The sequence below is a fragment of the Zeus faber genome (assembly GCF_960531495.2).
Source record: "Zeus faber genome assembly, chromosome: 15".
In the NCBI taxonomy this organism is placed as follows: Eukaryota; Metazoa; Chordata; class Actinopteri; order Zeiformes; family Zeidae; genus Zeus; species Zeus faber.
The window spans coordinates 29,029,598-29,258,611 of record NC_137194.1 but is presented as its reverse complement, the minus strand read 5'-3'; the positions used below and the strand labels follow the sequence as shown (position 1 = coordinate 29,258,611).

Genomic DNA, 229,014 nt, shown 5'->3' with positions numbered 1-229,014 from the left:
AGTCTGTCCGTCCCTCTCCATCCAGCCCGGTTCCCCAGCTCTCCACCCGGATCCTGGACCCCTCCTTCCCGGTCATCATCCCTGCCCTGCCCTGCTCCATCCCTACCTGACGGGGTCCCCCCCGGCCATCTCCACCGTGTGGTCTAATAAACATCCTTCGTCTGCCTCTGTCTCTCTGTGTCGTGCGTTTGGGTCCCTCTAGCGCCGGTCGTAACAGTTCTGTTATCAATTATTCTTGTGTTTGATGGTGTTTAAAAATCGGAAAATTATCAATATTTTAGAACATCACCAATCACTTTGTTGTAACATTTTCTTTCACCGATGTACACTCCACCAATATTCAATTCAGGCAACTTAGAGACACATTTTAACATGTAAGACTAGTTTGTATCATGTGTTTGATACAAACTGGTCTTACATATTAAAATGTCTGAAGTGGAATGCCTGAAGTGGAATGGATTTGCGAATATGACAATTCTCTGAAGGAGCCCTTTAAATCAAACTTTTCAGGAAGGAATGGAACTTTATACATTGGCCTTGTTCATCCATCAAATCAACAACTAAGCTAGCATTTGCATACATAATATAAACAATTTTGGTGAAATTGGGCAACCTTGTCTGATCCTGTTTAGAACCTTGGTGTCATAACTTAAAACATCTTTATAGAACATTTTAACAGGCTTGCAAAACTCTTCTCCAAAACCAGGTTGTCTGAGTGTAAGCATAAAGTCATGCTCAATGGTGTTGAATGCTTTGAAAAAGGCTCTGTCTGATTTCCGGATGTTCTTAGTCGCTGTGTCGACAGATGGCAGAAATTCACGTCACATTAGTAGAGGAAGTTGGTCTTCTTCGTGTTCGTTTTTCCCCCTGTGAAGTCCCCATTAACTATTGAATCCCGCAGGGACTCTGGCACAATTACACCCAATTACCCATATACTTATTCATTCGTATTAGTATATGTACATTTATATATATTATATTTAATGATAGACCGAGATTGTTAGACCGTACATATGTACATGTTTTTATTCATTCACATACTGTATGTTCACTAATTTACTCTCTAGGTCTCTTTCAGTGCAGATATCTAGGGCCAGCAGTGTTTTATCTTATTTTATTTTTATACTCTGCATTTTTTGGGCTAAAATGCTCTGAAACACTACAACAGCAGTATCAACAGACAGGGTTGAGGTCTTGTTAGAACCGGGACGTTTCAGACATCTTGTCATTCAAGTTTGACCAATATCGATCTAAGTTTCAGGAGCAGGCTGCTTTGTGACATCATCCTCTGAAGTTATTTAATTCCAAGCTTCATCTCTTGGGAGTCATTCCCCTCCAGTGAGCTTGAGCCAAGTTTATCGCAACAAGTGAAAGCAACAAGTGAACTGATCACCGACTGCGATGAGAAGGCCTACCGCGAGGAGGTGGCTGACCTGTCACTCTGGTGCCAGGACAACAGCCTACACCTGAACGTCAGCAAAACCAAGGAGCTGATTGTGGACTTTAGGCGTGGATCACAATCGAGGACGCACGCGCCCTTGTGGATAAATGGGACTTCTGTCGATAGGGTGAGCAGCTTCAGATATCTGGGAGTCCACATCACAGAGGACTTAACATGGACTGTTCACACAGACACTCTGGTGAGAAAGGCGAGGCAGCGTCTCTACCACCTCAGGCAGCTGAGGAAATTCCGGGTCTCGGTGAGGATCCTCAAAATCTTCTACTCTGGGGCAGTGGAGAGCATCCTGACAGGCAACATCACTGCCTGGTTTGGGAACTGTACTGCCCAGGACAGGCGGGCCCTGCAGAGGGTGGTGCGTTCAGCTGAACGTACCACTGGAACTACCCTCCCCCCCTTGCAGGAGTTATACACCAGGAGGTGTAGTAGCAGAGCCCGTAGGATCATGAAGGATCCTCATCACCCCAACAACGGACTGTTTCAGCTGCTGCGGTCAGGCAAGCGCCTCCGCAGTCACGCAGCGAGAACAGAGAGACTGAGACGGAGTTTCTTCCCTCAAGCCATCAGAACTGTCAACGCTGACCTCACCAGGGGTCCTAACCGAGCCATGCACTAGGCTCCACTACCTACTGTACTGTATGTAGCATACTGTACCGCATACTGTATCACTGTTCAGGGTTGTTCGTGATGCCGTATTGCTGCGCCGTACTGTTGTATACTGTGCTGTATTATCCCAAACACTACCTCACACTATTCACATTCACATGCCACTTTAATTCACATGCCACTTTAAATGCACATATCTGTATATACATAGGCATATTCCTTCAACCTATTCCATTTTATTTCAATTTATTTTTTATTGTATTTTATTCTATATATTTTTTATCTTATTCTATAAGTATTCCACTTACTGTATTACGTTTTAGGAGTCAGTTAGTCGGTCTATTAGAAAGGAATTTTCTACTTTTTATTTTATTTTATTTTTGTACTTTTTCCTAGGACATATTGTGTGCTATCACCGGGTGCGTTTCATTACATTTCACTGCATATATGTATGGAAGTATGTATATGTATGTGACAAATAAAAATCTTGAATCTTGAATCTTGAATCTTGAAAGCAACAAGTGCATCGGCTTGTATTAGTAATTCTGCGTGTCGCCGGGGAAGGATGGGGAAAACTTGTGTCACCGTGTCATTACATCAGCCGACGCTGCATTCTTTTTTCTTTTTTTTTTTAACCTGTGCTGTCAGCATTTTGGGCATACAACACAGAGTATTTGTATGCCATTGCATCCAGGACAGAGTTAGTCTGCAAGTGGAGTTCAAGTTCTCAACCTGCAATGCAACTCTTTATTAATTCTTAAATCATCAAGAACTGATGCAATAACTCTGTCCTGTGGATGACCTGTAGAATGACAAGAGTACAGTTTTGGTTATGGAGAGCCACCCCCAACACCCCTCTTTGGAGAACTATTTATCATGTTTGGGTCTATAAACAACTGATCACTACTCCAAGAGGGGGAGAATCACCACGGTGAGACAAATAAACATAGAAACAAACAACATTTACACAAAAACATAAACATTGGATGACATCTATTGAAAAACAGTGAATAAGATCCAGGAAAACTGGAAGTACAACTGGTCACGTGGCCTCTTCTTGTCACAATTATGGAAGTATATGAGGGGGGAAAAGAGAGGAATGCAACCAGGAGGGTGCTGGGGTGCACTGGTGGTGTGTGTGTGTGTGTATGTGTGTAAGATGTCCACCGGTGAGTGTATATGACTTATCCCCATATGTACTGGTGTAGAACATTACATTACATTTAGTCATTTAGCAGACGCTTTTATCCAAAGCGACTTACAATTGTTCAAACACCGACGGACGCAGCCATCAGGAGCAATTAGGGGTTAATTGTCTCGCTCAAGGACACTACAGCATGCTAGCAGGAGGAGCCTGGGATCGAACCAGCAACCTTTAGATCACTACACCACCAGCTCTACCGCCTGAGCTACCATCCCCATAGAAGGTCGGTATTATGTTGCGGCGCCTCCAAGCAGCGGAAGGGGGCCCTGAAGCGTCCCCAAACTCTGCAGTCCTGTAGATACCCTACGGCTGCAGAAAAGCCCCGAGTACCCTGCCTTGCGGCCACAGAAGACCCCAGGGCCACCAGAGAAGCCAGAGGGCCGTGCAGCAACCCCCATGCCAAGCGCTGAGGAGCATGACCCAGTCCCATGGAGCACAAGGCGACCCCGCACTCCAGGGGCGCACACATACAACCAACCCCCAGGTGCAGGCACAAGACACAGCCGGTGGCACAGAACCCGGGCCACGGGCGCAAGGCACGGACCGCAGGCTTGGATCCCGGCCCCATGGCGACAGACTGACACCCTACCCGAGCCACCCGCCCCACTGGCGAGCCGGCAGAACCCCCATGCCCACCCACGGCCCGCACAAGTGGGAGGCCCGCCCCACCGCAGCTGACCAGACGTCCGGCGTGAGTGACAAGTGCCCATACACGTAGCAGCTTGTGCTCAGCACTGGGCACCTCGATGTTACCCCCCCGCCGATGCTGGCAGGCCGCCAGGTATACAGGCCTTCTGCTACCCCCAGCACCTGGGGCGCCTGCCGCAGAGAAGCCACGCCGCAGAAGCAAAAGGCCAAAAGCCGCCCCCAACACCCCAACCCACACCCATAACAGCAAGCAGTCCCCCTAGGGGCCCCAGAAGGCACCTGGGGGTACTCTCCGTAGCCACGCCAGGTCGCAGCACATCCCAAGCCACCAGGCGCAAGCCGTCAGAACTCCAGCCAGGCCAGGAGGGGGGGCCCACCCAACCACCCCCCGGTCAACCACGCCCCCATACCAACCCGCCAGCGACCGGCCACCCCGGAAAAACCCAGAGCTCAATGTGTGCTGTTGGTAATTGTAGTTAAAATTAGGGGGTTGGGGGTGTGAGTCCTTCAGGCAAGTCAAACCCGAATCACTCTTACCCCTCCTGCCCCGCAGACCCTGGTCCAGTGGAGTGTTGTTTGGAGTAGGATTGGTGTGCGAGTGTATGTGTTCTAAGCTAATGTGAGTGGGATTAAAATTTTGGGACGGACAAGAAACACGCTTGGGCAGGAGCGTGACAGGCAAAATGGCAACTGCCCACTGCATCCCCACCCACATAGCCTGCACCCCGCCCATCCTGCAAGCCCTCGGTCTATTGTGTGGTGTATGTGCTGAGTATGAGTTTTGGCACTGGCAGAGACAGGCGAGTCGCTACCGGATTGATCCAGGGGCGCAGCAGGCCAGGGAGAAACCACGCAGACCCCCTCCCCCCGGACCCAACCGTGCCCCACCAGCCCACCTCCCGTACCTGGTGGCAGCGAACCTACAGCGATCACACCCCAGCGACGAGCAGGGCAGGTACCCTGGCAGCCCAGTGAGACGACAGGAGACCGCCCCCCACGAAGGAGGCCATATGGTGAGCCCCGCACCTAGCAGAGCCAGCCAGGTTCAGAACCAGGTTGACAGGACCAGACGGAACGCCTAACCAGCCCCGGCACGACGGGTCACCCCTCCCCACGGGGGGCGGGCAACCCCAGGCGCTGCATTCAATGGAAACTCTGAAAATTTTAACTAATTTTGTAGTAATGCCGATGTAAAGATGAGTGATAGCACAAGCTGATGCTATGTTCCATGGGAACTCAAAAAATTATAACTGGTGTCGATACAAAGTCAGTGTCTTTTACAGGAAGACACTGAAAACCGTAATTTGTATTTAACATGACAAAGCTGGACTCTGTGTATTGCTGCCTGCAGCTATATTTTTATTATGTTGGCTGGGCTCTGGACTCTTACTCTTACCTGTACCTCTACTGAGTTTAATTTCCATTGCTGTTGCTGCAATGACACCTGAATTTCTCACAGGGAATTAAGAAAGGTTCATCTTATCTTAAGTTAGCACAAGGATTTCAAAAATATATACAAAGTTTATTCATTAGAAATGTATTTTAAATGTCAATTGACTACCAAAAAATGGGCCACTATAAATACTTTATCATTATAAAACTGGATTATTTTTCTTTGGACCTGGTCGAACCTTCCAGGACCCTGCCCTTTCAAGCTGAGGTCACCAGACGTAACAATGTTTATTGCTGTGACGCCCACAACACAAAGCTTTTGTGTTCAAAACCGACCATCTGCATTTTTGTTTTAAGCCTACAATGTTAAACTGTCAGGAGGACACTCTCTCCCATCCTGGAAGAACCTGATAAGGTGATTTGCACAAGATAGGAAACCTCTTAGTGATCCGCAAGGGGTCGGTCGGCTGTAAACCTCTCCGACCCCTTTTCTGTTTCATATGAGGTTAACATCAGGACATTGTAAAGGAGAACACTTTGAATCTTGGTATGGACATCCCATACACAACATTTCCCCAAGAGAGGTGATGTTAAATTAAGGCAAAGGACATTTACCACTTCTCTTTGTGTAGACTTCGCTCCTTTATTTTGCTCAAAAACATACATCTCCATCTCCCTCTCTCTCTCTCTCTCTCTCTCTCTCTCTCTCTCTCTCTAGATAACAGGACTCGGACACAAACTTAAAGCGCATACCTTTAGAACGTTCCCACAGCGCATTGCATGTTTTAGAACACATTCATTTGAGTTATTAATTATATCACCCGTAATATAGTAATCAATGTTACCGTATAGTAATCGATGTAACCGAACTGTAATACAAAATTATTTTTATTCAAACTGATGAAAACGTAAGCTCTCCACGGCACCAGACAGAGTTGTTATAGAAAATGTGTTAAATAAATCTTTGCCATGGATCTTAACTGCCATCAAGTGGTGAGGACAAGAGGCTCCCTACACTAAAAGTAGTCATCCTACGTAATGTGTTAAAACTAACACAGTACACATTTCAAATTAAGTGTTGTGTTTTTGATATATTTTCTTAATTATACAAATAATAAGTGTTACATAAAGTATTTAGGAATCGATTTTTATTCTCATTTATCACAAATACCATGTTAAAACGTGTAAGAATGTACCACTAACCCACCCCATAAGATAATTAGATAATTGTATAAAATAACGATAAACCCCATTGTAAACCAGACTAGAGAGGATGCAACATCACTGGGCTGGCTCTGAGCAACACGCCCCTTTTCCACAACAATAAGAAGTACTGACACCTCTTAGAAGTTGGCCTGCCACCTTGTATCAACTTTTAAACTTCTTTTGCGTTGTTCTTTTAGTTTGCTCATCCTTCCGTGGGATCGGACCAGACAGCCTAGTCTAAGTTCCCCACGTGCATCAATGAGCCCATGAGAACCCATGACCCTGTTGCCGGTTCACCAGTTGTCCTTCCTTGAACCACTTTTGGTTGGTACTAACCACTGCATACCAGGAACACCCACAAGACCTGTCATTTTGGAGATTCTCTGACTCAGTCGTCTAGCCATCACAAATTGGCCCTTGTTAAAGTTGCTCGGATCCTTACGCTTGCCCATTTTCCTTGCCTCCAACGCATAAGCTTCAAGAACTGACTCTTCACTTGCTGCCTAATATATCCCACCTCTTGACAGGTGTCATTGTAACAAGATGATCAATGTTATTCACTTCACCTGTCAGTGATTTTAATGTTGTAGCTGATTGTTGTGCATTTAATTTATTATTCTCATATTTTTTATAACATTTTTGTAATTTTTATTACTCGGGAGGTGGGAATCAATCCGGCAAAAGAGTGGGCAAGCTAGTGAATCTTCGCCTCACAAACTGAAATTAATAACTGAGGACTGAATTAAAGTCAGAGGCAAATACATTTGCCATAATTCACATGGAATGCGATTGATTTATACTTTGCATTCCACCAAAATAAGTTTTGTGATTCACACTTTGCATTAGTTTGCCAAAAAGAATATTTTTTGAAAGAATCAGGTTGAAAGATTTTCTGGGATCCACAGTTTGTGTTTTTTTTCCGAAATAAATTATTTTGACAGAATTAAATTAATCTTCTGAGAATTCCAGTTGCAACTCAACAGAGCCGACCGATTCTTTGGACTCTGTTTTTACTTAAGAGTAACTATCAGGTTTTATTTGAATGAATTTACAATCTTGGACTTTTTTCCTTCTTTTCCTTTTTTTAAGTGCAGAAAGGGCAAAAATATAGTACAAATGTAGGTGTTTTAAGTTTGCGGGTAAAACTGTCTTTTTTACATCAGCCGGTAATGTCACAGGAGGGAGTTGTCGTATCTTTGTCACAGCATTGGAGCAGGGTGGTAGTCAATTGGCAGTCAGTCAGTTAGTTTCACTTGCCAAGTTGCCATTCACTGTAGTGGTAACTACTCCTGTCTCCCCCCTGTTATGTCACGTTCAAGTTCTCATTGATCGATGGCCGTGGCGTAAACAGACAAACTACTTGGTCCAAATTTATTTCGGTAAAGATTTAATTTAAAAGTATCTAAAAAAATTTGGAAGTTGGTCGTGAGGTGAATAGGTCTTGCGAGATACTTTTGGAGATGACAACCTCTTGAAACAATTTGGTTGCCTCCTCACACTCTTTATTCTTGGGTCTTGCAGGAATCTGTAGGGACGATACACAAAAAATATAGACAAACAGATTACATATTTATAAAAAAAATATAACAGGGTAAAATTTGTCCTTTCCTTGGCCACCAGAATCCGATGACTGCCAAAATATCATTGTTGACATTTATGCATCCGTACATGGAAAAGTTGGAGATATTTGGGTTGTTTCATTCCATTTTCTCTTTCACAGGTCTACACAAAACCTTTTGGTCTCATTGCATCCAGTGCTGGATCCAAACTTAGTGACTTACCCCTCTCTGTAGTTTGCTTAAAATGAGAATAAAGATTATTGTTAATTCTTGTCAGACTCATAACATAAGAAAGCGATAAGATAATTTATCAGTAAGATAATTTATCACCAGGAGGACAATCCAGGTCAAAATTCAGGTAATGTTGAGGAATAAAATAATGAACAAAAAGAGAAATTACATAAGGAAGGTAGGTATTGGATCCAACATTGGATGCAATGAGAAGAAAACTTTTTGTATAGACCTGGTAAATAGGAATAAGTAATGAAAATATCCGAACATAGTTTTCCATGGGCTGCATAAACTTAAAATGTGATATTTTGGCAACTAGATTGGATTCTGGTGGCCATATTGGATCAAGCATTGAATGAGAGATAGAAACTGTTATGTATAAAGGTATACAATTTAAAAACTCCCAATACCATCAAATGTTGCATGTACGGATGCAGAAACCTCAATTGAGTGATATTTTGGCAACATGATTGGATTTTGGATTCTGGCTGCCATATCAAATTCATTAGTGAATGTAATGAGACAATGGATGAGAAATTCAATGTATGTTCGGCCATAGTGGATCAGCATTGAATGCAATCAGATAGATATTAATAAATATGGGGAAAATATCACAAAAAAGCTCACTATATTATCATTTATTTACATTTCTGGGTACATAATGCTCAAATTAGTGATATTTTGGAAGCTGTTTTGGATTTGAGGCAAAATCTGAGATGGCCCCTCGCTTAATAGCAGGAGGAGGGTCTAAGTATGCAGAATCCACTGAGAAAACCTTGACCAATCCAAGTGTTTTTTATGGGTTAGGGTTATTCCGTCTGTTAGTGTCAAAACCAAGTGTCAAATGAATCCTGTACCTGGTTGCACACAGCCTTTCCATATCGCACAAATGTGGCGAAGTGTTCACAGTTGAATGTGAAAAGACGATATGGGAACTCTTTTTCAAGGAGTGCATCGCGTCGTTTCTTCATCTCCTCTGGTGAGGACAGTTGGAAGGCGTGACGGTTATTGCTGATCAAGACATGGACCCCCTGGGGGACATTCACTTCGCTGAGCAGCATCCTACGGATCCTGGTTTCCCCAAGAAGAAGGTCCCCGCACACAGGGAACGCCGCTTGCAGGTAATTGCGAATGTAGCCCCTCAGACACCCCTCGTCTAATAGGGGGGTAGACAGAAAATCTTCTTTAAAGTATAGGTTCGCTATTTTTTCACCCAGATCATTAAAATGTTGGCTCATGTCATTTATAACTGTTCATAGCACAGCCTTGCTTAATGCTTTACTGCTGAGAAACTTACTACTCTGTTGTAGTTTCTTCCTGTGTTTAAATGCAGTCCAAAGCAGCAAACATTTAATCCCTCAAGACCTCTAATCTCCAGGAATTCACATAATAGTCACATGTCTTAGAGTATTTTTTGAACATCTTTTGAATGACAGTAATCAACACATTTTATTTAGAATTGCTTTTTGCAATCGCAACAGTACATGCATTTGGTTGCCAATAGAAAGCTGCGCAACTTCCTGTTTCTAGTCGCTTATGACTAGCATAGGGAAATATAGAGAAGAAATAGACATAGTGAAAGGAGCTGATTTGCGAAAAACCTGATAAAATGCAGGTTTTGCAAACATTTTCTCTCTATATACTATATAAAGCTGAATGAATATATTGTGAGCTTCCAAGATATTTAACATGGTCTCTTTAAAGGCATTTGCTGCATTGGACTGCTTCCAAAGCACAATGAGAGGCTGTGGTTTCTCAGTAGTAAATCAAGGTGCTCCTTGAACAGATATAGCCAATATTTTATTAAGGCCTGGGTTGAAAAGTTGCAAATCTATTGTTTAAGGGTGAGTTTAGTGGCTAAAACAGATTTTACTTCACACAAAAACATGAAATATGACGCATGCCATTTGGGTTTTATATGTGTATGACTGCTGTATATTTCTATGTATGTGACGCTGTATTTGTGCTATATGTATATATGACTCCAAAATAATTTGCAAGCTGCAAAAAATGTTCTTATTCACAACTGTGTCTCTTTGTTCTACATAATATATGAAACCTTTTTTAATCCTTTTTTAAACCTTTTTTAAAATGGCTATTATTTGGAGGAAATACAAAGCTAACAAAGACATTAGAATAAATATGCATTATTCTCTGCTACATTTACGCCTCACCTGCTACAGCAAAATGAATTACAAACCCATCTTCATCATACACTCCCCAGTGTGAGTATCCTATAGGGTAGGCAAATTCTATAAGATCCCCAAACTTGGCGGTGGACACAATCTCTTCAATCTGTTAATTACAAAGGCATGCAATGTTGTAAACAGTAAGAAAGTAGCTGGGTGTGGGAAAAATCTCCACCCTGTGAAACTTCACCTATCGAGTTTTCAAGCAGGTCTGGCTGCATTCTACACAAAGTCGTTGCACAGACACAGAACAGTGAATGTGTGGATTTGATATGCGCTTCCTCGAACTCCAATTTAACAATATAAAATGTAATGTAATGCAATACACAGCCCTCTTCAGTCTTTAAGCAATTTCCTCAAGGGAGCTTATGTAATATGGTCACACAGACTAACAAGATCAGTGGGGTCTCTGGGAACCAACATTTGATTCAAGATTCAAGAGGTTTATTTGTCACATACATATACATACTTTCATACATATATGCAGTGAAACGTCAAGTTAATAGGTTAATGTACAATATAACCTTACAAAGCCCATAATTCCTTATAAATTCTCATTATCTTGGGGTTAAAAAATATTTCAAAATTTTAGCTATTCTCAATGAGAAGTCGGATTTAGTATAATATATTTTTTTGTTATTAATTAATGAATCGAATTATGCAAATGTCAAAACAAACAAAAAAAAACATAAGAACAAAAATCAATGAATCAATTTTGTTCTTACCTGTTCCTGGTACTCCATTTTACATTACTATCGATGTATCATCTGTGCTCTGTCTCACGCCTTTTTGTTCATGTGGTAACCCAACCTTAAAGGCGTGTTTAGCATGGCCAACTAGGTTGGACCAGTGGTGTGGGCAAACTTCCTTTAGATAAAAAGAAGAGCTTCGACTGAATATCCCTCTTAAATGTAATCCATTTGTCTTCAGTGATTTTAGAATTAAATCACAATTAAGGTTTTTATAGACAAAAAGATAATCGGATTAATATATCCATCAACAACTTTTATGAATATAGGCCACTGACTAACTGACTAGTCTCACAGGACCGCACATACCAAAATGACCTCTGGTCAGGAAAAATTCAAGGAAACTTAAAGGATGGGTTCACTATTTTTCAAGGCAAGGCCTTATTAAATTGTTGGTTATAATTTTTTTTTTTTTTTGTTTGTTGTTGTTTTTTTCCACATGGTTATAATTGTTCATAGCACAAGCTCGCTCAGCGTTTTACTATTGAGAAAGTTGTAACGCTCTGCTTCAGCTTCTCACTGTGCCTAAATGCAGTCCAATGGGGCAAATGTTTAAGCCTAAAATAAAAACATTTTAGAGGTCCTTTTCGAAAATGGGAAACTGTAACATGCTTTATATAACAATAATATCACATTCTATTTAGAACTATGGTGCAATGTCCTGTTTTACGTCTCTTTCATAAGCTAAGATGTAGCCAAAAGAGCTGATTTGTGAAGTGCAATAGAATCAATAAAACCCTGAGGCTTAAACATTTGAGAATAGTAAAATGTTCAGCGAGGTTGTACTATAAACAGTTACAAAAGATGGGAACCAACTTTTTGATGAGGCCTGGGTTGAAAAATTGTGAACCTTTCCTTTAATAGGTGGGTGAAAATATTGGGGGTGGGGGCATCTTGCCTTAATAAAGGACTTAAAAACAATTAAAACGAACACAAAAACAATTAAAAAGTAAAGTCAGTTTTTATAATTTTGTTCAATTGTTATGAAGGCATCTTATTGTTTTCCACCACAAGTTCCTTGGTTATTTGTTTCTGAACCACATCTGGAAGTCCAATGTGGAGTAATAAAACATTTTAGAGTATTTATTAAAAAGAATAGTTAAACACAGGATCAGTTTAACTTATTTATTGTTATTAAAAGATGTGTGAATACATCCGAATTTGCATGTGTTTGTCTCTCATTCATTACAACATAAAAGAAAGTGTAAAAAGCTAAACTAGACCGATTCTTATCAATCCTACCTAAAATTACACAAAACTATGTCTTAAAAAAACCTTTACATGCATTAAAAGCTGCGATTAGCAGTAGGTATAACTCTAAGTGATTAAATGATTATGATGAATTCTTCTAGTAGCCTTGTTTGTTGTTAGCTGCCACAGCTTGCTTTGGTACAGTTTAACAAATCTTGATTCTTGAATTTATTCCTGTTTCTTTTTTGTTTTAAGAGTGGGTTAGTGCTCCCCATTTATACATCTGCTCCTGCTCTGCTTGTAGCCTGCCCCGCCTCACAAACATTTGTAGGTGACTATTTCTTGTAGTTGCCAAACTGTATGGCCATTCTATCGCTGACGCATCGGAAAGTGGCCGGCTGTACCTCCCAGTAAGGGACAGGGTTGTCAAAGAGACTGATGCCATTGTAGAACGTCTTCTTGACGCTGAAGGCCTTCGGGCAGAAATCATAGACACCCACATGGCTGATATTGTTGGAGTGCAGGTATACCACCTTGGGGAGATAACCGGATCAGAATAAGTGACATAACCCAAACAAACAACCAAATAATAAACAATAATAATAACAATAATAACCTTTATTTGTATAGCACTTTTCATACATGCAACTTAAAGTGCTTTACATCATTAGAAGGAAATCGATAGTCACAATAAAAGCAAAGCAAACAAGCAAGCAAAATGCGTTTAGTCAAAATAGGTAAATTTGATAGTAATATCAGATTTGAATCATCAATTTGAACTTCAATTTGAATCCTAATCATTCCTCAGCGAATGACTCATAAATATTATCAACTCACACAGAGATGTTTCTATCCTCACCAACTCACTCGGTGAAAGGTGGGATTCACACAGAACCCTCTTATAATTCACATAGAATTATTTTTCTATTCCTATCTCACACAGAACATGGCCGGATTCACACATAACCGGGTTCTGTATAATTCTCGTTCTTCTTTCAGTTGGGCAGTTGGGCTTTCAGTTGGGTGTCCACCCAATTCGGAACAGCATGTACCACCCCCAGACTGACAGCCTGGTGGAGTGGTTCAATAAGACGCTGAAGAACATGGTTCGTATATTTGGCACGACGATAGCCATAATTGGGATAAATGGTTGGGCTCTCTGCTCTGTATCTCTGGCCACCGCTGTGATCGAGGGGGATGAGTTGGGGTCAAATTTCCAAAAAGGACCAATCCCACCCCTGCCCTTTCCTGTAACCATCTTTTGCCCGGCCAGACGCAGACATGGTCATGTCACAACAGCAATTTTCTGATGTCTCTTCTCCCCCCTGCAAGGCCGCACGTCCCTCATTCACCACCACGTGGAGACGACCTCAGGGGTGAAAGTACGCACTACTGTAAGTACGTGAACGTATAGAGCAGTCTACAAGTGACTGGTGCAGTCATGCTGGTGGGTAGACCCGATGGGTTGGTCCTTTTCTCTCTAGACTACCGAAATTTGATGCGTATCCAATACCCCGGTTGACTAACTCTTTGACTGGTTAGGCACGGCTCGATTTTTTTTCGACACTGGATTTAACCAAGGGCTACTGGCTGATTCTCTTGACGCCAGAGTCCAAGGAAAAATCGTCTTTCTCCACTTCGCAGGGGTTGTACCAATTTATAATGCTTCTGTTCCGGTTGTTTGGGCCCCCAGCCACATTTCAGAGACTCATGGACCAGGTCCTCCGTCCGCATGCGGCATAAAACGTTACTATACACAGTAACACCTGGGAGCGGCACATGCAGCATGTGGGCGCAGCACTTGAGTCCCAGAGGCGGATGGGGCTCACCACCAACCTTAACAAGTGTGCGAATGAGTGGAGGGTGGGTGGAGGACTGGTCTGACCCCAGATAGATAAAACTGCTGCGGTCGCGAACAGTCGAGGGGGCATGGTTAAGCTATGGTCTGCAGGTGGCGGTGCAGGCTGCACCAGGTCTGCCTAATCAGCCTCATTAACACTGATTCATCGACCTGGCTGGGACTTTTCTTATTCACCCTTTCTTTTTCCTTGCACCAAAAACCTGGTAACACCTGCTAACATCTGACATTTTTCATCAGTGGGAAAGGAAAAACCCGGGTCAAATGACCCTGTAATAGACAACTGGGTTGACCCGCTAATTTTAGCCCAAATTTTGTGAGTGTGGGGATCGCATCGTTGGGAGCACAGGGGAGAATCCCCATGCCCCCCGCTGAGCTCCAAGTCACTACAGCCCCGTCCCAAGCTGGTCCCGATCCCTGCCAGCGAAGGACCAGTGCGCATGGGTGCGCACTGGCAGCATACTCCATGCTTCTTCTACTGTAGTGTTGCGTCATTCATGAATGATCAGATTCTTTTGACCACCTCAAAATACTTTTTGACAAGTTTTATAGTTTTATGTCATTGTTTGTTTAAGTTGTTGTCTCCTCTATTGTATGTTTCCCAATCACACTGGAACCATGACACGAGCCTTTTCCGACGTGTTCATGACGGTGAACGTGACGCACCAGAAAAAAACGGCATTTTTCCTGGCAATGGGAAAGGTGTCAATTGCCTATTTTTAGCGCTAATGTTTTAAGCTATAATTTTAAATTTTCAACCCTAATTTTGGTGTGAAAACTTTATTATTTGTTGTTTTGTCTTGCAGTAAGGATCACATGGAGCCTTTTGTTTATTAGTTTGAATAAAATAAAAAACCCTGCTATGTCGGCACCTCACTGCCCAAAAGTCTCTGTCTCTCTCCCTGAACCTGTATCTGTAGGTAGAGTCTTTCACAGTCCTCTTTGGCCTTCCTCTCTTTCTCTTGCCTGGCAGCTTGATCTTCATCATCCTTCTCATGATATACCCAGCATCTTTCCTCTGTACATGTCCAAACCATCTCAATCTCGCCTCTTTCCCTTTGTCTCCGAAACATCTAACCTGAGCTGTTCCTAGAATATACTCATTCCTTACCCTGCCTATCCTCGTCACTCCCAACGGATGCATATTATGCTTCCTCTAAATCCCCAATGACAATGCAACTCCTTCTGACCTTCTCTATACTTCTCCATAAACATTGTCAAAACAAATACTGCATTTCTAGCACTCTTTCCTGGCATTAAACCATACTGATGCACACTAAACATCACTTCTCCTCCTCAGTTCCACTACTCTTTCCCATAACTTCATGCAGTGCCTGATCAACTTTACACCTCTGTAGTTACTACAGCTCTGCACATCAGCCTTATTCTTGACAATCGGTACCAGTACACTTCTTCTCCATGGTTTTAGGAGTTTATACAGGGGTTTAATGCGTAAACAGGCAGAGAATCAGGAAAAATACCGAAATTAAATACCGAAGGAGTGACGAGGAAGGTGGAGACAGGTGGTAAGATTACCAACTAGGGACAGGTGTGTTGTGAGAGGGACGTGACGTGACACCAGACACAGACAGAGGGAGCCAGAGAGGGACAGAGGGACCTAGAGGCAGGCAGTGGGAGATAGAGAGGGCTAGAGGGAGACAGAGACAGATAGACCCAGAGCAGACAGAGGGAGCCGGATAGGGACAGAGGGAGCCAGAGACAGACAGACTGGGAATCAAGGCAGGGGAGGATCATGACACTAGTTAAAAACTCCACTGCGGTCTCTCCTAAACATCTACATGCCTCCACAAGTATGTCATCTGGAGCAACTGCCTTTCCACTCTTCATAGCTGCCTCACTTCATCCTTGCTAATCCACCTCACTTCCTGATTCACTATCCCCACATCATTCACCATTCTCACTCTCTCTCATTTTCTTTATTCATCCGCCTCTCAAAGTACTCGTTTCCCCTTCTCAACACTCTACTCGCTTGTCAGCACATTTCCATCTCTATCCTTCATCACCATAACCTGCTGTACATCCTTCCCAACTCGGTCTCTATTTCTAGCCAACCGATATAACTTTCCATATGCTTTTTCCTTAGCCTTCACCAGCCCTCTCTTCGCCTTCCTCCCCATTTCTTTGTATTCCTGTCCACTTTCTTCATCTCTCTGACTATTCCACTTCTTCTTCACCAACCTCTTCCTCCGTATACTTTCCTCTACTTCCATATTCCATCCCCGAGTCTCCTTGTCTTCCTTCCCCTGTTCAAATGACACACCAAGTACCTTCCTAGGCGTCCCCCTCACCACTTCTGCAGTAGTTGCCCACCCATCCGGCAACTCTTCTCTACCACCCAGTGCTCTTAACTCCTCCCTGAACTCCAAACAACAGTCTTCATTCTTCAACTTCCACCATTTGATCTTTGGCTCTGCCTTCACTCTCTTCTGGTTCTCTATAATTCATAGAATTCTGATCCACATAGAAATTTTTTCATTTCCTAACTCACAGGAGGGATTCACACAGAACCCTCTTATAGTTCACACCAAATATTTTTTTATTCCTAACTCACACAGAAAAAGGCGGGATTTACACAGAACTGTTTAATACTTCACACAGATTTATCTTTCTATTCCTAACTCACACAGAGTAAATAATATTTGTTGGGTGTACTGATATGTTTGTTTGGTGCTGTCCAATGTCAATGTACTTTTATACAACATCTAGCTCTGGTAGAGAAATTTGACGCTCTATGAGTGCTAACATACAGTAACAGCACTCTAATGTTTTACTATCGCTCTGCTTTACTACTCTGCTATTCCTCTGCAGCGCTTGTGTTCATCCAGAAGGAACTATCTTTGTGGGTGGAGCTGAATAAACACCAAAAACTATAAACTGCTGTCTCAAATAACCATTTCTTGATAATCTTATCTCATGAACTGTTGTGAAGGTAAACCTTAGCCGAACACACCTTCTAGTGCGATATTGCTTAATTATACTACAGAAATCAATTTATCCTTGTTCAACATAAGCCCAAAGATATTGTTAAAAAAATCACCCCACTGTTGGATATACTGTGTATTTAGATAGCATTTGCAATTCTTTCTAATGTCAATGTTAACTTCCTAACTTTAATGTTACCTGGAGGTACTTCATCTCAGGGAGACCAGCGGGAACACTGGAGAGCAGGTTGTTGTTCAGATGAAGCTCTCGTAGGTTTTGCACGTAAAACAGGCTGCCGTACTCAATATGGCGAATGCTGTTGTGGCCGAGGCCCAGCCTGTTGATGGAGGAGCACAAATGGACAACTACAGTACGTACATAACATAAAGGTTTAGACATGTGCATGCCAAAAACAGCTCTACACCAACACACCCATACATCCAAAAATAGGCACACACTTACGTATATACACACGTAACAAAGCAACTTTGGGGTAATGCAACGTGATGAATACGCAATCGTTTTGTGAAGTTGCAAGCTTAAATCCAACAAGTGGTATTTACTTGTTTTTTTATGGCAGAGCTACTCTTACCTGTACAGTTCTCCGTACTGTCTAAGGTCTTCCAGCTCAATGGCTTGAATTTGGTTTTGATCCAGATGTAGTTCCCGGAGACTATCTGGAAGATCTGATAAGTGAGGGGGACAGGGGACAGATGCATTTTAAATGCCTTAACAATTAATAATACCCAAATAATAAATAATACCTAAATAAGCTAATACATTAATTTAATCATCTTTAACCTAATACCTATATGTGATAGTGGGGAGTGGTTTTGGTGCCATCTGCAGAGTCCATTTGACCTTAGAATATCAGTAAATAACTTGTTTTTTTTCAGGAACATTTACCTTTTGGAATGCCTGTGAGTTTAGCCTCAGAAATGCGCAGAAAGTTCAGTTTGAGGCCATCAAACGCGCCTGGCTCCAAGCCGCTGTTTCTGATAGGGTTACGTCCCATTTCTATTGTAAAAAGGTAAAGCAGGACATGAAATAGGTGGAATGAATTAAAAGGTGCGTGTAATTTTAGAAATACACAGTTGTTATAGTGTGTCGGGTGGGGGTGGGATGTTTCCGTTACGCATGGTTTGTTATTGGCCAGCACGGTTCGTTCTTCTCCGCTACCTCAATGCCCATTCACACTTAAAAACGCGCCTGATAAAAATGAGGCAATAAAGGTGCAAAGGGGCAGGGTGCTCGGGGACCCTCCGCCCCCCCTCCCCACTACACGTGTCTAGTTCTCCCAATGCATGAAACGAGGATTATAAAAAAAGAAACCACATCCAGGGGCACAATTATTGGAATCCAATGACTGGCCCCACCAGTCACACACCAGTAACTTCAATGCAATGGTCATGATGGAAAGTTTCCCAGACACAGCTGGCACTCTGATCAAAGGTGTGCCGGCGCGCCGATGGGATGGGCCCCTCGCGGCCACTGGGGGACCTTTGGGGCCACTGGGCCCCGGTGCAGCTGCACTGGTTTTACCAGCGGTAGTTAAGCCACTTATTTATTTATTTATTTTTATATTATATTTATATCGGCCCCAAAGTGCGTTGGCCCATTGGGAAATGCTCAGTATACCAGATTACCAGTCCACCCCTGCTCCCAAAAGTTTTACATCAAGTTAAACTATGATGAACTTTGAGATGTGAATTTGTGCAATCGACAAATAGGAAAGCAGCGTTGATTCATGCTGAGCTTTGTGGAGAAAAAAACTAAAAACAATAAACAAAACCTGCACTATTGTTTCACTAATAAACCAGGAAGAACATTTTACCGATACAGTTCATTCTTTCAAGACCATAGAAAGCCCTAGATGGTACTGTTCTAATGTGGTTGTCATGGATACGGAGCTCCTCCAGCATCGGCGGAAGGTTTCTGGGGATGGACATCAGCCTGTTGTGGGACAGATAGAGCTTCTGCATGCGTCTTAGGGGGAAGAAGGCTCGTGGGTGCACCTTGGAGATATGGTTGTTCACCAGCACCAGAGCCTGCCAGTGAGATGGAGAGCAGTTGCAGGTTGGGCAGTTGCAGGTTGGGCGGAGCACTCTGACATTATACTGAAGTACATGTAAGATAACTTTCAAAGGATATATACTCAAGTATAAGTCACAGTGGTTATCCAAAACATAACTTAAGTCTGATTCACACCAAATCCGTATACTAAGCTGACAGATGGATCCTCTCCCATAGTGCCCATCGTATGAACTGTACAGTATCTGAGTTTCGCATCACAAAATATGTCACAGAAAATGGGAGAGCTTGTTTTTTCCAGTGCAATAGCGATTAGTGTGATGATCAGCATACATACAACATACAACAGATGTATTGATAGTGAATATGGTGACATCCAAGATTAATGTTAATAATGTTATTATTTTATATACCTGACTTATTTACTTAGTTTTAAGTGAGTTCCAATAAAAGGACGTGACTGACATTACTTCCGGTAGCACTGTCGGACCGAAACTTGCCACAAGAATTGAACATTTTGAACGCATTCCGGAGCATCGATCAGACGCATCCCAGCGCGTCACCGCATTTCACATTCGGAATCCATCTCCATCGGAATGAATGGACTTCCGATTTGTTGTTGTCGTTTGTCGGATTTGGTGTGAAGCAAGCTTTAAGCAGAAGGGCAAAAACATAGCACAAGCACTTTCAAGTTCTAGTTACTTGACGCCTATGGTATTTCAATATCTGAATAAAAAAACATGTAAAATTTGATTTTAAAATAGAGTGCCGATGCTCAAATCAATGCAATAACAATCATGTTCGAAACACAATGGAAACTTTGTCCAAAAGGATTCATTCATTGGGCTCGGCATCGTTCTGCTTACATAGAGGTTATTCAGGCCCTTAAAGTCATTCTCTCTGATCTCCGTGATCTGGTTGCCCTGCAGGTCCAGCAGTCTGGTGTCGGGGGGGATATCGTAAGGCACATGATGCAAACCTTTCATGTAGGAAACACAGATGGACAGATGCCACATGGTGAATAAAAGCCATAAAAAAAATAGAAAAAAGAACAGAAAAGTCCTAAGGGATTTTTTTGTTAATTGTCTTCATGCAAGTGCTTTACCTTGCACAGCAAAACGTCTATTTGCATCTCAAAACTTTGAGAGCCTGCTGGCTACTTTTGTAACCGGACTATAATTTGGTAAACACAAGGTAATGCTGTGTGGCCAGGTTTTGAGTGCGTGTGCTCCATTTTGTTGTCATGTGTTAGTATATAATTTGTTGCAAAAAAAAGACTGCCGGAGCTCCACGTTGCACTATAACAACAAGGAAAGAGTACACACTGTCGTTGTGTGCAGGGACACGGTCAGATGGGTGGACAGATTATCCTCTAATCTCAAAATCAGACAGTTGTCTACAAAAACCTTGTATTCTTAGAAAAAAGAAAGACTTTGTGAAATTGTCATTGTCCTTCTTTCAGATTGAGAGCATGGATATTCTGCTCTTCTCTTTTTAAAGAGTTCGAGAGAATTCCCTAGAATGTGTGGTGCATGGGTTACGAGGGGGGCGCGAATACATACACAAAAACTTTCATTGGACTCAAACTGAGATATTGACCTTTAAATCCCGACCGGAGGACACCTTTGAAGCCCTATATCTAAGTATAGCAATTAAAAGAGCTACCAAAATAAGGTCAACTGTGTTGGACAGCTCTGGACATTTAGGGGGGTGTTAGTGTCAATAGGGGATACCACTTAAAATGGCCTAACATATAATTGAGGGATATGCTAATTACATATGTAAATTATGACAACGCGGGTATATTCCCATGCATGCATCAAGATGCATAAAAAAATGGTGCAGAATTGTAGTTTTTGCTCAGATTAGTTTTAGTGTACGTATCTGCGCCCCCTGCCTTTCTCATGACCCCCCACTTTGAAAGTCAAATAAAATAATAGTATCCCTGTAAAATAATAGTATCCCTGTCTCACTTATATATAAGGTGATATTTGTCCAGATGAATCGAGACCACTATCTCAACTCACCCAAGTCAGAGCACTGGACAATCATGAGGTTGCACTGGCATCCAAAAGGACAGGTGGGATGTTCTGGGGGGGGGTTAAACTCCCGGTCGGCAGAACCGTCCTCTTCGTCGTTCACCATCATCAACATCATCAGGCTTTTAACATCAACAGTCTTTCCCAGATCGGTGAGGTCCCATTGTTGGAAGGGCAGGGGCTCGGCTGGGGCCGGCAAACACATCAGTAAAAAGATGCTCAAGGTGGGACACAGCATGGCTGAGGCTCTGGTGTGGCTCCGACTCCTTTTCAGAATCAAAATCAGAATCTTTAGTGCATTAGATGCACAATGAAGAAAAGCCCCCCCCCCCAAAAAAAAATGTTTACAAGTAAAATATACAGTAAAATCGAACAACAATGTATTTTTACATTTTTTAAACAATGAAGTGTTTTTGAGAAGTGTAACATACAGTGTCATGACCTTGATGATCTTGCAATAATATAGATATAATTTTACTTCACGAGACAAATAGAGAAAAATCTATTTGTAGCCACTGGCAAACCTCCTCCTTCATTTGATTGATACATGCATCCCAGACTGATGAAGAGTTATTGACACACTTGTGAAATGATATATCTTCATGGCGTCTCCTCGTTTCGCTTTAAAGCCTGTCTTCTGTCGCCTTCCCTGCAATTACTTGGTTATGGCTGCATGACGAGGAAATGATGGAGCGGGGAGAAGATGCGGTCTTCTGACTCCAACACAGTGACATTCACCCTTCTAACTTTTAATGCTTTAAGACCCAAACTGCACCGTAAAAAAAAATTACACTGCCTTTAAGTTATTTCCTCTAAGTTTTTTATTCGAAAACCTTAGTCTAGTTGTACATGCATCTTTTGGTTGTATACACTACATGATCTGGGTTTTACAAACTCAATATTTTTTTTATTTCTGGCTACAAAATGCTGTGTCTTAAGTTGGCAGGGCTGGCAGGGTTTTGTGATTTTGTAACAAAAAAAGATTTGGAAAGAAAATAGTATCATATTCACACCACCTTATGAAACCTTAGAAAATAACCCTGGTGTTTCATTATGCAGACATTATCCCTCACTGGTTTGAGGAAGAAAATTGAAGAATAAAAGACAGCAGAAGAATTTGAAGCTTTTTACAGAGATGCTGTGGTTGTGGCATGGCAGTTAAAATAACCTACATACAGAAGTTTTAGAAATGTTATATCTTAAGTTCAAACAAATATTCCAAGGCAGAAAAGTAAGTGAAAGTGCCTTGTTATTTTGTCAATTTGCCGTACTTGAAATGTGGCATGAAGTGCAGCTTTGCTGTTTGTCCAGTAATGTTTCAGTCAAAATATGAGATGTGAAGATTGGTCTTTGGATGTTCCCTTGTGGTAAGACTATGCCACGTTTGCACTAAAAAAAATAATGTCATTGGACCAGCGCGACAAATTGTTTCAATTTTCAATCAACTTTATATTTTTTATATTGTAATGTACACCTTAACTTTGCATTTTTACATTGAGTAAAGCTGAAAGATAAAGGTGTGACGCATTTAAAATGTTCTTTTTAAGTTTGCAAGCGATGACAATTTTTTTGAGTGTGGTGAATGTCTCTCTTTTTCTATCTGGGAAGGCTGTGCTGCCACACACCCTTTACCACATTGACCGGCTTGACTCTCACACAAGAGTTTTATATAGACTCAACTTTGTGACTCTGTTTTCCAAAAAGAAAGAGAAAAAAAGGCAGTGCTGGGTCAAAGTCTATATCCATTACAGCTACACATGGAGGATTGCTGAGGCCAGTGGCAGTCCTGGCTCATTTGGTGCCTGAGGCCAGATCCTGAAGAAGCCCCCCCACCCCGTCAAGTAACACACACACACACACACACACACACACACACACACACACACACACACACACACACACACACACACACACACACACACACACACACACACACACACATACAAATGACACTTGCTAACCAAAGCACAAAATTTAGTTCACAGAGGAGTGAGGGACATAGAATTCCACCAATCTGTTGCTATTTCCTCTAAAAAGCAAGATGAAAAGAATTGCACTTGAACTCAGCCATACAATAAACAATAACAACAATGACAAAACAATAACACTAGTAGAAAAATGGTTAAAAGTTGTTAGGGGACATCTTACACTGATGTCAATTACTATTACTATTCATTATTGCAATATCTTTCCTCATTTATTTGCACCTTTGTATATCTTTCTTTATTGCTTCACATTGATTTGAGAGATTAGAGCATCAAGTGGATTCCGCTATTTGGGACTCGACGAGAATGGTTAAAGTTTTGGTTGATAAAAAATATACCGTTTTGGAATCTCGTGAATTTTGTAGCCATCAATGTTTGCAGGCAGTATGAATAATAATATGAATAATAATATTATTAATAATAACAAGCATAATAGATTTTACTCATAAATAACATGCAGCTCAAAGTTCTTTACATGAATGTAAGGTAATTAAATAATAATAATAATAATAATAATAATAATAATAATAATAATAATAATAATAATAATAATAAAAATCATCATCATCATTATCGTCGTCATTAAAAAGGCTAAATATATTTAATGAAAATAAATTGATATTATACTCAATTTAAGTTTTGGGGTTTTCACATCAAAATTCAGCTCAAACCGAATTTCACTATCTTTGTAGCCATCACTGTTCACTTCATTAAAACCCAAAGGCCCAGTTAACGCATCATACAAAATAACGCTACTCTAGCACGCACACTACACAAAATAATATACATTTTAGTTTAACAACATCATCACAACCATCCATCGGTCTCAAAATATAATGACATGCAGTAAAGGGGCATTTAAGATGACATGGTGTCCATGAAATACAGTCATCTTAAAATGGTATGCTTGGAAATATACATACCTCTATGAAATGGTGTCAAGTTGTAAAAAAATGTTTTTTAAAAGGTCCAGTAGTTCTCACAAAGTATTTATATTCCGCCGGATGAATACACAGGTGGGACAGGACATTTGTTTGTTTTTTTATCGTCTCATCCTGTTGCTACAAGTACAGCTGCAAATCATCTGCTGCACAGACTGAATTGGGTCACCCAGTGGTTCAGATGTGGAGACAAAGACAAAGGGGGGAGAGAGAGAGAGAGAGAGAGAGAGAGAGAGAGAGAGAGAGAGAGACAATCTGCATGTTGCTGCTTAAAACTATACACATTTTATTGAGTTTCCTAATATCAAATTTCTGCAAATTCATGCAACAAGTTTCAGTACGACAATACCTACTACCAGATGTAACGTCAGTCAAGTTGTTTTTTTATTGGAGCTGGGATTAAAACTAAGTAAATGAGTCACATATATAAACTAATGACATTATTAATGTTGACATTGATTGTCACCATATTCACAATCAAAAAATCTCTTTTTTTATGTAACTGAATTGTGCGTCGTATTTTTTTCATACTTCACAAACACTATACAAAGGATGTTTTAAACTCTCATTCATGGAACAATGTAAATGTCCAGCTGAGCAAAGTGACATTTTCATTGTTGTTAGCACTTTATAAGCCCGGTTTCCTTGGCAGTGCTCAAAACATTCTGTTTGTTCATCCCCACTTAGAAATTTGAAATCCAGAAAATGTCTTTTTAACACAGTGCTGCAGTGCAATATGTTTACGAGTGCAACATCTCTTGGGTTGAATTTACAACTTCCAGGCATCAAGAGATTGACAAGACCTCTCAGGGAGCAGGAGCAGGTTGTTGTAATTCTCTCTTTCCCTTGAGGATTTCTCTTTCCAGCAGAGCACAAAGTGAATCTATCTTTATGACTTCATTAAATATCGTTATACTGTATTGATATTCAGAGCAACAACAACCCCAAGCTCTTTGAATGGTTCAGTTGTACAGAAATGTGCATGTGCAGCCAGCCAATAAGATCAAATCTATTTAGGAAGCCATGCCCAGCTTTTGAGCGACCAGTTGGCTAATTAGCAAGTTGATACCTTCAATTTGGTTTGGCTGTTATGGCTAACACCATAGCAAACATAAGTCAAGATTCATGGTTTGAAGACATTCGCGTGGCTGTTTGCTGTTTATACTTGTCCGGATTTTGTGTATCACGTTGCGTGTCTACTGGGGGGCAGTGTCACATTTAGTCAACCACAATGTACCGAAAACATAGAAGAAATCCATTTGTTTTTTTCTTCCAAACTCAAAAATCTGTTTCAAACCTCATCTACAAGTCGTGCTCGTATCTGCAAAATTTTCTTTTCCGCTTCAAATCCGCCATCCAACAGGAGGTTAGACAATTCAACAAATCAGCTTGTTTGACTATGTAGCGCTGCGGAGACGTTTACGTATACCTACGGAGAAGCATAAATCAGGCATTACAGTGAAGGACAAGCGATAGAAAAGAGAAGGAGAAAAAAAGGAAAATGCCAAGACGGTTCACAGCAACCAAATGACCGCCACGGAGGGGGGGCTACTCTTGGTCCTCATAACTCTGGGGTCGCAGGAGGACAGCTTGGTAGTTCTGGATGCAGGAAAAGGCTGTGGGTGGGATGCGGTGGCGCTGGATCAGGTTGTGCTCCAGGTGAACGGAGACAAGCGGCGAGTCATCACTCGCCATGGCGTCGCACAGGGTGTTCATCGGAATGGAGCTGTGGCAAAAAGTGTGGGGGGGTGACAGACAGTGTTTAATCGACGAGGGTTCAAAGAAGCCCGTAATAGCCCAGACGTTTATTTTCCAGAATGATCAAAGGCGGCTTGAGGCTGGTCCTTGCATGGAGGTGTTTTGTTTTACTGTCCAGTAGTGTTGGTAACGCCTCGTCCAAGCGGCTGGGGGCCGGTTGTCCTGAGGTTTAGCCTAGAAATAATGTCCCGGATTGGTTTTAACGGTCTATTTGGGGTGATGTCATTTTAACTCTGAATCAGAATCTCTTTGATTGCTCAAATGAAACAGAGGCTGAAAAAAATGGGTAATTCATTATGCCAGTCCAGTGATTTTGTCTGGCAGGTGTGTTATTTTCCTCAACATTTCCAACATTTCATATGAATTAAGCAATTTACCCGGATATTTACTCTGAAACTGCTTATGGAGAATCCAAAATCTGATTTCTTTATTATATTCACCTTATCAACCAGGTGAGCTGGAGTTTGTAAGATTCTGAAATTTCCTGGTCAGTGATTGGGGTGACTTGGGGTTGCTATAGCGCGCCCTAGAATAACTGTAGTCCCCACAATAAATGTCTACAGTTACTTATAATTATAATTTGTAATTGTATGTATGAATTCAATATATAATGGATCATTTTAGAAAACTGAGTGGGCGATCAATTTTCCGCAGTGGCCGTCTGTTTGTAATAACGCTATGTGCTGGGTGCGGGAGCGTGGAGGAGTCTAGAGCTTATGAGTTTCCAGAGGTCCTCATCTCATGTTCATAGGCTATATGTTTAATTACAGTAGACTAGCAGCAAAATAACATTACAGTTGATGGATAGGGTGCGTTTCATGGATAGTGCGCAGAGAGAGAAAGACAGACAGAAAGACAGACACTCCACCTGATGAGGTTGTGGTTGAGTCGGAGGTGCTGCAGGTTCTTCAGCTGCAGCAGGCCGCGGGGGATGGAGAGCAGCCGGTTGTGGTCGAGCAGCAACTCGGACAGGGAGGAGAACAAGCCCAGGAAAGACACCTCGTTGATGCCGTCGTCCCCCAGTTGGTTGTGGGACAGGTGCAGGAGGTCCAGGCCCGGGCGCATGTGGCCAAACACGAAGCCAGGAATGAGCTTGACCTGGTTGTGGTGCATGGTCAGCTGCCGCAGGCCGCTTGGGAGGAACGACGGCATGTGCACCAGCTTGTTGTGGGAGAGGTCAAGCGATTCCAGCTTCCTGGAGAACGCCAGGGGGAGGAAAAAAGAGTACTCATAAAGAAAGCTCTGATACACCAAACTGATACCACATACCAGAGATATTCTCCACCTTAGGATGAGTAAAAAAAAAAAAAAAGATGTTATTCCATTTAGAATGTGAATGGTCTGGGAATCCACACTTGGAACCCCACTGCCATGTCAAGGGTTGGATTAAATTTTTTTTTTTTTCACTTTGTCGTAGAACAAAAACAAACACATTTTTGGAAAGTTCTCATTTTGTAGATTAACGTATGTAAATTTGAGAGATTTCAGTTGACCCTAAACTGAGATATTGACTTAGCCCTATATCTCAGTATAGTAATTAAAAGAGCAACCAAAATAAGGTCAACTGTTTTGGACAGCTCTGGACATGTACTTTTAGAGGGATAGTTATGCTAACAGCCACTGAAAGGCCTAACATATAATTCAGGGCTTTGCAAATTACATATGTAATTTCTGACAAGACAGGAATATTCCCCGACCAAATTAACTCCTAGTAACACATACATGTTGTTTTTCACCCATATATATATGTTTGTATTTTACATTTTTAGGTTTTTAATAAAACAACTACTTTACCATGAAGCAATTCAACATCAAAATACATAACAAAATGGTGCAGAATTGTAGTTTTTGAAAGGTTTATCAATAACTGTGTGAATATTACGCAATGTAGTTAATAATTTATTTTTACTCTTGTAGAAGCCACAAGTCCATATGATATCAACCTTGTTTAAAGAAAAACATGTTTAATTTGTAATGTCATGGAGACTACACTACCCATAATCCTAAATGTTAATCCTAACAGCAATGTTTCTGATTGGTGGAGCTCGCTGGTACCATGGAAATGTTTACTGCACTGGCTGATGGATACACAGGTGCGCAAACGCTGATATTTATATCCTGTTAAATTGTATCTATGAATGAAATTCTTACTTAGGGTATGACCCTATCATATGCTTCCCCATGTCTTCTAAACTAGAATAAAACCACCCCATTGAAATGAATTGGTTTAAATTTCGTTATATGTAGCACCAAAAAAGTTGGACAATCGCACTCCAGAGCACGATTCAATAGATACATTTTCGTGACTATGAACATGAAAAAGCATGAGACCAGGTTGAATTGATGTGGTTGCAATCATTTGCAAGACATGGTCTGGTTGTCCAACCATGGTGACATGTTCATAATTGGGCATATAATAAACGCAGGGTATTCAAAATCAGTGATCTTGATACTGCATGGTATTCGGTACTCTCTATTGGCAAATAAACCATGAGTGAGTACTCAGTACTACAGTAGGTGCGAAAATCTGAGAGCTAACTAATTTAGACTTAGCTACGTCTCTAAACTAACTAATTACAAGCACTGACGTGACTGTAATTGAGTCGAATATTTTGCACTTTTTTGAGTTATTGAGTCTCTTATTTTATACAATGTAGCAACTTTTAGAACATCCAACGGCTATGCAGAGCTCTGTCTATTTGAAAAACACTTCTTCAAACATTATTTCAGTGAGTTGACAGCGTTTCAGTTAGAACTTTTCTGAAAGGTCGGTTGTAGGTTTGACCTTGTAGGCTAACCAGTCCATACTGTAGCAAAGCAATGAAACAAGTTTAAAAGCATTTGCTGTAGCACTCCTCAGGGTGGCAGTAGAGGGTTGTAATGTAAAATGTAAATAAAATAATCAAATCCAAATTTTGTTTTATTTTCCATGTTTTCACTTATGTCAGCACTGGTGTAGTTAAAAGGATAGGGTTAGGGTTCAGTATAAAATATATAATATGGACTATAGGGCAAGCTTCTGTTTTTTTTTTTTGTTTGTTTGTTTTCGAAAAGGAGATTTAATGCATTTTGGGGAGCTTAATATTTGCCCCATCTGACTGCATTCAAGCACAATGAGAAGCTGCAGCAGAGTGGTACATTTATCAATAGAAAAGCATTCAGCGATGTTGTGCATATGAACAGTGGTTAGAAATGATGGGAACCACTATTTTAATAAGGCCTCAGTTGAAAAACAGTTAACCTACGTAAATGTCTTACTACTTTTTTTTTTTTTCTGGCCGCACGCTGGTTGTCATTTACAAAAAGACCCTCCTAATTTTGCAGTGGATCAGCGGGCAGTTTGCCTTTTGCCAACTAATGCAAAATGCTGAAAAAACATTTCGAGACGGTGGCTACCTTTAGGTAAAGCTACACATTGCATATTGATTGACTCCCCCTTTACGTTATGTTTTTGGGAATAGAATTGATTGTAGCTCAGTTGTAATGAATCATAGATAGAATTAGCTTTGTGTTTAAAGCCCTTTGTCTGTTTCAAATCCAGTATATGTTACATTTACATTTCGTCATTGATCAGACGCTTTTATCCAAAGCGACTTACAATTGTTCAAACAGCGACGGACGCAGCCATCAGGGGCAATGAGGGGTTAAGTGTCTTGCTCAAGGACACTACAGCATGCTAGCAGGAGGAGCCTGGGATCCAACCAGCAACCTTTAGATCACTAGACGACCAGCTCTACCTCCTGAGCTACCGTACCCTAGACATTTCATGTAGATTTTAGCGTTAAATTCACTGAACAAGCTAGTGTTACACATTACATTCAAGGGGATTTTGAGGAACACTAAATTTAAGGCCCCCTGCTAAAAACGAAGCCTGGCTCAGACTTACATCAGGTGAATCCACGCTCGGGGGGCTATACGGTCCTCGCGGATGCGGTTGTGGCTGAGGTCCAGCACTCTCAGGTTGACCGTCCTGTTCAGGGCCGCATGGACCACCTCAATCTTGTTGTCCGAGAGGTGAAGTTCCTGGGAACACACTGGCCACTTTCAAACTCAAGCGAACCCCCAAAAAGAGCAAACTCTCCACTGGCAGGACAATGACAGCGTTTGATTTGAACTGACTGAAAACGGGTGATCACCGACCTGCAATGGTTAAAACTTTTAATCAGGTTGCATTGCTAGCCAAAAGCCTGAAGTCATTGAGTTCTAGAACTTTTGATTAAACAATTGTGCAGCAGTGATGGGGCCCAATTTGGTAGCTTTTCATGTTGTGGCTTACCTTTGTCATAATTTGATGTAAACTGGCATTGCAACTAAAATGAAGCAAGTAAGTAATCCAATGGCTCACTATTCCAATGAAATTACTTTTCAATTATCCTGGGGATCATGTGGTTATGTAGTAGTCGACAGCAATTCAGAGATACTAGAGCCAGAGATGGTACACAGGGGTAGGGTCTGCGGGGTGAAACCACTGCTTTTCCCCCCTCTGTCCCGCTTTGTACCTGCAGAGAAGCAGGCAGGCCTGATGGGATGGCACGGAACTTATTGTCCTCCAGTCGCAGGTAGGTGAGCTTCTTGAGGGGACGGAAGGTCAGCGGCGAGACGTTCCCGTCGTGGAAGCGGTTGTCCTCCAGCTCGAGAGTCAGGAGCTTGGACAAACCTGAGCGACGGGACAATTGGATTTGTATGCATTGAAACTTAAATGTTTATGAAACATAAATAGATATCCAACATTACTATATATCAGTAGCCCGATAACTGTAACTCACATCTGGCCTACATGTGTAACGTCAACTTTAGCTGTAGCCTGTATTCGTGATATTCCTGTGAGACAGGAAAGCCATGAGGTAGATAGTGATAGACAGACAGATAGATAGATTTTTACTTGTTTGTTTTGTTAACCATGTTATTTTTATTATGACTGTTATCAAACATGTTCAACAAATACACTAAGACACGTGCTTAAAATGTGAGTTCCTGTTTTTTAAAAGGGACCTATAGAAGGCGCCCTATTACGCAAAACTCACTTTTTCAGCGCTTGTGCACATACATTTGGGTCTCTGATGGGCCTACTAACACGCAATCTGTGAAATAAGACAACTCAGTCAGTTTTTGATGAGCGTTCTAATTCGGAATACACGTCCTGAAAGAGCCATTCCAATTTGTATCCCAGTACTATGTATCATTGACATGTAGAATTACAACCACCCTCCATCTGGGTAACTCCACTCAGCTGGAGCGCACTTGGAAGTGCACTTTTGGCAGCAGAGACCAGCACAAATCTTTTAAAAGAAAGAGGAATTAATACCAACTCTCTGTGACAAAACTGCAGATGATGGAAATGTAATTATTTGCTGTGTGTGTGTGTGTGTGTGTGTGTGTGTGTGTGCGTGCGTGCGTATCGATGTTAGGTTACTGTACTGTAGGCTGTGGCGCACAATCTGCTCTGCGTCACTCCAAACAAAACTGGAGATTTATTTGATTCATTTTATTTTCCAACGTTTCCGTAATTGAAACAAAAAAAAAAACAAGCCCCGCCCTATCCCACGGTGCTCCAAGTCTGTGCTGCGGACACTGCGGTGAAAGTCAGAACAAACTTTTAAATTAGGCCTTGTAGATCTAATTCAGCAACTGGATTGCTTATTTCTCGCCTCATATTTGTTCAGAAACAGATCTTAGTGTACTGATAAGGTGAAAACAGTTAAAGATCACAGAGAAAGACGGAATGGAACCGAATCTGGAGTAAAGCTCAAAGCCCATTGGCTCGCAGAACTCGGGGCCTGGCTACTCATTTACATTTAAAGCTACAGAGACAGAAATAGCCCGTTTTGTTTTTTAAACTAGGTCATCATTTTTACAGGTAAAGTTTCTAGAAATTTTGCAAAAATAATAATAATAATAATAATAATAATAATAATATTAATAATAATCATAAATAACGCTGTAGGCAGTAATACACAGGGTCCAGCTTATTAGTTTTAGGAAAGTATTACAGTTTTACATTGAACGTCTTACATTGAAATCTTCTCACTGTGCTTAGTGTTTATTTCATCAGATTTTTCTTCAGTACTTTTTTTAATATTGTGAGTGACATTGACGACTCGATTTTCTGACAGTGGTTTCTTTATTGGCAGTTTTTTGCCAACTGTAACACAAAAAATACAAATAAAAAACTTTTGTAATTACTTTTCATAACAATAACAATACATCATTTTTTGTAAAGTTGATTTGAGTTTTTTACTTGGATTACATTTTCAGTAAGTTATCATGGAAATCAGTTTCCATGTTTTCCTTGATTCCAATCATCATGAAATACCAAAATGTTGTGATATTTCTGTGGGTAATTACCATCGTATGGCGTCTATCTTTCCAACGACATTTGAAGGATTTTTTATTTTTTTCTTCATTAATCCGGCAAGGTAATGTGGACCACAGATTTAAAATATCAATCTAACAGATCTACTGACATCTATGAGATAAGAAGCAAAATAAATATACACTTAAATTGATAGTTGGGTAATGTCTAAAGACTACAAAGTGAGTCCACGGTGCACACTGGACACAATCCAACTGGACATTCTCAATCTGAATCTGTACATTTATGGTTAATAATATAATGACGTCATAAAGTCTCTTACTGTTAATCTCATCTCGTGCATTTTGGAAGGAGATGTGTGACATGTCAGTTAACCAAGACCAATTGAATATTTTGGGTCAAATTTGTTAGGTTTTCCACTAATATCTGCTCCGTATGTGGATCAGTTTGGATGAAATTTAAACCACGAGATCCTTGTGACACAGAGGTTTAAATGTGTTTGTAGCCTATGCCGAAGTATGTGTTCCAGATAGTTTTAGCCGGGTTGGACTGTGTTAAAACTGCTCAAAATTTGGTCAGTTTTTTGGTAATATCTGCTCCGTATGTGGATTGATTTAGATGAGACTTCAACCACCACCCAGACCCCAGACCAGGGGACCACCCCTGGTCTGGGGTCCGACTGTGTTCGTGTGTTATGCCGAAGATGGTGTTCCAGATAGTTTCAGGCATCAAAATTACGAGAATTTATTCCAGAACAACAACAATAAGGAGCATCTGACCTTTAAAACTGCCAGGCGTGAGACCACTGAGCTTGTTATCGTTGATCTTCAGCTCCACGAGGGAAGGCGGAAGAAATGCTGGGACCTTGGTGAGGTTGTTGCTGTCCAACATCAGCCTCCTCAGTTTTGTCAGGTTCTGGAAAAGGAAAAACCAGACGTTTGCCCAACGTCGATCTTAGAGCCGTTCTTTAAAAAGTTGAAAAACTCCCACCTTGAAATTACTTTCATGAGAAGTCTACCTTCTCTACTATATGTTATAATCTATGAAGTATAATCGTGTGCGGTACAAATGTAAAAAATTGGCTTTTCCACTTTGGAATACCACAGTGTGTGCTGGTTCCCACGCAGCCGCTTGGCTCAAGCTGCCGTTTCACCCCTGTGAGAAATAACGGACACGGAAACAATTGTTGCTACATTTGAGTTGTGGATTTTTTCTGTTGACTGCGACAATCCTGTCTGGTCTGGGGGCCCGGCAGCTGAAATTCACCCTCACAGTGAAATTCACTGTGAGGGTGCCACATTGGGCAAGCGCACTTGATTCCACAAGACACAGGCAAAGGTTGTGCTCGAGTCGGTTTCCAGAGGGATGAAGGCATGGAGTGACACGGTGTTACCTCTTTGAATGTTTATCCTGTAAAACCCCCATCCCACACACACTGAGGAGAGGAGCCCTTATCATGACACATGTCCATCTGCTCCTGGGCTTGTTCCAACTAGCCCATTCTCTACAATAAACTGGTGTGTCTACAACCCTGTCATCTGTGTCTCTGTGCCGGAGGTCCCTTAACATGCCACCTGGGTGGCGTGTGGTAGGCGAAACTGCCACACTGTACTTTACTTGAGTTATTATATTTCTGTTGACTTTTACTTTTACTTAGCTACATTTGGCCCAAAAAATGTATACTTTTTCTCCCATAGATTTCCCCTGAACACCCTCGTTACTCGCTACAAAATAAAATCTGAGGAAAACTTGTAGCCAATGATCTTAGTGAAAGCCTGTTATCATGAGGTTCATGTTTGTAAATCATGAGTTGTATCTCACCAGCAAGCTAAGTGTAAACAAACACTCTCGAGCCCGTGTTCAGAGTTGCCAGGTCTGCGGTTCGAAGCAGGTTGTTTTTATTTGTGTTCGGGTTGGGGGATGGCTGGGTTTGTCATGGAGACCTGGCAAGGTCTGGTTTTTGCCACATTGCTACTGAACAAGCACAGGCATGTCCCAGAGAGCCACAACTATAGCAGCGTGTTGGAGAGTGACAACCACAGCGACGGCCTTCTTCAGCAGTGATGCTGCACCACCTGCACCAGCTACGACTGATGGCGACAAACACGCACAGGGCCATATTTACAACAAATGTTTTCTTATGTCCGGGTGAAAAATGGGTCTTACAGTATGAAATGTTGGTTCTGCTTGCTGAAAAATGCAAAAAAAAACTAACCCTAACCCCAACCAGAATAAAACCAGAGCAAAAATAAAAACTAAGCTCATAGCAAAAGAAAAGAAAGCCAGACTTTTTTCTCCACAATATTTACTTTTCTCTTTACTTTTGATATTTAAGTCTATTTAATACCATATAATTACTTTTGATACTTAAGAACATTTAATACCATATAATTACTTTTGATACTTAAGTACCTTTAATATCAGCTACTTGACTTTTACTCAAGTAGGACTCTAACAAATTACTTTCACTTTTACCAGACTATTTTTTTAGGAAGAGAAAACTAGTCTACTTTTACTCAAGTGTGGCTTTTGAGTAGCTTTTCCACCACTGTGCAATTCCACCACCGTTGTAATGGGGCCAACAGGGACTGTGAAGTGCAGGTACAATGCAAGACGAGTCAATAAACTGCTCTAAACACTGAGTTGCTATGCAGCGGCAGTGTGTATTTGGAAGTGGGTTAAGCGGGTACTGACAGGAAGCTGACTTGATAGACCCGTTTGTTTTAGTGGTCTTCCTTTTTTTTGTCAAATGCCAAATGACATTTAGCAACATTGTTTTTAAGTATCAGCGTCGAGTCGAGTCCAACCTGAAAAATGTTGACGGAGAAGGATGTGTCATCCAGCCTGTTCTTACTCAAGTCCAACCACTCCAGGTTGGGCAGGCCGGCCAGTGCCTTCGCAGGGATTTTACTGATCCTGTTGTCTGGTAGGAAAAAAAAGGCAGAGGACATGACACAGCATTAAAGTCTTAAAATCACAGGATTGGCAAAAGCCTATTTCCAGCTCTCTACTTGTCTCTATTATTTATTTGACAACTGTATTGTGGGGCGTGTTCAGCTGACGCCCCTGGAGGCCATATGCTACCTGCGCATCAACGCGCGATTGGCTGTTTGAATACGGTTGAAAGTTAGCAACAAAACAATTACATCCAATTTATTTTTGTTTTGTATTTGAAAATGATATTTTGGAATTTGCCTGGGCCCTGAATTGGGGAACAGGTTAAAGCGGTAATCCATAAAATATTTTGTAAAAACAATATATATATAATGTTCCCTATTTATATCTTAGCTGCCATTTTAAAAGAAACAGCCATTCAATGTATTTGTGTCATTTATGTGCTCCTCTATAGATTGTGTCCATTGTTGGTAGTGCACTAATCAGGCATGCTCAAGAAGTGAAAGAATATAACTGAATTTGGTAAACCAGCGTAGCTACTTGTGGTCCTTAAACTGTCGATATGGATGAACATCCACAAAAATGCACCCTCAGATGAAAAGATATCCACCACCCGCCACCTCAAGTGACCAAGAAAAATCAATCCATCAGAAGAAGGCACATGTTCAAGAAAAGAAACACTACCTCTCACTACTTGTCTGCTTTTTCTGATACACTGAAGTCGTTTACCTGCCAAGTAAAGGGTTTTTACCCCTGGGTCAGTGATTATGGGCATGTTAGCCATGCCGGTGCCTCCACAGGCCACCAGCGACTCGGCCAGAAGACACCCGGAAGGCAGCGATTCAATGAAGGTGGTTCTCTGGGGGAAGGTGACCACAGGACGACCCGCCACATGGGGCGCCGGCACCGGCTTCCTGGTCTGAGCCGCGGCCGGTCGGGGCGTCGTTCTCGTAGCAGGGCGCACCGGTGGTGGTCCCACAAAGTCATCATCATTGTCATAGTCGTCCTCATCAGATGCAGGGTAGCTGTCTCTGGGTGCCTTCATCGAGGACGCATGCACTCTTGCCGCTGGGGGCCTAGGGGCCTTATCCAGAACCCCCTGCTTAGTACCGGCTGGCGCAGGTCGGACTGTTCGTGCGGTAGGCCGCTGTAAAATCAAAGATGCTCCATCGATTGAAAAGGGTAGAAATTATATCACTTGTGCAACTAAAAGTAAGTGTGTATGTGTGTGTGTCACAATGCAATTTCCCCCAGCTGAAGCAACAGCGGCAGCGGGAGGAGCAACAGAAGTAGTGCAATGAAAAAAGTCACCCACTCACAGTCTTTTCCAGCAATCTTATGTCCTTCTTTTTAGCGGCCTGTCTAGCGGCAGACAGCTTGTTACTTCTTTCGCCTCCACGCACTATGTGTCTCTGCTCAGGAACTCTGTTTGTACCTTTGTTTGCGTCCTCTCTCTCGCTGGTCCCTGAGAAAAGAGCAAAGGTTACCAAGAATCAGTCAGAATCAGGATGCTGTGGGTGTTTTGACGAGCTCATGGTTTAAGGCATAGGTTTCATATTTTTCAACCCATGTCTTATTCAAATGGTGATTTCCATCAATTCCCATCATCGTTACACAAAGTCAATGAACACTTTTTTATACTGTGGGGGTTAAATGTCTACTTGCAAAGACCGTAGAATGTGTGTGTGTGTGTGTGTGTGTGTGTGTGTGTGTGTGTGTGTGTGTGTGTGTGTGTGTGTGTGTGTGTGTGTGTGTGTGTGTGTGTGTGTGTGTGTGTGTGTGTGTAAATCCTGAGAGGATCTTTGGATCTTTTGCGGCTGTCAGCGAACAAAGCCAAGTGTGTGTGTGTGTGGTGTATCGCTATCTCCCAAGACTATCTTTGAATGCTGAGGGATGAGAATGTCAGAGGTTTTAAAAGTGTTGCATATCTGAGGTTTGAAGCTTAATGCTGCATTCACATGGAATATGGCAGAAGAGAGACGATGAACCGGAAGTCATGTTAATGGAAAAGAGCATGACGAGACCAGCAGAGAAGACCGGCAAATGGCAACGGTACGAAGGATTTGCAGTCCAAGTTCAAATATTTTAACTTCCTGCCGTCCTCCGTGACGGCATTACAGCCGGATGTTACATTGGCGAGGAGCCGACTCTACTGCGCATGTCTGCTATGGTGGCCGGAGACCTGAGGCCTTTCTCAATCTGCGTTCTTGTCTGTACTTGTGTTCTTGTGGATTTCAGTCGCAGCCCAAGTACTGTTCCAATTCAAAGTACGATCAAGTACATCAAGCCAAGTCCAGTCCAAATTTATTAATTGCATGGAGGCTGTAAGGTGCTTGTAGCGAGGAAGCATACGTGGTGATCTCGCGTGGCTCTGTTGGTCCGGTAAAGTTATAGTGGTTTGAGCGTAGCTTTCTTGCTCAATGCCACTATTTAAATAACCAAAACAATGTGTTGTGCTCAGTACATTTGTAACTTTTCCACTACAATAGCTACATGCATTACTCATATTCTAATATATAATAACAGACACAAAATTATTTAGTACAATATATTTTATTTTATACTATGTACATAATCATAGCAACATATCGTCACGTTTTGCTGTGGTATCTCCCCCTCGCTCCCCCTTGCCGTTTAGAAAGTGCTGTTATGCCATGCCGTTTGCGGTTTCCTGTGTTCCATGTGAATGCAGCATAAGCGTGTGAAGCTTTGGCAGTATGATCTTCTCCCACAGCTTCTCTTATCCCTGCTCTGCAGAATGACACTCAACACTATATCTTATTTTCCTCCGAAACACAAATCGATATTCTCAATTAGATTCTCGTCTGTGAATGATCTGAATACAGAGCTAATCTTTTTCTCTGGGAAAGACTGCCTTCAAACAGACCACTCCATCACTATCAAGAAAACGACCGTATTGCCCTCTCAGACTGCCAAGAACCTTGGGGTGATTCTGGACAACCAGCTCTCCTGCTCGCCCATATTGCTGCTACAACTCGCTCCTGCAGCTTTTCCCTTCACAACATTCAAGGAATACGGCAGAGCAAAGAATACATAGCGAGAGCAGCGGTGCACGACCTAGTCCTCCACAATGGTGGAACGAGCTCTCCCCTTGTGTCAAAGGGCTGAATGATTGAATGAATGAATGAATGAATGAATGAATGAATGATAGAATGAATTAATAATTATATCAATCAATTAACAAATTAACCAGTTAATTGATTAATTGGTTTATTAATTAATGAAGCACACCTGGATCCCACCTGCACTGAATTGCACTGTCTCTAATTTTACTTATTCCTATAGGAGGTTTAGCTGGCTGTAAACTGTAATATAAAGTGTGTTTGACTACTACTGACAGGAGGTACTTGTACAAATCGACTTCGACAAAAGTGTCAAATGCTAAATTACTGAACGTAATGTGATCTAATTTATACATAATGTATAATGTATATGTAAACAGGTATATAAAGCAGAAGGGAGATGGTGTGTGTCTAACCAAAGCTGGTTCAACACATCACTGCCTTACCGGCGCAGGGCAGAGGTCCACATTTCACCTTCCCGTTTTGACACTGGCACACAGAACAGGGCTGTGGTGACCACATCGCTCCATCCAACAATGCCATTCCATTCACCTGGCACTGGCCTGACGACAAACACGTGTATGAAAAACCTCCATGACAGTGGAGAAAAATGATCCAGGGACACAAAGGGACACACCAATACAACACTTTCCCTGATATCCGATTTGTTACTTTTGATAATTAAAACATTACAGTTAGTGGTGGAAAAGAAAACAAAGTGTTCAGAAAGTAAAATTCCACTTCACAATTTGAGTCAACCATGTGGATAATGATCATGGATCAGTGCACGGGTGGAGCAAAACCATGGCAGGACTTTTACTTTCTGAACCTGGAATTATCAACCTCTGCGAACAGAAGTCATACATTGAACATTCTTCTGTGTTGAATACAAAAGCAAATAGCAAGCAAATATTTCAGTATTGCATGCATCCCTACACAACTGAATTTTGGGCAAGCTTCAAAGTTAACAAAAATGAAAAAGCAAGCACCCCACGAACAAAAACATCAGTACAACTACCGAGCCGAGAATTATACAGAAACTTACCAGCGAGGAGAAGGTTGTATCTAGGAGGCCGCGTGGGCTCCTTTCCCCTCTTGCTAGCTTTCCCATCAGCAAGCGAGGCCCCTGCGCAGACACACAGCACTAACAGGAGTCCAGGTCTGGTCATGGTGCACCTCTTGTTCCCAAAGAAGGTGGAAAAAGACTGAGGGGTACTATGAGATAGGTGTGAGGAATCTAGATTCCTGAGACAACTTCTTATAGAAAAGGTGAGGGTGGGGCTGGGTGGGAGACAAGGAAGGGCCTAAAGGTAGGGCAGGGTGGGGTGAAAAAATAGAAAGCATTTCCTGTCTCAAGTATAAAAGCGCTTCATTCACCAATCTCAGAGCACCCACTGACTCCAATTAAAATGACTTGCGCTCGCTCACAGACAGACGTCCACACAAAGGCATGTACGCAGTCACACAAATTAACACACACACACACACACATTTACATAAATCCACTCCTGGGTCTAAACTTACAGATTCCAAAGTACAACCTCCAAAATAAAAGCAGATTTAGTCCTCCAAGGCTTATGGTCAAACCACCGTCTAGACCCTTCCACTCATTCCCTTTCCCCCGCTCCTCGGTTCAGGCGATCTGGGCCAAGTTCCAGGAGGAGTGGACTAGAAGTGGGCAAGGGGAAGGAAAATATTGGGAAAACAGACAAGCTCTCCAATATGAATCTCCGCTAGCATGAAAGACCACTTTGTGGCCTGACGATCAGTAAAGGGGGTGGGGGTGCACCGCAGGACGGCATCTGAGAAATTCTTTCTGCGTGTCTTCAGACCTCACCATCGCTCTATGTTTTTTTTCCCTGTGCATGCACAGCACATTTTTTACCCAGATCTCCTGTGTTTAAACAGCATGTATGTGTGTATAGGTGTATTGGTGTATGTGTACAGTGATGGGGAAAAGTATACACTTGTACACACACATTTTACCTAAGTAAAAGTATGGAGTATACAGTACATAAAGGAGTACATATGTACATATGTCCTTGAAAATTCTACCCAAGTATTAAAAAGTCATAACAAAGACATATTTCATTCTCATTGCATCACCTCTATTGACATAAGATAAAGGTCTTTGTGTGGTGTTTCAGTTCTAGAGTTGGATCGTTTTTGCTCTGAATGTCAGATGGAAACTAAACTTAGAAATGAACCCTTTCCATAAAATGATTGTAGCCCTACCGCTTGAGTGAAAAATATTTTACTGATAAAGTGGGTAGTACTAAAGTGTGTAACGGATAAAAGACATTTGTTGACAGTGGTTCTCCAAAATGGTTTTACTCCAGTCACCTAGAAAAACACCTTAAAGGATACTAGGGTTTTTCTTTTTCTTTTGTTTTTTGGGGGGGATTCTCTTTTTGACTATCTTACCCAGATTCAGGCAAGCAGGTCAATACCCATCTCATCCCATGGCGTCAGATTAGTGTGAAACATGCTCACGAGCAAATTATATTATTTCACACGCGCAAATAATAGCTGCCACTCGCACGATATACAGTATGTGTGCTCACAAATTCAACCACCGAGAGTTGCACAGGCTGCGAGCAAGAACAAAAAAAAGGGAGAGGCAAAGAATTGCAATGGAGTGTGTTGAACTAAGCAGCAAGTGAACAAAGCAGCCTCCATGCACAACAGAGTTTCTGCTTGGTGAGCACTGGCAGGCAACACACTCACGGGTCACTCAACTTGCAGTTGAGTTTAGTTCTATGTCAGGAGGTTGCGCCCCCTTAGGGGCTTCATCCTCTTTTCCAATTCAGCTGCGACTGAATCCGTTCATTATTAGTCAAAGACAACTCAGATCTCAAGATTTCTGTCGCCAAGTCAAGCAGGAAACTATATACTTCCTCCCGTGCCTATGCATCGGGCTGGCGGGGTTGTGTGACTCCTCCCTGAGTGTGGAGCATGCTCTCACTGGGCTCACAAATCCGTACAACCCCTCTGGGTGGTCTTTCAAAGCCTCCTCAGCTCTGCTGCGGGGCACCTGGGTATTCCCATGACTCCACCACCGTTGGCCACAGAGATGGATTTGATGGTGGGGGGGTGTTTGCGCGTCAAGAGCGGGCAATGGAATCTAGGATCCCTGCTATGCCCACCCTCAACCAATACTACCGGGGTTCCTAGAATGCGCCTGGCGGGTCCCGCGCTCCAGTCTCATCCTACTATCTCTTAACACGGAACGTAGTGGGTTTGGAGGCTCAGAGCACGGGCCGCTGGCCCATCACCCCGACCCCAACCGCTGTGGGTTCTTGGGCATCCAAGAAACCACTGCTGCTGCCGGCGAAGGATAGATTCACTGCCCGGCTGGCTCATAGGACATACAGGACTTTGAACTTGCTAATGCTGGTGGCCTTGATCTCTCACGTGACCACCAGCCGAGAGACGCCGATGGCTTCCGAGGCAGAGGAATTGTCTAAAACTTCCATTCTCCACCTCTACCAGGCGCAGGCCACATGCGAGGGCCGTGTTGTGGCACTGTCAGTGTTTACCCAGAGACATCTCTGGCAGTCCCAGACCACCATGTGCAAGTCCGAGAAAGCGATGCTGATTTTGGCGCAACGAGCGCCCGGGCCACCAGCGAGGCCAGGGCTTGTGAGGTGGCTTATGAGTCAGCGGGTCGGGATGTACCGATCGTTCTCCATACCCACTCTACCCGAGGTGCGGCGGCCTTGACTGCCCTTTTTAGAGGTGTCTGGGTTCAAGACATTTGTGCATCATGCAGGTAAAAATGGACAAATGGAGACGGCGACGACCAAGATGCTGCCATCTTAGAACATTACTGTAGCTTTGTAACTACAGTTCTATGAAGGAGGCATAGCCCCTTAGGGTTTTATACCCCACTGGACCCCATCAGTCTTGCTGAATTGGTTTCAGAAGATGAAGGGGACACTTCCTGGGGCTTATATACAGCTATGCTGCTCCATCCTGATTGGCTGAAGCAAGTGGATGAATATATTTTAGAACTTCTGCATACATGGTTGGGGATATACCAATAGGAGGCCTAGCCCCTTAGGGGCTGTAGTTACCGTAGTTACAAAGCAACAGTAACTCTCATTCTGCTCGCACGAGTCGACATGACTTTTGACAATTTGGGGGCGGAAACCTAGGGAAGTACTGGCCCTCTTATGATTTGTCACTTTCAACACGATCCCACCTACACAGACCTCCTTGAACCTTGATGATAGCTTCAAGAAGCCCGGAATTCACGTGACCTCAGTAGCATAGGTTAGCCTTATTTGTTTTTTTCCCTGTGAAGACCCGTGAGCAAGGATTAAAAAAATATATACAAAGTTTATTCATTAGAAATATATTTTAAAAGTCAATTGACTCTCAAAAAATCGACCAATATAAAGTTAACTCAATAAGTCTTTAAAAAGTCGCCAATTATTTAAAATTTTTTATGGAATTGTGGCAGGCCAAGAGGGGGCCGCCGCTGCAGACAGACTGTGCAGGCTCCCATCCCGGGCCACTCAGCTGCTGCAGATTCAGGAAGTAATTTAGGCTTTGTTTTTCTTTGTTTTTGGGGGCAATGCGTGCTGGAGGGACATGCGTGAGGACCGGGCGATACAAATGCTGAGCGGAGTGAGCATGTCACGGCTTCAGAGCGCCTAAACTCCACCATTCTGGTCTCTTTCCCTGTTTGCCAGCGAGCAGTTCCCTTTTTGGCACACAAGCTGCCTTTTGTTTATATTATTAATAAATACAGGCCAACAGGCACGGTTTGGCATCCAACTACCTCCTCTCTCTCATTCCCTGGCCCTGGGCCAGAACACCCGTCCACAAGTGGCACCTGGACATGATGGAGCAGCACGAGGCAGAATCCCGGACGCCTTGCCCCCCTTGTACAGATGGTGGCGGCCACAATGCAGGAGCAGAAAGCCCTGCATTTCGAGGAAATGGCGAGGGTCTGCGAGCGAGACCAAGAGGCGCTCCAGGAGAGCCATCAGCAGGAGCGCACCAGATGTGGGAGGAACGATCACCGGGCTCCCCCTTCCTCCTGGTACAGAAGATGACGGGTGAGGATGATCCCAAGGAATTCTTTGCCAACTTTAAACTGAAGGCGGCCGGCTGGTTGGACCGCGAGTAGGTGTGGTGGCTAGTTCCACTCCTCTTGGTAGAAGCCCAGCTGACGGTACATGCCCTACCCCCGGAGCAGGAGACAAGCTACGTTGTCATCCGGAGGGCAGTGATGGAACGGGTCGGGAGAACACCTGAGGGCCACTGCCTGCTCCTCCAGTCACTCTGCTACAACACTGTGGGCCCGGCGTTCCTGCATGCCCAGCAGCTCCTGTATGCGGCCCAGCTGTTAAATCCACCGGCTATTCCCAGAGTGCCGTTGAGGGCCGTCCCCTTAGTCAAGACGCCGTTCGAGAATATCGCTATGGATCTCATTGGGCCATTAGACCGCAGTGCTCGGGGCTATGGATTTGTGTTAGTCCTAGTGGACTACACGACCCGATGCCCCGAAGCAGCGCCACTGCACAGTATTACGGCCAAAAATGTGGCGCAGGCCCTGCTTCAGTTGTTTATGTCACATGCACAATTTACGGGTTACTGGGCATCCACTCAATTCGGACCAGCGTGTACCACCTGCAGACGGACAGCCTGGTCGAGCGCTTCAACAAAACATTGAAAAACATGATCCGGAAGTTCCGGAAGTCACCTCCACAATGACAACTGAAATTGGGACACATGGCTGAACCCCCTATTGTTCGCAGTGCAGGACGTTCCCCAGTCGAGCTACGGTTTTGACAGGGGTCCTTGTGGGGTGCTTGACCTGATTAAGGAAAATGGGCAGGAAGGTCCCAGCACCAGTAAAAATAAGGTCCAGTATGTCCTGGACCTGAGAGCAAAGCTATGCTACGTTTGAGCAGAAATCACAGGAGAACTTGCTCCAGGACTAGGAACGTCAGCACCGCCTGTATTACAGGGCTTGGTTAAGGCAATTCTCACAGGGAGACAAGGTGTTACTACTGCTCACTACGTCAAGTTCAAAATTACTGGCTAAGTGGCAAGGGCCCTTCATGGTCACACGACGCCCAAATTTACCACCTAAACCTTCTAAAAGAATGGAGAGAAGGTTTGCCTGTAGCACTGGCCACAGCGCTGATTGAGAGGGACAAGTTGGAGCAGGAGGTTTCAAAATCAGCCAATCGACCGGAGCCCTTTTAGGTAACCATCTCTCTCCTGGCCAGAGCGCGGATGTCACGGCACTGCAGTGGCGCTTTGACGATGTGTTCTCTCCCATGCCTGGACATACGGCCCTCAAACTCCACCATGTGGAGATGACCCCGGGGCTGAAGGTACCTCCCGGCCACATCGCCTGCCTGAACACAAACACAAAATAGTACAGGCGGAATTAGAGGCCATGCTGGACATGGGGGTAAATAGAGGAATCTACGAGCGAATGATCCAGCCCCATCGTGCTGGTGGGTAAGCCCGGTGGGTCGGTGCATTGCTGCATAGATCACCAGAAGGTGAACGTGGTGTCAAAGTTCGATGCCTACCCAATGCCCCGCGTCGACGAGCTTCTCGACCGGTTAGGTACGGCTCATTTTTTTACGACACTGGATATGACAAAGGGCTACTGGCAGATTCCCTTGTCCCAGGAGTCAAAGGAAAAATTGGCCTCCTCCACTCTGCAAGGCCTTTACCAGTTTCACATTCTTTTGCGCCCCCGCGACCTTTCAGAGACTCACGGACCGTGTCCTGTGTCCACACGTGGCATACGCCGCCGCCTACTTAGACAAGACGGCGTGAGGCACATGCAGCATGTGGGGGCAGTACTTGAGTCCCTGAGGCGCGCAGGGCTCACTGCCAACCCAAAGAAGTGCACGGTTGCGCGGAGGGAGGTACGGTATCTGGGGTACCAATTGGAGGGGGTGGCCTGCTGCACCCCCACAAGACTGTTGCGGTCGCAAACACGCCGAGACCCAAGACTAAGAAGGCTGGCCGGGCAGTATAGGAGGTTTGTGCCGCTCGGCGGCTGGGGGCTGACCAGGGGCCTGATGTGTGTGCGGAGCTGCTCGACATGTGGAGGCGCATGGAGGACGCACTGCGCCCTTGGCCGATCGCTGTGGGTTGGCTGCCACCAGGTACGGGAGGTGGGCGCACTGGGGCACGTTTGGGCCTGGGGGGGGGTGGGGTCCGCGTGGTTGCTCCATGGCCTGCTGCGCCCCTGGATCGATCCGGTCGCGACTCGCCTATCTCTCCTAGTGCCAAAACTCATTCTCAGCACATACACCACACAATAGACCGAGGGTTTGCGGGATGGCGGGGTCCAGGCTATGTGGGTGGGGATGCGGCAGGCAGCTGCCATCTTGCCTGTCATGCTCCTGCCCAAGCATGCTTCTCGTCCGTCCCAAATTTTAATCCCACTCACATTAGCTTCAAACACACAGCATTGGCACACCAATCCTACTCCGAACAACACTCCGTCGAACCAGGGTCTGCGAGACAGAAGGGGTGCGAGTGATTTGGGTTTGACTTGTCTGAAGGACTCACACCCCCAGCCCCGCAATTTTAACTGCAGTTACCAACAGCACACATTGAGCACTGGGGTTTTCCGGAGTGGACAGTCGCTAGCGGGTCGGTGTGGGGGCGTGGTTGGCCGGGGGGCGGCCGGGTGGGCCCTCCTCCCGGCCTGGCTGGAGTCCGCGGGGCTGCGGAGAGCACCACTGGGTGCCTTCTGGGGCCCCTGGGGCGACTGCCTGTCGTTGGGGTATGGGGGACGGCTGTTGGCCTTTTGCTTCTGCAGCGGGGCTTCTCTGCTGGGGGTGGTGGAGGGCCTGTATACCTGACGGCCTGCCGGCATCGCTGGGGGGGGGGTGTAACATCGAGGTGCCCCGCGCTGTGCACTTGCTGCTACGTGTATGGTCACTTGGCACTCATGCCGGGCGGGACGCCTGGTCGGCTGCGGTGGGGCGGGCCCCCCCCCCTTTGTGCGGGGCGTGGGTGGGCGTGGGGGTCTTGCCGGCCTGCCCAAACATGATGAATAGTTCTCCAGAGAGGGGGGTTGGTGGTGGCTCTCCATAACCAAAACTGTGCTCTTGTCATTCTACAGGGCATCCACAGGACAGAGTTATTGCAGCAGTTCTTGATGATTTAAGAATTAATAAAGAGTTGCATTGCAGGTGGAGAACCTGAACTCCTCTTGCAGACTAACTCTGTCCTGGATGCAAATGGCATACAAATACTCTGTGTTGTATGCCCAGCATGCTGACAGCACAGGTAAAAAAAAAAAAAGGAGGTTTGTGCCGGAGTTTGCGGCACTGTCTGGCCCCTTGACCGGCCTAACTCGAAAGGGTACTCCAGATCCGGCCCAACGGTCAGAGCCGTGCCGGCAGGCGTTTGTCAGACTGGAGGCTGCTCTCTGTGGGGAGCCTGTACTGTATACCCCTAACTTTGCACTTCCTTTCTGTCTGCAGACAGACGCGTCGGACAGGGGGCTTGGGGCCTTTCTGTTCCAGGAGGTCGAGGGTGTGGTGCTGTACCTTAGCTGCAAGCTTCTAAAGTATGCTTGCCCATTTTTCCTGCTTCCAACACATAAACTTCAAGAACTGACAAAGACTAAGACTGACTACAGACTATTACTGCCTAATATATCCCACCCCTTGATAAGTACCATTGTAACGAGATGAGCAAGGTTATTCACTTCACCTGTCAGTGGTTTTAATGTTGTGGCTGATTGGTGTACAAACACTAGGTCAGAATAAGAGCATCAGTGGTGAAATAAGCTAAGCTAACTAACAGCCTGGAGTTTGGGATAAAATCGCTGTTTTGGGAATAAACACCTGGAGGGGCTGCATCTTCAGGGGGACTGTGAACTCATGCCAAGAACTCAAAACCTATTTTCATATAAATGGTTCTAGATTTCATAAACATCCCCATTCTTCCCCATGAAGTATTGTACTTCAAATAAATAGGGATTACTAGCACTTCGAGAAGAACCTTGATGATTGGGTGTTTTTCCAGTAAATTGTCATCACCCCAAAGGACGACAACAGCCTGGTAATATGAGGTCAGTTTCAATCAAAAAGGTTGTTCGAGTAAATGCCCATTTTTTGAATAACAATATTGGGTCATGCCAGAGGATATAGGATTTTGGGACAAAACTGAAGTAATCACTACATTTTTGTTGTAATTTCCATTAACTTCTGGAGTTTAATTTGTATAAATAATCATCTGTGAAAAAATGAGATGATGAAAATTTGAATTATTTATGTTTTTTATAAATATATATAAATTTAAAATTTAATTTCTCTGAATTTTAATGATAAAAAATTGCTCCTCCGCACTGAAAAAGTACATGTCACGTCAACTACCCATATAAATGCCTACATTATGTGTTTGAATCTAAATGTTACATGTCAATGGCGACGGCTACAGCTGCTAGACAATAGCAGGTGCTGTCTGCCTCTTCCACATAGTGTTAGCCTTAGAGCAAAGATTTATTACCATGTCTACCCCATGCCAACATATAACCAGCACACACACACACACACACACACACACACACACACACACACACACACACACACACACACACACACACACACACACACACACACACACACATCCCCCATTTGTGGCAGGCAATCTATTTCAAGTCAAGGACACAGCACATTTGAAATAGAATTGCCTCTGCCTCCATTGTCGTAAAAACGACTCTTTTTTTTGTATGGGCAGGGCTCTAGCTATTTTGTACTTAGTCCACACTCGATATGTTAATGATAAGGTGCATAAAGGACAGTCTCTCTCTGTCATTCTGGCACCGCATTATGCGTGGAATTTAAAAGAGCCGGTGCATTTATGATGAAATTGATACGACTGACCTTATGGGCATTTTTTCTGCAAAGCCGCTCAAAATGTTATTTATTTTTGATTCTATTTGGGGATCGAACCACAGCTCACAGTGTACGGCTCTCTGGTTTTCCACTGACGTACAAGCAGAGATTGTGGTATTATCACAGAGGTGGAGGGAGCACCCTGTCGGTATTGAACACGGAAAAACTGCAACACCAAGGTAAATCTGGCCAATCCCTACACTGAAAAAAAGCAAATTCACAATTCATTGGTGCATCTAAAGATGAACGCCAATGTGGATCGGTATGACGGAACAGCCACCTAAAGTGACTTCAAAGTACGAATCTTTCCAATTTGTAAGTGGGTGTTTCTTTCTGCCCATGTAGAAAAAAAGGCAGTCAACATCAAGGAGCAATATGGGTCAAGTCCAAGCATTCATTTTCTTGACTTACCGACCCCTCTGTGAATCTGTTTTACATAAAAAACAACCTGAGCATCGACATGAAGGCAAAAGCTCACATTCGAAAGCCTAATTTGCGAAAAAACGCATAGAGCGGGTTTTAATGTGGTGGGTCTGTTATTGGGCTCTGTTACACTTTCAAAGTTTCAATCCAACTTTGGTGATTGGATATGCCAAATCGGATTACAGCAGATCAAAGAGTCCTGAATTGGCACTTGAGCTCTGTGGCCGGATCTGGGATCGAATCTCATGTTCCCATGCAATATTAATCAGTGGGGTTAGAGGGCATGGGGGCGTGGTTTACTTACGTAGCCAGTGAGCTTGTCCACGCTTTTTCTACTGGCCACCAGGGGAATGTGGTCTGGCTGATCTGGATCTCAGATGATGTCCGATCAGATCCGGTACTGGCCAGACCGGACAGTTAATGCGTCCCAGTGTAATCGGATCACAAAGGTCGCATTGAAAGTGGAACCAAGCCCATTGACACCAGAAGGCCTTAACTAAAAAGACAACGTAACCAATTTAGGCACTGCTTGCCAATGCTTCACTATTGTTGGATCATCTCTGTTCCCCCTCTATTTATAGATCTTTCTATCTCTCTCTCTCTCCTCCCTCCTCGCTTCATCAAAGTTGGATGACGCGGGTGTGTCAAAGATTTTTTTTAGCACCCCCACACCCCCACCCAACAATAAAGAGGGAGAGAGGTATGACTTCGAGTCTTTGTCCTGTATCCCGGTGCAGAGGTGACACCGCAACTGTGTGTGCGCTTGTGTGAGTAAGAAGGCCAGCGAAAAGAGTGTGAGTCATGGATGATGTGTATAAAGCAGCGGTAAGTCCTTTAATAATTTTGTTTTATTTAATTTGAAGGAACAACCCAGGGAGGTTGGAGGGATTTAGAAAATAACAAGAAACATTGTTTTTAATTTTAGAGATTTTTTTTAATAACTTCTTCTGTGCATTTTTGTTTGAGTTAACTAACAACTGACTCTATTAATGTTATTCTTATCATATGAAATTGGTTGGACTATGTATGTATGTGTATAAATATATATATATATATATATATATACACACACACACATACATAAATAGTATATATATATATATATATATATATATATATATATATATATATGTATATATATATATTTATATATACGGTATATATATGGTGATGTAAAGTTTTTGTAGGATTGACAGCTGTCAATCTCTGTGGTGTGAAATTACATTGCCTCTCCTTTGGTGCAAGGGTGTTAAGACTGGCAGGGTAGACAGGGTTACATTAACTGTGGTTCAATCTTGAAACTCCAGTCAAATCAATATATTCTCCTTGATTAACTGTAAACTACACAACGCGATAAAACCCCCAAGCTCTTAAAACCTCTTTATTGTCAAAGCTAGCGAGGGGTTTAGTTTTATGGATACATGCTCAAATTCAACCACCAGGGCTATTCGTAGCCACCAAAGAATACTCTAGTCGACTCTATTTTACATAAATAACGATATTCTGGATTCAAGTGAAATGGTTAATCAGCATCCCAGGTTGCTTATGATAGCTTCATACACAAAACACTTTTTGGACCGAAGAAATCCCAGTTAACTTGAGACTAAGCGCAACTCAAGGTCAGCAGAGGATTTGGGAACAGTTGAGCTCTGTCGAATGACGTTGTCCACTCTTGGCTTGTTGACATTTCTGGCATCTCTCTGCCGGACAACAATAGAACAAAGAGACAGTTGGGGCAGTCAGGTACAGGGGAAGAAGAGTGAGGACAGCTGCCCGGCTCAGACAAACCACCAAAAGCAGCAGCGTCAGTACCCGGTGTCAGAAGTCTGGTCCCCGCTTGCCAAACCACCACTCCACCAACCTCTCTGCGTCGTGCCCACCCTCCCACCCAATGGCCCACCGCAGTCCAGCCCCCACAGCACGATAAGAATAGCAGGTGAAAAAAGTCAGGCAACATTTTAGTCATAGTGCAGCGAGGGGCCGAAAAAAGGCTGAGAGCCGTCAGCCGGTTCTGGGTGAGAAGGGGTTCAAGGACAGAGAGTCAAAACAATGTGAGATCAGTGCCGCTTGCGTTCAGAAAATAATTGCGAGAAACAAAAGAAATGGAAAAAGTCAGCGTGGTTTAATTATTGAAATTGCCACTGAAGTAGAAAAGCAACTCATGCAACCACAAAAGTAAATGTCCCATTCAAAATAGCATGATTTGTGTGACGTGTGGTTCCCAATCAATGATTTATGGCCCCAAAGTTAGGATTGGTGTTTTATTATGCTACCTGTTAGCACTTGATCTCACTTTTTTCTTTTTAAGAGCTGTTTGGGAAATTGCTAATGCACACAACAAAAACTTTGGGGCTTGCACAAAGTATTTGAAAATATATGCCATCTCTTGAGAGAAAAATGTTCAGAAGCGCTTCTGTAACAGGTTCAAAACTCATGTGGAATATTATCTCCAATCCAACAGGTTGAGAACTTGACAGAAGAGCAGAAAAATGGTGAGGAGACCAAACAAGGAACCGAGATGGCCTCTCTTGATCTTGCATTGCATGGCATTCATTTCTGCTAATGCTACCATTAATGACTACTACCACAAGTAGCATGGGATTTTATACAACTAGTAACACAAACTGTTTTCTTTAGTTGTGTTAGTAATAAAAGGTAATTCCAATATCTGGATGAGAATTTCCTTTATCTATTTAATTCTGTTCTGCATCACTATTTCCCAAATTCTGTTGATGTTGTGAGTTTTAGCGAAGCTCCCTGTTTTGATTAGGAATTTGATGAGGACAGCCACCTCAGATTTTTAACAGTCGCCTTTGTCTTGTGGACTTCTTTCAGAGTTCAAGGCCGCATTTGACATCTTCATTCAGGATGCAGAGGACGGCTGCATCAGTACAAAGGAGCTGGGGAAGGTGATGAGGATGTTGGGGCAAAACCCAACCCCTGAGGAGCTCCAGGAGATGATTGACGAGGTGGATGAAGATGGTACGTCTTTGGGAAAACTACCGCCTTTGGGTTTAGAGCACATAACCGTGCGTTTAAGATTCCTGTGTCAGGGACTCTACTCTAAACAAATGATGTATAGCTTGTGGATCTTGTTCTGTCAGACAACTCGACAGTGCCACACGCCTCCACACGCCTATGGGCCGGCCTATTTAAGCAGCCGCTCCCTCCGGCCCTACCTGCCTTGATGCTTGCTTACTTGCTGCATCCCTTGCATCCACCTGTTGGGCTCTACTTGTCGATCCAATGGGTCAATGAAGTTCATCACTCCAATATTTCTAGCTCACTAAACATGCCTATGTTTGCTGTAAACCTTCCCGGGAGTGCTGAGCAGTAGAGCTCAGATGCCCAAACTCAAACGATGCAACAAAAATAAAGATCATTTTAAGGTAAATCTAAAGTTGTCTGTCAGAACTGCAATAACGGAAGCAAACTTTGAGAATCACTTGACATAGCTGAAAGGAATAACTAAAGGAATTGACGCCATGCATTTGCAGGCAGCGGAACGGTGGACTTTGATGAGTTCCTGGTGATGATGGTGCGCTGCATGAAGGAGGAGAGCAAAGGAAAATCAGAAGAGGAGTTAGCTGAATTGTTCCGCATGTTTGACAAGTACGTTTCTCGCTGGGGCTTTTGACCGCGTTACATAGGCCATAATGAAAAAGTGTTTCAAGACCTTTCTGTGAAAGAACTGGGGCCCTGCTGATATTCAAAGTTACATTTAGTGTTAAAGTCCACCTCCAGACAATTCCCCCTTCATGTTTTAGCCCTCCAGTTGTCTCAAAACGCACAACGAGCCCCTGGTTAGTAATTCTGTATGACAATACATACTGTAAGAGCAAAACCATGGCAACTGATGAAAAATGAAGCAGATTCTCAGCAAAACCAGGCTACTATCTAGCGTAGGAAATGGTGAGCGAAAGTGAACATAGCGACCACTTCAGCAAAGGTTTGGAGCTGCAGGATATTTCTCTGTATAGAGGAATATATATAGTTGAATTATTTAGAATTTATATATCACAGCATGGACTGGAATAGACAAACAATTCAATTGTGGGCCCTAAAAAGGCAAGTTGTTTAGTACAGTACTGACCCCTTTGTATTAAACAAGGAATGGAGATGGCTACATTGACTTGGAGGAGCTGAAGGCCATGCTGGAATCTACAGGAGAGTCTATCACGGAGGATGACATTGAAGAATTGATGAAGGACGGAGACAAAAACAATGATGGCAAAATAGACTATGACGGTACGGGGGGCGGGTGAAGTAGCTAATCAGTACCATGTGTAGTAACAGTGGTTCTAGAGGGTCCCTTTTCTTTTTACATTGGAGCCCCCATAAACCCATATCAACTTATGAATTAATAAAAATTATGAAATACATGTGAAATAAGCTCAAAGTAAAGGCAACTCTGGAGATACTTCCTAATTTTCTTTTTGTCTCTGAGAAGGCATCCATGCATCAGTTAGACACTTTATTTCACTTTTAAATAGTGCTGTGACTGATCACGAGCTGCCCAACTGTTCTCATAAGAATAGATTTCAATACAGTTATTTTCCAAGAATGATCCGTTGGGGTATGTTAATAATATTTAACAATTATATCTTTGACAACCACAGGTAGGGTAGGGTATTGCATTGCAGAGGGCCAGGACCCCTGGTTTGGAAATACTGCTCTGGAGCATTTCTCTGTGGGGCTACTGGGTCAGCTGTCTAGTTTCTTATGTAAATGGCACATGATTCAAATGAGCACAGTTATTCAAAAATTGGTGCACATTGGAAATGCCATCTAGTTCCCTTTGAAAGATGCTTTTACAGTACCTGTAACTTACTTCGCGTATTTTCTTTGACTACTATTACAGAGTTTTTGGAGTTCATGAAGGGCGTTGAATAATGGATCTTCAAGGTTCCAGATGTGTCGTGCAACTTCACCCCAAGTGCTCAGAGGGACACATTGAATCCACGTTTTCACGAGTGATTCAAATCATTTCCTCCTCCTTTCTGTATAGATTTGTCTGTACATTTGACATTTGCCTTCTTCAAGCATTATACTTATTGATATCAATAACTTTTATCTCAAAACAAAATCTTAATCTAAACATTATGGAATAAACCACTTTAATTAAAGATAAGCAGAAATATTAATTTATGGAATATACAATATAGTCCCCTCTGAACATTTTTGAACATTGAATGGGTTTTGAATATGTTGTAGTCCTTGTTGGTTGTTACACGCTTTGTAAAACATCTATTTGAACCACCATTTTGTATAACAATGTGTATTAACTGGTGGTTTTTATATGCCATAACCATGAAATATTCTCAAGAGATTTTGACAATGAAAGATTTTCTGGTGAATTATTTAGAATAAACACTTTCCTGATTATGACAGCAACATGAAGGTATTATACATTTGAGCAAAATTTGAGCAACACAATATATTTTCATTAAAGAGATTTTCAGTATGAGATACCTTGTCTTCTCTGTGCGGTTTAAAAACAAAATCTACCTCTATCATTCTGTTAGTAATTCAGTGTGATATACAGTAGTAGTGTGTGACAGTGCAAAAACAACAACTTATTATGAGCTTTCAATGTTCAGCTTTTGTCTGAATTGAAAATGTAACAGAAACACAATATTGTCTGATTTTCTTAACAATGACAGAAAAGAGCATCCTCATATGAGAAGACTTTCACTCATGGTGTTCTAAACAACGAACCTCTTAACATAGTGTATTCCACAAGAAATTAGATGAATTGATTGATTATTTAATGAATTAGTCACTTCCGAAATAAACTGAGGGAAAAAAACAATCAAAGCAGTTTTTGACTCAAACTAATTTCCCCATCAGCAGTAATGATACTATGATACATTTTATATCATCTTTCTTGTTTTTGTTTAATAATATAATGACAAAGTGGCTCATTTACAAATAGGGATGACCAGAAATGGGACGATCTCTCTTCGATGCCACAATTTAAAGAACATCCTTTGAATGTAAACATATATACAGTATGTCCAGAAGATCATTATACATTAATAGCATGACAAAACAAATACCCCAAATCAAATGTTTCAACGCAATAAGAAACTGTCAGTCTTGTAATTCCTAGTCCAATTTTGAAAATCATGACAGAGGATCGGAGTAATTTTTTGTAATTCAAATCCTCGTTGTATGCCGTTTTTTAAAATAAAGATTTATAAATAATAATAATAATAATAATAATAATAAATAAATAAATATAGCTGCAGGCAGCAATACAAAGGGTGCAGGGTAGTCGGCCCTTTGTTACAGTTCAGTGAACAAGGGTGCTTTGGCTCTCTGTTCCGTTGTGTTTTGTGGCTGCAGAAGTTCATTTGTTCTGGCCTGGTTAATTCTATGATCGGTGTTTGCGGCTGTGGGTGGGTTTCCTACGCCGTATCTAACAGCGGTTATCGTTCTGAAGTAGGGCTGCATCATTACGACCGAAATGGTAATCAGAATTATTTTAGTCAGTACTGTGATTATGATTATTTATCACAATTATAAATCCATTTTGGGGAACAGAATTATTTTATGGCAGCTTGTAAATCAACAGAAAACTGCCTTCACAATGATAATGTATTTTATAAACCTATAAATAAATAAAAGGTAAAATAAAGGTAAATAAAGGTCGACTTAAATTGTAGAGGATGTATAATGAAATAAATTGTGTGTAGCGGGGAACAATTTTTTCTTGTAATTGTTACACATGTTTGAGGCATCTGGAAGGGAACCCAAAAAATATGTAAAAATAATGAAAATATTTCTAAACACATACATAATAAATACATGTGGAATTCATAATATACAGATACATCTCATAAAATTAGATTATCATGAAAAAGTAAAATGTTTTTGTCACTCATTTCAGAAAGTGAAACCCATATATTATATAGATTCATTACACGTAGAGTGAAATATTTCAAGCCTTTATTTCTTGAAATGTTGATGATTGTAGCTATAGACAATGAAAACCCAAAATCAGTGTCTCAGAAAATTAGAATATTGTGAAAAAGTACAATATTGGAAAGTCATGGTGTCACACCCTATTCAGCTAATTAACTCAAAACACCTGCAAAGGTTTCCTGAGCCTTTAAATGGTCACTCAGTCTGGGTCAGTAGGCTACACAATCATGGGGAGACTGCTGACTTGACAGACGTCCAGAAGACAGTCATTGACGCTCTCCACAAGGAGGGTAAGCCACAAAAGGTCATTGCTAAAGAAGCTGGTTGTTCACAGAGTGCTGTATCCAAGCATATTCATAGAAAGTTGAGTGGAAGGAAAAAGTGTGGTAGGAAAAGGTGCACCAGCAAAAGGGGTAACCGCAGCCTTGAGAGGATCGTCAAGCAAAATCCATTCAAGAATGTGGGGGAGCTTCACAAGGAGTGGACTGAGGCTGGAGTCAGCGCATCAAGAGCCACTACGCACAGACGAATCCTAGGCACGGGCTACAAATGTCACGTTCCTCGTGTCAAGCCACTCCTGAACCAGAGACAACGTCAGAAGCGTCTTACCTGGGCTGTGGAGAAAAAGAACTGGACTGTTGCTCAGTGGTCCAAAGTCCTCTTCAGGTGAAAGTACATTTTGCATGTCATTTGGAAATCAAGGTCCTAGAGTCTGGAGGAAAAGTGGAGAGACACAGAATCCACATTGCTTGAAGTCCAGTGTGAAGTTTCCACAGTCAGTGATGATTTGGGCTGCCATGTCATCTGCTGGTGTTGGTCCACTGTGTTTTCTGACGTCCACAGTCAACACAGCCATCTACCAGGACATTTTAGAGCACTTCATGCTTCCTTCTGCTGACAAGCTTTATGTAGACGCTGATTTCATTTTCCAGTAGGACTTGGCACCTGCCCACACTGCCAAAGGTACCAAAAGCTGGTTCAAAGATCATGGTGTTACTGTGCTTGATTAGCCAGAAAACTCACCTGATCTGAACCCCATAGGGGTATTGTCAAGAGGAAGATGAGACACCAGACCCAACAATTTCAGATGACCTGAAGGCCGCTATCAAAGCAACCTGGGCTTCCATTACACCTGAGCAGTGCCACAGGCTGATCGCCTCCATGCCACGCCGCATTGATGCAGTAATTCGTGGCGCCTCCCCTTGCGGCTCCCTGCGCAATACCTTGTGTCGATTACGCACATTTTGGTATTTTTAGAGCTTATTGTGCGTAATCACCGGGTGTCATGACATTTCACCGCATATATGCATGACTGTATGTATAACTATGTGACAAATAATCTCTTGAACTTGAAAAGGAGGCCCAGCCAAGTATTGAGTGCATAGAAATGAACATAGTTTTCAGAAGCCTGACATTTATGTTCAAAATCTTTGATCTTATGTAATGTTCAAATTGTGAGACACTGAATTTGGGGTTTTCATTGCCTATAGCCGCAATAATCCAAATTTCAAGAAAAAAAGGCTTGAAATATTTCACTCTGTGTAATGAATCTATATAATATATGGGTTTCACTTTCTGAAATGAGTGACCAAAACATATGAAACTTTTTCATGATAATCTCATTTTATGAGACGCACATGAAAGTCTTAGGTCGGTCCCAAGTGTACGTGCGCCATCTTGGCGAGGACCCGGTTGTTGACCAATCACATGGACTGCAATGCTGTCATGTGACCTGAGCGTCGCGGGTGTTCCAGGTCGGTCACGTGACCATGTGTTGGCGAACACGCGCATTTGCAATGTTGGAACTGCACGAGGATGGACACGCAACGTTTTTGGTTTTTTTTCCCCCCCAACATGAAATAAAAAATTATAAAAAAAAATAGCGGAAGTAGTGACCAGGCAACTCTGGTCATTTAATGAGCATCAAAGTCGTTTTTTTATTATCATGATTTAACTCTTCTCCAAAATGGCAAACGCTGCGTGGTCAGAAAAAATGCTTGTTCTTCTCCGCGGCATGAACGGCTTCCATTTGCCAGGTGAGATATGAATGATGGTATTCGTTCAAAAGCATTTGGTTTAAAAAAAAACAAACCAAAAACATACACTCGTTGTTTGATACGCATGCGTGCCTATGCCGGGCAGGGTCGTGCCGCGCAAGGTGCCTTCGGTTCACGGTGGCCGGTCAGCAAGTCGGCTGGATCGCTCCTCGCGTCGCGTCCATTTTGGCAGCTCATCCACAGGTCTTCGAGCCGCGACACGGGGGCGCAATTTCGCTCCGCTCAAACCTCGGCTTGTACGCCTGCAGATCGGAGGCCGTCGACACCGTCCTGCGCACCCTGAGGGACACCGGCTCACTGAGTTGCTTGGAGGCATGGAGAGATGAGGCGAGTGTCGTTCTTGGAGTTACATGCACACATTTTGGACTGTACAGACCTCAGCGCTCCCTGTCTCTTTTACTTGCTTCCTTGACAGCTAGATGATTCTGGGTTTGAATCCAGGTTTGCATGGTCTTTGCATGTTCATGTGGGTTTCCTCCCACCCTAACAGACATGCATGTTAGGGTTACACACTCCTGCCAGTGCCTCTGACCAAAGCCGTTGGCTCTAGATCTTGAGTTGGTACCCTGGTTAACTTTGATTGCTAGGATGAGTGAAGGGCTCCATGGGCATCAGTAAAGTATCTTCTTCTTCCAGAAGTGTGACGTGATGGCAAGGTTTTGTGACGCTCCTTTGATGGGGGTGGAAAGGGCTGCCATGGGTAAGTTTGCAGAGTGCGCAGTGATTTACGAATCAACGTGCTGACATGGCGATACAAATTTGTTCGTGCCAATTGAGCAGGTCTTTTTGGCGTGAAGAAATACGGAGTGCACATCAACGGGTACAGTCGGAGCGACACCGGGGAGCTCTGGATGTGGCTGGCACGACGCTCCACCACCAAGCAAACATACCCTGGAAGACTGGACAACCTGGTGAGTTTGCAACTGTCATCCCATAAGCTGTAGTGACATTGGACAGTGTTTACAGGAAGCTTAGTCCAACTGGAAGCGCAAACTGTAAAGAACCTCACTGATTTAACACCATTATCGCTCCATTAAAACTTCTTGATAATTAATATATCTTCTGAATCTCTCAAGGCAGCTGGTTGTTTAGCTGCGGGCATGAGCGTCAAGGGAACGCTGGTGAAAGAATGCGAGGAGGAAGCCTGCATCCCTGCAGACATTGCCAAGCTAGCTCGCCCCGTGAGCACTGTGAGGTTGGTGCGATTGAGCCTGCCAAATGTGAACAGGGTTTTATCAAACAATGGGGATATAGTCAGAGAGGAGTTTCAATTTGTATAAACATATCAGATGCTTCAGTGGTAAGTTTAGCATTGGCAGCTCTGCATATCTCCTTTTTTTCCTTCTGGTGTTCATCGGAGGTCGTGAAGCACTCTGAACACCAAGTCACCATCTCAGTTGCTAGAAGTTACCAGAACATGTGTATGTGACCGTTTTTCCATACAACATGGGGTCTGGGTAGTGAGAATTGGCTCAGCAATCTGGAACCGATTCCAACTTGCCAGATATAGCAGAATCAGTAAGCCACCATGCTTGAGGATTCTTATTTCAAAACATGTAAATAAACAAAAACGCTTCTGTATATGGTTTGAGAGAGGAGATTAAAGATGTTTTCTTGGCTTCAACATTTGCCCCATTGGACTGAGTGGTACCACTGAGCGGTAAGGTTCTCAATAGCAAAGCCTTCAGTGAGGGAGTGCTATGAACAGTTAAACTATGGGAACCTAATGTATATTTGGCTTAGGTTGATAAGTGGCAAAACTATCCTTTTAAGGACAAACAGTGTATGTTTCTATCCTTCGATGTGATGTCAACAACATTTTCCATACCAACTAAGACATCATCTTATTCATGAATGAGTGAATTGGGAAATCTCTGGAGTTCTTGGAGACATGCAACTGCTTGGTACCGGACAAATTGCAGTGTGCTTAGTATCTTGCAAGCTAGTGAATTTAACTTTTTTTTTAAGCTACACCTATGAGGATGAAGAGGGTGTATGCCCAGAGAGTCAGTTTGTGTTTGACTTGGAGCTACCTCCTGAGTTCAAGCCCAGAATTGGAGATGGCGAGGTGCAAGAATTCTATCTCTTGCCAATAAATGAGGTTAGTCCTTTACTGTTTGTTTTGGGGTTTTTTTGGGGGGGGGGCATTAACAAATTAGTACTTGCAATAATTGGTTTGAAACATTTAGACACGGAATAATTATTGCAGTTTAGCCTCCTGAATCGGGTTTCTCAATTCCGATGAAATGCATTTCTGAATTGACTCTAGTTATGCTCTTTGTCGGATTTTTAGTTATGTTGTTTGAAAATTGTTGCTTTCTTTTTGTTCACTTTTAGGTGAAAGAGCTGCTGGTCAGTGAGGAGTTTAAACCAAACTGTGCCTTGGTAGTCTTGGACTTTCTTATCAGACACTCCTTCATAGAACCAGATACCGGTATGTTTCCACTCAGCAGTTCATCAAACATTTCCCCTCCCTTTTTTGTAAGAATTAAGATCCATTCTACAATTCTCATGATGCCTCCCCCCCACCCCCCAACAGAACCATTTTATCAGCAATTTGTGGAGGCTCTCCATCAGGCGGTATAGAATTGGAACTGTGGAAGATCTGGTGTCTTTATGTCAGAGAAAAAAATCTGAAAATAAATGAAGCTTTTAGTAGAAAATTGTTGCCTGTTCCAATTTATTTCCTGCAGAATCCATTTTTAAATAGGCAAAGACCAATCACTAAAAAATGTTTTGCCTATGAATATTTACAGAAGACAAGATAATCTTATTTACTTGAAATATGCTTTTTTTTTAGGTCTTTATTTTAATCATTGACCCTTTTTTATTTTGTCTGTTTCGGTTGAATTAAAGATATGTAACTAATGCAGAATTATATGGCAGTAGAATGTCACAAAAAAAACGTAACATAGCATTAGTACCGTTAAATAAAAGTGGAAAGGAAAAGTTGTAGACATCATTTGTGGAAATCTGTCGAATTCGCCAAGTATCAAATTTTCAATTCCATGCTTTTGACAGTCCACAAAGAGTTGTTTCATTATGGCTCACAGATGCCACCCTCAGGTCAACTAAAAACTAAAATTAATACACAAAAAAAGCACATATAAAAATCTGTTAGTCTCGATATCCAAGTATGCAATTGTAGCTTTTATCGTCAGAGGAAAATAAAAATTGAGTTATTTTTAAATAAATCAAGTCACTTTGTATCAAATGAGCTCTTTTAAAATTGCACCAAGGCTTCGTAAAGAGAAGAGCTGGCCCATGGGATAATAGGTCAGTCTGTCTGTCCATAGGGGGGAAACAAAGAAAGTGTAAAGACGCCTGGGGAATGACGGGACGGTAAATGAAAGAAGAGTACAGATAGACCCACCGCAAGCTGCGGCGGTCACTGAGGAAAGATGGCCGAGTCTGCGTCATCTTGGATGCAATTATGCCCATTAAGGCCATGGTTTTAGAGAACGGGCAGCTCTATTGAAAGGGTGCTCTGCAAGATTTACTTTAAGTGGAGTATATGTTTTTCAGGTTTTTTTTTTTTTAAGTCAACCTTCTCTCAGGTGAGGACCTAATTAAAAAAACTTAACTGCGTGATGGCTTTCGCTTGAAACAAGGTGCCATCCATCTCGGCCCTCAGCGTGTTCGTTTTTCGCGAAAACAAAAACAAACTCCCATCTCTTATTTCCTTTGGCCTGGTTGATTCACTTCGCCCGCCCCCCCCCCCCCCCCCCCCCCGATCCTAGTGTGACCCTCACACCATGCCCGCGTAGTTGGGAGGGTAGCCGGAGAACATATCCCCCCCCCACACCCGCGGATCCCAGGCTCTCTATAGCAGAAGGCAGCCACTCTTTTTGCCTCGTTTCTTGGCCTGCAGTGCCGCCCTGGTGGCCATCTCAAACACTTCTCTCACACCGTCCTTCGTCTTGGCTGAGCACTCCAGATAACCAAAGGCGTTGATACGGTTGGCCATGTCCCGTCCCTCCTCGGGCTTCACTGGTTCCTGTTTGAGCAGAGAGACGGATTCCATGACTCAGATTTGCCTTTTAGACTGCATTTAAACACAGTGAGAAGTTGCAGCAGATTGGTGGAGTTGTAGTCTCTCAATAGTAAAGCTATCAGTGAGGTTGTGCTATAAACCGAGTATAAATGACAGGAACCAACATTTTAAGGCCTGATTTGAAAAATAGATAACCTTTAATAAAATGTAACAAGCAACGGCATGGATCAAGTCTTCAGGAAGAGCTGTAACTTCACCTTCTGGGGGATCAGCAGCAATATTCAGTCAGCATGCTTTATACTCTTATCAATAGCTTACAGAACTATTTACGTCGCAAAATATTTAAAATCATTTCTTGTAAACTGTAGGGGGTTTCCGTTAAAAAAATTTTTGGTGCCGGTCCACGTGTCCTTGGAAATTTCAATATCCCGGACAAATAGGAGAAATACCGGTCAAATATTATCTGTTTATTAAGCTTAAAAACAATCAATAGGCAGGCTATAAAAATGAAATCATGAAGGCAAGTAGTCATAATATTTTTTATTGAATATTCACAATAAAATAAGTCCTGTCAGTTAACGGCATTTTAGAAGTAAATAAATATTACTTATGAAATCAAATAATTCCTGTTTGTGAACAATAAGTATGTGCAGCTGCTTTATTTAACATTTCACTTGAATACAATTCCAATTAAATCAAAAACAAAATAAATATGGCAAGTAGGTCTGAATAAATAATAAAGTTTGTGGTGTTCTCACCTACATATTTTACAACACAATGGATATTGTGCTTTGGGTCTAACTTAAATATCCCCCCCCCAAAAGAAAAAAAACATGCCCAACTATGGATGTATGTGGCCCTGTTGTCAACGATACATAATTTTTCTGCTATTCCTCCGAGTTTTTGAAGCTGCCACCCTGTGTCCACTCCAGGTGTACTGTATTTACAAGCGCAACCTGTGGGGCGGGGCTTATTTCTATATTGACAAACACGATTGGTTAGAGGTGAAAGGTCAGTTTTAGATTATTCAAACTGATTGGCTTTCTGTTGCAACTTGCAGAATGCGGAAATGAACAGATCTGCAGAATTTATCGAAATGATTGAGTCTTTTTTATTTTGACATTGGGGAAAAAAATATGGCAATAATTGTCGTTATTGTTTTATTGGCCAGCACTAATTCAGATTGTGCTGGGAGGGAATTATTTTCAATGACTGGAGAGATTTAAATATCTGACTTCAACAGATTTTCCCGATCAAAAACCAGCAATTACTGGATAATGGAAACACTGATCCCTAGAGCAATTTCTTGTGCAGAACAGCAAGGTAGGCAGTTTAATTTTCTATCTGAGCTAGAAATAATGCGACTAAGTGAAAAAGTGGTTCAAGCCATTCAAGCAAGTTCAAGAGATTATTTGTCACATACATACGGTCATACATACGTATATGCAGTGAAATGTCATGACACCCGGTGATTACGCACAATAAGCTCTAAAAATACTAAAATGTGCGTAATCAACACGCAGAGTTTGCAAAAGCACAGGCAAAGTTGTGATCCAAAAGTGGCAGTTTGTATCCCCGATACTAGTCTACCACTACTACTACAACAGAGACTACAAACAGATATACTACAACAGTAAAATGTAGGCGTTGTGTTGCCAATGTGACTCCATTGATGATTGGCTTAAAATAAAAAGGGGGGGGGGGGGGGGGGGGCTACTATTGGTTGAATGATCACTTGTTAGTAGTAGTAGTTAATGGATTGTTGTTCTGGGTTCTCGTATATACAGCTTATGAAAACACGATGCAATGTGTGTAAAATTACAATCCACAGGTTGCTATACAAGTTGTAGATTAAGTGGATTTAGGATTTTTCAACAATGTCATACTCAAACGGTGTGTGCCAACAGTAAATTTCAAACCATTGCAATGTGTACTAGAGTTCAGCCAACAAAAGATGTTTGAAAAATTCAACTAGTTTTTCAACCAAGTACATATTCATGTCTACCACTTGTTTTATCTGAAAGAGGTCATCCCTCATTTCCATTAACCATTAAAACAGGAAGTCCACTGCAGTATTTCATGAAAATAACCATAGATTCTGTAACTCTGTGACCTGGTCTGAACAAAAACACCTATGTTTTGAAGCCCTTATTAAAAAAAATATATATATATATTTCAGTGAGGGACAGCAGTACGAACCTGTTTCATCTTAGCCAACTCCCGACGTGTGTGCTCATCATTCCGTAGGTCCTTCTTGTTTCCCACGAGAATGATGGGGACGTTGGGGCAAAAGTGCTTGACCTCCGGGGTCCATTTCTCGGGGATGTTTTCTGTAGAAAACACGGGAGCACATTTTCAACATTTAGCCATCACATGAAAAAAATAAATAAACTGTTAAAATTCGATTTATACCTAAACTATCTGGGCTGTCGATGGAAAAGCACATTAGGATGACATCAGTGTCTGGATAGGAGAGAGGCCTTAGTCTGTCGTAGTCCTCCTGACCAGCCGTGTCCCAGAGAGCCAGTTCCACCTGTGGGATTAAAATCAGAATCGGGTTTTATTGGCCAAGTACACTTCCACATACAAGGAATTTGACTCATATACAGAACAGTTAAGAATGAAGATAATGAAATCTTTTTAAATAATAATTAAAAAGACAATAATAATAATCTTAAAAAAAAAAAAAGATAATGTCTCTGAGGTCCCCAAAACACATTTTTGAAGTTTTTTGCTGAAAATACCACTCAGATTAAGCATTCTAACATGCCTTTTAACCATTCTGTTCCAGGGTGGGCTGTTTCCGTGGGGTAGCACCCCCTTCCTGAGCCCACTTAGTTCTGCGAGCCAATGGGGTTTGAGCACAAGTTCCAGGTTCTGTGAGCCAATGGAGTTTGAGCTTTACTTCTGGCTTCCGTTGTATTCACCTTGTCAGTCCACCAAAATCTGTCTCTGAACAAATTTGAGGTGAGAAATAAGCAACCAAATTGCTGAATCTACACTCAAATTAGATCTACAAGGCCTCATTTAAAAGTTTGTTCCGTAAGGCCTTACTTTCGTCACACAAGGACACTGTTGCACTGCCGGCTGCACCGCACGGGACACCGAACATGGCTTTTTTGTTGAATTCACAAAACGTTGTAAAATAAAATAAATACATCGACAATAAAAACATACTCTTTTTATTGGTTTTGTTTCTGAGAAACACAGTGGATCATGTGCTGCAGCCTACAGTCTATCTACCGCATACTTTTTTTTGTTCTTTTTGAAGAAACATAGTAAAGTTATTTTTTTAAATATTTACATTTCCATCGCCTGCAGTTCACTGACAGTTGGTATTAATTGCTCTTTTTTTCCAAAAGATTTGTGCTGTTCTGTAAGCCAACAGAGCAGTTCCCAGTGGCACTTGTTATTCTCCAGCCATGGGTGGAGTTACTGAAATGGGCGGTGGTTATAATTATGCTGAAGCCCTTAATAAGGTAGATAAAGGCTGCAGATCTGAATGGGTTGTTTCACATCTTTTCTGAAATAGACAGCTCACAAAAAACTGACTGAGTTGTCCTATTTCACAATTTAGGTGTTAGTAGGCCCAAATGTATGCCCACAAGCACTGAAAAAGTGAGTATAATAATTCCAGAAAGAGTTCCATAATAGGACCCCTTTAAGGTTTTCTTTTGGTTGCATATTTGATTTTATTCATTAAAAAAACATGAATTTGCAATCATAGACACAACATTGGGGTACTGACAACCCAAGTTGAGCATCATAGCTTCCTTGTTAAATTACAATTTAGAATGTAAGGATAATCTATTCATTGGTGTAAAGTTGGTCTCTGCCTTTCCCTCAAACGGTAACACCAACATAATCATTTGTAAACGCGACTGGCTGAAAATAGGGGCCATGTGTTATACAGTTGTAAATGATATACAGTTCAATCATTGTAATCGTATACGAAGTTAATGTGGCTCTCCTGTATATGCTATATATACTTTTTAATGGCTATTCTACAAATCATTGGAGTGAATTTAAATTGAATCTGCTTCTTTCCCTAAATAACAAATAATTGTGCTGTTGGATTTTCCTGTAAGCCCAGTTAAGGTGTTTTGTCTGTAGCTATTTGGTAACTTGAAATGAGTTATAATGTGGTTGCAATATAAGTCATCAAATTCCTTCTCAACTGAATCATTTGACGGGACATGGTATCTGGTCTTTAATAAGTTGAGTTTTTCTTTATGAATGCGCTTCGCTTACGCAGTTGACTGGTGCGGTTGTTGAATGCGGTTATTCATACACACTGATCAGCCAAAACATTAAAACCACCTGCCTAATGTTGTGTAGGTCCCCCTTGTGCTACCAAAACAACTCTGACATGTTGAGGCATGGACTCCACAAGAGTGCTGAAATTGTAGGTACACTTTAAAAGACGCAAGAACAAAAGACGTAAGAACCATGTCCCAGAACATTGTCTGCAGGATACTCAATAAGAACTCTGCGGGGAAAGGAACACGAAAGTGACAGCGAGAGGAGTTGGCAGTGGTTTTGCTTTACATTAAAATGAAGAAATAGTGAAATTAAACCCAATGTCATTGATTGACAGTACCCATATTTCATGAAATTGTGACCGGGGCTGTTATTTACCTCAACTGCCAACTGGGTGCCGTGCTCCTCAAATTAAATAAATAAATAAACTGGCATTTTTTTGTTTCGGAGACACGGGAACAGCCAGGACGCACAGTAGGCCAGATATCGCTCTCACATTACGCAATCCACTGTCCTGATGCAAGGCAGAACGTTCCTTGATTTAAAATAAGTAGAAACTAACTAAAATAATAGATCTAATATAAAAAGACAGTAAAACCAGCACAGGAACCACACGGGATGCGCGGTGCGGTGCAGCACTGGAGAAAAAAACACACACACAGATTCAGCGTTGTTTGCCGTTTTGTATTTGAGTATGGGTTTAAATTTCAGGAGATACGGTATATTTAAACATGCTTCAAATGTTGCGGCTCTAGAAAGCTTGTTGACCCGGGAAAAGAAGGAGGTTGAATTACCCGGAAAGGGAGGTCTGTCCCCTGCCATGACCCAACAGCATTTGGACCAATCACGACAAGGGGAGCTCTCAGAACGAAAAAGACGAAAGATAAAAGTTTGCCTCAGGGGCTTGTGCAGGGAACACAGCAAAAACCCAGATCACCGCGTCAATTTGTTCTTATCTTGTTCTGAACACGTCTTTTTGGTCAAAAACTTCTAATTCCTGAAGTGTACCTCCACCTTTAAGGTGTCCTGTGATGTCTGGCAACAAGAAGCTAGCAGCAGATCCTTTAAAGGGGACCTATTATGCTATTTTCCACTCTCTATATTATTGTTCTGAGACTCCACTAGACTGGTTTTGCATGATTCATAGTTAAAAAAAATACATTATTTATCTTATATTGGCCCTTTATGCAGCCCCTAAATTCAGCCTCTGCTGAAACGAGCCATTTTACTGTAATGTTCATGTTACTATCTATTTCAGGCCCCACTTCCTAAAAGCCCATTTTCTTCTGATTGGCCAACTTCTGGAAGCGTGCGGAGAAGCATACCCTCTGTAAACATTCACTGATTTCACCTTATCTGTCCACCAGAATAGGTTTCTAAACAAATTTGAGGTGGGAAATAAGCAATCCAGTTGCTGAATCTTCACTCATATTAGATCTACAAGGCCAAATTTAAAAGTTTGTTCAACTAGTGTAGAGGCTGGAGCAGCGCGGGATACGGCTTGGCTTGGGGCTTTTTAGTTTAATTTAATTATGGAAACGTCACAAAATCAAAAACCTCAAGTGGACATACACTCAGCAAATACTTACATTTACCTCGTCTGCAGTTTGGCCACGGACGAATGGTATTAATTCCTCTTCCTTTTAAAAGACTTGTGCAGGTCAGTTATACTTTGTTTTGACTTTCATTGCTGTTCTCCAGCAATGAAACGGTGCAGTGTCTTCTGCTGGACACCGCCTCGGGGATCTCGAACGTAGGGATTTTTTTAATATGTAAACATCAGAAAAAAATATAAATAAAATAAAATAAATACATCTACAATAAAAACACTATTTTCAAATTACTTTTGTTTGGAGAAACGCACAACAGATCTGATGCAGCAGATTACCATAAAAGGAAATCTGTGACAATCTGACGTCGGCTCAGTTTTTTCTACTTTGCAAAGTAGAAAAAACAGCCGAGCCTTCAGAGCGGTTGGAAGCCTCAGCGTTTGGTTCACAGTGATTATTTTGTCATTAATTTACCTCATAATTTGACACTTTGGCCATGTATAATATGAACATCCAACATATAACATGTAACTACATACATACATACATACATACATACATACATACATACATACATACATACATACAGAAAATAAGGAAAAGCATAATAGGACCCCTTTAAGTCCTATAAGTTCTGAAGTGGGGCCCCCATGGATCGGGCTTGTTGTTCCAGCACATTCCACAGATGCACCATCTGATGGAGACCTGGGGAATTTGGAGGCCAAGTCAACACCTTGAACTCTTTATCATGTTCCTCAAACCATTCCTGAACAATTTTTGGAGTGTGGCAGGGCACATTATCCTGCTGAAAGAGGCCACTGCCACCGGGGAATACCGTTGCCATGAAGGGGTGTATTTGGTCTGCAACAATGTTTAGGTAGGTGGTATGTGTCAAAGTAACATCTACAAGAATGGCAGGACCCAAAGTTTCCCAGCAGAACATTGCCTACTGCCACTGCCGGCTTGCCTTCTTCTCATAGTGCATCCTGGGGCCATCTCTTCTCCAGGTAAACGATGCACACGTATCCGGCCATCCACATGATTTAAAAGAAAACATGATTCATTAGACCAGGCCACCTTCTACCATTAGTCCATGGTCCAGTTCTGACACATTGCAGGCGATTTCGGCAGTGGACATGGATCAGCATGGGCACTCTGACCGGTCTGCAGCTATGAAGCCCCATTCGCAGCAAGCTGGGATGCACTGTGTATTTTGACACCTTTCATCATAGCCAACATTAACTTTTTCAGCAATTTGTGCTACAGTAGCTCTTCTGTGGGATCGGACCAGACAGGGCTAGCCTTCACTCCCCACGCACATCAATGAGCCTTGGACGCCCATGACCCTGTCACGGGTTCACCAGTTGTCCTTCCTTGGACCACTTTTGGTAGGTACTAGATCTGCCGTTTTGGAGATGCTCTGACCCAGTTGTCTAGCCATCACAATTTGACCCTTGTCAAAATCACCCAGATCCTTATGTTTGCCCATTTTTTCTGCTTTCCAACACATCAACTTCAAGAACTGATTGTTCACTTGCTGCCTAATATACCCCACCCCTTGACAGGTGCCATTGTAAAAAGAAGATCAATGTTTTTCACTTCACCTGTCAGTGATTTTAATGTTGCAGCTGATCGTGTATTTACATTACACTCACAATGTGGTTATATGCATCTCTGACAACCTCTGACTGTGGTTTTAGGGTACGGTTTTACAATAGGTGTTTTCACATCTCAGGAACTATTTCATAGTTATAAGAACTTCTGCTCCGAATTCAGGGCAGGGACTTATCGGCACAAGAGTGCACAGTGATTGGTCCAGACATAAGTCCACTGTCACCTCGCCTCCGGCGTACTGAGGACAGTCCGGTCTATTTGAGCCGCATCGCTCGGTAGGGACCAGCCCACATATACTCTGTGACAATAAAAAAAAAAATCTAATAACAATAAAAATTGTATTTTTATTGTAGATGTATTTATTTAATTTATCTTATTTTCCAATGTTAATTTAATGAAACAAAAAAAATCCCTTTGGTGTCCCAATGCAAGCCCTTACCTTACGAAAGTCAGAGCAAACTTTTAAATTACATCTTCTGATCTAATCTAATCTTACTTCTCGCCTCAAATTTGTTCAGAAACAGATTTATACTAAATACAACAAGGAACACGAACTTGTGCTGCAACCCCATTGGCTTATGTTATTGCAGCGTCATGTCAGCGTTCCTACTAGCGGTGAGAATGCAACCAGAAAAAAAGCCCTTGAAGGTATTTAGTTCTCTTTAGTTCTCCTCCACAGTTCCTAGTTCCCTTCAGGAGTCCCCAGAACTGTTGGGTCTGAAAATAGCCAAAGTTATTGCCAGGTTTGGATGGAGTATGGAGATGTAGTATATTTTTGGGGCTTCCAAGTGAAATTCCACCACTACGCAACATATGTGAAGTGAACAGAGTGGGGATTCAATGGTATATTGATTTGTATCGCACCATTTGGGACAGGACTGTTGCTTGGTTGGACCTGCCCATTAACAGAATTTCCTTGTGGTCGTTGTTGAGTTTTGTTTTCATGCAGCTGTATATTCAATAAAAGGTTAAACGATAGGACCCCATCACATTAGCCGATCTCATCAGTATGCCGAATGCTAATGAAAATCCAAGGTTTGTACAAGTCCCTCTTTCAAAAATGTCCTGCTTGGGGAAATAATGGCTTCCATGTCAACTATAGCCATGATGGGCAGAGAGTGGTGGAATCAGATGAAGGGAGGTTTGTGCAATGTCACACCCCAAGGAATGCTGAGAGCTTCTGTGAGTTACTTCTATGGACAACCAGTCCTATATATGTTTAAAACTGCCTGCTCAGTTTTTAATTAGGTTGGTTCCAATATTACATTTGACCAGTCAAACAATTGAAACAAAGTCAATCCCAAAACAATTGAAACAAATGAATCCCTTAAAAAACAAACAACTTCAAAAGCATGTTCAATCTTCCGTCATTAGACTGATGCAGAGGAGAGTATTTTGTACTTTTCAAAAGTTTACAAGTAAACTAGCTTACCTGCTTACAGTCCACTTCGATATCCGCTACATAATTTTCAAACACTGTTGGCACGTACACCTCGGGGAACTGATCCTTGCTGAAGACTATGAGGAGGCAGGTCTTTCCACAAGCACCATCTCCAACTATCACTAGCTTCTTACGAATTGCAGCCATCTGAAAGGAAATGGTACATGTAAAAAAAGTGTAAGAAAAAGGTTTACAGATTCATAGGATTGCCCCTTGTGGTAGTCGGGTTGAAGACCTATATAGAAACAAAGCTTGGAGGTGTAACCCCAAGATTACTGCCGTTCTTCTTTTCAACATTGGTGTACATCAAGACAGTCAGTAGTTTGAACTGAAGGTTTCAGAGATTCTAACTTGCTTTGGGGACAAAAAGTTGATCTGGACATCTGAAATATGGTTGTTTCAAATGGACATTAAAATAAGACCTTATTAATCCCAGAGGGAAACTTCCCATACTCTGCATGATTTGTTCCTGGTGTGAGATTTTACATACCATTCGTCCTGTATTCAAACTGAAAGTAGACCAAGGATGAATTAAAGGACTTCAGAAAGGTAAACAAGTTCCGTAAATACACATCATTCGATTGATTCATTTTCAACCAGTAGAGCTCATGTTCAGCATTCAAAAGTTCTACAACACTGATGTGGTTTTACTTCGAGGAAGTAAAACTCAGTGTTATCAGTATACCTGTGGTTAATCACTAGTATATAAAGTCTATGGAAGTGAGTTTATATTTCGAGGACAACCCCATAAATAAATCCACGTTGTATCTCAACCTTTGACTGAATTGGGGTCTGAAGGCATGGGGCTAACATTTGAATGACATATCTTGTAAGGCTGCAAATATTTCTCTATAATCCCATTCAAATTTGTATGCTTTATTATTTTTAATATTCAAATATATTCAAATTTTTAATGCTCAAATTTAGTAGGGGGTGCGTGTTGTCCACAGTTCCGCAGCTCCGATCAAAGCGATCTTTCTCCAAACAAAGCAAATACTAACTCTAGACGTATTTAATTTACTTTAATTTAATGCCCCGTGGCCCAGCACGGTCCGCAAGTTGGTGGCTGGGAACCTCTGCACTAGAATACATTCTGTCTGTGATGGTCGGGTTTATTTCCCACTTTCATCGCTCTCCTGTGTACACACAGTGAAACACCAGGGGAGAGGGAGACCCACCGGTGCGCCTCCGCTGACACAGACTTCGCACAGCGGGAATATTTCTCTCTGTTTGTTCACTGTGCAACAAACTGGATTAACTTATATTGAACTTAATTTCTCATCACATGTGAATTGATTCGCTAACATTAGCCAAAACACTTATAATCAATTATTTATCAAAAAATAAATAAATAAATACACAATGTAACGGCAAATTGAATTTTCAGCATTCAAATAATGTCAATTTTTAAAATATTCTAATTCTATTCTAATTTCATTCCTGCAGCCTTTATATCTTCAGGGTTAAGGCCTTGCCCGCTTTACACGCTGCATGTACTGGGAATGCATAGAATGAAATAGGGCAAATGCGGTCTCTCCATTCCAGAAGTGCAGGATTTATTATTTAGAAATAAAGTATTTACACAAAACATCCAGTTTTTACTAAATTAAGTCCCATAGCAACGAGGAGACCTGCGTGACATGGCACGGGACAGTGGGGACGCAAAGGTTTTTTTTAGGAACAGGACAGTCCCTTAACTCAGTTTTGTTTAAAAATGTTGTTTCATACATGTAGGACACAAATGAAAATAAATAGATCTAAAATAAAAAGACACGCACAGGAGTTGGGAGCCGGTGTTGCGCGCGCACACTGCTGTCTAGGTTTACATTTTTCATTTTCCATATACAAATAAGAAACTAGGGAAAAAAAATAAATCCCCCTCTGAGATTATATCATATATTGCAACATTATAATCACATGGTTTGCATATAGAGCGAGGAAGTGAGATCTGATCACAAGTGGTTATTCGACAGCTCTGAGCGGAGAGGGCGAGAGCCTCTGCCCCCGGTTTCGCTAACTCTCTCCATCTCCGCTCCAGTTTCAGAACACGGTAACAGCACTTACACTGTTTCAATGCTCGGATAAAAAAATAAATAATAATAGTGTGTCATCAATGTCAATCGCGCTTGATGGAATCAATCGCCCATTGACAATTTACTACTAAATTTGGCCAAGCCTAGCGCACACACATAACTGCTATACTTGAGGAGCACAAATGTAAAAACGGAGAACAGACAGAGTTTTGTGGTACTCCAACATGCGCAAGAATGTATCTTCCTGCAAGAGGCCAAATATATTGCAATATTTTGACACCAAAACAAACATGGATTCCATAAAGGTCGCTACAGTGATCGTGCAAACTTGCAGTGCTGACAATATACACTAATTAGACCCTCAAGAGAAGTATTTAAGAACTCCACACTCGGCCGCTTGCTGCTCTCTTCGGCTTCACCATCGTGCAAGCGCACGATTTCAATGGCTGTTGAAAATTGCCATTGTGATTTGAGGCTGACACACAAAGGATTTTGGAAATGCTAGCCCAGATAAAATCAAACATGTTTGACTGAATCGTGACCTAGCCGATTGAAAATGTATAGATAGCGATTTGAGTCGTTCACTCACATACATATCGATGACAGCTATGATTCTACAGCGCGACTAACTCTGAATACCCAGATCCCAAATCATTGCCAAATCAGCCTTGAAAAATCACATGATGTGACCCTAGCTTAACAAATTGTTGCAGTGCATTGCACTGCTGCCTCACAGCAAGAAGGTCCTGGGTTTTATTCGCACCTGTGGCGCTGTTGGCACCGTGCTCCAGCAGGTTATCTCCCGATTAGGGTCCTTTCTGTGTGGAGTTTGCATGTTCTCCCTGTGCTCACATAGGGTTTCCTCCTTGTAACATCAGTAAGGACCCCCTCCAAAAACATGCAGAACGTCGTCTGACCAGCGATGGACCTAGCAGGTAACTGGTCCCTGGGCGTATCGCTGTATGCTGCCCACTGCTCCTGGCTGCCCCCCAGAACAAGGACAAGCCAGGATGGGTCAAAAGCAGAGACCTAATTTTTACCGGCCGTAAGTGTGTGTCGCTATAAGTACATGTATTGTGGTGTATGTGACAAATCAAGATTCTTCTATTAGCTCACAATTAACGATTTCCAAATTTCAATAGAATGCAGCATTGGGCTAGCTATGCAAATCAGCCCACTGCATTGGCAAGATTTAGGCTAGCTGTGCATGGTAGGAATTGGTGCATGGACAAGGCGCTGTTATTATATACATATATCAAATATATGTGTTATTCAAGCTTGCTGTCTGTAAGCATTGGTCGGCAAGTGTGACCTATACTATCCTTCTGAAGATAGTCCTGAGTTGGGCATACACCGTGGTAAAGCCACTGCAGGTAGGCATTATGTTGATGTAGGCTATGTAACACACAATGCAGATATTTTCTTTTTTTTATTATTATTATCATCACAAAATGGCGCCTGTAATGTTATAAGAAAATCTGTTTATCCAATGAAATTTTGTACTTTGTATTAGAAGTGGCAGCAAGTTAACTTTTTTCAAATGAAGAGAGTAAAGAATGTTTTACTTTGGAACGTGTATTAGTACCCGCCCTCGTGTACCATATATACTGAATAAAACTGTGTCCCAAACGAAGTCTTTTTACAAAGAAACTACAAGAAAGCTTATTTTGACAACGGGTGCGTCTTACCAATCCATCCGCCCTCTCATCGGTACGGAAATCAGAAGGTGTGAATATTTATATTCATAATATGAATCATACTGTATATTCATAACATGAACAGACGTTGTCTGTCGAGTTCCCTTTCCGTCCTGCTCAACGTTAGCTTCGTAGTTTGTCGGCTCAGCGGGGCCTCATATCAGGTCAAAATAAACGAGAAAAATCTTTAGTCATCATTTATTCGCGTCGTTTAGCCGGGACCCTATTCGTGGCGGGTAAACCGGAGGAGTTGTGCGTTAAGAGAACGTTTATACCGTTATTTTCCGTACCGTTTCTCGTTTGAGTCCTCGCCCTCCTTTTCTTTTCCTGCCCGACCCTTCAAACCCCGCCCCCGTCGATGCCACGGCGATAACGTCCCGCCCCGTGGCGTCGAATTGGAGCCAATGGCAGACCGTTAAATTGTGAGTGACGGTCCGTTGAGCAAATCGACCGAAAACCAAACTGGCCTATCCGAAGCACGTTTTCGTACAGAAACCGGAAGTAAATAGGGTCTTCGTCGTTTTGCGTCCCAATTTGGAGATCACTGTTATTTTAAAAATACCCGGCCCTGAAGGGTCAGCGTGGAAAAAAGTCAAATCTGCATTGTTCCTGTTTTCCACAAATAGAATAATACTTTCACAAATCAGAAACTGCGATATAAATGCGATATGGGCTTCATATTATAATTTAGTCCAGGTTTGACAGCTGTAGGTACAGTCGTTTTTGAAATATACCTGGTTTTATGTGACCAGTATGGAAGCAATACAGTAACATCCACATTGTTCCTGTTTTCACGAATAGAATAATACTTTCACAAATCAGAAACTGTGTTAGAAATGCAATATTGATATATCATATTATGATCTAGTCCGGTTTGACAGCTAGAAGTTTACATCTACATTTACATTTAGTCATTTAGCAGACGCTTTTATCCAAAGCGACTTACAAGGGGGAATAACATTCAAGCTACATTGCGACAGAGATTAGTGTAACAACAACATTTGTGTAACAATAAATACTGCAAGGTATAAGAAGTACAGTAGTTTGACTCCTATAAGTACAGATCTAGACATGGTTTTAGGTCTGCGTTTAGAAAAAAGAGGCCAAAATAATTTGAGGAATTTGAATGCGCCATGAAAACAGGCGGTGTGCATCAGCTGTTCACGTCAGCATTAAGTTGAATAGGGAACCTAACTTCAGCGTTGTGTCGTTGAGTGTGTAGCCGAGCAAAATGTGAAGAGTAGATTCGGTCGAAGTTAGGCATGTTTTTAAATAAACACCCATGCAAAGGGAATTTTGTACACAAGTTAACGATGTGTGCAGTCATGTTGCCATGACATCAAGTCTATTATCTTGAACCTGAAGAAATGCAGCATTAGGATAGAAGAAGGAAGTCCCGAAAAAAGTATTTTCGTTTGTTTTCATATCAATTTATCGATACATTGACAGACCTTTTACTTTTAAGTAAAATTTCAAATACCCTGACACTAAATTAGTCTGGTTAAAGGGAAAGTACCACAATGCCATTTCTACTTAAGTGTAAAAGTACTTGTTATGAAATGTACTTAAATAAATTATTGGATAAAAGGATAAAATGAGTGCTAGGGAATATTGTGTATTGGAATATTGATTTTAAAGTTACCTCATGTGACAAGACATTTTCAGTCTGAATAAATAGAACAATGGCTCAAACACTTTCAATGGGTTAAGTTATTTTTCCATCTTTTAAAAAGGTTCATGTGTGAAAATGTCAAGCTGTACTCTTTTGCCGAAAACCTGTTTTTAAAAAACACAAATTCAGGTAACAAGACTTTCGAGTTATGCGTCTTTACGTTAAGAACATAACAGATAGCCTCTGCGCCATCTGTTTGTGGGAAAATGCTTATCCACTTCCATTTGTCAAATGTGGCACAGATTGGGGGTTTTCTGGTTTCTTCATAACCCCATCGTCTTTTAAGCAGAGCTTATTATGTATATTCTTTTCATTTGTGGCTTGTTAAGGCTGATTCAAATACTAAAACAGCAATTACATGTGAATATTTAGCAAACAAAGTTAGCACCTATAGCTGTAACACCAAAAACCCTCTAATGTACATATTGGTTCAAAAGCCAACAAGTAGCAGGAGGAGCCTGGGATCGAACCAGCAACCTCTAGTAATCTAATGGTTGCTGGTTCGATCCCAGGCTCCTCCTGCTAGCATGCTGTAGTGTCCTTGAGCAAGACACTTAATTGTCATTGCTCCTGATGGCTGCGTCCATCGGTGTTTGAATAATTGCAAGTCGCTTTGGATAAAAGCGTCTGCTAAATGCAATGTAATGTAATGTAAAAGTACTGTATATAACAAAACAATGCAGTTTGCATAAAAAAAAGGAAAAAATACAGGATTTGCACCTAATTTCTGTTATCGCTCGAAGTCAGTGGTTCCAAATTTAAACCTTGAGACACCAAAGACAAAACAAAAGCAAATTCCAATAATTAAAAGGAAATATTTATTACACAATCTTGCAATACAATGTACAGCTGAATGTACGTGGCGAAGAGAACCCTTAATTCTTCGGACGCTGGTACAGTCTACTCCTCTCTGGCTCCAGGCAGCACGATCTTGCTGGGGTCGTAGTAGTTCTCTTCTATGAGAGGGATGCCAGCAGCTTCTCTCTGCATGATCAGCTTTTCGGCTTCCCTCCGGGCCCATTCTCGCATGCTGAGGAGTAAAGGATTTTTGAGTTAGATTTGTTTTTTAAAGCTGCATTAAGGGGAACATCTAGTAAATAACCAAGTTCAAGTTCAAGTGATTATTTGTCACATACATATACATACGGTCATACATATATGCAGTGAAATGTCATGACACCCGGTGATGACGCACAATAAGCTCTATAAGCTCTAAAAATACACCAAAATGTGCGTTATCGACACAAGGTGCTCGCGCAGGCAGCCGCAAGGGGAGGCGCCACAATCACGATTCTGGGTTCTATAATTATATAATAGAATAAGTTGTTGTTTAGTTTGTTGTATAGTAACCACTGATGTAAACTAACTCCAATTTTTTTTTTTACCATGATGGCCGATAAGTAAAGCATGAGAGGGAGGTACGATGCCACATAAAATTGTAAAAAAAAAAAATAAATAAAAAAATAAATAAAAAATAAAACACACACACACACAGTGCGGCAAAAAAGTATTTAGTCAGCCACCAATTGTGCAAGTTCTCCCACTTAAAAAGATGAGGCCTGTAATTTTCATCATGGGTACACTTCCAACTATGAGAGACAGAATGGGGGGAAAGAATCCAGGAAATCACATTGTAGGATTTTTAATGAATTAATTGGTAAATTCCTCGGTAAAATAAGTATTTGGTCACCTACAAACAAGCAAGATTTCTGGCTTTCACAGACCTGTAACTTTTTCTTTAAGAGGCTCCTCTGTCCTCCACTCGTTACCTGTATTAATGGCACCTGTTTGAACTCGTTATCAGTATAATAGACACCTGTCCACAACCTCAAACAGTCACACTCCAAACTCCACTATGGCCAAGACCAAAGAGCTGTCAAAGGACACCAGAAACAAAATTGTAGACCTGCACCAGGCTGGGAAGACTGAATCTGCAATAGGTAAGCAGCTTGTTGTGAAGAAATCAACTGTGGGAGCAATTATTAGAAAATGGAAGACATACAAGACCACTGATAATCTCCCACGATCTGGGGCTCCACGCAAGATCTCACCCCGTGGGGTCAAAATGATCACAAGAACGGTGAGCAAACATCCCAGAACCACACGGGGGGACCTAGTGAATGACCTGCAGAGAGCTGGGACCAAAGTAACAAAGGCTACCATCAGTAACACACTACGCTGCCAGGGACTCAAATCCTGCAGTGCCAGACGTGTCCCCCTGCTTAAGCCAGTACATGTCCAGGCCTGTCTGAAGTTTGCTAGAGGGCATTTGGATGATCCAGAAGAGGATTGGGAGAATGTCATATGGTCAGATGAAACCAAAATATAACTTTTTGGTAAAAACTCAACTTGTCGTGTTTGGAGGAGAAAGAAATCTGAGTTGCATCCAAAGAACACCATACCTACTGTGAAGCATGGGGGTGGAAACATCATGCTTTGGGGCTGTTTTTCTGCAAAGGGACCAGGACGACTGATCCGTGTAAAGGAAAGAATGAATGGGGCCATGTATCGTGAGATTTTGAGCGAAAACCTCCATCAGCAAGGGCATTGAAGATGAAATGTGGCTGGGTCTTTCAGCATGACAATGATCCCAAACACACCGCCCGGGCAACGAAGGAGTGGCTTCGTAAGAAGCATTTCAAGGTCCTGGAGTAGCCTAGCCAGTCTCCAGATCTCAACCCCATAGAAAATCTTTGGAGGGAGTTGAAAGTCCGTGTTCCCCAGCGACAGCCCCAAAACATCACTGCTCTAGAGGAGATCTGCATGGAGGAATGGGCCAAAATACCAGCAACAGTGTGTGAAAACCTTGTGAAGACTTACAGAAAACATTTGACCTCTGTCATTGCAAACAAAGGGTATATAGCAAAGTATTGATGAACTTTTGTTATTGACCAAATACTAATTTTCCACCATAATTTGCAAATAAAATCTTAAAAAAATCAGACAATGTGATTATCTGGATTTTTATTTTCCTCATTTTGTCTCTCATAGTTGAGGTATACCTATGATGAAAATAACAGGCCTCTCTCATCTTTTTAAGTGGGAGAACTTGCACAATTGGTGGCTGACTAAATACTTTTTTGCCCCACTGTGTGTATATATATATTTTTTTATGAAAATAATTTTAACATTATAGTACATACATAAGATTCACTACATTTTATGGTTCAGGCCTAGGTGAAGACAACACACAAATATTCACCTCTTTTTGTTTACATTATCAATCACAAACCAGTTCCGTGGTGACATATCCACATCAAAAATGCAAAGAACCTCCTCTAAACACGTCATGGGTGTTGTAGCAGTTTTACCTGCCACACGTCACCCTCGTGGCATATTCAGGGCCCTCCGGCACAGAGACCCAAACAATGAGATTCAAGATTCAAGATTCAAGATTTTTATTTGTCACATACATATACATACTTCCATACATATATGCAGTGAAATGTAATGCAACGCACCCGGTGATAGCACACAAGAAGTCCTAGGAAAAAGTACAAAAATAAAATAAAATAAAATAAAAAGTAGAAAATTCCTTTCTAATAGACCGACTAACTGACTCCTAAAACGTAATACAGTAAGTGGAATACTTATAGAATAAGATAAAAAATATATAGAATAAAATACAATAAAAAATAAATTGAAATAAAATGGAATAGGTTGAAGGAATATGGCTATGTATATACAGATATGTGCATTTAAAGTGGCATGTGAATTAAAGTGGCATGTGAATGTGAATAGTGTGAGGTAGTGTTTGGGATAATACAGCACAGTATACAACAGTACGGCGCAGCAATACGGCATCACGAACAACCCTGAACAGTGACACAGTATGCGGTACAGTATGCTACATACAGTACAGTAGGTAGTGGAGCCTAGTGCATGGCTCAGTTAGGACCCCTGGTGAGGTCAGCGTTGACAGTTCTGATGGCTTGAGGGAAGAAACTCCGTCTCAGTCTCTCTGTTCTCGCTGCGTGACTGCGGAGGCGCTTGCCTGACCGCAGCAGCTGAAACAGTCCGTTGTTGGGGTGATGAGGATCCTTCATGATCCTACGGGCTCTGCTACTACACCTCCTGGTGTATAACTCCTGCAAGGGGGGGAGGGTAGTTCCAGTGGTACGTTCAGCTGAACGCACCACCCTCTGCAGGGCCCGCCTGTCCTGGGCAGTACAGTTCCCAAACCAGGCAGTGATGTTGCCTGTCAGGATGCTCTCCACTGCTCCAGAGTAGAAGGACTTGAGGATCCTCACCGAGACCCGGAATTTCCTCAGCTGCCTGAGGTGGTAGAGACGCTGCCTCACCTTTCTCACCAGAGTGTCTGTTTGAACAGTCCATGTTAAGTCCTCTGTGATGTGGACTCCCAGATATCTGAAGCTGCTCACCCTATCGACAGAAGTCCCATTAATCCACAACGGCGCGTGCGTCCTCGATTGTGATCCACGCCTAAAGTCCACAATCAGCTCCTTGGTTTTGCTGACGTTCAGGTGGAGGCTGTTGTCCTGGCACCAGAGTGACAGGTCAGCCACCTCCTCGCGGTAGGCCTTCTCATCGCAGTCGGTGATCAGGCCCACGACCACGGTGTCGTCAGCAAACTTGATGATGGTGTTGGAGCTGGACCTGGCCACACAGTCATGTGTGTACAGGGAGTACAGTAGGGGGCTGAGGACGCAGCCCTGGGGGGATCCTGTATTCAGGGTGAGGGAGCTTGACATGTACTTCCCCACCTTGACCACCTGGGGGCGGCCTGTGAGGAAGTCCAGGATCCAGGTGCACAGCGGACCATTCAATCCTAGCTCCAACAACTTGACAGCCAGTCTGGTGGGGACGATGGTGTTGAAAGCTGAACTATAATCAATGAACAGCATTCTCACATAGGCCCCCTTCTGGCCATCCAGGTGCGTGAGCGTGGTGTGCAGTACCTGAGAGACCGCGTCATCCGTGGATCTGTTCTGCCGGTACGCGAACTGCAACGGGTCCAAGGTGCGGGGGAGGGAGGCGCAGATGTAATCCTTAATCAGCCTCTCGAAACACTTCATGACCACCGAGGTGAGGGCCACCGGACGGTAGTCATTCAGGCAGGTTGGAGAGGCGATCTTCGGGACAGGAACGACGGTGGACCTCTTGAAACAGGACGGGACCACTGATTCAGCCAGGGAGATGTTGAATATTGTGGTGAACACCGGAGCTAGCTGGTTAGCACAGGTCTTCAGTACTCGTCCAGATATGCCGTCTGGACCCGCAGCTTTCTTGGTGTTCACCCGCATCAAAGCCCTCCTGACCTCGTGCACGGACACAGAGTGCGCGCTCGTCCCCAGCGGTGTAGCTCCAATTAGCCGGCGAGCTAGCGGTGTTGCTGCCAGACTCGAACCGCGCATAAAAGGAGTTCAGTTGGTTGGCCAGGGAGGCGTCCGCACTCGTGGCTGGGGAGGAGCTGCTCTTGTAGTTTGTTATTGTTCGCAGCCCCTCCCACAAGCGTCTGGTGTCCCCCCGCTCCATCTGCAGCTCCACGGTGTCTCTGTACGTCCGTTTGGCGTCCCTCACCGCCCTCCGCAGATTGTACGACGCCGCTTTGTAGTTGTCCATGTTACCAGATACAAGTCCGTCATTGTAAGCGGCTGTGCGAGCATTCAGAGCGCAGCGGATGGATTTATCAACCCATGGTTTCTGGTTTGGAAAAATCCGAACTTTCACCGTGGGAACGATTTCATCCGCGAGCGTAGCCACGAAACTCACTACAACCTCCGTAAACTCGCTGACGTCACTTGAGCTCGCTTGGAACACGTCCCAGTCTACGTCAGTCAGAGCGTCCTGAAGCGCAGCCTCTGATTGGTCCGTCCACCGCTTCACTTCCCTCGTCATCACCAGATCCCGCGCGATCAGAGGCCTGTAAACAGGAAGCAGCGAGATCGCGGCGTGATCTGATTTCCCGAAAGCAGGAAGCGACACGGGCTTGTATCCGTTCTTGTAAGGAGTGTAACAATGGTCCAGAGTTCTGTCTCCCCTGGTGGCACACGTGATGTGTTGGTGGAAATTCGGCAGAACTTTTTTCAGGTTGGCCCTGTTTAAGTCCCCAGTCACCACCACAGCCGCGTCGGGATGTCTGTTCTGGAATCCGCACAACACATCGTGCAGAACCGACAGAGCTGCGTCGGTGTCCGCTTGCGGTGGGATATAAACGGCTGTAATGATGACCGTGCTGAATTCCCAGGGGAGATAAAATGGACGGCATAGTATGGTCAGCTGTTCCAGGTTCGGCGAGCAGGAGTGGGAGAGGAATTTGGTGTTGTTGGCGTTACACCAGCGGTTGTTTACCATTAGGCAGACGCCTCCACCTTTGGATTTCCCCGACTCTCCCGTTCTGTCGCCGCGGAACACGGAGAAGGCCTCGGCTGGACGTATGGCTTCATCCGGCACCAGTGGGTTCAGCCATGTTTCCGTCAGGCAGAGGACGCAACAGTTCCTCGTGTCACGCTGGAATTGAATCCTCGCTCGAAGTTCATCCATCTTGTTCTCCAGGGACTGGACGTTCGCAAGAAGGATGCTTGGCAGAGGTGGACGGTAAGGTTGCGTCCTCATTCTGACCCGAATGCCGCCTCGTTTACCTCGGTGCTTCCTCCGTGGGCCGGCTCGTGGAACAGCGACTCCATTTTTGTTGTTGTTGCGAGTGTTCCCGCGTAGGATTTCCGCCGGCCACTCTGCTCCCACGGATAAAAAGTCCCAAAGTTGTTCGTTTAGGGAAATTTTTATATCCATGAGTGCATCGCGGCCGTATGAGTTAATTGTTGATGTTTTTCTGGCGAACATTGTGATAAAAAAGGAAAAAAATACTAAAGAGTAAGAAAGAAACCGGAGCGCCGGCGCAGGCGACCGCTAGGGGCGGCGCCACTATCGCCAGGTTTAAGAAAACACAAGTTTATTGTGGAGAGGGGGCTTGATAGAACAAGCCCCGGAGCAGATGGACACATGACATGACAAGAGCTCCTCTCCTGAGTGTGTGTGGGGATGGGGATTTTACCTGTTGCTCGTTAAACCAACCAACAAGCAACAGGTGTACAGCCACACTGATCCTGGGCCCCAATTGCCTAGACCCAGGACAGGTTTGGCTGCTCAAACCATACCATCCCCACACCACAGGTGTAACGACAGTTCATTGTGAAAGTTGAAGCAAAATCCAGAATAAAATCTACTCATTTTCATTCCTATTGATATAATTTTGATGGTTTTTTTTTTTTAACATTATCAATTCCTTGTCTGAAAAGGCACTTAGAGCTGTATGTTATGTACGTAAGGCGCTGTACAAATAAAGGCCATTATTTGTAAGTATACTGGCAGCGTTGCACACTTGCTGTTGTTGCACATCATATTATTAATACAGTCAAATTTTAATGCAGTACTCTATTCACACACACACTCACTACTCCACAGTTTTGGAGCCAGATAAAAGCAAAATATATCACCATGATGAGCTTGATCTGGATGGATGTGCCTTTACTTTTTGGAAGGTTTGGGAAGTGTTTACAATCTCTGAAAACATGAACAGGATTTAAGAGATTACAGTTTGGAAAAATTAGTTACCCATGGTCTGGGAGGTAGTGAACAAATGCTCCCCCAATGACAAGCACCACAGAGACTCCCAGGAAGAAGGCTATCCTCATGTTCCATTCGTCCACCACTGGATCACTGGAGAATCCATGATAATCTGGGTTCTGGCAAAGGACAAGAAAAATAAGTCACAAATCAGCTCAAATAGGGAGAGGACATGATTTTTGCAAAGAAAACTTATGGCAGGGATACACCAAAACACCTTCAAAAGACTTCCAAAACTCTAGCAATGGATATCAATGCCCACAGAATTGAACTTCCTTATATTGAGAAATTGGGACATGTGTTATGCTAATTAGACATTGCTGGCCTGTCAATTTAGAATGATCCAGATTCATGCAAGTGGATAAGAACAAAACTGGCTGGTAGGCACACATCTTGAATACAGCATAATCATCTTCTTTCGGCTGCTCCCGTTAGAGGTCACCACAGCGGATCATCTGCTTCCAATACCTTCTGTTCTGCGTATCTTCCTCCCTTACACCAACCGCCTGCATGTCCTCCCTCACCACATCCATAAACCTTCTCTTTGGCCTTCCTCTTGCTTGGCAGCTCCATCCTCAGCATCCTTCTCCCAATGTAACTCTCATCTCCCCTACACACCATGCATGTCCAAACCATCTCAATCTCGCCTCTCACTTTTACACTAAACTGTCCAACCTGAGCTGTCCCTTTAATGTCCTCATTCTTAAATCTGTCCATCCATGTCACTCCCAATGAAAATCTCAACATCCTCAACTCTGCCACCTGCCTTTTTGTCAGTGCCATAGCCTCTAAACCGTACAACATAGCTGGTCTCACTACTGTCCTGTAGACCTTCCCCTTCACTCTTGCTGGAACCCTTCTGTCACAGATCACTCTGGACACTCTTCACCACCCACTCAACCCTGCCTGTACTCTGTTCTTTACCTCTCTCCCGCACTCTCCATTGCTTTGGATGGTCGACCCCTAGTACTTGACCTCATCCGCCTTCTCCATCTCCACTCCTTCAGCTTTTCGCTGCTCTCCCTCCCATTCAGGCACATGTATTCTGTCTTACTCCTGCTGACTTGCATTCCTCTAATGCATGCCTCCAATTCTCCAGGCTCTCCTCAACCTGCTCCCTACTCTGGCTACAGATTACAATGTCATCTGCGAACATCATAGTCCACAGAGCCTCCTGTCTGATTTCATCTGTTAACCTGTCCATCACCATTGCAAACAAGAAAGGGCTCAGAGCTGATCCTTGATGCAATCCCGCTTTCGCCACGCCTTCTGCACACCTTACTACTGTCTGACTGCCCTCATACATATCCTTTACCACTCTTACGTACATCTCTGCCACCCCCAACTTCCTCATGAACCCTATCATATGCTTTCTCTAAATCAACAAAGACGCAGTGCAACTCCCTCTGGCCTCCCTGAACGTTTCCATCAGCATTCTTAAAGCAAACATTGCATCTGTAGTACTCTTTCCTTAATGAATGAAACCAAATACTGCTGCTCGCTGATCCCCACCTCTCTTCTTAACCTAGCCTCCACTACTTCCCATAGCTTCACGCTGTGGCTGATCAAGTTTATTCCCCTGTAGTTACAACAGCCCTATACCTCTCCCTTATTCTTGAAGATGGGTACCAGTACACTTCTCCACTCCTCCGGATCCTCTCCCTTTCCAGGATGGTGTTAAAACAGTCTCATTAGGAACACCACTGCCATCTCACCCAAACATTTCCATGCTTCCACAGGTATGTCATCTGGGCCAACTGCCTTTCCAGTCTTCATCTTCTGAATCCAGCATAATATTCATATGTATTTTCACTGCGTAAGAATTAAGTGTGTAATTCACATATTAGTTAAGGCCCATTGTACTTAAATACAATCCAATGGGGCAAACGCTTAAAACCCCAAGATAAATCGTATTAAAATCGCAGGGTCGATATTAGGGATGTTAATAATTAACTATTTAACAGTAAACCAACAATAAGAATTGTGACCTTTTATTACTATCAGTAAAAACTTTTTTTTTTTTTTTTTTAACAGTTTGTTGCATGATTAAAGAAAAATACAGAAAATCTTAAATACAACTCATGGGGGCGACATGTGCGACCACAAAAGCCTTTTATTTCAGGCACGTAAGAGGGCAACATTGCCCAATTCTGAAGTGCCGGCCACAGTAAGCTTAGATGTTTACAAACAAAACTAACAAAATGAAAATACTATATTTATAATAAACTTTTAAATAAATTTATGGTGTGTGACTGGATTATACAGTGGGGCAAAAAAGTATTTAGTCAGCCACCAATTGTGCAAGTTCTCCCACTTAAAAAGATGAGAGGCCTGTAATATTCATCATAGGTACACTTCGACTATGAGAGACAGAATGGGGGGAAAGAATCCAGGAAATCACATTGTAGGATTTTTAATGAATTAATTGCGAAATTCCTCGGTAAAATAAGTATTTAGTCACTTACAAACAAGCAAGATTTCTGGCTTTCACAGACCTGTAACTTTTCTTTAAGAGGCTCCTCTGTCCTCCACTCGTTACCTGTATTAATGGCACCTGTTTGAACTCGTTATCAGTATAAAAGACACCTGTCCACAACCTCAAACAGTCACACTCCAAACTCCACTATGGCCAAGACCAAAGAGCTGTCAAAGGACACCAGAAACAAAATTGTAGACCTGCACCAGGCTGGGAAGACTGAATCTGCAATAGGTAAGCAGCTTGTTGTGAAGAAATCAACTGTGGGAGCAATTATTAGAAAATGGAAGACATACAAGACCACTGATAATCTCCCTCCATCTGGGGCTCCACACAAGATCTCACCCCGTGGGGTCAAAATGATCACAAGAACGGTGAGCAAACATCCCAGAACCACACGGGGGGGACCTAGTGAATGACCTGCAGAGAGCTGGGACCAAAGTAACAAAGGCTACCATCAGTAACACACTACGCCGCCAGGGACTCAAATCCTGCAGTGCCAGACGTGTCCCCCTGCTTAAGCCAGTACATGTCCAGGCCCGTCTGAAGTTTGCTAGAGAGCATTTGGATGATCCAGAAGAGGATTGGGAGAATGTCATATGGTCAGATGAAACCAAAATATAACTTTTTGGTGAAAACTCAGCTTTCTTTGTCCTCCAAACACGACAAGTTGAGTTGAGTTGCATCCAAAGAACACCATACCTACTGTGAAGCATGGGGGTGGAAACATCATGCTTTGGGGTTGTTTTTCTGCAAAGGGACCAGGACGACTGATCCGTGTAAAGGAAAGAATGAATGGGGCCATGTATCGTGAGATTTTAAGCGAAAACCTCCTTCCATCAGCAAGGGCATTGAAGATGAAACGTGGCTGGGTCTTTCAGCATGACAATGATCCCAAACACACCGCCCGGGCAACGAAGGAGTGGCTTCGTAAGAAGCATTTCAAGGTCCTGGAGTGGCCTAGCCAGTCTCCAGATCTCAACCCCATAGAAAATCTTTGGAGGGAGTTGAAAGTCTGTGTTGCCCAGCGACAGCCCCAAAACATCACTGCTCTAGAGGAGATCTGCATGGAGGAATGGGCCAAAATACCAGCAACAGTGTGTGAAAACCTTGTGAAGACTTACAGAAAACGTTTGACCGCTGTCATTGCAAACAAAGGGTATATAACAAAGTATTGATGAACTTTTGTTATTGACCAAATACTTATTTTCCACCATAATTTGCAAATAAATTCTTTAAAAATCAGACAGTGATTCTCTGGATTCATAGTTGAGGTATACCTATGATGAAAATTACAGGCTTCGCTCATCTTTTTAAGTGGGAGAACTTGCACAATTGGTGGCTGACTAAATACTTTTTTGCCCCACTGTATATATGCACTACTATATATGCACTACTCAAAAAGTTAGGGATATTTGTCTTTCGGGTGAAATTTCAGGATGAACCTAAAATGCACTATAACATTTACAGGTGAACTTAATTTGACCTTCTCTAAACTTTTGAATGCACATGTCCAACTGTTCAGTGTTTCAGTACTTTTTGCACAACTTAGTGTTCTCCAACAAGGAGCTGAAAGGAAAATTGACAACAGGTGTTTGATCCATGAATCGGCCAATACATTTCCTGGTTCAATTAGAATTGAACTCAGTGGGCCTCAGTGCTGTTCTCTGATGAAAGTCGATTCATGTTGAGCAGAAATGATGGCCGCCAACGATGTTGGAGACGTCAAGGAGCACGCTATGCATCAGCCACTGTTGTCACCAGACGAGCCTTTGGTGGTGGTGGTGTTGCAGTGTGGGCAGGTGTGTCTAGTCAATACAGAACTGCCCTACACTTTGTGAATGGTACAGTGACAAGCCCAAGCTCACCGTTCTTGTGATCATTTTGACCCCACGGGGTGAGATCTTGCTTGGAGCCCCAGATCGTGGGAGATTATCAGTGGTCTTGTATGTCTTCCATTTTATAATAATTGCTCCCACAGTTGATTTCTTCACAACAAGCTGCTTAACTATTGCAGATTCAGTCTTCCAGCCTGGTGCAGGTCTACAATTTTGTTTCTGGTGTCCTTTGACAGCTCTTTGGTCTTGGCCATAGTGGAGTTTGGAGTGTGACTGTTTGAGGTTGTGGACAGGTGTCTTTTATACTGATAACGAGTTCAAACAGGTGCCATTAATACAGGTAACGAGTGGAGGACAGAGGAGCCTCTTAAAGAAAAAGTTACAGGTCTGTGAAAGCCAGAAATCTTGCTTGTTTGTAGGTGACTAAATACTTATTTTACCGAGGAATTTTGCAATTAATTCATTAAAAATCCTACAATGTGATTTCCTGGATTCTTTCCCCCCATTCTGTCTCTCATAGTCCAAGTGTACCTATGATGAAAATTACAGGCCTCTCTTATCTTTTTAAGTGGGAGAACTTGCACAATTGGTGGCTGACTAAATACTTTTTTGCCCCACTGTATATATGGATATATAGGCTTCTACAGGAGCATACACCGGTCAGCCACAACATGAAAACCCCTGACATATGATGTCAATAACATTGATCTTCTAGATACAATGGCACCTATCAAGGGGTGGGATATATCAGGCAGCATGTGAATAGTCAGTTATTGAAGTTTATGTGTTGGAAGCAGGAGAAATGGGCAAGCCTAAAGATCTGAGTGACCTTGACAAGGGTCAAATTGTGATAGATGAGGGGTCAGAGGGTCAGAGCATCTCCAAAACGGCAGGTCTTGGAGTGTTTCTGATAGTTAGACCCTATCAAAAGTGGTCAAAGGAAGGACAACTGGTGAACCTGCGACAGGGTTATGGGCTACCATGGCTCATTGATGTGTGTGGAGAGCGAAGGCTAGCCTGTCTGGTCCGATCCCACAGAAGAGCTACTATAGCACAAATTGCTGAAAAAGTTAATGCTAGCTATGATGAAAGGTGTCACACAGTGCATCGCAGCTTGCTGTGTTTGAGGCTGCGTAGCTTCAGACCGATCAGAGTGCCCATGCTGACCCCTTCCAACACCGAAAGTGCCTACAATGGGCATGTGAGCATCAGAACTGGATCATGGAGCAATGGAAGAAGGTGGCCTGGTCTGATTAATCACATTTTCTTCTACATCATGCAGCTGGTCAAATGTGTGTATTGCTTAGCTGGGGAAGAGATGGCAACAGAATGCACTATGGGAAGAAGGAAAGCCGGTGGAGGCAGGGTGATGCTCTGGCCAATGTTCTGTTGGGAAAGTTTTGGTCCTGGTATCCATTTGGATATTACTTTGACACGTCCCACCTATCTAAAAATTGTTGCAGACCAAATACACCCCTTCATGGTAACGGTATTCCCTGATGGCAGTGGCCTCTTTCAGCAGGATAATGCACCCTGCAAGACCACAAAAATTGTTCAGGAATAGTTTGAGTAACAAAGAATTCAAGGTGTTGCCTTGGCCTCCAAATTCCCAGGACTCCATCTGACTGAGAATCTGTGGGATGTGTTGGAACAACCCCGATCCATGGGGGCCCCACCTTGCAACTTACAGAACTTAAAGGACCTGCTGGTAACGTCTTCAGAGATTCAGAGATCTTGTGGAATCCATGCCTCGACCGGTCAGAGGTGTTTTGGGGGCACAAAGGGGACCTACACAATATTAGGCAGGTAGTCTTAATGTTCTGACGGATCGGTGTAGACAATCGTTTCACAATCTCATAGCTCTTCGTAAGTCTACCTTGGATGGTTACGACATAATGGCTAACAATCAAAATCCTCGATTCAGAATATGAATGGGATTTTCACTTCCGGAAACTCACTGCTGAGCTCTATTAAGGCGTTTCGCACCTAACAGTTCTGGGGATTCCCTGAGGAAAACTAGGAACTGGGTAAGTCCACCGAGAACTAGATAACATCAAGGGTTTTTTTCTGGTTGCGTTTGTACTGCACTGGGACTCTGAAGTGACGTCAGCCAATGGAGTGTCAGCACGTCTTCTGTGTTGTATGTACTCCGTAACTTCACTTATTTCACCTTATCCACCAAAATTCGTTTTAACAAATTTGAGGTGAGAAATAAGCAGCCAGTTGTTGATTCTTCACTCATATAAGATCTATAAGAGATAATTTGAAAAAGTTTGTTCCGACTTTCGTAAAGCACAGGACAGCGCACTGTTTTTTTTTTTTTTCCTTTTTTCATTCAACTCGCGTCAGAAAATAAAATAAATTAAAAACCTCTAAAATAAAAAATAAAATGGTTATTGTTTTTTATTGGCTATATTTTATTACCGCTGAGTGTACATGAGCTGGTCCCCACAGAGCAATGGGACTTGACTGGGCGGGCTGTCCTCAGTCCATGGGACCAGCGAGGGACCGTGGATTGAGGCACTCAGTCTGCACTACTGTTCATACAGTTTTGGAGCCACATACAAGCAAAATATATCAAAATGACCGGCTCGATCCTGACGGGTATGCCATTACTTTTTGGAAGCGTTTACAAAATATTTCACTCTGTGAGCCACAGCTTGCCCGAAAGGTTTTCTACGCGAAAATAAAAGTGGGCCAAGGAAACTCAGACATCATGGACACAATACCCCAACACAAGCAGTGTAGAGTGGAGTGGACATAGATTGAGACATTTTGACACACATCCTTACCAATTTTGCACATATTGTCCATGACCAAACATCTAGCCAACAGTCAAGTCATCGTTTTGAGCCGAAGTGCTTTCTTTAAAAAAAAAAAAATGTGCAGCAAGGAAAACCAGTCTTTGTGATGTCACATCTCTTTAATAGAGTGGGGCAAAGAAATACAGTTGTGGAGAGTAGCACTTACAAACAAAATGGGTCAGCACAGGAATTGTAGTTATCATCATCACCACCACCACCTATGGGATGGAAGAAAAGTGCCTGGGTGCACACTGCGCTTTATCATATCGTACAGTGCAAAGTACAAGACCATCTGACAGTGAGTTGTTTTGTTGCGACTGAAACATCAGCGCCATCACGCGGGAGATGGCGTGGCTTGCTCGCGTCAGCCCAATTAAAGAAGCGACAATTTATTCCATTTTTTTTTTCTGATATTTCTAAAAGTCGACGCATCGTTAAAACACCCCAAAATACTACGCTTCTGTCCGGCTGCGGGTCGGGCTGTTCGCAGTGGAACGGGGACTCACCTTCACGTATTCGCTGACCTCGGCGTGTCCGTGACTTTCCGCGACGCTCGGATGTCGTGGTTCCGACAGAGTGGCCGAACCGGCGGAGCCCGCTTGTTTCGACTGGGAGACGAACCGAACCCCACATGTGCGACCCCACAGAAGCGGGGGCAACGCGGGCCGGAGCCCTGCGAGACGTCCGAGCATTTTGTCCGCCTTGGGTTCAACGCGAGACGAAACCGTTGACCCGGAAGCGGAAGCGACGGTTTCCTTAACCCTATCTGACTGTTTATTTATTTTTTCATTAATGACTCAATTCTTTTTAGTTATTTATTTATATGTAGACCCGAAAGAAGATTTTTTTTTTTTTTTTTTTAGGTATTGCCGTTTTTAATTTATTTTATTATTCTTTATTTGGGCTCCATCCCTATACAGTATTGAGTATCGACCGTAACGAGAGCACAGCAGCGTCACCGCCGCTGCTCCAAAGTAACAAACGTGCACAGATCGGCTAGTCGATAACTCTGCAATATGACACGTTTGCAATATGACACGTTTGCTTCCGACTAAATGTATATATACTTCTTGGTACTTGAATAACTACCTGGCTTCAGGTGCCGAAATAGCTCAGTTGGGAGAGCGTTAGACTGAAGATCTAAAGGTCCCTGGTTCGATCCCGGGTTTCGGCATTTTGCTGCGTTGAGCGGGTCCAGACTGGGCTACGGGGAATACCTTTTATTTACAGATCTTATTGAAATTACATTTTTTTTTGTGCACAAATTACATGATTTTTAAAATAAAAATGTAACTACTTCATACAAATTCCATCAATTATCAAGATAATTAAAATTTAATTCAAGAGCACATTATGCCACAGTTTATGCACATTTTAATTTAAATCAAACACTTGCATGTCAAATTTGCATGTCAATTGTAAAAACACTCCCCCTTTACAAGTCTGTTGCATTGAGTACATATTTATTTGGCCACGTTATACAATCAATGATACATTATGTGCCGTATGATTAAAAAGTTCAACTTTTGTGCACGTTTCTAAATTAACCGAGAAACAAGTCAGAATTTGTACAAATGCGCAAATTGCAAGAATTGGGGCTTGCAAGTTTCATCGATTGGTTGTGAATATGGACTGAGGCTCATAACATATTATTGTACAAAAATCAGACAATGAGTTGGTGTAGTCATTCTATCAATAATGGCAAAGGTCTGCCTAAATACAAGAGTCAGTTTAGTCCTTGTTTCAACAACAACAAAAATAATTTGCTGTTGTTGGGGTAATCGTGTCTAAATTTCCAGCGCTTCTGTATTAGTCTGGATTCAAATTAGGTTGGGAAGCAATCAAGACAGGGACCAAAAACACACAAAATAAATAATTTCAACAAATACATAATTAAAAAGAATCAAACCAATCATGTGAAAAATACAAATTACAATAATGCATGAACACTTGGAAAGCACCCAATAATATCCGCTCTGTCCCATTATATTAAACTCACTGCTCACAACATGTGAGCAGATTTAGCAACATGGATCTGCTGCCTTGATCAATAAGGGCTGCTTTTGAGTTTTATTTGATCCTGCAATGGCATCCTTGATTATACAATGTAATGCAAAGAAGTGCAGAGATGCTGGGTACACAGAACAACAAAATAGGCAAAAAGGCTACAGGTTTAGAAGAATTCATAATGAGGCACTTCTCTGCCAGGACGTTGAACGTGGGCTAATGCTCATCGTGTGCCATTTTTAGAGGTCTCGTGGGCCAACCAAAGTAGCTTCACTTCACTGTTTGGCGTGTTGAAGACACAGAAAACCGGCCATACCAGCATAAATACTGTTTTTATGTGACTGGCCTCAATTGTAAAGCTAGTCACACTTCAATCAGTGGCAAGCAATAAAAAGAAGCATCCATTGGTCTACTTGGGAGTAAAATTAATGCCACAGTGACTTGGACTGTGACAGACAGTCAAGACAAGCTTTCAGTACAAATAACTTAATGGTTGTGCTTTGGCACAAAAAAACAAACACATCTTTAAAATTGAGAATGGAACAAACAAAATGGGTCTTTGGGAAACAGCAATTCAAGATTAAATTAAAATTCATACAGTTCTCCACTGAATGTAATGAAAAACATCTAGTTACACTTAAAGACTCAAGAGTCTTCAACTGAGAGAGACATAAGCCACTTTCACTTCCCTGCCCCCCCCTTAATTCTTCTTCAAAGAATTTGCAATTTAACCTCACGCAATTACAACACCATGACAGCCAGGGTTAAATGAAGCAAATTCTCTCCAACACTAAGCTATTGGTAGCGTCAAAAATGGAGAGTAAAGATAGCAACCACAAATTGTAGTGTTGAGATGGAGGATTCTTCTACATAGAGAGATGACTTGCTTACAAGACTGGCCATTAGAAGGCTGCAGGTCATTCTGTTGCAAAGAGGCAGAATGAGTGTGAGAAAACGGTTTTATTTCATGGTGAGTGGGCGTGCCACCTTGGATAATCACATGTCACTTAAGTAAGTAGTTTTTCATATTTGTACTTAAAAATGTAGGCTGGTGACTCTAGAATCAAACTATTGCAGAAAGGGGTGCCACAGCAAATAATTTAGCAGCAAAACATTGGAGTTCGCTTTTATGATGTCCTGAGCTTGTCGCTAATGAAGTATACCACCCCCGCCGCCCCCCCACAACCCTTTTCTTCCAAATATCTTCACACTGCAGCTAGCGACCAGCTAGACATACTGTAGGTCCTAGCTCACAATTCAAAAAGTAATATTTCTATAAGCAGCAAAGACGATACAATCATAATCAATGGGAAATCAATCATAAATCAAGTATAGTTTTGAAAGGGTTCATGCATGTAAAGATTCCACTGCACTTGGCATGTACACCATTCCTCCGTGAGAAAATTCAGAGTGAGAGCAAGCAATGTACCAAGTCGTATTCATGCTAAGGATGACATCATTTTTCATGTTGAACGTTTTTCTCTCCGATAGATACCCTGTCACCGCCTGGTATCCAATATCCCGTAGCAGAATTTCTGCACCTCTAGACACAAAATAACACCCACGCTTTAGACAGGACAGACTCTCTCAAATCGCAAGCGCAACGCAAATGGGGTCAGAGAAATAAAGTGGCATTGTGTTGTATAGACCAGTTTTAGACAGATGCCGCCGCCCCCCGCCAGGGGTTCGGCCATTTGCAGATTCCGTATGGATCCCAACCCTGCTCATCCTGCTTTTTCCAAATTATCCCGATAAACTGGCTTTAAAATACTGACAGTGCTTTCCGACACCAACCAACAACACTGTCACTGGTCTATTGCAGTTAAAATTGTATAGATTTGAATGTTTATATTCTCTCCATTGATATAAGTCCAAGTACACTCACTTTTACCAGTATCTTCCGTGCTTACCGTATGGAGAATTAGTTTTTTTTTTCCCCGCAGCTCTCCATTAATACATACAGCACCAGCATATACACAAACGTGTTCTACAGAACTCCTATATTGCTTTGATGCAATTACAATTTCAGAATTACAGTCAACTGATGAGCCAATACAGCCAAATATATAAACACCAATGACGAACAAACAATAGGACTACATTTTAAAAGTACATTTTGTCGTTACTCAAAATCAACAACGTAGTTTGGTTGTAAATCTACTCCGATTGAAGAGTATATTGCTGACAGCCATGTATGTCTCGTGAAGACACTTTGGGGACCTAAAAAAAACCAACTTGTAAAAAGTCATTTTAAGAGGACAACACAGGCTAAGTGCACAGAATGGGCACAACGAGAACTCAAGAGAAGAACGATGGTGAAACATACTGTCATGAGCAGTGGTGGAACTTGCAGGTTCGGAAAAATAAAAAGCCCTCCCCAGTACTTTGAGTCAATTGGATTTGCTCAGTAGCATCACCTAGAGGCACTGAACTGGTAAGTTAAATAAACTGGCTCAGTGCCTGGCAGGAGGAAAACATGGCAGGCCTTTTCACTCCTCCACGTGGAATTGTTTTTTTCTCTAATTATCCAAGAATTGTACAATAGTCCTGTTAGCTTTCCTTCTAAGGATAATCCGGAGATTTATTTTGTGGTAAACTAAGATAAAAAAAATATATAATAAAAAAAAAAAAAAATCTTAATGACTCAATAAATAAGTTATCTGAAGTACATATAGAGTAGGAAAAGTAGCATTAGTAATTGTCCGATTAAATATACGGAAGGCCATCAAAATTGGATAAACACTCCCAATAGGCCACAAAATGTCAATTTATTCCAGATCCTGTGCCACTAACCCATGAAGCCGTCAAGACGATGGCGAAAGAGCCACTCGGCTGGTCGGCGATGGAATCGTGGTGGCAAGGTTATAGGTGGAATTAGGAAATGTGGGGGAGGCGGGAGCTAAAGGGCTGAAAACGGGCCTGGAACCAATGGGTGCCGGGGAAGCAGGGGAGTGAGGTGGAACAATGTCGGTGGTCGGGGAGTCCGAGCTGGCCTCGTCCCCTTCTTCCGAGTCCCACACCTCGCTCTGCAGGTAGTCGGCGAAAAGCGCCTTGGCCCGCTGCAGCACGCGAGCCAGGTTGTGGCGGCGGACCAGGCGGTCAAAGTGCATGGCTAGCTCGTTGTAGTCTAGGCTGTTCTTGATGATGTGGTCACGGTGCTCCAACAGAATGGACAGGCACAGAAACAGCATGAAGGGGTTTCCTTTGCCGAACTCCTGGGGCGGTGGCAGGGAGCAGGGTTTGAAGCTGTGTGCACCCTGAGACTTGGTGGACATGGGCGTGTTTGCGGCAGCAGGGGACTGGCTGCCTGGGGAGGGGAGGTGGATGGAAAATGGCTTGCCGCCTGATAACGAGGGGCCCCTGCCAAAAGACAAAATGGGCGAGGAGAGCAAAGAGCGACTCTGAGGGTGGGATGGCGAAGGGGCAGAGGGTTTCCCAGTTGCGCATGCGGAAGAGGTGGCTGCTCTTGTAACAGCCCCCGGTGAGGTGACATGGCCACCGGTTACGGCTGGACATGTGTATTTCGGAGGGGGGGAATCCGGAGAGGCACCAGCCCAGCTGGAGGGTGAGGTGGAGGAGGTGGGCGATGGGGAGCAGCTAGTTTTTGCTGCCAGGCCATTGGGAAACAGCGGACTTGAAGATACTGGGCGTTTGTTGGAGGAGGGGTTGGTCTTCCCATCGAGCTCGAGGCTCTTGATGAGCGGGGCGCTCTCCCCCTGGTCCTCCTCACTGTCAACCGTGGACTGCCGGCTGTGGAGGCTCGGTGCCTTGGAATATGCCAGCTCCAAAGCTTCTCTCGGTGTTTCGGCGTCCTCCATATCAAAGCTGTCCTCGTTGCGAGCGCTATAGTATTTAAACTCCCCAAAGCTGGACTGCTTCTCAAAAGGAGAGGCGGGCGGAGGCGGCTCATCTATTGTATTAAACTCTATACCGCAGTTGGCCCTCCTGTCCATTCGGGCCCCTGTGCCGGGCCTTTCATTATCCTCAAGGCCGAGCCTCCCGCCCCTGTCTGGCTCTTCTCTTGAAGGCCTCAGCATGTGGCGTCTGCGCTGCCTCTCCTTTTGTTGGTCCTCGCCTCCAAGACCTCCGTCCACTCTGAGGGCTTTCTCTGCGTAAGGTACCACATCGACTGCCTCCAGCGGCGGACCCAAAAGTTCCACCTCCGTTTCAGGGGGGTCCGGAGGCAGAGAGCTCCAGGTGACTTCCAGCATTCTCAGGGCGTCATCAAAGGCAAACTCCCGCTTGAGCTCCAGCAGGAGCCAGCGGTAACAGAAGAACAGATCATCAGCGCCCCGGGACACCAGGTAGGAGTAGAATTCTGGATCAGAGTACTGCAGGAGCAGCTTGAGGTGTTGAAACTTGATGGACATGAGCTGCCCGTCTGGCCGGAAGTTGCCCTCCAGGCGTTTCATTATGCCACAAAAGCAAATGAATGCGTGGGCCTCGTTGTCCATGACCGCAAGTATCGGGGAGGCAATGTCACTCATGCCCTGACAGTACGATATCTGCAAAATATGAGTTTAAAAACATTTGTGTCGTATAAATAAAGCAAACTGTATATTTCATAAACCCTTAGAGAAGACTTAAAACTGTTATTTTGAGGCAATGCATTTTCTGTTAAAAAAAAAATATATATATATATATATATATATATATATATATATATATATATATATATATATATATATATATATATATATATATATATATATATATATATATATATATATATATGGAATGTTAGACATCTTATTTTTGCATCCGTGATATTCCCCAATACTGATTTTAGCTGGATCGGACCAATCAGACCAAGCACTTTAGGTCAGTGGTCAAGCGCTGGCTACCAAATAAATGGAATGGAAGAAAAGTAGTTAATTATCATTTTGGTAACCATGTTTTTCCTTTGCTTGATTTGACTGATAACCAATAATGATCAGGCTTTTTTTTTTTCCTCCTAGATTAGGCTCTCTTAATCTTGCTTACAATTGTTTTTGTATTGTATCTCTACATGTGCAGCCAGACAGGAAGAGAAAAGCGGTTGATTCCTCAAAAAAAAAAATAAAAATAAAATAAAACTAGATCACTGGTTAACTAATTAGCAAATGGGGGTAAAATGGGTAGCACATTTATCAGTATATGGGCTCTTAAATCATACAGAAAATGATGTCTATAGGAATATATCAAAGCAGTTTTTTGAAAAACAAAAACAAATCCGTTACAGAAAATTACCCGTAATCCACTAGTGATTCGCGCGGTCAATTCAAGATGATGAGGGATAGTTGACAACCCTTCACGCACCTCTGGGTGTGTAATCGCGAATGTGGTGAGCAGGTCAGTGAGGGCGGTGAGGTGAGGGCTATCCTCTGAGCCCGCATAGTAGGAGTGGGCGCGGTCCGTCCGCAGGACATCTTTCAGGACGTTGCCGCGTATAAAATCCAGGTCCTCGCGGCTGACCCGGGCTGTCCACTCCCCCTTCAGCTGGTCATACTCCCTTGTCTTCCTTTTCATGTAGTCCATTCTCTCCTGGCCAGTCAGACCATCAGGGTAAACGTTGAGGAGGTATCGCCAAACAACCTGAAAGGGGAGAAAACAATGAACAGCATATTATGAAAGTTGGTAAAGACTAGGAATCTTCTAGTCATGATTAGTTTCCATTCAAACTTTGTCAAAAATATTGTGACTATCCTACCATAAACTGTGTTCCGTGTACACTGTATCATACCGAACCTTGAGATGATCATTACACTCTTTAAAGAAGATACATACAAACGCCTTCATGTCAAGATGCAGGGGTTTCTCTGTAACTGTAGCACACGCAGTATTGTTGTTTCGTGACAGTGTTCTTTGGAACAACATTGTGAAAACTGCGTCATAAGTGCATCTACATACCCAACAACCACCAACTGAAACAGAAAACAAACCTGGCAGAAGCACACAGATGGAAAACGGAGTAGGTGGAAGAGTGACTTGCAGAAGAGGTTCAACGGTGTGACTGCTCTTAAAAACATTACATTCAGCTCTAAATGCTGCACTCTATATTCTTGTACTTGGTCTGCACTTCAACAAGCACTCGGAAAAATATTGTAAAAGTCAGAAGACTTGTCAACATTTTGATGAATGTATTATTTGTATGTTGATATAATAACAATTTGATTATATTGATTATTCAAGGGGAACTGGTGAGTCACAGATAAATGTGAAATCCCTGTTGTGGTGAATAACAAATTTGCTCCAAACAGAGGTGATATCTGTTGCACATCCAGAAAAGGGATAAGTGTGTCTCCTCTAGCAGCCTCTACAGGGAACTGATGAGGGAATCTTCATCAGTATAATAATATAATACAGGTACTCCTCACATAACGACCCACCTGTTTAACGACCATTCGGACTTATGACCAGCTCTCTGACCAGTCTGTATTGTACGCAGCGTACAATACGCCGCAGTATTGTACGCAGCGTACAATACGCCGCAGTATTGTACGCTGCGTACAATACCACGGCGTATTGTACGCAGTGCGGCGTCTCAGCATCAAGCATCTCATCATGCATCACTCTTTCTCAGTCTCGTTCCAGTCTGTCTGTATTCTCTACATTAGCGTTCGCAATCTCCAAGACTGAAATAACATTAAGGGGGGTGGGTCCTCGCTGATCGACCAATTCGCTTAACGACCTGGTCGTAGGAATGGAACTCGGTCGTTAAGTGAGGAGTACCTGTATTTGATTGTCGTGGCTATATGATATGAAACTTACATCACACATCCTATTTTTGAAGATGTTTTTGAAATGTTTTTTCAAAGCATAAGTTGGCTTAAGTACGTTGCAAGTAGCTACCAGTGCACCTTCCTGTTTCTAGTCTCTTACACTAGCTTTAGCAAATTTTTAGCACAAAGAGTCTGTAAAACCCTGCAAAACCCAATAAAATAAATGGGTTCCAATGGGGTTGTAACATATAAGGATAAATGGAAATGAACATGTTTTCTAAGTCTTAATCGTTGGCCATGTTGTACTGCATTTAAGCACAGTGAGAAGCTGAGGCAGAGTGGTAAGTTTCCCGAGAGTAAAGCGTTAAGGCTGTGCTGTAAATGACGCAAACTACATTTTGTTTATGCCTGGGTTGAAAAACAGTGAACTTATCCTTAGTGAACTCTCATATACATTTTTCCACTTCCATTTTCCTTCCAAATACAAGAAACCCTTTATTAGCTTCTCACATGTGAAATTCATCCTAACACTAGGCAGATTAAAGATTAAATCGTCAATCAGCAATCGAATCCATCGATCGCCGAGTGACATTAATGACAGCTGATTTTTTATTTATTTATTTTTTAATCTGCCTAGAAAAATACAAGCATTGAAACAGTGTGAGTGCAGTTTACCATGTTCTGAAACTCCCAAGAGTGGGAGCGGCAGGGAAGAGAGGGGGCGGAGCTCTGAGCCCTCCCCACTCAGAGCTGTTTTGGATTTATTATTGATTATTTGTAATGTTCATTGTGTAAGTGTTCTTGTATTGCATGTAAAAAAACATTTTTTTGATTCCCCCCCCCCCCCCCCCACCCCCACCACACACTCATGTTGTGACTTTGTGTTCTTCCAATGACAAGTTCAGACTATGTGATTCTGGCCTGATTTTCCACTTGCTGACATGTTTTTGGAGATAGCCGAGTAAAGCTCTAGATCGGAGGAAAAATCATAGCGTGCTCCCGTGAGCGACGAGCGTGTGAACTGCTCACAACGCCATCTGACTGCTAGCAGACGCCGGCAAGATATCAAGCAGGTTTAATATCTGGTCGTGTCAGGCGCGACTCGGGAGTGACGCAACGAGCTACAGCCAATGAGAGCAGACACGGGGTGGGGAGTCATTAGGAGAGACGGGAGTGCATGGTGCTTTTCTTCTCTAGGTTTTTAATATATTGCTTATTTAAATTCTGCTTTTATTGAGTTTTCTAAAGTGATAAAGAATATAATAAAAAATAAATAATCCTGTCCTGCACATGGTATCGCACCATTTCTGGCATTTGTTTTCGTGACAAAAAGGTAGTTTGGAGACATGACAGACTTGTCTGGGATTCCTCTTCGTGAAAGATCTTTAATGTGCAAAATCTCCTGTGCAAATCTGATAGATAGATCGATAGATTGATCGATAGATAGGATAGATACTGACTATAATAAAGCAATATATTATATAATGTCATTGTGAAAGATTTTAATTTATTTTGTTTCCTTCGTTTCATGGAAAATGAAAAACCTGAACCTAAACCAGAGAATTGGAGCAGAGTTCATTTTTTTCCCTTCCAGACAGCAGTGCGCCGTACACAACGGTTCCTTACTTCCGTACTGGTTTTCCTGCGTTTTATTTTCGTTGTTTCCTCCTTGTATGAAACGTTCCAAAAAATACCGGTGTCCTCACTGTCTCGTGTGGCAAGTACACTCTCTTTTAAATGGCCCTACCATTATATGTAATTCCCTTTTTGACGGCACAATATAAATGGGCAGACACGCAACTACAACAGCAGGCCTTTGTTCATTATATAGCTCCATTGATTATTTTTTATTTTACTTTCGGCAAAAATCACAGTAAAAAAAATACCCAAGTCTCGTCGGGTCTCGTGTGCGTTTGTTCGAAACAGCAGCTGTCTCCCGTGGCTAGTGTAGAATCATGTAAAGTGAACACTCAGATCTGGGACGCATTGTGCAGTGCGAACACCCCAGCGACATCAGGATGTAGAAAGTCGTGTAGTCTCTGGGCGCAATTACGGGTATGACTTGCAGATGTCTGACCTTACGCAGTGATGGCTCCACGCCACCGTGGTAGATGCGCAGACGCAGTTCCTCAGGTCGTGTCAACTGCCCCTGTCCGTTGAGGTAACTGTGGAACTCGGCGTCACTTAGCGGGGGCTTGAACGGCTTGACCTCCTCCCCGTAGGACCAGCTTAATGCCTGCTGGACTTTCGACAGGGTCCGGCCCATCTGTACATGGAAAACAAAATAAAACACAAGAAAAGATACTGTGAGCCCGGGGCAGCTCTTTTTGGGAAGAAACAAAAGAGAAGAGTTAAGCAGCCAACACCATCGAGCAGACCTGACTCAATGCTGCCGTCAGTGGCTGGTAGAAGAGATGGCTGACTGGGTGGGGGGAGTCATCTGTGACCTGGGCCAACAGGGACTGGGTGAAAGGAAGCGTGATGGACGCCAAGGGCCTAGGCTTCTCCCCGGGGAGTTGTTCAGAGCCAATCACGTCTTTGGGGCTTATTATGTCCCAGTCCTCAAGCACAGGGCCTGCAGTCAGATCAAAGTAAATAATGATAATGACAGAGAAAATAAATAAAGAAAGGATAGTGAGAAAAGTCAAATTTCAGTTGTATTTAGTGGTTATAATGTTTGGGTTTATAGCACAATTAATATACACACATACAGTATAACACATATTACTGTTCCGTAGTTTTTAACCAATTTCAATGGACTCTACTACTTATCTTTTGAAATTTAGCAAAAAATAGTGTTCCTTAGATTGCTGACTTTGACATTGTTCCAACAGTTAATCATGTTTAATTAATATTGACAAATATAAATGAACACATATTTGACAAATAGATATGTTTGCAATATGCCCCAAGGATCAAATACAAAATCAGCTTACAACCATAAGCTAGGGCATAGAAACCCCTCATTGCGTACAGCAGGTCGACAAGCATGAATACAAAGTCGTATCTGCTGGTAAAAGAAAGTGTTAAAACTGACGAAGGTCACAGATAAACAAAATAAATGGGTTTTTTTATAAAAAGGAACTTCTGTGCGCCAAAGCAGGTATTGACAGGAAGAATTTGACCACTGAGGACAGGGCCACTTACTGTCTTCTGAAGGTTTAATGTCAATTTTCAGCTGCAAATAGGGCTTGGCTGCACTGACAAATGCAGCATCTAAATCCCAGTCGGACAAAAGAGACAGATAGATTTCGACTCCACTCCGATCCCTAGCCAGATAACTGATCCCAAAATGTTGCTTCCTGTATAGGAAACAAACAAACGGGGACACAAATTGTATTAATAATATTACAATACCCAGCAACGTCACTCTTTGGTCTGATTTTACAACTAGTTCATCAGTACAACACTTCTGTTTTTCTTCTTTTCCACTTTACTCACCCGTTCAAATCGAAAGCTCGAATGAGTATGTGTTGCAGCACCTCCAGGGACGTGATCTGTGGATCCACGGCAAACGAGCGAAACTCCGCCGGAAGCCCCCCATCACATTTCTGGAAAAAAAACAAGCAATATCAAAAATCGACTTGTTTTTCGTTAACACTGGTATTGGTTATCAGTTCCAAATAATGTGCTCACAGCTCAGAAATGGGAACCAGATAACAACGGCAACGAGAACGTTGCAATAAGTTCATATTTCATGTTTGTCGTAATTGTGTGGTTCATCAAAAGTGTATAAAGTGATTATTTTAATAATTTCAATTCACAACTGTCATCACTGACTGATTGGAGGGACCATAATGCCACTGACATCATAATCAAAATTATTATATTTTTCAAAGTATATTTGCACATACAAGGAAAGGGACATGATAGGGTTGGTGCATAAAAGACAAAAAGTAAAAAGCAAATATAAGCAAAATATTAAGATGAGTAACAAACATGAGTCACAACAATCATTTGAATGCAGCCATTTAAATGTTTACTCGGCAAAAAAAAAAAAAAAAAAAAAGGCAGACAACAGTCTGATCGTCACGGTGAGCAAATGAACGCCTCGTCCAAGTGTCAGATAAACCACCTGAAGTGGAGGAGCTGCCAGCAGGATGTACACAGCTCCTGTCATCATGACATCAGCTCTAAAGCGGCTAAAAGCCCCCACACACACACCACACACACAAAACAACTACCCGTTCTGGACAAACGTCCCGTAACCACTGGGTGAAAAATAATTCCGTTTAAAGAGGGACTGCCACCGCCGTACAATAATGACAGCATCGTGGTTTTTGCCAATTGCAGAGGGACAAAACAAATAACCTAATGTCAATAATGAGCAGATGCAGTTAACACAACTAAACGCGACCCTCGCCCTTGGACTATCAACCCCACCGGGAGATATTGGTTTGTTTGGCAGCTTTTTATCACTAGCTACCAGCTGGCTAACGGGTTAGCGGGCTAGCCACCAGATGACGTTATCCAGGCTCCGGTTAGCTGCCGTTAGCGGACCAGAGCGTTTGAAGTCGCTTTTCGATTTTGTTTGGTTTTTTTTTTTACCTTGACTTTCACCCGCACCACCTCCCTCTCCTCCTCGCCCGCCATTTCCAGAAGAGACCCCCCGCTCGGGGTTAGAGCAGTGAAAAACAGGGGCTGTTCGTAAACCCTTTCAATTAAAGCGGCATCGTGATCAACAACACCGACCGATGCGGCAGGCCATCCCCTGTACTGATGAGCAGGAGCCCCTTTTTTATGTTTTCTAAGGCGGTTGACATCCAGCTCAAATGTATATTACCGCCACCTACTGAGCTGGAGTGTGGGCAGAGACCGCGATTTCTGACAGTTGAAGAGACGATTTTATGGTGAACAATATATTATAGTTATTCTTGCAAAATTATATACACAAATCTAGGTTTATGAAAGTGAGACCTCAATTCCTCTAAAGTGTCTATCGCAAAATCAACTTTGCATGTGAAAGGTAATATATATATATATATATGCACTCACAAAAAGTTAGGGATATTTGGCTTTTGGGTGAAATTTATGGAAAATGTAAAAAGTTCACGCTACAGTGATATATCATGAAAGTAGAAGTAAGTATGTAGAAGCATGCAATGGTGATTTCCTCATCTCAAACAATTTATTGAAACAAAAGGCAACAACAGTGGTGGGTATACCACAACAAAAAATGTCAATGTCTCAATAACTTGTCATGTGCCCTTGAGCATCAATTACAGCTTGACAACGACGTCTCATGCTGTTCACAAGTGGACTTATTGTCTGCTGAGGCATGGCACCCCACTCTTCTTGAAGGGCGGCCCTCAGGTCATTGAGGTTCTGGGGCACAGAGTGACGATCCTCTACATGGCGACTCAGCTGATCCCATAGGTTTTCTATGGGATTCAGGTCTGGAGAAAGTGCAGGCCACTCCATTTGAGGTGCCCCAGTCTCCAGCAGCCGTTCCCTAATGATGCCACCTCGATGAGCTGGAGCATTGTCGTCCATGAAGATGAAATAAGGCCTGTGTTGTTCATGCAGGGGCACAATGACTGGATTAATGATGTTATTCAGGTAGTATGGGCTTGTCACTGTACCATTCACAAAGTGTAGGGCAGTTCTGTATTGACACACCTGCCCATCTGGTCGTCTGCTCGTCTGGTGACAAGTGGCTGATGCATAGCGTGCTCCTTGACGTCTCCAACATCGTTAGCGGCCATAATTTCTGCTCAACGTGAATTGACTTTCATCAGAGAACAGCACTGAGGCCCACTGGTCCCTCATCCAGCGTAAATGCTCTCTGGCCCGTGCAAGACGATGATGCCTGTGCCTGGTAGTGTGGTCAGGTACCCTTGCAGGTGGTCTAGCACGCAGACCACGCTGATGTAAACGGTTTCGAATGGTCTGACGTGACACTTGGGTGCCTCTCATCTCCCTTAAATGTGCCTGGAGTTGAGTACCATTCATCATTCGGTTCCGCAGGGCACTGTTCACAATGAAGCGGTCATCAGTGTGGGATGTGGCCAAAGCACGTCCACTTCTATGCCTTTCTGTGACTCTTCCAGTCTCTCTGTATCTCTGTTGGAACCTGCTGATGACACTCTGTGACACTCTAAGCTCAGTGGCCACTTCCCTCTGACAACATCCTGTTTGAAGCCTCACAATGGCGAGGTACTGTTGATCAGTTGTTAGGTGTCGTCTTGGTCTCATGATGTCAAAATGTGAACAGCATCATGAAGAGGACTGTTTAAAAAACAATTCTAATTGAACCAGGAAATGTATTGGTCGTACCATGGATCAAACACCTGTTGTGAATTTTGCCGTTCAGCTCCTTGTGAGAGAACAGCAAGTTGTGCAAAAAAGTACTGAAACACTGAACAGTTGCATTCAAAAGTTTAGAGAAGGTCAAATTAAGTTCACCTGTAAAGGTTATAGTGCATTTGAGGTTCATCCTGAAATTTCACCCAAAAGCTGATTATCCCTAACTTTTAGTGAGTAGTGTGTGCACACACACACACACACACACACACACACACAGCGGCAAAAAAGTATTTAGTCAGCCACCAATTGTGCAAGTTCTCCCACTTAAAAAGATGAGGCCTGTAAATTTCATCATAGGTACACTTCAACTATGAGAGACAGAATGGGGGGAAAGAATCCAGGAAATCACATTGTAGGATTTTTAATGAATTAATTGGTAAATTCCTCGGTAAAATAAGTATTTGGTCACCTACAAACAAGCAAGATTTCTGGCTTTCACAGACCTGTAACTTTTTCTTTAAGAGGCTCCTCTGTCCTCCACTCGTTACCTGTATTAATGGCACCTGTTTGAACTCGTTATCAGTATAATAGACACCTGTCCACAACCTCAAACAGTCACACTCCAAACTCCACTATGGCCCAGACCAAAGAGCTGTCAAAGGACACCAGAAACAAAATTGTAGACCTGCACCAGGCTGGAAGACTGAATCTGCAATAGGTAAGCAGCTTGTTGTGAAGAAATCAACTGTGGGAGCAATTATTAGAAAATGGAAGACATACAAGACCACTGATAATCTCCCACGATCTGGGGCTCCACGCAAGACCTCACCCCGTGGGGTCAAAATGATCACAAGAACGGTGAGCAAACATCCCAGAACCACACGGGGGGACCTAGTGAATGACCTGCAGAGAGCTGGGACCAAAGTAACAAAGGCTACCATCAGTAACACACTACGCCGCCAGGGACTCAAATCCTGCAGTGCCAGACGTGTCCCCCTGCTTAAGCCAGTACATGTCCAGGCCTGTCTGAAGTTTGCTAGAGAGCATTTGGATGATCCAGAAGAGGATTGGGAGAATGTCATATGGTCAGATGAAACCAAAATATAACTTTTTGGTAAAAACTCAACTTGTCGTGTTTGGAGGACAAAGAAAGCTGAGTTGCATCCAAAGAACACCATATCTACTGTGAAGCATGGGGGTGGAAACATCATGCTTTGTGGCTGTTTTTCTGCAAAGGGACCAGGACGACTAATCCGTGTAAAGGAAAGAATGAATGGGGCCATGTATCGTGAGATTTTGAGTGAAAACCTCCTTCCATCAGCAAGGGCATTGAAGATGAAACGTAGCTGGGTCTTTCAGCATGACAATGATCCCAAACACACCGCCCGGGCAACGAAGGAGTGGCTTCGTAAGAAGCATTTCAAGGTCCTGGAGTGGCCTAGCCAGTCTCCAGATCTCAACCCCATAGAAAATCTTTGGAGGGAGTTGAAAGTCTGTGTTGCCCAGCGACAGCCCCAAAACATCACTGCTCTAGAGGAGATCTGCATGGAGGAATGGGCCAAAATACCAGCAACAGTGTGTGAAAACCTTGTGAAGACTTACAGAAAACATTTGACCTCTGTCATTGCAAACAAAGGGTACATAACAAAGTATTGATGAACTTTTGTTATTGACCAAATACTTATTTTCCACCATAATTTGCAAATAAATTCTGTAAAAATCAGACAGTGATTCTCTGGATTTTTTTTTCTCATTTTGTCTCTCACAGTTGAGGTATACCTATGATGAAAATTACAGGCCCTCGCTCATCTTTTTAAGTGGGAGAACTTGCACAATTGGTGGCTGACTAAATACTTTTTTGCCCCACTGTATACACACACACACACACACACACACACACACCTGATTGCTTGAGAAAAGCAGGAGCGTCAATTTCTAATTTTTTTTCAGTATACAGTCCTGCAGTGTCACTTACCGCACAGGAGTGTGTAGAAGTCTATCTAGTATTAGTGAGGAAAATAATGTTATATAAATATTACATTACGCGGATATCAAGAGATCACGCAGGCATCAGTTTGAAATTAGCATGATCTTTATATGCATTAAAAATATACCAATTACTGCAGGTTTTCAGATATTGTAAAAACATATATACACTTTGAACAAAATATTCAAATCTCTCTTCTCAATCTCTGTATCCTGATACACCTACATGTTAAGTGATCAAACAGACCCGTACATCTATTTAAATACACCATTTTCAAACCACTTGATTAATGGAGATGCTTTGGAGTCACAATTTGAGCCCGAGTGGCAGATATCGAATCATTTGGAGTCTGTGGCCAACAACAACAAAAATCATCAACTGGGTTTTCTGCTTTTCAATTTTAATTTACAAGTCAGTTAATAGGCAATGAGGCAAGATCGTTTTAAAGACTGACAATCATTCTTATTTCTATCATATACCATATTTGATCCATTAAAAAGTCAGAACGAGGCTCCAAGACTCGAGAACAAAATAATACTGAGTCAACGACGGGACTCCAAAGCAGCATTTGAATTTGCGGCGTATAAACGTGATAAAAAGCAAAGACAATCTTATAGGATCCTAGTAACAATGGCGGGGACTACTTGTGGCCATGCTAAACCACCAAAATGGGTTAATTAAGTTAGTTAATCAAATATAAAGACCATTGCAGTGAACTTGGGGGGGAAAAAGCCACTTCCTGTTATGTTCCGCATCAGTCTCACAAAGATGCAGAATGGAGGCGGACATCACATCGTTAAATATTGGGTGTCAATTTTCCTCTATGGCAAGGTACTTTTTTTATTTCCCCTGCTGGTGGCATTGGCGCGAGATCCCGTTTTAAGGCATTTTTTTTAATTAAGGGTCATTATCACGCTTTAAGTGCGGTTGGGTATAAAAATTCAGTACCTCTATCTACTTGTTGAATCCCAGTGATGGTATCGAATATTTAACCATTATGTAGCTGGATACCTGGGTCGTTCATCTCTTGAGCATCAGTGAAGTTATCTCAGTATTTCCAACATAAAAAACAATCAAATTAGTATCAAAGTCAAGGGCTCACACATTTTCAGAAACCTGATTTTGCTGTTTGAGGCAAAAATAGTCACATGCAGTGAAATCAAATTTCGCTTGCCAACCTCAATAGTGGAACGGCACCAAAATCGGCGATGACTTCCCCTATGTTGCCAAAAAAGTAAAAAATAAAATAATAATCAGGATTAGGTGGGGGGTGATTTCTGTGGTTTAGTTTCAAACCACAGGTGAAATTTCTGATCGACGCAAACATTTGTTGTGGATGAAAGCGTTTCATACATTCGATAGGAATGCATATAAACTCTGGAGTACAAAAAGTGGAAAGGCATCCCTTGTCGCTTACCCCCAGCGTTTGACGATTATCTACAGAATCTACGATACCAGACTGCGGTGTCACGGAGAGCGGGAAAATAGCCTCAGACACATTCCAACAAATGTCCTTTCCATTTACCGTGGGTTTTTGTGCATCCAAAAAAGAAAAAACAAAATCAAGTGAATTACAGTTACACCAGAAAAACAAAAACAGAAATCTCCAATTGTTCAGTTTGACACGCAGTTGTTTGGGTGGGTTATGGTCACTTCAGCCCTCTCGTACTTTGGCCGCCAGTGCAGAGTTCTCCTGTCGAATGGCTTTGTAATCTTCCAGGATCCTCTCCAAGTTAGCCACAGTCTTATTGCCGTTTTCAGTCTCAATCTGTCAAAAGCCATGTAACTGTAACTGGACAAGCATTACTGTTTCCCTTGGGCACTATTATTTATTAAAAAAAAAAAAAAAAATTCACAGCATGACTGCAGCATTTCGCTGGGAGATCAAAACGCCATCCTACCTGCTCCTCTAGGTCTCGAATCTCCCTCAATATTGTCCCAGTGTCTTCAATTGTCTGAATCAACTGGCTGCAGTTCTATGAAGAGACAACACGAGGTAAATCAGGTAGAAGACCCCGTCATGCATCAGATAAAGGATGGGAGTACGCTTGACCTTACTTCATGCAAGGCGGCCAGGTACTTGTAGGACTTTCGGACAGATTCGTCTTTTTTGGCGTCCTGCAAGAAAACATTTATTAGTTTTTAAATTCGGCTCAATCGCTATACCTGTGTCCAGTTCTGTGAAATCCAGGACCGGCACCTGCCGCATCTATTCTGAAAGGGCCCAGTGGTTTAACACCTTTCACTTAAGCGCAAGTTTGTTTTTGTGTTTATTTATATGATAAGATCTCCATGCAGGGTTCCTACACATTTTCAATTTCAAAATTCCATACTTTTCCAGACTCCTCTAAATTTTTCAGACTATATTTCACATCTAAGTACAAATAGCTAGATATTTATTATATAAATAAATGATTTTAAAATCCAACTGTTAACAAGTATGTTACATTCTGACAATGTGTGCTAGCTTATTATGTTACTATAATTGCCAGATTGTAGCTAGGTACTGCAGCTCATACAAATCAATTTACACCAAACCCAGACAAGTTCGACCAGGAATTGTCAAGCAAGCCGCCAGAAAACTTGCACCATTTACCCATTGTGTCCAATAGGTCCATACCCCTACGCAGAAAGTTAGACAACTTTCCACTGTCAAACATCTCTGCCCAAAGAGCAGGTAAACTAACCTATAGTTATTTTCCCTTAATACTGATTATTGCTCCCCCCATATTTTTTAGTCTTTTATAAATAAGAACTGAAAATTAGATGTGATGCTATGTATCTATGCAATTCAAAGACATTGCCGCTTTTTATTTTAAACTAATTTGGTCGCTGATGGCCAGATTTGGTAGTTATAAGGCTCTTGGGGCAGAGCTGTTTTGTGATATACAGACATAGAGGCAGCATTGTGTAGGAGTGTGCGTTCAGTCGCACACCATACTTCTTGCCTAGCTTGCGACAACATCATGTTTGTTCCGGCCTGTGCTCTCTCACACAGTGGTAAACATTTTGGCTGCACTGGCTGCCTGTAACAAACACCATGAAAAACACTCTGCTTGTATGATCAATTAATTTTTTTTTTAATTCAGAATTTTATACTTTAGGACAGAATAGGGTCAATAATCTGGAAACAATTATTTTTTCCATAGTCAGAAATCGATAAGTATGGGGAAACTGAATTTCCCCATACTTATCCAGATCTGGAAATTACTCAAATCAAATTCCATACTTTTTCATACAGCTTAGGCACCCTGTCCATGCACACTTCTGAACGTTGATTATAGCATTTGCACTATGTACAATAAATCTGAAGGCCATGGAATTTTAGGCCTACACATGCCAAAAATATTGTATCAATATTGATTTTCTGATCCTACACAATAAAGCGATTGATTGCCTGACAGAGTTTCTTTATTATTCATCTTGTGAAGAGTGGCCTCACGTTGCCAGTTGAGAAGGGCAAAAAGCTCAGACATAATCGCACCCCAACACAAATCGGATTATTCGGCATTCACATTAACCTAACAAGAGATCTGTAACAGTGAGAACTGATCTGAAAACAGTTATTTTAAAAGACTCATAAGGCAGGAAGTGCTTGTATCCGTGCGGCAACTCAAGCACGTGTATCATCTGGTGCTGACTGTGGCAGAACAGAAGTCGCTGATTGAGGAATTTCTCACATTTCACTGTCTACCTCATCTCCTCTCATCTAACCATTTCACATTCTTCTTAAAGAGATACTCCAGCTTCTAGGGAAATCGGGGGGGGGGGGGGGGGGGGGGGTAATCACCTAGGCTCTGTGAGATAAACCTTCTAACATGAACTCCACAACATCTCTAAAGGTGTCCTGTGGTTTCTGGCACCAAGACGTTAGCAGCAGCGTAAAGCAGACCTATTATGCTCCTTTTTAAACAAGTTCATATAGCTCTCTGAGGTCCCCAAAACATGTTTTTAATTTTTTTTGCTGAAAATGCCAATCATATTATGCATTCTAGCCATTCTAAAATGCGTCCAATCCACCCTGTCTGAAAACAGACTGTTTCAGTGGGTGGAGCAACCCTCCCGAGGCCAACGGCGTTTGACCTTGGCTTTTGGATTTTGTTCTAATTACTACCCAACTTTCGCTTATTTCACCTCATCAATCCGCCAAAATCTGTCTCTGATTTGACACAAAAATTTGACACGAGAAATAAGCATTCTAGTTGCTGAATCTTAACTCATATTAGATCTACAAGGCCTCATTTCAACGTTTGTTCCGACTTTGGTTGCTGTCTCAAAGCTGGAGGGACACGGACACCGCACCCGGGATGCACCGGGACTTGCCCCAGATTTTGTGTTTTATGTAAACGTTCAGAAAAAATAAAACATTTAAAATACATCCACAATAAAACACAGTATTTAGGGAAACGAGCACGCGCAGCGAAGCCCAAATGCGTAATGGATAGGGGTGTCATGATTCTGTTTGAATAAATGCACAGTGGATCGGATGGAGCAGATTAAAATATTAGGAAATCCGTAACGAGTTGATGTCAGCTCGTGCAGAGTAGAAAAAACATTTGAAAAGCGAGCGTTTTGAAGCCTGAGCGTTTTGCTCACAGTGATTACTTTGTCATTAGTCTGCTTAATTATTTGACACTTTGGCCATGTCTAATATGAACATCTGACATTGTAATTATTATTCCTTATTTTGACAGAAAATAAGGAAAAGCATAATGGGTACCCTTTAAGTCCTGTAAGTTGCAAGGTGGGGCCCCAGAGGATTGGGCTTGTTCTTGCACACGCACCCGGCCATCCACACGATGTAAGAGAAAAACGTGATTTATTAGACCAGGCCAATTTTCTGCCATTGTGCCATGGTCCAGTTCTGATGCTCACTTGCCCATTGAAGGCGCTTTTGGCGGTGGACAGGGGTCAGCATGGGCACTCTGACCCTTACGCAGAAAGCTGCAACGCACTTTGTGTTCTGACACTTCTATCATAGCAGCATTTACTTTTTCAGCAATTTGAGCTACAGTAGCTCTTCTGTGGGATCGGACCAGACGGGATAGACCTCGCTCCCCACACGCATCAATGAGCCCATGATCCCATCTTCCTTGGAGATACTCTGATCCAGTCATGTAGCCATCACAATTTGGCCCTTGTCAAAGTCGCTTAGATCCTTACTCAGATCGCTTGCCCGTTTTTCCTGCTTCCAAAACACTTAAACTTCAAGAACTGATTGTTAACTTGCTGCCTAATATATCCCACCCCTTGAGAGGTGCCATTCAGAGCACCTGTGAAGAGATCTATGATAGATAGATCTATATCTATCTATCTATTTATTTATTTATGCTTAAATGTTTATCCCACTGTACTGTGTCTAACTAAAAAGTCAGACACTGCAGCAGAGTACAGTGACAGTGAGGCCATAAAGAGTTTGAATTGATGGTCTGACAATTTAATACGCCTGGTTTGGAAAATTGCTAACCACCGTTCAAGTCTTTGTGTTCATTACCCGCCTACCTTGAAGACCAGTTCATCAGTTACAGCAAAGGTCCTGTCCAGTTTCCCCGTCAGGCCGTTGATCTCCTTCTGGAGTTCTTTGGTGTCTAACAAAATCTACAAACAAGCACAAGTGATAATATATATCCAAATGTTGCAGCCTTTTCCCATCTTTAGTGACTCAATTATGTGATGATTTTATGATGGAAAGTGATATGAACTTAAAAAAAACCCCAAAAAAACACAACATTTGATATTCACACAGCACAAACCCAACAAAGGGTTTGGTGAGCAACGGTCTTTAGCTTTAGACTTGTTACAAGCCCTACGCAAGCTACAATAGGCAAACGCAGGTACATGACCTTATGCAACTCTTTTGCTTACATACCTTTTTTGGGGACTTGCCAGAATAATAAATGGCTAATCCACAAGGATTCACCAAAATCAATCATTTGGTAGGAGGAAGCAATGAGGAGGGGTATTTAAAAATGTTGATCATTTAAATACAACAAGAACACAAGATGGAGAATATTAGTCACTCGTCTTCTGCTGCTGCCATTGCCATTTAAATTGTTGTTTCCCGGAAACGGCTACCTCTTCAGTTGTGTTGTTTGTAGAGTAGTACAGGTACTACTCACTTAACAACTGAGTTTCGTTCCCACAACAAGGTCGTTAAATTAATTGGTAGATAAGCTAGGACCCATGTTATTTCACAGTAAGTAGTGAATACTGACAGACTGCGAGACTGAGACTGAGAACGGTGATGCCCAATGAGATGCTTGACGCTGAAACGCCGCGGTATTGTACGCAGCGTGCAATACAGACTGGTCAAAGAGCTGGTCTTAAGTCCAAACGGTCAAAAAATAGGTAGGTCGTTAAGTGAGGAGTACCTGCATTTGTATTTAGCACCTCTATGGGAAGCAGGAGGAATTGCACCACAGGAGTTTCAAAACACAACTCACACAAAACACAAAGCATACATTTGCTCTGCAAGAGTGCAGGTAACGCCCCTTGCATTGCTTTTCGCGTTGTCTTGGGGAGGGTATGTGACAGGCCTTAGCCTTAATCACATTTACTCATTTACATTAGAGGACTTTTTGAATCAAGGAAAATGTTCAGTTGGGGTAAAAAAAGCCTATTTTAGTTTTAGTCCATCTTAGTTTTAGTCCATTTTAGTTCAATTCCATCTTTAGTCAAATACAACCTGACTTGCAGTGGCCCAGCATTGCAAATCAGGGTGTGTTTAGTGTGGATATTGGTGGTAGAAACAAATATTCAAACGAGAACTTTGAAGGCCAAAGTTGAGAAGGTTTGAAGAGAAAAAGCAGTTGAACATGGGTCAGTCAGTCCTAAGAGATTGTAAATGCGACAAGTATCTTGGGGAATTTTGAGACACTTAAAAAATGCAGAAGTGCAAAAGTGCTTAATCTGGGAAGCATTTTTTTTGGTTTGGTACCTTTGTGATCTCCTCCTTCTGTTTCTTGATGTTGCCAACAATCTCTAGGATCCGCAGGGTGTACGCCGAGCGACAGACATCTTTTGGGAGGTTCTCCAGCTCTGTCATCTGATTGTGAGAGAGAGGCGGTGAGCAAAAGCCTGCAATGTGGGGGGGAAACCAAATCAACTGAAAGTGGACTGGTACCAGCTGTTTGCATAGAATTTCCTTCTTCTTGGCCTCCTCCGCAGACTGACGGATTTTGTCATGCAGGTCCTTGACTTCAGAAAGTTTCCTCGATGATTCCATCTGTGGGGGGTGCGAACAAATTCTGGATTTCTGAGCCTTAAACGAAGAGATGTTCATCTGCACCACGCAAGCGATGGGCTTACATCCTGATTAGTGCAGAGTTGTTTGAGCCTGCGGTGCTCGTCAATGAGTGGCGCACGGTGCTTCTCCCACTGCGACGCCAGGTTCACCACTCGCTTGGCACTTGCTTCCACCAGCATCTTGTGGGTGGAACACACACACACACACACACACACACACACACACACACACACACACACACACACACACACACACACACACACACACACACACACACACACACACACACACACACACACACACACACCTTCAAAATTAGAAGCGTGGGAATTTCGATTTTAAATATTTCAATGAGCCATTATTGTCATTCCACCGTGACAGGTAGATGGGAATGGCTGTCTCTCTCCTCCTGGAAGCGCACTTATTTACATAATTGACAATATCTGGAAAATACTTCTCACACTGAGCAGCTAATAGTCTTATAGGTCAGATGATGATAATAATAATAATAATAATAATAATAATGTCAATATATATAATAAAATCTCATAATATAGCTCAAATTCTCCAGCGCTTTACGCTTTACACAGCGCTTTTTTTTAGTAATTATATTTGACTTATTTCCGCTTTGATACTGGCTGAGAGGGTTGATATTATATTTCACATCAAAATAATTTGGATTCAACTTTTCACAACCAAAACAAAACACTATATGTTTTTTCTGTAAATATGGGACTCTTTTGCACTCATTTTACATTTGTCACAAGCAAAGACGACCGTTCTCCTACCTGTAGTTTGGCTAAGTTGTTCTCTGCGTCGGGTAACAGGTCCACAGTCTGTTTCTTAACCAACATGGTGTCCTCCTTCTCTCGGTTGCTCACCTCTTTGTGCTTCAACTCGTCCCGCACCTGTGCAGAGGTCACGGCTGTGTCATGCTGATGCAGCGGGCCAGAATACCCTCTTATTGCTTTAATGGAATTAACCTAAATTTCAGGAAGTTATCCAAACTTTTTCTATTGCAACTTGAAAGAGTGCAATTTTCAAATTGCAAAAGCTGCAAAAAAGAACTAATTTTCAAAATGCAGCATTTATGGTGCTGGATACCATTATAGTGAAATATGGTGCTTAAAATGATAAAACTAGAAAGAAAGAAAGAAAACTAGCTGGTCATAGATGGTCTATGTTCGCCGTTTCCCTCAAATTATTCTCTTTCAGTGCAGCTTATCCACACATTTTGCTGCTCAAGAAAAAACAAAAAATCTTTGGCCTGTGTGGTTGCATGTCACCTGTGCAATGGTGATGTTGTTCTGTTTAGTGTCCTCGGTCAGCTGGTCAATGTTGAGCGCCAGCTGCTGGAGCTGCTGCTGCAGCAAGGACAGCTCCTCCTGCTGGCCAACCTGGACATCCCCCTCCGACTGGCCACTACTGGGCATAGAGCTTGCCACCGCAGCCATCTGTTGGACCAACTTTTCTGGCTCCTGGAACGCATGCAGGCACAAAGAAGCACGCACAGCACAGCAACATATCATCAACACACTGCCTTTTTGTATTCTTCAAATGGAATTGGGAATTTTGCAAATTAGCAGAGGTGGAGAGCATGTATAAAGAATTTGTACTCGAGTAAAAGGACCACTGCGCACCAAATACTGTACCTGACTACAAGTTTAATTGATGAAAAAAAGAACTCAAGTGAGTTAAAAGTACTAAACTCAACTCAGATTACGCAAATTTTTGCCTCCAGTTAGAGGTGGGCATAACTCAATATTATGTTTTTATCTTCTTTAAGTGGTATGTTAAGGAAAAGGTTAAAATATTGAAAATATTTAAATATTATAGGGTGTTTTATTCTAAATGTAGTTTTGATCTGACAAACGTTACCGTTACCAAAGAGTTCAATGTGATCAACATCAGTTAGATTGATTAATATTGTGATAATGTATACATCTATATCGTGAAAGATACGGTCCATTTTTGAATGAGCCTAATTCAAGGACAAGGCCAGCGAACATTTGCACCAAAATCTTGATGTTGGAATAACTATCCAACAGCAAAACCAAAATTAAGTATAGAATATTCAGGTTTCAATACTTTACTTATACTATCACCATCCCACGCTATGGACCAAAAATGGGAAGTAGCCCTAATCAATTACGTAGGCTGGACGTTTTATGTTTGAGCATAAAGTCAAAGTTCAAGTTGAAAGATTTAAGTCAAGGACGTCTGAGACAGAACACTGCAATTAGATGTTATAGCGGGGTCAATTAAATTACTATAATTAGATTGTCCGAATTTACAAACACAAACTGTTAGCTCCTCCAACCGCTTTGTATAAGGAGTATAATTCACCTGGGTGAAGGTAAACCTCTGGGTGTGGGTGAAGTGTGTGCCCTTGGTCAGGAGGTCTTCCATGAGCGTGGGGCCCTTGAAGGACTGCAGCAGCTCTGACAGGTCAGAGATGGAGCGGGGGGCACCTGGGGGGCCACTGTGTGAGGGCTGAGTAGCGGCCGAGCACAGCTGCTCCTTGATGCGCTTGTGTAAACGGTTTTGTTTCCTCAAGCGGTACTCCTGTTGGATCAAAAAAAGCCAAAACAGAAAAACAGAAATGTCAGTGTTTAAAACTGCAGTGCATCTCAAGATCGAGCCCACGACTTATCACAGTAACATTCACCGCAGGGCGTAGCTTTGTGTATTTTTCGCACAGTATGTGAAACGCACACCTGTGCTTATTACATATTGGTTGATAAGACTATAGAGGAAGATAACAGAAACAGTGATGTAATAGTATTTGATTTAAGTAGTTTAATGTCTATTGAAATGACTACTGCAATAAATTACTGTTGAGTGAGGATATGCATTATATCACCACTCAGATGTGTCCATTACCCCTTACTACTGATGGCATAATAAGTATCTCATATCGGCAAATAAAACCTAAAACGGAGAGCATTGGATCTGCTCTGATACCAAAACCTGATACCAACCAAAGGTTCCGTTGCTGCAGTGTCCTACTTTTGTCGTCTTACTTTATATTTATTCTATTTGATTTTGTTTACAGTGGCAATCCATAACATCCATCGCACTTCTGGTCCCAGAAGTGGCAGCTTTTTTTCTTTTTTTAATCGGGCCATACTTAAAAGGTGGACCCCACCACCAACAATGGGAACAGCATATAAAGGAGCACATGCATCACGCAAATTGAATGGCTGCTTCCTATAATGTGCCGGCTAAATAAGGTTTTTTTTGCCCCTCCCTATGTGCTTTCCTCTAACACTCCCCTTCTCTTCCTGCTGGCCCCTCCTGGGTGTTACTATAGCGAAGGGGCCACTCATCAGTTACAGATGTCAGCTGTGTGTCGGTTGGAAAGACAGACGCCCTCTTTACACCCTCAGAGAATCATTGGAGGACATGCCTCGCTACATTGATCTCTATCTCAAAAAGTATAACTGGCACAGTTTAAACTAGACAGAAGAGGTTCATGAACAGTTTTATGTAGGACTTGTCCAGTTGGGTAAGAATTTAGAAAGTTATGTACAGTCAAAATATTTTTTTGGGCTTCATTCAGCTTGAGTCGGGATGTACCGATCATGACTTTTCATGGCCGATTCCAATTGCTGTGTTTTTTTTACAAGTAAATGGGCCAATTCGATTGCCGATTTTTAGCTCTTTTTTTAAGAAACCGACAAGAAAGAAAGAAGGAATACATGAATACGATTTTTATTTTGAGAAATTGTGAAATTAGAGGCAACAAGTGCATGACCATATGTATATGCATTTGACAAATAATGTCTTGAACTTTAACTTAAGCAGAACGAGCAAAGTACATGTAGCATCAGCGGTTGTTTTTGTTTTAAATTATATTTTTGTATACTTTATTAATCTCTCTGAGGGAAATTAGTTCTCTGCATTTACCAATTCTAGTATATTGTATAATTTCAAGATTTAAAGCAAAAAAACAGAATGGTCTGACAGTCTTATTTTGGGAAATGATTCCAATACAGCTTGTGTGCATGGAGCACAGTGGTGTCACTGGAGGGGTGCGGTGTCACCAAAATGACTGTCTATAAACTGTCTGTACAGTGTTTCAGCAGAAATGTATTGTTTTTTATAAAAATGTTGCACGCATATGTCTACATACATCCTCTTTATGGAGCAGGAGCCAGCCAGGAGCAGTGGGCAGCATACGTGGACGCGCCCGGGGACCAGGTGATAAGTGTCCATCGCTGGTCAGACGATGATGGGTGCATGTTTTTGGTGGGGGTCCTTACTGACGTGAGGTGGAGGAAACCCCATGTGAACACGGGGAGAACATGCAAACTCCACACAGAAAGGCGGGTTATCTTCCAAAAACAGGAGCCTTTCTGTGTGGAGTTTGCATGTTCTCCCCGTGTTCACATGGGGTTTCCTCCACCTCACGTCAGTAAGGACCCCCACCAAAAACATGCACCCATCATCGTCTGACCAGCGATGGACACTTATCACCTGGTCCCCGGGCGCGTCCACGTATGCTGCCCACTGCTCCTGGCTGTGCCCCCGGAGGAAGGACAAGCCAGGATGGGTCAAAAGCAGAGGAGCCATTTCACCGGCCACCATCAAGCATGTGTGTGTGTGTGCAAGCATGTGTTGTGGAGTGTCGTGTGATGATTAAAGACTGTTTCTTTCTTTCTTTTCTTGTTTCTTATGGGCGCAAGTGAATGAGCTTTGTAAATGACCCGCTCCCTGCACTCTGCTGCTTCGTCTGTCAATCTCCAGCGTCTATCGCTCTCCGGCGTCTGTGTCTCGGCACACCCAAGCCAAGAGTTTGGGGGAAACATGCCTCCTCCACACATTTCCAGAAGAAAATATGTCTCTAAAACTGGATTTATGTGAAAAATGATTGTTGACTCCTTCTACAAAGTAATAACCCCCCATTCCCAATCGAGCTGCTCGATTTGATGTATTTCGCACCTCTGTAGCTTGAAAATTCTGGGAGAAGCAGCGCAGAAAACGTTTTTTGAAATAACAAATGATGACAATTGACTTAAAAATGGCATTTTCAATTTGTCTGGACCTCTAATCTGGTAACATGTTGAGGATAAATCGTGATGAATCAGTGCCAAACTACCTCCGGTGTGAGACGGGAGAGTAAACCCTGGCTGTTCCATTCGCTCTCCCAGTCCTGGGCAGCGCTGAGCTCGGCCGTGTGCTGTTCTAGAAGCGATGGCGCCACTGAGGCGTAATGGGGGGGCTGCGCCGTCACAGGAAGCAAGATGTCCCGCTGGTAGTCCTTCAACTCTGGTGTATGGAGACAAGAAAGGAAAAGGTGCATGCATATAAGTATTCTCATGACTGCAATGCATGTGGCTTTCTTTTGGTTAAATTAGTCACTGCAGTCCAATGATTACGTGACTAAGTCCAGAGTTAATGTAGCAATCCATACAACCTTCTATGCTGAGTGGACACTGTTTGTCACAGAATTCCATTCAAAACTGCAACAGCTTTTTTTTCCCCACTCCATAATCATCTTTCTAAATTTTCATCCATAGCAACAGTTTACTGAGTTTACTTTGCTGCAGCTACCTTTCACTTCTTGTATATGCCCTATCTTTCCATTCGTGCTGGGAAAGTAGGACCCCGTCACAATCAATGGAAACAGCATATAAAGGAGCACAATACATAACGTAAATACATAAACTGGCTGTTCCTTAAAAAGTGCGAGCTAAAAGAGTATAAAATGTGATTTTCTTTTAACTAATTATCTTATGGATTACCACTTTAAAGCAACTATACATATAACAACAGAGGCTGTAATAGTTGGTGACCCAATCATCACTGTTATACAACAAAATGTAAATGCTTCTTTTTTCAAAAAATATTGTTTCTCCACATTTGCAATAAGCCTGGGTCTCAGACGTGTCTGATTTTGTAGAGGGATGTCCTGGACAAAAAGACAAGACAAAAACAACTGTGCCGTGTGCCTCTCATGATGAGCAGTCAATCGAAACGGATGGGATGGACTCCACCCATAAATGTTGAAAGAGCATATGTGAAACATCAGTTCAAATTACAGGGTTTAAAGTGAACAATCTGTACTCCTGATTATTATTTTATCCACGAACTAGACAATTTTTTACCCCAAGAAATCCTTCCAGCTCTGTTAATAGCAAGGATGTCATGCCCTGTCTGGCATTTTGGTGTTCACGGGACTGCGGTCAACTCAAATTGTGAAAATTGGATTAGTTCAGTGCCACGGGCCAAAATCCTTGGGACAACTTTTGGCTGTTTGGTAAACACGCCACCTTGTCTGAGATCTACCATTAATTCTCATCATTCTCCTCAACTACAACAGGTCTTCTGTACAAGTGCTTCTACAGATCTACCATATAGTGGGAATTTATCCAGAGAATATGGAAGGGGATTACATGACCAAAATTCTGACTTCAAACAGGCTCCCTGTAACAGGACTCATTTTAATCATGATTTTGTTCAACCACCATTGATCTCATATGGCTATATTTCAATATAGCCATATGAGATCAATGGTGGTTGGATCTTCTGACCTGAAGATCCAACCACCAGTTGTTTGGGTGGCTAGGAGCTGCTATGCTAACACTAATGCTGGATATCATATAAATACGTTTGTTAGCCTTGTCACAACTTTTTAATGAAAGGTTGAGATTCTTTCCAAATACAATCATGTTGCAAATTCTTCATCTTAAATATTGGATTTAACAAACAACTTTAAATATTTTATAATTTACTATATTTTTAAATGCTTTAAAAAGAAGGAAAAAATCATGTCTAAATAAAGGAAGGATAAAGCACAAACAACGCTTCCACAAGAGACGCAATGAATGCAGAGCACGTTAAAATGAAGAGACTGGGCTTCACACATGTTAATTCACCTTCATACAATTCAGAGCATTAGGAGGGGAGTTGCTATATTGTTATCAGGTACAGGGAATCATGAACATACATCTGAGGTCAAGGACAGAGAAGGCAGATTTGTAATGATAACAGGAGGAACATTGGTGAAGTCCCTGAATGCGTAAGCTCCACCAGATAGTGACTAGTGATTTTTATAGAAATTTTTTGATTTAATGGTTACAAAAGCTCAGGGAATTTTGATTTGTGGTGGGGATTTTAATGTATGCTTAAATCCAAGATTGGACTCTTCTTGTGGAAATCCAGATTTTAAAGCTGAATTATAGAAATTGAGACAATTGCATCGGACTAGTCAGGATTACACCTATTAACCCCTACCCCCCCTTATACTACATATTAGAGAACAGATATTTTTAAATTTACAATAGAGACCGGCATAGAATAGTGAAATGGGACCGATTGATCTTTCGAATCATAGTCCTGTATACATGTCTTGGTATCTCAATAGAAAGCCATGGTCTACAATTTGGAAGCTGAACTCAAATATTCTCAATAATTCGCAGGACAAGGAAAGGTTAAAGAACGAAATAAAAACATATCTTGCATAGAATGATAGCGATGAGGTGATGAGGGGCCGAATCATTGCCATTATAATCCATATAGAAATTTGGACAATAAAGGATATAATGCTCATAATGTGAATGATCCTTTTTTTAAATAAAAACAATTTCAACAATCCTGTAAAAACTCATAAATTTGATTGGGTGAATTCATACTGGCCATATGACAATATTACTAAAAGACAATATGAGGATCATTTGGAATTGACCGAGCCCTTACAGACAATATTAATTAGCACATTCTATATAAAACACTGGTAAGCATTTAGTTAAAACTTCACTTATTATTACTTTCATGCAAAACCTTGACTTCAATGAATGCAATTCTCTTTGTTCGCCTACAAGTGAAATGAACACTACTGCTGGTCAGAGAAGCCTACCTTTCGACAGCTTCTTTCCTTTACTGCTGTACGGTAAACTTAGCACTTGAGATCGGAAGCTGTGACATGGTCCTGGACTCTAAAAAAGACACAAACACAAAAAGACAAACAATACCCATACTGTCTGGAATCCAAGTTCCTTTTATAAAAAAAAAAAAAAAGGGACACTGACAGTCAAGCGGTACAGCAATTAAAGTTTCTCAACATTAACCTGCAGTTTTGCAGCCATAAGTGATTATTCATCGTAACTAGGTCTGACGCTGTAATGGCATGAAGCACACGTTATTCCCACTTGATCTTTTGAAGTTGTTATTGAAGGTCACCTGTGTTTTACAAAGGAGGGGCAGTCTGCAGTTCGGTGGGAGCCAAGGATGGGCAAGCTGGCCTTTGATCTTATTGGCAATGGATTTCTGGAGGACCACTGATTTACCTGGCGAAGCAATAGGACATTTATCAGACCTGTGGTTATGGTACATGAAGGTCCATGGTCTTGGAGTCAGAGACACACAAGCTACAGTACAAGGTGGAAATTCAATAGAGAATGAGAGTACGGATCCCCCTTTGTGCAAGTATTTTTGTCTGAGGGTGAGGGCTCTTGTGAAAATGTACGATGATGAATGCAGAACATATACACTGTGGTATACCTGCTGGCTGGTCTGAGGCTTCGGCACTTTCTCTGGGAAGTTTTTCCACTAGGAACATAAGCAGGGAGCGGATCTCCGGCTCGTTACTGTACAAGAAGGTCTGGTAGCCAATCTCACCCTTGTAGCCGAGGTCCTGGAAAGCAGCACGATCAGGTGTTATAGTTATACTGTATGTGGTAGCGAAGGGAACATTTGCCGGAACGTTTTTTGCGGCCAGACAGTCTGATACAGGCCTGCATATCATTAGTGGTGTACAGATTGCAATGGTATTATCTATCAATTATTTTATTTTCTTCCTCCTGTATAAATCCTCAGAGATACGACTAATTAGAAATGTCTCACCATGTTTGCAGCAGTCCCACTCATGCTTGAAATAGTTAGGTCAACAAAAGGGGACTCAACGCACAAGATAAAATAAATAACAAATTACATCTTTAGTCAGCACAAAGTGTTAGGTATCCAAAGCGTATCTAGCTAATTTACATTAAATAGAGGAATTCCTAGTGTGGTGGTTTTATCAGATCTCTTGAATGAGGCAATGCGGTACCGGTTCCACTCTCCAAGTAGGGTTGTTGCAGTTAGTGGTGTTACACTGTGTTCAGGCATACACAGGTTACATTGAAAACAAATAAAAACATTTAGTTAATTTCATGTATCAGCGGCCATGTTCATCAAATAAAAAAAAAAAAATTGCAAAATTTGTAAAATACTAAGCTTGCTATCAATACTAAGTCAGATGCAACAAAATAGAGTGAAAGTGGCTGCTTCATGTGTGCACAGCAGAGTCGCAGCACAGTCTGCGGAGTCAGATTTCACTTATCACGGGTGGAGAGGAGAGAAGGAAGGCTCTAGAAGACCTTAGACCAGGTCTCGATCGGGACCTGGTCTCCCTCTCCATGCGTAATTTGCCGCCGCGATCTCCGTCCGCTGATCTTCCCCGTTCCTCTCAATAACACATTGAGAACATTGTGTTTTTATTTTAGATGTATTTTATTTTACTTTGTTTGTAAAATGTCTGGTTTTACCGGTAACACAAGTGCAAAGCAACACTTCAACTTCTGCAATTGGCTTAAAAAATGGGTGAGGAGCCAGTATTGAGACACTGAAATTACCATTTGTTAGAACTAGGAGTGTCACAATTCTGATTCGAAATGGAAAACCGATCAAAATGAGAGTTTGCAAGTAGGTTCACGATTCTCACCGTATTTTTGTTGGTAATATTGTCCGAAATGGTCACCATATTGGGGCAGTAAAGATCTGCTGGTAAACAAATGCAGTGTGCACAGGGGGGTGTGGACCCCTTTGCGGAGTCTGTTGTCGCTCTCTGGCGCTGGGGTGCGGACCGGGACCACACCGGGTGACTTCTACTGGACTGTCCCTTGGCCCATCTATTCCAACATTATCACAGAATGTGTGAAAAGGTAGAAGACGGAAATATTTCTGAATGTTGCTGCATGTGTGAATAGTGAAAGTCACTAGCAGTGCCGGAAAAGCTATCCCTGTCATTTGGAACCATGTGTAAAAGGGGCATAACCGTCAGTGCTGACGTCAGTGCTTTAGGTACATATTACAGTTTTTCGGGTCCTGTGAAACGCAGCACAAGCTGTCTGTCTAAATGTCGTACTCGCAAGTGGCAGGAGGGGAATAACTTCCGAGAGACGAAGCTTGGACTTTCATAACTTGGGATGATGTCATAAAGCTGTCTGCGGGCGATAGTGGCGCCACCCCCTGCGGTCGCCTGCGCTCCGGCCAACTTTGCACTTCTTAGGTAGCTACTGCGTTCAGTCTAGGACATATTGTGTGTAATCACCGTGTGCGTTGCATTGACATTTCACTGCATATATGAAAGTATGTATATGTATGTGACGAGTAAACCTGTTGAATCTTAAATCCTGAAACGAATGAAATTACGACAGTTTTTCACTTAGTTGTGCACCAAATGTAGATCAATATTGAACAAACTCGAACGACAAGATGTCTGAAATGTCCAGGTTCTAACAAGACTTCAACAATGTCTGTACATACTGCCGTACTGGGGTCTAGTCCGGTCCAGATACGACGGTATCTGGACCGGACTAGACCCCTAATAGTAATCTCTTCTTCTTCTTTAGGCTGCTCCCGTTAGGGGTCGTCACAGATCATCTGTCTCCAATACCTCTAATAGTTATAATAATAATTAAAGCTGCAAGCAGCGTTGACCGGGTCCTGAAAGTGCAAGTGTCGGCGGGACCTGATAAATCGGATTGGAGGAGTCCGTGAAAGTACGGAGCATGAAAATGACCAAAAAGCGTCAAAAAAGTAAACAGTGCCTTTTCCAAAATGAAATTCAAGGCTATGCCATACCGTGTGACGAAAACCAAATCATTTAATTACTTTGAATCGTAAATGTGTCTTGTAGACACTCACCAAGTTTGAAGTCAATCCGATAAACGGCCTAGGAGGAGTTTGTGAAAGTACAAAGCATGAAAATGACCAAAAAGTGACTTAAATTGCACCTTTAATCCAATATGGCCAACTTCCCGTTGGGTTTCGGTAATGGCAGCAATAATGTTTTTATTTTTATTTAGTCTAGTGATGTAACATAAGTATACTGAATTCTGTGAGATTTTTTCAAATGGTAAAAAGGGAATAGGTAAGATTTTTTTTAATTTTAAAAAGGGCCTGGTCGGCCATTTTGCCACGTCCATGCATGGGACCCATATAATATCGATGGGAAAACCGGCATGGACTAATGTGTATGCAAAGTTTTGTGAGTTTGAGTTTCTTAAGGAGCCCAAAAAGCCGACGCAAAAGGCTGAAAAACAAGAAGAAGAATAAACAAAGCAATAACAATAGGATCCTCATCCTACATTCTGTAGATGAGGACCCTAATAAACAGAGCAATAACAATAGGATCTCCTTCCTACATTCTGTAGCTCGAGGACCTTAAATAACAGAGCAATAACAATAGGATCCTCATCCTACATTCTGTAGATGAGGACCCTAATAAACAGAGCAATAACAATAGGATCCTCATCCTACATTTTGTAGATGAGGACCCTCATAAACAGAGCAATAACAGTCGGATCCTCATCCTAAATTCTGGAGATAAGGACCTAACAAGAATAAGAATAAACAGAGCAATAACAATAGGTTCCTTGTGACACATTCTGTGGGACGAGGACCCTAATAATTCCCTTGTTGCTACTTATGTGGACGCAGCACTGAAATTACTTACTGACAGTAAGTACTTATGCCATTCCAGGCTACAAGCCGCAGCCAAGGGATCCAAACAGCCTTTTTTACATGCAGGTCTCCTACCTGACAGGCCTGTGCCAGGCTCATCCCCACTCGGAAGCGGGCGGACATGCCAGGGGGAAGAGAAGATGACAGCCCACCGCCCAGTACAGGGTTGATGACTCGCACACATCTCACCACCGCCTCCAGAATCAGCTCACTAGTGAACTGTTTGACACTCTGTATATCTTCACCCACCTCCCTGTAGTGGGTAATGACAAATAAAATAAGATGGTTTCAGCAAATGTGTTTAAATGCATAATCAAGTATTTTGAACAAACACAAGCACTACAAATTGTGCGATATATTGTAAAACGATTGTACAATAAATACATTGCAATAATTTTGACTAGACATTGTAATTTCCAAGAATGCAGCACCAAGTATTGTGACGGCGCCTTTGTTTGGCATGGCCGCCCTCTTGGCAACAGCTACTGCTCCCTTCCTTTTTATTGTTGTTCTGTTCGCGCCCCAGTTTACTATAAAAGTCGTTGCATATCTGTGATTCTGCCTTGGAGCTGTGTAGTTGGGACCCAGGGAAGAACATCTTGCAGCCTCCTCCGTACCTTTCCACCCCGCGGGAAATCTGCCATCCGGGCTGCCAACTACACCGGAGGCCCGGGAGACGCCGACAGCGACCAAGGAAGTGCATGGAAAAGAGCCGGTCTGTTGGTTTGGCTGCAAAGGCAGCAAGACTATCTCATGACCAGCGGTCCTGTGGATTACCTGTGGCGCCCACCGCTGCCTAAGCACTCCCCTGTGGTTAGACTGGCCTGGTTCCGGCCCATCTCTGCTCACAAGTGTTCTTCCCCTCCACCTTTCCCCGGAAAGACAATCGCTCAAGTCCGGTGGTGTTGACTTCAGGAACCTGCTGCCCGTGGCTTGGCAGTGCAGTCCGACATCACGAAATCTCCAATTAAGATGGCTTTAATCAACATGGGGTTGGGATGTAATAAATCATTATCCTAAAGGAATTATTTGTGTCTCATGATCTTGACTTCTTGTTGAGAACTGAGACCTGGTTGAAATGTGGAGACAACATGGCCTTGACTGAACTGTGTCCCACGGACTGCGACTTTGTCAGTGTGTCTAGGATGTCCTGTCGAGGAGGAGGCCCAGCTGCTGTTTTCTTCAAACAGTTCAGGTGCCGCACTGTGGACATCAGTGTTTAACACTTTTGAGCCGCTTATGCTTAGGATTGGATCAGCTTATCCTCTCTTCTTCGTGTTGTTTTACCACTCACCTGGTAAAATAATGTCTTTCTAACTGAATTTGACAAAGTTATGATTGTTGGTGATTTAAATATACATGTTGATGATGCATCTGATAAGCTTGCTGTTGAGCTTTTAAGCACAACTCAGTCTTTTAATTTAACCCAATATGTATAAGGGCCAACACACAATCGTGGTCATACTCTTGATTTGTTTTTCACTTTTGGATCTGAACCTTAATGCTCTATGTATTGACAACTTATGTGTCTGACCATAAGTGCATTATTTTTTTACTGTTTTATAATGCTGATGTCCAATCAATCAAACATACTTCCAGTTCTCACACTCTCAATAGCCACACTGCTGACAACTTCTCCTCTGTCTATGCAAAACTTAGCAACGATATGGCTTTCCCGGTCAAAACCAATGACTTAGTCCGCTCCTTTAACAACCTCTGTTTGTCAACCTTGCTCCTTCTAAACAAATTGATTTGTACTGAGATCCCACCCCCTTGGATGAATGACAATATACATCGTCTCAAAAGAGAGTGCAGAAAGGTTGAGCGTAGGTGGAAAAATTACTAAGCTGGAGGTTCACTTTATTTACGTGAAGGAACTACTTTCATCTTTTAATTAGAAAGTGCAAGAAGCAAGAACTGCCTATTCTCCCAAACTGATTTACTGTAACAAGAAGATCCTTGAGCTTTATTTAGCACAATCGATAAACTGGTGAACCCTGACACCGCCCCCTCGAAATGGTCGTTTCAAATGGTAACTGTGAAATGTTTCTATCATTCTTTGTGGATAAGGTCACTCACATGAGAGCTATAATTTTTCCTTCCTGTAACCCTGGGGTTGACTGTCCGACCCATGTTTCTCTACTGAGCCAGCTTGCCCCAATTTCTTTGGAAGAGCTCATAGCCATTGTCTCCCAAATGTGCCCCAATTCTAGTCCTCTTGACATTGTTTCAGCCTTTTCTTCTTAAAATATGTTTTCGGCTCCAGCTCTTCATTGGTTACCAATCCACTACAGAATTTATTTTCAAATTCTCTTAATCACCAATAAAGCACTACACAGGTTGGCCCCACGTTACATTTCTGAACTTTTATGTCGTCTGGCTCTCAGGTCTTCTGAACAAGGCCTTCTGGCTGTCCCCAAATCAAGGTTGTAAACTAAGGATGACGGAGCCTTTGCTGTTACAGCGCCTACTCTCTGAAACCATCTTCCCTTAGCTGTAAAACAAGAAAACGCAGTCGGTGAATATTTTTAAGAAGCTTTAAAAAAAACCCATCCATGTATTGGAAGCACATTGTTTTGTAATGTGTATTTTCCTTCTGTGCATTGTTTTATGTGTTTTATATTGTTATTATCTGTACTTCTGTTTCTAACTTCCTATTTTGATTTATATTTTCTTTAATGTTTTCATTAGATTCAACTTTATTGTCATTGCACAAAGTACAGTGCCTTGTTAGCCTTGTTAGGTTTTGAAAGGCACTTAATAAATAAATAAAAAAGTATATAAAATGAATTCAACTCACTTGTGTCAACCGTCAAATGATGTAGTTACTCTCATCTGTGTTACCCTTCACCAAGGGAACAGTGAACGAGACTATACATTACGCCAACTGCAGCAGGTTTAGCTGTGTCAATGAAAAGCCGATGGATACGTACGTGCCAGTCTGTCTCAGAGCGTGAATCAAAATCTTATCAACTTCCTCCATCGCGGACGTTTCTCGCTGTTCCAAGAAGACAGTGGCCCGAGATGGGGTGTAGGGACAGCACAACTGGTGTCGAGATGCCGGCTACGCCTTACACGAATGTTGGACCATTGATAACAGCATGCTAGCTAACTAGCATGCACCAAGTGGGAACTGCTAGTTACAGCGAATATGACACTGCTCACACCTGGACAGTTTAGTCCCCTAATTAAATGCTTTTAGGCGTCTTCGTTGCAAATAAACTTAGCCTCAAATACATTTGCTGTAGAGAGTTAAATAAAGACATTGCCGATGAACGTTGGCAGCTACGTTCGTAAATATTCAGTCATTTCTGCCTCTCGTCGGGACAGCGGAGGAAGTCATGTGGGAAGTGCGTGTGGCTTTGTGGGAGGTGGAGTATTCCACCGGAAGGACACATGGGGAAATGAGGGGAGCGAGAACTCGCACTCCCAGGGTGCCACACGGCACACGGGTCGCGTGATCGTAAAAGAAAGGTTTTGGCACGTGCGTTTTCGTATGGGCGTGGGCCCACGAGGAAAAAGCTGTTTGCTGCCCTTTCAGTTCAAGTTCAAGAGTTTATCTGTCACATACACGTACATACGGTCATACACATAACTGTCAATTGTTATGTTGGCTCTTTAAGAAAACACTCTTAAGCATCTCTCTGACCGTATCTCTCACGTCAATGACATTCACTATATATATATATAACTATTGTTTTGTTTTATTCTATTTTTTTAGCTGAGTATGGTTCAGTACGTTTGTAGGAAGTTAAAGTCTCTTTTAGCCAACATGTACGACTACCTTGTCCTGTTTGTTTTTGATATGAAAGAAAGCACCGTGAGAAATGACAGCCCAATTAAAGTTACATTTCAAGTGTTAGCACACTAATTTGCAAGGTTTGCAAATAGTCATGTCAAAGCAGTACCTGACTGGATAATTTATAGCAGATCCAGGGTCAGTTGTTCATAATACATTTTTGACATAGTTAACATCAGGCTAGTTCCGTACCATTTCACTATTATGCAAAAAAAATACTCTGATGTCAAAATTATCGTATATTTAGGGGTTATTTTTTGTATTATTGATCGTATATCGTACAAAAGGCTAAATTATCATAAAAATACAATAATTATCCTAAATCTGGCAACGCTTTCATTATTTGCTATTCTCAAGAATTTGCATGCCTTAATACATTTGTATACCTTTTTAATATTGGATTTAGACATGATTTAAGCATGTCCAAAATAATAAAGCTTAGATTGCCAGGGTAAATGTATTTATTTTATTTATTTAGAGACAGACAGACAGAAATATAAATTACTGAGGCAACAAAACTTGCCTCACTAGAGCAACTGCTTAACAGTGAATTTCTGGAAGTTAAAATCGCATTCATATTTCTGAATTGAGGATTTTGATTATTAGCCAATGTCATAACCATCCAAGGTAGACTTACCACAGGCTATGAAATCGTCAAAGGATGGTATATGCTCCTGTAGAAGCCACAAGTCCATACAATATGAACCTTGTTTTAAGAAAAGCATGTTTTATTTCTGACGTAATGGAGAAATATTACACTAACCACAATCCTAAAGTATAACTGCAACGTCTCTGGTTGGTGGAGCTCACCAACCAACTACGAGATGAATCACGGCGCATCTTGTAGTTTAGTTGGTTGGCTTGGTTCCAGGCTTAAAACTCTTTATAGAAGAATTTTCTGGTCAATGGAGTGAATGAATGGGAAATTCACTTCCGGAAACTGAGCCGTTCAAAAAGTGGCCGGTCACTGTTGAGCTCGATAATCCCACTGTGTCTCCCCAAATAGACATGGGAATGTCCTCACACAGTACCATCTGCTGTTACTTCAGCCCACTTCAGATGCAGTGTGCTGTTGTTCAAACTGCTCAAGGCGGCTTTCCAAATCTTTACCTCACTACATTACTTCCTGCCTGTTGTATCTATAGTAAGCTATACTGCTAAACCAAGAGGGGGGTATCCACCTCACCATATTTATGAGTGTGTGTGTTGTGGGAATTAATCTGCAACAGAATGTGCATAGAAAGTTGTTCCTCGGTTTACGCTTTCTCCTTTTTTCTTTTTTTTTTTAAACAGTGAGGAGTGACTTTCCATGTGACATCACAAGAAACTTGAGACCATCCCTTTGACCAGCCCTTCATTTCTCTCTCTCTTTCACTCACTCACTCTTTCACTCACTCACTCTTTCCCTCTTTCTGTCTCTCCCCCTCTCTCCCACTGCCCTCTCCTCGCATGTGCTCCGCCGCCCTCCCCTATCCTGAACCCTCTCCCCCTTTTGCCTGGGCAAACGTTCTTTTCCACCTTCTTCTAACTTCTACTACTTCTCCTGCTGGCCCCCAAACCAGAACCAGCTGCACCTCTGGAGCTAAGTGCCATCTCAATGCTAAGGAGCACCGCCGTTTTCCGAAGAGGACGTCCTTTCTTCTGCTCTTAGAGACTCTCCACGGTTTTTTTTTTTTTGGAGGTAGGTGGAAGAGAAAAAGTAAAAGGTCCTCAGTTTGAGCTGTAGAACTTGCCACGTGGTTTTCCCACTGGAGTAAGGTCTGGTCAGGAAGGGTGCCAGACAGGAATAGAGCTCTGTTTTAAGCACCCCAACAGCTACCAGCCAGTTCCAGCTTGGAGGATCCAACTCATATTGTGCTTGTGTTAAGGTCAGTTATACGTCTTGACAAGTTTTGCAGAACTTTGGTTGCATCTTGACTGAATCAGTGGCTCCGATGGAGCATCAATCTCTCTGATTTGTTTGCTTGGAGATATTTCATCTCAAAGGCAGGACTGCCCCCCCCTAAAAAAATATACACAAAGGTTAATTTTGTACATAATTTATCAATAATTTTAAATATGAAAAAGTTGTATTTCTTTATCAATCGTCCAGTTTGTATGTGGACCATAACATCTGATACAACGCGCATCCCTAACTCAAAAAAGTTGTGACAGTTGTGAAAGACCAAAATAAGCCAGTACCCTAGAGTTGGGGAGAGGCCAAACATTGGCGGGCTCTTAGGTCAAAAAGCAGATCCAAAGATAATCCGCTAACTGTCGCTACAACCTCAAAGGCAACATGGTGTCCACCACAGTCCACCACATGAAGAGCTGACAGCATTACATAACTTGTAACTCGATACATCCCCACGTTTGCAGAGTGGGTCAGCCTTGCCCCCCCCCCCCCCCCCCCCCTTACTGAACATACTGTAAATCCACCCAACCCTTCCATTGCTGTCAGTGGTATGCTGTGGAGATTCAAAATACTGCAGAGGGTGTTTTGTATTTTTAATGTTGTTTTTTTTTATGGTTCATTTAAACAAAACAGTAGCTTGTTGGCTTATAGCTGCAGCAGAGAGTATGGTTCGTGGAGTCCATCGCTGTCCAAGTTAGAGCAAGGCGGCTCGGAATAGAAACCCGAGTTACTGAGTTGGACTCATCTTTTGGGGTTGCCGCGTGTCCGAGAACCAAGGTTTCCTCAAGTTTGGAACAATGGGTCAGGATGTCCTTGTGTTTGGAAGAGAGGATTTCCTAGCCCCTTGCCTGCTGTGTTAAGTTACAAACCCCATGGTGCATGGGAAAGCGATCAACGCTCAATCCATCGAGGTGAAGATGGCGTGTTGTGGGGTGTATATATACAGTGGTGTAAAATACTGTACTACTGTAAAAAGTATTTTTTGGGAGTATCTGTATTGAGTTATCTGTCAATTTCTGTCAACTTTTACTGAGCTACTCTTATCCCCAAAAAAAGCATACTTTTACTCTGATATATTTCCTCTGAACACCTTGCTTGCTACAAAATAAAATCTGAGTTAAAGTTGTAGCCAATGATGCTATTGAGAGTCCGTTATCACAAGGTTCATGTTAGCGAATCCAGAGATGTATCTAGTCAGCAAGCTCAGTGTAAACCAACACTCTCAAGCCTGTGTTCAGAGTTGCCAGGTTGCGGTTTTCCCGCAGAATTGGGCTACTCTTTAAGTGTTGAAGCAGGTTGTTTTTTAAGTTTCATTTTTGCGGCATTGCTACTGAACAAGCACAGGCATGTCCCAGTGAGCCACAACTAGAGTCACGTGTTGGAGAGCGACGACCACACCGACACCCTCCTCTAGCAGTGATGCTGCACCACCTGCACCTGCTATGACTGATGGAGACGAACACCATATTAAAGGCAAATGTCTTCTTATGTCGAAGTGAAAGATGTGTCTTACAGTATGAAGTACCTCTTATGGTTACCGAAAAATACGGAAATATTGGCAACAAAATAAAATTATAGCAAAAAAAGCCTTTTTTTTCTCCACAGCATTTACTTTAATTTTTACTTTTGATACTTAAGTACATTTAACACCATATAATTACTTTTGATACTTAAGTACCTTTAATGTAAGATACTTAAAAACTTTTACTCAAGCAGTGAAAAGAGCCTTTTGAATTGAAAAAAAGAAGCAATGGTGAAAAGGAGGAAAGTGTTTTCTGAAAATTAAGAAGACATTGCTTTGCTAACTTCTATCAGTTCTGACCACATGGACCCTATCTGTGTTTTTCTAGACCGCTTAGAATATGCTTAGGAAAGCCCTTTGTTAAGTGATTAATTGACTAATGGAAAGTATTACTTTACTATTGGACGGCAAACACAGATGTTTAAATTGGCTAACATTTGCATGTGCAAACAATGTGGGTAACCATGTAATGTCAATGTCTGGGGAAACAATTCATGTAATGATCCCCCTGGAAGGTCAGTTTCACTGCGTTTCGCTGCCTTATCGAAGCTGACAATCCCGTGCTTGTATGTGGCCCAAAGCGGGGGCAGGGGACAGAGAATCGTAAATCGCATCGGAAATTGGCGGAGGCGGAGAGGAGACGTCACATTCATTGTGTGGCCCCTACACTGATCGTGTGACCCTAAGCAACCGCATAGAGTATTATGCGATAAGCTGGCCTTGCTAAGGGAGCCATTGCCATTCGCTGTGTGCAGCTGGTCATGCTTTGGCCACACTCCAAGCTGCAAGCTGTACAGCCATGGATCTATTCCAGGGCTTTGAGAAGTGCCCATCGCCCCCTCCCACTCCCACCGCCTACGTGCAATAAAATGTACAGTTGTTGATTTTCGCGATGAATTCGATATCTCTCTAAGCATTAAAATGTCACATGACACCAAACGATTTTAGTCATAGTTGTCTCCAGTACACCGTATAAACGACCGTGAGACCATGAGAGGCAGAGACAGGTGACACTGAAAAGTCTATGAGGGTGATATCAGTAAATATACAATCTACAAAACAGTGTTTTGTAGTTGTACAACTACAAAACACAAGGGAATACATTAACGTAAAATAAAGAAGTTACTGGCAATGAAGCATTGTGTAAAAAAAAAAAAATTGGTTGGTTGCTAGTTTCACTGATTTACATGCAGTCGCGTTGTTAGGGGTGGGCATTTAGCCCTAAATGTTTTATGAATAGCCCCCGATCTAAAATAGCCCGCAGGGCTGGCTCTGCCCTCTGATCGCTCCCTCTCTGATGGTACTGACTATGCCCATGGCGGGCCAGTGATGGGATGCCCGTGATTGGTGCGGAAAACAGTTTTTATTTTAGATGTAGGTTATTTAATTTTTATTCCGTTTCCTTTTGGAACAAAAGAAGCAATGTGCGTAATGGGGATGCTTTTTCCATCACTGTCCCCCTCGTCCATTGACAGTTTGCCTGGAGCCGCAAAATGGCTGGAGCCTGGTCGGGCTAAGTCCCTGATGTCTTTGCAGCGCCCCTGTTTACATGTACTGTATGAACATGAGGTTTTAAATTGTTCTGCAACTCACCAGGAGGGGGCAACAGTGAGGTTTCCTATATAGCCTCCTTTACAGCCAAACTCTTCCAATGATATTTTTGTTTGTCGATCTCTCTGGCACCAACTATTTTGAAAGTATTAAAATGGCTTGTCTGTGTTGCAAAATGCCCCACCGAAAATGGGAGGCCCTATTTGTCTGGAACAAAGAAATCCCATTCTTTGTATAAAAATATGGCAGAAAAAGAAAAGGTTGGAAACCAGAATCAACATTGGACTAGTTCTGACAAAATGGATATTTCTCAGGAAAGCAAAAACCTCAAGCTAGATTCCAACGTGGCATTCTTGGTTCACTTAGGACAGGGTTCAATAGAGTAGTGCGCCCTCTAGTGGGTTGAAAAGGGCAGATTGTAACCTAAAATACCAAATAAAAAAAGAATTAGCAATGATATATGTGTGCTGGTAAAGTTGAAAACTGGAACTGGGTTGATCTAAAATAAGATTACTTTGTCAACTTTATTTTCGATTTATGAAGTGCTAGGATCCAAACTGGCTACTACACATGAAGTTCCCTTTCTCAATTCACCATAAGAAGAAGTGTTCTTGTGACATTTGCAGTTTGAGGCAACTACTATACTTCATCTTTGTGTAATCTTATTAGTCTAATGAGCTTTGTTTAGTGGAATTCTGACTCTTCTCCAACTTCCTTACCGCTCTCCACCTTAATCGTGACCAAAATGAAAAAAAAACACGTTACAAATAATATACCGAATGACACAACCTATAAATACAGATTGACAAAAAGAAAAGTATTGTTTCTATTATTCCTTGGTAATGGTGGCCTGATAGATAGTGCTGACGACACATGAGCAAAAAAAACAAAACTTGAGTGAGTCATAGATAATAGTGTTTGCCCAGTCCGTCTGCTGCTTCACTTGTGCTCATTCCACTCTATGTTTACAACCAACCAGCTGCTTTATTTTCTCATCGCAAAAAACTCAGGTGAATACGCTCACCCTTCAACTTCTTCAGGTCTAATGTGGATATAATGAAGTTTAAAATGAGTGCTGTTCTGTCTCTCTGCAGCCAGTATGTGATGTTTCTGATGTTATGTTGACCTTTTCATTCCATTTATTTGAGGCGAATGTACGGCATTTACTAGTCAGCACTTAAGAATCTTTCATGATGTACTTTTGTCCCGGTGTGATAATAGTATTTATTTACCAGGGTCGCAGAAACAAATTGGTGATGTTAATTTAAATAGTGGCCTATGATCCCTATTAAAGGATGAGGTTTCAAACCACATGGAATGGGAAAGATTTTTGTGTCGCCGTTCCTCGTACACATACACGGTGCGCCAGTAACACAACATTGACAAACCCAGATACCCCAAAACTAGAGTTTTACTTAAAGGATAGCTCCGGTATTTTTCAACTAAGGCATGGTTCCGGAAGGCTTACCATTGAGAAAGTCACCACTCCACTGCAGCTTCTCACTGTGCTTAAATGCATAAATCTCCAATGGTTTAATGGGAACCAACATTTTTATAAGGCCTGGGTTGAAAAATACTGAACCTTTAACTTAAATTAAAAAAAAAAAAACCTCACTTCACACACAACTCATTTGAATTGTTTCCTTCTCTTTTCAGATTTAAATTCTACATACCATTTGAACATTTTCCTTTATAATTTATGTGAAGAAAAGGGCGCACCAAGTGACAATACGTATCAAACTAACAAGCATGGAACTACAGAAGCTATCGAATGGTAACCATCACCATGACTTTGCCCCGTTGGAAGAAGGGTATGTATCTTATGTTGGGTGAAGACACCACTATCACATCGGATTAATTCGGGAAATGTGTGCATAAATCTGTTCAACTGGGTATTATCAGGAATTTTTCAAGTCTCACAAGTTGCTAATTAGTAATATTCCTGTTTCAGTTTTATTGATATTTTTTTAGGATCGTATAAACTTAACTAAACATCATATGCTGCTTTTAAATGAAAACATATCTGCCTAGCTTTTATTTGCTCTGTAGGTAGAAATCCTTGGTTTTATTTTTGGCTCACTGACCCTGAAGAGATAAAGTACTGTCACAGAATATTTCCATACTAGATACTATCAATGCAATTCAGTTAATGCCAAAAAAGTATCAGTTTTCGATAGCAGAAGCAATACAGAAAACTTGTCGAAATATGACAACAACTGTGTCACACTTGATCGTAGATGATTGCAATGAATGAAATATGCTAGAAATTTTTTAACAGTTATTTCATGAAATAATCTCTTCCATCATTTTAACTTTAAATGTTATGGCTGCCCACATCTGACTTGTGTGTTTCCTGTGATTATTTCTCAGATGAAATTGTGGAAACGGTTGCTGGAAACACAGTAGACCCAAAAGCAGTGTGGTCATGAAAAACAGACAGTAACCAGATACTGTAATTCCTTTTGTTTTTCTTTGTTCATTTTTATGGATATTGCAGAGCGCAGCCAGAAGAGGAACGGTTCTTACCACAGAAAAGCGATGGGATCAAGAAGCCACAGTTCACTGACGTGAGTGCGAAATGATGGAGTTATCATTTATAACTGTTAATAACCACAACCTCTCTGAACACTTTACTGAAACGTACCACTGTGCTGCAGCTTCTCACTGTGCTTAAATACAGTCCAATGGGGGGAAATTTCCTTTTGCAATACATGTATATAAGGTATTACTTTTAACTATGTCCTTACTAAATTATTTCTTATTAGGGGGGTTGGTGTATGAATGTTCCCCATGTATAAACTCCCCAGTAGTAACTTGCCCACCCATATGAAGACTGCCTGACAATATTGGGAGCTTCCTGTTTTCAAAAAGGAGATTTAACCTTTTCTTTTTGAAGGCTTAAACCTTTTCCCCATTGGACTGCACTTAAGCAGAGTGAAAAGCTGCAGCTGCAACACTCATTCATACTCTTGGTATGGTATCTGTGATAGATGGATAGATAGATAGATAGATAGATAGATAGATAGATAGATAGAAAGATACTGTAGATAGATAGATAGAAACAAGGATCTGTTGCATTTTAACATGTTTTTTAATGACAATTACCGTGTTTCCCCCTATACTGTGAAAGTAAAGGATATATTTGCTGTTTATTTTTATTTTTATATATATATAACTGGTATCAAACATGTTAAAACATTTTTTTTATTATTTTCATGAAACGTCTCCCTTTCTAGATATTGGCAAATATATACTGAGAACAATTATTATGGGGTATATAGTGTATCAATAGACAAGAAGCTTGAGACATAGTTTTGACTCTCTTGTGTTTTTTCTTGTCAGTTTGAGGGTAAAACCTCCTTTGGGATGTCAGTCTTCAACCTCAGCAATGCCATCATGGGGAGTGGAATTCTGGGCCTGTCCTACGCCATGTCAAACACAGGCATCGTTCTTTTCCTGTGAGTATGCCTGAGAGAGAGAGAGAGAGAGAGAGAGAGAGAGAGAGAGAGAGAGATGCAAACATTACATTCTGCCAGGCAGAAAGATAAATACACACACACGTTTATTCTGTACCTCTGTGGTTCTCTGAGCACACAATGAGCCAATGGGAAAATGCTCGGCTGTAAAGTTGGATGTTATGCAAGACTTGGCCAGAGCAGCTCCGGCAGGAATTATTTGTGTTGGGACCGCGGTCTAAATATTCCAGGTCCTGTAAATCTGTTGGCGTCCATCTAATGGGCTAGCCCACAGGGCACCACGTCATTTTGTGGACACAGTAGCCCCATCGGTGGAACATTCCAGAAAACCTCTGAGAAAAGCTGTCAAACTGTAATTTTTTCAAACTTATGGGAACAGACAAGCATCAGATGTTGGCCCGGTGGTGTGAGTCTAAGCATAATTGTTTATTCCTGATTCCTTATTCCTTCAGACCCGGTGACTAATAACAACCAGCTGTAGATATATGACAGAATGCTGGAATTTTCCCGGTTCTGCAACTTGGGCAAAAACACAGGTGCATTTGTGGACTGCAGGAAAAACTATGGGTAGCTTTGGCATTAGCTAAAGGGTATGCAAATGATTCTAAGTGAACCTAACCTAACCTAAGCATCATTTATGAAAACGGCCCTCTCTCAATTCAAGTAAAGCCCGCCTGTACTTTGTAGGTCCATCTTAATGAGATGGACATAAACTTTTCATTTTTCAGTTCAGTGCTGTCAACTTGTTAGCTTCAAGCTTTTGTCAGCTTTTGTATTAATTACAAACCACGCTAAAATATACAAACAAACAACTTATGTACAGTGGATGAAGGCTCGGTTGCTATTTTTCAACCCAGGCCAACCCTGTGCTTAAATGCAGTCCAATGGGGCAGTTGAAGAACAACAAAATTACCTTTTTAGAAATGACTAAGCTCACAACCTCTAACCATCCTTTAACAAAGGTTCTGTTCATTGCATGCCTTTGCACGTTTTTCCACTTGAAATTACATGTACTTGGCAATTGCAAACCAATCCTATTTCTTTGACAAAAAGTCGTATCAATGTGTTAAAGAGTATAATTTGTCACTCCTCTGTAGGATCCTTCTGACATCTATCGCCTGCTTGTCCAGTTACTCTATTCATCTGCTGTTACGCAGCGCCGGGGTTGTGGGTAAGTTCTGTTGCCATGAACCAGCCCATAGGAAAAATGATCTATTGAGAGAGTTGAATGCATGAACTCGGGCGTAGTTCATGCGTGCACTTGTGCACTAGACCACCACTGGGTTCGTTTTTGTGGGTGTGCCACAAAATGAAATGTTGAGTACACATCTACATGTATAGGGACATGTATAGTGAAACTTGTAATTTAGTACCATGAACAAACCTTCTGGGTCCTGTTTGAGCGTCCTTCCGTCTGTCATGCAAATGCTTTTTCTGCTTGGATCTTTTTTTTTTTTTTTTTTTTAAAGCTGAGATGCGTTCATTTTCCCATCCATGAGACTGCGGAACACATGTTGAAAGACAGAACATACCCTAAGCCTAACCCTGTTGATGTCTCATTAGGTGATGAAATACTAACAACAGTTGGTAAAGTAGCTGGAGTGAACATAGCCTTAATGTGAATGAGTCTATTGACCTTGAGACACTTCTCCCGATGACCCCTTAGGAGAAATAGGCAGATAAAAAGGGGGCCAAATTCTGTGACTTTATGATTTGATTAGATCATTTTGAGTACAGAAGAGCTCATGAGGTTCATCATCATACCTTAATTTGACTGATATATCAGAAATAGAATCCATAACCAACATCTTACTATTGCATTTAAGCAATATGTCAGAATAACCATGAGCAATAAGTTAACACATGATCAGATACGGGTGAGACTTCACCTCTTGCCTGCTTATTTGTAACATATGAATAATAATATCAATACGAATAGATTTTATTAAGAGCTATTAAGTCAGCTATGTACTATAAAGAAAAATTTGCCACCTCAAAATTTGAGTAGGGGTTTGGTTGCCTTTTGTTCTCCATTGTTGACGCTAAACTAGTAGCTTAGTGTTGGTGAGAATAGGCTTGGTTAATCACTGCTTGCCATGGTCAATACTAACCACATCCCCATTATTGATTTTCAGAAAGTGAAGTAAAGTAACAAGTAAAATTGTCTGGTGTTGGCCTTTAAGCACATTATCAGGTCATTCTCACGAAGCCACCATAAAACATGTCTTAAAATGATTTGATACACATATTCACAGAGAGGATTCATTTTGGACATGTTTTATTGTGGTTTCATGAGAATGACCCTATTGTGACATGGGCAATGGATGGGTTCATGTCCCTTCAAATCGGATGACAAGGCAGCCCTCAAGACAGCGAGGGCCAACTTGTCCAGAGCCATTAGAGAAACAAAGCGTGCGTACTCACGGAAAATCCATGGCTACATTCTGGACACCAGAGACATTCGCCGCAATGTGGCAGTGTATCCAGGCCTTCAATATTCACTTTATTGTCCCACAAAGTGGAAAATCTGGCTTGGGCTTCACCCATGCTGCAGCTGTAAAAGACATTCCACATACAAAAAACATAGAAAGATGTTAATAAATAAAAAGCGAACAGCAAGGTTCAGGAAAAGCACCTATGCAAACAGAAAAACAAATACATCAATAAAAGCAAAGATCTGCACAAATCACTTAATAGAAACAAGGATGCTTCTGTGTTCATCCAGGACTCGTCCTTTTCTTATCTGCCCCTATTTAAAAGTTTTATTGACACAGGGATAAACACATTTAATCTATTTAATCTGCAACAAGGGACTCTGAACCCCCTCCTCAAGGGCAGTAGCTGATACTCGTGTAGAACATGGCATGGGTCAGTAAATATCCTATTTGCTTGCCTTAGAGTAGCCTGTTCGTAAGTAGACTGCAAAGGGGGATGCTATCTTACCCCAATAATCTTCCATGCAGTCTGCATCAATCGGACCAGTTTGGACTTTAGTTGCGTGGAGAGGTTACCAAACCAAGCTGTGATGCCGTATCTGATAAGACTCCCCAAGACTGCCTGATAAAAGACTAACATAAATTTTTGATCAACACCATGAACGCCATAAGTTGACCCAGGAAGTGTAGTCCTTGTAATCTGCTACAGAGACTGTCCACATTGGTGTTCCAGGTTAATGAGCTGTCAATAAAAACGCCAAGGTGTACTGTATGAGAAGACCTGTGAGATAGTCTCATCGGTGAAGGAGCGCCAAATACCAAAAGTTACATAGTGCTCCTTTAAGGTCATTCAGCTTCTTAATTAAAAAATGTGGCGGTACCATATTAAATGCTGTACTAAAATCTAAAAATAAAAGATGTATATATGAGGTAGGATCCGCTAAGTCAGGGGTCTCAAACTCTAAATTTTGTGGCCCCCTAATTGACATCAAAGTTTAGTGTTAGTGCGGCCCGCACGTTTTTCTCACACGCACCTTTTTGCCGAGTCGTTGTGCGAGTCAATGCCCTGGGCGTTTTAGATTTTTTTTATCACTTCTCGCTACCATAGCTCAGGCTCGTGACAGCTTCCACTGGTGTTTGTTGACAAGTTAGCCAATGCGTTAGTCACTTGGTTGAAACGTGATTCCGGAGTGACACTAAGTGGAAGGAAAATATATCCTGTCACCCAGTGCAGGGTACAGAGGACTTAGGAAGTGGGCGGACTCAACAAGAGTAATCAGTGACCTAATAAAGACAGCATAGTGTTGCAATAGGAAAGGGAAAAGAAGTTGTACTTTTTTTTTGAATACTTGAAACCCTTTCTTTGTGGAATACTTGACGCGGACCAGCCTCACCCAGACTCTACCTCTGGCCGCATCATCAGTAACTCTATTACACCTATAGGCATACTGAAAATAGAGGTACAGACGCAACTCATTATAAGATTGCACCTCGTGCCTGTGACAGCGATGCCTCCCTCTCAGAGCTGTATAATTTCTGCACGGTTTGAAGAACTGAACAACGTACCTGCAAGGAACACCAACCCTCCTCTCGATGATCAGGTATTGTGCCTGACTAGCAGAGGTCCTCACAGACATCTACAACATCTCCCTGAGCCAGGCAGTTATCCCAGCATGCCTCAAGCCCACCACCATCATACCAGTGCTGATGAAATCTACTGTGTCCTGCCTCAATGACTATCGCCCTCTTGCACTCACTCCTATCACAATGAAGTGCTTCAAGAGCCTGGGCATGGGCCATATAAAAACAAGGGACAGCTGCCAGTTTGCATACCATGCCAACCAGTCCACTGTGGGCGCTATATGCTCTGCCCTCCATCTGACCCTTTCCAACCTCGACAATACAAACACCGACGTGAGAATTCAGTTCATAAACTTCAGTTCAGCTTTCAACACAATCATCCCCCAGAATGGAGTGAATCAAGGCTACTGGGCTTGAACACCTCCCTCTGTAGCTAGATCTTGGACTTTCAGACAAGGAGACCTCAGACAGTCCGGAATGGAAACAACACCTCCAGCAGCACTACATTGAGCACTGGCACCCCCCAGGGCTGTTTGCTCAGTCCACTGCTGTTCACATTGCTGACCCATGACTGTTCTGCCAAGTACAGCTCAAACTCATCAAGTTTGCTGATCACACGACGGTGGTAGGGCTCATCAGGAACAATGATGAGTCATGAGTCAGCATGAGTCAGAGGAAGTAGAGCGACTAGAAATGTGCTGTACCAATAACAACCTATCTCTTAATTTTGACAAAACAAAGAGCCTGTTGTTGACTTCAGGAGGGCCAACGCCGACCACTCCCTGTTTCACATCAATGGCTCCACCACAGAGAAGGTCAAAAGCATAAAATTCCTTGATGTGCACATTGCGGGGGACCTCAAATGGACTCTCAACTCCACGTCTCTAGCCAAGACAGCACAACAGCGTCTCCACCTCCTACGGAGACTTAGGTGAGCAAGGAGAGCAAGCCTCAACCCCCATCCTCACCATGTTCTACAAGGGCACCATCAAGGGTGTCTTGACCAGCTGTCTCACTACCTGGGGGGGGGGACTGCAGCGTCTCAGCAAGTCCCTGCAGTGGATAGTGAGGAAAGCTGAAAGGATCAATGGGGTCCCTGTCCCTTTTATTCAAGACATCTACACCAAACGCTACACGTGCAATGCCTGCAGCATACCGAACGATCCCTCACACTCCTCTCATGAGTCTTTTGGAGAAACCCTCCCTATTATTTTGTCTTCTCACTGCAGGAACAAGGAACTTCTTGGAATGTCATTCTTGTTGTCCAAACGTAGGTCCACAGTCCCTCACCGGTCCCTCGCACTGAGGACATTCCTCCCGGTCAAGTCGCATCACTCTGGGTGGGGACCAGCCCACGTACACTCGGCAGTATTAAAAAAATACCCCATAAAAATAAAAAACAATGAAAATAGTATTTTTATTGTAGATGTATTTCTTTCATTTATTTTATTTTATTGTCTTGGAGATCTAATATGAGTGAAAATTCAGCAACTGGATTGTTTATTTCTTGCCTCAAATTTGATCAGAATATTTTGGTGGACTGCTAAGTGAGATTAGGGAAAGTTACAGAGTCAACACAGAACACGGAACTCACACTGAAACCTCATTGGCTGACGTCACTTTAGAGTTCCTATTGACAGTGCGAATGCAACCAGAAAAAAAGCCCTTGAAGTTATTTAGTTCTCGGGGACCTCCCCAGTTCCTAGTTCCCCTCAGGGAGTCCCCAGAACTGTTCGGTGCAAAAATGCCTATGGACACTTTTCCCTCTTGCCGTCTGCCGAAAGATACTGCAGCATACGGGCCAGATCTCCCCCCTGCTGTCAGGTGCCTTAACACCCCGCTGCCTCCCTCGACCCATATCACCCTAATCTAAGGAACATGCCTTCCCCACTAGCCGCTTATTTCATTTTTGTACACCCTGATGCATTACATTTCCTCTGGAATATTTTCTCAAGAGATTATTGTATCTCCACCCACTATACCATGCTGCTACACCATACTTTACTCGCTATTATTTTTAGTGGTTCTTCTTAATTTATTCTATTTTGTTTATTGTGTACTTACTGTTCTGTCTTACATTGTCCTGTGTTTTTTAACTGTATTTGTTTTACTGTTTTTAGTGTATTGATTCAGCTGCATGTTGTCATGTCTATTACACTTGCACTGCCTTGCTATTTGCACAAAGTATAGTGTGGGCAAACAGCCCCAACATGGTCTTGTATCTCTTGTGTTGATTTTATGCATTGCACCAAGGACCAGGAGAAACGCAATTGCGTTTCACTGTAGACTGCACATTATATGGCTGGAATGACAATAAAGCTTGACTTGACAAGACTGTAGTGGAGCATGAATATAACATGTTTGGGAAAACTCAACGCTCTCGATGCTCATTTTGTGCTCTATTGGTTTGCCAGTGAGTAGATGTGTTCTTTCTTTTGTGTTTTTCAGGTATTCGTGCCTATGAGCAGCTGGGATTTCGTGCCTTTGGACATCCAGGGAAAATACTTGCTGCTGTCATTATAACGATGCATAACATTGGTGGTATGTTCTTATTGCAGGAGTGAGGTATTGTTTTTTGACGGTACTTAGTGTAAATTCACCCGTAAACAAATCCCTCACATACATATAACTGTTATTAGTATTATCGACTGTTACTGACTATTATCACTTTCAGTGTGGAATTGGAGCTTATTGTGATTAACTGAGAGCTGGTATTCTGACTAGAACTGAAATAGTACAATAGTAGTACATAGTGCTCTTGTGTTGCAATTTTACTTGCAACACAAGAGCAATTTCCATTATTTATTGATTTTAGGTGGAATTTCAATTTGAGGTCTCATGGCGCAGTGGTTGAAAAACACCACTTTTCCTTTTCAACTCTAGGCAACATATTTATGTCACTCATTGGCTAGTCAAGTTACTTCAGTGCTGACAGTACAATGATACAAATATGCAAATATATTTTTTCTATGTGGCAGTTCTTCCTACCACATACCACCTGAGTGGCGTTTTCAGGGCCCTCTGGCACAGAGACACAGACGATAGGGTTGAAAACCCATCAGTTTTATTGTAGCGATGGGTTAGGTGGAACAAGCCCGGAGCAGATGGATAGCATGTCATCACAAGGGCTCCTCATCTGTGTGTGTGCGGGGATGAGGGTTTTACCTGTTGCTCTTTGATTAGTCTTACGTGCAACAGGTATACAGCCACACTGATCCTGGGCCCAATTACTTAGACCCACACAGGTGTGGCTACTCAAACCACACCATCCCCACACCACAGTCTGTACTCTGTTTTTGTAGAATTTATTATTTATTATTTAAATTTACATTATTTCTGAATACTCTGCCTGCCTCTGCTAAAATACACTGCCAAATTTCACATCAAAGATATAAAAAAAAAAAAAAATCCATGTTTTACTTGAAATAATCTTAGCTCACTCCATTTTCTTTCTATCATTTTCCACCCTTCATCTAAACCCAACTACTTTTCCTCCAGCTATGTCAAGTTACCTTTTCATTGTGAAATATGAGTTACCATTGGTCATCCAAGCCTTTCTTGGCCGGACATCGAGCACTGAGTGAGTACTGGTAATGGCTTATAGATGAGTGTTGTAAACAAAATGTAAACAATTCCTTGACCTTCTAAAATTTTTGACAATAAAGTCAGGCTCTCCAGGATTATGCAAGTATGTGATTGTACAGATGAATACAAATTCAATACACTTGAATAAAATTGGACCAATCTAGACTCATGTGCAAAATGCAAAATCCTGGACATATTGTTATTTGGCATTTCACACAAACAATTGTTCAGTCATTAATCCATTATGATTACGTGAGGATCTTATTAATACATATATGTAAAGAAGCTCTTTGACCAATTGTACAACTATCTAAAATTACATAAATATTAGATACTATCCTAAATGTGAAATAAAATGTCTCTCCCTAAAGGGGTTAACACTGCTTGTGGTTCAGGGACATGATGTTTTAGGGTTTGGGTCAACATAAACTGAGCCTGTAGGTTTTATTATCAGCGCTTACATCTCTACACTTGCTATGTTTCTTCTAATTGCTTCTTTTTCAAAATTAACTTACCTTTTGCAATGGAGTTTGTGTGTGGAGGCATCACTCTGTAGTTGGCCCGTTTTGCTTTCAGCACTCTAGAAAAGAGACTTATATCAACTACCCTTCTTGGATTTCAGACTTTAAGACCACAACCAGTCTTGGGATCTATTGTTATTCCAGGGAAATTAGTTTTTTGTCTTACCCAGATTAAAAAAAAACCATGATCTTGTTTTCTTTTTTCTTTTTTTACTGAGATGTATTGTTTTAATGAACTAATTTTACAGAAACTAGGCTAGTTGATTCCCCCTGAAGTTTTGCATTGGCGCTAACAGAGTTAGAATGCAGCCCATCGCTATTTCTGTTCTGGACAGACAGGGATGAAATTGATATTGACCTTCTCATCTGAATCTGGGTAAGATGGACGCTAATTAGTAGAAGCTAATTTCCCCAAAAATGTAGATAGACAATAGACAAAAAGCAATTTTCTCTTTAATTATTCCATGTGTCTCTATCTGTGTGTATGATGTGTTTATTATGTCCATTGTTCCCCATCTAGGGATTGGTTCATGAATGGCAACTACCTTATTATCATTGTCAGTGTCTGTGTCATCCTTCCCCTGGCCCTGATGAAACATTTGGGTATGTCCCCGAACCAACTGTTTTTTTCCTTCCTACCTGGCCATTCGGGGCAGTGATTATTGATTTGACTGTCTTGTTTAAAATGGAATGCCCCGAAATTGTTTTTTTAATAGTGGTAGCAACACATGAAAAAGAGCACTCTTCAAAGCCAGATTGATATCATTTTTTACATATTTTATTCAATTAACTGTATGTAAAACAATGACGTACAGGTAAAGTTTTTACAAAAAAAACCTTTTGAACAGAAGTGATCAAAGGAAATAAATAAATGAAAACAAATCAGATCACAGAGATTGTATTCTGACTGGAACTGATGAATAAGTGCAGCCTTGCAATTTTGATCTTGGAACAAAAGAGCTAATTTCCTTAATTTATATAAAAATGAAACAAAAACAAAATGGAAAACAAAACAAATCACAACAATGCAACAGGATATAATCAGAAAATCGATAAAAGGTCAAATGCATCGTTACAAACATGTTGGAACAATAAACAATTTTATAGTGTCCTATATTATAATTAACACCAGTTATTTAAATGTTTTTTTTACTGTTTTGTTGTGTTCTACAGGGTATCTGGGATACACCAGTGGGTTCTCCCTCTCCTGCATGGTGTTCTTCCTTTCTGCAGTAAGTCATTCAGTGAACTATACCCTGCATCTATGGATACATGGTATAAACGGTTTGTCTGTACAATACAGTAATGGCTTGTGGCTCTCGATAAACTTTCAATTTTGATAGAATGATTTTTTTCTTTTACGTCAATAAGAACACAGTGGTATGAGTTACCAAATGGCCAAACAGTTGTTTGTTCTGAAACCTCTGCTAAATCACCCTTGCAAAATACATTCAGTAGGTTTATGTAGTCTTTTTTTTACCCACTGATCACTGTATCTGTTTTTTTTAATTCATGTAAAGGTCATCTACAAAAGGTTTAACATCCCTTGTCCCTTGGAAGCCTTTGGCAATTTCTCAATCAACACCACCGTCCCAGAAGACACGTGCACTGCCAAATTCTTCACCATCAACCAAGAGGTCAGAGCCATGCTCTTAGGGGCAAAGCCCACCACTAATGTCACCAATCCCAGAGACATTTATTTTATTTTGCATCATAGGGTCGGGGGTTGAAGGGCCGAACGGTCAGCTCTTCCCTCACATGGCGACAAGCTATTTGTGGTGTGTTGGGAGGTATCCAGTCACTGAATACACCAATGAGTGTGTGTCTAGCGGTTCCTGTATCACATTACATGGAGCAGCAAGTTGGCCCTGTGTATTTAAGGGTTCTATCTGTTTCCTCCAATATGACCCCATTTGCGTGGCAAAACCAAAACCAAAATTAGTTCCCCCTTGTTGCTTGGTTTCTCAGACGGCGTATACTATCCCCATCCTGGCGTTTGCCTTTGTGTGTCACCCTGAGGTGCTTCCCATCTACACCGAACTTCGCAAGTAAGACGCGAGACAATTTTCTGCTTGAGTGCACGCAATATTGTAACAAAATACATCGTTTTGATTCGTTCATGTTCAAGTTCAATTTCAAGAGATTATTTGTCACATACATATCCATACGGTCATACAAACAGTATATGCAATGAAATGTCATGACACCCGGTGATTATGCGCAATAAGCTCTATACATTATTATTATTTGTCCATCTTCAATTAAAATAACAAATAACATGCAAAGATGGCCTGCCTACATTCACAAGTCAAGTCAAGTCACACTTTATTTATAGAGCGCATTTCATACCAGGGCAACACAATGCGCTTTACAAAGAAATACAAAAAAGAAAGAGAGAACGTAGTGGTCATTACAAAAGAATGCCCCTGAAACAACAGCAACAACAAAAGCAACAACAAAGACAACAAAAACAACAATAAAAGCGACTCCAACCACAGTGGCAGCAACAGCAACAGAAAACAACAACAGCAGCAACAACAACCACAGAGACAACAACAATGGCAGCAGTACCATTGACATCAGCAACAACAACAGCAGCAGCAACGTAGACGCAAAGATGTCACCGGAACCGGAAGTGGTAGCTCTTACCGGAACTGGAAAGGTCACTCAGGTTAGAGATGGTTAAGTCAAGGTATAAGGCTACGTTAAGTTGAGGTATAAGGTAAGCGAGAGTTAAGTTTAGGTATAAGGTTAGCAGCAGCAACGACAACACCAGTTAAGGTATAAGGTTAGCGGCACCAACAACAGCACCAGCAGCAACCAAAACACCAGCAGTGACAATACCAGCAGCAGACAATAGAAGCAACAAAAAGAGCAACAGCAACAGCGCACAAGCGAAGACGTATCGGGACCGGAAGTGGTAGCTCTCACCGGAACCAGAAATCTCCTCATCTGTATTGAGTCAACAGTGTGTACCATCTCATCTCAACAAAGTAAAGCACAGCAAAGACGTCACCGGAACCGGAAGTGGTAGCCCTCAGAAACTGAAATTTCAACTGTGTGCACCATCTCATCTTAATCCAGTCACGGTCCTTTAATTAGCGTCCCTAAGTTACGGGTCAAGTTTTCAATCAGACCTCGGGAGGGAGATCCTTTTGACTCTCTCTCTCTCTCCAAAAACACACCCTTTCTATGATCCTCTAACTGTAATATCACAACAGAAACAACCACAGCAACAGAAATAGCAGCAACATCAACACCAGCAGCAACAACAACAAAACCAAAGCAGGAGCAACAACAGCAATGGACACCCAAAGACCTCAACGGACCCGGAACCTAGGGTATAAGGTTAGAGATGGTTAAGTTTAGGTATAAGTTTAGGGATTGTTATGTTCAGGAATAATGTTCTAGATGATTAGGTTAAGTATGTAGAAAATAAAGCAAGCAAGCGAGTATGTAGAAAATAAAGCAAACACATTACTGTAGAGAAACTGCGTATGAGGCAGGGAAAACAGTGAGTGAAATAGAGAAACAGCACACCTGAGCCGTAAAGAGGTACGATCAAACAGACAAAACCTGCTTGCATGATGCAGCAACAAAAGTCTTTTTGACCTGCTTAGCACTGGTCAAAAAGAGTGTACAAATCATTTTGAATGAATCATTCTTGAGATCGGAGAGTTTGCTTGTGGTACGTACTGGTAACGTGCGTAGTGATGTACTGCTGACTTCAAATGAACAAATCATCAAAAAGACTCTACATGGACTCAATGGCACTTGTATTTTTTTAGGGCTAAAAAAAATACTTGATCCGTTTTGATGTACTGATTCAAAAGGAAAGAACCACAAAAAGAAATCTGAACTGCCCGGCATTATTCATATTGCCTCAAATTAAATTGACACTGAAATCACCCAATACTGACTATAATTTCACTGCTGGCCAGCAGACATTTTATTCAAAAACAGACTAAAATATCTGATCAATTTCCAGCCGGTAAATTTCTTTCTTTTTTTTTTAATTCTTTTTTTTTTAAATTCCATTCTATCGGAAGTCAAAGTTCTGTTCAGCTTATCGAAGTCAGCAATTTCTGTGAAACTCCATCTCCTCATATCTTATATCTTTTAAATTGGAGGTTGCAAACAACATTAAAAATGTACAGTTTAGAATTCACGTAACACCACACATATTACATGTTCCACATATCCTGTTACATCCCATTTGTGCATCCTTTGACATGTGGATGCTCATCATTGCAAAAGCAACCTTCTTTTTCTGGCACCTAAAGCCCAACGAAGAGGAGGATGCAGAGCATCGGCAATGTGTCCATCCTTGGGATGTTTGTAATGTACCTCCTCACAGCCATCTTTGGTTATCTCACCTTCTACGGTAAGGCAAAACTTAAAATTAAAGGATAGGTTTGCCATTTTTCCAAGGCCTAATTCAAATGTTGGTTCCCATCACTTCTCATAATTTCATTGCACAACCTCGCTGAAAAAGCCTAGTCTTAAAAATGTTTCTAAATTAAATCTCCTTCTCCAAAACAGGAAGATCACAATATTGTCTGACAATCTTTATATGTTTTCATAAAAAAAGGTTCCCAAACCATGCATTTTCTTTTGCACTCCCACAAATCTGCTCTTTTGGTGGATGTAGATCCACGCTTCATCCACACTTTAATAAGGCCTGGGTTGAATGGTAAACCTATCCCTTAACTTGGCTATTAAATGAAATCTACGGACGAATGCTTTCACACACATGATGGTGTGTGTGTGTGTTCCTGTGTGTGTATGTGCAGCAAACACAGAGGCCGAACTCCTGCACACCTACAGCAAGGTGGACCCCCTGGATACTCTGATTCTGTGTGTGCGAGTAGCCGTATTGGTGGCAGTCACCCTGACCGTACCTGTGGTCCTGTTTCCTGTAAGAACCACCTCTTCTTTGGCCACATATATAAATATACATCTGATCTTAGTCTCTATCAAATCACTTTGCTTGGTTGACCAATATGTACATCACATAGGGGTAAACCAAGACCAGTATAAAATAGGATTTTTGCATCCGGACAGTTTCCCTAATAAGAAAAATCTGACACCAATATCCAAATGGAATACAGCTGAAAATGAAATTATATTTTTTCTTCTTTTGAGATATTTTGACTAGGTAAGAGCCAGATTATTTAACTAGATTTGATAAAAAAATAATATATGTTCTAATTATAGGTAGAAAAGATGCCTAACGGTCGGGATATCTTGAAGTAAAATAAGAACAGACACTTTTGATTAGCAATGCTTTGTGGACTGTTTTTCTGAGACTAGGAGATCTTTTCTCTGACAATGTAAAGTAACATAGATCGTACACGAGAGGAAAGACAACATCTTCGCTGACTGAAGTTGGTCTGTGCTGATCTGTCACATGTGGCCATTTGTCTCCCATCAGATCCGGAGGGCACTTCTCCAGCTCCTGTTCCCAGAGAAGCCTTTCCACTGGGTCCGTCACGTCACCATCGCCCTGTGTCTGCTCTTCGCTGTTAATCTGCTCGTCATCCTCGTCCCGAACATTAGAGACATCTTTGGCATCATCGGTGAGGAAATACACCCAATTGTTTTTTCCAGTAGTTCATGTGAAAACAACAGTATGTCCACATACCGATGCAGCAGTATTAAAATCACCCCCAGTTTCTGACCTTTCTTAAAAAACAATTTTGTTCAAAGCGTTAAATAAGCATGTTGTATAGAAAGCTAGTTTATTCAATTCCAGGTCCAGAAAGTAAAAATCCTGTCGTGCATGAGTCAGCTGATTCCACAGTTTAATTGTTAGTAGCATGACACAGTGAGTTCCTTTTGATTTCATGGATTCTATGGATTCCGAGTGTGTACTGGATAGTACACTGGTTTAGAGATTTTACTCAAGCTCATGAATATGAATTAATCAACCACTCAATTGTAGTTTTTAGCTTTGAGATGACTCACAATCATTATAGATGAAGCCAATAATACAAACAAACAAAAAAAAAAGCTGTGACCCCTGCCCCCTGAGTGACGCCATTGAGCCAAAGTTTGTCCCATTCAGTTTTAAATAATTTCCTCCGTCTTTTTCTCCATCTGTCCAGGCGCAACCACTGCCCCCAGTCTTATCTTCATCCTCCCGGGTCTCTTCTACATGCGCATCGTCCCCACGGAGCAAGAGCCCCTAAGTTCAAGACCAAAAATTCAGGTACAGTCACTCAGTTACTGCTTCAAAATTAAAAAAAAATAATAATTTTTGCATAATCAAAATAATGTGTTGTGGAGACTTTTGTCAGTGAGGCCACTGAAATCGCGCACTGAAAGAAATTACTTTCATGTGAAACCCCTTGAAAATGTTGCTAAGCCGACTGGCGTTTAATTTTTTACATTAAAATGTACAGTAAATGTGTTACTCTGTGTGCAGAGTTACATGTCCTGGTACAAGAAGCATGAGTAATACTTTTTTAATGCCCAGGCCAGTGCTATGCCCCCTGCCTCACAAGCGGTGGAAAAGGATAAGTGTTGAAATATGGTAGCCAAGAACTCATTGCTGCATCCAAAAAGGTATACTACCATAGTATTTAATATGCCCAAGAAGTATGCCCGAAATTAGGCAAAGCTCAAACAGTATGCAAAATGTACCAGGACGACATACTACATCCCGTGAAAAATCACAGTACGCAAACACCGACACTATTCTGGCAAATGTATCCCACAAAGCATTGAGAGCAAGACACTGGTAAAAGTATCAATGCTATGTTGAACTGTACAGAAATCTTGCTATGTTGTTTTTTACCTCTTTTTTTTCCACGCTGTACATTATCTCGAAGCAAAGTGTTACTTGGTTTTCTACACTTTTGCCTCCTGCCTCATATCTGAACATAACATATTCCAAGTCTTTCCCATTCCTTTTCACAACAGCATTTTCTCAAAGCGAATTTGAAGATTTGTGTGGTTTCGGAGTCCCACACTCAGTCTTTCTTTGTTTTTTGTTTTTTTAATGACGTAGACAGCCAGTTAAATTTGTAATCTATGTCATATTCACATCCATGTTCTTCCTGCACACTTTAATGCCAATTCAACCACCCTTGGTAAGAAATGTTACTGTTAATAATCTTTAATAAACTTTCACAACCCTGAACTTACAAACACTGAACTTATGGGACATATAATAGCTTGGTAAATTATATTCAGGGACATCAGTATTCATTTTAGACTATATTCCAACTCCTGAAGTGAGATCTTTATTGTATTCTTAATATATTAGGTCAATTTTAAAATGCATTTTGAAATAGGTGTTTCATTAAAGTATAATAACTGAAAGTACATCAAACCTGCAGCTGCATTGATTTTGCACGTTATTACATGTCATAAATAATTGACTCAATATTTTTTGTGGCTTTTTTTCAGGCTGCCTGCTTTGCTGCCCTGGGTTTCATTTTCATGACCATGAGTTTGACCTTCATTGGGTTGGACTGGATGAGTGGAGAGAAACGAAGCGCAGGTGGTCATTAAACAAAATAAATCAAATTAAAAATGATTTTGATTGGGTCACCAAAATACGCTAAACACCAGGACGACGGATAGCTCTTCGACCAACCACCCTCCTACCTCCACACGAGGAGGAGAGCAAGATTTAATCTGCTGCTTCGAGGCCAGACCCCCGTTGACAAAAAAAATGTCCCCACCAATTCAAATCAAAAGGATTCATTCTTCCGCAGTCGGGGTCAAGTAGGAACCAGGTGATTGACAGGTTCTCCACCTCTACAGTGTGCCAAGGAATCAAGAAATATGCTGCCCCTGGAATCTGCTAAGCCCCCCCACCCCAAAAGCAAGGTGGGAAGTTACCCCCAATTGCACAAGTTTTTTGGTTAAAGCAAATTCCAAAAACATTTTTTGGGGGTTTTGAAGTTGGTGCTTCTTGTCAAGGGATGTAAAAAAAAGTCAAATGTCCCCTCATGACAGTGTTTCCAAAGAGCCAAGTAGTAAAGTAAATAACGGAACAAACTTTTAAGCTGATATGATCAACTCAAATTGTTGGCAATGTACGGTGCTTTTATTATTGGCACTTGACCAAAATGATTAGAAAATCATTGAGGCATGTTCAGAGCATTTTTATTTATATATTATAAAATTGCTTGATGCAAGGCAATATTCTTTGATAAGCTGTAATAATGTGGTCTATTTTGATGGCCTGTACAGTGTTAATTGTTGCGCTTTGATAAGCAGGCTTCGAATTCTGCGGGACAGTTTTAGAAAAACCAGAGAAGGGTTATAAACAACCAAAGCACTATGTTACATTAAAACACTGTGAACTAAGTAATTCGATTTATTTTTTATTTTTTAAGGAATCAATCAATTTGTACACCGCTGGATTTTCTGAAACAAGGTTTCAGAAAAACCCTTTTCCTCCAAAATACTTGATAGCTTTCATTTGCATGTGCTTGAATACTAGCTCAGAGAAACTTTTCAGAATTTCATGTAATGTAAGCCGTGACAATGTTTATATCGACTGGTTGTTAGGGGCGGTTGTAAAAACATACACATTTTTTTGGAAAAATGTTTTACAATGAATATTCTTTCTTCAGGACATTAATATGGGCTGATAGCAGGATGTGGAACGCATGATTGATGTGAACTATTGTCATTGGCAGAGTATTACATTTTTAATAAAGACATTGCCAGTAATAATGTTATTGATTTTTTAACATTTGATTTGTTCAGTACATATTACAACTTATGTCATGCAATTTTCCAATTCCGTTTTTTATTGCTTTCAATATAGTATAATTACAGAGCACTGATCATTCACTGTCTGATCATTCATTGTCAATAACAAAATGATTAATTATACTGATGTAGTAAATGAAACAGAGACAGGAAGGGTTACGCCCAGTGCAGGCTGAGAGTGATATTGGAGGGGAGGGCACACACATACACGCTGACTGCCGCGACTGGTTATAGTTGTCTTTCACTATTGATTGGGAAAGAGTGGGTCAGATTAAGATACTTTAAAATACCATTATAAGACCCTTGGGGTAATTCTGGACAACCAGCTCTCCTGCTCTGCCCACATCGCTGCTACAACTCGCTCCTGCAGGTTTTCCTCCTACAACATCCGAAGAATACGGCCATACCTCACAAGGCACACAACACAAGTAGATAGGCCACTGCAGAATTACACTTATCAAAATCTTAATCTGGAAGCTCCATCTTGCCACTCGCGAACAGCTTTCTCTTAGGTTTGATATCCCTGCAACACTCTGGAAATGGAGCGGGCTTGAAACTTAAATCTCCTTCAAATCTCTGGGTGCAAACTCAGAGGGGCTTCCCACCAAAAGTCCTTTTAGAAAAGAAGTGCTAGGATACAAGATTAGTGTTCAACGAACCAGAATTTGGTCATGTCACTCCTCTCCTTTGATCACGTCACTGGCTGACATGATGTAATGTAATATTAAGTGAAGCCTTTAGGACTCCATGTAAATGAAGAAGATTATGCTAGTTGGTACTTCGAATGATTGATCCAAATGTTGATTTGGACCACTTTGTTTTATAACCGAAAAGATCCAAATTCTTGAAAAAGGCAGAAGATATGAGGACCGGAATCAATATAATTTGTTAAGCATTATAACAGTGGTCATTAACCTTTTTAAACCCTTCAGCCAAATAGCAGGCCAATATCTACAGTACCTATCGTAAATGGTGCAGAAACAGAATATTGAATCTTCTTATCTTTTCATTCAGATATACACACATGTTGGGGATTGTAGTGCAGCGAATTGTGGCCGATATGGAGACGGGCCAATATTAATACAAAATACAAATCAGTCACAAATAATTTAGCCGTGGGCCGATGTGGCCTGTGGGCCTTGAGTTTTACATACTGCATGTGTTCAATTTTTTTTTCTTAATTCCATTTCATCCCAAAGGTGTTCCATGGGGTTCAGGTCTGGGATCTGTGCAGGCAAGACAAGTTCTTCTACACCAGTATCAGTTAAGCGTTTCTTTATGGACCTCGCTTTGTGCCCTCCCAAAACTGTCGCCATAAAGTTGGAAGTGCATAATTCTCTAAAAGATTTCCTTTCCCTGGAATTAAGGGGCCTTACTCAAACCATAAAAACTAGCCCTAGACATTACTCCACCACTAAACGTTACAGTTGGCACTATGCATTCATAGCGCCACAGCCCCCAGAGGAATCGCCACCTTACCGTGGTGGAGGGGTTTGTGTGTCCCTGTGGCCCTGGGAGCTGTGTTGTCAAAGACATTAGCCCCTGGTAGGGTCTCCCAAGGAAGAGTGGTCCCAGGGGCGGGCCCAGACAAAGAGCGATTCAAAGGACCCTAATGCAACGACAATCAAGGCAATATGGTACAGACCTGGGAGGGGAGCTCGCCGGCGAGCGTCTGGTGGCCGGGCCTTGACCCATGGGGCTCGGCCCATAGGCGTTAGGGTCGGGTTGGGGTCGGGGGTCAGCTGGGCGGCGGGGGCCTGGGCCTGCTGATCCTGGACTCTCTCCTTTTCCGGAGTTGCCCAGGGTGAGAGGCGCCGGGCGGGTGTGGGGATACTCACGAGCCCCTGGCTGAGTATCGCTGTGTTGGAGTTCTCCCCAGTGAACGAGAGGGTCACCTCTATGTGACTACAAGTTGCTAAGGGGAAAGCTCTGACTGTTGTGTGTGCTTATGCACCGAACACCAGTTCAGAGTATTCATCCATCTTGGAGTCTCTGGGTGGCGTCCTACAAGGGGCTCCGTCTAGGGACTCTATAGTTCTACTGGGAGACTTCAACACTCACGTGGGCAACGATGGAGAAACCTGGAAGGGGGTGATTGGGAGGAACGGCCTGCCTGATCTGAATCCGAGTAGTGCTTTGTTATTGGACTTCTGTGCTAGTCATGGATTGGCCATAACGAACACCATGTTTGAGCATAGGGAGGCTCATAAGTGTATGTGGTACCAGACCATCTTAGGTCAAAGATCGATGATCGACTTTGTGGTCGTGTCATCAGATCTGTATATGTCTTGGACACTCGGGTGAAGAGAGGAGCGGAGCTGTCAACTGATCACCACCTGGTGGTGAGTTGGATCAGATGGCGGGGGAGGCTGCCAGACAGACCTGGTAAACCCAAACGTGTAGTGAGGGTGAAAGGGAACGCCTGGAGGATGCCCCTGTCCGGGAGGTCTTCAACTCCCACCTCCGGAAGAATTTTTCGCGCATCCTGGGTAAGGTTGGGGACATGGAATCTGAGTGGGTCATTTTCAAAACCTCCATTGCAGAGGCGGCTGCTAGGAGCTGTGGTCGGAAGGTAGTCGGTGCCTGTCATGGACACCAGCGGTGAAGGAAGCCGTCAAACTGAAGAAGGGCTTGGCTGGCCCAGGGGTCTCCCGAGGCAGCAGACAGGCACCGGCAGGCTAGAAGGGCTGCGGCTTCAGTGGTCACTGAAGCTAAAACCTGGGTGTGGGAGGAGTTCGGGGAGGCTATGGAGAAGGAGTTTCGGTTGGCCTCAAGGACGTTCTGGCAGACTGTTCGGCGACTCAGAAAGGGAAAGCAGGGCTTGGCTCAGGCTGTGTTCAGCCGGGGAGGAGAACTGCTGACCCGAACTGGGGATATTGTCGGGTGGTGGAGAGAGCAATTTGAGGAACACCTGAACGCGATCAATACGTCCTCAGGGGAAAAGGCAGAGTCTGAAGACTTGGGGGAAGTCTCGTCCATATGCCTGGCAGAGGTCACTGAGGTAGTCAAAAAGCTCCTCGGTGGCAAGGCACCCGGGGTGGATGAGATTTGCCCTAAGATGCTAAAGGCTCTGGACATTGTTGGGCTGTCTTGGCTGTCACGCCTCTTCAGTGTCGTGTGAATGTCGGGTACAGTACCTGTGGAGTGGCAGACCGGGGTGGTGGTTCCCATTTTTATGTTCCAGGGTAGGATCGAGCTACAAATGTTTGGCCAGCTTTTCTGTCGGGGCGGCTGTGATTTAATGTGAGCAGCTCGCCACTATCTCCTGCACTGCCTTTACTAGAAAATGTTGAGGCTCTGTGTAGGCTGGATTTTAATGTTAACTGATGCACTAGTTTAACTACCTGGCGACTGGGCCAGGTATAGGTGCCTGTTCAGCACTTAACACACACACACACACACACCCACACACACATACACACACACACATTTTTCTTTGTTAGACACACCAGGTGCAGAGGTGCTGTTTTGACTGTTTTTGGTTTTGGGCAAGGTAAGAATTATGGTAGGGTTACATCGCCTGTGATGGGGCACTGCAAAGCGTCAGGCTGCAATGCATTTCAAATTAAGTGTGGCTTCATCCAGCGGGCAGAGCGATGAGCTGACAGCGTCACGGCGACAAGGAATGTTTAGCAGATTTCACCTTTATGCAAAAGAGCAGTGCAGAATGCTGGGCTTACTGATATTACATGGAGAAAACCCCATGTGAGCATGGGGAGAACATGCAAACTCCACACAGAAAGGACCCTAATCGGGAGATAACCCATAGGAGCACAGTGCCAACAACGCCCATCCAGGAATCAAACCCAGGATCTTCTCACTGTGCCACCATACCCACCCAATGGTCCTGGTCCTTGGAAAATGCAATGCACTTTGCCATGATACCCACCCAATGGCCCTGGTCCTTGGAAAATGGAAGCTCGGACCACTGCATTGTTCGTATTTTGGATGGCAAGGTTTTTTATGGAATTTTTTTTCAAGAGATTATTTATTTTGCCAAGTAAACAAACTACTCTATTTAAAAAAAAAAAAAAGTAGACACGGCACCATCTATCAATATAATGTATATTAAATATGGAAAGGGTGAGAGATTTTGAGCCAACATGTTTTTGTTTCCTTATTGATTCAGTAAGGAATGGGAGATCAGATATTGCTAAATCCTGACATTCTGTTTGTTCAATGTCTTTCCATCTATGGCCCAATTGTTGCTCTGGTTGTAACCATTTCATTATAAATTGAAGGTGGCTCACCAAATAATAGTATCTGAAGTTTGGGGCTGCTAGGCCTCCACAGTCTTTGTTTTTATGTGGTGTTGCTAGTTTAATTCTCATTTTCTTGTATTTCCAATAGAATTTGTTGGTTATTGAGTCTATTAAACCAATGTACTGTTGGTTGGACTGGGGTCATTGAAAATATATAGTTTATTTTTGGTAGTATATTATTTTTCACTGCTGCTATCCTACCAATTAATGAGATAGTAAGTTGTTCCATCAAGTGAGGTCTTCCTCAATGGATTTGAGCAATGGAATAAAGTTAAGGGTAAACAAATCTGACAGATCGGTGGACATATTATTACCAAGGTATCTTATGTTGCCCGTTGTGCTGATTAAGGGAAGTTTCAGGTTACAGCATTCCTGTCTTCCCCAGTGGTAAGACTGTGGTTTTAGTCCAGTTTATTGAATTGTCTGAGATAGCTGAGAATTTAGATTGAACACTCCCAGTAGGGATGATATTGGGTTCCGTAAATATAACAAAATATTGTCTGCATACAAACTGATTTTGTGAACAGAGTTTCTGTTTGTATGTCAGCAATATTACTGTGTTGATGGATGGCCGCCAGGAGGGGTTCAATAAAGATGGCGAATAGTAAAGGGGATTCCATAAAGTAAAACGCATTTGATATATATTTTTAGAAAGAACAAGCTATTTCAGACATTCTCAATTTTAAGTTGGCAGCCACTACTCAAATTAAAAAGCGGTATAAGCTTCCGATTCATATTGCATTTTCTATAGTTTTTTTTTTACTTCTACCTGATTAGAGTCTTCGTCTTTCGGCTGCTCCCGTTAGGGGTCACCATAGCGAAATCATCTGCCTCCAATACCTTCTGTTCTGTGCATCTTCCTCCCTTACACCAACCGCCTGCATGTCCTCCCTCACCTCATTCATAAACCTTCTCTTTGGCCTTCCTCTTTTCCTCTTGTCTGGCAGCTCCATCCTCAGCATCCTTCTCCCAATGTAACTCTCATCTCTCCTACACATGTCCAAACCATCTCAATCTCGCCTCTCTCCCTTTTCCACCAAACTGTCCTAACTGAGCTGTCCCTCTAATGTCCTCATTCTTAATCCTGTCCATCCTTGTCACTCCCAATGAAAATCTCAACATCCTCAACTCTGCCACCTCCAGTTCAGCCACATGCCTTTTTGTTAGTGCCACTGCCTCTAAACCGTACAACATAGCTGGTCTCACTACCGTCCTGTAGACCTTCCCCTTCACTCTTACTGAAACCCTTCTGTCACAAATCACTCCGGACACTCTTCTCCATCCACTCCAGCCTGCCTGTACTCCCGTCTTCACCTCTCTCCTGCACTCTCCGCTGCTTTGGATGGCCGACCCCAAGTACTTGAACTCTGCTTGTCTTACTCCTGCTGATTTTCATTCCTCTTCTCTCTAATGCATGCCTCCACTTCTCCAGCCTCACCTCAACCTGCTCCCTACTCTTGCTACAGATCACAATGTCATCTTTGACGACTATAGTCCACGGAGACTCCTGCCTGATTTCATCTTTCATCTTTCATCTTCACCTGATAAGAGTAACATTAATAAACTAGATGTTGTTGGTGATTAAACTATTTCAAGTTTTTAAAATATCTTTTCCACCAACATAACACCATAGGGAGACATATACTTATATACATATATGTTATTGTGGAGGCCAGCTACCTGGCCTGCTGATGAGGAGCGGACTACGTAAGAGCTGGTGGTGCTGCCTCAGTGTTACCGTAAGGAGGTGTTACAACTGGCTCATGAATCACTGTTTAGTGGTCACCTAGGCACGTGGAAGACCCTGAATAAGATCACCAGGCATTTCTATAGGCCCAGCATCCGGAAGGAAGTCCAAAGTTTCTGCCGCTCTTGTCATGTTTGCCAGGTGGTGGGGAAACCTGGCAAGGCTCCACCCGTAGCACCACTGCAGTCCTTCCCTACGGAAGAGGAACCTTTTGCACACAGAGAGGGAATCAATATAGATGTAGCAACGACGTATCCAGACCCCATCCCATTTCGTAGTATTAATGCAAAGAAAATTGTCCAGCAACTGGTTAATTTATTTTCTTGGGCGAGTTGCCATGTTTTATTCAGTCAGACAGGGGTTCGAACTTTACATCAAAACTGTATCAGCAGGTTCTAGCGGAGTTGAACGTGGCACCTAACTCTGCTTATCTAACTGTTTAACTAAAGAACAATGGAGCACCGTGGACTAACCGGTATTTGGATCGTAATGACAACGTTGGGTAGTGATGGCAAAATGATGCTTTCTGAATCTTTGAACCTTTTTGAACCATTTGATTAAATAGTGTTTTGGTACTTGAAGCTTAATTGACAGCACTGGGAGACATCTACTGGTAAAATAGATGTAGTGCAACAAACCTGTAGTGTGGTGAGTAAGGGTTTTCCCTCCTACACAGTAGATCCGGGTTCGATTCCCCTGGTGTCACCTACTCATACTTGTTCATTGGCATGTGTTTTAAACTTGAAAATTAAGTCTTGAGAGTGAATATTTATTTTGACAGCAAATGCAAGTACAGAAGAATAAAATGGCTAAGGGTTTAGGCAAATACTGAAAGTGCTTCGGGACAGACTGTCATTCGGGCAATTGGGTAGAGGACATTCAGTGATTTGGGGATGTGTTGTGAAATAATTATTTTATAGCCCCATTAGCCTGGCACAAATTTCAAAGCTGTCAAAACCGGTATGTGGTGAATCAAAGCAGTCATGTTATTCACTGAGGGAACAAAGCTTGCTTCAAACATCATCATTCACATGACATCATCGTGTAACATCATTTTGTAACAAAGCAGGCTCCGAAGCAATAGTTCAGTTGGAATTACTTTCACACATCAGAGCTTCGGTGTCAGATGTAACATCTCTAATGTCGGGCAGTCACGTCCTCTGTTCCACAATATATGTACGGGCAGCTGCAGAATCGGGTGGCCCTATACGCTCACTACAGAAGTTGCGTATGGCTCCGCATCCCCCTTGTGTCAAATCAGGTGTCAGTGTTTACAACTTTGATGAGAGGATGAAGCAGAACTATCCTTCTGGACACAAAAACAGAGGAAAAAAATACCCTTAGAGTGAATTGCGGGAATAGCAATCAAATTAACTGTGTCACACGTGAACATGCGCTCATATGTGTGTGCAGCTGTGCACAAAATGAAACTGGTACTTTCCAGCAGAAACCTCTGTATTGTATTTTATTGTATTGTATTTGTATTGTACTAACACAGACCCAGTACAGCTGGCTTCAGCAAGTACTAACAGACGTGTGCAGCCAGCATCAGATACTCCGACCCTAATAGAACAGTTGCTGCTCCACCAAATGACCCAGCTGAAGGCCCCAAGTCTTTCGCAAACATGTGACTAAGTCCCTCTTATCCAAGTCACGAGTAAGTCTCAAGTCATTTGGTCCAAGACTCAAATTAGTCCAAGTAATTTTTCCTTGGCCAAGTCAAGTCATGTTAAGTCACAGGTTACGTCAAGTCAAGTCAAGTGATTCCTTAGTTAAGGCATGTCAAGTCCCAAGTCAAGTTTTTTTTCCCCCCAAAGATACTGCAGTATTACCTGCAGTATCCACTCTTTACCGCTCTTTATAAAGAGAAAGATAAGGTATTACAGTAGTATCTGTCTAATAATGATATTATTGGCCTATCTATCTAACCTGTTCAAAAAGTATGACAACAAATTTAATTTGTATTATAATTATTGATATTCAGTAAAATAAATGTAATCAAACAAAAACAAACAGCTTTATAAAAGCTTATATATGTCTTTATTTCTTGTCAATCAAAAAATATTCCCTATCATTTTTAAACAGTGAAATGCTGACAGCCATACTAAACATCAAACTTTGTTACGTTGCGCCCCCGTCCCTCTCTCTGCCTGGTTAAAGAATATCTCGAAAAATTATGAACAGATTTGCACAAATTGATTTGATTGAATGAAAATGATTGACCATGATGATCTGATCTGATCATACTGTGTGTGTGTAACCAGTGGGAGGGTAACAAGTGCTTCTCGTTGAAAATATCCTATCCTGAGTGTGGGGATGGGGGTATTACCTGTTGCTCGTTCGACCAACCAAGGAGCAACAGGTTTGCAGCCACTCTGATTCTGGGCCCCAATTACCTAGACCCAGGACAGGTGTGGCTGCTCAAACCACACCATCCCCACACCACATACCCCCAACCCCAAACTTAGGCCAGGGAGAATCTCTGGCCGAAGCCTACGCCCCCCCCACCAAGCAGAGAACAAAAAAGGAAAAAGAATGCCTGGAAATACAGACTCTGACAAAGCATTACTATACCTAAAAAGAATAGATTCTGACACAGGGTTCCTATACCTTAAATAAATAAAACACTGGACTCTGAAACAGGGTTCCCATACTTTAGACCACGGGTGTCCAAACCTTTTTTTAAAGAGGGCCAGATTTGACAATGTGAAGATGCCCCGGGGGCCAATGGTCCCTGCTGACATTTTTTCAACAATAAAAGTTACAAATGCACTGTTCTATAACAATTTTATTTTCATTGTCACAATTATAATTTTTTAAAATGGCAATGTAACCAAATGTAAGTGAATCAGGCGTGAACAAATCTAAATACCAATACTGCCTCTCTTTCACATCTGGAGTCAGATAACACAGAACAAACTTTATGGAATACCTTACACTTCCATGAAGTTGATAAAAATCTTAACCTCATGTTCATTTTAAACATGACTTATTATGAGTAATGCAAAGTCTGTTAACATTTAAGTTTAAAACATATGACTCTTGCTCTTGTCTTTCACAAGATCATTCAAAAAGTAATATTTTGTGTCACATCTACAGGTACATAACATCAGCAGTTATAGGCAAACCTTATTCAAAAGTTTCATATGATAAGTGTCATAAGTCCAAGTGCATATATTTATAACTGCACTTTTGGCTTTTTACTGTTAATAGTGACAGATGTTACCATTCAAAATACTCAGAATTTCAGATTGACCAAGAAACAGGTAACTTACTGACACTAATCAGAAGGGTGAAAGTGAGATCTGGATTTTAGTAGACAGGCCAGGTCTGATTTGAGGGCAATGGTTGAGATGCGTAAAATGTCACGTAGGTGGAAGTCACTTAGTCTTGACCTCAAGCAGTTCTTGTTCAAGTTCATGACAGAGAATGTCTGCGCACACAAATATGTAGGGAGAGTAGGGCTCACCAGCTAAACATAGCAAACTTCACCTCACCAGAATGAACCCAAGCTTCTGTCTAATGCAAGAAACTCACCGGCGGCGAAGTGTTCAATCTTATATCTAAATTCTCAGCTATCTCAGACTATTCAATAAATTGGACTAAAACCACGGTCTTACCACTCAGTCGGGAGGACTTGAATGTTGTAAACCAGAAACTTCCATTAACCATCACAATGGGCAACATTAGATACCTTGGTATTGATATCTCCACCAAGCTGTCAGATTTGTTTACCCTTAATTTTACTCCATTGCTCAAATCCATTGAAGAAGACCTCATTTGATGGAACAACCTACCCATCTCACTAATTGGTAGGATAGCAGCAGTGAAAATTAATATACTACCAAAAATGAACTATATATTTTCAATGACACCAGTCCAACCAACAACATTGGTTTAAGACTATAGACTCAATAATCAATACATTTTATTGGAAATACAACAAACCAAGAACTAAACTAACAACACTACAGAAAAACAAAGACTGTGGAGACTTAGCATCCCCAAACTTCAGATACTCCTATCTAGCAAACTATCTTTAATTCATAATTACATGGTTAAAACCAGAGCAACAACTGGGCCAAGGATGGCGAGACATTGAACAAACAGAATGTCAGGAGTTATCTATATCTGATCTCCTATTCCTTACTGAATCTCTACGACACACTGGCCCAGCAGAGGAGCACCTTCAGCAGAAGACTCCTCTTATCCAGATGCACCACAGAGCGCCACAGGAAATCATTCCTGCCTGTGGGCATCAATCTCTACAACGCCTCCCTCAGAGAGTCAAAACACGGACTTCCACTTCTGCACCTTCTTCTTTTTGCACATTTTAACTGTACATTTTACACTTTACCATGTGTATATAGATATGTTTATATATATATTTATATATAAATATGTTTCTTAATAATTATTATATGTTGTATGTAAATATGTTGTATGTAAATATGTTGTATGTAGATTTGGAGTTGTAACAAAAGTAATTTCCCCCTGGGATTATTAAAGTATTTCTGATTCTGATTCTGATTCTGATTCTGACTCTGAATCAATCAGGAAACATAATTGCTTTAACAACCCATTCGTCGCAACGACTCTGTGAGCCTGGTGGAGATTCCTCAAACTCAGTGGTCACACTCTATCTCCAAACCAATTCACCTGGATTTTATGGTTAGAAACAGACCAATTCAGGTCTTGGAAAAGACATGGAATTACTCATCTGGAACACATTTTTGAAAACAATTTGCTTATATCCTTCCCAACCTTAACCCAAAGGTATAATATCGGTCGCCACGGCTTCCTTCAATTCCTTCAACTACAGCAGTCTCTAAAAGTTAAAATCAAATTAACGGACAACATCCTCCAACCACCTTCGATGATTGAACATCTGACTTATATCGGTAATTTAAAATATCGGCCATGGTATTGTAGTCTCCCAGACTGTATGTCTCCTCAGTGACCTCTCCTCAGTTGACCCTCCACTTAAACACAACCAACACATTTTGATTGCATTAACAACTGCCAAAAAAAAAGTATTACTCAATTGGAAAAAAAGATATTTTCAACACATTTCAATGGTTACATTTATTAATAGAATACATCTTAATGGAAAAACTATTGGCAATATCCAAAAACAAGTTTTATTCATTTAATGAAATACTGTATTGTCTACTTTTATCACTGACATAACTCCATCCATTAATACTTGAATCTTCCTAAGTCGGGGTAGTGTCGTGGTGTTTTTGGGCATGTGGGGGTCCTCCTGGTCTTGTCGGGGGTCAGCGGTTGGGTGTTTACTGCATCGTCTACTGACCTGCATCGTCTGACCTGTTGGCTCTGTAGACTTCTTTGGGACTGGGATGATGGTGGAGTATTTATAGTAGGCTTGTGCATGGAATGTCTCCAGTGAGGTGTTGAAAATGTCTTTGAACACTGGAGACAGCTGATCAGCACAGTGCTTCAGGGTGAATGGAGAGACAGAGTCTCGTCTGGCTGCTTTGCGGGGGTTCTGCCTCTTGAAAAGCCTGTTGACATCCCTCTCGAGGATCGAAAGAGTCGTTACTGTGGTGGGGGAGGAGTGGGGGGGGCTCTAAGGTGAGTAGTTGTAAAGTCCAGTCTCCTGCTGTGGTGGGGAGGTGGAGCTGGTAGACTGGGGCTGGTGGAAGGTGTAACAGGGGATGGTGTCAGGACTGTCACATTGTCTTTCAAAACGACAGAAGCAGGAGAAGTTGTTCAGGTCGTTGGCCTGGCGGCCAGTTGTTCATGGAGTGAGGTATTTTTGGTTTGAGGTTCATGATTTATCTGAACCCTTTCCAGACCGAAGCAGAGTCATTGGCTGGGAACTGGTGTTGGAGTCTCTTTAAGTACAGTGATTTAGCAACTGGCATTTCTTTGCTAAACCTGTACTTAGCCACATTTAACATATCTCTGTCCCCACTCCTAAATGTGTCTTCCTTCTCTGACCTTAGCTGTCTGAGTTTAGCTGTGAACCAGGGCTTGTCTGATGCACCCCTGCATTGATCTGGTCGTGCTTCGCCTATCTCGCCCAGTGCCAAAACTCATACTCAGTACATACACCACACAATAGGCCTAGGTCTTGCGGGATGGGTGGGGCGAGCTATGTCGGTGGGGATGTGGCGGGTGTTTCCAATCTTGCCCGTCACGCTCCTGCCCTGACATGCTTCTCGTCCCTCCCAAATTTTAATCCCATTCATATTAGCCTAGAACACATGCACTCGCACACCAATCCTACTCTGAACAACACTCCTTAAGACCAGGATCTGCGGGGCAGGAGGGGTGCGAGTGATTCGGGTTTGACTTGCTTGGAGGACTTGCACCCCTTCACCCTGCAATATTAACTACAATGCCAACAGGTAGCGGGTCGCTGGTGGGTCATGTGGGGGCGTGGTTGGCCCGGGGGGCGGCGGTTCTATGTTTATTTATCCCACCCTCAGTGATCCTCCCCCTCTTGGAGTAGTTATTAGTTGTTTATAGACCAAAATATGGGAAAATAGTTTATCAAAGAGGGGCATTGGTGGCAGCTCTGTATAAAATAAAAAATAAAAAAGCTGCACTCTTGTCATCCTATAGGCCATCCACAGAACAGAGTTATTGCAGCATTTCTTGATGATTTAAGAATTAATCAAAAGTTGGATTGCAGGTTGAGAACTTGAAGTCCACTTGCAGACTAACACTGTCCTAGATGCACTAGCATACAAATACTATGCTTATATGCCTAGCATGAAACACAGGTAAAAAAATAAAAAATAAAAAATCAAGACAAACCACAAACTGACCAATTATAGCAACATTTAACAGGGGATCATTCATACTTTTGTTGTGGAAAAAACTGCATCTAACAATTAAACTGAAGAAGAGAAGTTCGAGAGAGTCGAGGTCTGAAGATATAAGACTTTATTATCACTTACAAGAAGTGACAACAGAATCTGAGTTGGTTTGGCAAAGAACTGCCGAGCCGCTCATGGACTCCTCCTTTTAACCTCTTTCTGTTGGTCGAGAATGTAAATCTGTTTACTCAATTAGGATCCCTTCCTTCCTCCTATACGGTCAATAGTGCAAAGAAGCCATTTGTCTGCATTCTTTGACATCAGTTACAACAACAAACCTCCCGACACTAGTCCAGGCCACATTTTATGAGGGGATGTTTGCATTCACACTGCTTCCCATGTCACATGGCCCACAGTCAACAAAGCACTTATTCACGTCTTTGCTGACCCCTGTCTCACACACACTTACTTCATTCATATAGCATATGGGCAAGATAACGAATGTTCTTTCTTATTTAATGGTAGAATATAATGAACATATTTCATTTAAATGTACTAGGAAATTTCTCCCATACTTTCCACACCATGTTTTTTCTCATAACATGCAAGCAAGTATTTGCATCAGCCTCTGTTTTATTTTTTTTTCTGATTCAGTTTATAATTAGAGTGATCTTTAAACTAGGTCAATAATTTAGGTTCGTCAGAGAAGAGAATTTTCAGATACCTGCAACCTGGGTGGAGTCCTGCACTCAGACACAAACCGAACTTGTAGAAGAAAAAGGATTCTGCTTACCTTTGAATTTGGTCGCCATTTGTGTCTCTGCAGTGGTCCCCCACAGGTTCCAGAAGTCGGTATCGGTCATCGTTCTCTCCTGGCTGGCTTCCCAAATTGTCGTGACCAAGAAGGTCCAGACCTGGGCCAGGAAAAAGTCGACACTTTTATCGGTCCTCAAAAACTTTGAAGAAAAACACAGGAACCTGGCAGAGTCTGATGCGGAGAGGTTTATTTTGTATCTGAGAGTCAAGAACAGCAATAAACAGTGAGTAGGCTCCAGAGGCCGACTGACAAACTGCACTGTCGGACCTTCCTATATACACAAGATGTTTCCTCCTTCTGGCACCTGCCCTTCCCTTTTGGTGCAGGGAACTAGTCATAGTCTTGTGGGATGTATCCTTAGGAACTAATGACAGTCTTTGGGATGCACCTATTTTTCAGGGAATCCTTCGAGGACTCTGAAATTTAGGTGTCTTTGTCCGGTCCTGTTTTTGCAGAGTAATGAGTTTTCCTGACCTTTCCTTGACACCAGTGTTTTTGGGATATTTATATTTAAAAAAAACTTCTTTAAATACACTCAACTTGAACATTTATGGGCTTATGGGCTTACTACATGTAATCAGGGTTTTTTTTTGTTATGTAGTATTTAATTAGTGACACAGACTATAGTTACATGGACTTGTGGCTCAATGTATCATGTCAGCAGATCTTTGTCATGTGGGTTTATGTGAGGGTGGTTGTTGACCACTTATGGCTCACTTGAATATGTCAGCAAGTCTCTTGTCACGCTTATGGCTCACTTGAATATGTCAAAAAGTCTCTTGTCCTGTGGGTCATGTCAGGATGGTCATGCGGGTCATGTGGGGGTTGTCATGCGGGCCATGTGGTTTTTTATAATTAACCACAACACTTCCTGATTTCCTGCTGTTGCACCGCCCTGGGAGCTGAGGGAGGGACAGGGAAGGGACAGCACAGGAAGGGGAGACAGCGTCCTGCAGCACCACAGGATCTGGCTGGTAGACATCCACCATCACCCGGGCCGGTGGGAGTGAAACCGTGTGGGAAAGAAAAGGGGCGTCCATCGACACCCATAGCTGCGGTGAATCCTGCGTGGGTCCTGGAGACATTCTCCTCCAGAGCATCGGGATGGGCTGGGGACCCAGCAAATCAGGCATGGGTCCTGGGGTTGAACATGGGTCTAGTCCTCCGGCCAGCTCCCGGTTGGCCACGGTGGGCCAGCAGTCCATCGCGGCATGCTCCCAGGAGATCATGCTGGCGAGGACATGCTCCAACTGGCAGCGGAGGAAGCGACCTCAGCGAGGTGCTTCCGCATCTAGCGGACCGGCTCCAGGGCACCTTTCACTCGGCACCCTGTCCCTCCCTTGCCTCTATTCAGGCGCCACTTGTGGCAGTCTCCGCCTACTGGTAGGGGTTTAGGGAGTCTTTCTAGCCATGGGTTGCCAACATGGCGAGAGTTTTTATTATAAAACTGAACAAAAAGGATTGCTGGCCAAAAGGATAAATCATAAACAATAATGGATTGAGCGCAGGAAGAATGACGTTCCAGTCTCGCTCCTGGTCGGCTGATGAGCCTGTGCGCCAATCCCTCTCAGCAAGGCAGATTAACATTAACCAAGCTACCTTCCCCAGATCGGATCAATCTGCACCGCGCGGGTGCTGATTCAGCTGACTCAGGGCAGCTGGGCGGTCGCAGGGAAAGAAGCCATGCTGCCTTCTGCAGCCGCGGCTAAACCACACCCCTTGGTCTGCCACAACAAGTAATATATTCAAATGAACTTTCCGATTGTAGATTTTTAATAGAAAAACATATAATGAAGTAATAATTAAAAATAACATTTTTTAATAATGTTTATGAAATAACACGTATATATTATTATTGTTATGCAAAGTAATTACATTTGTTTTTGTTATTGTTCCAGATGCAGAAATATAGCCAAAAGTCTAGGACAATGAAGAAGCAATTGTCCAAAAATCCAGTCCTCGAGGTCAGTCACAATATAAAAAAAAAAGTACCAAAGAAAAATACTGAAAAAAAAACCACTAACGAGAAAACTTTCAATACATGTGTTGATTCGCCACATCTGTCAGTGTTAAGAGGGTGATTAACAGTTTGGAGACTCCAGAAATAGTGTACTGCTATGAGTTTAACAGCAGTTCTTAAGAACAAGATCCAGAATTTTTGCACATGGACACAAAATGAACTAGATGATGTTTTGATTAAAGTAAATAATCTTTATCAGGATATGAAAAAGCCTGGTAGAATAAATGATAATGTTCCAGGAAGAGATTATATTGCAATAACAGAATTGCCAACAAGATAAACTATGTTTAATACAACATTCCAAATAATGTATGCTGAGCTGTTTACTGGCTGCATTGATATAGATCAATATGACTCTGCGTTGCATAATATATCTATGCCAATTGATAGAGAAATTAGGAAATCCCTGTTAAATAATAATGATGCATGTTTATTAACTATTTCTGGTAACACGTGCAATTATCAAGCAGGGATCGTGGTATGCAATTGTTGATTCACATGCAAGGAACCAAATTGGGCTGTATGATTATGACTCACCAAGTACTTCTGTAACTTACTACAACAACATTGAATCTGTCTGTTGTAATTCCTGCAATAGTAATAATTCATTTTGCGAAAGTCAACGGATACTTGAAATCACCGGACTACAGACAGATGTTATTGACACACAATGACAACACAGAGTAAGTGAACACTGCAAACCATCCGGTAGCAAAAACATATATGAAAGATATGAATTCCACCCCACAGAATGGAAAGATAAACCTAATAGTTGCCAGTTGCCAGCAACTGTAACAAAGATGTGGGACAATATAAGAACTCACTCATTTACTGTCACTACTGGCCATACGAAAATGTTTTATACAATGATGAAATGCAGAATAAACATATCAAAACTAAAGATACTGAAATACAGGGTGTATCATGAAGAACCACAACAAACAAATGATAATTTGAGATTCTCACAAATTAACACAAATGTGCGAATACTTCAAATATTGCTGACAGCACTAAAGATGAAACGATTTTAAATTCAACTTATGTAATTATATCAATGAATCTGACAATACAAATGTACAACTCCTTCCTTTGACAATATATCAAAATAAACTTTGTTTAAAATGTAACATCTGTCATTCAAATTATAATTTTAGAATAGATAAAGCTATAGTAATTGTTACAGACATTAAAGGATTCCTTTTATCTGCAGTTTGTCAGTCAGTAGTTTTAAATAAAGAGGCAGACAGACGTTGTTTTTTACTTGTACAAGGGGTCGGATCAGATATGTGCCCAAGAGCAGCTCCCTGAAACGAGCAGTTTATTTTTGGGAGTCAGAAGTAATATATGGCCAGTTTGACCTCACAGATTCAAAAGTGCTCAAGATAAGGCAAACTTCAGTGGCAGGAGTCCAAGGTCGAACTACAAGCACCTAGAATGTGTGTGAGAGAATTAACCCTGTGTGCTAAAATAAAGATATGTGACTGAGGCTATATGAGGTTGTGTTCTTCATTATGTGTGTGCAGATATGTTTATGTGATTACATCAATTTAGATATAGTGTTACATTCCACCCTTTTAATCATATAAAATGTAAATGCTAAAACATAAAATGTAAAACATCAAAATAGAATGCTGAAAATGAAACACACACAAGGAACAAAATGTATACATAAAGCACATCACAACAGAAAACAAACCAACAACCAACCTCAAAACACAAAACCAAAACTAAAAAACAAAACCATAAGAAGACAAAAAGAAACCTCAAACCAAACCAACAACAATAGGTACATGTAAATGTATACTAAGAATAAAGCTGGAACAAATGCAATAAAATAAATGATCGTTACACAAGAAATAAACGGTATGCCTAAAAATCACACGTTGTATATGGTTATCAGAAAAAACCTAGCCCTTGACGTCCGGTAAAACCCAGTGGGAAACCCAGGAAGTCGATTTGACAAAGGGGTGAAGGAAAAAGATGCTCCATGCTTTTAGTGAAACTGTCTCGCAGAGGGACCACGGACCGCAGCCCACAGCCAGATCTCCATTTCCAGCTCAGCCAGGGGTGTGGGCATATCTAAGGAGGGAAGCAAAGAGGAAGGTTCAGGTTGTGCCAAAAATGCCATTTGCCGCGCTCCCACAGCCTTCATAATTAAAACCCAGAGTCAGCGAAACCACAAAACACCCGATGAGTATTAGTACTAGGACAATGCAAAGAAAGGTCAAGAAATTAGTGATGATGCTGCCCCATTGTCCTGTCAGACCATAAAACCAATCTATCTCCCACTGGCCGTGGCCAGCATTGTCCTTAAGTTCTTAAGTTTCTGAGGTGTCAGGGAATGAGTGGCGTCCCAAGACAGTACCCATTGTATAAAATAATAATTATTAACAGATGGTGCCAGTGGTCTCAAGAGAGAAAGACAGAGCCCATTGTCAGCGGTCCTAAACGAAGAAAAAGAGAATTAAGTTGAAATAGAGAATAGAGACGAGAGAAATAAAAGATGAAGTTAAAAGTAAAAGATAAAGGCTTAAAAGATGTGGAGAAAGTAGAAGTAAAAAGTAATTGTAGAATGGCAGAACTAGTAGGTTATTTAAAAAAACATGCAAGATAAATGGAGACAGGGCCTGTATCTCCTTAAAAAGTAAGACGTGTACATTAAATGCTGCGTGAAAGTTGACTGAATGAAAATATAATATAATCAAATCTAGCTAGGAAAAACAAAGAGGAAATAACCCTGGCCAGGGGAATTGACTCAAAATAAAATTACTTGAATGAAGATGAAAAAGATGAAAAGTGAAAAAGAGATAAAAGTTAAAAGTCTAAAGTAAGATGAAAAAGGATGAAAAGTGAAAAAGAGATAAACGTTAAAAGTCTAAAGTAAGATAAAAAGTGAAAAAGAGATAAAAGTTAAAAGCCTAAAGTAAGATGAAAAAGTTGAAAAGTGAAGCAAAAAGAGTTACAAGTTAAAGGCTTAAAGGATGAAAAATAAAGTTTGAGAAAAATGGGGAAAAGCAGGAATAAACCAGCGCGAAAGAATGAGTGCATATTGAACATGCATGCTGAAAGAATCTGATTAAAAGGATAATTTGTGAAAAGTCTGGCCAAAGTGAAAATCTTGATGAAATTAGAAAAGTATACATGAGTTGACGTTAAAGTATAAAGTTAAGCGCTGCTGAAGTTTTTGGAGAATCAGATGTGATGTCTTTTTCCTTTTGGTGTGTGAGTGTGCCTGTGTGTGTGTGAGAGTGTGCCGCGGCTAAAGAGGTGTGAAGAGATTTGTGTATTGTTCGTGTATATGTTTAAATGATATATAGAAAACATGGGTTATTAAATAGGTATACATATGTGGTGAGCAGTTAAATAATACATAAAAGAAACATTTCTTGCCCCGTTACTGATAAATATATATGAGCCTGTTTATGGACTTTGTAAAGCTGATAATAAAGATTATGAGCCTTTCTTTAAGGACGTTTTTATAAATATATATGAGCCTTTTTCGTTAAGGACGTTTGATAAATATATATGAGCCTTTTTCTTTCAAGGACGTTTTATACAGTTGATAAAGGATATGAACCTTCACAGGACTTTATATAATTGATAACAAAATGAGCCTTCTTGAGAGAAGGACTAGAATCACCAGAAACAGTCTGCCTACACATGCATGTACACATTCCGAAAAGAAAAGAAAATCTCCTGCTCTGAATTATGGGTAGGATTTGTGTATTGTTTGGTTGGTGTGTGAGTTTTTTGTCTTTGTGCTTGGAGTGTGTGTGACAGTGCTTGTTGTGAGTCCTGTTGGTTAAAGGAGCAGATAGTCTTGGTGAAATAGAAGGAAAAGCTGAGTTTTTGATGCAAGGGAAGAGGTTTTGTGTTTGGTCTGCTGAGTGAAAGGAATCATCTTTGATTTATGACTGTGCGTAACTGCATTAGGCTGGGCTGTTCCAACGGGGAGCTAAAACAGGATGTTCGCTCGCTGACGACTAGTGCAAACTGGAAGGTGTGACTAAATTTAAGAGGTGGAGCAAGGGGTGGTGCTTCATACAGAGTGGAACTTAGTCGACTCCCCCTGACAAGAGGGGTGGAGAAGAAGTATGATAGAAGAAAATAAATAAATAAATGAATATTTAAATAAAATAAAATAAAATAAATAGAAATAAAATAAAATTAAATACAAATAATGAATTACAGGTGATATTAGATTGACTAATATACTCTTTAGATTTAAATGCGTCGAATGAATAAAAGTAAACATTGCTTTATTTCAAATGCGCGAGAAATAAAAAAGCTGTATGTATGTCTCATTGAATTGTATTATAGTATGTAGAATTTAGAGTGGTCTTAAGGCACTAAACTCTTGTGTTGGTCTTTTTGTTTTTTCTGTCTTCTTTCTTCCTCTCTTTTACTTTGCTGAGTGAGAGCTGGGGGAAAGACAGAGAAGATGGAATGTGTCTGATTTGTATCATCCAAGGGGCAGATGACAAGACATCTGGCAGTTCTTCACAGACACCGGGAGCTTGCGGAGGACAACGCATAGAAATTCTGAATCTTGTGAATCAAGCCAGTACGGTTTATCCACAAACTCTTTTCAATAGACACCTGCATTTACCTACATGTGCGTACATCTAGTTATAACCTACATGATTGCTTGTACTCACATATAGGATTACAGTAGTTCTTTTTCTTATATTGCGTTTGCAATATAAGAGTTAGTTAGTTAGTAGGAGACTTGGCAACGGACTGACTAATCAAGGCATTCGCCTAATTAATGGATCATTATTGATTTGATTGATCACATGCAGAAAAACTGATTTGTTTTAAATACGGTTGGGTGCTGTGATATTGGTTTCATTATCTGAGTATGGTTTATCATGATTGAGGCTGTTTTGAGAGTGAACATTGATGGACATTTTGATAATTGAAGATAAATGAGTATGATCAGATGTATCAGATCATGAACAAGTGAAGTTGCTTTCATAAGTGGGAAGCTATTGGTCTCCTTTGGGGTTGGTAAATTCAGCTGTTTTTGGTCGAGTGTGATTACACGGTGCTTTATAAATAATTTTTAAATAAATCAATTCGATTAACAATAAAATAAATGGATACAATAATTACAAAAGTAATCACTCCTATTGATGTAGTGCGAAAAAATAATCCTGTTATTAAAGATATTGCAAAAATATCAGGATAATGGAGCAGGCGGTGGCCTGACATTGAACAACCATGGCCAGTTGAAGGAACTCTTAACCCAAATGTGATTAAAACAATGCAGGTGCTTGTGTCCACATATGAAGTAAATCTAAAGAAAGGAAAAAGAGGAAAGAGAAGCACGGAGAAAAGACGAACAGAACTTGGCATTCTGCAGCTGTTGGTAAAGGAGGGACAAACATGGTTCGAAGCTGCACAAGAAAAAAGAGAACAAAGTAGACAAGAAGTAAAGAAAAATGAAAAGGAAGCAGAAAAATTGATAGAGAAGATTACTGCACCCTTCTCACATACAGCATCTGTAAAGAAGCCCCCACCTTATGAGAAGGAAATGAAGTTCACATGTTTATCCCCAGCTCCCATTGATGACAATGGAGGGCAACTATCTCTTCAAAGATGAGGATGAGCAAATAATAGAGATGGGCAAGGCTACAACAACCATAAAGATGTATCAGAGCTCCAACAGTACCAAGAGAAGGAATCGTTTGGGAAACAGGCAACAAGTCAGAAGCCTGGAAATAGGAGAATAGAGTGTGAGTGACTCAGACCGATGTGGGCTAAAGCGGAGAAAAAAGGAGCATGACCAGAAGGAACAGGACCAGGAGACTCTCAGAAAACTCAACCAAATACAGTTGGTGGATAAGAAGAATGAGGAGAAGAAGGCCAAAGAGAAGCTTAATAGATGAGCAGAACAGAAGGAATTGTAGGTAGATAATGCACTACGGCGCCCCCTAAGGGGAGAAGCCGAAAGAAGAGGATTCTTGGTGGTGGAATGAGGAAGTAAAGGAGCAGCTATGAAGATAAACACTGATGATTATCTTGATAAAGAGCATGACATTGAGAAAAGTGTGCCACGTATGACTTAAATGGTGGCTGAAGGATTTGAACAGAAACATATAGGAGAAATGATGGAAGAAGCTGCGTACGTCAAGGGTTACTCAAGGTATCAAAGCAGCAGAGCAAACAAGTAACAGGAGCAAACAAAGCAGGCAAGGTTCTTCTTGTCACCCATGAAGTGGATTTAGAAGATAAAATCACGCTCAGAGATGTGATCTCGATGCAAGAAGCTGCGTCAGCCATAGATAAACAATTATGGTTAGACCGAAGGGCCACACAAGAGCCTACTGGTCTGTGGAGAAAGGACTGACGGTAGCACCCCCGACCTACTAGGTCTGATGATTCAGGAAGCACATGGGTTAGCCCATGTTGCAAGGGGGGTGGTAAGAAGAAAAATCACGAAAGAGTATGGTTTTTGGGCACCGTACTTGCTTGAGCAAATTGATTATGTCATAGGCAGTTGTACAATCGGACTTAAAAACAATTTTCGGAGGGGTGTGAAGAGTCCACCCGGTCACATTCCAACTCCGACAGGTCCCATGCGTGAGTTGGTTGTGGATTTTGTTGACATGATAAGACCAGTAGGAGGTAAAAGATACATGTTAGTCGTCGTGAATAGATTTTCACGGGGGACTGAGGCATGTCCAACCAAGCGTAAAGATGCTCAGTCAGTTGCCAAGCCAAGTTCTTGTGTCGTGAGGTCATAAGCAGGTGGGGACTTCCAGATCGCATATCTTCAGATAATGGGAAAGAGTTTGTGCATAAAACAGTAAAATTAATTCAGCAAAAATTGGGTATTAAACGTCTAGGAGCTGTTTATCATCCGCAAAGCCAAGGTGTTTTTGAAAAATTGAATGGTGTGTTGAAAAATCGCATTGTTAAAATCTGTCAGCATACAGGGTTGAATTGGGTAGAGGTGTGTAGTGAGGAGCTAACACTAGTAGAGAAATATCCATTCTGAATATATGATTCCGTCATAGACTCAATACTATTTTTGACTGAGAAAATGCATGGACAAAGGGGGGAAAAGGAAAATGTTAATCATATATTGGATATATATATATATATATATATATATATATATATAATAATGTTAAATCGTAATGCAAAAGTGAAATTATTACACTGTATTTGATGTATGTGCAAGATACTGGCGGGTGAATTCTCTTTCGGGACCAGTATGAGGTTGGCTGTGTCCGGAGATCCTAACAGCCTAATGGACTTGAACACTCAAACATGGACATTCAAAAATGGAGGATGAAAATGGAGGATGGAACCTGAATGAGGTTATCATGATCACGAGTGTTGAGTGAAATATCATTGAAGATTGATGGTGTTAAAAAGCAACAGTTCAATACATACATATGTGTTATGCATATTTTTATAATATTGGATTTGTTTATTACAATGTAACCTGTATTATTGATGAAAAGTCTGTATTCTACAGTAGATATTTTTAGCAAGACATCTTATTTTGATTTAGTATTGTTTTCTTTGAAGTTTTCTTTAACAGGGTGAAATGGATATATTGGGACCTCAGGTGTTTTATTTTTTGCGGGGTTTTGAGGGACATTGATAATAGGCAGGGAAAGGTTCATTGGAAGGTCCGATGGGTCGACCAGCCTGACTTTGGACAAATTTTTTTATTTATTTCTGAGGTTCTGAAGGTATGCATTTACATGCAACATCCTGTACAGTTTTCTAAACCCTTCTTCTTTGCGGTTAATTGATTTGGAGTGCAATAGGTGGTTGCCTGGGGCAGAGGAACCGTGATAGAATTTTCCTGTCTTGATTGTTTGTTGAAAGAACTAAGAAAGGAAGCTGCCAGATGGGTTTTTCGCTCTCACACTCCACAAATGTATTGTATTGCTACGACTAAGCATGCTCAGAAGGGTATATTATAATCATTTTGTTTGTTAGTAAGTGATTGCTATTAAGCCAATTAATGTCGTAAGTTCATTGACTCTTCTCTCTGTCGAGACTTTGTGTAGTCTCGAAGGGGGGAAATATGAGGTGTCTGGGAATGAGTGGCGTCCCAAGACAGTACCCATTGTATAAAATAATAATTATTAACAGACGGTGCCAGGGGTCTCAAGAGAGAAAGATAAGAGCCCATTGTCAGGGGTCCCGGTGATAAGGGAGGTGAAAATGTGAATGGTGACCTATGTAGGGGAATCAGATGGTCAACGTTGTCTCTGGCTTAGCATAAAAGCACCTGCCTGAGTTTCATTCGCCAGAGAATCCATCCGGCTCGGTTCTCTCCTGGACGTCCATGACAAGTCCAGTCTGATGCTGTTCTTTTGTAATAAATCTATTATTTTACTCAAGTCAGCGTCAGCGGTCTCTCCTTCTTCATCAACACATCAAATTCATCAAGAAACTACATTTCCTTTCAGGATGATATTATTGGTGAATCAATCCAATCGACATTTTGTTTATTGTGCACCGCAGGATCGCAGGAACAGATTATGGATGCAAATCTAGGTTCTAGGCTTTGTATTGACTGTCTTGACTGTATTGACTTGTCTATGTTGACTCCTATCGCGTAAACATAGACAAGAGGGGCGTCATAAAAACGACTTACCGAGCGCCTGCTGAAATGACAGGGAGAGGCAGGAGCGCTGGTAAGCAGTTTGAGGTGAGCTGCTTGGTCTGCTATAGCTGAACCTCGGGAATAGAATAGCCGTCCTCCACTATGGCCATGTTGTTGGCCGTTATCTGATACACAACGGAGGAGTTGTCCGGGAATTGCCTTACGGATTTATTTTTTATTTTTCCCCGATTGGGTGGACTGACAACACTAATGTTGGCCTAGGACGTTCAATTTGGATAAGCAAGTGCGCAGTGCTGTCCAATAACCTGGCGGGCGTTTACAGATTGTGTTATTTTTCAGTTGACATGGGTGCAGTGTATCATGCAGTCCCAGACATATGGCGATGTGGCCATGTGTACTTCATTGGTTGTGGTGTCATAGGTTTGAGGACCCCATTATCTTTTAGCGGTTGAGTATGATGCCACAGTATCGGGAGTGCTATTAATAATGTTGTGATTAGTATGAATGCTCGGGTCTCTCTGACTCCACAGAGTCATTTAAATGGGTTAAATGGGTGCCATGTGCTTTGCCGGCTCACGGTTTCTGCTGGGTGTAATCACTGGGTGTGATTACTTAGCTTTTGGCAGTGGCATTGGCTTCCTCGGTGGACGCAGCGCTGACGGCATTGGTGTTTTGTTTTTTGTCCACAGGTTGGCAGGGATGTTGGTGAGTGGGCGAGACAGTTCTGGTGGTTCAGTTGGGTTCAATTGGTTCCGTTGGTTCCGTTGGGGTCAGTTGGGTTCAGTCTTTGCTAAATGTGTGTACACTTGGAGTCGGTGCAACTCAGTGTTTTAATTATAATCTTGCTGTGTGGTGGCTAAGCTGTGGATGGAGGAGTAAACACACATTCCACAACTCCCAAAGTCTTACTACATCCCAGACAGTCAACACTAATACAGATTTTCAAAATTACTCTGCTCACCTTAGTTCATACGGGCCCTGTTGACTGGCCAAGTCGTGGGTCAGACAATGATCCTCGGTTTAGACCATACAACAAACCTTCATACTCTCACAGATTCTGTTTACACACAAAACACAACGATGAATCACACAACACTTAACACAGACATACTAGCACACAGAAAAATAGAACACCGCAATTCTCGAAACCACCGCCACTAAGTGGCCCTACATGTGCTATTAGTGTCCACCATTAAATAGCGCTTGGATCAAGTTACTGGAGGAGCTCATATGTACTTACGCCAATCCTCTCAGTCATGAAGACCCATTATTAGGTGGAGAGCCGGCAGGGCATGTATAACTTCGGATCAGAAGATTGCAGGAGAATCACAGAATCACAGAATCTTAAAATCAATTCTATATTCATCAGGGAGCCAATGTAGAGATATAAGAACAGGTGTGTTGTGTTCAAACTTTTTTATCCAGTGAGAATGGGGGCTGCCTCATTTTGGATTTACTGTAGCCACTGCACAGCTGATTTCGGGAGGCTGGTGAATAGACCATTACAGTAGTCCAATCTACTCGTTATGAATGCATGGATTTATTTTTTAGAGTCTGCTAATTGCACTGGGGATTTCTCTCGAACAGATTTTTGTTAACTTTGCTCTCTTCCCCCTTGATTTATTTAATGTAGAGCTTTGCTACAGTCTAAATAGAGAGCGCCAGATTCTATTTCACACATCTTTCACCGATCTTTATTGTAATTCTAGCCAAAACATGACCGTCATCATATTTCCAGGTTTTTCCTAAACCTTGGTTAAAACATGAGAGTTAACACTTAAAATCTTTTACTTCCAACATAAATCTACCAGGGTGCTCTGCTTTTGACAGGAAGCCTCTTAAATTTCAAATGTTTTTTAGATGGTAGAAGGCTGATTTTGGGATGTGATTGATATGGCTCTTAAAATTTAGATCGTCGTCTATGATTACACCCAGATTTCTGGCTTCATTCATGCTCTCCAGAGACAGAGAACTGAGATGAGCTGCAATTTTCTGTCTCTGAGCCTTTGTACCAAAGATGATTAGTGTAGTGTAGTTTTTTTCAGTCATTATTTTCTAATATAGCTACAGCCAATGATGGTACATGTTTTAGCAGACAAAGGATGTTTAATGGGTGTTTCGGTGGCGGATATTAGTGAGCGCGAGGCTCCCAAATCGACGAGAAAGGTTAATTTGTGACTTCTAATATGTGAATCAAAGGTTGGGAACTCGACAACGGCATTCTAATACATGGACGTGTGTATTTCGTCATTACTTTTATCATCAGGTGTAATTAAGTGTGTGTGGGTGCGATTCACAATATTCACATTTCTGTGTGTATGTGTACACGTCACCTGATCAGGGTATGCAGAGCCATGGATTGGGTTGTTCCTTGGGGTCCCCTCCTCCCGGCGTCAACTCTGATATTGTCCTGCTTCTCTTGTTTAGAAGCAGTTGCCCTGTGGTCGTCTCTGTGGCAGCATGGAACAGTCGCGGGCCCAGTGTCCTTCCTGGCCGCAGCGATAGCAGGTGTTGTGGCCTGGGTTGGGACCTCCTCGACCTCGACGATTGGGATGGCTTCCATGGAATCCCCCGCCTCGTTGGGTCTGGCCAGAGGGGCTTTGATGAGGCCGTGATTGACCTTGCTGACCTTGAGTGATGGCCAGAGCGAGCATGTTCATCTGTGTTTGGGTCTTGCGTTGTTCCCTTTGATCTTGTCTGCGGCTTTTGTCCTTTTGGTGTGTCTCGTAGGCGTGTTCAGCGTGGAGGATGGTGTCGGCGAAGGTCGCCGTCTTCCAGGTGAAAAACAAGCGTTCAACATGTCACCGAGTGGGAACACCAGTCCATTGATGAATGTGGACTGTAGATAAGACTTATATGGTGTCAGGGGAGGTGCCCCCATGATTTCAGGTTTCACCAGTCCACTGTGGTTGTGGAAAACACCTTCCAGGTGTTCAGTGTAGGTTTGTGGTGTCTCGTCTGGATTATTCTTTTTTTTTTTTTTCCTCAAGTTCATTCTTTTCTTGCCGTCTTTAGGCAGGTTGGATGGAGGTGGAGGTAGCCGTATCTGTGGGGTGGTGGCTCCTGGCGGGGCATCGTTGTCGTCGCTGTCAAGGTCTTCTCGGTGACCTCTCCTCAGTCGACACACCACTGAAACACCACCAACCCATTTTAATCGCCCCAACAATGGCCAAGAAAACAATATTACTCAATTGGAAAAAGAGGGATAATCTCACCACATCCCAATGGTTGCAGTTATTAATAGATTACATCTCAATGGAAAAACTATTGGCAATATCCCAAAACAATGTTGATTCATTTAATATAATATGGGCTACTTTTATCACTGACATAACTCCATCATTTAAAACTTGAGTCTTTCTAAGTCACTGCAATGTCGTTGTGCTTTGGGGCATGTGGGGGTCCTCCTGGTCTGCCGGGGCTCTGCGGTTGGGTGGATGCCTGGGGACATCCATGGTGCGTGGGGGATCCTGGGGCCCCACGGGGGAGTTGGGTAATCTGGGTGGTGGCACCCGCTCCTTTACCTGAGTTGAGCTGGGCTGTCTCCGGGGGTGGGGGGGGGGGGCTGTTCCCAGAGAGTACCTGCAGCTGGCGTCTGTGTGTAGGTTCCGGGCGTGGTTGTGGGTTCTGGGCTCGGGTTGGGGGCGGGGGGTGTGGATCGCTGGTTCGGGTCTCGGGCCCCATGGTCGGCAGGTCGGTGCACCGCTGGGGTTGCCCGGCCTGCGGGCGGGGTGGCTGGGCCTGTGGGTCCTTCTGCGTCCCGTGGGGGGGGTTGGCCCGTCGTGCCGGGGCTGGTTAGGCGTTCCGTCTGGTCCTGTCAACTTGAGTCCTGAACCTGGCTGGCAGGGCTCACTTTGTGGCCTCCTTCGGGGGGGCCGTATCCTGTCATAACACCCGGCTGCCGAGATACCTGCCCTTTGATGCTCTCGGTGCGCGGGGCGCTCGTCGCTGGGTGGTTGGGCTGTGGGTGGGGGTGCCGTCTGCCGCCCTCTGTTCTGTAGTCTGCATGCTCGACGGCTGGGGGCTGACCAGGGGCCCGATGGGGGCGCGGAGCTGCCCGACATAGTGGATGCACATGGCGGACGCTCTGCGCCCTTGGCTGATCGCTGTAGGTTGGCTGCCACCAGGTAGGGGAGGTGGGCGCACTGGGGCGCGGTTGGAGCCCGGGGGAGGGGGTCTGTGTGGTTGCTCCTGGGCCTGCTGAGCCCCTGGATCGATCCGGTTCGCGACAAGCCCACCTCTTCCAGTGCCAAAACTCATACCAGCGCATACACTGCACAATAGACCGAGGGCTTGCGGGATGGGCGGGGTGCAGGCTATGTGGGTGGGGATGCAGTGGGCAGCTGCCATCTTGCCTGTCACGCTCCTGCCCAAGCGTGCTTCTCGTCCGTCCCAAAATTTTAATCCCACTCACATTAGCTTAGAACATACACTGGCACACCAATCCTACGCCAAACAACACTCCATCGGACCAGGGTCTACGGGACAGGAAGGGTGCGGTGATTCGGGTTCGAATTGCCTGAAGGACTCGCACCCCCAACCCTGTAATTTTAACTGCAATTACCAACAGCACACATTGAGCTCTGTGTTTTTGTTTCCGGGGTGGCCAGTCACTGGCGGGTTGGTGTGGCGGCGTGGTTGGCCGGGGGGCGGTCGGGTGGGCTCCCGGCCTGGCAGGAGTCCTGACGGCTTGCTCCTGGTGGCTTGGGATGTGCTGCAACCTGGTGGGGCTGTGGAGGCTGCCTTCCGGGGCCCCTGGGGGGACTGCTTTCTGTTGTGGGTGTGGGTTGGGGTGTGGGGGGCGGCGGTTGGCCTTTTGCTTCTGCGGCGCGGCTTCTTTGTGGCACCCCGGGTGCTGGGGGTGGCGGAGGGCCTGTATACCTGCCGGCCTGCCGGCATTGCCGGGGGGGGTTTAACATCGAGGTGCCCTGCGCTGGGCACACGCTGCTACATGTACCAGACGCCCGCGCCGGGCGGGGCGTGGGTGGGCGTGGGGGTCCTGCCAGCTCAACCATGGGGTGGGCAGCTTGGGCGGGGTGTTGGTCTGTCGCCGTGGGTTTGTGATCCGGGACCGCGGTCCGTGCCTTGCGCCCATGGCTCAGGTTCTGTGCCATCGGCTGCGTCTTGTGCCTGCATCCGGAGGTCGGTTGTATGTGTGTGCCCCTGGGGTGCGGGGTCTTGTCATGCTCCCTAGGACTGGGTCATGCTCCTCAGGGCTGGGTTTTGGGGTTGCTCCACGGCCCCCTGGGGGCCTGGGGCTCTTCTGTGGCTGTAGGGCAGGGTACCCAGGGATTTTCTGCAGCCGAGGGGTGTCCACGGGGCTGTGGAGTTCGGGGGGACTTCGGGGCCCCTTCCGCTGCTTGGAGGCGCCGCGACATTCAACCTTCTACACCAGAACCAATGGGGATAAGTCATGTACAATCACTGGTGGACATCACACACACACACACACACACACACACACACACACACACCCACACACACACACGCAAACACACACACACACACACACACCTGCTTCAAGTGAACCCCAGCACACTCCTGGTTGCATTCCTCTCCTTTCCTCCCTCAATTGCTGCCATAATTATGACAGGAAGAGGCCAAGTGACCAGTTGTAGTTCCAGTTTTCCTGGACCTATTTCACTGTTTTTCAATACAAACAGTAGTTGAAATTCGTCCAGTTTGTTTCCCAGTGTACGCACGTTAGAGAGAAATATTCCAGGTAACGGTGTGCGATATCCACGTCGGCGCACAAGTGCACCGGCGCGTCTCACTCTCCTCCGGCGTTTCACTACGTGCACAAAGGTGAGCGCACCTTTGACCGGAGTGTTTCCACAGATGCGCCGATGAAAGTGGGAAATAAATCCACAGGGGTTGTAGCCCTGATGTTCATGAGCTCCCGGAATTGTCACAAAAAACTAATTTAACAAACAAAAGGAGACATAACGCGCACCGAAGCACCGAGGCAACCATATGAGGCGCCAAAGAAGTACATTGATAAGCATCATACGGTGGTGGTGCTGATGGTTTCAGCATTCCCTGTCCCTTTTCCTGGCACTGTCTCTTTCCCTGATCTTCATCTATCTATCCCTTTTCCTCTCCTTGCTTCTTATTATTTTTCTTTTCTCTATCATTAGCTTCCTCTATCCACTCTCCAAAGGCCCACCAATCGGTCTTGTACTTCGTCTTTTTCTTTTCTCTGTCTTGTAATCTAACTTTCAGCTACTGTAGCTGATTTAGACTAAATCTTCCTCCTGTGGGAATACCTAAGCTTTCCCATTCTACCAGATGTATCACTGTTTTTTCATCTTTTCCTTTCATATACCTAGAGGATATTTTTGATTCCCTAACTTGTTGATCCTTCTGTAGCGCTTTACTATTACTGGCACCCATTGTTAACAGTCCCAAACTGCACTCTATACATCAATTAGACCTGTGAGGGCGATTTCACAATTCCTTTAGCTTCCAAAGCAACTTTTAACAGTCCCAGACTGCACTTTTATGATTGCCTTTTAACCCGGGGATTTCAAATTCTTGTTCATGTACTTTATGGTCTCAATAGAACTGTGGAAACCAAATTCCATTTCACATACTTTAAAGTTACAAGTCTTGATTACATTTCACGTGCTTTATTACAGTCTTTATAGAACTCTAGATAAACATGGTCATCATCACTATATTTCCAGGTTTCTTCTTCTTCTCGGTTAAAAATTTGAGAATAAAACAATCAATGTCTTCACTTTAGGAAAAATCCGTCAGTATTTGGATCATAAAATTATGATCCTGAATATTGAGGTTGTGTTCTTCATTATGTGAAATTGACATAAAACTCCCAGAGGAGGAACTGTTGAAAATAGTGGGCATAATAACATCCACTACTTTGACAAACTAACATGTATGCACAAGTGTGGGGAAAGTCAGGAAAATGACGATGATGACCACAGCTACCAAAATTGTAATAGATTCCAACTCATGGAGAAAAAAACCTGTAAAATCAGTGGCACTTTAGAAGTCACCAATGACGCAATGCAACCTAGTCTGAATGTTACAGTAACTATTACAATGTCTGTCATGCACAGTTACCTGGTCAAATACAAAATGATCAACTTAATGACAAACATTTCCGCCATCCAGCAACAATTTATCACAGGTGGCTACTTCCGTGTCAGGTACACCAGGGCCTAATTTGTGCCGGATCCTACCGGAACATGTTCCGTGACCTTCCAGAATCGGACTAGCACCGATTTGATTGGATCTGGCACATCTGCACAAGCTGCAGAGCTGAGGCTCGAGCTGCGAGCTCCGCATTCCCCGTTTCTCCAAACAAAACAAACAGAAAGTGTGTTTTGAGATTATTATTTTTTACAGCTGTACGCAACTCAGAATTTTGTCAGTCGAATTGGATTGGCACGTGTCTCCCTCTCCGATGGTACAGATGATGCGCGTGCTAGCGATTGGGTGCCCGTGATCAGTGCGCCAGAACAGTGTGTTTTTATTATGTCTTCTTACGGAACAAAACATGTGGGTATGGAATTAAACCGTGCATAATGGGAACACTTTCTCTGTGACTCTCTCTCCAATCACCCCCTCTCCATAATCTTAATGAGTCTCTGAGTTATGCACTGTTCCTCAGTGCCCCGCCCCCACACTGTTTTTAGTTGTTTTATTCTGAGGATTCAAGATTCAAGATTTCAAGATTCAAGATTTTTATTCGTCACTTACATATACATACTTTCATACATATATGCAGTGAGATGTAATGCAACGCGCCCGGTGATAACACACAATATGTCCTAGGAAAAATTTCTAATAGCCCAACTAATTGACTCCTAAAACGCAATACAGTAAGTCGAATACTTATAGAATAAAATAAAAATATATAGAATAAAATAAAATACAATAAAAATAAAATGAAATAAAATAAAATAGATAGAGGGAATATGCTTATGTATATGGAATAGGCAATTATGTATATACAGATATGTGCATTAAAGTGGCATGTGAATAAAGTGAGGTAGTGTTTGGGATAATACAGCACAGTATACAACAGTACGGCGCAGCAATACGGTATCACGAACAACCCTGAACAGTGACACAGTATGCGATACAGTATGCTACATACGGAATGAGACAGAGGAATGAGGAATGAGACACTATGATCGGGACGGGGAACGCGTTCACGTCAGTGAAATATATTTATGACTATATATAATTCCTCATTGAAATGTTATCCCTGTGCATTTTACAAGCTTCTATCTGTTTTATCCTGTTATTGTAATGTACACTGACTGACATAAAAAAAAACAAAAAACTATCGCTCAACTTGAAGAATCTCAGTCTACTGACGGGTTTCCGACTGATGATTCAACTTGTCGAGCTACAGGGGGCAGCACTACTATTTTTTATTCACGTTTCCTAATTTAACAAACAAAAAAAGCCTTGAGTGTCCCGTGACGTTACATGTATGGCAGCTCCTTGCTTAATTTAGCCACACTAACAAACAAGGGGAGGGAGGGATGGGGAGGGGGGCGTAGCTTACAGTTTATAAAAAAAACCCCACACATTCTGAAACAGAACACTTACTGTCTGGTACTAAATACCACTACTTCTTACTAACTCAAAGTATGAAAGTCTCTACTTGGTACCAGAGTCTCCAGGAGAAATTAGAAGGACCAGTTCCGAGGTAGGTCTGAGGTAGGCTTGGGCCGATTTACAAATAAATTGTCTATCGGCGATTGACTCCGTCTATCGGCGATCGAATCAGTCGATCAGCGATCAACTCCATCGATGGGCGATCGACTCCATCAATCGCGATTGACATTGATGAGACTTTTTTTTATCCGGCAGGGGAAATTCGCAAATAGAAATGTTGTGAGTGCAGTTTACTGTGTTCGGAAACTGGAGCTGAAGAACTGGAGAGAGAGGGATGGAGAGTGGGGGCAGAGGCTCTCCCCCTCTCCGCCTGGAGCTGTCTCATTTCCCCTCTACGGTCCCGTTAAGAGACTTTGAGGGGCAGTGTTTTGGAAAAACAACATTTAACAAATTAAGAGAAAGATCATGAAACCAAGGAATTAACTCCAAGAAGACCTTTATTAAAACTTTAAACAAGTGATTTAGAAGCTGAGCAGTTCTGCAGAAAAGCTCAGGACCTCCAAGCTCTCATTCGCTCAGACTTAGACTCTTATTCCCTACCCTATAGATCCAGCTCCTACAAGCTGTCATAACATCCCATACATTTTTACCTTATTTGGGCACATGTTTATCTTTTGCCGCTGTGAAATGTATACATATGCTCTGCACATGGCTGTAGTTTATCTTTTGCCTCTGTGAAACGTACACACACGTCCCCTCTGTTTTAAGTTGATCGCAGAGCTTTTTTTTCCACACTTATTTCATTCATATAGCATATAAGTAAGATAATTATTATACTTTCTTTATATGTTAAGTGCATAACTATATTTCCTTTAAACATATAGTACATTTCTCCCATATACCCCCCCTTTGGGGCTTACTAAGCCTGGTGATCCGAGCATTGGTATCCTTCATGCAGTGAAGCCACTGTGGTCCGAACCAAGGGTGAAAGGTCGCCCCAGGAGGTAGTACCGGAGCTTCCTGCTGATGTACAGCACCCGTCTGCCAATGACCCCCCACCTGCTGAGACAACACTGCCCCCAGCCCTCTGTCCGACGCAAGCAGAAAGGGAGAGAAAAGTTGGCTTCCCACATAGAGCTGATTTCACCTTCTCAAACGCCTGCTGGCACACCTCAGTCCACTGGACCAAATCTGGTGCACCCTTGAGTTAAATCAGACAAAGGGCTGGTCAGTGCCGAAAAGTCAGAGAAAAACCTTCTGTAGTAACTTGCCAGGGCTAAGAACCGTTTCACCTCCTTCTTTGGTCTTAGGTCTTGGACCGTTCACAACTGCCACAGTTTTATCGATCTGGGGTCAGACCAGTCCCCTGCCCAAGTGGTACCCCAGATACCATACCTCCCTCTGTCCAACTGCTTCTTAGGGTTGGTGGTGAGCCCCGCCCACCTCAAGGAGTCAAGTATTGCATGCTGCATGTGCCGCACCCAGGTGTCACTGTGAATAATAATGCCATCTAAGTAGGCAGTGGCGTATGCTGCGTGCGGGTGCAGAACCCGGTCCATGAGTCTCTGAAAGATGGCTGGGGCACCGAACAACCCAAACGGAAGAGTCACAAATTGGTACAAGGTACAGATACCTGTAGAGTGGAGGTACCCCTGTGGAGTGGAGAAACCCGGTTTCTCCTTGGACTCTGGCAACAAGGGAATCTGCCAGTAGCCCTTAGTTAAATCCAGTGTCATAAAAAACGGAGCTGTGCCTAACTGGTCAAGCAGCTCGTCGACATGGGACATAGGATATGCATCGAACTTCCTCACCGCGTTCACCTTCCGATAGTCTACACAGAAGCAGACCGACCCATCTGGCTTACCTGCCAGCATGATGGGACAAGATCAGACGCTTGTAGAATCCTCTACCACCCCCATGTCCAGCATGGACTTCAATTCTGCCTCCACAACTTTGCGTTTATGTTTGGGCAGGCGATATGACCGAGAGCGTACTTTTACACCTGAGGTCGTCTCCACATGGTGGTGTATGAGGGACGTGTGGCCTGGCAGGGCTCTGGCATGGTGACAGATGGTTACTGGAAAGGTCCGGGGTGGAATTGGTAGCTTTTGGGACCTCCGGCCCCGACTCATTCCCCTCGATCACTGTAGTGGCCAGAGACGCTGACTCCTTCCACTGCTTCATGAGGTTCCGGTGGTAGATCTGTGTCGTCCCGCCCCTGTATGACCAACCTCATAATCGACCTCCCCAACCTGCCGTGTGACCACAAAGAGCCCTTGTCACTTGGCGAGAACATTTTGAGCTGGACGTAGGGTGCAACACTAACACCCTGTATTCCGGTGCAAATTGTCTGAGTTGGGCCCCTCCGTTGTGTAAGCGGCGCTTCGTTTCCTGGGCCTGGAGCGAATTCTCCCCTGACTGCTGTCCCAGCCCATGTAGCCTTGCTCTTAGGTCCGTAACGTACAGTATCTTGTTATTACTGGTGTTAAGACCCTCCTCCCAGTTTTCTTTAATTAGGTCCAGCAAGTTCCAGGATCTCCTGCCGAAAAGGAGCTCAAAGGGAGAGAATCCCGTGGAACCTCCTGCACCACAAACAACAGGAGGTCCAACCAGGTGTCCCAATTACGGCTATTGTCGTGAACGACCTTCAGAATCATGTTTTTCAGCTTTTTATTAAAGCACTCCACAAGACCGTTGGTCTTGGTTTGGTAATCGCTGTTCCGAATTGAGCAGACGCCCAATAACCCGGAAATTTTTCAAAGTGTATCCCACATAAAGAAAGTGCCCTTGTCAGTCAAGATTTCCTTTGGAATCCCAACTCGGGAGATGACCTGAAACAGTGACTGCGCCACACTTTGAGCTGAAATACTGCGCAAGGGCACCGCTTCGGGGTACCGGGTTGCATAATCCACTAGGACTAACACAAAACGATGCCCGCTAGCACTGCGGTCTAGCAGCCCGATGAGGTCCATAACGAGTCTTTCGAACGGCGCCTGGACTAGGGGAAGGGGCATCAACGGCGCAGTTGGTGTAGCCGGAGGATTGACTAGTGGGCACACGGAACAAGCGGTGCACCGTTTGCGCACATCTGCCCAAATTCCTGGCCAAGAGAAGCAGGCCATTATCCGCTGCAGAGTTTTATTGTGTCTGAGGTGCCCTGCCATTGGGTTATGGTGGGCCACCTGGAAAAGCATTTCCCGGCAGATTTTCGGCACCAACAAGTGGGTTATTTCTTCTCCTGACTGAGTGTCATGGCTCACTCGCTACATCCTATCCTTAATCAACGAAAAATACGGGTGAGCCCAGCATCTGGGTCCATCAACACACCATCGATTTTAACTACCCCCTCAAAGGTCCCATGAAGGGTATCGTCCCGCAACTGCTCCAGCAGAAAATCATCCATGGAAGAGACCACTGGGACCGGGGAAGGGGGAGGGGCCTACGGCCGGCCCTCTGGCCGGCCCTCTTTGGGTCGTTGGGCAAAGGGGGGGTCCTGGGGACTCCCACGAGGGTCCTGGGGGTGGGCTTCTTGAGGTCCTCCCATGGGGCACCGGGTTGGGCTGGGAAGCTGGCCAATCCCATGTGGGTCCTGGGGGCAGGCGCAGCAGTTCCCTGGAGCTCCTATCCCAGGGTGCCCGGACAGGCAGGGGACCCGGCCAATCCCTTGTGGGTCCTGCGAGCGGATGCAGGAGCCAACATCTTCTTCCATAGGCATGGTAAATATTGCCTGGAGTGCCCTACTACTGTTCGAGGCTGCTTTGGCAGCCTCATCTGCAGCATTGTTATCTTGTATAACATAATCATTCCCTTTCCTGTGTGCTTGACATTTGATTATTGCCACTTCTTTAGGCAGTAGCAATGCCGACATTAATTCCACAAACTGATTACAATGCATTATGGGGGACCCATCTGTTTCCTAAATACCCTTATTTTCCATACTGCTCCAAACAAATCACATACACCATGTGTATGCACAATGTGTATATATATTTATCGTTTTTCCTGTTCCTTCTCGACAGGCACCTGTAAGAGTTCCCCACTGTGCTGAACATGGCTGTTTACAATGGCATGGCTGTTTATTGTTTACAGAACTTTGAATAACAACAAATGTTTTTTCTGGGATCTGTCTCATGACTGCAAATCCTGCATGGTTTCCAAAATGATCTTTGTAGCTAGATCCATCCACAAACATATCTTCTTCTACCTCAACTATGGGTGTTGACAATAGATCTGGTAATCAAAGAATCTCTTCTGGGGTGACCATCCTGATTGCATACCCAACACTCCATAGGCCTTCTGCGCTGGCTAGGGGGGTCCCTGCTACTGAGCATATCTAGACTGTCCCTGTGGCCGTCTTTATTAACTCTGTCTGTACCCATTATTTGGATTCCCACTATTCTGTGTGTACACATTGACTATGGAATTAGTGGGTGACCCTGGGCCCTGTAGTTGCTGTACTGGTTGTGAACCTGGCTGAGTGAGCGAGGTCATTGGGTTAATCTCAACTGCAGCTGCCACGCCTTGTACTTTCTTTTTGTCCTTGTTAGCTCCTTCAGTTGAAGCTGTGTCAGCTTTCTCGGTATCTCCTTGTCTTGTTCTGCCAGTCTCTGATCACTCTGACGGTGCTTGTTCCCAGCATGAATAACATGATCATAATATTTCTTCTGGCTTTTAGATGCAGTCCCCCCACATCATCCAGCTTATTTCTGACTACCCTTGGCAATGTCTCTAGCATTGAGTTCCTGAAGAGTACAGATATTATCGGATCAGTTTCCGGGGCTTTTTCTAGCTCCATCTGCCATCTCTTGACCTGGCTTTGGATATAAGAGGCTGGGTTCTTTGCCTCTCCCAGCGGCTGTCCCTTTAATGCTTTCGGATCTACTCGGGTTGGATACTCCTTTCTCAATGCTCCCCACAGTTGTTGTCTGTATACAATATCAATAGCAGTGCCATACCAAAGCACTTCTTGCATAGCTTCTGCTAGACCTCCTTTTCTTAATACTCTACTCATGCTGGTCACCCCCAGTACTCTGGCCAACAGCGCTTTCAGCTCTTCCACCTCTATTATCTTTCCCATTGTCTGCTCTTCAAATATTTTGATCCACTTACTTGCTCCCTCATTAATGTTGGGTAAGGTCAATATCTTGGTCTGAGTCTTGGGTTCCCAATGGGATATATTGGCCTGTTTCTGCTTTTATTAATCTTGGAGATTGGGATTGGGCTATAGATGCGTGAAATATCCTGCATTTGGAGTGTTTCTTTATTCAAAGCTTTTTTATCTTTTCCTGCAACTGCTGGACTAATGAGCTCTTAGGTTGTGCTGAAGTTCCCTCACCTGGGTCTTGTCTCCCTTCAGTCCATGACAGTTTCTCTTTTACAGAAATTAAAGGGTCGCTTTAATCTGCAGATTGTCAATCGGTGGTCTTAAATAAAGAGCCAGACAGACGTTGGTTTTACTTGTACAAGGGGGTCGGATCAGAGATGTGCTAAGGAGCAGCTCTCTCGAATGGTTTATTTTGGGAAGTCAGAGACAATATATAGTCAGTTTGGTGTTACTGGTCATTGGTGAACTATGTGATGAATGTTGTTCTGGCTCTCTGCAGCTGTGTCAAGGTGAGGCCTGAACACTGATAGCTGCGTCTGGGACTCCCAAGGCTTGGGAATGGCTGTGGGAATTATGTGAATTATGGAAAATATGTAACTGGGGTTATATGGGTTGTGTTCATCATTATGTGTGTGCATATATGTTCATGTGATTACATAGATTTATATATATTGTGACATTAGTTTGTTACACCTCCTCATACTCTCAGTCTGCATATAGGTTTCTGGTCATTTAATCTTTGTACCACAGTCCAACGTTAGCTTTTCCTCTTGGCTATAATGTTCTTAATTTTCTATCTCCACTACTCCAAAGATATCTACCTTTCCTTTCACTATTGGGTATTGCCCTTGATTGTACGGGGGTGGTCTCTCCTTATTATCTACCGTCCCCTTTCCTTCCATCACCATTTCTCTGACCTTTTTCCATGCTCTTTCTCCATCTCTCACCTTCTTCCCTGAACATTTTTAATATTTCTAGTTCTCTTCCTTTCTTCTTTACCATTTCTCTTCCTTGTCTCCCAGTAAATAGTTTATCAGAACTTTTATCTTCTCACATAGCGTTACATTGTACGTTCCTTCCTTTGGCCATTTAGTGGCTAGCTTTGCTGTGCGTTTCGCCCACTTCTCTGATGTCTTTTGTATTTCTTCCTTATTCAACCGGAACCTCTTTCTGAGTATCTGTACTGGTGTATCCTTCATTTTTACTGCTTAACTATAGTATCAAACACCATTTTCTACATGGGAAATTTTTCATAAAATTTCAACATCAAGTTATATTTGCATTTTACACAAGATTATAATGACAAAATTATTTTTACAAATACTCCACCTATTCAGCTCTCCTTCCCTGATGGGGACAGAGCAGTTAATGTGGTTCCAACCCAACACTATTCAGCTCGCCCATCCAGTCCCTCCTCCATGACATTTTCAATATGAACTTATTTATTTATCTATTTTTTATTGTTTTTAATTTGCATGTATATAAGGGTATAAAGTATCTAACCGTATCTACCCCGCTCGAGATCAGCTACCAAAAGCGCTGAGTGACTCCAGATTTCTTATTCAAAAGGAGGACACTTGAAAATTTGGATATACGAGCCCATGTTTCTGATTGGCCAAATTGTAACCCCCTTTCTATATTGCCATGGTGACACCCGGGTTCTAGATGGGTAGAACTCAAAATGAGACCAGATCCGGACTTGATGACCTCAGAATTGGAACCCTTAATTGGAAGCCAATTGAACACACACACACACACACACACACACACACACACACACACACACACACACACACACACACACACACACACACACACACACACACACCTTCTGGAGGCTTCTTATGTTTTTTCCTCACCGTCTTTCTTCACCAGCCAAATACAGTTTATATTATTTTATACTCCACCTGTTCAGTCCTTAGCAAGCTTCTTTTTGCTAAGCGGTATCCGCCGAGTTCGGTTCTACCCAGGCAGACTCTCTAGAAGTGCACTTTCTTGAGGCTTATGGTGTCTTTGGCAGTGTCCTGCTAGTCTCATTCTCCTTACAGCAATCTTCTTGCTCACCCTTGGTATTCCCTCGTACAGAATTCTGTTGGTTACATGTGTACTCTTGCTGATGTTAAGCACTACACGCAGCATCCTGGTGTAGCACCCGTCCAGGGACTTCTCTACGGTTGGCTTCAGGGACCAGCATTCACTGCCATGGAGGAGAACGGACTCTACTGTCGCATAGAAGAAGCTGAGTTTGATTTGGCGGGGGAGGTTGGAGTTCCATACACTGGACATGCCGTTCAGGGCCCTCCATGCAGGTGCCTTCCTCACTTTCAGATCTTGCTCAGTTGAGTTGACCCATGAACCCAGGTACTTGAAGTCATTGACTTCTTTCAGCACAGTTCCTCCTGCTGTAGTCAGAGTTTGATGTTCTGGTGGAACGTTATAGGTGATGACCTCAGTTTTCTTGGCTTTTAGCCTCAGGCCAACTTTGGCGCACTCTAGTTCTACCCTTTTCAGTAGTTCTTGTGCTTGTTCCACATTATTGGAGAGCAGACTGATGTCATCCGCATAATCAAGGTCTGTGAGGACCACTGCGGGATGTCGTCTTAACCTCCTTGGTGTTAGCGTGAAGCCAAGTTCCTGCTCTCGCCCACTGATTGCCTTCCTGAGTGCGTAATCGAGGACTACGATGAAAAGGAAGGGGGCTAGTGTGTCCCCTTGCATAACGCCAGCCAGGATGTCAAACTCCTCGCTGTTGCCATCTGGGGTCATCACCTTGGCCCTTGTTCCTGCGTACATGGTCTCTATTGCTCGGAGTAGGTTGGGAGGAATTCCATACGTCTTAAGGATTTTCACCATCATGCCTCTTTGGATCAAGTCAAAAGCCTTTTTGAAATCAATGAAGCACAGAACTGCGGTCAGGTTGTCCTTCCTCACCTCCTCAATTATTCTCCTGAGTGCCAAGATCTGGGCTGTTGTTGTTCTCCCCTCCCGAAAGCCGTTCTGGTTCTCCCTCAAATGAGGGTCGATGGCAGGTCTTATCCTGTTCAGTATCATGCGATTGTAGATCTTTGCAGGGATACATGTCAGGCTAATGCCTCGGTAGTTGTCCGGTTTCGAGAGATCTCCAGCCTTGGGCACTGGGATGATGTTCGATAGAGACCACATATCAGGCTGCCGATTGTGCAGCAGAGCAAGGTTGCAGAAATCTAGAAAGATGTCGTTGACGTCACATTTCTTCAGGACCTCTGGGGGTAGACCATCTGGACCAGCACTTTTCCCCACTTTCACGGTGGTTTTTGCCCTGGCGACCTCCCCAGCCGTGAAGGGATCATCATCACTTCCCAGGTCTTGGAGGACTGTTGGCACATCTTCCTCCACTGCTTCCGCCGTCTCTCCCAGCAGCCTCTGGAAGTGCCTGGCCCAGGTTGTCACCCTCTCCTCAGGGCTGTGTCCGTCGACCTGTCCCTCCTTGGTCCTCTTCCTCCCGGTCATTTCATTGATTACCCTCCAGGCCTCCCCATATCTCTGTCCACCATGCGCTGCCTTCACTCTCTGCACTTTCTCCATCAGCTCCTCCCCTTTGATGGTGTCGTAGGTGTTGAAGAGAAGCTGTTTGGCTTCGTTCAGCTCCCTACGTCTCTCCACTGTTGGTACCCGCTCATAGTTGAGGCGGGCTTCCTCCACATACCCTCGCGCCGCTACTACCTCGGGGTGTTTCGATCGCCGGGAGGATCTGACTCTCTCCATCATGGGCACACATAGTTTGGTCGCCTCCTCGTTCGCAGCAATGAAACGCATGTATTCGTTGCTGGACTCCGCTCCTTTGTCCAGCTGCTGGAAACGCTTCCTCACCTCCTCTGTGTACCTGGTTTGAAGGCCAGGGTCATTTGAGAACGCTTTCCAGTCCCGCCAGATCTTAGGACTTGGTTTAGGGACCCTGAGGCTCAGTCTTACCCGCATGGAGACCACGCGGTGGTCTGAGCCCACAGAACTGAATGTGGAGTATGGTTCTGCATTCATGATGGAGTTCCTCCACCTCTTCCTCACTAGGATGTAATCCAACTGTCGAAGCGGACCCGTGGCTCGATCTCGGAAGGTCCATCTCTTGCCTGTTCTCTTCTGGAAGATCGTGTTTGCCGCCAGCAGCTCGTGTTCCACGAGGAAGGCAGTGAGGTAGGCGCCGTTGCGGTTGGTAGAGTCGTGGTAAGGGAAGGGTGCGTCATCTTGTCCAAGCCTTGCGTTGATGTCCCCAAGGATTGCCAGGAAGTTGTGTGCTGGGACGTCTCGGACCGCTGTTACTAGGTCCTCAAAGAACTCGTTGATGGGTGAGTACACGACTATGACTGTTGTTACTGGGTTGCCCAAAAACTCTGCGATCAGGATCCTGTCTGTGTGGTGGTAAACACGATGAACAGCCTTTTGCGCTCGAGAACTCAGCATTAACCCGACGCCGCCTGTTGCGGCCTGGGCCTCGTTTCGCCACGCTGATGCAGAGAAGAACGTGCATCTCTCCACTAGGCGGTACACGATCGGGTCATCAGTGTGCACTCTTCTGTGTTCTTGGATCCCCAGGATCTCCACTCCCCATTCCTCAGCACAGTGTGCTAGCTCAATCAACCTCGCTTCTTCTCTCGCTGTGCATGCGTTGAAGGTTCCCATAACGAATGGTCTCCGACAGCGCATGAGTGCATTGGACGGGGTGCTGTGATCGGACAGGACCCTCCCTGGGACACTCCTAGGGTTTGAGGTCCTGTCGTCATGGTGCCCTCCAGAAGGAGGACCAGCACCACCGTCCGCCGCGATGTTCCTGCGGACTCCCGCCGCTGGAAGTATAGGATTTGGGATGACTTTGTACTCCATGGTTGGCTTTACTATGCTGATAGCGGACTGTGGGGCGCAACTCCTCGCAGTCCCAGTTTTAGTTCAGAGTGTCCTTCTCCTAGACGGGTTGCCGTCCAAGGCTATGAGCCCCATCTGCCCATGCTATTTAACCCATAGCTGGGACAGTGGTTGGCAGACGCCAGGGCTTGTCCACACACCGGTGGGCCTGCGCGCCTTGCCTCTGGGGTCCACTGCTCCGAGATCTCCTACAGTTTGGCCTGGGACCTCGCGATACCCAGTTACCATGTGTGGCCACGCGGAGACACTGCAGAAGTCTTGGCGATGGAGAGGCTATGTACTGACCTCGGAAGACTAACGCACTCGGCTTCCTTTACCCAGACTGGGTTGGTCAGAGGCAGGAACTAAGGGAGGGGAGTCACAAGGTGCATCTCTACAAGCAACATCTCTCTAGTATGCTGCACTAGACGCATCAATACACCCTACGAGCTCTCGCCCGCACACACACAAAACCACTCAGCCTCTGGTCTGATGCTGTTCTTTGTAATAAACCTATTATTTTAATCAAGTCAGCGTTAGTGGAGACTCCTTCTTCATCAACACATCAAAAATCAAAATCATCAAGAGTCTTCACAGTGGCATCACAAACAGGATGTGTTGGGCCTCACCTGCCAGTGCTGCCCGCTCCAGCAAAGTTACCACTTTAATACCTCAGGGTGAGTGTTCTCTCACAAATACGAGCTATTGTGTGGTCTGCGAAGCGGTAGTGTGTTGTGCAGATAGGCTGCACTAACAAGAGCTGATTGTGCAGAGATGAGAGATGATGTGTTGATGTGTGAAGTACGTTTGTCTAAATTGGGGTTTATTAAGTTGTAAAAGACGTAAATAAGGGGAACAAGGGAATAATAAACGAAGAAAAAAGAGAAATAGAGAATAGAGACAAGAGAAATGAGAAATAAGTTAAAAGAGAATTAAGTTGAAGTAAAAAGTAATATTAGAATGGTAGAATTAGTAACTTAAACACAGTTAATTAACCATGCAAGATTAATGAAGACAGGTAACTTCATTACTCTTCTTAACGGTAAGACGTGTACATTAGCTGCTGAGTGAAAGTTGGCGGTATGATAATATAGTATAGTCAAATCTGTGTAAGAAAAACAAAGAGGAAATAACCCTGGCCAGGGGAATTGGCTAAATATTACATAATATGAAATGAGATGAAAAAGATGAAAAGTGAATTGGAAAAGAGTTAAAGGTTTAAAAGAGGAAATAAGATTAAAAATAAAGTTTGAGAAAAATGGGAAAAACAGGGCTGATCCAGCCTCAGAGAACTAGTGCACATTGAACTTGCATGATGAAAGAATCTGATTAAAAAAATAATTTGTGAAAAGTTTGGCCAAAGGGAAAATTTCGATGAAATTAGAAAATTATAAATGAGTCTACGGTAAAATAGAAAGTTAAGCGCTCTTTAAGTTTTTGGAGGGTCCGACATGCTCCTGATCAGACATGTCTTTTTCTTTTTCCTTTTTTTTTGTGTGAGTGTGTAAGTGCCACGGCTGCAGATGTGTGAAGAGCTTCGTGTAATGTTCTGTGTATGTGTAAATGATATATAGAATATAAGTGTTATAAAATAGGTATACATATGTGGTGAGCAGTTGAATACATAAAGAGAGACATTTCTTGCCCCTTTGGTGATAAACATATATGAGCCTGTTAAGGACTTTGTACATTGGTTAATAAAAATGATGAGCCTTTCTTTAAGGAAGTTTGATAAATATATATGAGCCTTTTTTTTCTTTTAAGGACGTTTGTACATTTGATAAAGAATATGAGCCTTAACAGGACTTTATATATTTGATAAAAATATGAGCCTTCAGAAGGACTAGAGCCACCAGAAACAGTCTGCTTACACATGCATGTACACATTCAGAAAAGGAAAAGAAAATCTCCTGCTCTGAATTGTAAGTAGGATTTGTCGATTGTGATTTGATGAGTGTGTGGGTTCTTTCTTTGTCTTTTTTATGCTTGGTGTGTGTGTGACGGTGCTTGCTGTGAGTCCTGTCTGGTTAAAAGAGCAGATAGTCTTGTTGAAATAGAAGGAGAAGCTGGTTTTGGCTGCAAGAAAAGAGGTTTCGTGTTTCGGCTGCTGAATGAGAGAAAACAGCTCTGATTGTTGACTTGGTGCGTGACTGCATTGGGCTGGGCTGTTATACTCTATATACTTTTTAGACTTTAAATGCATTGCATGAATAAAAGTAACCATTGCTTTACTTCAAATGCGCGAGAAATAAAAAGCTGATAATGTATGTCTCACTGAATAGTATTACAGTGTGTATACGAATTTAGAGTGAGCCTAAAACACTGAACTCTTCTGTGGTTCTTTTTCTTTTTTATTTTTTCCTCTCTTTTACTATGTTGAGTGAAAGCTGGGGAAAAGACAGAGAAGATGGAATGTGTCTGAATTGGATCATCCAAAGGGCAGATAATATGACATATGGCAGTTCTTCACAGACACTGAAGCTTGCGGATGACAGCTCTTTGCAATCCTGAATCCAGTTAAACCAGTTAAAGGCCAGTACGGTTTTATCCACAAACTCTTTCAATAGACACCTGCATTTACATATATGTGTATACATTTGGTTATAACCTACATAATTGATACATGTTTAGCTTGCTTTCACATATAGGCTTACAGTAGTTATTTTTCATACATTGCTTTTGCAATTATTTAGTGGGAGACTTGGCAACGGACTGACTAATTAGGCATTTGCCTAATTAATGGAGTGTTATTGATTTGATTGATCACTTGTGGAAAAGCTGATTTGATTTAAATACTGTTGAGTGCTGTGAATATTGGTTTCATTATCTGAGTATGGTTTATCTAGGCTGTTTTGAGATTGAACACTGATATAATTTTGATAATTTAAGATAAATGAGTGTGATCAGATGCATCAGATGATGAACAAGTGAATTTGCTTTCATAAGTTGGAAGCTATTGGTCTCCTTTGGGGTTGGTAAATTCAGCTGTTTTTGGTTGAGTGTGATTACACGGTGCTTTATAAATAATTTTTAGATTATTCAATTCGATTTACAATAAAAGAAAATAAGAGGGTCATTATGATGTCAAAAATGGATACTAAAATTCCAATGGTAATCACTCCTATTGATGTAGTGTGAAAGAATAATCCCCTTATTAAAGATATTGCAAAAATACCAGGAAAATGGAGCAAGTGTTGGCCTGACATTGAACAACCGTGGCCAGTTGAAGGAACTCTTAACCCGGATGTGATTAAAACAATGCAGGTGCTTGTGTCCACATATAAAGTAAATCAAAAGAAAGGCAAGAAAGGAAAGAGACGCACGGAGAAAAGACAAACAGAACTTGGCATTCTGCAGCTGTTCGAAAAGGAGGGACAGAAATCGTTCAAAGCCGCAGAGGAAAAAAGGGAACGGAGTAGACAAGAAATCAAGAAAAATTAAAAGGAAGCAGAAAAATTGATGGAGAAGATTAAGGCACCCTTCTCACATACAGCATCTGTAAAGAAGCCTCCACCTTATGAGAAGAAGGTGAAGTTCACTGATGTTTATCCTGAGCTCCGAGTGATTACACAAGAAGGCAACTATGTCTATGTCAAAGATGAGGATGAGCAAATAACAGAGATGGGCAAGGCTAAAACAACCATGAAGATGTATCCGAGCTCCAACAGTACCAAGAGATAGATCTGTTTGGGAAGCAGACAACGAGTCAGAAGTCTGAAAATAGGAGAAGAGATTGTGAGTGACCCTGACGAAGCTATTGGAGGATACGACCCAGCAGTCAGACGGATGTTGGCTAAAGCGGAGATAAAAGGAGATCAACCAGTGAGGAAAATGGCTCCAGGAACGGACGACACGGATGAGAGTGAACAGGGCGAAAGCGATGAAGAATCGGAGAAAGAAGGTCCTTCCTGTTTTCAACCATTAGCACCCAGTATAGGGGTAGGAGATGACAGACGCATGGTTTTGAGAGAGATTGAGAGGGGTATAAACAGATGCCTCGAGCACATAAGTGATTCCACCTGTCCAGAAGTTCAACAAGCATTGGAAAAACAATTACAAGAACTGCAGGAACAAAATCCAGACACTTTGAGGTATGGACGACGTCCAAGAAAAGGAAAGAGACCCGACAAAATGTGTCCAGTGATAATTCAAGGACAACATTTAGAATACAAGCCTTGGCAGAATACAGACATGTCTAACATACTTGAAAAGTTACCCACTCTTCACGATGTAGCACATCCGTGGATCTCAAAGCTGGAAGAGGTTTTGGTGGGAAAACAACCTGCCATGGGAGATATTAAAGGAGCAAATTGCCAGAAGTGGTTGGTCTTGGAAGCATGACCAAAGGTGTTTATATGGATCATATAGCGCATCAAGTGGAGCTGTATCGGAAAAAGGAGCCTGACCAGAAGGAAAGGACCAGGAGACTCTCAGAAAACTCAGCCAAATACAGTTGGTGGATAATAAGAAGAAACAAAGGAAACAAGCTGTGGTTATGCAGAGCCAGTCACAACCAAATCAATTATCACCACAACCACAGCAAGGACAGATTCAGGTTCAACCACCTGTGGTCCCCACTGTCTCCTTTCCACAGCCAGTTTTTGACCAACCACAAATATGGAGAGGAAGAGGTCAAGGAAATTTAGGAAGAGGTACAGGAGGAAATTTCCAACAGTCTCAAGGAGTGAAGAAAAGAAAGAAACAGTCTTTATTCATCACGCAACACACCACACTACAACACATGTTTGCACACACACACACACACACACATGCACATGCTTTGATGGTGGCCGGTGAAATGGATCCTCTGCATTTGACCCATCCTGGCTTGTCCTTCCTCCGGGGGCACAGCCAGGAGCAGTGGGCAGCATACGTGGACGCGCCCGGGGACCAGGTGATAAATGTCCATTGCTGGTCAGACAATGATGGGTGCATGTTTTTGGTGGGGGTCCTTACTGACGTGAGGTGGAGGAAACCCCATGTGAGAACATGCAAACTCCACACAGAAAGGCTCCTATTTGGCAGATTACCCGCCGGAGCATGGTGCCAACAGCGCCCCAGGTGGGAATCGAACCCAGGACCTTCTTGCTGTGAGGCAGCAGTGCATTGCACTGCGCCACCGTGCCACCGAGCCGAGTGTGTTATAATTGTGGACAACTAGGCCACTTTGCGCGTGAGTGCTACAGGTTCAGAGAAGGCTTCAGAGGAGGCTTCAGAGGAGGTTTCAGAGGACAACCACAGCCACCCAGGCGACCGGCGAACCCTTACAGGGGTCCGGAACCTGGTTTCCAAGGGTGCCCGCAAGACTCGAACGGGAGGTGTCAGCTGGTAGTATCAGCAAGATCCAAAAATAGAGGTGAAAATAAATTATAAACCATTGGAAATAATGGCAGATTGCGGAGCAGCTTTCACCTGTGTTCGGCCTGAAGATGCTATGCTATCTCCCCATGTCTGACCAATTGGTACAGACAATCGGGTTTGAGGGTGTGAAACAGCTGATTCCTCTCACAAAACCAATTGAGCTCTGCTATGAAAATTGGAAAATCACACTACCTATTTTGGTGTCAGAACATACGCCCATTGCACTCTCGGGGAAGAGATGCTATGTGCAAACTGAATTTTACAATACGGTGTACACCAGACGGGTGTCTGGTGGATGTGCCACCTGATGTCTACCACCAAATATTAATGGCACCAGAGACCGAGACTTCGTCAGTATATTGGATTGGAAATCTTAGTTCAGAGCTATTAGAGCCAGCCAAGATGTGGGAGGAGTTCATTGTGGCAAATATGCCTGATGCTAAGCCCACTGAGTATCCACATCATTGCACGCTTAATTATTTTAAGAAAGCTGGCCAATTGGATCGGGAGGAGTGGTTGAGTAATCAACGCAAGCATGTTCAGCTGACCTCGTGCTGCATAAGTATGGGACCACAAGGAGCAGCTATGAAGATAAACACTAATGAGTATCTTGAGAAAAAGCATGACATTGAGAAAAGTGTGCCACATGTGACCTTAATGGTGGCTGAAGGATTTGAGCAGAAGCATATAGGAGAAATGATGGCAGAAGCTGAGGAAGCCATGTTTGCACCACTAAAGGAGAATCTTGCTATCTGGATGAGTGAAGAACAGAAGTTCATGAAAATCATAATCTCAGCTCAAGGACAAGGACAACCACAAGTGGTACAGATGACACATGAGTCAATGTTCAGCACTAAATTGGACTCAGACAGCATGGGAGAGGAGATTCCAGAGAGCAAAAAATTCCAGAATGTTTGTGGTCAGGACATAGTACTGACATTGGACTTGTGAAGTCAGCCCAACCGATGAGAGTTGAACTGAGACCAGGAACCAAACCTCCTTGGAAGAACCAGTACCCACTAAAGGAGGAGGCAATCAAAGGGATTAACCACAAATTGAAGGACTATCAAAAGCAGGTGTAGTGGAAAAATGTTCCGATCCTCAGAGCAATACGCCTATATTGCCTCTAAAGAAACCAGATGAGTCGTATCGCTTGGTACATGATTGAAGTGGTGCAGGACTTTCCAGCTGATGTATCAGATCCACATACCTTGTTAGCCCAAATTCCTCCAGAGGCTACACACTTCACAGTGTTGGATTTATGTGGAGCATTTTTCAGTGTTCCATTGAGCGAAGAAAGTCAAGGGTTGTTTGGGTTCACATACAAAGACAAACCTTCGAGTACAAGAGGTTCCTCAAAGATTCAAACATAGCCCTCACATTTTCAATAAAGTGTTGCAGGATGACTTGGCTGGGATTGATTAGATCTTGAAAAGTACCGTCATTCAGTATGTGGATGACATTGTCATCTATTCACCAGATAAGGAAACGTGCCATGACGACTCAATGAAACTGTTGCAGCTATTAGCAGACAAAGGACACAAGGCCTCTCAGAAGAAGCTACAGTATTGTCAAGAAAAAGTAGTTTATTTGGGATAAACAATAACCCATGGACACAGTAGCATCTCTGAGAGTCATTTGGAAGCCATTCGAACGGCACCAAAGCCTAGAACAGTCAGAGAGATGATGACATTTCTTGGCATTGCGGGATATTCTTTAGCCTGGGTAGAAGACTATGCCTGCCTAACAGGGCCTTTGAGAGCCATAATAAAAGAGACTGGGAATGCTCAACTCCATTGTAACCTCACCTGGACGCAGGAAGGTCTTATGGCATTTGAGACGATCAAACAGAAGTTACAAGAAGCTCCAGCGCTAGCATTGCCAGACTATTCCAAAAACTAAGCAGGTGGGGACTTCCAGATTGCATATCCTCAGATAATGGGAAAGAGTTTGTGGATAGAACAGTAAAATAAATTCTGCAAAAATTGTGAATTAATTAACGTTTAGGAGCTGTTTATCATCCGCAAAGCCAAGGTGTTTGTAAAAAATGAATGGTGTGCTGAAAAATCGCATTGTTAGAATCTGTCAGCACACAGGTCTGAATTGGGTAGAGGCGCTTCCGTTAGCATTAATGGTGTGTCGTTCAAGTGGGCTCCGTGATTTGCGCATGACCCCGCATGAGTTGGCTACGGGTAGACGGATGCCAACACCTTGTTTGCACACAAGCGGAAAAGGTCCAAGTACAGGAACTACGGTTCAGGTTAAAGGTTCTCCTACATGGTACCATTTATCGCATTGTGTTAGAGCGCCAAAAAAAGAGGCACCACGATCACTGAGCAGAGATGTAGTAGAGAGCCAACAGAAGCTGTGACACAGCAGAGGTTCACGAGGACCTCCAAGGTCAAGACCCAGAAGAAGGGATTGACGATGATGTGGGTGTGCATGATGATGTTGAGCGCACTTTTGATGATCCCGGGGATGAATTGTCAGTCCCTGAGCAAGAAAGACACTTTGGTGACATTGATTTACAACATGTCCCAGAAGCAACAGTCTAATTCCAGAGAGTACGAGTCGTCAAAGACTCTAGAGGGCTGTGACAAATCTCCAGGAAAATACACCGACCCAGTTGGGCCCAGGAGTACAAGGCCACCCCGAAAAAGGGTTAGACCAAAGCAAGATGAGGACTAGGGTTGAAGTGACTTTGGGAAAGTCAGTTCAGCTGCCATGTCAGTATACAAAGGAAAATGATGAAAAAGGGGAAGTCCAGTGGGAAGATAACCATGGAAGGTAATTGACTTGTCGGGAACATCATCATTAGAAAAGTATTTGCTGCTAAATGATCGAAGAAGGCTGAAGATGGAGGATGACTGTGGTCTTTATCTACATAGACCTCAGATTGAAGATCAAGGAGACTACAAGTGTTCTTATTATTATCCAAAATTAGTGAATGTGAGAGAGGATGGAGTGCAAACAAGGCCAGACTACGGATACAAAATTGTGACTCTTGTGGTACTAAATGAAAGTAAAATTGTAGTATCAACAACAAAGTATCAACTCTTCCACCAACTGAAAAAATAAAGCAGACGTCCACCTCTTTAGTTCTGAAAGTGTAGTTTCTTTGTTGTCGATAATGTGTTGATGAAGAAGGACTCTCCGCTGACGCTGACTTGATTATAATATTACATTTATCACAAGTAAGAACAGCATCAAACCAGACTTGCCATGGACTGTCTGGGAGAGAACAGATGGCAAATGTGTTCCCTCCCGAATGGAACTAGGGAGTGTGCTTTTATGCTTGTCCAGAGACAACATCGCCCACTGTGACCCATTGATTCCAATCAATGGGTCACAGTTCACATTACACCTCCCTTATCACCGGGGCCCCTGGCAATGGTCTCTCTCTCTTGAGACCCCTGGCAACATCTGTTCTTAATTATATTATACAATGGGTACTTTCTTGGGATGCCAAACATTCCCAGACACCTCAGAAGTCACTAATGTTGCAGAGGTAATGCGGTTAACTACTGCTGCACCTCAGATGATTTCTACAACTCCAATTTCTGTGAATACTGTCAATAGAACTAAATTAGGAAATGCAGCTAACCTTCCATGTAAATGTAGTAAATGGAAATATTTTCCCCAAATGGAAAAATGTGCGTGGTAATGACATAGTGCTAACAGGACCTGATGTTAGCAGTGTGCCTCGCAATCAACGAAAGTATGTATTGTTGAATGGCAGGAGATGGGTTAAAGTTCAAGATGACTTTTCGCTTGTCAGACAGTCCATGGCAAGTCTGGTCTGATGCTGTTCTTTGTAATAAACCTATTATTTTAATCAAGTCAGCGTCAGCGGAGACTCCTTCTTCATCAACACATCAAAATCATCAAGAAACTTCACAACCAACAGAAGATTGGTTTAATGCTCTTGACTCAATACATTTTATTAAATTAATGCTAGAATTAAAGTAGCAACACTACAGAATATCAAAAACTGTGGAGGCCAAGCTGCCACAAACTTAAGATACTACTGTCTAGCGAACCATCTTCAATTTATAATTAAATCGTTACAACCAGGGCAACAATTGGGCCATGGATGGCAAGACATTAAACAAACAGAATGTCAAGAGCTAGTATTATCTGATCTCCCAATCCAATTGAATCAATAAGGAAAGATAATTACTTTAAAAACATCAACATTCATTGTCACAACTGTCAGCCTGGTGGAGATTCTTCAAACTCAGTGGTCACACTCTATCTCCAAATAAATTTATGCCAATCCTTATTTTACGTATTGTGTAAAGTTGAGTTGGCTTGATACCGTGAAAAATACGGGTTATTGAATATTTAAACAAAAGATGAGACAAACGGGTATTAGCTCTTGATCAAGGGTCATCACAGGGACGAGCTCCTAGACCAGGGGTGGGCAAACCTTTTGGCTTGAGGGCCACATTTAGTTTTTAAAACTGACCGGCAGGCCATACCATTAGTAGATGAGGTGAAAAATGATCAAGCATATAATGGAAAATATATGTGAAATCTATTTCCTCTTATCCCATTTTTTTAATTAATAAATGAATTCTTAAATAAAAAATACAACAACTCACCATTGATGGATTTAATGAGAACTGTGTTGCTGGTCACCCTTTTTTGCCAGCGCATCAAAATCTGGTGCCATTTTCGTTGTGGAAATTTGTAGGAGCGCGCTCAGGTGATCATCAGTCAGCTGGGCTCTGTGGTTTATTTTGTTTATGTTCATCACACTGAATGTTTGTTCACACACATAGGTAGAGCCAAATTACACCAGCATCTTCTGTGCCAACTGTCGGATGTTTGAAAACTTTGTCTCATTCAGTGAAGCATAAAACGTATCTAGTTTGACGGAGTTCTTCTCCTTTAGGACAGAATAAGACTGGATAATTCCTGCAGTGCTGCCTCATAATCGAATGACAGGGGACATGACACCAGTTGAAGTAACTTCTTAAACTTTTCAAAATCAGAGAATCGACGGCAGAATTCTCCGTGCAGGTCGTCCAGCGATTTATTGTATTTGCTCGCATGTTGGGGGGCTTCTTTCAGCGGCGCTAGTGTGGGGAAATGTGCAAATGATTTGTTTAGAGAACAAGGTAAATTTTACCTTGAAGGCTTTCACGCTTGATCACAAAGCCAGTGTGCGTCTTTCAGCTCGAGAAAATCATCGGCTTTCCCCATTAACTCCAAAAATGAGCCAATCTCCCCTCTGAGCTCCCACACTCGACACTTTCCTCAAACTTAACCAATGGACACTGGAGTGGTAAAGTAAGTCCTGGTGCTCAGAATCAATTTCCTCCAGGAGTTTAATGAATTTACGATGACTGAGACCCCTTTTTCCTGTTAAATTATTTTGATCCATCTGTGGTGATATTTGCAAGTTTACTCCAAGGTAGTTCACACCTCTTGATGACATCTGACACTCTGTCATACAAGTCCAGTCTGAGCATTGTGCCCCTCATGGACCCCATGGCTAAAAACTCCTCTGTGATCTTAAAGTTGTCATTAATCCCGAAAATTAATAGTTGTGCAGTGTCTTTAGTAATTTAGTAATTTCCCCCTGGGATTATTAAAGTATTTCTGATTCTGATTCTGATTTTACGTCGTTACTTTCGTCCAGGGCTAACGAATTAAACTTAAAGGACTCTGCTTTCTTGCTTAACCTATTGGCCAAGTCTTTGTCAATTAGTTCTATACGGCGAGTCACTGTTCTGCGTGATCAGCATTGTTACAATGCTTGGCGGAAAAGTGTCTGCTAATGTTGTATTCCTTATATACGGCAACGGTTTCTTGGCAAATCAGACAAGCAGCCTTTGATCGTAATTCAGTAAAAAAAATATTTTGCAATCCAATCTTTGTTGAGAACTCGACACTCGCTGTCAATTTTGCGCTTTTTTTGTCCGCTCATTTTGTTATGGGTGTTGCATACGTGACGATTAGGTAAAGTGAAGACTGTGACTTAACATCAGAGAAGGCCTGGCAATGTGCCATCTGGTGGTACCATTAAGTATTACAGGAAAATAACAGTGAAATGAATACTACAAATTTAAATATATTATAGGATTGTTGGTAATGTAAATGCTCGCAGGCCAGATTAAACAACGCCGTAGATTGCCCATCCCTGTCCTAGACGAACAGGACTCTGAGGCAAACAGTTTATTCTGGACACACACAAGCTCATATAGCCATGGTTTGCATTATGACATAGTTTTGTTTTGTTTGTTTTGTTTGTCACAATGTAAAAGGCGATGGGGGTGACTAGAACTGGTTTTAACTGGTTTAAACGGGAGTTGTCTATTGTGACGAGCATAGAGAGTATGCAGAATTAGTGCGTTAAAGAGTGTACACAACTGCGTTTCAATATATGATCACAAAATAGTACAGTATTTTAGCAAATATATTGTGACATTCCACCCCGTTGAGCATATAATCAAAAGGGGAACAAAATATATACTTAAAGCACATCAGAAAAAAACAAACTCAACAACCAATCTCAAAACACAAAACCAAAAACTGGAAAAAAAAAGCAAAACAAGACAAAAAGAAACCTCAAACCAATCTAAAAAAATGATCGTTATACAATAAATAAATGGTACGCCTACAAATAACACATTGTATATGGTTATCAGAAAAAACCTTGACCTTGACGTCCGGTAAAACCCAGTGGGAAACGCAGGAAGTCCTTTTGAGGGAGGGGCGAAGGAAAAAGATGACCATATAAGAAGGTGGGGCGTGGCCAGGCTAGAGGGGGATTGGACTGGAGGGGAGTGGGGTCCAAGGGCCATCTTGTGGAATGTTGAGTTCTTCACCACCTCCACGTTTAACTCTGAGGAGCTCTATGCGTATAGTGGACCTGTCTCGCAGAGAGACCACGGACGCGGCCCACAGCCAAATCTCCATTTCCGGCTCGGCCAGGGGTGACGGCGTATCTAAGGAGGGAAGCAAAAAAGGAAGATTCAGTTTGTGCCAAAAATGCCATTAGGTGCACCCCCACGGCCTTCATAATTAAACCTCGAGACGGCAGAGCCACACAACACCCGATGAGCATTAGGACAACTAGGACAATGTAAAGAATGAGCCAGAATAGATTGGGGACAGATCGGGGACCTGTAGCAAAACCTCAGGAATAGAAAAGCCACCCTCCACTATGGGCCTGTCGTTATCTGATACACTACTGGACTGACAACACTCATGTTGGCCTGGGACATTCTATTCAGATAAGTAAATGCGCGGTGCTGTCCAATGACCCGGCAGGCATTTACAGATTGTGTTATTTTCAGAATTAAGTGGGGTTCTGACATGGGTGCAGTGTATCATGCAGTCCCAGACACATGGCGATGTGGCCATGTGCGTTCCATTAGTTGTCAGGTCATAGGTTTGAGGACCCCATTATCTCTTAGCGGTTGAGCATGATGCCACAGCATCGGGAGTACTATTAATAATGTTGTGATTAGTATGAATGCTAGAGTCCCTCTGACTCTGCAGAGTAATTTTAATGGGTTAAATGGGTGCCATGTGCTTTGCTGGCTCACGGTTTCTGCTGGGTGTAATATCTGGGTGCGAGTACTTAGCTTTTGGCAGTGGCATTGGCTTCCTCAGTGGATGTAGCGCTGATGGCACTGGTGTCGTTTTGTCCACAGTTTGGCAGGGATGTCGGTGAGTGGGCGAGATGGTTCCGTTGGTTTCAGTCGGGTTCAGTCAGGTTCAGTCACTTGTGAGGTTGTCGTGGTTATATGTGGGTATTTGTTAATAATTAGTGCTATTGTCGAAGCTTAATGTGTGTAGCGTGGAGGGGGTGGAACTCAAGTGTTAGAATTATAATCTTGCTGTGTGGTGGCTAAGCTGTGGATCCTGGGCGGGGTTAGTCACACACACACATTCATACATCATCAGCAAAGCGCATGCAGATGGAATCCCTTCCGGGTACGTCTCTCAGTACGCTCCAACCCTCTAGCCACTCACTTCCTCCTATTTCCATCCGTGACTTTTAACAGTCTTCTTTTCTCATCCACTTTTCTGTGTCGTTCTATTTCCCTCACAATTCAATAATATTTCCGTTGTCTTTATCCCAACAGGACTCAAACAACATTCAATCAACATCAACTTCAGCAACAATGCTGCAACACAAAACACAGTGCACTCGAGGAGGAAAAACACAACTACAACAACCAAAGTCTTACCACGTCCCAAACAGTCAACACTAATACAGATTTTCAAAATGGCTCTGCTCACCTTGAGCAATGGGTCTGACGATGTTCCGCAGTTTAGACCATACAACAAACCTTCATACTCTCATAGAATCCGTTTACACACATAACACAACAATGAATTATACAACACACACAACACACACAACAGAACACTGCAATTCTCAAATCCACAGCCACTAAATGGCCCTGCATGTGCTTTTAGTATTCCACCACTAAATGGCACTTGGATCAGGTTACTGGAGAAACTTGTGTGTACTTACGCTAATCCTCTCAGTCATTGAGACCCATTATTAGGTGGACAGCCGGCAGGGAATGCATGACTTCGGATCAGAAGATTGCAGGCTTCGATCAGTGCGTGCAAGTAAACATGTAAGATCAAGAAATTAATGAAAGATACAAACTTATGAGATATTAGTAATTATGACAAAATAAGATGCAAATATGGTATGTGCAACAACGATGTGCAGTGTCATTATTTTCTAAATTGCTACAGTCTAAATTACCTCTATTGTATTCTGATTGATTGGATTGATTCGGGCATTCGCAGGACCAATGGCTGAATTTGCCACAGCGGTAGCATGGGCCTCCGGGACGTCCGCGCCCGCATCACCTGTGGCCTCAGTCACGATCACGCTTATCATGGTGGTCATTTTGCCGTTGTTGGCGATCATGTTTGTCCTGGTTTTCTTGGGTAATTGTGAATCGGGATCGGGTGCGGCGGTGCCAAGGTTACTAAAAGCAAGATTTTTCAATTTGGTGGCTTCATTTTCGGGGGAATTTTGGACTGGGGGTCGACGCCTCGGGGGATGGGAGTCCAGGTCCGGATCGGTGTACCCTTGCGATGAAACATGAAGAGAAATATACAGAGACATTACTATTTCTTAAACCTATCATGACGAAAAATCAATTACTAGATTTTAACCGTAATACTTAAATGAATAAGACCCTTGCGGGTGATTCGTACTGCAATTCAATGACTCAGTCAATTGCCTGATTCTAACCGTGATTCCTAAACGAATAGAACCCTTGGGGGGGTTAGGTTGGGGTTAGGGTTGGGGTTAGGGTTCCCATTGAATGAATGGGCGTGTTTATAGCTTAAATTAAACACGCCCTGTCAGGACACATGAGAGGGAGGGGGAATTCCATTAGGTTGGCAGCCGGCTAGGAGCCGCCTGGTGGTAGGCTGTAAACTGGCTGGAAGCTGGTTGCAATTCGGCTGTCGACCAGTTGGGACAGCCGTCTTCAAGTGGCTCCTACAGTAGGTGACGGTTGCCCACACGTCTTCCGTGTCCAGAGAGAATAAATGTCTTTGCTCGGCTCTGGTCCCATTCATCCGCTGGCAGGAACACATCACAAAGACCAGTGACTTGACCGCAAGGAAGTTTAGAGGCTGGCAACAACTTACTAGGTCTTCTCTCCCCACCACCATTTTGTCAAGTGAACCCACAAACTCTCCTTCTGTGAGATCTGTCCTCTATAGCTGTAAAGCTCTGCTTATGGTTGTGACTCTTAAAGCGGCAGCGTGTCTATTAACAATGAATCAAATAAATTGGCTCCATAATCACCCACTTCCAGCGGAAGAGCAGTCACTTTGACATCGCAACCTCTTTTGTTCAACAACTGCCTTCTCTCCACATTTCTAGGAGCTTGCTGGTATGCATGTCTGAGTCTCTTTTTGAGCTCCCACACATAATGTGAATGTGTTGTCGGTTATAGCCCAGTGAACTCAATCCAAAAAAAAAGGTCAATTGGAAGGCAGGCTGTCTTCCAAACATTAAAAGGAAAGGTGCTTCTCCAGTTGAATCATTTCTAATACAAATATATGCATGCACTAGGGGCTAAACATACTTCCTCCTCTCCTCCTGCTGTTAAATCTTTTGACGGGATTCTCTCTCGGGTGGAATAGAGTGGTGCGAGACTTTATCCCAGAAAGTTTACACAGCTCTGTCACTACCTCTGACTCAAAACAGGCACCTTGATCACTGTGTATTCGGCGGATAAAATTTTCCCACAGTACCATGGCTACAGTCTTAGCTGTCAGATCTTTCATTGGGTATGCCTATGCATGTTTTGTAAAATGGCCATGACCAGTATGTTTCAGGTATCCCTGGAGTCGGGTTCTAGGGACAGGAAATCTATACAAATAAGTTCAAGGGGGCCACTAACTTTGATATTTACTAATTTGGCTGCCCTTTGTGCTCTGGCCTTTCTCTTTACACTACTCTCATAGTTTTTACATTTCTCCTCAATATACTGAGCCATCTTTGGCCCGTAAAGTCACCTATCACTCACGAATTCCAAGGTTCTCTCAATTCCCATGTGTCCTGTCTCATGGATGCCTTGGAAAGCTCATTCTCTGGGAATACTAGGCATAACAAGTTGGTGGAAGACTTCACCTCTCTAAGAATTTTGCGGCACAACACCCCATCAACTAATATTAAACTAGATTTGTCTTGCAGAAGTAGTACCATTATCAGTCAACACCTTAAAGGTAGCCCCATACAAATAGTTGTTAAAATTCTCACTTATTGCGCATTTGAGCGCAAGAAATTGTACCACATTGGGTAACCGCCTATCTGCGAAGCCATCGACCGGTCCTGATAATTTTTCAATGACAAGTTAAGGTTGAGGAGAGTGAACCATTTTGAGCCTGACAGTAATGTGAATGTCTCCTCAATGCGAAGCAAAGGATAGGCGTCCTTTTTAGTGAGTTTGTTCAGCTTTCGATAGTCGAGAGTCGAGAGAGTCGCAAGATGCTTTTGTTCTTTCTTTGAATGCAACATGGGATTCTAACTTAATACGCTGAGTGATTCTGAGACACTGCCAAAGTCAAATTCATGTCTAGGGAATGCATGTGGCACCTTTTTATCAACCCTAGTCTGAATGTGGTCTTTAAGTTGTAATGATATAGGGCTGTTACCAAAGTCAAGCTCCTGGGCCTCAATAGTATGCAAGGTCTCTTCAGTGGCAGAGACCAAGAGAGAGTGCGCTTGTAGATTTTTTAACATCTGACGAGGATTTAAGAGCAGAAGGTGCTACTGATATAGCCCAATCAATAGGAGAGTACTCTTCAATGACAATTTTTGGGTGCAAAGTGATGTCATGCTGGGACAGCTAGCTTGAATTTATTATGAGATATGGGTTTCACATCCACTCTTTGGTCATAGATTATCAACCTCCAGGAGTATGGAAATCCTCTGACCCACTGACAAGAGCTTGACAATGCTCACCCCTGGGCTTGGTGTGACAAATGCCCTTTAACACCACTGTCTCACCTTGCTTTAACCACACTGGTAATTTACTACTGAGGGTCAAACGTAGAACACGAGCACGCTTTGTTTCGGGATTACATTTTTACAGTACTCTGAGTATGCTATATCCCAGTTAACCTGGATTAAAAACCTTTTGTTGTGCAGTCCTGTACCAATTGCTGTAGGACATTTGTTACGACAAGGAGAGAGACTCTCATTGCACGACTTATCTTGGCTCCCTAATTCTAAGGCGGAAACACATTTGCCTGTACGACAGGCATGTTGGGAAAACTGAAGCTCCATTTCAATGTACCCTAAATATGGAACCTGTTGTCCCGCTGCTCCCCCAATGTCAAGTTCTTTCCCATTTGTGTACAGGTGTCTATGGGAAAGATGTCTGGAATAAAATGACTGTGATACAACACTGACCTGTGATACAGAATCCATCAAACTGCAAATGAACACAATCCATCCAAGCTTCATCCAGCAGTGTTCTCCAACATGACCGGTCTGGAATTTGAGTGGCTTCTACTTGCAATGATGGGATCTCATACATACAGTGACCAGAGTAGGTGGAACTGGTTTGGCTGTGAGCTCCTGCTTATTCAGTAGCTGGAGCTCCTACCCATTTAAAGGTAGGGTTGATTGTGAGGCCACTTGCTGTTGGCCTTGTCTGCTATTGTGCCTCACACAATTTGCTTTGCACCAAAACAGCATGAGCCTGGTTAGTGCAGTATGTGAAAGTCCTTTCTACAATTGTAACAGAATTTTCTAACATTTGAGTTCCGTAGACAACATAGGAGCTGGTAAAGTCGCATTAGTGTTTGTTTTTGTTGGAGGGTTTCTGCCAATCTTTTATATTTCTGAGTCGCAGCGTAGCTTGAGGAGATGTAGATTCCCTGCTCTGTTTCTAGTTGTCTGATTCTTTCTTCTAGTTGTCCTCTAGTGGCAGCAACTGGGACATTTGAGACATTACTGCTTGTGACCTCAGGCTCATCAATAGTCACAAGGGTTTTGGTATGAACTTTTGTAGACTTGACTCCCATATGTCGCATCCTTCTTACTTCCCTTAACTGACTTTTTTTCTCAAATGTTCTGATTTTAAGGAGCAACTCTGCCTTGCAGCTCTTTAAGGTGCAATGCAGAAATCAAACTATTGTCCCAGCAGCTTCTAATGAAATGCCTAAATAACTGAGACTCAGCATCTGGTTTAGGCACAAGATTCCTCTCTATAAAATCCTCTAGGAATGTCTGAAGACAACGCAAATACTCCAAAGCTCTCCCTCCATTATTTTCAAGTGTCTCCAAAAATTGGATGTACAGTTCCTCCCCTCCTGTGACATCACCGTAAGCATTATCCAGTTCCTGTATGTATGCATGTGGGAGAGCTTGAGGACCGATGCCAAGGATCACATTCAAGGCAGGGGTGAGCAAACTGTCAAGTAGCACACGACACTGCTGCCCCTCAGAGGGAGTAACATGGGGGTGGTAGCTCAGGAGGTAGAGCGGGTCATCTAGTAATCTAAAGGTTGCTGGTTCAATCCCAGGCTCCTTCTGCTAGCATGCTGTAGTGTCCTTCAGCAAGACACTTTGCTCCTGATGGCTGCGTCCGTCAGTGTTTGAATAATTGTAAGTCGCTTTGGATAAAAGCGTCTGCTAAATGTAATGTAACATCGTTTAGTGCTTGTTAAACACGAAGCCACCAGACTTTGTAGTCTACTTCAGAGGGTGGTTCTGGGAAATTGCCTGAAAATGAACTTGACTCTTTGACAGTGGAAGTATATGGTGGTGAATCATGTTTCTACAACACGTTTAACATTTGCAGGTAGAGGGGTGACTAAAAAAAATGTATGCCCTTATGCTTACCAGATTTTACTTAAGTAAAGTAATGGGAATTTAGTCAGGGTCAAGTACAAAAAAAAGAAAATCAAGTAATGGACTGGAATGTACCTTCCTTCAGACAAACCTCAAGTTTTCTGTGTCCTTTGTTTCAAAAAAATGAAAAATAAATAAAAATATATATATTTTATGCTTTAATTTAAAAATTCTTACCTATCTATATCACATAAATCAATAACCAACAATATAGAGAAAGTGTAAACCAAAAATCATATTCTTGTTCGATGTCTTTCACTTTCTTAAGTTTGAAAAATGTAACCTCCTTACAAGGAAATGTCTATTTTAGATCAGTGTGAAAAAATAAAAACTCCTAATAATCTGTTCAACCAAAACAAAAAATTGGTTACCCCATCTGACTTCCAGTTGCCCTGCGCTCGGCTACGTGGATGGGTGCTCGGGGTTTGCGGCTGGGCGGGGCGTCTGGCCGTTTGTGGTAAGGTGGGCCTTGCCTCGACTGGTTTATGCTCCTTGGGGCCGTGCATGGGTGCAGGCTTCTGGTTTCACTGGGGGCTGAGGGGTCTTCTGTGGCTGCAGGGCAGGGTGATTCAAGATTCAAGATTCAAGAGGTTTATTCGTCACATACATATACATACTTTCATACATATATGCAGTGAAATGTAATGCAACGCACCTGGTGATAACACACAAAATGTCCTAGAGAAAAATTTCTTTCTAATAGACCAACTAACTGATTCCTAAAACGTAATACAGTAAGTCGAATACTTACAGAATAAAATAAAAATATATAGAATAAAATAAAATAAAATAAAATATGCGTATCTATATGGAATAGGCAATTATGTATTATGCCGCTGCGAAAGGGCAGCTGACAACCCGGAAAGACCTGGTGACGGCCTGAAGAGACTGCTGGTAGGAGGGAACAGACCCCAACGGGGCTGGCATGGGTTAGCTACCCATGGTAGCAGGAGCCTTTCACCACACAGTGTCTTGGATCCACCCAACAATGGCTACGAAAAGTTCAAAACAAAAAACACCCCTTGAGTCTGCGAGAGCGGGGGCGGAATATGACTCGTCGGCGGACCACACGGTAACAGACCCTGGAACGGAAACGACAACGAATCAAATGTTCAGCACAGTAGTTTACGAAGTAACAGCACTGGTGGGACACAAGCTACAAAGCTGCATCTGTGGCTGGAAAAAGGTACCATCAGAGAAGGGTCTCAAGATCCACCAGGGCAGAAAAAAGTGCCTGAGAGAACTTAGCGAGGGGCCTCGCATTGACCACTACTTCCTCAGAGGTAGGGCAAATCAGTCGATTGAAGCCCAGCGGCAGGATATTCACCACAGTCCACAGGGTATCAGAACCCCAGACGAAGCTCAACCAAGCACAGATCCACCAATGGACATGAGTGCAGAGCCCACCCAGCCACAGACAGCAGTAGAGAGGAAGATGAACGGACGGAAGCCTCTTATCTTGTGGCCTAAATCCTGCCAGAAAAAGGAGTGGGAAAGCACAGACACAGACCTTGTCCATATTCTAGAAGGTCTGAAAGTGTGCGTGGAAAGAAAGCTGGACAAGATCGGAGAGATCATATACAGCTATGGAGCAGAGAGATTTAGGGTGAAAACTACGAACCTTCAGACACAGAAAGATCCATCAGCAAATCTCAAGTCCAGGAGACAACAAGAGATCGAGCGACTTGTGAAAGAAAGAAGGAACCTGAGGAAACAATGGAGGAAGGCAACAGCAAAGGCTTGATGCACTACAGGGCGACATCAAGCAGCGTCTTGCAACACTGCCAAGAGTAGAATGCTTGAGAAAGCAACATAAGAAGAAAGAGCGAACGAGGACTGCCTTCTACAGAGATCCCTACAAGTTTGTCAAAGACCTCTTTGTCAAGGAGAAAACTGGGACCCTCAAAGTACCCATAAGGGAACTAGAGGAGCACCTGAGGAAGACCTACTCCGACAACCAGAGGCATGTGCCAGCCAGCATTCCGGATGACATGCCACCAATTCAACCACCTGAGCACCAGCTGGAAGCAAGGCCCCCAACTTGGAGCGAAGTTGAGAGCACAGTAAAGCGGGCAAGAACAGCCTCAGCCCCTGGGCCCAATGGCGTTCCATATAGGCTCTATAAGAACACACCAGGCGTCTTAAAGTACCTCTGGAAGCTCATGAAAGTGGCATGGGGAAAAGGAATTATACCAAAGGCATGGCGACGGGCAGGAGGGATCCTGATTCCCAAAGAGAAGAATTCCTCAACCATCAATCAGTTCCGCCAGATCAGCCTCCTGAATGTGGAAGGAAAGGTATTTTTCAGTGTTGTGGCCCAGAGGCTCTCAGTATTCTTGCAGAAGAACAACTTTGTCGACACCTCAGTGCAAAAGGGAGGGATAAGTGGATTCTCAGGATGCCTGGAACACATAAATGTCATCTGGCACCAGGTACAGACAGCCAAGAAGGAGAAGAATGACCTGCATGTGGTTTTCTTAGATCTTGCCAATGCCTTCGGGTCAGTGCCTCATGAGATTTTGTGGACGGCGTTCAACTTCTTCCAAGTCCCAGAGGGTATCACAAGGCTGGTCAAAGCCTACTTCCAAGACCTCCAGTTCTGTGTTACAGCACAGGCCATTACAACTGCCTGGCAGCACCTCCAGATAGGCATAATGGCGGGCTGCACCATCTCTCCACTGGCGTTTACCATGGCAATGGAGCTTATTATTTGAGCATCCCGATGGGTGGTTGGAGGGGAACGGTTGAAGAGCGGGCTGTGTCTTCCTCCAATCAGGGCGTACATGGACGACATCACAACAATAACAACAACAAATGCATGCACCAAACACCTGCTGGATAAACTCCAGGGAAACATCAAATGGGCACGAATGGAGATCAAACCCAGCAAATCCCGCAGTATCTCCATTGTCAAAGGCCAGCTTGCCAATGAGAGGTTCCATGTCAACAACGAGCCAATACCAACAGTTCTGGAGAAGCCTATCAAAAGCATTGGCCGCTGGTATAGCGCAGAACTCAAAGACTCGAAGCAGGTGGAACAACTCAGGCAGGATACAATCAGTGGCCTCAAGCAGATCAACAACACTGCTCTCCCCGGGAAGCTGAAGCTGTGGTGCTTTCAGTTTGGGCTGCTGCCCCGTCTCATGTGGCCAATTTCCATCTATGAGGTCACTCTATCCCATGCCAATCGGCTAGAAAGGCTAGTAAATGCACAAGTGAGGAAGTGGCTTGCACTGCCGAGATGCCTTACATTACATTTACATTTACATTTAGTCAGTTAGCAGACGCTTTTATCCAAAGCGACTTACAATTGTTCAAACACCGTTGGACACAGCCATCAGGAGCAATTAGGGGTTAAGTGTCTTGCTCAAGGACACTACAGCATGCTAGCAGGAGGAGCCCGGGATCGAACCAGCAACCTTTAGATGACTAGACCACCAGCTCTACCTCCTGAGCTACCATCCCCATAGCCTTACCAGCATTGGCCTGTATGGCAGCGGAACCCTCTCCCTGCCAATCTCAACCCTGGTGGAGGAGTACAAATGTGCCAAATCAAGGCTGGAGATGACTCTCACAGAATCCCGGGATCCATTTGTCAGAGGTGCTGCTCCAACGGGGAGGAAATGGAAGCCATCGGCAGCAGTCGCGGTGGCAAAGACGGCCCTCAGGCACCGGGATGTAGTGGGGCATGTCCAACATGGCAGAGGGGGCCTTGGCTTGGCAACAACAACACCCACATGGCAAAAGGCTACTCCAATCGAACGGCGGCACATGGTTGTGGAGGAGGTGCGCCACCAGGAGGAAGCAGCCAGGTGTGTCAAGGCAGTCTCTCAAGCCCAGCAAGGCTGCTGGATGAAGTGGGATGGCATGGAGAGGAGGAAAATTACATGGAGCGAGATGTGGGGCATGGAGTCGAATAGGCTAAGTTTCATCGTCAGAGCCACATATGATGTCCTGCCCTCCCCAACCAACCTACATCTCTGGTATGGAGAGGACCCAGCCTGTCTCCAGTGTGCAGCCCCAGCAACCCTCAAACACATCTTGGTGGGTTGCAAGATCAGCTTAACGCAAGGAAGATACACCTGGCGCCACAACCAAGTGCTGAAATGCTTGGCTGCTGTAATCGAGAACAAGAGGGTAACAACCAATGCCATGCCTCAAAATGCCCAGAGTACCTTCCCACGGAGAACAACCTTCATGCGGGAAGGGGAGAAACAGTGGACCAAGCCATCACTCCCAGACTCTGGCCCACTGAACGCAGCCCAGGATTGGGAAATGCGGGTAGACCTCAGCCAGAGGCTCACTTTCCCACCCGAAATTGCAGTTACCAACCCAGATCTTGTCCTCTGGTCCAAGTCCTGCCGGCGAGTCTTTATCGTTGAGCTGACTGTCCCATGGGAGGAGGCCATCGATGAGGCATTCGAACGGAAGAGGCTGCGGTATGCCAACTTTGCAGCAGAGGCAGAGGGGCGGGACTGGAACGTGAAGGTGCGGCCAGTGGAGTTGGGCTGCAGAGGTTTTGTGGCCAAGTCCACCACAAGGCTCTTGAAGGAGGTAGGGATCAGAGGACAGGCCCAAAGGAAGGCAATTAAAGAACTTGCCACTGCAGCCGAGCGGAGCAGTCACTGGCTGTGGCTGAAACAGAGGGACACAACATGGGATGCCAAATAATCATGTTGGTGCCATCGGCGACACACACTCAGGTCTGATCAACCTGTGGTGGGCCAACCTCGGCAGAGGGTGTCTTGTGATAAATGGCCGAAACACCCAATGAAGCCGGGGCACACAACTGAAGATGTGTCGCATTAGTGGCCCGTGATCTGTGCAAAACTCACCCCACCCAAGATGACATTCTCAACCATCTCAATTGTTGTACTGAAAATTTAGGGATTTTAACAACTAGTCCTATGAAGAATCCTTATGCAATTGTGTATATACAGATATGTGCATTAAAGTGGCATGTGAATGAAGTGAGGTAGCGTTTGGATTATACAGCACAGTATACAACAGTATGCCGCAGCAATACGGCATCACGAACAACCCTGATCAGTGACACAGTATGCGGTACAGTATACTACATATAGTACAGTAGGTAGTGGAGCCTATGTGTGTGGCTCAGTGAGGACCCCTGGTGAGGTCAGCATTGACAGTTCTAATGGCTTGCGGGAAAAAACTCTGTCTCAGTCTCTCTGTTCTCGCTGTGTGACTGCGGAGGCGCTTGCCTGACCGCAGCAGCTGGAACAGTCCGTTGTTGGGGTGATGAGGATCCTTCATGATCCTGCGGGCTCTGCTACTACACCTCATGGTGTATAACTCCTGCAAGGGGGTGAGGGTAGTTCCAGTGGTACGTTCAGCTGAACGCACCACCCTCTGCAGGGCCCGCCTGTCCTGAGCAGTACAGTTCCCAAACCAGGCAGTGATGTTACCCGTCAGGATGCTCTCCACCGCTCCACAGTAGAAGGACTTGAGGATCCTCACGGAGACCCGGAATTTCCTCAGCTGCCTGAGATGGTAAAGACGCTGCCTCGCCTTTCTCACCAGAGTGTCTGTTTGTAAAGTCCATGTTAAGTCCTCTGTGATGTGGACTCCCAGGTATTTGAATCTGCTCACCCTGTCAACAGAAGTCCCATTAATCACCAAGGGCGCGTGCATCCTCGATTGTAATCCTCGCCTAAAGTTGACAATCAGCTCCTTAGTTTTACTGACGTTCAGGTGGAGGCTGTTGTCCTGGCACCAGAGTGACAGGTCAGCCACCTCCTCGCGGTAGGCCTTCTCGTCGCAGTCAGTGATCAGGCCCACGACGACGTCGTCAGCAAATTTGATGATGGTGTTGGAGCTGGACCTGGACACACAGTCATGTGTGTAGACGGAGTACAGTAGGGGTACTGAGGACGCAACCGTGGGGGGATCCTGTGTTCAGGGTGAGGGAGCTTGACATGTGCTTCCCCACCCTGACCACCTGGGGCCGGGCTGTGAGGAAGTCCAGGATCCAGGCACACAGCGGAGTATTCAGTCCAAGCTCCTTCAGCTTGACAGCCAGTCTGGTGGGGACTATGGTGTTGAAAGCTGAACTGTAATCGATGAACAGCATTCTCACATAAGCCCCCTTCTGGCCATCCAGATGCGTGAGTGTGGTGTGCAGTACCTGGGAGACCGCGTCATCCGTTGATCTGTTCTGCCGGTACGCGAACTGCCACGGGTCCAAGGTGCGGATGAGGAAGGCGCAGATATAATCCTTAATCAGCCTCTCGAAACGCTTCATGAACACCGGGGTGAGGGCCACCGGACGGTAGTCATTCAAGCAGGCAGGAGAGGCGATCTTGGGGACAGGAACGACGGTGGACCTCTTGAAGCAGGACGGGACCACTGATTCAGCCAGGGAGATGTTGAATATTGTAGTGAACACCGGAGCTAGCTGGTTAGCACAAGTCTTCAGTACTCGCCCAGATATGCCATCTGGGCCCACAGCTTTCCTGGTGTTCATCCGCATCAGAGCTCTTCTGACCTCGTGCCCACTGAGAGTGCATGCTAATCCCCAGCGGTGTAACTCCAATTCAGAATCAGAATCAGAATCAGAATCAGAAATACTCTTTAAATAATTCCAGGGGAAAATTACTTTCGTTACAACTCCAATCTACATACAACATATTTACATACAACATATTATAATTATTAAGAAACATATTTGTATATTAATATATATATAACTATATACACTTGGTAAGGTGTAAAATGTACAGTTAAAAATGTGCAAGAAGAAGAAAGTGCAGAAGTGGATATCCGTGTTTGATGTCAGATTACAGAGAGGGGGTGTCTGCCTCTCTGAGGGAGGCGTTGTAGAGATTGATGACCACAGGCAGGAATGATTTCCTGTGGTGCACTGTGGTGCATCTGGGTAAGAGGAGTCTTCCACTGAAGGTGCTCCTCTGCTGGGCCAGTGTGTCGTAGAGAGGGTGTGAGACATTGTGCAAGATGGACTGAAGCCTGGACAGCATCCTCCTCTCTGCCACAGTCGTCAGGGTGTCCAGCTCCTCTCCTATGACATCACAATCATGGAGAGGATCGACAGTAGTTGTTGAGCAGCCAGCAGCAGAGACTTGTGGGGGATGGGCCGCAGTATCAAACCTATTGAAAAATAGGTTCATTTCATTGGCCCGGTCCGCACGGCGCTCCAGCCCCATGCCACAAGTCTTCTGGAACCCAGTGATGGTTCTCATGCCACTCCACACATCCCTCATGTTGTTTTGCTGGAGTTTTTTCTCCAACTTTCTCCTATAACTGTCTTTTGCCTTCTTGATTGTAAGTTTGAGTACCCTCTGCACTCTCCTCACCTCATCATGGTTGCCATCTCTGAACGCCCTCTTCTTTTCGTTCAGGATGGCCTTAATGTCCTTAGTGATCCATGGTTTATTGTTGGCGTAACAGGTGACAGTCCGAGCTGGGACAATGCAGTCCACACAGAAGTTGATATAGTCCATGATGCACTCCATGAGCCCATCAATGTCCTCCCCGTGGGGCTCACAGAGTGCAGGCCAGTCAATCACTTCAAAGCAGTCCCGCAGTGCCTCATAAGCCTCCTCCGACCACCTCCTCACAGTCCTTGTGGTCGTAGGCTTCCTCTTCACCAGAGGCACATAGCAGGGTTTGAGGTGAACCAGGTTGTGATCTGACCTGCCCAGAGGGGGGAGAGAAGAGGAGATGTATGCATCCTTAATGTTAGCATACATCAGGTCCAGGGTCCTCTCCTCTCTGGTAGGACAGCTCACGTACTGTTTGAAAGTCGGCAGAACTCTGTTCATGGTGACATGGTTAAAGTCTCCCGACATGATGATGAGGGCACTGGGGTGTTGAGTTTGAAGTTTGGAGATGGTGGTGTGTATGATGCTGCAGGGAGATGTTGGGTTTGCAGAGGGAGGGATGTACAGGCAGATAGTATGGACGGAGTCCAACGGCCAGCAGTTCAGCATCCGGGCTAGAGCTGTTCTTTAATGGTGATGTGACCAGGATTACACCATCTGCTGTTAACTAGAACGGCAAGGGAGGTTGGCTAGGGGAGGCGTCCACACTCGTGGCTGGGGAGGAGCTGCTCTTGTAGTTTGTTATCGTCCGCAGCCCCTCCCACAAGTGTCTGGTGTCCCCCCACTCCATCTGTAGCTCCACAGCCTCTCTGTACGTCGGTTTAGCGTCCCTCACCGCCCTCCGCAGATTGTACGACGCCTCTTTGTAATTGTCCATATTTCCGGATACAAGACCGTCGTTGTAAGCGGCCGTGCGAGCATTCAGAGTGGAGCGGATGGATCTATCAACTCACGGTTTCTGGTTTGGATATATCCAAACTTTCACCGTGGGAATGATGTTATCTGCTAACGTAGCTACAAAACTCACTGCCACCTCCGTAAACTCGCTGACGTCACTTGAACTTGATTGGAACATGTCCCAGTCTACCTCAGTCAGAGCGCCCTGAAGCGCAGCCTCTGATTGGTCCGTCCACCGCTTCACTTCCCTCGTCACCACCAGTTCTCGAACAGCGGCTGCATTTTTGTTGTTGTTGAGCGTCTTCCCTGTAGGATTTCCGCCGGCCACTCTGCTTCCACGGATAAAAAGTCCCAAAGTTGTTCGTTTAGGGAAATGTTTATATCCATGAGTGCGTCACGGTCTAAATACTAAAATGTGCAAAAGTCGTCCGGAGCGCCGGCGCAGGCTACGCAGGGGGCGGCGCCACTATCGCTATCAGGGTGTGATCAGGGCTTTCCTGTGGCCGTGGCGTGTCTATATGGTTGCAGGGCGCAGGGGTGGCCTTGGGCCCTTTTCGCTGGTTGGAGGCGCTACAATATAATTCCGACCTCATACACCAGAACCCCACACACGCACAAACATCCCCAGCGCTTGCTTTGAACACACCCTCCTGGTTACATTCCTCTCCTTTCCTACCTCATTTACTGCCATAACATTGACAGGAAGACTTAATTAACTCTTTATCAATACATGTTGTCATCTGACGTTTCTATGTTTACATTTGTCCATGTACATTGTGTTGTTTGATTCTTATTTGTCTCACCCCTGATGATTCTGTTCCTCTTGGAGTAGTGAAGACCAAAACATGGTAGGATGGTTCTCAAAGACCGGGATTGGTGGGGATTCTGTGGAACAAAAATCTGTGCTCTTGTCATCCCACAGGTCATCCACAGGACAGAGTTTTTGCAGCACTTGATGATTAAAGAATTAATAAAGAGCTGCATTGCAGGTTGAGAACTTGAACTCCACTTGCAGAATAACTCTGTCCTAGATGCAATGGCATACAAATACTCTGTGTGTATGACCGACATGCTGACAGCACAGGTAAAAAAAACAAAAAAAAAATTATAGAGCTCTATATGAAGAAAGATTATGTTCTCTGGCACTCAAGTGATCCAAGAGCAGAGGTAGTTTAAGGTTTTCTACCGTGTCCAGGGAGAATAGATGTTTTTACTCGGCCCCGGTCCGGGCGGGTTAGCCCAATTCTGTGGGAAAATCGTGAACCTGGCAACTCTGAACATAGGATCAAGAGTGTTTGTTCGCTAACATGGACCTTGTGATAACTGGCTTTTACCTACATCATTGGCTACAAGTTTTCCTCATATTTTATTTTGTAGTGAGTAACAAAGGTGTAGTTAAGTAAAGGTAAAAGTCGACAGAAATATATTAACTCAAGTAAAGCAGAGATCCTCCCAAAAAACATTATTTTTTTATTTAGAAAAATGCAAGCCGATGCAGAAGTGACTCCCTCGGTCCCATAACACCATCCTCCCATCGTCCTGTGCGGTGACCTGGGAGATTGAGTCGGTGGTCAAGGAGGCTCAGCAAACCCAGCCGGATCCAGGTAAGGTCTCGCTAATCGTCTCTTTGTACCTGACTCTGTCCACTCTCAGGTCTTTCAGCGGGGACATTCCTCTCGGGTTGCCTGCCATCTGGGTGTCTGTCGCACCTTCTCCCTCCTGAAGTGGCACTTCTGGAGGCCAGCCATGGGTACTGACACCCATTCCGGCATAACCGCGGGAGGCCTTCCATCGGGATCCCGCTGGTCTACTCCACTCCTTGTCGGTCCATGGTCAGCCATGGTCCCACATGGGCGTCGACTTTGTCTGCGGTCTTCCACCCTCACGAGGTAACACTGTTGTTCTGACCATAGTGGACAAAGTTTCCAAAGCTGCACACTTCGTGGCTCTTCCTAAGCTCCCCACAGCATCCAGTCACATGAACCACGTCTTCCGTCTCCATGGAATCCCCTCAGACATTGTTTCCTTTGTTTTTGTTTAACTTGTGCTGTCAACATGCTTGGCATACAACACAGAGTATTTGTATGCCATTGCATTTGGGACAGTGTTAGTCTTCAAGTGGAGTTGTCAAGCTGCAATGCCTCTCTTTAATCATTCTTTAATCATCAAAAAACTGCTAACAACTAATCATCATTACTACTCCAAGAGGGGGGAATCACCACCATTGTGTGGTGTATGTAGCCAGTTTGAGTACTGGCACTGGGAGAGATAGGTGAAGCACAACCAGATCAACGATGAGGTGCAGTAGGTCAGTCAGCAGCCACGCGGCCCCTGCCCCAGACCCAACCGTTCCCCAGCGGCCCCCCCTTCCCAGAGGCACCCAACCCATAGCGACCACTCACAGGCGCAGAGTGGCTTGGGAACTAGCTTTCATCACCAATTTGCCAATAGTGGCTTCTGAGAACACTTACAAACTAAAAGACGTGATTAATGTCGGATTTTCGCAAGATGTAACGCACCAGCAAATGTAATGTCCCAGCAAACCCTTCATATGTGATAGCACTGATGGGATCTGTGGTCTCAAATCAATGACAACCGATCCCCGGCAACAGTCACACCATGATCCCAGATCATCACAACTCAGGCGGAAATAGTAGGAGGTTGCTGGTTAGTTAACACCATCTCCTACTGGGAAGAGAAGGAGATGAAAGCCTGCCTTATGATATCATCATCAGACCTTGTCCTGTGTTTAACTATTTTCCCCATCCTGGCCAACAGGCAATCAGGTCTGGGAAAGCGATTAACGACTAGATGTGAAACCACTCAACTGATCAACAGGAGGTCCATGAAATGAATGATGAACACTTTTCCATCCTTCTCCCCCATCTCCCTCTGACAGGCAAGTGCTAAGGACTTCAAAGGAGAACACAGACCATGATGAGCCCAGAAGGCTACTCAGTACCTACTTCTCAGAACCTTTGTTTTATAACCCCTGTTGTCCTCAACTTTGACAACACACACACACACACACACACACACACAACCCCTCCCTGCTACCACAAGGTTACCCCTAGCTGCGAACTCCCCCAAGATCCATGGACCATTCATGAACATTCCTCTCAGCTACTCCCCAATCTGTTTTAAACAAGATTGCATCAACGTGAGTTATTAATTAAGTCACCTTTAACCAAACTAATTTTAAGTTGCACACATCTTTTCAAATGGATCAAAACCCTATTTCTCTACATCACAGAATGACCAAGGAGCAAAATTAAAAGGCCTGTGAATTTTTGTTGTGGGCCTCTGCTGCCATCAGTTGACGGAATATAAGAAGTTATTTTCGGACTCACCTCTTGTGTGGGTACTTCTACTCAGATTAAGTGTTGTTTTATTATATTTTTCTTTATTAATGGTACAAATATTTTCTTAAGTGAAGTAGTTATTAACCAATGTTTATTTTACATTGGATTTACCATGAATGCTATGTTAAGACGTATGAAACGTCTGGATGTATTTCAAGATATGATTTGATTTGGGGAAAGCGTCTTTTTGAGAAGTTTCCAATAACCGGATCAACGGTAGTAAAATAGGAATAAACTTTACAGACTTGGACATACAGTATGACACTATGTCAAGAACAGACTCTATAGACACAGCCCCTTCTCACTGGT

At 43.0% G+C, this 229,014-nt stretch overlaps 10 protein-coding genes across 14 annotated transcripts; 3 read left to right on the top strand and 7 right to left on the bottom strand.

The window, feature by feature from the left end:
* Positions 1–7,613: 7,613 nt before the first annotated feature.
* LOC307241322 (phospholipase A and acyltransferase 2-like) lies at positions 7,614–11,237 on the bottom strand (the record flags this gene model as incomplete). Its single annotated transcript, XM_080015359.1, has 4 exons — positions 7,614–8,040; positions 9,163–9,461; positions 10,480–10,600; positions 11,220–11,237. The coding sequence occupies 4 exons, from the start codon at positions 11,235–11,237 to the stop codon at positions 7,918–7,920; spliced, it is 561 nt and encodes a 186-aa protein (XP_079871485.1). The 3' UTR covers positions 7,614–7,917.
* A 1,117-nt stretch (positions 11,238–12,354) lies between these two features.
* Positions 12,355–24,383, bottom strand: bgna (biglycan a). The gene is made up of 8 exons (XM_080015071.1): positions 24,214–24,383; positions 21,294–21,571; positions 20,133–20,245; positions 19,070–19,283; positions 18,142–18,252; positions 17,828–17,921; positions 17,434–17,572; positions 12,355–12,967 (listed from the first exon to the last, which is right to left on the bottom strand). Exons 2-8 carry the CDS (start codon positions 21,541–21,543, stop codon positions 12,770–12,772), a joined length of 1,119 nt encoding a protein of 372 aa, XP_079871197.1. The 5' UTR covers positions 21,544–21,571; positions 24,214–24,383; the 3' UTR covers positions 12,355–12,769.
* Positions 24,384–24,536: 153 nt separating this feature from the next.
* Positions 24,537–39,449, bottom strand: LOC307241321 (extracellular matrix protein 2; the record flags this gene model as incomplete). The annotated part of the gene is made up of 10 exons (XM_080015358.1): positions 24,537–25,957; positions 26,858–27,184; positions 29,876–30,012; positions 30,489–30,646; positions 33,082–33,217; positions 35,110–35,225; positions 35,927–36,344; positions 36,517–36,662; positions 38,727–38,843; positions 39,326–39,449. 10 exons carry the CDS (start codon positions 39,447–39,449, stop codon positions 25,780–25,782), a joined length of 1,857 nt encoding a protein of 618 aa, XP_079871484.1. The 3' UTR covers positions 24,537–25,779.
* Positions 39,450–49,294: 9,845 nt separating this feature from the next.
* Positions 49,295–54,066, top strand: LOC307241349 (troponin C, slow skeletal and cardiac muscles-like). Its single transcript, XM_080015396.1, has 6 exons — positions 49,295–49,424; positions 51,061–51,091; positions 51,435–51,581; positions 52,097–52,211; positions 52,711–52,847; positions 53,461–54,066. Exons 1-6 carry the CDS (start codon positions 49,401–49,403, stop codon positions 53,490–53,492), a joined length of 486 nt encoding a protein of 161 aa, XP_079871522.1. The 5' UTR covers positions 49,295–49,400; the 3' UTR covers positions 53,493–54,066.
* A 3,317-nt stretch (positions 54,067–57,383) lies between these two features.
* On the top strand, positions 57,384–60,226 carry tpk2 (thiamin pyrophosphokinase 2). Its single transcript, XM_080015356.1, has 8 exons — positions 57,384–57,562; positions 57,669–57,910; positions 58,220–58,283; positions 58,364–58,494; positions 58,660–58,778; positions 59,552–59,684; positions 59,921–60,017; positions 60,123–60,226. The coding sequence occupies exons 1-8, from the start codon at positions 57,493–57,495 to the stop codon at positions 60,167–60,169; spliced, it is 903 nt and encodes a 300-aa protein (XP_079871482.1). The 5' UTR covers positions 57,384–57,492; the 3' UTR covers positions 60,170–60,226.
* Positions 60,227–61,335: 1,109 nt separating this feature from the next.
* Positions 61,336–74,519, bottom strand: rhoaa (ras homolog gene family, member Aa). 2 transcript variants are annotated; one of them, XM_080014796.1, is made up of 5 exons: positions 74,448–74,490; positions 70,434–70,589; positions 63,990–64,110; positions 63,777–63,907; positions 61,336–61,580 (listed from the first exon to the last, which is right to left on the bottom strand). In XM_080014796.1, the coding sequence occupies exons 2-5, from the start codon at positions 70,587–70,589 to the stop codon at positions 61,407–61,409; spliced, it is 582 nt and encodes a 193-aa protein (XP_079870922.1). In that variant the 5' UTR covers positions 74,448–74,490; the 3' UTR covers positions 61,336–61,406. The 2 variants fall into 2 exon arrangements, with proteins under 2 accessions (XP_079870922.1, XP_079870921.1); XM_080014795.1 differs by having other exon boundaries at positions 61,338–61,580; positions 74,463–74,519.
* Positions 74,520–76,639: 2,120 nt separating this feature from the next.
* On the bottom strand, positions 76,640–91,277 carry ndufb11 (NADH:ubiquinone oxidoreductase subunit B11). The gene is made up of 3 exons (XM_080014778.1): positions 91,056–91,277; positions 83,420–83,550; positions 76,640–76,874 (listed from the first exon to the last, which is right to left on the bottom strand). The coding sequence occupies exons 1-3, from the start codon at positions 91,239–91,241 to the stop codon at positions 76,745–76,747; spliced, it is 447 nt and encodes a 148-aa protein (XP_079870904.1). The 5' UTR covers positions 91,242–91,277; the 3' UTR covers positions 76,640–76,744.
* A 3,220-nt stretch (positions 91,278–94,497) lies between these two features.
* On the bottom strand, positions 94,498–103,850 carry tbc1d25 (TBC1 domain family, member 25; the record flags this gene model as incomplete). The annotated part of the gene is made up of 7 exons (XM_080014661.1): positions 94,498–97,061; positions 97,855–98,130; positions 101,335–101,523; positions 101,636–101,832; positions 102,405–102,559; positions 102,699–102,808; positions 103,806–103,850. 7 exons carry the CDS (start codon positions 103,848–103,850, stop codon positions 95,361–95,363), a joined length of 2,673 nt encoding a protein of 890 aa, XP_079870787.1. The 3' UTR covers positions 94,498–95,360.
* A 3,769-nt stretch (positions 103,851–107,619) lies between these two features.
* ccdc22 (CCC complex scaffolding subunit CCDC22) lies at positions 107,620–129,698 on the bottom strand. Of its 4 annotated transcripts, XR_013844549.1 has the most exons (17): positions 129,400–129,698; positions 126,542–126,719; positions 123,242–123,374; positions 122,921–123,027; positions 122,598–122,676; positions 119,838–120,007; positions 117,083–117,301; positions 116,023–116,214; positions 115,525–115,644; positions 114,799–114,915; positions 114,614–114,715; positions 114,428–114,535; positions 112,993–113,088; positions 109,549–109,608; positions 109,392–109,466; positions 108,908–109,258; positions 107,620–108,708 (listed from the first exon to the last, which is right to left on the bottom strand). XR_013844549.1 is itself a non-coding variant. In XM_080015445.1 (16 exons), the coding sequence occupies exons 1-16, from the start codon at positions 129,447–129,449 to the stop codon at positions 109,145–109,147; spliced, it is 1,920 nt and encodes a 639-aa protein (XP_079871571.1). In that variant the 5' UTR covers positions 129,450–129,698; the 3' UTR covers positions 107,620–109,144. The 4 variants fall into 4 exon arrangements, 3 of the variants coding, with proteins under 3 accessions (XP_079871571.1, XP_079871573.1, XP_079871572.1); XM_080015445.1 differs by having other exon boundaries at positions 107,620–109,258; XM_080015447.1 differs by lacking the exon at positions 126,542–126,719 and having other exon boundaries at positions 107,620–109,258.
* A 1,957-nt stretch (positions 129,699–131,655) lies between these two features.
* On the top strand, positions 131,656–155,559 carry slc38a5b (solute carrier family 38 member 5b). The gene is made up of 16 exons (XM_080015606.1): positions 131,656–131,946; positions 136,889–137,043; positions 137,730–137,799; positions 138,575–138,690; positions 139,806–139,879; positions 145,173–145,265; positions 146,223–146,304; positions 147,351–147,433; positions 148,004–148,062; positions 148,351–148,467; positions 148,799–148,878; positions 151,114–151,214; positions 151,624–151,748; positions 152,265–152,409; positions 152,938–153,041; positions 154,244–155,559. Exons 2-16 carry the CDS (start codon positions 136,982–136,984, stop codon positions 154,346–154,348), a joined length of 1,416 nt encoding a protein of 471 aa, XP_079871732.1. The 5' UTR covers positions 131,656–131,946; positions 136,889–136,981; the 3' UTR covers positions 154,349–155,559.
* The last annotated feature ends 73,455 nt before the right edge of the window (positions 155,560–229,014 follow it).

What these genes read in the sequence shown, in the direction of transcription:
- rhoaa (XM_080014795.1), bottom strand. Translation starts at nt 70,589, where the DNA reads ATGGCTGCAATTCGTAAGAAGCTAGTGATAGTTGGAGATGGTGCTTGT. An exon ending in TCGAAGTGGACTGTAAGCAG is followed by an intron (nt 64,111 to 70,433) that starts GTAAGCTAGTTT and finishes TTAATCCCACAG; the next exon opens with GTGGAACTGGCTCTCTGGGA. An exon ending in AGTTGGCTAAGATGAAACAG is followed by an intron (nt 61,581 to 63,776) that starts GTTCGTACTGCT and finishes CTGCTCAAACAG; the next exon opens with GAACCAGTGAAGCCCGAGGA.
- bgna (XM_080015071.1), bottom strand. Translation starts at nt 21,543, where the DNA reads ATGCTGTGTCCCACCTTGAGCATCTTTTTACTGATGTGTTTGCCGGCC. An exon ending in TGAAAGAATGAACTGTATCG is followed by an intron (nt 18,253 to 19,069) that starts GTAAAATGTTCT and finishes TTTTTACAATAG; the next exon opens with AAATGGGACGTAACCCTATC. An exon ending in CAGTACGGAGAACTGTACAG is followed by an intron (nt 17,573 to 17,827) that starts GTAAGAGTAGCT and finishes CTCCATCAACAG; the next exon opens with GCTGGGCCTCGGCCACAACA.
- tpk2 (XM_080015356.1), top strand. Translation starts at nt 57,493, where the DNA reads ATGGCAAACGCTGCGTGGTCAGAAAAAATGCTTGTTCTTCTCCGCGGC. An exon ending in CTGGAAGACTGGACAACCTG is followed by an intron (nt 58,495 to 58,659) that starts GTGAGTTTGCAA and finishes GAATCTCTCAAG; the next exon opens with GCAGCTGGTTGTTTAGCTGC. An exon ending in CTTCATAGAACCAGATACCG is followed by an intron (nt 60,018 to 60,122) that starts GTATGTTTCCAC and finishes ACCCCCCAACAG; the next exon opens with AACCATTTTATCAGCAATTT.
- LOC307241349 (XM_080015396.1), top strand. Translation starts at nt 49,401, where the DNA reads ATGGATGATGTGTATAAAGCAGCG. An exon ending in TTGTTCCGCATGTTTGACAA is followed by an intron (nt 52,212 to 52,710) that starts GTACGTTTCTCG and finishes GTATTAAACAAG; the next exon opens with GAATGGAGATGGCTACATTG. An exon ending in TGGCAAAATAGACTATGACG is followed by an intron (nt 52,848 to 53,460) that starts GTACGGGGGGCG and finishes CTACTATTACAG; the next exon opens with AGTTTTTGGAGTTCATGAAG.
- ccdc22 (XM_080015445.1), bottom strand. Translation starts at nt 129,449, where the DNA reads ATGGAGGAAGTTGATAAGATTTTGATTCACGCTCTGAGACAGACTGGC. An exon ending in AGAGGTTTACCTTCACCCAG is followed by an intron (nt 116,215 to 117,082) that starts GTGAATTATACT and finishes CATGCGTTCCAG; the next exon opens with GAGCCAGAAAAGTTGGTCCA. An exon ending in AGAAGGAGGAGATCACAAAG is followed by an intron (nt 113,089 to 114,427) that starts GTACCAAACCAA and finishes GCTTGTTTGTAG; the next exon opens with ATTTTGTTAGACACCAAAGA.
- slc38a5b (XM_080015606.1), top strand. Translation starts at nt 136,982, where the DNA reads ATGGAACTACAGAAGCTATCGAATGGTAACCATCACCATGACTTTGCC. An exon ending in AGAAGCCACAGTTCACTGAC is followed by an intron (nt 137,800 to 138,574) that starts GTGAGTGCGAAA and finishes TTTTCTTGTCAG; the next exon opens with TTTGAGGGTAAAACCTCCTT. An exon ending in TGGTGTTCTTCCTTTCTGCA is followed by an intron (nt 148,063 to 148,350) that starts GTAAGTCATTCA and finishes ATTCATGTAAAG; the next exon opens with GTCATCTACAAAAGGTTTAA.
- ndufb11 (XM_080014778.1), bottom strand. Translation starts at nt 91,241, where the DNA reads ATGCTCGGACGTCTCGCAGGGCTCCGGCCCGCGTTGCCCCCGCTTCTG. An exon ending in AGGTCAGCGAATACGTGAAG is followed by an intron (nt 83,551 to 91,055) that starts GTGAGTCCCCGT and finishes GTCCTTTGCCAG; the next exon opens with AACCCAGATTATCATGGATT. An exon ending in CACTACCTCCCAGACCATGG is followed by an intron (nt 76,875 to 83,419) that starts GTAACTAATTTT and finishes TTTACTCCTCAG; the next exon opens with CATGCGAGAATGGGCCCGGA.